Source organism: Numenius arquata, chromosome 2 (assembly GCF_964106895.1).
Source record: "Numenius arquata chromosome 2, bNumArq3.hap1.1, whole genome shotgun sequence".
In the NCBI taxonomy this organism is placed as follows: Eukaryota; Metazoa; Chordata; class Aves; order Charadriiformes; family Scolopacidae; genus Numenius; species Numenius arquata.
In genome coordinates, this window is record NC_133577.1 from 99,133,371 (window position 1) to 99,360,813 (window position 227,443).

At 40.5% G+C, this 227,443-nt stretch overlaps 2 protein-coding genes across 2 annotated transcripts; one reads left to right on the forward strand and one right to left on the reverse strand.

Moving 5' to 3' along the window:
* Positions 1-7,894: 7,894 nt before the first annotated feature.
* Positions 7,895-11,967, reverse strand: LOC141462455 (prolactin-like). The gene is made up of 5 exons (XM_074144275.1): positions 11,937-11,967; positions 11,673-11,824; positions 11,451-11,558; positions 9,847-10,017; positions 7,895-8,089 (listed from the first exon to the last, which is right to left on the reverse strand). The coding sequence occupies exons 1-5, from the start codon at positions 11,965-11,967 to the stop codon at positions 7,895-7,897; spliced, it is 657 nt and encodes a 218-aa protein (XP_074000376.1).
* Positions 11,968-61,394: 49,427 nt separating this feature from the next.
* Positions 61,395-209,987, forward strand: NELL2 (neural EGFL like 2). Its single transcript, XM_074167943.1, has 20 exons — positions 61,395-61,449; positions 61,638-61,766; positions 83,266-83,416; positions 96,444-96,617; positions 96,731-96,827; positions 100,830-100,902; positions 101,068-101,150; positions 102,213-102,341; positions 103,619-103,721; positions 123,378-123,469; positions 126,225-126,327; positions 129,486-129,614; positions 143,618-143,743; positions 168,122-168,244; positions 171,305-171,400; positions 192,788-192,928; positions 203,692-203,885; positions 204,822-204,998; positions 206,973-207,197; positions 209,937-209,987. Exons 1-20 carry the CDS (start codon positions 61,395-61,397, stop codon positions 209,985-209,987), a joined length of 2,451 nt encoding a protein of 816 aa, XP_074024044.1.
* Positions 209,988-227,443: the final 17,456 nt, after the last annotated feature.

The window sequence follows — 227,443 nt, forward strand, 5'->3', positions numbered from 1 at the left end:
TGCTCTAAGCAACAGAACTGTAATTGGAAAAACTGCCACTACAGCCATCTCGGAGAATTACTTAAGGAGATGGCACATGGCAGTAGCCTTATTTTCCTGACTTATTCCTATTTAAACCGGTGCCAATAAGTACACATTAGCCTCTGACTGTATCAAAGACAGGACGGTATTCTGTGTAATACAGGTAGCCTGAAGTAATATTATTAAAACTGTTTTACTTAAAACGATTTGCTTGCTTCATCCACTGCAAGGAAATCACTGTATGAATTTAAGTATCATTTTTGTTTATTTGCAAGGCTTTATAGCTCAAAATGGGAGCAGAACTTTTTTTTCCATTATCATATATTTATAAATGCATTTGTTGAGAAGAAATTCTAAAGCTATTTTATGTTACAGGTAAAACCTTTTGGAGAACCTTATGTTTTTATAGGGACTGTTTAATTTCTAGCAGATTCATATATTTTATAGTCAAAAGAGATTATTGTGATAATCTAGTCTGGCTTTCCTCATCATGCACGCCATGAATGTTTCTAATTATTCTTGTCTTGAGCTTCAAAGGTTTTTGAACTGTATTGTACGTCTTTCAAAAAGCCATGCAATTGTTTTTTTACATTTTACCTTTTAGTGGATGATCTACTATTCCCCTTGTTATGTTTATGATCTGGGAGGTGAAGTTTAGATGCATTTGCAGCTAAAAAAAATGAGATTGCAGTGATGAAGCTTGTATCACAATCTTTATGCGTGACCAGGTTAGTTTTGTATCCCGCCTTGTGCATGTCTTGCCTTCTAAGTGGTCGACTGTGCAGTCCTAGTCTTGCATTATCTGTTATTCTTTTGCATGTGATTTCCTACGCTTGTTTTAAAGAAAAAAGAAATTACAGAAAAATTAAGAAGCCATCTCCTCCTGTGGTGACAAACCCTCATTAGCGTAAGCTGCTTAGATACCTCTCCTCGGAAGGCGCTTGCATGCATTTAGTATGCCATGTGTTATATGCTGTTCAGTAACGTGAGAAATTTAGTCCGTCCTATCATGCAATTGAAATCCCAGAACCAACTCATATTCTGACTAAAACCTTTTGGGATGAACAGACAGATTGCGTGCCCATGGGGGTGAATTTACTCTCCAGTCGTCCTGTTGAAGTCATAGTCCTGCCCTGTTTGAATAACTCCTACTTGAAGGACCACCAACTGTTGGTGGCCCGGATTCTTCTGAAATGGCACTTGCTAGTGTCTGCCTACAGAGAAGGGCATGCACGGATTTCCAAATTACCATCAAATGATCAAGTGGAGGTACATGTGTGTTAGGGATATTCATTGGTGCTTCCCATTTTGGAGGAAATCAGTGTATGGTGGGGGTGATTGGGGTTTTCCCATCTCACTTTTCAGCGACAAGGAGTCTTCACAGCTGCTCATATTCTTTTACTGCAAATCCATTGAGCATCAGTGTTAGAAGCAACATTTCTGGAGAGGGGAGATAGGATTCAGAGTGTTCCTTGGGAAATTCTTTCAGTTGATGGTGTTGCAAGCACCAAATGTGAACTGCTGTCAAAACTCTGAGCCGACGTGCTAAACAGAATACCTCTGAAGGATGTCGCACTGAGGCAAAGATCAAGCAAGGCTCATGCAGAATTTGTTTCACAGTTGTAATGTTATATATGTTTTAAATTGAGCAAGTTCTGGTTTCACTGCAGCCTATTAAAACTTACACCATTTCACGGCCCTCCAAATCTCTTAACACCTCCTACCAGTATTCTTATTCCACAGCTAGAATAAAGTTTCAATATGCCAGATAAAACATTCTTCACTTGAAAATGCTGATCAAGCATTCTTAAAAAAGCTAAAAGTATACATGTGAATTTTGAACCATACCTAAAATAGCCTGATTCAATTAGTCAAAATGGACTTAGGCCCATGACACATATGACCTTGATTCCTCTCATTTTAAGCTATTTAAAGGAGAAGTGTCCCTTTAGTCCATACTGTGAAAACTTGGTAAATGAGAAACAGCACTCAGTATGAATGCAAAAATATAATTTTCTTACAGAGCCAGTCTTTTCTGTGTGAAGGATTAAGTAGTAAGTATTCTTTTTCTTCAAATAATGTATGCATGCTAGTTATGAAAGAACAAAACACAAATTGTACACAAAATACCCAGCAGGTGTTTGAAGTGCCTCATGGCAGTCACATCGCAGAGGTGTAAGGCATTGAATGCATCTGGTATTAGGGAGTGTCATGGTAGATATCCATGGCATTTTATGGTTAAAACCAGCAGCATATCACTTTGGCTTCAAATGTATGATGTGGTGGATGACCCTGCAGCATGATTGTAGAGTATCTATCTCAGGTACTTCCTATGTATGGCATTTTGAGATTATTGTTCCAGGCTGTAGAAAATTATGAAGGGATCCTCGGGCTGGGCAGAGTTCAGGTGCCTCAATTTCCCCCTGTACTTGGCACTGGTGAGGCCCCACCTCGAGTGCTGTGTCCAGTTTTGGGCCCCTTACCACAAAAAAGACACTGAGGTCCTGGAGCAGGTCCAGAGAAGGGCAACGAAGCCGGTGAGGGATCTGGAGAGTGAGTCTTATGAAGAAAGGCTGAGGGAGCTGGGGTTGTTCAGCCTGGAGAAAAGGAGGCTGAGGGGAGACATCACTCTCTACTACTACCTGAAAGGAGGTTGTAGAGAAGCGGGGATTGGTCTCTTCTCCCAAGTCACAGGTGATAGGACAAGAGGAAATGGCCTCAAGTTGCACCACGGAAGGTTCAGGTTGGATATTAGGAAAAATTTTTACACTGAAAGGGTTATTGAGCATTGGAATGGGCTGCCCAGGGAGGTGGTTGAGGCACCATCCCTGGAGATATTCAAAAGGCCAGACATAGTGTTTAGTGACATGGTTTAGTGATGGTTTTTATCAGAGTTAGTTAGGTTGATGGTTGGACTAGATGATCTTAAAGGTCCCTTCCAACCTAGACAGTTCTACGATTCTAAATTCCAAACTACAATTGAAAAAACCCAGCTCTTCAGAGGCCATTAACAATGCAGATATTTATACTCGTTGGGCACCTCTCTGTTTAGTCTGGCAGCATATCAGTGCTAATGTAACACAGAATACAACCTGGAAAGGCAGAAAGGGCCGAGACCGAGTACTCGCTTTGTTACCCGAGCTGCAGGCTCCAGTGCCCCCAGGCTGCGCTGCTGAGACAGGGATCTGGCTGCACAGCCAAGCAGCCTGAGGAACAGGAGGGGCTTTTCTCACCCCACCTACTGGAGATCCTCCAGATGGGTCTGCATGTGGATCTTGAAAGTCTGTTCTTAAGGTCAGTCACTCAAAGCAGTGTCTCTGATACCTAACAAGAAGAATTTCCATATCTAGGCCTGGCTCTTGGTGTATTAAAAGGTATGACAAGTGATGCGGATTATGCCAGTCCGCATCCGGCACAGTCACGTTTCATTGCGTGTAAACAACTGTGCACACGAGAGGCCAGCTAGCTCCTCCGTGGACCTCATACAACTTTGCTGAAAGCTGGATTTGCTGACCACACCTGTGTCAGCACTTACACTTTGGTTGCACAGATTTATAGCATAAAATAATTTTCTAACAGTTCTCCTGTTTGTATTGATTCTTTGCCAAGCAGGAATTAATTGTTACGATCTGCTGAGGAGAACAGGACTGCTTTAAGGCATAAAACTGCATTACTAACTTGAGTGTCAGAACAATAGTACAATGGTCAAATGTCACTCCTGAGCTGCAGTAATACATCAGATTTGTTTTATCCGCTGGGATTTACTAGTACTGGGGTTTAAATACCAGTTGCCATCGCTGTAGCCACACAGCTCTTCTGACGAATATATGTTCTGCAGTCAAAAGACCGACATAAATTAAGTACATTCACATGCTTCAGCACGCTCTTACCAAGAAGACCGTTGCTGATTTTCACAAACTAGAAGGGAAGACAAACCAATTTCAAGCAAATTGGCTGTAAATTCAGTGCCTTAAGAAAGGCCCAGAGAGAAATTAGGGCCCAATTAACTTGGGACTTAGTTTTGGACCATGGGGAGACCAAAAGACCCTGTTCGCAGTGCACAGAATTGCCATTGACTGTAGAAGTCTTCAATGAATGTGCTTCTAAGTTGTTGAGTGCTGCTGTATAAGGTAAACTGAGGTACTTAAGTCTGGATCTGAGATGCTCCTCAGATGGGTTTGCACCTAAATTAGCTGCCAGAAAATAGCAACTCCCACTCCTTGGTTTCCTATGGATACTGGTTGTATTTCTAAGCAATGAAGCTGGGCATGGTGGATGGGGATATCACAGGGCAACGTCTCAACAGTGATCCTCCAGTATTCACCTAAACTCCCAGACACCTTTTATAAACATCTAGCCCTTGAGGAAATCCTAGGTTTTTCCAAGTAATTTTTTTCTTTGCATGTCAACATTGGAGTATAATGCAGAGTTGCTGAACATTAATGCATATCATTCAAAGAAATCTGTTTCCATTTGTTTCTGCTTTGCTTTCATGCTGTTTTAGATAAGAGTTAAACTACAAGTCTCTCTTGTGACATCTGTCAATCTATCAAGGAAACATCAGCACATACTAGACTCAGTCTAAATTTAAGATACACTATCAAAGCCATTTAGCACATTATGAAAGAAACAAAATGCATTTTCAGTCACTGAGAGTGTATCATCATCCTTCATCATCCTGAAAAGAATCATGGAATTGACTAGGTTGGAAGGGACCTTTCAGATCATTGAGTCCAACCATCAACACTGCCAAAACCATCACTAAACCATATCGCGAAGTACCATGTCTACACGTCTTTTAAATACCTCCAGGGATGGCAGTTCCACCACTTCCCTGGGTAGTTCCAGTGTTCAATAACCCTTTTGGTGTAGAATTTTTTCCTAATATCCAATCTAAACCTCCCCTGGCACAACTTGAGGCAGTTTCCTCTTGTCCTACTGCCTGTTACTTGGGACAAGAGACCAACCCACACCTTGCTGCAGCCTCCTTTCAGGCAGTTCTAGAGAGCGATGAGGTCCCCCCTGGAAAAGTTATGACAAGGAAATGTCTAATGTACAAAAGCCACTACCACTAACTGAAAACATGAATTGGGACTTTACAAAAATGTCAGTATTCTGGTGCTATCCTGCAGCCTTTCATGGAATAAGGTGTGAAGAACACTGGAGATATTTTTAATTCTTAATTTTGTTTGGCTGACAAGGAAAGTTAAGGGAAACAGGTTGTTCCGCAAAGTGAAATTACAGCATGACTTACCAATAACATACATGGTTACAGGTTGTTGCACATGAGCCCAGCACTTAACTGGAAGGCAATCCTGAATTTCTGTTTTTTCCATCAATTGGCAAAGTTGTTTCTCTTAATATTCTCAGATGCAAATGCTGCATTCCTTAAACTCCAAAGCATTGGATTGCAGTGCCCAATTTTACATTTTCAAATGTTCCTAGCCAGTTTCACTGCTGTCTTGGAGAGAAATCCTGCAGGAGATGAAGTATTCCCCTGTGTAAAAAGCAACCATCATTGATATTTCTGTTTGAGGCATTGGTGGCCAGAGAGAAAAAACCATGCCCTTCTCAGCCAACTGCTCAGTTGTTTTCTCGCTCAAAAGAGGAAGCTGGGTGATGTTGGCAATACAGGGAGGCTTTTGTTTTACCAACATGCCTCTCTTCAGCCAAAGGTAAATCTTGAAATGTAACACTAATTTGTGACGGTAAATGAGTATGAATGACTACGGGTAATACTTCAGTGCATTGCTGTTCCTCCTGTGGCGTCGGCTTCCTTGTTTTCTCTATTTTTGTGTTTCTCTACAGCAAAACGTTCACAGGGCTTTGCCGTTTGAAGGAGATGAGAGTTATTTTTTATTATCTGCTCCATTTGCAACATTTTTTTGGGGTGTCTTCCCAGCTGCGGGACTTCCTAGTAGCCGTTACGGTTGATTTCCGAGTCACTTTGCAACTCGCTCTGAGAGCCACCAAGCCCCCCGCCCGCGGGGACGCGGCCACCTCCCGCCCGCTGGTCCCCGCGTCGCCCCCGTGTGGCATTACGGGGCGCAGCGCGTCAGCCCCGGCCGGGGGATCCGGGGGAGCGGGACGGGACGGGGCCGGGCGCTGCCGGTCCCCGAGGGAACGTCCTTCCGTCAGCCCGCCCCGTGTCTGTCACCTTTCGCTTCCGGTGGGTGACACCGTGGCGGACTTGCACAGCGCACGGCCTCTCTTCGCCCCGGTGGAGAGGGGTCACCCCGACACCGGTTTTCTCCGTAACAAATGCACGCTTGCCCGGCTTCAGCGTTTCAGAGACAGCCACGGTCCCTTGGTGGCCCAGGAGGAGCACAGCGCCAGTGTGCTGCTCTACTCTGGGGCTGCGGCTGCTCTGGGTGACAGGACAAATGTTAGAACTGTTAATTGCTACTACATCTTCTGTAATAGCAGGTAGATGCAGGCAGAGTGGGCAACCCCCTCTGCTTCTGTCTGTTTGCCCAGAGGAGCCTCCCTTTTCTCTCCTTGGAGCTGTGTTTAGTTTCCAGAATTTCTTCAAACTGCACGAGTGCTGTGATTGCATTCTGTGTTCGTAGCATCTTGCTGCTTAAGGAACCGCAGGTAGTAACTTCTTCAGGGCAGGCACTATATAACCCCTTACATTTCTACCATACCTGGCACGACAGGGACCAGATGTGAATTGTGAACACTCACAGCTTCTAGCTGAAAAAGTACATCAGCTGGCTACTTAATGGTAGATATCTGAGGATATTGGCAGTTACGGAGATGTAACTGAAAAGGACGTTCCTCAGCTCTGCATAAATGTTTCTTTGAAACATTTTCCTGCTGAGTTTATCAAGCCCAAATCCACTGTCCTTATTAAATAATCACCAGCATTTTACTCTCCATTCTTGGCAGCCCAAGCTCCAGCTACTGTCAACAACCATCAAGATCAGGGGAGGCCAGAAAAGAGCATTCAGGGATGAAATTGTCAATATTAAAGATAAATCCATGTTGATTATAAATGTCTGTTCAAATGGCTCATTTAGGATCTGAATGCAAAAATGTTTGTTCTATAAACAGCCATCAGCATCACCCCACTGCTAGGAAAATGTGACTGCTATAAAATACCTGACAGCTTTCAGATTTTTATTTACTATGGAGTTTGTCATCATTACTGCAAAACCCAAGCCCTGTGTCAGCATGTATTATGGGAAAGAGACTTGCTGCTACATCACCCATCCTCAGCCCTCGGATCAAAATGGGACCAGAATTCTGACTTACCTTTCATATAGAAACTGTTTCTTTAGGAGTTTCTACTGAAATCAGTGAAGATATTGCAGGTATAAAAGAGCATTCAAAATGAATAAAAGTGCTAGGAAGGCCCATAGAAATTAGTATGTTGTGAACTCCAGGCCGTGGGCCCTGGAGTTACATGAACTGATCAAAAGCAGTACCACTCTTCAGTGTTAAGCACTATTCTGCAAGTAAGTATGTATGTAGAAATGGGGAGAAACTTTTTTTTTTTTTTTTACATAAAAATATACTTTATTGATAGTATATAGATGTATTTGTACCAGGATTTAACAGACTGAATTTCACTTTCAACTAGGTATATATCCTAACTGTGTGAATCGGCCATAATATAGTCTGTCATAGTGTGCAAGGACATTTATTATCTACTGCTAGAATACTCCTTTTTATCTGATGCGTTAACCCACATACACACATGATGCTTTATTTAATATTTCATCTGCATAGGTCAACCGTGTCAAGTAGCTGCCAAAGAATTTCAAAACCACTTTCCTATTAAAATTACTGTAAATGTGATAATTTATAAATTGTATTTTTTCATCTTTATAAACAACATGCTGAAGACTGTATGTCAAGAGATTACAACTCAACAACTATTTTCTGGCATAATCCTACATTTCAGAATTTTTAAGTAGCTTTGGACTTTATTAGAGTCTCTTCTGAAACAGTGAATAAAGTCAGAGTCACTCATCATGTCTGCTTCATTACCAATTGATAAACCAGTGGCTTCAGATGATGCCATTCCATTTAATGAATTGCTGATCATCCCCATTGACTGCATCTGTATTGAAAACAGGAAAAGAAGTACAACTCGTAACTATACATACAAATAATCTTTAAAATACTAGTGCAGAAGTCAACCGAGGCATCACTGTGCTGGGCTGTTCAATTCCAGACCTTTCACATACTTATTGAAGATATCTGTAAAGTTCCTTACATAGAATAACATTGTCTTTTTATCTTAACAGTATCTATACAACCTTTAGACTAGCCTGAAATGATCTGATACATTAGTAATGCAAGAACACTGGGCTATAAATCCATCTGAGTTTAAGTAGAGGAACCCCTGTTTGGTAATTGTTATTTTCTCTTGAAGTAAGATAGCAAATTTTCTTGAAAACTTTAGTCATTTATTTTAATGAGTTTTCGGAAGGGAAGCTTCTAATGTGAGCATTCACCAGTGCTGTTTAATCTGGTGAACTCTGCAGGCTGTTATCACCTCTCAGAGTAGGAGCTTCACAACAGAACTAAGCTTAGAATAAGTGCCCTGAAGAAAAACACAGCTGCAAAATACTGGAATGCATTTGCGTTGTTTGCTTCATTTTTTAAAATTGTATTTCTACCTTGTGGTATGTCCATAGTACAGAGAGGTCAAACCTTCAATGACTTCCTTCTTAGTAATTCATTCAAAGGTTTTTTAGAAAAGTAAAATCAGGTAAATATACCAGAAGCATGTGGCTAGATTAGAGTTTGATGGCTTGCCTCAGTTACAGAATGAAGCAAACAAAGGTCAAGCTTTGAGGTTGAACACCCCCGAACTTTAAAGCCATTTTAACCCAGAACCATGGCTGCTCTAGGAAGATGGACTTTTTCCATTTGTAACTCTCAGAGTCATCCTAATCAGGGCTGCATTTCAGAGCAGGGTACAATTCCTCCTACTCTAGTGATGAGCTGTTTATAATTCAAAAACTTTTATTCCCCACCTGTGTTCATAAAGCTGAAAGGTGATCTACTAGTGTAAGCTATTAGTTTATTATTCACTTTTTAGTGAAACAGACACCTTGGCAGTGTAGCCAATTCAGAGAATGGACACACAGCCCTCATTTGTTTAGCCAAAACTACAAAGAAGTTTAGATATGAATGCACAAGAAATATGAAGATCAGGACTTCTAGCTAGTAATGAGAAGACAGAAATGGAAATAACAAAAAAATTACATCCAATAATTTATATATGATCTGCCAGAATTTGAAGTGGAGTTTTGAAATTATTTTGTGACTGGTGTCTGACTTCAGCAATGCCACTGTTGTCTTGAAGAACTTATCCCAGCATAAAATTGTTGCCTTAGGAAGGGGCTCTTTGCAGCAGACAGCAGTGATACTTGAATTACTTAGGATGTAAATCCAAATAAAACTGAAAACAATAATTAAGTATTTGTCATGGTCTACCCACATCTCCCCTTCTGCCCTAGAAAAGTCATTACTGGCTCATATATGAAGCTGTAAATGGCTTTAGTCTTTGCACTTGTCTCTTTCATATATTTCATAGTAATAAAATATTGCTCTACGCATCTGGACATATATAATGTCATCTACATATATGCTAATCCATAAGCCAAGTCACATCCTTTGGCTGAAAAATTCCTGTATCTGTAACAAAGTCCAGCATTGCTCGATCAGAGCCTCTGTTGGCACTAAGGCTGTAGCCCATGTGAGAGCAGACATTGTCGTTGTTGTCCCCCCCCCAACTACCCCAAGTCCTCCCCGAAGTCACTCATGCCATGTGACTGGTGTAAATAAAAGCTACATTGAAAATCTTGCCTTTTCTGTTACTTTCTCAACTCCAGTTGAGAGCTCGTGTACCATATTGCTGATTTGCTTAGCTTTGCTAAGGCTGTCGTCAGGTAGCTCTTGATGGTGCTGGTTGAAGTGAGACAGTGGCTCTTTCCAGGCTTGCAAAAGTTTCAGTATCAAGTGAGTTAATTCTTCTCTCTTATAAATTAAAACAGTAAAAAATTTCTCTGTTAGTTTGCAGCAGGTCATATGAACGCTGTTAGACAGTCTCACAGTGAAATCTCAGCGGGATTAGGTTTTACAACTGCAATTCAGTAGTTTTCAAATATCCAGAACTTAAGGGTCTGTCTGCGGTTATTTGCTTAGATATGAGCGACACCCAAAAGTTGTTTTTGTCTTATTTTCAAGTTTCTTAGACTCCTAAGCTTTGTAATACCTCAAGCTGTGGAGTGCAGCATGAGCAAAATTGTGGCACTCCTGTCAAAATGACTTGGAACTGAAAAAGTTTTCCAGAACTCCCACATCTCTCAAGAGCCCAGGGAGCCTCATCTAGACATCTCCGTTTGCTGGTGTGGAAGCACAGGTGTTTCCTCACACCTTCCATGGTTATAGCTGTATTGGTTAGAGGTCCGCTGCAGACAAACCTCCCAGAAGGTGCCTGGTGGTCAGGACTGTTGCTTCTTTAACAGAAGCTCAACGGCCATAAGGCTTCTCTTGCAATATAAGTTCAGAAATAAGTTCGATGGGTTAAAGCTTCCTAAAGCAGGCAGGGCTTCATTTCCCATTCCCATTCATTTCCAGGGGAGCTTCTAAATGTCTTGGGGGAAGCTCCTCACCCCATCACAACCAAAGAGCAAAACGTTAACATTTGTCTCCACCCGCCTCCTCCTAGAGGCAAAAGTTTCTCCTGCTGCTGTATCCTCAACGTTACAATCTGCTTTTTCTCTGTCTAAAGAGACTCTTCCTGCCCTTCTCTAAACTAATAACGATTTTTTTCCTCTTTGCCATTGCAACTGTCTAAAACAATTTGCTGTTCTTTTCCCCTTACCTAACTACCGATTCAGAGATAATGACTGTTATTTCTTTCTCCTGATTGCTTTTTCTACTTTGCAGTGACACTGATTAATTTATGTTACATGAACAGTTTCCTAAGTTTCTCTTCTACAGAGACTGCCACAACAAAATCAAAGGGATGTCTGCCCATCAGTCATTCGGACAAAGTACTACTGCAATACCTGTATTATAACTAATAAATATGATTTAAGCATATGGAACCATATACAGCTTTTTTAACAGAATGAACTAATGATTCATATGCAATATCTCTGTCATGTGCACCTGTTTGGGGTCAAAACTTACCAGCTTCTTCAATCCAAACTGTTGATGAAGCACCGGAGGCATAAAAACCTCTCTGCCCACCTCCAGCCTGGCTGGGGTGGGGGACCACCGCAGCGTGATGGGTGAGATATTCGGGGGCTCTGACGGGACGGGGGATATTTCTCCGTTTCTTCAGGGAGGGTAGAAGGAGGCGGTGAGACCCACGGAGCCCCCTCCCAAGCCCCTAACCCCGCGGGATTCTGCGGTGCCCCTCGCCCGCCCCGTCTCCGCTCGCCGCCGCAGCTCTGCCTTACCGGGATTTTTTGGGCGTATTCTTTGCCGTTGGGGGTCAGCATCCCCGACGTGTGGCACTTCCGAGCGGGCTTCCCCAGCTCGTTGTCACGGGGGGGGAAATGTTTTTCCTAAGGGGGAAGAAAACCTAAAGAAACACCGACAGCAGCCCCCCGCCCCGCCGATCGCCGCTCCCAGGGCGGCGGGAGCCCGCTCCTCGGCGGCGGGCCCGGCCCGGCACTCACCAGCTCGGCGTAGAGCGCCGTGGAGAGGCTGTGGATCCTGCCCGAGTGTCGGATCACCCGGTCGAAGAGATCGGCCACGGTCAGGAGGCGGCAGCCGGCTTCCCCCGGGGCGCAGACCAGCAGCCACAGCAGTGCCAGCTCCGCGGCGGCACCTGCGGAGAGCCCGACGGCGTCGGGGGGGCGTCGGGGCGACTGGCCGGCCCCGGCCCCCCCCCCCCGGCTTCGCTCCCCTCCGCTCCTCTCCGCCTTGCCTGCCGCCCTCACCTGCTCGCCCCGCCGCCCGGGCGATGGCCATGGCGCCGCGGAGCCCGCTGCCCGGCGCGGAGCGGCTGGGATCGGCCAGCGCCGGAGCTGCCCCCGCATCCCCTATATATGCCGGGTGGGGATGTACGCAGCGGGAGGGGCGGGGGGATATCTCCCGGTCATGACGGGTCCCTCCGTGACATGCCCAGCCCGCGGCCACCGTGAGCAAGCCGCCTGCAGGGCTCCCGGCTCGGCGGGCGGGAGCGACCCTGGCACCGACGGGACCAGCTGCCCTCCGGCAGCCCACGGGTCGCAGCAGAAATGGGTGTCCCAGGTTCTGTGGCGGGGTTACTATCCGCCCCCGCGCCGTGGGGCCAGGGCTGCCCTGCTGTCGGTGTCACAGCACAGCCCCTCCATCCCCCGCTCCGTGGGCAGAAGGGGGCGGCTCCTGCCCCCGCAGAGAAGTGGCGTGTCCCGGTCTTTACCAGCACGCCCACTGCCGTCGGAGGGGGTAAGTATGTGAGAACTGAAACCAGGCAAATAAACTGCTCTTGACAGTGATAATGGGGGGGTTTATACAAGGACAGCAATGGGGCAACATGAGGGGTAGGAGAGAACCCTGGCCTGATGACATTAATCTCTTAACCATCTCTTCTAATCACACAGTTAAGATCAGATCTGCTTTCCCGGCTCTCTTTCAGCTGGCCAGAGGTAAATCCACTGAAGGTGTGATAGCCAATGACTGTGTGCTTGCTGGTACAAGCGTGCCTGAAGACAGTTGGTGATGCCTCATATGGCTAAAAGGTTCAGGGGGTAACACAGCAAAGCACTTAGATCAGGATCCCCAAAGCAGTGCAAGTCCTATGGACTCAGTCGCTGTCCTCAGTTTCTGGGTGTGAGATCCTGAGCAACTCTGCAAGACATATAAGGAAAGTTGAGATGTTTGTCATGAGACTTACGACTGCTGACATGTCTAACTAGGAGCTGCTTCAAGCTGACCACTGGGGGAACCTGAGTACAGGGTCTTTCTGCTGTGTTTACTCTGTTTTGGCACCCTACCCCTGTGAAATCCAATGGGAACAGCTCAGAGTCTTGTAGAGCTGGAATTAGGCACATTCTCTGCCTGTGGGTGTTCAAGTCTGTGGTTGGCTGAAGGACTGCTGTAACTGGTGGCTCTTATGACTTGGAGAATGTGTCAGCTCTGCCCTTCGTGTTGGCTTTTCACTGCCAAGGGAGTAGTTTGCTTAGAAATGAGGATATATCTGACATGAAATTCTCCCCCTCTACTCTGCTCTTAAGACCCCACCTGGAGTATTATGTTCAGCTCTGGAGCCCTCAGCACAGGAAAGACATGGACCTGTTGGAGTGGGTCCAGAGGAGGGACACAAAAATGACCAGAGGGATGGAGCACCTTTCCTATGAAGACAGGCTGAGAGAGTTGGGGTTGTTCAGCCAAGAGAAGAGACGGCTCTGGGGAGACCTTATAAGGACCTTCCAGCACCTGAAGGGGGCCTACAGGAGAGATGGGGAGGGACTCTTTATGAGTAGAGTGATAGGATGAGGGGTAACGGTTTTAAACTGAAAGAGGGTAGATATAGATTAGATATTAGGAAGAAATTTTTCACTATGAGGATGGTGAGACACTGGAACAGGTTGCCCAGAAAAGCTGTGGATGCCCCATCCCTGGAAGTGTTCAAGACCAGGCTGGATGGGGCTTTGAGCAACCTGGTCTAGTGGGAGGTGTCCCTGCCCATGGCAGGGGGGGTTGAACTAGATGGTCTGTTATGGTCCCTTTCAACCCAAACCATTCTATGATGTTATGATCCTACGGAATTTTCATCTTTCCTCTGTGACTACCCCAGCTGCTGTGCTACAGCATATATCTGTTTTCTAGCTCCTGATTTCTAGCTCCCAATTTCTTTTATGGAAAATGGAATGACCATACCTCCACCAAAATGATGAAAAATATCCCTCTCCTCCACCATTTAAGGACAGCTTGGGTAATTAGGACCCCTTCTGGCGGTGGAAGATGTGAGCTTGACTAGCTCTGGGTCAAGGAGGAAATGACATCAGTCTCCTATGGTCTGTGTGGATGCTAAAAAATTGGTAGAAAACAAGAAGAGGCAGCTACTTCTCTAGCCAAATCTTAAATTTAATTTTCACCTGTCACTGCATTCTGCATGAAGTTAAGTGGCATTTCCAAAGAAATTATGTTTTGAAAATAAGAGCTTCTTCAAGGAGTTAAGTGTCAGTTTCTAGGCTCCCCAAGTAGGTGTCTGCATGGCTATCTGCTGAACTCCAAAGCCTGTCAAAGCTGACACATTTTGGGACATGCACAGATTCAAAACATTGAGATGTGAAGACCCTTGGTGCTGAAAATGCCAGCAGAAGTCACTGCTAACTAGGGGTCCCGTTTCCCTGCTTGTGCTCTCTGCCTGGGTTCTGTTTTCCTTGTTTGCATCTGTTTAAGGATTTGGCTTTTTGTTAACACGACTGATTTTTAAGTAGGAAGAAAGAAGAGATTTGGATTTTCTTTTGCCCAAAGGAAGGTTGAAAAGATAGCACACGAGGAGGAATATTCAAATGTCTTTCTCACACAGTCTACACTGCCTTCATTCATACAGGCATCTTCAGTGAAGGCTGTTTCTCTCTGAGAGCTACCCACAAATCTTGTGGCCTTCCAGGGAACTTGTCTTGTCATGATGTGGGCTGAGCTAGCTAGATTTGATCTAGTTAAGTGAGTGCAATCTCTGAAAAGAGCTTACTTTTTTCTTGACAGAGTTGGATCAGTATAAGCAAATACTAGAAATCTCACTACTGGGCTAGTCCACACGCTCCTCAGCCTCTACCAGCAGTGCAGCTTAGTCAGCCCTTCAAACCAGTACATCTCTGATCCCGACAGACCAAACGCCCTTCTCCAAAATTCCCCAAAGCCGCTTCTAAAGTTTCATAGCACCATAAGATACTTTTTATCCCTCATTTTTTGGAATTTCAAAAATTAGTTTTAAAGGCAATTAATTAAGATGTGCTTAATGATCTACAGCATTCAGCAGAGGTTGTTCTCGTTCTCTTATGTCTGCTTTATCTCTAATGATTAAAACAATGCAGTTAATGCCAGTGATTAGAGCTGCTGAGCCAGTGGGGGATCATACAGGAAGCCTTGGCAATAGCTCTGAGCTCTTTGGTAGCTGGTAAAATACTTGTGGTTGAACTAAAGGCTTGGAATATTATTGGAATATATTATTTCTGATAACTATCAGAAAATGAGCAATCACTCATATGACAGGATCTGAAAAACACTGATAGTGTGCATATGGGAAGAAGGCAGATCAGTGACTTATTTTTGTTAGACAATAGCCTTTTTATTTTGGTTTTCACGTGCCTTGGAGAAATATTGACATACGCAAATCTTATCCTAGAAAAGGTTCCTTAAAATGTTAAGACAATTTGTGAGTTATGAAGGAGCTGTGAATTCATGCTGTGTAAAATGTAAATGACTTGCACAGTAAAAAATGCAGTACAACTTAGAGGAAAGCATCCACAGTAAATGATGAAGTTTTAATTAAGGTTCCAGTTTCTAAAATGAAGGATGTTTTCTTAACCAGTGTTATATCAGTGTTCAAATAATTGTTTTTCCTGGCTCTTCACTGGTGTTTTAAGTTTGTAGATGACACCAAACAGGGAAAAGACACTTGCATTTTAGAATTTAATGTGATCTTGAAAAGTAGAGAAGTGGCCTGAAGAAAGTAGGGTACAGTTCAATAAAGAAAAATGCAAAGTGCTATACTTACACAGGAACTTATACAGAACGAGGCAGCAGTTGCACAGAAGGCGGATTACGACTTGTAAGAAATAACAAGCCGAACCCAAGTCAGTAGTATCTTACTGTTGCTTTGCATTGTTTATTTATTCATTTGTTTTGCAATCTGGGTAATCTACTTAGAAGAAAAGTTCTGCTGCCATCCCTTGCACTTGTAAGGCCTCCTCTAGAATACTGTGTTCAGTGTTGGACATCCCATTTCAAGAGAGGTATGAGCCAGATGGAAAGAGCCCAGAGGAGAAAAGCAAGAATGATCAATGGTTAAAAAAGCCTCCTATGGCCTACAAGGAAAGACTGAAGAAAGCGAGGTTGTTTACTCTCTAGCAGGCAAAGACAAGGCAAGGATACAGTTTTCAGATGTGCAGAAGGTAGCAGCAAAGAGGAAGGGAATCAATTATTCACCATATTCATTATGGATACAAGATATAATGGGATTAAACCGCAATAAGGGAGATTTAAATTAGACATTAGAAAGAACTTCTTAATGGTTCGGAGAGTTAAGGACTGGAACAGATTGCTCAGGGACACCCTGAAATCTCCATCATTATCTAACCTTTCTTATAAACTTTCAAACAGTTTTCAGTCAGTCAGCAGTGGTGTTCATCCTACAGCGGGCAGGAGAGGGAGTGGGCAGCATCAGACCTCTCCTCCTTCCAGCCCTCCAAAGTTTTATAGTGCAAGACCAACTGGAGTTTATTATGTATTCAAAATCACTCCTAAATTTACATCATGAAGGAGTAAAAGCTGAAATGAAAAAGTTTGTTTCAACCAAATATTGTCCACTATTGATTTGCCCTTTTCTTATAACATAGTAACAGGCACACTTTACGTCATGAGAAGGGACAAGTCATGTTCTTTTGCTCTGAAAATTAATAATATGAGCTCTTGAATAATACAACATGGAAATTATGTAACCTGGGTCTTAGAAGTGAAATTAAAAAAGAGCTGACTACCCACTCGAAGGAGTTGGTCATTTTCTGAAGGCTGGATCACAGATCTGTGGTTTTTCCTATCTCTATTGAGAAAAAGGCATACTTCTGCTTTTATCACTTCATGTAGAAGTGTTTGACTTTTCTCACTTCTAACTTCTCAGTTCTTCTGCCTCTCCTGTCTTGAAAACAAGCTGTGTCCAGTCCAGTGTCTCCCACCCTGCAGTCATATACTAATCACTAAATTTACTGGTTTTGTCTTGATTTGGATTGCTCTTGATTGTTGCAGCCTTGAAAATCCAAAGACATAGACAATACAAGGTAAGTAAGAACAGTTAGTGTTTTTCATTGGATCAATTTGTATGGCTGGAAAAAGTGGAAACAAGCTTTTGGGCAGACATGACCTTTCTCAGAGTGAATCTGAAAAATTGTCTGTTTGCCCAACTATCCATTAAAAATGAATTGTTAGCAAACCTCATCTTGCTCTTGGTTGTGTACTCATTAGTCCTCTCTTCTTAAAACAACAGTCCCAGACTCCATTTGTCTCTCTGGACAAAATCCTTCCTCACTTTCCATCTCTTTTAGTAACTCTTCACTCACTGAAAAGTTATGTTCATCAAATAGATTTCTCTCCCTTTTATGCTCTTTTCAGTCATGTTTCTCTGTTTTGATCTTCACTGAATCTTCTTTTGTTTATATCTGTAATAACTTTTTATAATCAAAGCTCTCCATTGTGATCTCCTATAAAGCCTCCTGCTTTCCTTGTCCTCTCTTGGCTTCTGCAACCATACCCCTTACTCTTTCTCCTGCTGCTTCTCTACTTTCTTAAACAAAGAACCCTCTCCATCTCTTCTGTAGCTTTACGTGAAGGCTTTACAGGGGTCTGTCTTGCATTTTTCAATCTTATCAGCAAAAGCAAAAATTCAGCTACTGCTTCTTACTGCCTCTTGGAGCCCGCCTTCCTGCTTCATATTGATCTCCTTATGTCCAAACCGAAATCTCAGAGCTTGCCTCTCCATTGTGTGCATTTGCTCAAACATGTAAGAGCTAAAGCAAACAAGGAAACCACAGCTCTTTTTTTTTTTCCTTTTTTTTTTTTTTTCCTTCGCCGCCCCCCCCCCCCCCCTTTTTTTTTCCCCATATGAAAAGCATTTTATTTTTATTCTCTGTGCATCTCAGAGAGCTTGAACCGGAGATGTGCATGTGCTTGGTATGTTTGCTGGCGGGAGCTTGCCTAAGATCCATGGCATCCCAGAAAAGTAGTTTGGTTGAGAGGGGCCTAGGCTGCTGAAGCTGCTTTCTGCATTTGTCATGTTAATTTGGGGAAGATGGTTCAACAGAATAAACTGTAGGACTTTCAGCTCTCCTTCCACAGTCCTGCCTTGTTCTCTTCTGCATTCTCTTGCTTATGGCCTTACTCTGACATGAGGAATAATGTCCATAAAAGATCAGATCCTCCTTTCAGCACTCCAGAAAATGAGGCACTGAAATAAGAATTTTTCCTATGGGGTGCCAGGCCTTTATTGGACACACTTCTAGAGGGAAGGATCTTGTCATCTTTCATTTGCAAAATACTAGAGAGATGTGTGTTCAGAGCATGCAGTGTGATCCTCTTTTCGTCATTCAGGACAGGATTTCTCTCCTCCAATTTTAGGCATATAGAGTTTAGAAGTTGACACCTTCTGAGGTTCACCTGGAGATAGATGTTCATCACTAATCTCTGGTGGTGCTGAGTTTTGCCTGTTGATTGCTAGAGGAGCTTAGTAAGTTAGGGCAGAAGAATCTCATTTTCTGTTTGCAGATGTAGACCCAGAACTGGTGGAGCATGTGCTTGATACATTAAGTGGAGCAGGGGTGCTGTTTCTCTTGCTACTCCTCTCCTGAACAACCTCTTACAGATGTTGCATGTTTTGCCTCCTCTGGAGCTTCAAAGATTATCCTTAGCAGCCAGGAAAACATCCTCCTTACTATTTATGACAATATTGGCAGCACACAAGTAGAGAAGCATGTTTTGGAAACACCTGCTCTATTCCATCTCTCTGGAGAAGATTGCCAACTATATCCTGGGCTGCATCAGAAGCATGACCAGCAGGTCGAGGGAGGTGATTCTGCCCCTCTCCTCTGCTCTTGTGAGACCCCACCTGGAGTACTGTGTCCAGCTCTGGAGCCCTCAGCACAGGGAAGACATGGACCTGTTGGAGTGGGTCCAGGGGAGGGACACAAAAATGACCAGAGGGATGGAGCACATCTCCTATGAGGACAGGCGAAAGAGTTGGTGTTGTTAAGCCTGTAGAAGAGAAGGGTCTGGGGAGACCTTACTGCGGCCTTCCAGTACTTAAAGGAGGCCTACAGGAAAGACAGGGACAAACTTTTTAGCAGGATCTGTTGTGATAGGACAAGGGGTAATGGTTTTAAATTAAAAGAGGGGAGATTTAGGCTAGATATAAGGAAGAAATTTTTTACAATGAGGGTGGTGAAACACTGGAACAGGTTGCCCAGAGAGGTGGTAGATGCCCCATCCCTGGAAACACTCAAGGTCAGGTTGGACGGGGCTCTGAGCAACCTGATCTAGTTGAAGATGTCCCTGCTCATTGCAGGGGGGGTTGGACTAGATGACCTTTAAAGGGCCCTTCCAACCCAAACTCTGCTATGATTCTATGATTAATTCCTTAGTGATCTATTGCCTACTCATTGGAATGAACTGCTGTGCTGTTTTAGAGAAGACACATATGCAGATAAAGATTAAGTAAAACTGAAGGTAAAAACCCAGTTACAAATTCAGGTACTTTAAGTTTTGGAGCTCCTCATTATACATCCTGCTAAAGAAGTAGAATCAATTGTGTAAGGACGGATTGGGGCCTATGTGGAGTGTCTGAGCCAAAAATTGCCATCTAAAGAGATTACTGTAAATCAATGATTTCCCCAATACTAAGCATCACACAAGTCAAGTGGGAAAAGGAATGTCTCAATGTTTATTTATGAAATTGTGTTTCTTTTGGATATTTTTTCAACTTATTCTTTAAGAGGAGAACAAAAGCCTTCTTATCTCTGTTGGCTTCAGTGTTGCTTATATGTGCTTATATGTGGGATTTAGTTTTACCTGATAGAAGATTTGCTTAATATTAATGGTTTAGAGGGACTGAACCAATCCCAGGGAAAGGTAGGTTCTATGAAAACTGATCTTCCCTGAAACTTGAAAGGGTAATATGCCCTATTAGTTCTTGCCTTTGAACTTTAGATCCTTTTCTACACAAATTTTTGTTTTTGAAATTTAATTATTTCAAATTCAAGTTACGTATTTTATATTATATTTTGTATAGTTCAGTTTTACAACACTTGAATGTGGCCTGGAGAAACACACTACTGAATTTGAACATGAAAAATAGAATCTATAATTAAAATATTTAATATTATTTAGAAAATGAAACATTAGGAGAAAATAAGCTCTGCACTCTGGAATGTGCAATTCCATTGAAAAATGTACTTATAAATGTCAAATATTTCTAAAATATAAAAATAAAAGAATATAAAAATAGATTTAGAAAAAGAGAAAGGTATGATTGAATCCTACCATTTGAATATTTGCAAATGATCTCATTGCCTAGAAAAGATAGATGAGGTGTCACATTTTACCACCTACAGATTTTGTGAAATGTTTCAGCGGAACTTCATTATCCTCTAAACTGCTATAAAAGAAGCCAGTCTTCTCAAAAGAAGGTACAGCCTCACTATAAAGGGTGCACTGTCACCAGCCTTTCTATTCCTTACAGAGTCCATATAGGATAGTCTGTATAGTACCTCTGATGTGCTATAACATTACTAAATATTTCAAGTTTAGCCATGTTTGTCCTGATATGAAAAGTGTCACTGCTGTGTCAGCAGGATCAGTAGCAGCGTAATAAAGAGGTGTGTTGAATTTTAAAGGAGATGGGCTTATATTTGGAGCAACCTTTTTTGAACCTAAAGGTAAAATGATACATTTAGTGTTTACAAGTGCCTCAAGCAAAAATGCATTCTTTAGCTCATGATAAAAATTATTTGGGAGTAAATTTCAGGCAGGGTCATTACTCCAAATCTGAGATTTTTAAGGAAATAAAGATATCTCCATCATACACTGGAGGCAATCTCAGGGCGATACCCTGGTGCCCACTGAAATCTCTAGTGGGCTTTGCCTGACTATAGTAATCACTGGGTTAGACCATCGTGCTGGTATAGCTCTACCAGCTTGGATAAATTGCTTTTGGCCCAGGCTTTTGTTCTCATAGAGAAGAGTTCAGGTCCTGAGTCTGTATTATTTATAAGCATGCATAGTTGAAAATGAACTGTAATGCCCAGGGTTAGTTCTGTAATACCCATCTGGAAAAAATGCGTGCTATGTCCTCTGTTCAGGAAATCAAATTATTTAGAGCATTTAGTGAAGTAGGGAAGAAGACAATAACATTACCCTATGCATATTTTGTTTTTTTCAGGAGCGTCCACAGATTTGAAATGATGCTTCACTTAAATTGTGACTTCCCATCTGCCACCATATTGAAGTCATCATTGCAGAAGAGAAGCATGTCAGAGGTACCAAAGGTCCAAGTTTTTTTTATGAGTGTAGTATGGACATAAGTTAACTGCAGTTCATTTAACATCTGGCTAGTGTCGGGTGTTGCCAAGCTGTGTCTTTCCCACTGGCATAATAATATTTTACAGCATACAGCAGTTGGCAAGATCTCAAGCTTTGCTTTTCTACAGCAGGACTCATGGGCAAAATGACAAATATATGAAATTTTGTCAAAATACTGCTACTTTCTTTTCATATTCTCAAATATTATAAAGAAATTTGTTACTATAAAATGCTCCTTACTGCAGTTGAAAATACTAAGTATGCCATGGAATCTTCCTTTGCAGTCCTGGTGCATACAAGTATAATAACCTTTAATGACGTGACTGAATGGTATTTTCTTCACATGGTTTCTGCTTGGTTTAGTGTACTGTATTTGGCTCAGTCAGCAGCTGTTGAGTTTTGGTTTTCTCTTGTTGTTCACTGTGTGCTCCCATGCCTTATTTACTGCACACTGTTGAAACCCATTCTGAATACATAATCATTTTCCTCCTGGATTCTCTCTTGAATATCTCTGTCTGTGCTCTTGAATATCTCTGTCTGTTCACAAGTATTAATTTATTTATTATCCCAGAATATTCCTGAGGTGAGGGGATGCTATCATACCTATTTTACATATAAGTGGAGAGGCACAGTGAAATTACATACTCATTTGGATAGTCAATTTGAGATGCAAATGATATGAACAGTCTTGAGGAACAGCCTCATATCAGATTATGAAAAACTTCATATGTAAGTATTACTGTATCCGAATATGAATTCAGATATAAGAATCTTTTGTTTAGGTCCCAGCTCTGCTATTCTCAAGAGACTTTTTTTTCCTTCTTACCATACAGAAAAAAATATGTGGTTTCACCCAGCTCTGCTTCAAACCCTGAGGTCTGTTTTCAGACTTTTTTCTTTTACAGTAAGAAATCAATAGCAGTGGTTAATTGTCACCCATTTGTGGGGAAAGGGTAAAGGTATTTTCTGACACTAAGGTGATGCTAAGTGAGACCTGGGAACATTTGTTCCATCTCATGTTGTAAAGGGGCTGTGCTGTAGCTGAATACAACTTATCTCCATTTCAGTCTTGTCTCTTTGGTATTGAGACACTGACACGCTGTGATCATTCCCTTCACTAAATATGCCTAATACCTGGATATTTTCACCCGTTCTCCCCTGCCTTCCTGTTTTGAAATATCTGTTCAACCCATTGGGTCCTTTCTTCCTACCTCTTCTAGCAGTTTTTCTCCTCAAACTTAGTTTCTAATTATCCTGTCTGCTCCATAACCTGTCTTCATTAATCCCTAATCTCCATTCCCTTCCTTGCACCAGACTTTTTGCCCCATTCTACTTGCCTTCTCACTAGCCAGGCTTGAAGCTTGATCAGACATACCTGAAGCTTGGTAGGACAAATTCAGGTCCTGCTTTCCTCCACCTGTGCTTCCCAAACTGCCCTACATGGCACTGGTCCATATCCTCTCTGTATTTGAATTGAGCAAATTCCTCTTCCAGGGTTTCAGAGAACAGCATGGAAGCAGAGGCAAAGCAGACGAGATGTTGCATGCTCTGAATTCAAGTGTCATGGACAAGGTCTTTAATCCTTTAATCATCTGTGTGATGGAGGATGCTGAGTGGAAGTTGGATCACTTGGAAAGTTTGCAGCTAATACCAAGAAGGTTATATTGCATGTATTCAGAGTGTTTTCCTTTTCCAAAGAGTTACAATTTCACCATATGAGGGTGGATTTTCACAAGAATAAAGTACTGGAATTTTATAGAGTAAATGTTGCCTGATCTTTTTGGAACATAAGCAAAACAACCTTTTCCCCCCCTCCCTTTATTTGGAAACAGCCCCAATGATTCTGGCTGAAGTCTTTCGGAAAATCAATTAACATTCACTAGATCCTGAATTTTTGGTCATTTCGATCTAAAAAAGCAAAAGAGATCACACTTTGCGGTTAGGAGGTGTTTTTTTGATTATTTACAGATGGAAGAAACACTGTTTCTCTATATACTATATATAGAAGTATATATATACACATAATATATATACTATATATACTTTCTATATATATTCTATACTGTGACTTTTCCAAGGTGGTGCAAGGAGTTTTCCTGGCTATGAATAAACCCTCTGCCCTTCAGTTCCTGTGCTCTAACCTCAGGAATCCTCCCCTGAATGGACTGGGTGCTCCTTGCTGAGGCAGGACTGCTGCACATGCTTCTGACATTTATGTTCTGGGATCTGCAGGAAGTTCCAACTTATACTCTTGTAGCTTTTTAATAAATATTGTATAAAGTGACAAATTATTCAGAATCAGAGAAGAAAAATTGCTCCCTTTTGTTCTCTTAATGTCGTTTTTTCTAGAGTTTTTTTGTGTGTTTCCAAATCACTGACTTGCACTTCCATTTATATTCATTTGCTCATGGGCTTTATTCTTCTGTCATTCCCTGATTGCAGCCACGTGACAGCATAACGATAGTGAGAAAGCCTGTAGGTTTTCTTACCAAACTGCTGCAAACCAGTTAATAGATTGGAATAAGTGACTAACCTTCCACTTTCTTATGTAAGATGATGAACATAGATTATTTATAGAGGCTGCTCTCTCTAAATTTGTTTACTGTCACATGGAATGTGTGTCTGTCTTTCACGTGTCTCTGTCAAAACTCCTCGGAAAAAATCAACATACCACCAAATGCTAAGAACTCACTGGTCCTGTTGTGTGTTGTAGTTGACAAGGATGAAAAATGACATTCTTATAATAAAACAAATTGGAATGATTAATTGTGTATATATATAATTATCATGCTCATATGTTTACATCTAACTCATGCCAAAGGAAATCATTAAATACCAAATTACTGTAATGTAAGTTAAGGCTTTGTTTCAGCATTTCCTAATAATCCTTTGCATTCCCGGGACAGGATTTATTTAAAATGGGTGGCCAGAATTTCCTTCCAAAAGGGAGAAGCAGTCATGCAAGGTAAAATTTTCTTTCCCCTGTGTATCTGCTGTAACTGACCTTTGTGTGAAAGAAGTGCGAAGTGAAAATCCTTCTACCCTGAACCAAGTATATTTGGGCAGGAGTACAAGATCCTTCCAGTCTGCTCTCCTCATCCTCTCATATTTCTTAGAGAAGGAGTAATCATCTTTACTACACTCCATACTGGAAACTTAGGATCTGTGCAACTGCAGGGCTCTTCTGGACTGTGCTGCGAGGGCCAGAGTGTCACTTGCCAAGATCTCCACAGCTCCTGGGAGCAGTCCTTCTTGCTCCAGCCAAGCCAAGATGTAATGGGAGCTGGTGGTCAAGCACTACTCTTTCTTGTCCTCATCTGGTGCTCCTCACGCGCCATCAGTGCTACAGCCCTGTGCATAACAATGTGCCTGCTCCTGTCAGGAGCCAGTGTTATTTGAGTGACAGAGTTTAAATCACAAGAGATGGGAAGAGGTCTTACCCAGAAAATATTTCTGAAAATGCCTGCCAACATCCCTGATTTATTTACCACACACCATATCACCTCCCTATCACCTCTTAGTCCCTGTCTGCTGCCAGGGATGAGTTGCACAGAGAAGAATTTTCTTCCTCCTGACTCCTCTGTGATATCTCTGACCACAATACAAAATAGAAGGAAGAACGACGTGAGCAGAGAACGTGACCAAAGGCCTGCTACAGAGCATAATGGTGTTTCTGATTAACTCCATGATGTTACAAGACTCCAAGTCAAACCAGTCTTGTGTGGTATGTGGTCTGGGCGCTCTGTTCAGCTACGTCCGTTTCTGAGGGGTTCATAAGTCTGTCTAAGGTGTAGGTGGCCGGCTGTTTGGTAGCCTTAAGGCATAACCGAGTAACACCCAAGTCTTTTCTTATTGGGCCAAAGAGTCCAACATGGAAAAGAATATGTTGTTGAAAGAAGGAAAAAAGTGGGAAAAAAATGGTATGGAATACATCGGCTTGGGATAAGAGAAAAATTTGGGAAGGAAAAGTAAACAGTGTTACAGAAAATGTAAGCCCGGCTGGAAGGAACTAATGGACTTCCCTGCAAACATGGCTCTAATTGCTTCTTCCTTCAATGACAAAGAAAAATGTGAAGCCTGGAAGGAATGGGAGAAATAGGAAGGGAAGCAATTCTGAGGGCTAGCTACCCTGGTGAAAGGAAGAGGGTCCCAAGGGAGCCAAAATGTTCAGCATTTCAAGTTCACTGCACAGACTGGTCTGTCACTCAGCAAGTGAGAAAAGTGAGCAAAGTTTTCCTGAGCTCTGAGATAGGCCAGAGAAGGCTTTGCATTCCCATCCCTTCTGATTTACGTTTCCCATTTACTTGACAAGTAGACTGTTAATAGAGTTGACTTTTTTTTTTTTTTTAATGTCAGCTGGAAAGATTTCTGTAGGAAGAAAAAAGAGAAGAAAAGACAAGCAGACTGTTAATAGTGTTGATTTTATTTTTTTTTTAATGTCAACTGAAAAGATTTCTGTAGGAAGAAAATGGAGAAGAAAAAACAGGACTGTGTTTTTATCTGCGTTGTCTGATGGATGTGTCATGGTAGTTTTCAGTTGTTCTTAGGTATACAGGTATTTTAGTTCACGTTTGTATAAAAATGAATGAACCATCACATGATCGCGTGGAAAACTGTATGTGGCATTAAGAAATAAGTTATAATTGTGTGTCACCACCTATAAATGGTCTTTAAGAACTGACAATTCCTATCAGTGAAAAATTGTCCTAGATTTTGTAGTGGAACATGTGAACCCTGAAGGAACCATTACAGGCAGACTTATTAGCAAATGCTCATTTCTTTAAAGTACAGGCAGAATATGTTGACAGTGAAACCTAATTTCCAAGAATGTATTTGGTTTAGAATTACTGAACCAAACACTGGGAGACTTTTACAGGGAAGTACATTGTCACACCATCTTTCTTATTTAAATGGGGCCATTAATCATCATTCTACAAACCCAAAGCTTAACAAGAACAGTTCTGGTTTTTTAAATGTGTATAGATTTTGAACTATAGCTATTTCATCATTCTTCTCTCTGAATGTGTCATTAATATTTTCCTCTCTATCTCCCACTGTCAAGTCTAACAAGTAAGCGCATGTAAATTTACAAGGCACCAACTGTGTGATTAAGTAGCCGTACTGAGTTATAGTAACTATTTGCAGTAAAAGTAAGCCTGAAATAATGTAATTAAAATTATGTGATTGTCTGTTTCTTTGTCAGTAGCATAGTATGTCTTTAGATGGGAAAAACCATCAAAGAAAACAAATACAAAGATGACAGCTCTGCAGGATATGAAAGCCTATATGTGACTATGTGTGCTAGTTGAACTGATCAGTCTGGCAGATGTAGGATTACTCAGAGTTACACCTGAATACCCTTTTGAACCGAAGCCTGAAATCTTAAGGGGTAGATTCAGATAAGACCTTCTGCAGGTGTGGAGGATCCAGGCCCAATACAGTGCTGTGAAGGACCGATGGCACTAAGGAAGCTCTGCAGAACCACCTTATTTTAGGAAATAACTGCTGAAATTAAATACTCGCAGCTGTGATTTTCCTTTTAATTGGGATTGTCATTCACATCCAGAGCTAATATTAAACTTACTACAGGTGAGATTTTAAAGGAGTTCTTGATTTGAAATAGTGACTATTTATAATCCGAGAGATGTGACAAATAATATTAACTTGCATGAGTATTATTAAAGTCTACAGTGCTAGCGAATAGGCTGATTTGCTATTTTCTCTGTAGTTTGCATTGCATGTCCTTTAATGGGAGAGATCTGCGTTTTGGAGTCACATTGCTGCCAAAGTAGTCTGACATTTACCGGATGATTTTTCAAAGGGACAGAAAAACAGAACAATAAAGAGTTGGGAAAGTCAGTGGGAACTGGAGTCAGGGTCTTTGAAAATGTTCTCTTTGATTGTTTTATAGGTAATGTGTAAATACTGTCTGAGAAGTTCAGTCTATTGTTTAACAAGTTAATATTTTGTCTTTGCCCATTAGCAAATATTTGACTCATACAATTCAAATCATTAAAAGTGTGCTTCAAGCATGAACACATGTGGAACTAATTTTTGACTGGTGTCCTTATCATGTGGTAGATTTTTGATGATTAGGAGGCATCGAATGAGTCACTTCATAATGCAAGGTTAAATAAGGATGACCTTTACTAGGGTTTATTCTGCCTTGAAGGGAAGGAGGTCAAAACATGGGTTTTTCTCCGTTGCTCTGTAAATTCACCTTAATTTTGACCTGAAGCAGTAGCCTCTAGTTAGGCAATAGGGAATTCTAGTTTTATACTTAATTAGTTTTTAGTCATCCTTTGACGTTGGATGCTGGCCTTACTGCTTTTGTCGTAATTTGTGGTATTTGTCAGTTACATGTCAAATTGAAGTTGATTTGAATTAAAGGCTACCAAAGGCCACCAAACTCATGTCAATTATAAGCAATAAATCCAAAGATGGTATAGTATTAGTGGTTTATCTTTTTGTAACTAGATTTTTTTTTTCCAAAAGCAAACATGCTTCATATCTATTGCAGGTGGTTTGTGTCGCCTTTACCGTTAGTTCATTTTTTTGTCAGTTATTTGACACAACTTCACTGACCCCTGTGGGGCTGTGTTTGCTTATAGCAACGGATCTTCCAACTCTAACAGGAAAGTTCGATACTTTCACCTTGCAGATTAGATTTTCTTTCCCTCTTCTGCAGATAAATACTCCATAACACTTCTGAAAAGAGAAAATCAAGGAGGAGATCATTGAACTAAACAGAGGTGGGTGTTGGACAGCAGAAGCAGCACTTACACAGATCTACGGGGAGGTATTAGAGAGCAGTTAAATACCAGCCTCCTGTTATCCACCCCAGTCAGCCCTTGCCTCTGGGGGCAAAAAATGGTGGCATAGCATTTCACGCTCAATTTGAAGAGCTTAAGGAGGATCAAGGACCAGGATGGCAAGGCTGAAGGTAACTACAAAGTGCCTCTGATGAATCTGGTGTCAGTACTGAGCAACTTAATGGATACAGTGACGCTGAAGCTGATGAAAGGCAGCATCAGGAAGAACAATAACAAAGAGATGTAAAAAAACCATAGTGGGAATGGGAAGGGAGGATGACGAAGTATAACCAGCCCTGAGGAACAGTGTGTCTGTCTGCCCTGTGGCACCATTTAGCAATCAGGATGTCCTGACACAGGACAGGAGTACAGGCAGGTGTCTGCAGCATGGTCTCTGGGAAGTGGATGGAGGGGACATGATTCAATGGAAACCCAAGGTGGTAAGGTTGGGACCATTCAATCAATTTGTGAGGATATTTGTGGACTGGGTTGGTGAGAAAAGGACTATTAAGAGAGAACAAATGGAGAAGAAAAGTGCAGGGCTGGCTCACTTATGAGTGGAGTGGTTCACTGAGGGTGGCAGAATTACTACAGATGGACAGATAATGTTTGTTTTGACTTGCTGAAGTCAGTAGGCCATCCACTTTGATATAAGTTGCATGATGTTTTAATACAAGTGTAAAGCTAACTGAAATTACATGGAATTCAACAGCTGAAAGCAAAATAATTTTTCAATCCCTCTGGGAGGAATAAATCAAACCCAAATAAATGTGGCAGTTTCCTAATGCAAAGGAAAGAATAGGTCAGTATGATTTCTAAACATCCAAAGAATCACCTGACCAAAGCATAAAGCCATTCAAACAATGGGCCCTCAATTGAATGTAAATATGCCAAGCCTCCATGATATTTGTAGATGTTTTAGTTTAATGTGTATATATATTCCCTTTTTTTACAAAAATGTAAAAGGTATGGAGGTAAATAATTACTTAAAAATAAATGCTTTTATTGCTAGAAGAGTTTAGCATTTATTCAATTAGGAAAAATATTTAAAATTATATTTACAGTCATAAGGCAGTTACTGAAGAAAATATTTTATAGCTTCCTAAAAACTTCACAAAACTTCACACTTTCTTCCCTTATCAATTCTACAATCTGTCATTCCCTGGAAAATGTCAGCTTTTCTAGCAGCTTGTGTAATAGGGAAAATAACCTGAAATACATTAAAACATTTGTGGCCGTTAGTATTACAAGATGTTAATTGTGGGACATGTTTCTAGAGGAAAAATTTCTTAAACAGTTCAGTGCTCATGTTTCAGTTCAGCCGAATGGCAAAAGAAACAGTGTTTTGATATCTAACTCCGCATTGTGGTCACAAGCAACACTTGCATTTGCAATCAAGGAGCTAAATGTCAGCACTCTGCTTTTTATTCAGATATGAACGCAGAGGTCCTCGTGAGGGCTCTTTGGAGATGTGACCTACATGTCTAGTGTGTTACTGATAATACATTTTTAAAGACAGGAAGGTAAAGGAGAAATTGAGATTCAGACCTAGCTATAGCAGTTAAAGCAATCCCTGGCTGCTGGGAAAAGGGTCACGGCTTCAGGAGTTGCTTCACTGCAAACATGTGCTTCCTGCCTGTAAAGACATATGTAGATAGTTAACAGAGGATTGGTAAAAGTACAATATATCCTAGAGTAAAGAAAAAACCCCAACCTCCCGAAGAAGCAAACCCTTCTTTCTTTAGTGTTGACCCTTTTTTCTTTGCTAAGGTGAACACTGAAGAGTATTGCATTTCACTTCTCTTTTCTCTCCTTCTTCCTCTAAAAAGAATTTGAAAAGAAAAGGAGACAGGTTATATTTTCATGTGGAAAAAAAACTCCAGAAAATTTAGAGCAGAAATTTTTTCATCAAAAGTATTTCCATTCAGTTTTATTTACTTTGGCCAGGTATTTGTCTCCTTGAATTATGCAGAGTGTAAGGGTTGTATGTAAATATTTGAAAGGCTGGAGCTATACTCATTGTCTTAAATTGCTGTTGGACCAACTGGATATCAGGGCATGAGTCTTTAGACCATTGTTTGTTATGATAAAATTTATACTAAAGCAAAGCTTTCCAACAGACCCTCTCAGCTTTGTTATTACCTTGATTATCCACTTGCTTTTTCCCCAAATTCCAGTTTTACTCTGTTTTTTTTCTAGCCATGTTTTGACATTGACAGGCTTTCTGTATTGCTGATCTTTTAATTCTGATCTACTCAGGGCTTTCATTAATCCAAACGCACTTTTATTCCATGACCAGATGACATACCCTACATATCCCAAGTCAATGGTTATAACTGTTGTAAAATATCAGCAATTTTATCCTCTTGCCCAATCCCTGTTAGTCTAGTCCTGCAATCTTACACTAAGTTTTAACATTTTCCACATTTTCTACCTATGTTTTCTTTATTTTTTCCCCCTTTTTTTTTCCTTTTCATTACCAGGTACTGCAAATATCTCTGTCTCTAGCATGTCTAGCCAGCATCATCACACATCCCATACCATTTCATTAAATTAAGGAACTAAGGACTGAGGAACTAAGACTGATTTAAATGACTAGCACATTGTGTAATGCTTTTTATCTAGTTGTGTGCATGCTGGAGTTAGATCTGACAGCAATTAAATGTTCTCAGGTTATCATATGTATGAGTCGAACCTGATCTGCTCTGCATACTTTGTCTCTGCCTTCAAAAATTGATTGTTACTGACTGTAATGGGCTGGGCAGTTCCCACTGTTTGGAATGCTCCAAAAAAAGCATGATGACTCCAGCTACCTGAATAATAGCCACTGAATATGTAAAGAAAATTTATGATCCTTTAAAACCAAGGATTCAACAACTTGCTTTAATGATTTTTCCACTCCATGCACCAGAACTAATAGAATGTGCAAGCAAGTGAATTTTGTTTTCTTTCTGTCTTGTTGGGCTTACTTGTTGAGAATATCTGCAGAATGATGACTACTTTATCGAAGCACTGATATGAGAAACCAATATATATGAGATTTTCTAGCTCATTATGATTAGGTATAGGAATACATCCTAGGGGAGCTCAGTAGGGATTTCCAGAGCCTGAATCTGCTCATGAGAGGTATGGGAGTGCCTCTAAACTAAAGATTCCAAGACAAAAGTTTCCAGATTTCTTCCTGCTGCTGGAGTAGGTTAAAGTGGTAGCTGCTGTAGCAGTATTTCTGAAAGAGATTAAATGCTTATTCAGCAAAACTAAATTTCTTACTAGGAGGAAATCTCTTAATGCAACTATGATATAGTAGTCAATTTTTTGTAGTTCTTTGCATGACATTCTGTGCAAGAAATTCTAGGAGATGTACATTATGGAAATATAATGGAAATTAAATATATCATCAACTTTACCTACCTAAACCAATATATCTGCATCTGTGTGGGAGAAAGAGATGTGGAAATTCTGGAGCTAAGGATTGAAGAAAGGCTGGTGTCAGGACCATCACACTGAAAAAGATACTGAGAAGTTTCTGGGCTGATGTCAGAGACAGGTATCAAGTGTTGGACACACATGGGGTTATTATGTGACTGTAAAAGCAGCCAGGCTTTCTGAGGGTGCTGTGGATATCAAAAGCACCATAAAGACGTGAAGTCGGGGCTCTTGGTTTAGGGGATGGTACCTCAAGCTACCGATAATGTCAAGAAGTTTGTGTGTTTCCACTGCTTAAAATATAGAAGATTAATTAGCGAGTTTGACATCACAATGCAGTGGAAGAAGCTCTGTCCTGCCAACAAGGACCACTTCTAAGCACTTGGGAAACCCTTCATGGAAATGTGATGAAGATTGGAGACAATTGCTACCTTGTACCTCTTTTTAGAAAACCTCTAGCATAGGATAGTTATTCCTTAAATCAGCTCCTCTGTTTGATTTTTAGGGCTTATTTCTTTTTCCCCAGCCACAAACCATAGCCTACTGACAATTTTAAACGGATTTTCTGCCACACGATGGCACTGCAATCCTGAAAATAACAACTAGGGATGGTTTCAAACTTTATTTTCTCTTTCCAGACACAAACTCTCAGAACATCCACACAAAACAACTCTTTGAAGAGACTGTTTCCAACAGCCTTTAGAGTTGAAGGAAAAAGGGCATGATAGTTGTTTTAACTGTTATAATTCACAATTATGGACAAAATAATTCCCCCTATGCCTGAACATGCACAACTGCTGTTTAATTATTGGGCACATAAAACCAGTTCCATTAAATAAATTTGTACAGCAAACGGGGGATTTTGTGGTGATGCACTTTATATGCATCCCAGATGGCTGCAATGTATGGATGGCTTATTATAGTACATTTCTTTTGCGTGTACCTAAATGCAATCTCCCGCTGCCTGGAAGAAAGTTGGATCTCAGAGTATGCCTAAGTGCTTTGCGGAAACAAGATCCTAGACCAATTTCTACCTCGACGTCTGTCACTTCCTTAGCTTCCCCAACCTCCCTGCCGCAGTGTAAAATTAACTGCAAGAGCATTGTTAGGTTTTATTTTTCCTTTGCCGATTGGCCAGAAGTTTCCATCTAGGTACCAGCTGGGATAAATTCTGTCAAGAAATGAAGAATCCCAGTTCAGATTATGAATCAAAGGTGGCAAGGTAGGAAAATAAGATAAGCCAAGGACGACAGTTCACGCCTCCAAATGCTTCCTTCATAGGCCTGGGGTAAGCTGTATGATTTGGAAAGTTCCTTGAAGGAATTTTCCACTCTTTTTATGTACAGCCAAAGGCACTCAAAGATAGTTTGAAAAGATTGACTTAAAAACCTGCTTTGTTGTCAAGGATTTAAAACGTAATGCCTGGCCTCAGTATATAATAAAGGCAATTAAGGAGACACAAATTTGTCTTATTAAATATTATAAGATGTGCCAAAATGTCTCATTTTTGTTGTTGCACTGACTTGCAAAAACTGCTTTAGGTAGGACATGGTTAAAGTCTGGGCTTGGCACTCGAAAGCAGCTGAGCGCAATTCTGCTCACTGCCATGCTTCTGTGTGACCTTGGAGTCAAGGAGATGCAGAGGAGAACAGAGAGAGTAGTTTTTCTCTCGATGTCTCATTCCTCATCTCTGAAAGCAGAATTACAATTCATCCCTGCTTCCTCATCTGGATATCCCGCCTGCGCTTGAACGTAAGCGCTTTAAATGCTTCTGTTTCTTTACATTTGCAAAATTTACTTGACTAAACTGTACCTTCCAGCTACTACTGTGATACAGCTAACACTGTAATTAAATGCACTATCATTGTAAGAATTAAACTTGGGTATGACTTGGCAATCTTGTGTCAGGTAAGACATTTTCTGATGTATTTATTATACCAGTTCAGTGTTATATACTGTCCTTATTTAGGTGCTTGCTAATATGGAGATTATTTTTTCCCCTCAGAGTACTTCAGCTCACCATTTTTCTCTAACCACAACACATTTCTCTGGCAGCATAAAGTGTTACAAACAGGCTTTTTATTTAGCTGAATTACTATCAACAGTCAGGACAGGTGTAAGTGAGGTTAACAGGAGCTACGGTGACACATTCATGGAGGATTGCAGTCTACTACATGCTCTATAATTGAAAAAACCGTTCAGTTTTTGGGGAATTGCTTTCATAAAGGTTATCTTTGTTCGTAAAAATAATGCACTGTTGATGCATGAGAGCCACAATTTTTTCAACTTTAAACCTCTCCAGGCAAGAGGGTCACAAAGCTTCCTTCAGTGGCTGGCAAGGACCAGACACTGCAGTCCCTGCCCCATGGTCTGCCTCTGTCTCCTTGACATACGTCCTACAGTTGCTTCTGGATCCACTGAAGATAGAATCATAGGCTCACAGAATGGTTTTGGTTGGAAGTGACCTTAAAGTTCTTTGAGTTCCAACACCCCTGCCCTGGGCAAGGACACCTCCTACTAGACCAGGTTGCTCCAAGCCCCATCCAGCCTGGTCTTGAACACTTCCAGGGATGGGGCATCAACAACTTCTCTGGGCAACCTGTTCCAGTGTCTCACCACCCTCACAGTAAAGAATTTCTTTCTAGTATCCAATCTAAATCTCCCCTCTTTCAATTTAAAACCATTACTATCACTACATTCTCTGATAAATATGTTCAGGTAAAGATATGTTCAGGTAAACCATAGCTGCTGCTGTAGACCAACCCTGGCAAAGAAGGCAGCCAGCAGTGACCTGTTAATGGCAGAATAATCATATTGTTTGCAGGTTGGAGGCTGTGTGCTGGATGAGTTGTTTTGGTCATGCCTTTCTGGGGACCTCATGCCACAACAGGAGGTGGATGGGATGCAGGGCAGCCAAGCTTCAGAAGGTGCAGCCACCCAGTGCCACCTTCAGAACAAGGTATTTGCTTTGGGACAGCTGCTGGGGAGCATCCAAGGAGGCTCAGGAAGGAGGAGGGATGTGAGTGTTTGACATGCTTGATTGCTCAGTTGATTGCAGGCTGACCACCTCCACCTTAAGGAAATTGCCAAGTTGGGAATGGTTTGTAAATAGAAACTGAATATTCACAGGCTTCAAGTAATAAATTATGCCCCTTTTTTCTTAACAGTCCCCTCGTCCCCCTGTTTTGCACTGTATGAGGATGAGCATGAATGCATAAGACCTAGTTGGAAAGAGCTGAGTTAGTGTCAAGAACACCTACACTTGTTAATGAAGCATGAAATAAAACTGTGTATTGTAGCAAAAGAAAATTAATATTGGCCATGAAACTTTCTGTTTTATAAATTGGAATAAGTGTAGCCGGTGCAGCATATAACTTTTAATAGATTACTTTGCTTCAGTAATCTCAGAGAACTGACTCTTCAGTGTATCTGGGGCCTGTAACGCTATGTACCACTTAAGCCTGCCTGATTATAAAAGACAATTTTAAGCATTTTTTATGGTCAAGCTAAAGTCTGTTTTGTTTGAAATTCTCCATACCGAGATTATAGCCTCTCAGCAAAATTATTTTAACAGTTTCGGCTAAAGCAATCCAGACATTCATTGAGAAAGAGATTGTTTTGCCCAGCAGCCTAGGGAAGGAGGCCTGAGACTGGGGAGGAAGCAAGGACATGATGAAAAGTTTGGATGACTCTAATTTGAAGACTGAGACTGGGTATTATTTGGCAGGAAGAGACTGGATAGAAATTGAAGGGAGGAAAGGACTCTTCCAGAAGGAGAATTAGCACTGAGGTAAGAAACTTGAGATGTGGAAATACAGATTTTCTATAAAAGAAAACTGAATGGAAAGGAAAGAGACTGATAAAGAATCTCAAGAGCAAATTAGGAAGAGCTACAGAAATAGCAAAAGCATTTGCACTTGTTAGTGAAGAGCTGGAGAAGAAATAGTCTGAGCATAAGGACAGGAAAGCAACCACCCAGAAGCAAGTTTGGAGGAAATGGTCAATGAAGGTCACATATCCCTCTCTGCCGGAAAGGGAACCCTAAGATTTACAGCAAACATCTTTAGACTATGTGTAAATGTCATCTGAAACTTGTTACTAATTTTATAATATACAGATTTTTGTTGCACAATATTGATTTCTCTCTGCTGCTTTTTTAAAAACAAGAACATAAATATCATACTCCAAAGGAGAGGTTTCTCAGATTAGAGGAGGAATTATTAATCAGGGAGGGAGAAATACATACATGCAGATGAGGTCTAATGCCTGATTTCCTGCACACTCGGAACCCTTCTTGGACAACAATTATTCCTTTCCATCTTGGCTTTTTTAATCACATCAGAACATCCCACACATGCAAAGCAGTCTTCACAAAAGTCCCATGAGACATGTGTATGTGGAGTAAACAGGATCATTTTCCTCAGATGAAGACTTTAAGCCTGAAAGCTTAAAGACAAAAGTACTCACTGGTTCTGTGGTGTTTAGGAACTGGTTTTCAGAGCACAAGTTCTTATCATAGCATTCTGGCAGTTCCCACTCCAGAATTTGCCTCATGGGGCTAGGGCATCAAGAAGTTCCCCAATGACCCCAGTTTTTACCTAGCTCACTTCATAAAACACAGTCCTGCCCTACCAGAACTGGAAATCTTGCTCTTTGGTGAGCCCGCACATCCTCATACCTGACAGAAAAGGGAAACTTTGGATCCAAGCTCCAGGGGTTTGACCCTAATGTATGAGGTTACTCATGGTGTTTCCTCCCCTCATCTTTGTAGCTCTCTCTGTGGCTTCCTCACTCTCTGCAGGTACTCTGACTTTTCTGTTCCTGAAGTATTAGTTGCTACAAATCACTGCAAGACGGTGCTAGTTCTGTTTTCTCAGACTTATTCCCCCTTTCTGACATTTCCTTCTACAGGATTTGTTGGATGCACGGAGCAGTGCGTGCTGCGTATGAACTGCCCATGGATGCTTGGCAGCACTTCACACCCCCTCAACCAACCCGTAGTTCTTTGTCAGGCACTTGAATCAACATCCAGGAATCCCAAACACACTTCTTCTCAGATTGCTTTGTGATTTTCTCAAAAATCCCCTGTGTATGCACATTACATGCAAAGGCTTGAGTCTAAGCAGGTATAAAGAACTGTCATATTTAGAAACTTACTGAGCTTTGGATATATCTGTTTACTGTGCATGAAAATGCCCACAGAGAAGAACATTTGATTTAAATAACATGCATTTGTTTTCACTAATGGCTTTTCTTCCCTTATGCTTCTACTAAATATTTACAAAGCAATAAGGGTAAGTCCACCAGGGCCCAGACCACCCCCCATCCACGTGACATGATCCTTACTAGTCACTGGGCTTTTGTCTTCTCCTCCTTTACTGGTCAGCCCGGGGTTTTAAGCTGTGATGCCAGCATCAAACATCATCTTTCAACACGTCTCTGTGTCACTGGAGCCACACAGTTTAAGAGGCGCCTGAAAAAGCTCTTGTTCCATTTTGTTTCTTAGCAATCTTCGCTTAAAAAACCATAGTTCCTATAGCCCTAAACCTACATTAAACAAGGTTATTATGACTGGAGGCTGAAAATTCACAGTCAGTGACCTGAGTCAGGTTGTTGTTGCTTCTCTCACCTGTGAGCACCTTCTGTGCTAGCAGATGAACTTTTTACTGGGAGCTTCCAGTAGTATGATATAAATATGGAGAGACAGTGAGTAAATGTTTCTAAAATTGCAAGAGTGTTTTATTGCGTGTCCAGTCATAAAATGGCTTCAGCAATTAACGTCTGTGTTTGCATCATTTGGACAGATATTGCAGGAAATGGATAATTATTGCTTTAATTTTTCGTTGCATTGTTTCTGATTAGGTCCAGGAAGGTCATTCAGCGTAGCCAATTAGATTCCGAGGAATTGCGTCTTTCCTCCCTGAACCAGAGTAATTACAGCACTGGCCGTGATCTCTCCTACTAATAAAAGCCTGGCAAATGCAGACAAAAAATCCTTATTGAAGATACTATACGTAGGAATCCAGGAATTTATACGTACAGCTTTTTTTTTTTTTTTTTTTTACAAATAGGAGGGAGTTGTAAAGAAGAGCGTATTCACCAGCATAACGGAGAAACACATACTGACTACTGCTCTGCTTTTGCTGAAGTTAGTTTTTTTTTAAAAAAAGTAAAACCCAAATGTACAAGCCCTCCACTTGCATCAGGGCAGCAAACCAAAACTGGGCTCGTGGCTAACCAACAGGATGATTTAAGGCAAAAGCCAAAAGCTGGAGAAAACACATCTGACCACTTCACTTTTCCTTTTCTGCACCACTTCACTGTTTGTTTTCTTCAACTACTCTCTTCCCCTTCTCCATTTGGGATACATTGGGAAAAGCATAAAAACAAAAATGACTGAAATGAGCAGAAGCGTAGAAAGAAAAAGCAGCTGCAAGAGGACAAATCAGTCAAAGTAACTACACCAGAAAGAAAAGAATTCAAAGAGCATTTTAGAAATTCTGACATGAATTCAGCGGACGTGATTTATCATTTGGGCCATTTCACCATTGCAGCTGAGAGTCCTTCACTGAATGAATTATAAGTGTTTGGGTACAGTATCTGCTACCATTTCTATGGGAAAGGAGATATTCTGAAAATGGGCCTAGTTAGTTCACATCTGATATTTCCAGTGGAATAAAAATAGCGTGTGTGAGGGAAGGGATCATGGAGAGTAGCAAAAAGCAAGGACTCGTGGGTGTAAGCCTGAAGGACTGGTGGAGAAGCTGCTCTCTCTGCTGCAGCAACCTCCTTCCAAGGTGAACATATGCCGTTCAGCCCCCAGAAAAGCAAAGTTTGTGGGAGGTGGTTTTTAAATCAGATTAAAAGAAGCTTTAACAAACCGTCCCTGTCAGCAGTATGGTGCACAACCTCCCTGTTGGTCTGTGGCCCAAAGGGCTCCTCAGTGAATCACCACCTGGGGCAAAGAGAAGCTGCAGACTCTGGCTGAGCTTTTAGCCAGTTTGTTTAGAGGAAAGTGAGGCCTCCAAATGACCCGTCTTTAAAAGGCAACATGAATGTGCTCAAGATTACTAAGGATACTTGACTTTCTCACCTTCTTTGCTGAGCCTTGCTTCTAGCAGTGCTCTGCGTAGCCAGGTTAATATTGTCTTGGGTTCAACTAAATATCCTGCCATTTCATCTCTGACACACTATGGACATAGCCTTTGCCAGCTATGATTTTTTATTTATTTTTAAGAGGACTTCTTTGGGAAAGTAGAGATTTTGGATATCCATCAGTGTCCAGTGAGAGAAATCTAGTTTCACTTTAACTTCTTTGGGGCTTCAAGGACTTTAATCCTTTAGGTTGCATGGAAAACTGGAGATTTCATGCTAAGAAAGGCAGAGAGAATGGTTTCACAAAGGTAACTGGGCTGCAGAAGTGACTGTCCAGATCATGACAGAATAAGCTCTCATACAGAATCTTTTTGAACTAATCACTTGTGACCTGAACTCCAGGGAGAGAACAGAAGTTGATACTTGGAAATGGAACTTAATACTATACTGCTCATTCACCTCAGTTTAAGGAAATACTATTTCTTAAGACAATTCGGTGTGCTAGATAAAGGCTCCATTTAAGCCCTTTAAAATGACTAAGTCTTTCAGAACAGACCTATTCTTCTCTGGCAAGTACAGATGTCTCATTGCATAAAGCAAAGCTGGTGGTAGAACTTAGATCAATTTTTCTAACTTGCTTTATGCTGTGAAAAACTTGCTCTGCCTGATGATGAATTGGTACACATCTAGGTCTGAGATGGTCATCTAGACTTCCTTTGTAGAGAGAAATACGGTCTTCTATGAAATTATTATCCCACTCTGAAGCCGATATCTAAAATGCGTCATATGAATCAACACCTAGAAGTGTCTCCTTCACATGAAGGGAATTTAGCGTGACAAGCTCGATGAAAGCACTTGTATTGCAACAGTCTTAAGTGAAGTGAAATGAATCTACCTATCTGCCTTTCTTTCCTGGACTGTCCTGTAGAAGACTGAGAAGCTTTCTCAAGAAGAATTCAATCCCTACCTTACTTATAATTTCTTTAGTTCTATTGGGCCATGTTTCCTGGACTGTTTGTTTGAGATCATTGGTTGTCAAAGCAATAAGATCTTAACTCTCTAGAGTTCTCAAATCTCAGATATCTTTAATTATTTTCTGCAATGAGCATGATACAATTTATCTTGAATGACACCTTATTGCATTGTTAATCGTGGTCCATATTAACAGAAAATTATTCACTTTGTCAGCTCTTCTGTGACAAGAGAAGAACTAAAGAAAAAATTGATGCTTTCCTCTGTAGGAAGATAAAGCCACAATCCAATCAAGTGCAGGCAGAGAGTTTGTGTTACGACACAATTATCTTACACCCTGGGATGAGGGACATGTGCTATAGTCGGTCACACTGGTGGTGAAGTAGGTTGGTTACAGCGCCCCTGAACTTTCCTTTCTCTCCATCCAATAAATCCATACCTGCCTTGCTCTCATCGAAGCCAATCTGAGTGAGAACTGATACCCAGATACAGTGTGCTATTCATCAATTGCAATGGGAGAAATACTCCTTCCTTCGCGGAAGGAATAACGTCTGTCACACACTTGTCTTTATATATAACCTAATCACCTCACACTCATACCAGTGAAGTGCCAGTCTGCCTGTTTCAACTTCCAAGGTGTGCCACTGCACACCTTCTGTGTGCCCTGTGAAGGGCACTCTGCTACCCTTCACCCTATTGCACGCAGTGATTCTAATCTGATATGAAGCATTTTAAGCTTACACAATAATACTAACTTCCGCCTCCAGATTTTCAATCAGTTCTGTGTCCTTTTCCAAGGCACATATTTATTCCCTTTTCTCACATGCAGCATTTGTATGACTCAGAAGTCTAAGCAGGTAGAAAGCTGGCACAAACAATGGATAATTGTAGAGACACTTAGCTGTCAGAGAGAAGATCTAAGATGCAAAACTCTGGACATTCAGTTGATTCTGTGATGTGGTTTTCTAATATTTTTAGAAACAAGTGTACAGTGTGTAGAATATATACTAGAAGATGAAACACAGCTCTGCCTTCCTGAAGAAAATAGAAGTCATGTGGAATGTTAACTAAATTGTTCTTGCTTTCTTTTTTTCTCTTCTGCAAAGGAAGAAAGAGCTTTTTTCCTGCTCTCTTAAAAATAAAAGATTGATGAAAATGATGCATGACATGCACATCAGGAAAATGCACCCTGACATTTTTGCACAGAATATGCGCTGCATGTTGACAGATTTTTGCTATAAAACTGACAGTTTTGGTGCAAGCTGTTCCTGCCATGACTATAGGGAATAGATAGCAAAAGGGAAAAGTATAATTTACACTATGCACAGGTGAAATGAACCTGACAGGCTACAAGGTGGCTCAGTTGTTCCATGTAAAGGTACCATAAGGTATCTAAAACTAGTTCCCTTGCCCTTTATAGAACAACATCCATAAATACCATACTTGTAATGTGGTGAACTGATTACAGGAAAATCACAGGTCTCTACAGATTTTCACACGTATTTTAAAAGTATCGGTGTGGACCAGTGAATTGAAGTCTTTGTGAGATTCCATCTCTTACCTCAAACATTTATAGTGCAAGACCAAATTTCCTTTAAAAATTTACATGAAACAAGAGTCCTTATTTATGAAAAGATTAACAAAGGTGACCATGTTGTGCCTGCATAGTTCTAAAGACTTTTAACAAGAAATACAAATGGTAGAAGTCCTTGTAGCAAATTAAACATTTGGCTGCACAGAATGTATATCTATTAATTTTAAATGAGAGTGCAGCCAAAAAAATCTTTCTTGTTGTATAAAGGTTATCATCAAAGCTATAATATATTCAAATTCAATACAAAATGTCATTTTACTAATAAATTCCTTATGCTTTGAAATTTCAAAGTGGAAATATCTTTAAAAAGCAATGATTAAATATGCAAATGTAGTCCTTGCAGCCTTTTTTTTTTAGAGAAATGTACCTTTTAGAAACCTATCTGCAGAGAAATCTTACTTTTTTCTCATTTTTCTTCTCCGCCTCTTCTATTTTTAATGATGGATTGCTGTACAGTAGGCTGAACACCACACAGCTTTAGTCTTCCCTATTTAGATTAATCTAGGGAGAACATTAGATTTCTAATCTTGGGCAGTCTCACTTCCATTCTACCATTGCTTGAGGGCTTACCTCCTGTCACCTCAAGCTAAATCCTTCTCATTTATTGACATGAACCATCATCTTCCATGAGGCTGCCAAAATAAATAAGACTGGCAGTATATGGCCCCATATTTATTTCGGTAACAGCTTCAGTATAACTGCTACACTAGGGATCTGCTCTTCACACCCGCTAGTTTTGAGGAGAACAACTTGATTTTTGTTTTCTTACAGCATGAGCTATTTAGTTAAATTATAAGAAATGGGTCGGTTAGGCATATCTTCAAACCAAACTCAATTTTGAGGTATTTTTGTTTTCCTTGGCATTATGGTCTGCTGCTATTCTGCTCAGTACCTCTTGAGGCTCTTTTTTTTTTTTTTTTTTTTTTGACTTTTATATGCCTGTTCTAGGTTTCTAGAGCTGTCTCAATAGGCCATATTTGGAAAGACACACAATTGATAGAGCTAATCTGATGAAGCACAGGGGGATCAAGGAAATTTTAAAGCTCACTCTGAGGGTGAATGAATATGATCCTTCATAGAAGAAGGAGGAGGAGGGGGAAGAGGAGGAGAAGAAGAAGAGGAAGGAGAAGGAGAAGAAGGAGAAGAAGAAGAAGAAGAAGAAGAATCCTTCATATTTAGAGAAGCTGCTGCACACTGGCTAGTGTTGGAGACCCATAAAACAGCTGGAGCTCAACTGCATCCTTTGCTTCTTATCCCATCTGAGTGCAGGAAACTAGTCCTGGAATTATATAGGAGAAAGCTGGGATTAGAGCCATAAAATAATTTAAATGCCTCTGTAACAGGTTGTGATCCTCAAGACCACCACCCTTTGGAGTCTTTTATTGGAAATTAACAACTCTCTGGACCCTTAACTGTATGTATACTCTACTGATCCAGAGGTACTCCTGCACCTAGGTATCCCAGTAGGCTACTGTGGTCATGACACGCAATTGTGACCAGCAGTATTGAAAGAACTCATATGGCTGGCATTACATCTGTCATCATCCACCCTTCACTTTCCACCTTTGAAAACCCTAAGATCAAATAGTAAAGGCAGCTACTGCCCAGGGCAGGAGGGAAGGCAGAAATGGGGCAGAAAGATATTCTGGGTCAAGCAATAGCAGAGAGTCCTGGCATCCCATCTGGTTTCTTTGTTTAATCCTAGAGCAGCGGTTCTCTGGTTTCTTTAACAGCCCATAGGGGATGTGCTGCCTTCTCCTTGCTGAAAGGGACACAGGGCATAATCAGTCTCCCCGGGCTCTGTCTCCCTCCCCTTCTCACTCTGCTGGAGCTGCTGTGCTATGTCTCCCAGCATTGATGCTCCCTTGCAATCAGCAGTGGAGCAGCTGGACTTGGGGCTGTGAGGCAGTGACACAGCAGAGGAGGGAGGAGGTGGGGGAGATGGCGCAGCTGGTCCAGAGCGTGCAAGGAAAGACTGACACTGAGCAAAATGCATCTCTGACTTTTGTCTTTTCCTTACATATCTGGTCAATGTGTAGTTCTGCATCTTCTTAAAGGCAGAAGTAGGGTTAGAAAAGCTGCTGCTGCTGCCTGGCCCCATCTTTACATTCAGTGCCAGGTTGTCTCACTGCTAGGGGAGACCCTCTGCCAAGGAAGCTGCCGCTAGCTTCGTACAAGCAACAGCAGTGGGAATGCAAATTCTCTCCCAGTCTATCCCTCTCCCACAGGAGATGATACAATTTGGGGGCAGCTGAAACTTTGCATCTGCCATCTGCTTCCACTGAGCTGTAAGAAAGAGACTACTGCTGGTCAAAAACACAGATGACAGATCAGTACGAGACAGAAATGTGCTGAGCAATCCAAAAGAAGACAAGTTTCTCTCCTAAAACCAGAATTCAAAAAGGATTCTGGAGGAAGCAAGGCTGTGTAGTAAGTTGTTAAAAATGATATTCTGCACAACATTGAATTATGGGAAAATTCTGAGTTGAAGAGCTAGAAGTACATTCCCCTCCTTTTCTGAGCTCAAGCATTATAGTAGTTTCTTCTTGGCTACCTTCTCTAAGAGGTCTAGAGATCCTCCATGGTCACCTACCTCCCCTACAGCATGTCCCCCAGAGAGCAGAGTTATCATGTCTCATAGGCTAGTATCCAAAAGCATCTTCAATGTGGTACTGATTTGTTGGATGAATGTAAGCCGGGAGGAGGTAGAAAGAAGTAGGAGTGGAGGGGAGAGGAAGAAGTGATGCTTATTGTCATGGAAACATTTCCCCTCTGCATTGTTGGCCTGCACTTACAGATGTGACTCCCTAAACAGCGGGGCAGACCTAGAGAATCCATCAGCGGTACATGTGACCCGGTGTGTGGTGGACAGGGTATTTGCAGTTTTGCTACCATTGCATGGCTACTTGTACATCACAATCAATAAACTTCCTGAGCCCAGTACTCCAAGACACTTGCAGAACCTGATACTATGCTACTGATGAAGACAAATGTAGGATATTTGCAGACATCAAAATCTGCTATGGGGCTCTTCTGCATTCTAATGGTTGATTCTAAGTAATGTATTCTCTGACCTTGAGCTCTGCATTTATTTTTGAAAGAGCTTGAGAATCAGTTTCAAATTATTGGAGGGATAGTTGTAATCTCCGTTTTCTTCCAAGTACATTGCTTTCAATTCCCATCTGTCCTTTCAGACACCTCCTCTATTAAATGGTCACAGAAGATGAATAACAGTGGTGTGAATTCTTCAAAATTGCATTACATGTTATTCTGCTCCTTATTAATGTTCTATGTTGTTTTATTTATGATAACCTTGTGAACAGTAAGATGAGATGGCATCCACATGGTCTCTACATCCAGCTGAAAAACCACACAAGGATGGGAACATCCAAGGATGGGAAAAACAATAAAAAGCAGGAACAAAGGAGAGAAAGTATGTTTTCAAAATTAGGCCAGAAATTAAAGGAAGATTGTTACTGCTATGTGTTTGGATGAGCTCATTCTTAGTTGCCAAGGTTTTAAAGATCTATTTGTGTAATTCATTTAATTGTCAGAAGTTCACACACTTCTCTTGTAACACACACTGTATGCTAATGTGTCTTTTTCTAATGGATTTATTCAGAGTTATTTAATACACATAAAACTGAACACTGCAAATTTTGTATTGACTCAACTGGCTCCAAATACAGTGTGTCACAGAGAGTTTTGAGATCAAGGGAAGGTTTTCCTTCTACTATATATATTTGCTTCTTATATTGGACTATTCCAGCATTTTCACTGTTAGGATGACATGGTCCATGTCACTAATTCAATGTATCTTAACAGTATGGTAAACATTCCCTAGATAAGGAGCATATAGTAGTTGATTAAACCATTTTCTACATCATTGCATCTGTAATAAAATATTTTGAAGTCTATTACGTGTGAAACTATGTTCTGTACCGCTTCCCTGGCTGCTTGAAAAGACTCTAAGGTTATGAAATCTTCACCTCATGGTTCCTGGTGGCAATGCTAGAGGGATATGTGCAATTTTAATAGAAGAATTGTGAGTCTGCAGGCCCATTCTGTGCGCAGGTTCCCCTTTCTTTTCTGCAGCACACACAGGCATCGAGCTGGCTCCAGTTCTCTCTCCCTCCATTTAGCACGGTATTGCCACCATGCTCAACGCTCAGAAACCACGGTTTAGACTCCAAAATTCTTGACATTGCTTACATTGGGATTTTTAAAAATTCATTTCAGGTATCGCCTCATTTCCTTTCCAGCTTGAGAGTGTTTAGGTGCATCTGAGTCATAATTTTAAGCTTTTATCTACGAACATGAGTGATGAACTTTTTTCTTTTTTTCTTTTTTCTTTTTTTTCTTTCTTTTTTCTTTTTTCTTTTTTCTTTTTTCTTTTTTCTTTTTTTCTTTATTTTTTCTTTTTTCTATTTTTTTCTCTTTAATGAGAGCCGATATTCTTATGCAATTACTTGCTGCTTGCTGTGGCCTTCAGAAAAAGCAACAAACACCCCAAGAGTCAAAGTAAAATATGAGTGCTGCCGAGACAGACATTAAAAATTCTCTGCTTTTTAGGCTTTTTCTGAGGAAACTTCATAATCATGAAGGGCAAGAAAAGGTGTTAGTAAGTCGCGCAGGTCTTTACGGTGGGAATAAGAGGTACAGAAACAGCAGCTTTCTGATGAACAGAAGGCACAGAGTAGAAAATATGTTTCTGTCAGAGCCATCTGTTGTGGATCTCCCCAGGCTCAGCTGTGGATATGGGTGGAGATATCTGTAAGAATTATCTGTTGGTAGGAGTTTTTACCTTTATATATAGATTGGAAAGTTATGCTACCAGTAATTGTAAAGCCCTGGTATTCTTGGATGAGAAAGTCTGCACTTGCTGCTATAGGGTCACTATATCAAGCAGAGACAATCGTGCTTTAAACTCAGATCCTTATAGAGTTACAAAGGAACTGGCTGTCAAAAATCATCTTTGATCAGGTGATTAGAAAGCAGTTAAAACAGGTCTGTAACTAAGGTTTTGGATTCAGAACAGCAATTTTTTTGTGTGTATGAAATAAGGTTCAGTGGAGTAAGGAACTCAAGAATTTTAATGCGAAGGAGGCTGGGAGTTAATTTAAGTCAGAAGTGTGTATTATTTAAGAGTTTTCTTGTGTATTGCAGGCACAAAAGGGAAATGGTAGGAAAGGAAACTTTACCCGCCTGGCAAAAAGTACCCACAGAAAGTATTTAAGAGTAAGAAGAAACCTGCCTCTAATGGAAAAGGAACTGACAGTTAAGAGAGCTAGGTCTCAAAGGTCAGAAAAAGCAGAGATAAACTAAAAATGTTCAAAAGCCTTGCTGAGCTGCACCTCCTGAAGAAAATTAAAGTAAATAGCAGGACATACTATATCCTCCGAAATAAAAAGAGAACAAGTAGGCAAGAAGTGGGGGAACTGCTGACTGACAGATGGAAATGAAAGGTTAATCCAGGTTTGGCCAAACAGAAAATGAATCCCATCCTTGGGATCTGGGAAGGGGATAGTGCTGACACACGAAGGAGGGTGGCGGGGTGATGGAAGTCATCCTTTCCCCAGGCACAAGCAAAAGGGAGGGCACGTTTGCACAGCACGTCGCAGGCAGGCGTGAAGCAGCTCCGTTGCTGCTGTGACCTGGCCGGGTGGGAGCCGGCTCCGGAGCAGGCAGTGCGAGCTGCATCAGTGCAGCGCTGGCAGCGAGCTGAGGAGCCCCGCTGCCACGGCGTATGACTGGGGAAAAGCAAACACCGCTCTCACGCAGCCCTACCACCTCGCGCTGACTGGCAGCTCGAAAGGCATCATCCAATTTCAAGCCGTCTTTAGTTAAAAAATCTGAAGAAAGGCTGTCTTCATCGCCCACTCGGAAATGTGGGAAACTCAGTTCCAGTCTGGGCAAGCAGCGAGTGACACGTCCCCGCTCCCAAACTGCGAGTTAGGCAGATGGCCTTAAACAAACAGAAATTTTATTGTAGGGTTTAAGCATATTGAGAGGGGAAACCTGTGCAATCTGCCACGAGCAGGGCAAACACTTCAAATAATTTACTGGCACTAATCCTGACCACATCTTCTTCTCCACTGCCCAGTGTTGGGTGAGGTGAGAAGTGCTTGCTGGCTGCCAGGCTGGTACATAAAATGGGGTACTGAAGGGCCCAGAGAGCTGATGTTTTTCTGCTCTATAGAAACTAAGGCAGCTGCATATGTATTATAAAATCCACAAGTCCTGGGCTGTCAAAGCCCTGCATGTGTGTCTGAAAGGCAACCCTGTCAACTCCCTCATCCATTTGAGAAACTGGTGGATGGAGAAGCTCGTCCTTTGAGCTGTTCCTGCTCATTTTTTGGTGGATGAGCATATCTGTTCTCATTGCTTGGCAGTCCTGCTCTCTCCATTCTCTAAGTCCATCCTCAGGCTGCAGTTTTACTCTGTTTCTGGCATGGCCTGGCCTTCGGCTCTGCCTTTCCCAAAAACCCTCCCATGCACGCCCCAGAATCACTTGTTTTGGAAAAGCTGCAAGGACAACCAAGATCTGTATAGAGTCCTTGCCAGTACAGGGAGATTTTCTGAACACTCTTTCCTTTCATTAAGGGTCTTTCAAGGGTCTTTGAAAGAAATGTCCCCAAAACTATTAAACCTGCATGTTTGTTAAACCTGTCAAAGAACCAAAAGTAGGACTGAGTGATGTCCCAAACATTACTTCTCTCTATCCTGACACTTCACCTGCTCCCCAGGAGATGCTGGCAGAGTGCTTGTCTTCTGCTGGCACCTCTCCTTCTGCCACCTCCAGGGAGAAGCATGCAGCTTCATCGCATGAGCAAAAGAAAAGAAAAAAAAAGGAGTGGAGGAATGAGACATTGATAATCACAGCTCAGTTGCATTTTGTCCTATATAAACCCAAGAAAAGATTTTAGGGAATAAGTAAGAATGAAAAAGCAAATAAAAAGTGAACTGAATCTATCCATATTTAAGGAAAGTGATGATTCAGGATGTGCCTCCCAGGAACTAATATTTGAGTAAGAGGTGAGAGAGGGTTAATTCTGACATTGTAGAACAAAGGAGGATGCAGGATTACAGGAGTAGGGAACAATAGCTACATTCCTTGTGAGGGCAGCCTTGGGCCCTGTCTGGTTTGATGTTTTCCTTTGTGACCTTGGTGCAAGAACTAGACATGCGCTTACAAAATCTGCAGATGACACAAAGCTGGTACGTACAGCTAATACAGACCAGAGGAAGACTTGATTATTATGCAGGAAAAATTAGATGACCTTGTGGAACAGCAGAATAGAAACAGCATGAAATTTAATAATCCAAAGTGCAAAATCATGCCCTTGAAAACTAATCACCAGAACTTTTGCTGTAGGAAGGGGGTTCATGAACCGGAGGAAGGAGAGACGAACAAACTGATTGACCATAGGATGGCCATGAGCCCCTCTGCACTATATGGCTGTGAAAACAGCTAATGATGCTCCAAAATGTACCTGCCAAGAATCTGCAGCAGATTTGGGAAGGAATTAGAATCAGGCTAGAAGGCTCAGAGGCTCATATGTGTTTCTGCTCATCTGTGTTCAGAAGATACTTTAAACTGTAGAGAAAGGTAGGTACTATGTACAAGTAGGAAAGATCAGACAGGTAGCAGTGATTACCAGTTCTGTGTTGTGTGCCCTTTATTCTCTTCCTCCCCCCAAGCTTTCACACAAGATTTGCTTCTCTGTGTTTATGTTGTCTTTACTGAGTTATTCCCATCCTCTAAGGGATATTCCAGTCACCTGAACAGGTGAAGAAGTGAATTCCCCTTTCCACTGACGTATAACTTCGTTATGGGGGACGTGGAGATGTTTACCTTCCTTTCATTCGTTAGAGGCTGGCTACAGTAGGATATTAAAACAGGCATGTAGAGCCTTCTTGTAGTCCTGGGAAATCAGCCTGTGCCTCCTCGCCTGCTCAGGGCTGAACTGACCCACAGGGCTGAGCAGGAGTGATGGAGATGCCAGCAGTGTCCCTGTTATGGGGCTGGGTACCATCAATGACAGCTCGGTGCCCAAGTGCTGGTCCACCCATCTGCTGCTCTCTCTTGTAGCCCTACTGCTGAAGCATCACTTCGCTGGACTTTGCTGAGCTACCCCACATTTAAATCAATGGAAATGAAAAAAGAGTCTTGAGCCCAGTGTAAGGTTTTTAGTGCACCCCTGGCATTTTCCTCCTCTTCCTTCTGCCTTTTATGTTTTCTGGACCCATTTGGGGTCAGAAGAGGGGAAGGAAACTCTTCAGTGAATCAGCCAACAGGAGCTTTCAGCAAACCCACTCCTATCAGCACTGTAATCTGTGAAAAATATCTTGCAATAAGGACAGGCTGTTCATTTTCCTCTGTGCACAGTTTGGCTCGCCCCATGTAAGCAGAGGCTATCTTTAGCATGTCGTCGGTCTTTTTTATGAAGAGATAGAAAAGCTCCCACAGCAGGAGTCCTCTGGCTCTGAGACTGGGTGAAGGAATGAGGCTCTGACAGACTGCTTAGCTGGCCCCACCATTCAGAGCCATCTGCTTGCCAAGATTTCTCAGCTATGAAGAGGGAGGCAGACCCTGCCCTTCTCAGCGGTGGTATGTCACCATATGTATTGAGCGCTACTCAGAGATTAGGAAGGGTTCAGATAAAATGGAACCCAAACAGTTTAAATAATAGACAAACAGAAGATACTTTGTACTATCTGCTGTTTTAAAATAATCCCTCTAGTTGTAAATAAGCAGCAAAATGTAGTGGTTCTTCTCTCCCAAATGCAAATCAGCAAGGCTCTCCCATAATTCGTTCAGACCCCATTAATAAGTATAATCAGTTTAAGCAGTTTGTTTTACGGCCATAGCTCTGCAGTTGCTTATGCTGAACATCATTTCCTTTCCTGTTGCTAGCTTTGCAACAAGTCCCAAGAGTTATTTACAGACACCTTAGTTTTATCTAATTTAACAGCTTTGTGTTGTCAGCAGTTTTGCCATCTCATTGTATTCCCTTTCTTCCTGGTCATTAATAAATAGATGGGGCTGGAGAAAGTGGAATCAATCCTAGCAGTGATCCTCTGGTACAGTCCCTGTGGTATCACACTCTTACCACCTTTTCATCCTGATCATCTGCCATACATCCCCATCCTTTTCTCTCTCTTTAACCCGTAACAAAGACCTTATCTTCTACTCCAGGGCTACTGAGTTCCCTTAAAAGCCTCATGTGAACGATATTATCAAATGTCTCTGTAAATGCATATCCCGAGATTCTCTTTTAGTCAATATTTTGCTAACTCTTTATAACATTTGAACAGGTTAGGAAAGCACAATTTATCCTCACTGATAAGTATATCAATTTATCTCTGCTGCTCTGTGCTGACTTGCAACTTATTCATCCTGATTTTTTCTCTCTCTCCTACATATCTCCTGTAGGTGTTTTATAACTATTTTAAATGATTTTCTCAACTATTTTTCCTGTTAATGAATTAAGATTCTGTAGACTTCAGTTCTGAGGGTCAGCCTTAAGAGCTATTTTAAAGATTGCTACAGTGTTGGCTATTTTCCAGTTATCCAGCAGAGTGGCTGTTTTAATGATGAATTACATATCTTTAATGATAAATTATGGTAGCCTGAAAGTGTGCTTCATTCTCAGGATTTCCTCAGAATCTCCAATGAATTCCATTTGGTAACATGAATTATTGGAACATATATTTCTGGAGTTGCTACACCACTGGTATTTTTAATATCTTTTACCCAACAGGGATTTCACATCATTACATGCAACTTCAGAGTAAAGATTCACCCCCAGCCCCTCTTTTCTGACACCCAAATAAATCATTTACCTTCACTGCAATCTTTTCTTGCCCTGTGCTTTCTTCCTTTACACTTAGCAGTCCAGTAAGCTTACATATAATACTCAGCTTTCCATACGTGATTTACTTGCATCACTTATTTGTCATCATGTGTTTGACTGGTTTTGTGTACTTTCAGAGCTTTGTCTTACTGCACAAGTTGTATCTTGCCTGCAAAATCTTCCATTTTATGCTTTACTTTAACTGGGTATCCATTCCTGAAAGGTGCTTTGGGGATCAAAATTAATCCTTGAATTGTACCTTTTAATTATCCTGTGCCTTCCCTTGTTTCTTTATTCTGAACTGTGGAGATCTGCTAAAGCACAGGTTATAAATAGCTTCCACTCTAAAGTTATGAATCACATTTTTAAAAATAATTATTTCTCTGGAAGAAAAAGGCCTGTTTTAAATGCTGATATTTTATTTTAAAAATGCTCATATTTTGCTTAAATTATTTAACCTGAATATGATCCATTCACCCATACTTGTAATTCTATCAGCTTCAGGGAAAATACTCATGTAAACAGGGATATCATAATTATTTTCATTGTAATCACTGTATTTGGGACCACACTCTCTTAACCAAACCTGTTGTTATGAAACTAATGAACTCCATTACACATAGTACTTCTTCATGCTTAATCACTTTGATCCATGGGTAGGAGGTGTGTTTACAGCACTGGATTTGTTTTTCTAGGATCTAGAATTTGTGTGCTAACACTCAGTTTCTCCTACACACCCTGAATTCCCCTCAATGGTTTAGGTGGCACACTTTAACTCCTACTTTTATCCTCCTTTAAAAAAAGTGTTCATCGTTGAAAGTCTTTTGATATTGCTTTCTAACAAAAGTTACTTATTCATAGTTGCTTCACTTCTTCCCAACTTGGTACTGGTTTCTCAACCATCAGTAACCCTCCCTCTTGTACCTCTGTACCTTTCTGTCACTCACACACCTGTGATTTAGCATGCCTGGCTCCTGAATCCAAGAAGAAACCACTGATGTTATTTTAGATGTTTAATTTATTTGTCGAGGTTACACTGTTGTTAGAACTCAAAAGCAAGAATGCAACGAATTCCCAGCTTCTAAAATTGTTTTTCCATTGATGGTTAGGTACTGAAGCTATTGACTGCCATCTGTCCCCATTAACAGTCCAACTCCCATAGCCAGGCAGGTATGTTAAAGTACAGGATCTCCAGCTTTACACGTGCTTGAACAAGTAAGGAGTAAAACTGCAAGTGGTGTTCATGAGAAATGTCTAGTGCTCAGACTTTTGAAAAACAGACCACTTAGATTGGGACTAATCAAGCATTTTATGGTGAAATAATTTTCTGCTAGAAATAACTCAAGAGTTGGGGGCTCACTAGCAATAGAGATAAGCCAGGATGAAGCATATGGTGCAATCAGACGAAGCAGGTACTTGAACCTTGGTCCTCCTATCTCTACGTGCATTTTTGCTATTAAGGGGACAAGGAGTGGGAAATATGTGTTAGAATTTGTCCATAGATGCTAATTTTTAAGAAAATATGGCCCCAAATCTTTCTCTTCCTATTGTTTGTTCTAAAAATGGAATAATGGAATTTATTTAGTATCATGTCCTGTAATGATTTAGCTAGATTAATTAAGAGAGAATTTTAATTTTTCGGCTTAAAAAGCAATGCTGAAGTCATACAAATTTTAAAATGCATGGTGTACATTTACAGTCTGGAATTGCTGATCAAATTCATTACCAGAGTGTTGGTTCTGGCTCTTTGGAATCAGGGTTTCTCTTATGACATCTGTAGGACCAACTCAACGAAGTGTGGACCAAGGTGCAGCGTGCATTTCTTCTTCCTGATGGTGGAAGTCAGGTCTCCGTTCAGCTGCAGGAAGATTTGGTGAGACTGGCACTGGGCATGTCTAGTCTCTGCAGTGAAGCAGGGTTCAGAAATCCCCAGATGCTTCCATGCCAGAGCACAGCACTCTTTAAAGTTGCCGCCTCAGGTCCAGAAGCCACCAGCCATGTCCCAGCACCACAGCACCTGAGCTAACAAGTCTTTGCAGATCTCCCAGGAGGAGAGGCTGATACTTTGGTGTCTGCACCAAAGTGTAGGCAGGCCCCTCACCACCCAGGTTGTTCCCTTTCTTCATTTTTCTCTCTAGGCAGTAAAAATCCAAGGTCCTTTAAGAACTGGAGTTTGATGGTCTGTTAATGCTACTACACAATGCTACATTACTTAAAGACCTTCTTAGTTATCTGATAGACTGATAGAATTATTGAAAGTATTACCGTTTTCCCAATAAATATGCCTTTGGCTATGAAAACTGTACAGATTGAGTTTGAAAAGCCTATTATTTGCTAGGCAGTGCAAGAGATCCTGTGATACTTTCTCTCCTGATATTGCAGAAGTAATTAGACTATACTAGGAACTGTTAAATTTGTACCTTTGAGGTCACAAGCACATTTAAAACTATTTCTTTCCCCTCTCTCTACAATGCAAGAGCCAAAATCTGGCTTTGCTCAACTGAAAACTAAACGGATGTATGACAGGTATTAATATTCTGTTCCACTGCAGTCCCACTCATGACACACCAGGCAGACTGGATTTCTTTGAAATTATCTGTGCTGGATTTGTGGAATTTGTTGATATGGCAGTTTGTGCCCATGAGAAGGAAAGCAGAGCCCAGTATCACAAGTGTTTGCTGTTCTTTCTGAGTGAGCAGGGTCTGGGGATGGGATCCGGATCTGGTCCCTGATCCAAAGCTGCCTGGAAGCTCTCCACTGACTCCGACCACCATAGCAAGCTGTAAATGTCATCCCCTAACATCTGTGTCAAACCTGTAAGAACAGCATGTTCTCTAAAATGGCATCTGCTTTTAATGAAAATAAAGCCTGGAGAATTAATTGAACCTCTTGCGGTCATTAACAAATTCTGCTGTCAAGTATGGATTTGTTCTGATTTGCTTCTCGTCTACTAGATTTTGTTTCCCCTTTGTTTTTTACAGTAGAAAGTCTCCTGCTATGAGAAATCCTCTCTTTACTTTGATACTTGCAGATGGAATCACCATATTACCTTAGGCGGTGGAAGAAGATAAAAATTGCACCCACCTTCTTTCAGGGACTCATACACCAGCCAGTGTCTCCTCCAGTGAGGGCTGCATGGATTTTTTTCTTTATTACAAGAGTAAAACATACCAGGTTAAAGTCTTTCCATGCCAGCTTTGTTATCATAAATATTTGTGGTGGATATTTTAATAGGAGATAATACTTCAGATGGCAAAATGATCAAAACACAGAGCACGCTTAGGTCAAGGTAATTTAACTCTAATCTTACCTAATTGTTATTGCAGTCTGGACTGACAGAACTGAGATAATTAAATCCTGATCATGAACTATCCTCTTCTTACTTCACATGGTTCCCCGTGCCAGATACAATGCCAGCATTCCTAGCTGACATTTTCTGTGAAAAGACATTTTTAGGCATCATAATGTGTGAAGGCTGCCAGCAGGGCAGTCTATCACTTCTACCTTACATCAAAGGGATGTGCACCCTCTTGGAGGAAGAAAATAAAGCTAGTACAACAAACGAGACTCTAGCAAGGACGGTTAATGTGGGCACCTTGCAACTCTGAAGATTCAACGTTTAAATTTGGGAAAAAGAGAGGACAGCCTGCACTTCCAGCCTTTCGTCTTTGCCCTTGAATCAAACGAGAATCTTTGGGAAAACTTCTGAAAAATATCTTCATCTCTACCTCTCGTTAATGTAATTGCCTCCATTTCTCCTTCTGCTCTCAGAAGAACGCGGACGTAACATTTCCCCCCCTCCTGGTGCTGCTTCTCCACTGCTGACTGCATCAGTCCATGTACTAAAGCCATAACCTTGGGCTCAAGATGCGAAGTATCCTCCAGTGAAGATGGTATAAAAAACCAGGAAGACATGAAACTTTAAGAGATGTAAAGTCTGTTCCTTATATAGCTATAACCTTTGTTTCACAGCTCTACTTTCTGATGGTAAGTAATTTTTGCAATTACAAGTGGGGCAATATCAAATCTGTATGAAACATTCATAACTGCAACTAAAATGGGTGACGTCTCCTCGGCTGATGTGTGCTTGAGAGGAACGCCTTTGATGCCGAGGCATTTTAACTGGGCTGGTACTGCCATGGTCGGGTGTGTAGCTTAGTCATTTTGACAGTCTCCGCTGGGTCTTAGCCAAGTGCTGCATTTAAATCCCAAGTTCTTTGAGGCTTTCCTGGTCAGAAAGGCAGAGCGCGTTTCTGAGACGGGGAACCTGCAGCGTGCAGGACACTAATAGAGGTACCGGCTCTCACCGAGGGGAGGCTGCAAGACTGATAAATTGCAGAGAGACGTGAAGCAAAGGAGTGGGTGTGCATGCACGGTTGTGTGTGGGAAAGGGGGAAAAGGGGAGAGCACCTGTGTGAGGGAAAGCGCTGCTAAAGGGCAGTAAGCATTAGGGAAATGAAGAAAAGACTATGCAAGGGGGAAGCTGTGAGGAGGCTAACGAAGCAGCAAAAGTAAATCGCCTGCTTTACGGAAACTAGTAGACCAGTGTGTCTGTGTTGGAAGGAGAGGGTGCCACAGGAGAAGTTCCCAGCTCTGGTCAGGAAGCTGGCAAGAAAAAGCTGTCTGACAAACACCTGAGGTTTATTCAAGATCAGCATCTGAGCTTTGTTCCTCGCTGTTGAAGCCATCATTTAGAAAACATGTGAAAATGAGTTTGGTGGTCTCACCTTGGTCCCACATGGCATTTTACACATCACACAACAACTGTATGGTCTTTACACACGACTGTTTTCGCAGAAGAAAAATCTGGATCGTAATGATATAATGGTGCAGACAGAGGTCCACGTTGAAGGGTATTAACAGAAACTGTCACAGCATAATTTGCCTGCATTTTCCCCGACTGTAACTAATAAAAGCCCTCAGCAGTATTAAATTTACTCAAATTAAAAAGCTGCTTCTCTATGACAACAGACTATTCTCCTTGTATTAGAAATAGTGTGACCAGCAGAAGTAGGGAGGTGATTGTCCCCCTGTACTCAGCACTGGTGAGGCCACATCTGGAGTATTGTGTCCAGTTTTGGGCACCTCAATACAAGAGAGATATTGAGGTGCTGGAGTGGGTACAGAGGAGGGCAACGAAGCTGGTGAAGGGCCTGGAGCATAAGTCGTATGAAGAACGATTGAGGGAGCTGGGACTGTTTAGTTTGAGGAAGAGGAGACTGAGGGGAGACCTCATCACTCTCTATACCTACTTGAAAGGACATTGTAGAGAGGTTGGTGCTGGTCTCTTCTCACAAGCAAATAGCGATAGAACAAGAGGGAATGGCTTCAAGTTGCAACAGGGTAGGTTTAGACTACACATTAGGAAGAAGTTCTTCATAGTAAGAGTGATCAGACACTGGAACGGGCTGCCCAGGGAGGTGGTTGAGTCACCATCCTTGGATGAGTTTAAGAGTCGTTTAGATGTGGTGTTGAGGGATATGGTGTAGGGAAGAACTTTGTAGAGTAGGGTAGATGGTTGGACTCGATGATCCCAACGGTCTTTTCCAACCTGAATGATTCTATGATTCTATGTCTGTTTTGCAACATAAGGAAGCCTATTTTCTGTACTCTCAGAAAAGAAGTTGCATCAGTGTTTTATAAGTAGGTCAGTGACAATTCCTTACGTATTTCTTAAATTCACATGGACTCTTCAGGTTCCGGCATAGGAATACATGGGTAAAACTACTGTAAATAAAATATTCATGTTTTTCTTTAAAAATAAATAGACCCAGATAAGCTGCACTGAGAGGTAATGCTTTCCCAGTGCAGGATTGTCATCTGCATGCTTTAAGAGCTTTACTCTGTTCAATTTATTAGCATATAATTAATATGAGAGTAATTAATATCAGATTCCCTTTGCAATGAAATCATTCATGAATTTGGGGCTTGTAACACAGCCCGTAACTCTTCAATTGGCATAAAAATTGTTGTGAATATTAGTCATTACATAGACCTACTTATTTTTTAAGGATCTAGCACGGGTTTTGGTGGGGGAGTGTGTGGTAATATCATGATATCTATTTAATCCAAAAATCTAATTGAAGTCAAAACACTGATGACCAGAAGACTGTTTATAAGTCAGTTGCATTACACAGCATCAAAGTTGTCTTACATGGTTTGGGCCTGCTAGTGTGACTAAAGCTTGGCAGGCTCAGCTGCCTGTCAGGCAGGGATATAACCACCAGGGCCATACCCCCTTCCAGGAGATTTGGTGGCTGAGTCGAAGGTCAGCTCCTCAGGAAGCCTTTTCACTTGGACAAACTGTACATGTGATACTGTTGACATAATCATTACTGTGGACTTACAGGATGTTTTCCTAAAGAGAAGTCTGTTTCACTGTAGACACATGGACCTAGTAATAATACCTATTACCTATGACCAGGTGTGTCATGGTTTGGGCCGGACTGGCCACTAAAACCAATGACAGATGCTCTTTTTTACTTCTCTCCCCTTCAGAGAAGGGAGAGCATCTCCCTTCAGGGAGAGAAGGGAGAGAGAGAAAGAGACTTAAGAGTTTAAAAGTAACTAAACTATTTTAATGAAATATTTATAATAAAATAATAAAAAAGAAAAGATAGTAATATCAAAAAAGAAAATAATGAAATATATACCATATATACAAACTCAGTATAGAGCCAGGATGACAATCGTGTCACCGGCGGGCACTGGGAAAGTCCCAGACTGGACTCAGCATTTACCTCTTTAATGCTTTACTCAGCATTTACTGGACTTTACCTCTGTGGGCTTCACATTTTCAGAAGTATTTATCAGCATCAAAGCCAGACGAACAGAGTCCTTCTCAGGTGCTGGCCACTGAAGAAAGAGGGACTGATCCTTTGATCCCTCAGCTTTTATACTGAGCATGATGCAGATGGGGTGGAATACCCTGTCAGTCAGTTTTGCGTCACCTGTCCTGTCTGCTCCTTCCCACAGGTGCAACCCCTCTACGCTCTTCCACTTCTGACCCTCCAATGGGGCATATAACAAAGTTAGCTGGCCTTGGTTGTTACAGCAATAAGTATAAGCAAGAGCCTCTCTGCATACCGTTCCTTGGTATAAATTATAGACATCAGGTCTCATCACTCTGGAAGTGGACTTAAAAATACACCATTAATTACAGTCTTAACTGAAAAGTAAAATTACTGAAAAGAAAATTGGTTCTGTTTTACCTCAAACCAGGACAAGGTGGTATTCTGAAGAAAGTCATGGGAGAAGTCCCATAGTGCGCACAAAAGATGAGCCTTGTCTCCTACAGGTGGTTTCCTTCAGCAGTTCTACCTCTAATGTTTGCAGAGATCAAAACTATCTTAATAGGGAACAGAACTATCTTAGTTCAGAAAAAAAATAAGATATCTGAGACATCTAGGCTCTGGAGAGCCTTGAAACTTGGTTAATAAGGTTAATATGAGCAATGGACTGCTTTAGACAGAGACCTTGCTTAATATAGAAAGCACTGGAATATTGTGCTTTCACCAATACATGGTTCTTATATGCTGTACCACTTAGGTCTGTCACCCTTTGCCATGTGTGGAGTAGATTATGGTGAGCAGCAATGTGATATATATGTAGATCACTTGGCTAAAAGACATGGTTTCCATCAAAGGGAGGAGCATTCCAGTTGACTGAAGGCATAAAAGCCATTTTCTTTTAGATATTTCCAGAATATCCAGATTTGAGTAAGGGTATGCCCAGAAAAACTGCAAAACTGTGTTTCTAGAGTGATCAGAAAGTGATTCAGTGGGTAGAAATATGTGTTAGGTTTAGCCAACTGAGATCTAATCATCAATAACGTGTTCCTTGTATTGGTAGCAATTCTCTTTTTGCTGTTCACTGACTGCTTGGTTAGCTGAAATATGTCACTATTGACATCTCACGTAGCAGAAACACAGCTCTGTGTAACATGTGTAATGTCTGCTCTGGGCTCCTCATGGATAAGAGGGAATAGATAAAGCAGGTTGAATGGTGTTTTGAGCGATTTTTCATGTATGTGACATGAAGATGAGTGGCCACTCCCCGGAGATCTGTTGAGAGAGAAATGGATTATTAAAGGGGCGGGCTCCATCTGAGGTACATGCTTACTCCACTCTGGCAGCCCCAGCTAATGGAAATCATCAGTGGCTGCTGACAAATGCAAAGAATTCAAGGCAGATGTTAGCCTCTTTTGGCTTGTTCACTTGTGTGTCTGACGCAACTGGCGTTGGGGCTCATTATGCCCCATTATTGCTCTAGATTTTTAATGTATTTCTTCTCAAATTAATTGCTTCTGGTTCAGTTATCTGTAACCAATGTGATTGGAATAGCATGAAAACAATCACCGGTGTGTGGCTGTTGTCCATTAACACCCCCAAGGAAACACACTGTCCGTTAGACTGTTCTGGCAGCCAGTGGATTTCATGAGTTCGGAAGCACAGTTCCACGTTACCGACGGGTTGGAGACAAAGCTTTGGTGCAGAAGAGGTGCTCAACTGATTAGGATAGGGGTGGAAGCCACCACCTCCTCTGCCTATGCAAGATAGGGACACTGGGGTCCAGGGACAGTGTGTAACCAGTTACAGAGCTAGCACCAGCAGTAGGACTCTTTTTTTCAGTTTTCAGACAAGTTGCAATGGGAAGCGGCTGTAGAAGCACTGCTCACGAGGCTGTACTTGCTCCACCACCTGGAGGAGAAGCCTGTAGCTCTTCTGAGGGTGACATAGGTCGTGGGGCACACTGGAGCTGCACTCTAATGCCCATGTTGTGGATTTGGGTAGAGGGGTGGATTACATTTTCCCACTTTCATCTTTAGACACTCTTCTCCTTCTTTTTCTTCTAGGAAAGGTGTTTGCTTTTGTGTTGCTCAGGATCTCAGTTGGTTAATCTGGGCTAGAAAGGACATTTACTATTCTCACACTCCCATGGTTGTCTTTGAAAAAAAAAAAAAAAAGACAAGGAAAAAACCCCTCTTCCTGTTAGCCTTTGGAATTATTATTGGGAAAGATTTGTAAAGGTTACTTATAAAAATTTTATTATTTGTAAAGCTCATAGAGGATGAATTTGGGGGAGGTCAATAAACAATACTGGAATCACCAGCTGACATCAGGATCTTACTGACATGCATGTGAACCGAGAAAAAAAAATAATTCAAAGACCCCTCTCCTTTATTGCGCAAAATTTGACAAACTGGCAACAAGACATTTCTGCCTTGCTCATTGGGAGTCTATGAAAGGGAAGGGAAGAATAAGGCTATTCTTAGCCCCCTTTATAGCACAGAAAGTAAGGCACAGAAATGTCACTTGCTGGGGGGGGAGGAGGGTTTGTTCAGGAACCGAGGACAGGACCGCCGTGCTACTGTGAAATCATCCTTCGTGACAGGGCAAACGGGAACCTGCGGCTGACAGAGGCTCCGCACACTCCCATCTTAGTCTCAACTACTGGAAACGTCCTGGTTTCTCCCCCCCCACCCCCCGAATTATTTTTATCCGTGCTCAAAGACCAGGCTGCGGCTTCGCCAAGAGCCTGGACGGCATCGCCTCGGGATGGGAATCCGCGCGGGGACTTCAACGCGGGCGGACGACGGCAAAACGCAGCGGCCGCACCGCGGGCTGCTCGGGGAGCGCCCCGAGGGCTCCCCGCCAGCGCCGCCCGCCCGCCGCCCCCCGCCGGGCTGCCCGGCCTTCCCCGCCGCCCCCCGCCGGGCTGTCCGGCCTTCCCCGCCGCCGAGCTCCCCGGCGGCTCCCTTCAAACTTCCCAGCCCGGAGCCCCCCAACCCCGACAGCATCTCCCTCTCCCCTCCGCGTCCGGCCATCCCCCGGCGGACGGGGCGGCGGGGCGGCGCCTCCCCCCGGCCCGGCCCGGCGGAGGCGGTGGGCGGCTCCTGCGGCCGCGGCATAAACCGGCGGCCCCTCCCGCCCGGCCCCGCTGGACGTGCGGGGAGGAGACCGGAGCTCCCGCGGGAGCCGGGCGGAGGTTGCGGCGGCGGCTCCTCTTCTCTCCAGCCGAGGGGCTGCGCCCGGTGGCAGCGGCGGGGCGGGGAGCTGCGGGGCAGGGGCGCGCCTCCTCCGCCTCCCGGTTGCCGCGGCCTCGCTCGGCATCTCTCACGGCGGCGGCGGCGGCGGCAGCAGGCTCCAGCGGGTTCCCCCCATTGTTTGCCCGCGGGCGGAGGGCTGCGCTGCCCGCCCGCCCTCGCCTTTGTGTGCTCCGGCCGCCGTGATGCGCGCTGCGGGGCGGCGGGGGGTCCGCTCCTCCCGGTGAGAGGCGGGGAGGGACCCAGCCTCTCTGCCCCGGAGGTTTTTCACCCGCAGCGACCGGAGGAGGGGGACTATGGACTGAGCGCATCGGTGTACCATGGAGTCGGGCATCGGCTTGAGCACGCTCTGCCTTCTCCTCTGCCTGGGGCCAGGTAGGCGGATGCCGGACCCGCCGGGAGGGCACCCGGGAGCGGCGGGGTCGGGAGAGCGCGGCGGCGGCGATGCTCTCCCTGGTCCCCGGGGCGGCCGCAGGTGCGGGGCGCGGCGGTGTTTAGGGGAGGGGGGGATGCCCGGAAAGTTGCAGCGTCGGCGGGTGGGATAACGGCACTTTGTGGGTCAGTTGCAGGCTTTGGCGTGGACCCCGCGCTGCAGATTGACGTGCTGTCCGAGCTCCAGCTGGGAGGCTCGGCGGAGGGAGTGCGCCAGGTGCCGGGGCTGCACAACGGGAGCAAAGCCTTCCTCTTCCCAGGTACTTTCCCTTGCCTCTTCCCGGACGCTCTTAGCCCGCCCGGCCCCGCTCCGCTTCGGCGGCCGCGCACCGGGGGCTCGCCCGCCCTCCACGGCGAGGGGTTCGCCCGCTCCCGAAGCACCCGGGGGTCCTTTCCCTTCCCATTCCCACCCGCTTTTCTTCCGCTCTTCTTCTTCCCTCACCCCCGCTTTTTTTTTTCCCGTCCCCCCCCCCCCTTCTTTTTTTTTTTTTCCTTTGACTGGTAGACGCTTAATTAAAGTACAGCAGGAACGGGGATGGCAGATGGCTTATTTTGTGAGTCGTGGGGTGCAGTGATGAATAATAGCACCACCCACTCTTCTGCTTTACTTGGGAAACGCTAAACATACCCCAGTTCCAGCTAAGGAAACGCTCACTGAAAGTTTCATGCGAATCGAGCAAAATGCTGAAATGAAGTGCCCCGGAGGAGTGAGGCAGATGGCTGAAAATAATAACACCCTTTTTAACCAGGGGAAAGTAGCCCTTGTGAGCTTCTATACCGTACCCCGTGTGAGAAACAAAAAATGAGTTTTGCTCTTTTTTAGTGCTTGTGATTTGTTTTTTTGCTCATATTGGGAATAGAAATAAAATAGTAGTCCTGTTCCTTCTTTCAAAAATACATTTAGGGGGCTTATTAAAAAATAATTAAGCTTCCTTATATTGAAATTCATAAAGGACTGTAAAATAACTCTCAATGGCCACTTGAATTTATTGGCATAGGTTACATTGCCCACACTTGCTCATTTTCAGTGCATTTTTAAATTATGCTTTAATAAGGTACTGATACCTTAAATGAAACTGGATTCAAGAATGTTTTGAGGAAAAACCTTTATGTTAATTTTAAAAAAGCAGACTAACAATGGCCTTTAAAAGCAAGTCTCTTACTAGAAAGATGATGAAATGCTCCTTAGAAAAAAATAACTGAACAAGAGCAAGGAATATGCCTTAACATCTGGTGGAGCAAGAGCAAAGCTCTGCATCAGCCTGTGTTTTTAAAATAGGGGGGCTTGATTGCTGCTTTCTCATGTCATGTCAGGAGTTTCAGCTCGGATCTGAAAGCATTTCTAGTGCAACAGGCAAGAGGCTGTGTTTCCCATGCAGAAGAGTTGTAATTCAAGGGAGATAAGATCTGGAAAGGAAATCTCTTTTTCATGTTTGCATTAATGAGATAATTTATCAGAAGCTAATAGTTGCCAAAGGCTTCTTTTTTTTTTTTTTTTAAGATGATCTCTCTAGCAGTGTTCTTCCCCGGTACAGCCAGCATGTGTCACTATGGACATTAGTGTGGAGATGCAGGGGCATATGCGTTCAGAAACACTGACACATGCTGGTTTTAAACATCCGAGGTGGGCTTGTGGCTGCAGAGCAGAGTCCTCTGTGAAGGGGGTGACTACGTAGAATGACAACACATTTGGGTGGCTGTGGGGTTTGTGTCCTAAAATAGCTGTGACCTTTTTTTTAAGGTATGGTTCTGAGTTGAGGCCTCATTGTGCTCTAATGGGCTGGGGTGAGGGAGAAGTCAAAACTCCCTTTGACTTCATTGGTAACAGGATTAGAAGTTTCTAAGAATAAGACTTTTTATTGTGTATTTTCCCTGTGTTGGGACAAAAAAAATCACTGGGTTACTAAAGAATTTTTTTCCAGTTGTTCCCTCTTTCTTTGTAGTTATGAGCATACAGAGTTCCCAAATGGGTTAGCAGTTTAGTCATAACAAAAGGAGACAAGAGTTTTAAATTTTTATACCAACCTTTTTATTTTGTTAAGAGAGATCGGGGGAATAACAGGGACAAAAACACTTGGGTCTAGATGGTGGTTGAAGTCACTCAGTATCCCTTGGGAAGTCTTCAATGCCCTGCAGGACTGGAGATATTTTTCCTGCTACTGCATGAGACGACTGCTGATTTTCTTATAGGAAACGGGGTCCATACTGAGCAGACAGATTTTCATTTTCAAACTTGCATTTAGAAATAGAAATTTCCTTCCTTGATCAGACCACTGGGTCTACTCCAGGCATTTTTTGTTCTGCTTTTAGAGCTCACACTGTAGGAACACTACTGCAATGTATGCCTCTTAATGTATTTTCAGTGTGTGAATTTCAAATATATGTATGTGCTGACTTTAAATTTGGTTTTTACCTATGTGTTTTTTCCTTATTCCAGCTAAAGCCATAGTCCTAGACACAAATGATTTTGTGAAAAGGACACAAATGATTTTAAATGATCTGTGAACTTACTCTGGAAGCTTTAACTTGTGATCCTTTGCCTTTTGGTTTCTTTAGATATTGAATCTTTTCTTGTACCATATAAACATCTATGACATTTTAGTATGTTGCCTCTTTTGACAGACTACATTCTCAGCTAGTGCAAAGCCTTACTTTATGTATGCTTAAAACATACAGAAAGCCTAAATACTGTTCTTTATTTTAGAAAGAAATTATGGAAGTGGCAGGTTGAACTGCCAACAGGTAACAGACAACTGAAGATATATGATGGGAGAATTGTACGTACAGCTAAAGCAGAATAGTCTCTTTCCTTCTGTTTCTAGGTGAAAAGTCAGTTTTGACTACTTAATTAGATGTAGCATCAGCTTTCAATACAAGGATTTTAGCATCTAATTGGCTGTTCTGACAAATTCTTCTTTGCGTAATTGATTTTCAAAGGAACTTAGGTTTCTAGGCCATATAACACAGTAAGCGGTTACTCTCTGAAGGTAGTTTTAGTCTGTTACAGTCTATTCAAGAGCATCGAGATTGGTACACAAAAAGAAAGTCCAAGTGACTGCAAATTTCAAATGGCTGTAATTTCTAAATCAGGAACTGTGTAAGGACCAATCTGCTCCGTCACTGTAAAAATCTTCTGGGAAGTATCAGAGTTGGGAAATAGAACTCTTCCCACTGACTTCAGCAGGATTACTTGCTGCAGTTTGGAATTCTAAAGCTTTTTAGGTGCCTGATGCTCTTTGATTGTAGTGGATGGTAGCACCTGAATGCCACTGTAATCTGGCTCTAGTTAGCTGCAAGGACTTCTCATTCTGGAAGTGTGATTTGCAAAGTAATTGTAAAATATTCCAGTGTAGCTTGTGGGAAGATACAATTATGAATAGAAAACAGGAGGAAGTCTTCCAAAATGTTAGTGTTGCTGTATGTGAACATCTGCCAGCACTTCCTAGCCAACAGCAGATATTATTATGTCAAAATATGTTGAGAGGAAAATTATTCCTCTTCTGGTCAGAGCAGCAGAACAGAAGTCAGAATATCTACACCACAAACTTCTCTGTTGGTGACTGTTTATGTAAGTCCGTGAAATTTTCAATACCTTTGTTTTCCCTTTGCAAAACAGGGATGACACTGAAGGTAAAGCCCGGATCATGTGGGTTGATAGAAGTGTAATTAACATAGTTGGAGAAATACCAGTTGTCATTCTTATAATTCTTTCTTAGTAAATATACTGCATTAATACAATTTGAGGAGATCGGTGGATATGTAGCCACTTTCCTTTGCCAATACGAAAATCATATTGCTGCAAGAGCATACATAACTGCAGGGAAATGCAAAAATGCAGACAAAAAGACAATAACAGAGGCTGGAGGGTGCTGAGGGTTTTGGATGGGTCAGATGTATCTGACTGTAGTTGATGCTCTGGAGGCTTAACATCAGGCCCATGCAAGGTCCCAGTGAAGCCAGGTATTTCAGCTTGCAATAAGAAATGGTGTTCTGAGGTGTGAAAACCTGAGTAAGGGCTGCAAGAATAACTTGGTCTCCTCAGGCACTCCTCTGGGCAGTAACTTTTTGTTACCCTCCCTCCTACCCTCCTGTTACATTTATTTTACATATGTAATATTTTGATAGTGTTTCTGGGTCTTGCTGTTGAGAGCAAGTACAGTGCATCAGACCGTCTTTGTGCAAAGAGCGTACAGGTAGTAATGGAGACACCTTCCAACTGCCTCCAGCAGCAGCGGAGAGTGGTGGAAGGTACACTGTAAATCAAGGGATGAGAAGCATCAAAAATGAGAGCCAAGCGATGTGTAAGGAAAGTATATGCCCATCAAAAGGTGTACATATACACCTCAAAGAGTGGACAGAAGAGTGCAGTCAGATGGTTACAAGCACAGGAACATGTGCTTAGGGAAAAGATTAAAAAGGACATGGCAGTCATGAAAGTGTGGGAGCTTGTGTATCTGAATACAGAACTTGGAACTCATTCAGAGGATAAGCTTTTTCTCTGCCAATTAGGATATGTAACTCTTAATATGGTTATAAATACTACTCAGATGTTTCCGGTGAGGAGGGACAGTTCTAGAGGCAAGATACAGTATATTCTGATGGGGAACAAGATGTGCTATAAAACACCAAAGAAATGATTTAATCTGTCAGTGGGATGCTTGAAAGGACTCAGCACTACTGTTCTTTGAATTGGGGCTTGCTGGCACAAACTGCTGGCAGAAAAATCCCAAAACTAAAATAGGCCTCTTGGTGTAAATGATTTGTTACCTATTGCTGCATGACTGGATCATTAGCCCATTATTTTAAATGCAAGCAAGATGCTATTACTGTATATATAATATATATCTTACATCCTTTTGGAAAGATTACTGGTTTTGGCCCATGATATAATCTCTGGGCATTACTAAATAAAGGAGCTAAAAATTAAGCTTCAAAACTAGAGGCGAGTAAAATTTCTCTCGCAGAAATGGGATTTACATTGCCTATGCACTTCACACACAGGTTTTTTTTTTTTTTTCCTTGCCACCTGTCATCGAAACTATGGACAGATGCTTTCTCCAGGTTCCAGCTGAGCGTGCTGAAAATACTACTGTTCCCAGCTGCTTGTCACCGCCTGGGAACTAGAGGTTACTGTCCCCACAACTTTTCCAAAGCAAGAGTTCATATGAGCGTTCCCACGTCTGCTGATGGCGAAGTCAGCCAGCTTCAGGGGTGCACCTCGCTGACTGCAGTGACATGGATTAGAGTCCCGTAAAATCCCCTTTCTCCAGCTGTACTTGGCTTCTGGAAGAGCAGTAACAGACAGCTGGGGGAGAGGGTGCTGATGTTGCCGACTGGCATGCCTGACTGCAGAGTGAATACCTATCTGCAGCTTTTTTTTGTCTTGGAATCAAGCTGGTTTCTCTCAGAATCACTGAATCCTCAAAATGTGGGACCTCCAGCATAGAGATCATCTGTAGATAATAAAAATTCCCAGAGTTTTTCAGAGAGACAAAGAAACCCCCTTACCCTTTAGTTTTTAGAAAGACTGAAATAATTGAGTTTAATTTCAGTAAGTACTGGAGTGTTTTCCAATGCTAGAAATGCCTCCTGTAAGCAATTGCTCTATGCAATGTGGTAGCCAGAGAGATACAGATTTTGGCATATCTGAAAAGAACAACCTACGCTTTCCCCCCAGCTGCCCCCATCCCCTTCCACCTCTGGCACATTCCAAAGTCACCTCTGCACCCCTGCAGACAGCGAAGGTTGTGATTGATGCTGCTGGGGAACTGGCCTGGTTGTTGAATGAGAGCCCTGAAGGCCTGGGCTGCTTCTGCAAGGGCCTGCAGAGCAGGGTTTGCTGCCCCACGGCATCCCCTCGCTCCAGAAGAGCTGAATATTGAGCATCATCCTCCTCCTGTTAGCAGTGGCAGTAAGAGGAGGTGTTTGGGAAGCGTCTGCTGCTTGAAGAGCCTGCTCAAAAAAGGGGGAGGTAGTACATGAGAATCCTGCATCCAGTTCCCATCCCAAACCATGCTGAGTTATTGTGCCTAGAGAGCTAGGATTCACTTCCCTGCTGAATAACCACAAACTGCTGAATAATCATGAATATACCTAGTAGTGGAGACTGTATTGCTTTCTCACTACTGCCCTGATGGCTTATCTGTAAAATAGAAGGGGAAAAAGTTATGGGAATTAAAAAAACCCTTAAATATTGCAGACTTGTGATTGATACTTGTAATGGTACAGCAGAGGGTAGGACTGAGAAGTAGAAAATGAATGGGGACCAGTATATAGCAGATACTAAGGAAACTCAGGTTTCCAGAGAAGAAAAGCTTGTAATCCCTGGATGTAGTTATTTGTGCATAGTTGATGCAAAATAATGTTAAGCAATGACAGAAAACTTGGCTTGTAGCATTTGGGGATTGCAACTGTCTTAATGCTGAAATTTTTGAATAAATAACATTTCTGAGAGTGTGTATTAGGCATATGAAGCATCACAAAGGTATAAGGGTAAAGCAATAAAAGTTGTTTTAAGTATGGCTCTAAAAATTACGTCGTTCGTCACAAGAAAAGGTATTTTACACAGGATTTTCTTTTCTGTCTTGTATTCTTGTATTTCGTTTTTTTTGTTTGTTTTTCTACTGTGGGCTTTTTGGGGAGAGGAAAAAGGAAATGAACAGAAATTACATATTCCCTCCATAGCCTTTGGGTTTTGATTTTCCTTTTTTTTTTTTTTTTTTTTTTTGTGCTCGCATCTCTTGCAATGTGTCTTGATATGGGCTTTTGTCACCTTTCAGTCCGTTAAATTAAGACTGTGGATTCTGGAAGAAGCTACAGTGTGGGGAGAGAAATGATACCTGCTTGCTGGTGTAGTCATTGTACCTTACCTGCCCAGATCCCCTCGGGAGATGGAGCAAGCAGCGTGACTTCTGCAGCTTTGCCTGGCCTTGGTGGGGACAACTAATGTCTCCAGCCTCTGCCGCTTCAACCTTTGGAGTGAATTAGTACCTGCATTTATTAATCAGTGAGGGTGTGACTCGATTTAGAGGGATGTCATATTTTACTGGGTTCTTGTGGGCTTGACCTGGTGCTTTTCACAGCCAGCTTGTGTCTAATATCTGCAATAAATTGAAGTCCCTGGGGCTCTTTTTTCTACTGGGGCAATGCTGATCCTCTAAAACTTTTTTTTTTTTTTGAATGAGTGTTTGGTTGTTCAGGTTAATTCAAATACCCATGTTCTGTTTATACATTCAGCATTGACAAAACCAATTCATACTGATTAATAACAGCCAGAATTGTATTTGCTTGTTCCTACCTTTACAATGAGGCAACTGAAATTGAAACATTGCAAATACAACCCCCTTGTTGAGGCTAATATTATCTCAGGGCTCAACCTGGCATATTTGTTGGAAAGCTGAAGATGAGTATGATGTGCAGCTCTGGGGCATGTATGGAAGGAAAATACATGAAGACGGTGTCAGTGTGGTGATGTGGGGCAGAGCCCTGGTTAGTGCCATGAGAGGGGTTGAATGGAATAGAGGCCTCCTCTCCACATTGATGTCCCCATCAGGAGCAGCCAAGTGCAGATGACTGCTCACCAGGCAGCTTCTCCTGGCAGCATAGCAGGGGGCAGTGGTCTCAGCTGAAGTTAAAGATGTGATGTTGACAGCAGGACAACATCTGTCCTGCCTGCCAGAGAGGACCCAGCACGTGCAGCACGTGTGACCTGAGAAGGGGGACAGTGACTCTTCTGGGTAACTGTCAAGCACGTCTTTCCATATTGCTGGGGGAGGATTGCGTTAGCAAGAGGTAGTGACGTGGGAAAACGAGGTCTTGCTACCTTTATGTAATTGCTTTTGCTGTGACATAGTTCTATAGTCACAAAGCGTGGCTGAGACTAGCTGGGTTAATGGTTTTTTTATGGCTTCTCCTCCCACTCCAGCTCGGTTCATTCTCCAGCTCGGTTTCACAGAGGACAGTAGCATTTCCTGTACATCCCTTCATCTAGATCAGTCATAATGTCTGTTTTTCCCCTACTGTTTGCTTATAAGATGTAGGAAATAGGTTTCCTACTCTCTCCCCTTTGCCTGCATTCTTCTAGTCTGTGTCCTCCAGGGCATATAGATGCTGGCTTGGAAAAATAACTCTGAGAATGGTTAACTTCACTGCTTTCACTGAGTCTTAAGGGAGGTATAGAAATGATCTCGTAAGTTATTTAAAACCAGTGGATAAGAGCCGGAGATTATATATAGCTATCACGGGAAACTGTACTTCCATGTAGTGACTCTTAAGTTCCCTATATTTTGTCCTGTTTAGTCATGTGTCAAGGTGCATCCACAGAGCAGCTGTAGTCTCCCACCTGTGCTGCTAAGGTACAGCTGAATAAGGGGTGAAAAATGATTTTTCACTGAATTTTTTCTGTCCATCCTTTTTGGCTAAATTCCTCTATATTTTGTCTCAGCGTTTAAGAAATGCTATTTTTTCCATCTTGGTGTTCAAAAGTTTTCTTCTCAGGAAAATCTGAAAAGAAATACCATAAGAAGGAGTACTTTAGCACATTTTTTTTGCCTGGTCGTGTTTTCTGATAAGTACTCATTATGAATATTTACTCAGATATTTGAGGTAGCCGTTACTGAACTTTAAAAACTTAAACTTTTAGCAAATATGTTATTTAAGTTATGGTCCCATTTAGGGAATAAAGTTACTTTTTTCTTTTTTTTTTTTTTTTTTTTTTTTCACTTTTCTTTAAACCGTATTTGAGTGGAAAACAATGCTGTAGCCATTTTTTACATGGAATAATTTTACGACAAATATTTCTCATTATTTGTTATGTTAACATTTTGTTTGCTTGTCTTTTTTTGGTGCATACTTTTTGGGGGTGTGTGTGATCCTGATGACTTCAGAGAGGAATACAAGCTTAGAAAACTGACTTTTGTGTTGAGGTGTCTTGGGAGATGGTACTCAGCTCCGTGGTGTTGCATGCCACAGGTGCTAAAGCAATGGCCATGGTCTAAAAGGACTAGTAGACTAAAAGAGATTTCTGAAGACAGTGTTTAAAAGGGTTTGAGCAGATTAACATATTTGCAGCAGCAACAACATTGCTATGATAGACTGTAATGTTTCCAAAGGAGCCATTACAATCAATATTGCTAGCAATCCATAACTGAGAACTCTTTTAGTGGAAATTGAGTGGCAATTTCCCTCTCTGAAAACATAGAGGGAGTATAACAAGAAAAAGACCTCCAGTTGTAGAGTTGTTCTCTCCATTAAACAGAGCAAAGTTTATACTGTTTCCCCAGCATAAATGCTTACTTAAGTATAATTAGGTGGTGTAACATCCATACTGTTTACCCTAACAAGAGAAGAAGACATGTGCCAGCCTTGACTCCATGGCTGGAAGTCTACCAGTCTAAATACAGCTGTTTAATGATCTGGAAGGGTTCCAAAGGAGCTTTGGTGGTTTTGAGGTCAATATTCTGTTTTAATAACTCCCTAAGCATGCATTTGTGTATTGGGCCACGGCTGTTCCAAAGGCACTCTTAAGATTTCCTGTAACATTGGCTAATGTCCCTTGAACTTGAAACAGTCCCCAGATTTGCTCAAGGAGTGGGGTAGGGTTGAGGAGAACTTTGTGTACCCTGTTCAGTGATGCTCTTTTCAAGAATCCTTGTGTATGCTGTTAGCGTTTGAAGCATAAAGAAGGCATACTGTAGTAAGAGATCTGGGAGCTTGAGTTTTTTTTAAACTGAGATTGCGTCTGGGTTATTGCCTTTATTCTGGGTTTCTCCATTTCAGTAAAACATCAGTGAATTGCAGGGAGTGAAGAGAACAGCAGCAAACCTGATTATACAGTAAAAAGGACTGGCTTACTAAGAAAGCTTTTGAAAGAACTTGAGTATGTACAGCTTGTCCAAGCAGTGATAAAAGTGTTGTATGAAAAGTGTCCAGTATTAGAAGATTCTTAGAGGTTTAAAATGAAGGAATTTTTTAGTATTCAAAGAGCTAGAGGTAAGAGTAGTGTAATGATATTATAAATGGAGAGGATTTACGATAAAAGGAGACTTTCACAGTGAACTAGTTTAGATTGTGGAATAGCTACCGAAAGGAAGTGGTGGAAATCTCCAGACTTTTGATTTTGTAGAAGATGGATAAAATTAAAAAAAAGTAATCTAGGAAACATTAGCTATGTTATAGTCAGTGTGACATTCAGGCAATATGCTAAGGATGGGGTGGAGGACCCCATAAGTCTTTTCTGTACCCTGGAAATCTGGGGTATTGGTGGAATTGTTCTAGTATAGGGGGACATTTTCAAAGACACAAAGGGATATCAAACACCTAATACTCATTAGAATCAAACTGATGCCTTTGCATTCTCCCTAAAACTTTGCACTTCAGTATATTTTAATGGTACTTGCCTATGAGAGCAAGGAAATCGGGGTTTGAAAGCATTTCTAATTTTAACTCATCCAAGCTTATAAATTGGGCATGTGTTTAAAACCTGTAGCTGCTTCACCAGGGCTAGCGGGCATATCCATAGAAGCACAGACTCCATTAAAACCTGATTTAAAAGACATTTTCTTGCAGGAGAATCTGAACTCTGGTCCTCCTTAGCTTCCTTGGGACCTCTGGCAATTGTAGCCTGAGTCCCCCAGGTACTTTCTGAGCTGTGTGTATGGTATTCCATGGTATCCCTTCTCTTTGATGTTCCCAAGTAAAAATCTTTCTAGCCTTTTTCTTTTCCCGACGTCAAAACAGATGTCAGGAAAGTAGAGATGTGTCTGAGAATGCCAGTAAGACTGGTGGCTTGGGTGTCCCTCCTCTCCCCTCAAGTGTGGTCCCTCTGCCACTTCCCCCTCATTTCTGCTGGTACCTGAATTCTCTTTATAGTTCAGTCTCCTGCCTTCTCCCATATGCTGCTGTTTGCTCAGCCTGCTTCCAGAGAACCGTGGTTAGCAACAGAGTCGTTGGATGTGCCTGGCATGCTTCAGATGTAATTATTTTCCAGTGGTGCTCTCCCTCCCCCTGCCTTGATCTGCTGTTTTTGCTGTTGGGATGAAGGTTTGGGTTTTCTGGAACTCTCTAAGTTTGGTGACTGTTGACTATTCTCTTGTGTCAGAAGTTAATCTTTCACGCAGACCACATCATTGTTGTCATCTGGGAAATGAGGGTGGATCTCATATTAATGCTTTCTTAAGCTCACCATTGTGTTGTATAAAATAAATCAGCGTTAACACTTAGAATTTTGGTGAGCTGATGGCAATTAACCCTAATGTAGGTAAAAAACCAATTATAGCCCAGAAAACCAGAGGTGAAGGAAAACTAGGATGAGAGATCCAAACCATTGCAAAGAGGGAAAAACAGATTTTTAATGGGGAAAAAAAGGTGGTAGGTCCTCAGAAGCAACATCCTGGTTGCAGGGAAAGGAGGTTTTGGGATAAAAGGACTGAGCAGAGACTATGAGTAGGTCTTATTGACACTTGCATAGTGAGAACCAAGTGAGGGAGAGATGTGGTGTCTTGCTCAGAGGTTGTAGCAGTTTCCACACCCAGCATGATGCTAATCCAGAGGTGCCCTGGTGGGTGCTGGTCTTCTACCATCTGTCATCATAGTTCCCAATTTACCACTGGAATATGATATATTTGAGAAGACTGAATTGTGTCATATCTTTGGGAGGAGGGTAGTTCAAGTAACCTAGCTTGATCTACACCTAGCATAATCTGCTTACACAGTTTATTATTGCTGTTAACTTTGTACTTTATTGTTTTTAATTGATTAGGCTTTGTTTACCTTCAGTAGCCTGCATTTTCATTTCAAAAAGGCTGACAAAACTGTCTCCCGTCTTTCCCCTTGGTGTGACTTGCATAACTTTTTAAATCCTGACCATGCTATACAGCTAGGGACTGGAAATAAATTCAATCTTTTAGCAGTTCTCATGTGTGTCATGCCCTTATTACAGTACCAGTAGGGCAATGCATTATTTTTCTTGCGCTCTTCAGTCTGTGTCCCAGTGTTAACAGCATTGCTTGGCGTGATATTTTTGTTTGTTGTTAGGTCAGTTTGACACGAAGTGCTCATATGACAGTATGCAGCCAAGCATAACTAGGTGCATATGCCACAGATGGCAGCAGCAAGGAAAACGAGACAGGCTCGATTTTCTCCACAGGTTCCAAGGTGTTCTCAAAGCAGCTTCTAGAAAACTGCTTTAAAGCTAAAGGGGTGAGAGGGTGCGCATGTATATATACACATATATATTTAGAAAGCTATAGCATGTTGCAAACCTTTTAAATGTCGCTGGAACCTGTCTTGAAATGAAGCAGCAGACAGAAATCTCACTCTGTGCTACCTCTGTGTCCTTGTTCAAACATAATAGGTTTTATGGTGGTATTGGTCCTGAAAAACCTAAACAACATCATTGTAAGTAGCAGCACTTGATACTACCTACGAGGGAGCCAATACAAAGAGTTTTCAGAATTTAAAGAGGAATTGAGAATAGTGTTGGAATATAGACTAGGGAAAACTAGTAATCAAAAAAGCTATTGCATCGTATAATTGATAACCCAGAACCTATAAATTACCAGAAAGCATTACAATAATAAATACCTGGGGCAGAGCATACCATACAGCACACATTTTCATTTCTGAGGAGTGGAATTTCTGTAACAAGAGCAGAATTCATCTTTTATCTTCAACACCTTGTTATCACCTCTGTGCCTGGGAAGATCATGGAACAGATCCTTCTGGACGCCATGCTTGGGCACATGGAGGACAGGGGGATGATTCAGGACAGCCAACATGGCTTTACTAGGGGCAAGTCCTGCCTGACTAACCTAGTGGCCTTCTATGATAAAGTGACTAGGTCAGTAGACAAGGGGCGACCTATGGATGTAATCTATCTGGACTTCTGTAAGGCCTTTGACACAGTTCCTCACAACATTCTACTTGCCAAATTGGAGGGATACGGATTTGATGGGTGGACGGTTCGGTGGATAAGGAATTGGCTGAATGGTCGCACCCAGAGGGTGGTACTCAATGGCTTTAAGTCCAGATGGAGAGCAGTGACTAGTGGTGTCCCTCAAGGGTCCGTCCTGGGACCAGTACTGTTTAACATTTTTATCAAAGACATAGACAGAGGGATTGAGAGCACCATCAGCAAGTTTGCAGATGACACCAAGCTGTGTGGTGTTGTCGATACATCGGAGGGACGGGATGTCATTCAGAGGGACCTGGACAGGCTGGAGAGGTGGGCCCAGATGAACCTCATGAGGTTCAACAAAAGCAAGTGCAGGATTCTGCACCTGGGAAGAAACAATCCTCAGTATAAATACAGACTGGGGGATGAGGTATTAGAAAGCAGCCCTGAGGAAAGGGACTTGGGGGTGCTGATTGACGAGAAGCTGGACATGAGCAGGCAATGTGCTCTCGCAGCCCAAAAGGCCAATCACATCCTGGGCTGCATCAAAAGAAGTGTTGCCAGCAGATCCAGAGAGGTGATTCTGCCACTTTACTCTGCTCTGGTGAGACCTCACCTGGAGTACTGTGTGCAGGTCTGGAGCCCTCAATATAGAAAGGACATGGACCTGATGGAGCGGGTCCAGAGGAGGGCCACCAAAATGATCAGGGGGCTGGAGCACCTCTCCTATGAGGACAGACTGAGGGAGCTGGGGTTGTTCAGCTTGGAGAAAAGGAGGCTCCGGGGAGACCTCATAGCGGCCTTCCAGTACCTGAGGGGGGCCTACAGGAAGGCTGGGGAGGGTCTGTTTAGAAAGGCCTGCAGCGACAGGACGAGGGGCAATGGTTTTAAGCTGGAGAAGGGGAGATTTAGATTGGATATTAGGAAAAAATTCTTTACCGTAAGGGTGGTGGGACACTGGAACAGGTTGCCCAGGGAGGTGGTTGAGGCCCCTTCCCTTGAGATATTCAAGGTGAAGCTCGACGAGGCCCTGGGCAACCTGGTCTAGTAGGAGGTGTCCCTGCTGACTGCGGGGAGGTCGGACTAGATGACCTTTGGAGGTCCCTTCTGGCCTGGACCAATCTATGAATCTATGAATCTATGAATCATGTAATAGGTCCCCACTGAGTAGCACCCTCTCTCCTGGTGATACTATCTAGCATGATGGCATAGTTACAGTGAAAGGGATTGTATTTCTTGTGGGCAAGAAACAGTGTATCATGCTTGCCATTAAAAAATCCCGATAGCACTTTTGTGTAGTGCTTCCCCCGGCATTGATGCACACATTCCTTATATTCCTTTCAGAAACGTTCAGGAGCACATATTCACAGTTTCTGTGGGAGTTGTTTGAGTAGCAATCTAGCGTGGTAGGATCTGTATTGTTTGTTAAGCAAATCAGCTGCTTCAGCCTCCTTGCTAAGAATGCAGACTTCTAATCTGGAGCCTTACACATTTAAAATTCAGGTGTTCCTGCAATTAGGTTTTTTTTAATCCTTTCATTTACAAAAGGTTTGAAAAATTATCAGAAATAAACAGTTGCAGATACAGTCGCTAGAACCTCTAATGTATTTGTTTGGCCTCAAGTTGTGCCAGGGGAGGTTTAGGTCAGATATTAGGAAAAATTTCTTCTCCTAAAGAGTTGTTAAGCATTGGAACAGGCTGCCCAGGGAAGTGGTGGAATTGCCATCCCTGAGGTATTTAAAAGACAGATAGATGTGGTGCTTAGGGCCATGGTTTAGTGATGATTTTGTCAGTGTTAGGTTGACGGTTGGACTCAATGATCTTATCGGTCCCTTCCAACCAAGATGATTCTATGATTCTATGTTTTGGAAGAGCTTGATTGTATTTTAGTGGCTAGCACCGGACCAATTGTTTTGTAGACTCACAGGGGCTGGAAGGATACAAAGGAGGCTGTTTCAGCAGGGGAAGTCAGTAGTCGGGCTGTGGGAAGGTAAGCTTAGCATTGCGGAAAGATTCAGCTTGATGTGACTTTCCTTGGTTTCTAGAAGCTGCCAATACATAAGCTCAGAGGCTTAACCCAGCCACAAGTATAATCACTCTCAAACTAGCATTGTATCATCTCCTTTGCAGAATGCTTCTAGACAGATTTCGGTGGTATTATTGTCAATTTACAGTGAATGCATAATATATTACAGCCATAGTTTGCCCCAGACAGTCTTGGAATTGCAAACTTTTTAGGAAAGAGTCATACAAGTCAGTGCCAGGAGCTGGCAGAAATGGTTGAGAGCTTGCTACCGCTCAATTATCTCATTCTATCACATGGCGTAGAAGGTTTTCCCCTATTAAATATGCTGTATTGTAATTTCATTTGCATAGTTGACAATTTTTAATGTTCCTGTAGCTGAAAAAAGAAAAAAAGTTCAAAAAGCAAACAAGCTTAACAAACCAAGCAAAAATTCCCTGGGGACTTTGACCATGGAGAAGGAATCACTACAAGCAAAGCACTTTGAATGAAATCATGATTACTTATGCAAATGCACAAACTACTCCCAATTAAACAAGCAAGTTAGGTCCTTAATAATTGTTTGGTTATTTCAAATGAGAAACGTTGCAGCTGTACTCAAGACTGTGTCCAGGCACTCAGTACCTTTTTCCCCTCTTGTCCCACAGTGGATCTGTGTTCTTAGCTGTGCCAAAACGGCTTTAAACACACAAGTATGTAGCTTGTAGGTGAGCCAGAGTTTTGGCCAGAAGTGATATGATTAACATTTTTTTGAGGATATAAGCATGAACAGTCAATATAATCAGGAGACAAATGTGTGTGTTCAGAGACAGGTCCTTCTTCTAGTCTCCTGTGGTAGTCCATTGTGCCTCCTGGGACTTTGCATATGGTTTGAGCTGGAGAAAAGCCCTTACTGGATGACACACCAAAGCTGTAGCTGACATTCAGAATAGAGAAAGCTATAAAGAAAAGGCAATTGGAACTTCCCCAAATGCTGCAAGAACAAACTGTGACATTTTCCCCCTTGTTTTTATTTGATTTAATGATTTGGCTTCAAGTCAGTTTTTGTTTCGATTGTTTAGTTTCAGCTGAAGTGCATTTTGCCGTCCTCCTTTTCTCCTTCCCATCCGTTGCAGTTCTTTCTCCATACATCCTTGCTGAGGAATTTCTTTAACGGAAGTAAGAAGGGAGGCACACAGAATTGGTGGTCACTGTGGTGGTGTCTCAACTACAAGGGCAGTTTGTGGGGTATCCCTCCTAAACCGTCTGTAGGGTATCCCAAGGTCCTGATCATTCAACTTGGGAGATTTACTACAGTCCTTGCTCCTGGCATTTGTGAGTCTTTGTTCTGGTGAGACCATGTTGTACCCAGTTTATATGGAGCACTTGGGTGCATTAAAGTCTAGATGTACTCAGCTGGATTGTGACGTACGATTAGACTGTAGTCCCAGCGTTCACCCAGACTTGGGAACTGGGCAATGTTCCTGAGCCCTGCAGGTCACACTCACCCTTTGGGAATGGCTCCAGTGGGATTCTTACAGGGTCAGTGTTTACCCTGTATCTTGTAGTCTTTTAAACTTGAGGTGGAACTGCAACACCTTCCCTCAGACTCCCACAGAGCTCCTTCCTATAGCCTTGGAGAAACCAAGTCAGGTTCACGTGTGTTTGGAAAACTGTAGCTACTCCTCTTTTCTTATTCCCTCTGGAACGACTGGGAATCTATGAGATGGGAATGAACAAATGTATAGAAAAAGTAGCTCAAAACATTTTATCAACCAGTATCTTATGTATCAGTTCAAATGAAGAGTCAAGTGTATTTAAAAAAATAAAAGGCAAACCAATCCACCTTCCCAGTGAAGTATCTAAAGCACAACACGTCTAGCAGGGTTTTGGTCTAATAAAGGTTGTTTTACTTCTTTTTATCTTCAGTTTTCATTACAGGAACGCAACTCCTGAATTTGAATGCACTGTGCTCCACTTAAAAACGTGCTGTACCCTTTCAACCTTGTAAAGACTGCTTTTGGATTGGCTTTGCATGCTGCGCCGCTGGCTGGGAGCAGCTTAGCCCACGTTGCTTACTTAAATAAAAGAACAATATGAAGTAAACAGTCTCAGATATTCTGTCCTTTGTAAGTTGTGTGTAGGCTAGTTAAGGAAAAGATTAGCCAAAAATTTTAATAGGAGGAAGCGACACGATGTGAATATATGCTTGTGACCCTGTTCCCAACTAGCGTAGGAAAATGAAACAAAATTGAGCTAGCCTTATTATATTTTTCAGACTCCTTTTAGCCTGCAGCCTTTCTCCTTTTTCTCACAAACCACTAGAATTTAATTTGGGTAGTTCAGCAAACCTACAGTGAGATGCAGAATTGATTTATAGATGCTGCTATTAAAAGCTGATTATATGCACATGAAACAAACCGTGGAGCTCAATTAATTACGATGCCTTCTTCAAAGACTCTTCTGCAGGAGTTTGTTTTATAATTCAGTTCATACTGTATGTTTAGCTTTAGATGCACTTCAGAAACTCAAGAGCACACCCTTTGCTAAGACAAGCTATCCTTCCATTTAATAACTGTTTGTTTTTATTGTGGACTGGAAAACATCTGTAATGAATGGCTTGTCCTAAAATGTATTTGCACGTAGTCTTTCCACTGTGCAATTTAGCATACTGCTGGTGCTGTGTGGGGGTTTTCTTGCTTACCTCCAGTCTCTTGCTCATGGCTGCTTCCAATATATTTTTTTTGGAGGGGGAGGGGAAAGAAGCTGGGCTAGTTAAAGCTGGATCAGTTGCCTTATACGGTTCCTCGTATGTTTGCATGAGTGCAGTTGGCACCGTAGGGATGAGGAGAAGGAATTAAAGGCTGGTGGCAGAGCAAAGGGTACAACCGCCTCTTTCTGCAGCACCAGTTTAGACTGGTGGAAGGGCCTTTGGACTTGTGGAGTGAGTGCTGTTGAAAGTTAGACTTAGTGTCTTTGTTGTAGCGCAGTAATTATCATCTCATGAGCGTGACTGAAATGACAGTGTCTGCACTTGACACCTCCAAGAAACGCTTGCCTGGCTTTGGTGTTTGCTGCAAAGCTCTGACTGGAGATTTTCCCCAAGAGGGGAAGATGTGTCCTAGTTGTGAGGGCTGTTGCAAGCGCAGGGTAGAGGCAGCCACTAAGTTTGTCCTCTGAAAGGCTGAGTTCCTGCAGGTCTTGTGGTCAGTGGATTTCTTTGTTGGTTTTTCAGATTGTTGTGCAAATCTTAGATCTTAAAAGTCTTGGGTTTCCATGCCTGTGGCCACCTGATCACCTCATAACTACATGTCGTAGCTGAAGGTTTACCACCACCTCCTGTTTGTCTGTGTCCTTGTAAGTCATCATTATTGCCAGCCATGGTATGAGGCAATTCTCCCTTCCTCAGCCTCCTTCCCCCAGCCTCTTTTGTTGTTTTCAATACTTTTGCTAACTTGCATGTCTCAAACCAGCCGCGTATGTTACCACGTTAGCATTATTATTCCTTCTAAAGGCATTTCTCTGCTATAACCTTTGACTTGAACAAGGAGCGTGACATGCTTGGAGTTTGCATTTTTGTTTCTTTCATTGTCACTTTGAACTTTGTTCTTCTGTAAATTAAAAATAGACTGTTAATGCTATGGGGTTGGGAGTTGTTCTGATGTGGTCAAAGCAAAAACATGCAATATTCTAGGAAAGTAAAACCAATATATAAATATCATGGCTAGAGACAAGTTTCTAATTGAAATTAATAGTTCTCTCCTTATTTTTATGTTCTAATATAAAAAGATTTATGCCTTTGGTTTTGTGTGTTAGAAATGTTCACAGTATGAGGTTTTTATGTAACTGTTGAGAAACCACAAATTATTATCTGAGATATACCAGTTTGATTTTCCAAGCTATTATGGAAGAAGTCCAGTTCCAGTAAAGTATTTTCTTCGGGTCTTAAAATGATTACTAGAAGCCAAATGTCAAAACCAAGCCTGAATTGGTATTTATTGAGAACAGCTGGTGATCTATCAAGCACCTACTGCTAGTGTTCAAAATCAATTGGAATGAGGGATTTGCACTGTTGTGTTAGTGTAAAAAGAATGGATCTAATGGATCAAGGACTGAATTTCAGTGGTCTGTCTTTAGGAAATCCACCTGATGCCTGCTCTGAGCAAAGGGTGCTGTGCTTCATCAGAGTAGTAATAATTCAAAAGGCCACATAGGTCTTTGGTACAGCAAGTATGAACTGACCTATCTGCAATATCAAAAATGAATGGCCATGTGTTTTGAAAATTTAATACTCAGCAGTTAATGTGACAATAATCTTAATATATAGGCTTCTAGCGTGATCTAATCAGGTCTTGATACTTTTGTCTGTATTTGAGAAGATAGTCTGAGGCCATGAATAATAACGTTTTATAAATAAAAGGGTGGAAAACTCTCCTCCAATCTAGTGATCGGGTAATGATTCACAGGGGTAGAGTAGACCTCAAAAAAGGCAGCTCTGTGTTTCCCCTCCCTGTCTCAGCACAGCAACGAAGACTGGGAGGCTCTGGGGAGCTCCTTGGGGCAGCCAGAGTTTGGTTCCTTGCTAAGGCACAGGCCATCTGTACCACTGTGTTTGCATCCCAATAGCTCCAATTAGAATAGAAGTGCACGTAGGAAGGGGGAGATAATTATTTATGTGTGACTACCCACATTCCAGTGGTCTCAGCTTACTCTGGGTTTCGTTCTCCCACTTTTATTTAGTTTAAGTTGCCTGTTCATCCTGACTGAGACCTCTGGGGCTGCAAGCCCTTCAGGCAGGGGAGCTGAGCCCCTCAGGGCAGACACTCTTTGACTACGAACACAAGAAGGAAAATACAGTTTGGTTATACTTCATCAGATCTTCTGTCATTAATCAAAATGAGATTGTTCTCGTTTCAGTATAAGTATGTAATACGTTTGTGGGCACAAAAGCAGACTCTATTGATGAGATTGTAATGATAATGAACCTGCGGTAGAAGAGGATGTTGACTGGGTTTTCTAAGCTGAGAGCTCACCCCCCTGGCAAACAGGGTCAGAGGATGTGCTTTGCATTTCAGAATCAGACTCTGTAGGTTTTTAAGTGGGTTCCACATCTGTATTTTCCTGTATTCTTCTGTATCTTGGTAGGAAAGCTGCTGCCAAAAGCTGCAGTGTGTGAGGATCCTGTGACCATGATTAGAGAGTATGTTCCTTGTGTGTCCTTCCACTCCTCTGTCTCTTGGGAGTAGATTGTTTATATTGCTAGAAATTGTTAATGCAGTTAAACTATCTTCCAGCATGCAAACCTATGTCATTCCACTCTGTTAGTGTCCCTTGGCTAAAAATGAACGCTTTGATGTAATTGTATTTGAGTTGATTTATGATTTATTAACAATTCCATTAAAATACCCTGGATGTCTGCTACAGCAAGGAGTTACACAACCCACAGTAGAAAAGACATGATGTTTCATAAAACGTTAAAGGATATAGATATATATTTTATTTTTGTATATATATATATATATAGTCTTTTGTATGCTCCTTTGTAAAAAAAGTGAATCAAATTCAGCCTGGTGTGATGCTGTGCAGGAGCTTGGTTAGGACTTCAGGATTGTGCAAGTTGTTGCATTTCTTAAACACATACTAAAAAATATTCCTGGTCCATAAACCACACTAAGCCACTGTTAATACAGAGTCACATCTTCATAGGGACAGATTAAAGAATAAACCTGTTTTTCTGAACAGTGATGTAAGCGTGCTTGAGAGCTCAGCTCCAGTGCTGCCCAAAGAAAATCACTGTTTCTATTGCAGTTAGCTCTCTGCTGCTCTTGCTGCCCCTGAATTAGTGTCCCTGAGTTAGAGCAGGATGGTCAAATTGCAATGACAAGAAGCTTGTGAATTGATTTAGTTCTTACACAGTTGATTACACATGCTAATGAATTGATTTTGTGCATTAAAAATAGGTATTAAATTTTTTCTTGTTTAATGTATTATGGAAAACCTTGGGAATTGTTTTTCTAGCATTTGACATCTTATTTTGTAAATTACCTCTCCAGAGGACTGAAGGTTGGGTCTTTTTATTTTCTATGCATGTTCCATGCAAATTCAACACAAACATTGCTTCAGTCTTGGTTGTGTGTGGGTTTTTAAAAGTAAAATCTTTATTGCGTGTGTTCAGTTACTCTAAGAAACGTTCATGACATCCTGTGCAAGAAGCAGCAGCAACATACTGCACAACTGGAGTATGTAGTGATTAATTAACAACAATATATTGTGAAAGATGGTGAGTTTTTAAATTATTTAAACTATTACTTAAAGCTGAGTAAATTTCCCCTAAATAGATGCTGCTCTTTGAGTTTTTTGGAGGTTTTTTGTTTCTTTTTCGTTTGTTTTTTTTTTTTTTTTTTTAAATTAATTGCATATTTATTTAAATTAATTGTTATTAAGCATAACATTTTTGTAGAAGTCATTGAAAAGTTGCTCGGGTCGCGCTTCACAGTTTAGTCTCATATCCAGCGTTGTCACTCTGTACTTCACTGCTACTGAGTCTGTATTTTGGATGAGATATTAAAGGTACCGTCTGGCCATCCATGGAGAAAGTAAGAGAGTCATGACCCTGTGTTAAAAACACCACCCTCCCACCCCCCCAGTAGAATAGGTGTCCTAGAAAATGTGTTCTCTTTCATTGAAATGGTTCCCATTGAATGTAAAACGGGTGTTTAAAATACTTTAGCCCCTGCTTTTGCTTGTCTGTTCAATTGTGCTCCTCAGAAGTAGCTTGTGATTTTGTAAGCTCTTTGAGTTGAGGACATAAAATAGTAAATTACGATTTTATACTGAGTGTTTTTCTGTTATGTTTTCCTTTTAGATACTTCAAGAAGTGTAAAGGCATCTCCAGAAACAGCTGAAATCTTTTTTCAGAAGCTAAGAAATAAAAATGAATTCACAATCCTGGTGACCTTAAAACAAGCCCATTTGAATTCAGGGGTTATTCTCTCTATTCATCATTTAGATCACAGGTAAGTACAGCTACCTGTATGCTTGTTAATGAAAGTATATGTATTTATGCAGTCAAAAATTGAACATAAATTAGGGCAAAATTGTTGTATAGCAGGTCATTTGCAAATATTTATAGTGTTTGGGTAGGCATATCGTGCAGATTCATAAAAAAATCACAAGTCCAAATCAGCCAAGGGAAAGTGGAACAGCTGTTACTCTTTAAATGTCTCTTGCCACCAAGGGCATGAAAAGCCATTTCTCTCTTGTCGTTCATAGCTGTAAGGACCAGATGCCCAGCTGGTGTAAAACTGTCATGTGTGTATAGCTACACTGACTCACAAAGCCTGGCCCTCTTCATCCACCTCTTCACCAGTTGGTTTTCGACACTGCAAGCAGTTTAAAAAAAGCAAAAAAATTCTCAGTTATGGGCTTAACTCTGCCATGAATGGCAGAGCGCTTTACTCAAAGTGTTGTCAGCCTTAAAAAACTAAAGTGAATGACACGGACCATTTAAGGATTATTCCTTTGATAGGATAAGAACTGCTAGAGAAATAAGGTATTCTTTATATATCTGTCTGAATAATGGCTACTAAAGATAACCACCCTATGACTCTGTGACAGAATAAAAAGGAGTTTTAAAATGCGCACTTTCTAAGCAGTCATTAACACAAGCAACAGATGATCTCTGCTTTAGGTTCACAATCCTTTTTATTTTCCTGTGTACAATCTCATAATTCATTCTTGATAGTCTCACTACAAAATAGAAAAAAACCAAACCAAACCAAAACTGAAAATGTAAAGAGAGATGTTCAGGCAAAGCAAAATACCTGTTTTTATTTTTCATGAGTGTACAAGTTTTCAATAGGAGGCATGGCGTCAATTGTGCTGAAAGATAGTCCAATTCTACTTTTATTATATTTCATAGAGGCCCCATCTTCTGCAATTCACCTTAAGAAAAAAAAACAACCACACAACCAAACAACAACCAACCACAATAAACCCAAGAATTAAAGGGAAACGCATTCCCAAGGGCCATTATGCTAAGTTTATAAAAGCAACTCTATACTTGCAAGGGGGTGTTTGAATGCCTCCTGGGTGATGTTTACTGACGTTGTATCATAGAAGAGCCAAGGGGCTTCTCTGTTAACTGTTACCTACTTCTCATCTGCGGGAGTGAGCAAGGGACAGAACTGGGCAGCTGTGATTATTGAGTTTCAAACTCAGACTGTACCACCATATGTGCAAATCATCCCAGATGGAAAAGTTTATTCTATCTCAAATGAGAGAGAGTAGGTGTGCAGGGCCAGCTGTGCCCTGACAAAGCTTGCTTCTACATTTGTAAGAAGAACATGGATTGGTGGAACTACTGATGGAATTAACAAATATATTTGAAATTTCAAAATCGGAGATGAAACTTTCCTTTCTGTGCCAAAATAGCTGCAGAGGTGGGCGAAGAGATCACCAATGTGAAACTCTCAGACTCTGGAGACATTAACTTGGAGAGTGGCCAACTGGCAGAAAACACTGCTGCTTAGTGAACATAATGAGTGATAAAAGTACAAAAAATAATGTGCAATGAAATTTCATTGAAAGGATGCAGAAGAATTTGAGGTATTAATTCTTGAAGTGAGTAAGGCTGGGCAAATAGCCGCGCTGTTGGTCTTAGGCAAACAAGAATGCATTAAATTGATTCTATCCAGCCGTAGCAAAGACATGGAAAGGTTAGAGCAATGCTGGTGTCCTGGTCATGTGGTCGCACAAACACAATGCTGCTTTTCTCATTTAAATTTGATTCATCCATCTGCCTATGCCCATATAAAATATGGTTGTAAAACAGAGACAAACAGGACTCTGAAAATCCAATTGTTTTATACTGGTATATTTTTAGGGATGGGGATTAGACTTTTAACATTGTATTGATAACATCTATACTTTTTCAAGAAATTTCTCTCATAACTTAAATATTTACAGGTTTTACTGTTATATTTCCACCCTTTTCTGTTTATGTGCATATTGGAATCTGAAGTGTCTAGCTGCAATGGAAAGCATTTGTCGAGGTTTCAAGCTGAAATCAGGTGGTCTGCAGTATGTGTGTACGTATTTTAAGGGTGAATGCATAATTTAGTGGCATTGCTGAGCATTTTTGAGGCCCTTTTCTCTTAACTGAGGAATCTTTTAGTTCTCTTATTCAAATGTTATAATGTTAGAGGTATGAAAACCAAAGATAATATCCAGTTCACGCCTTGCTGAAAAAAACTCCTACCACCATTTTAACCAGTGTGACCTCTTTATCTTACTGTGTCCTCTTAAGTGATGCCTAGTGTTTACAAATTTTCTATAGGGATGTATGCTCTATGTTTGTTTTTGAGTTCTCCTTGTCAGCCTTTGGATAATCAAAGAGGAAGAAAAAAGTCTTCTAGGTTATTTAGGCAAATAGAGTCACTCATCAAGTAAGCTTTGGATGAAGCAGCTAAAGAACAATCTACCTGTGAATATTTCATTGCTTTCTTTGGGATAATATTAGGTTATCTATTTGAAAAGAAACTTGAGGAATTTGTTTTAAAGATGTTAGGCCTAATCTGATGCCCTTACAGTCAGGGAAAATCTTGGTTTGCTTCAGCAGCTGTAAAATCATTCTCAACAAAAGTATGGCCAGAAAGAACTTGTGACTATTAAATTAGATGTGCCCTTAAGCTTTTAATAAACACATTCTGGTCTATTCTGGTCTATTCTGTGCTAGGATGTACAGAAAGATGTCTGTGTGCCATAGTAGTGTTTGTTCAATTTAATTGTGCTAAAATGAGGGCTGACTTACATGTGGATGATACTGGCATTAAGCTAGCACCTCTGACTCTCCTATAGTATCTCTTATGGTTTTCATTTTCTTTTATGATGAATGACAATAAGGACAAGAAAATGTAGAAGTTAAAAAGAAGCATTTGGATGGGTTACATTAAATAACTGCTTCTTCAGTGCTGGTTTTCTGTCTCTTTGACCCTACCTGCTTCTGACCAGGGTCTTGTCTGTAACAGTCTTTTAGTTCTTAAACAACTTCTTGTGAACCCTCTGTCACAGCAGTCATCATAGTCGGCAGACTGACTCCAGTGTTGTGTATCTCTATTAATTTGTTCAATTTCTGCCTTACTTAGCATTTATTTTCACAGCTGTTGGTGTCTTGTGGTTATCTGCTCTCAAATGGGCTGTACTGTACAGCAGTTTCAGACCTCTTTCGGTGTCTAGGAGGAAATTGTCAGTGACAATTTCTCTCTCTTGCAGATTTAGCTGTACAAGGAGATAAGTTGCCAGAGGTGAACTCCTGATGCATGAATTTTGTTCTGTCATTTGACCATTGTATTAAAATAGACGTGGAAATGTATGTTCTCTCCTTCTGATAAATGAGTGTATTTCTGGACTGCAGTATGAAGTCTATTCTTTTCTCCAACATCACTAAATCTGCTGCAAACATATTACACTCAGAAAGACTTTCAATATTTACCACTTAAACCAATACTACAGAGTTATGTTGGTTTTGTTTGAGGGGGGCTTTTCTCCTCCCCATCAGTAACTTGCAGAGCAGACATTAGGTAAGAATAACATGGGGTTAATTTTCAAACATTAAAGCTGTATGTGGCTGTTCTCTGTTTCTAAAGTAGTAGTAGCTTATTTCTGCTTTTTAAACTGCTCCGTGGTGATGTATTAATGCTCTTTGCCAGAAGAATGGGGGGTTTTAATGTTCTGTGGTTTTTTTTTTGGTAGTAAGTCTTAGTTGCTGTTTCTTACTATTCTGACAATAATTATGAATCCTCTTACATTTATTCATAACAATCAATTGCTTTTGAATTAACTTCCTCTAGTGATTTAAAACTCCTCTGGTGTCAGCTGCCTTTTCTTTTGATGCAGTTTGCATGTTTCATCAAAGGTGTCAAAAAAGGAATTTTCTTTCATTCATTCACTGCTTTTCTAGTGCTTGGGAAGATTCTGTGGGACAAAGGATTCTCTATGTAGCCACTGAACATTTGGCTGGGCTCTTGCCTGTACCACAAAAGAGAAAGGTTCCTTGTTTCTGTTGGTTTGGGAGATTAACTTCTAGCCCCGAGTGCATGGTTGGAGGGAAACACTTGTAAAAGAAGCAATTTTGTGTTATATTCAGTTTAATGTCTTCATAACATTGGGAATGACCTGTTTCTTTAAGCGTTGGTTGAAAGGGATGTTATTAAATTCATTGATGCCTTGTCACTATTGCCTGGATTTTTTTTTTTGCTTCAGTTTAGTTTACACTTCATGACCAAAAAAGAGAAAAAATTTGTCAATAGGGTGTAAACTCTTGTAATGCACCCATCTTAAATCTACCTTCCTGTGACTTCTGCTAAGTCAGGTGAGCCTGTATGTACATTATCGCAGTGCCAACTAATCCAGGGTGATTTGGTTGAAAACTTGTCACAAAGTGCTCATATGAGCCTGGAGTTTTAATTGAGACTAGTGACAGACCTACTTGAATAAGAAACAGAAGATTTGTCCCTGCCTATGACGCTGAAAACCACCACTGAAACAGTTGAGATGTGAGTTTTGACAGATGTTGTTGTTCTACTGTTGTTTGAAAGGGTTTCTATTAACAAATAAATAACAAAGAAATCTGTATTCTGCCAGAGTAGGAAATGGGAAGAGTTAGGTTGAAATTGGCTTTTGTTTTCACTGATATATATATCAGAATGTTGTTTGTTGTACTTGCAGTCCTCTTGCACTCCGGGGAGAAACTTTGTCAAGAACGAGAGTGAGAGGAATGGTTTATACCATTTGTTTTTACAGTATTTGATGTGGGGAAGTTTCTTCCCTCCTTGATTTTTAGGAGAAAAGGAGGCTTCAGATAAGCAAGATTGATATTAGTGGGGCTGTGCGACAGTGAGAACAAAATGGGACTAAATATATTGATAAATGGGGTTAGTGAGAGAGATGGAAGGCATGAGACCAATCGTTCAAAGTCAAGAATTGTGTTTCAAGAAGTATTTCCCAGTTTGAGAATTCGATTTCATACTCACAGCTCAAACAAGGACAGCATGGACAACATGCTGTAACACCAGGTTTGAATTTTGGCAAGGCCAAGGTAGCGCTTTTTGGGAGAATAGCTCTTCTGGAAGTGCTTTGTGGATCTCGGTGGAACCTCGTTTCCATTTGTAGCTCCTGTTGAGCACCCGCAAGTGCTGCGGGAAGGCTGGTTTGGGAGCCTCACCTTGTCATCAGCAGTGACGTTAGAGGGTCCGGGATATCATGCACCTGTGATGACCAGGGGCCCTCAAATCATAGCACTAAACTCAGCAGAAGCTATGCAGGCTTTGCAGGTGGGGAAGACAAGACTTTTCCTCCCAGATTTAGGGGCATAGCTGAGCTCAAAGCCTAGGGCGTGAGTGGAAAGATTTCTCAGGTTAGAGGCAAGTTCTTGCCTTCAAAGCCAGCAATGGCTTCCAGGTCCCAGCAGCCCCACCAAAGTCAGATGAGGGGCTGCAAGTTGTTGGTAGAAACAAGATCTTATTCATAGAATCATAGAATGGTTTGGGTTGGAAGGGACCTTTAAAGGTCATCTAGTCCAACCCCCCCTGCAGTGTGCAGGGACATCTTCAACTAGATCGGGTTGCTCAGAGCCCCGTCCTACCTGACCTTGAATGTTTCCAGGGATGGGGCATCTACCACTTCTCTGGGCAACCTGTTCCAGTGTTTCACCATCCTCATCGTAAAAAATTTTTTACTTTTATCTAGTCTGAATCTACCCTCTTTTAGTTTAAAACCATTATACCTTGTCCTACCGCAACAGACCCTGCTAAAAAATTTGTCCCTGTCTTTCCTGTAGGCCCCCTTTAATTACTGAGAGGCCGCAATATGGTCTCCCTGGAGCCTTCTCTTCTCCAGGCTGAACAACCCCAACTCTCTCAGCCTGTCCTCCTAGGAGAGGTACTCCAGCCCTCTGATCATCTTTGTCGCCCTCCTCTGGACCCACTCCAACAGGTCCATGTCTTTGCTGTGCTGAGGGCTTCAGAGCTGGACGCAGTACTCCAGGTGGAGTCTCACAAGAGCAGAGTAGAGGGGCAGAATCACCTCCCTTGACCTGTTGGCCATTCTTCCTTTTATGTAGCCCAGGATATGGTTGGCTTTCTGGGCTGTGAGCGCACATTGTTGGCTCATCCCCAGCCTTTCATCCACCAGGTTCTCCTTGACAGGGTTGCTTTCCATCCCTTCATCCCCCAGCCTTTATTGATACTGGGGGTTGTCCCGACCCAGGTTCACATCGGTCCGCTTCTTGAGCTTGTCCAGGTCCCTCTGGATGGCATCCCATCCCTCAGGCATGTCAACTGTACCACTCAGCTTGGTGTGGTTGGCAAACTTGCTGAGGGTGCACTTCATCCCACTGTTTATGTCATTGATGAAGATATTAAGCAGTACTGGTCCAAATACAGACTTCTGAGGGACACCACTTGTCCCTGATCTCCATCCAGACATTCAGACATTTACCACTGCTCTCTGGATGTGATCACCCAACCAGTTCCTCATCCACTGAACAGTCCACCCATCAAATTCCTATTCTATGTAGACAACATCCATTGCTCTTCCCTTGTCCACTGATGTAGTCACTGATGTAGTCACATAGAAGGCGCTAGATTGGTCAGGCAAGACTTGCCCTTGGTGAAGGGTTGTGCTGGCTGTCTTTAATCACCTCCCTGTCCTCCATATGCCATAGCATAGCTTCTAGGAGGATTCTGTTCCATGATCTTCCTAGGTACAGAGGTGAGGCTAACAGTTCAGTCATTCCCAGGGTCCTCCTTTCTCCCCTTTTTAAAAATGAATGCAATGTTTCCCTTTTTCCAGTGACCAGGGAGTTCATCAGACTGCCATGGCTTTTCAAGTATCATGGAGTGGCTTGGCAATTACATCAACCAACTCCCTCAGAACTCTGGGATGCTTCTTGTCAGGTCCCGTAGACTTATGACATTTTTCTCCCACATGCTTTATTAGTTTGAGTCGGGTACACATACTGAGGGGGACAGGGATGGAAAGGATTTGAGCAGCCTCACTTGCATTTGTTTCCTGGCCTCCTTCTCCACATCAGGTTATTGCAAATCTCCCTCTCCCTCCTCCCTTTGTGCTGTGGCTTCTTTCTGGCCAGAGAGAAGCTGCAGCACTGTGCAGTAGCCAGGAGAGTTTGTGCAGGTGAATGTGTGTGTGGGTGCACGGTGTCTCTCTGCCCTTCCAGTCATCTGTTGCCTGGCTGTTCTGTTCCATGAACATCCCAATGTGGAGGGTGTGCCTTGCCGCATGTCCCAGCAGGCGGCTCCATCTCCTGTGCACGTCAGGAATGCACCTTCCTCCACCCCAGCTGTCCTCCATAGCTATCCAATGCGATGAGAAGTGTTATGCTGGAACAAAGCTGAAATGGTTGACTTTTTTTGTGGTAGAAGAAAATAAACAGCAGAAGAGATGTAAATGCCAGAATGGTCAGTAGCTTGCTGGCTGGAGTACTTCAGAGGCATTTTCCTCATGCCAATTGCCTCTGCTCTGCCTGATTTGGAGCAGGGACTTGCACTTGGTTCTTTTCCATCTGAGACAAGTGTCCTGAGGAGTGTCATTCTCTTTTTTTTTTTTTTTTTTCCACCCAATGCAGTAAAAAGCTTTGTTGGCAGTGCCTGGCTGGGACTAGGCTAGTAAACCAAACAGTGCCCGGCCCAGGCTGGAGCACTGGCCTGCTGTTGTCCATTCTGCATAATTGCGAGCATCTTGTTTGCTAGCATTGCTTTTGTGTCCTGCAATTAGCACCCTTGCAGATGATGCCACGGCACAGCCTGTGGAGCAGCATTGGCCAGATACTGTTCCTAACAGGCAGTGTGGAAAAAACCCACCCATTTCAGGGCAAAAGTGGGAAAGAACACCCATATGGATGTGAGTTGTAGCGGAGAACCACTGTTAATACTTGTCTTCAGGGCTGGGGAATAAGCCTTGCTGGTTTGATTTGTTCGTGTAGGCATAGGACTTGAGATCAACTTACTGAATTTAGGTTGCTCTTCTACATGACTTACTGTTTTTGATTGATGAATTCTGCATAATGGGTGAGTCTCATCAGGTCAACCTGAGAGACTGGTCTTACTGTCCCCTTGTTTGTACACTCTGTTTCGATATAGGAAATAGCCTCTTCTGATTTCAACCTCTCATCACTTGGGATCTCTGCTTTCAAATAGGTAATAACTGCGGCATTAAAGAGTATTTGAGAAAGCCTTTCAGAGAGTCTTAGATTTGCACTCGCTCTCTCTCTCATTTTAACAAGCATTTCATCCTGGACCCCACAAACCTTGCTGTGAGAATGCTTGTTTCTATCAGAAGATGTGGGTTTTAATGAATGGGTCAGCATTTTTGAACAAAAATATCCTGTGTAAGAAAATTCTTGCCTGGCTCTAAGACTGAACTGCTGGGTTTCCTACCCACTGTACACTTGTACGAAGTGCTACCAGTTTATCCAGAGAAATGAAGACCAGTTTTTATTTATCACTCCCTGGCTAAACTGCCAGTCGTCTCTTGCCTAGGTAGAGCTCTCGATAGTCAGGGAAAAGGGCAAAGCCTATAAAGCCAAGCAGTAGCGTGAGAGACAGGGACTAGGTTTTTACGGCTATAGTGCAGGTGCCACTTAGAATTCACCTGGGGGTATTTAGATGCCATATTGTTCTAGAGGATGCACCAAGCAGTAAAAGCTCCCAGCTAATAACTTGGAACACTTCTAAGTCTTACTTCCAAATATAAAAATAAGGCTCACTCTCCTGACTGCACAGTCACCATGCCATGGAAAAGAGCAAGTAACGCATTGCTGAATGTGATGGCTGTGTGGCATGAATTGCTTTTACATCTTCATAATCTACATGCAGCAGAATTACTTACTGCTGTTGTAGCCATAGTTTGCACTGAATAGGGTCTACTGAGTAGGTTCTCTGTTTTTTAATGTTTATGTAATTATATCTAACCAAAAAGCTAGAACTTTTGTATCAAAAAATCTTCAGATAAAGATTTTTATAAGTAATGGAGATAAGGATTTAAATTTTTTTCCTTTTTAATTTTATTGGTTTTCCTTTTCTTCTTAGTGTAGATCAAAGAGCTGTGAAGAACTCTTTTAACACTATACCTACAAATGTCAGTAGTAAAACTTTAAACAGCACCATCATCCTGTAATAAATTCATACGCAGCAGATGTGGTATCTTGCCTTTAGGTTCTAAAATATTTGTCTACATGTTGTATATTGAAGTTGAAATTATTAGTTGCCTGGAGTAAGAGTGGGCAGCTACAGCGTGAGTTTGCTGTGTGAGCGGGGGTGCCAAATGAGCGAGTGAGCCATCAAAGATGGGGAGTTACCAGCAGTGGCTGTCAGCTGGAAGGGCCATACCTCCCTCTTCTCAAAGACTTCTACCATGGACACCAGACCACCTGGTCTTTCACCTCCTAAATCTCTAGCTTTTTGCTGTTCATCCTGACTTCTGCTTTCCACAGCCTCTCCCCAACGCTGGTCTGTCACAGCCTGAAGAGCAGGTCCTGCACAGGCTCATGCAGACCACGTGCCCTTCGCCGGGACGGGCAGTAGCAGCTCTGCAGCTGAGCAGATCTGCTGACTCTCCACTCTTACCCAGCAGTTACGATGGATCCGTGCTGGGCAGCAGAGAAAACATCGCTGTTTTCTATCTCAGATTCCTCTGGGGCATTTGAGACAAATTTCTTCCTCTTATGAAGATAGGCTCAGCCCGAGTCAGTACGTAAGGGATCACTATCTGGCTGGTTTCCAAGCAGAGCAGCTGATCTTCCCGTGGCCTTGGCTGTTGTCTTTACAATGATTGTGCATGCACAGAGTGATCCACAGAGATGTAGCAGCCTTTCTCTCACGTTGGCATTTTCTTCTCTGTGTGTCAAACATAGTTAAACCTAAGCACGTATCATCTCCCTCCTCAGTTAAATCCATTTGACCCAAAGCGTGTGTGGTTTTTTGGGGGTTAAAATCAAGTAGGCTGGTATTGATTAAACGACCGCAGAGATCATGGACGTTAGTAAAGGGGGAAGCAGCTTCTCCTGTTGTGCTGTGTTTCTCATTGTGGTTTATTTTTCACTCCAAGGGCCATTTGCCTTTTGCAGTGTAGACGAGCACCTTGGAGCTGTTGGGAGAAGCAGTAGTGATGTTAGTAATGGGAATCCTTGAGCTGACGCTCTCCCTGCGATGAGTGGTCCGGGGTGGAATGGTGTGGACAAGAAACCAGTGATTCCGCTGATGAGGTTCCCCTAAAGCTTTTCAATAATGAGATTCTTGGTTAGGAGAAGACTGCAGTGTGGTGCAGTTACTGTTTCCTTTGGGAGTAAGTCCTTTAGGAAACAAGATCACCCTCTTTTCTCTCGCAAGAGACATTTAATCTGGAGGATACAGACAAGTGTAGAGCATTTTTGTCACTATAAATGAGTTTTTAAAATCCAAATGTATTTGTTAATGCTTACTTTCTCAAAGACTCTTCCAAAATTTTGGAAATTGCATACCCAAGTGCGTGCTTTGTTACAGCCTCACAGAAGGCATAAGAAGCCCCACTGTGGGCAGACTTTGCATTTCCACCCCTATCTGTTTGTCAGTGCTGAGGCTTGTTCCATCTTCTGAAGCTCATGAGACTGAGCCAGAGCCATTTAATTCCAAGCAGTTAAGCAAATCTAGAAAAGTGGAATATCAGGAACAGTATTTTGCGAAAAATGAAGTGAAAATTATTAACTTTCACTTCCCTGTGTTTCAATGTCATGGCATTAGTTCAAGCTGAAGGCAATATTGTTCTGGCTGTCATTCCCCTTGTTTTTCTAATTGTGTTTTCCTGCTGCCTGTACAGATTATTATTTAACCATAAATTATTCTCCTAATGGCTATTATTTTCTTTTTTGTTTTGATGGGCATTTTCTCTAACAATCATCAAGCCTTTTGATGGTAGATGTATTTCTTAGTTTACCAAATGGAAGAATAAAAGGGATTGCCTGTGGTTCTCAAAACGGTGTCTTAATCACAGTTAAAACAAAACCCCAAGTCTCCACAGTTTTTGCACAGCTTGGTGCAGGAAGTTTTCTTTGCTTATTGCAGCATCGACGAATGTCAGCATCCTCTCTCCGCAGTACTTAATTCCTGAAATTTTTACAGCGACATCTTTTTTATTGGGAAATCAAGGTTTCATTCTCAGAGATTTCCTTACCTCACCTGCATAAGGGGCAACATGAGCGTTCATTTTATACCTTCTGTACTGACTGTCTGCTGCTGTAGTTTGTTACCTGTGTGCTTGCATCTCTGTGTGCTGGCCTCAGTTCTGCCATTGACTTTGAGGAGAGTAGGAGCCAGCTGCTGGCAGGACCAGGAGATGATGTTTCAACGCATCCGTGCTCTTCTTTTTCCAGATTGTATCTGCAGCTGGGTGGAGACACTTAAAAGTTGCTGGAGGAGTCCAGTTCCGTAATGTTCCCCTTCTCTGATAGGTTGAGAGTGACCTTATTTTTATCCTTGAAGCTTGAGTTATGAAGGAGGTTATTAAGTTGACTGATGTCCTGCCACTGTTGCCCAATTTTTTTCCAGCCAGGCCTTCAATTAGTTTACCCTTCTTGCCAATGCAAAAATTATTTTTGGGACATGAGGAGGTAAATTATCTCAGATTATAAAATTTATTGCTGACCCTAGTTAACTGCTTTGTTAATACTGAGGAGAAAGAAGAAATTGCCCTTTGCCGGTTTTGCAAAAGGATAATTGTTTTTGTGCTGTTGCTAGGCATGTTCCACTGTGAAATACCCTGAAGGAAGGAGAGATGCGCAGTGAGCCCAGCCTCCTCCTAGGGATAATGATTGTACAAGACGGTTTTGATTTGGTCTCATCTTCACTCTTGAAAACTGCAATCATTGTCTTGTCTGTTCTTTAATATAGATAGCCTGTTAAAGTAAACATCACCCTCAACCACGTGTGCACTCAGTTTACAAACCACTGTCATGCCTGATTACAGATGTAGCAGCAAAAATAGACAAAAGTGAATTGTCCATTCTCCCAGTTGTTGTGCATCTCACCACATACTATGTTATTTTCCTTGCTCTTTAGCTGTAGGTTGCATATGATTATTGGAGAATCTCTATTTCTGTTTTTCTTTCCTGCTTTAAAAGCATTTTAGGGGAGGACTTTAAAATGAAAAACTTAGTACTTTGAAGTCAAATGGTTTGTCAGGCTTGTTCCCAGAAGAGGTCTGATATGCAAGAAGTAGACCTGATTGACTAAGTCCCAAGTTTGGTTATAGGGTGCTTTTTAAATTGATCTGCAAATCTGGTGGGGGGTGCACTTATCTTGGTACAGCTGCAATGCTGTTTTTTTACTGTGTGTATGAATATATATGTATATGTGCATGCTTGTACATACATGTGTATATATATACACACACACACCACAAATACACATACTTATTTAACAAAGCAAATACGTACATATATAAAAATTGTTCTGAAGAGTTAACACTTCTTGATTTTGTATTTCTTTGGAGAAATTTCATTTTAAAAATGAAAGGAGGTGTTAATAGTACATCCAAAATGAAAGCAAGCAGTGTCCAGTCTCAGATCTTGCATACTTCCCTGGTTGGTAATGGCTAATGATGTCCCTATCTCAAAACTTGGATGTTGTCTTTTGTGCATTCCTGCCTTCAGAGTATCCTTACTGTGCTTTCAGGATGTGAGGCAATTATTCATAATAAGGTAATTATATTTCCAATCAGATCATGTTATGGAAAACAGTGTTGCTGGAGGAAAAAAGTATTTAGCTTGGGATCTTGTGTACTTACACGAAAGTTGGAACCTGCTATTATGTGTTATTGAGAAGAAAGATGCAGTGCAAATCTGGAAAATGTCTGTTTTCATCTTTGTATCTCCTTGCTTGTCTTTCTCCCTCTTTTAAATAGTCTCTGTATGATAATGAGAAGCTGTGTTATGTAAAATGTCACTGTGCTGATAAGAATGGTTCGTGACATGTTGATGCATTTATGGTACAGGTACCTGGAGCTGGAAAGCAGCGGTCATCGAAATGAAATCAGGTTGCATTATCGTTCAGGCAGTCATCGCTCCCACACAGAAGTATTCCCATACATTTTGGCAGATGATAAATGGCACAGACTTTCCTTAGCAATCAGTGCCTCTCACTTGATTTTACATGTGGACTGCAATAAGTAAGTAAAGAGTGTTGGTTTATAAGAAGTTGTCACATTTGGAACTTTCCAGCTCTGAGTAAATGAAATAATAACAACTTGGGACTTTCTTTATTTTTTCTTTTCCTTTTCAGAATTTATGAAAGAGTTGTGGAGAAACCCTTCATGGACTTACCTTTGGGTACAACCTTTTGGCTGGGACAGAGGAATAATGCACATGGTTATTTTAAGGTATGCCTTCCCTGAAAGGAAAAGCATGAACTTAAATAAAAATGATTAAGGGTTTGGAGCATCTTTCATATGAGGACAGGCTGAGACAGCTGGGATTGTTCAGCCTGGAGAAGAGAAGGATCAAGGGCAGTTCCATCAATGTGTATAAATACCTGAATGTGTGTGGGGAATGAAGATGAGGGGTCTAGAATCTTCTCAGTAGTGCCCACTGACAGGCCAAGAAGCAATGGACACAAACCGAAACACCTGAAATTCCATCTGAACATAAGAAAACAGTTCTGTTGTGAGGTGGGTCAGAGTAAGACTACTATGGAGATATTCAAAAGCCACCTGGACATAGTCCTGGGCGACCTGCTGTAGCTGATCTTGCTTGAGCAGTGGAGTTGGAGTAAATGATCTCAGGAGGTTCCTCCTAACCTCAACCAGTTTTTGATTCTGTAATCATAACACAGTTCTTAGTGCTGTGGTGTGTTGTGTGTCAGTGTGTCTAATGTAGTGAGCTGTGTTTCCATCAAACTGGACTTCACTAAATAGAGTTGGAGAGCCAGATGCCCAGGGCTCAGTGTCACTATATGACTCAGCCAACAGCAGTGTAAGGCAGATAAAGGTAAATGGTCAAGCACAACAGAATTCTGGGAAACAAATAGTCAGATTATTGTCTGTTTCGTAGCTAGGTGTGGTTTTTTTTGGTGTGTCACAGAACAGTACGGTCCAGGGAACTCCATTTTCATTACCTCTGTAGGATTTAGATTTCATCACTACATATTCTGGCTCAGAAATGAATAAGATTGTTAGCATCAGTGAAGAGAATGCTTTTTCCCTCAGAGGAAGAATATTTGTACATACTTTTTGCTTACTGCTTCTGCTTTAACATGTATATATGGCAAGCATCTTGTGTATAGCAAGACTGAAGAAGTGAATGTCATATTGAAGTGGAGTGTGAATTTTGATTCCTCTTAAGTCCATGAGGTAGCCTCATTGGTCACAGCTGCTGTCTGTGGTTTGGCATTAGTCTTCTCTGGAGCTGCTTTAACAAATGATGGCATCCCTGTGGATGCCTTCCACACTGCAGTCCCATTTTCCTCTCAGTAGGCATCTTTTAACTTGAGCTGCAAAATAGAATTGATGATGTTGATCACAGACCCAATCACTTCTTAAAATATGGCCTGCTAAATCTTTTTTTTAAGTGTAAAACACTTTGACTTTGGTTTTCACAGAAAGTTCTGTGCTTTTGTGCTAAAATCAGCTTCTGGGTGTTGAAATACTGTTTGCCACACTTAAATGTTAATTTATATCCTTGTTGTGTATGAGGTACAGAGGTCCAGTGGAGGCACTCAGATTTGAAAACTGAAGCATGACTGTTTTTATTTTTCAGTTCAACGTGTGTTTCCTTTTCCTCCAAAAGACTAAGAGCATGTCTGCTAAACAAGCTGCAAAATTATATCTGGCTTAAATAAACAGTTGACTCCAAGAATAAAATCAGAAAATATTAATGCATTGCTTAAGCTGATCTCAGATACACTTTATTTATTCTATGTGCTTATAATTAATAATTTTTAATATTACTTTTAATTTTTTTTGTACCTTCTCAGTTTTTCACTTGATTATATTCTTGGTTTTGCCAAATCACTGCAAAGAAGCTCATTAGGTGTAGAAAAATAAATACTCCTGTAGTGGACTGTATTTTTTTTTCCCTTTCTTTTCAAGAAAGAAAAAAATTAAACAGAATATGTGGAGCATTTTGCCTCCACAATTGTAACCTCCAGTTACAAATATAAAGCAGCTTAACAGAAATACAGAAATGGATAGCTGTTAAATGAACATTAATACAACCAAAATATACTCCAGCACAATGTAACGCCAGTGGTCAAACTGCATCTGAAAAGGAAAATGACACTGCTGTATGGGAGATTCATCAGTTTAGAACTTGAGGACTTTCAAAGCTTCTTAGTATTTTGGGAAGCAAATATTTTTAGGCTTTCACTGTGGGACAACTACTGATCTGATTTTGAGAGTTTCATGTGCTTAGCTATTGCCAAAAATCAGGCTGCTTTGACTGGATTAAATGGATTGTCCAGAGGGGTCAAAATCATTAGTCACTCTGAAAAAGATTTTACTCGGCTGTATTTGATTTTGAACCTAATATTGCTGCAGTAAACCAATGTGCCAGTAGGCATATTCACACTGGGATATGTTTGTACCTGTTTTGCTTTAAGGTCTGAAGTCTGAGAGCACAATTCTGGCTACCTGGTGCTGTGTAACCTTTCTGTAGCTAGCATCCAGTGGTGTGTTAATTTGAACCATTAGGTTCTTTAGGAGCCTGTGCAAAGCCTCTCATGTACTGTCAGGAGGTCTTCTTTTGGGAGCCCAGGTGGGTTGGGTGTCACATCTCCCTGTTGAGGCTTTGGCAGAATGAGAAGGAACCTGAATTCCTGGCGAGTAGCAGAGTTGACTCATATCACAGCTGATGTATGATGAATAAAGCTCCTCAAATAGTTGGAAGAACTTTATTGTTGGTTAATAACTAAATGCTTTGAATACTTGCCTGTGTGTTTAGTGAAGAGTGTTTTAAACTTGAATGGGTTGGACCGTGCCATTCCTCCTTTTCATGGAAGTGCCGTAACTTGGGTTGACATGAGTTTGAAGTCGATGACACCAAGGAGGGAAGGGAGGATAAATTAATACAGTGAGCTTTTTGGTGTGCTCTCCAAAGAGGTCTTTGCTCCTGACTTCCAGAACACATGCTGTGGGAGTACCTGATGTAGAGCCCTGTCTCAGGCACACGTATTTTTTCACTGTTAGCTAATCTTCACAGCAACTCAGGCAGGCAGCACGGGGGAGCATCCAGTTGTCCTAGATTGTAGCTTTGTTGTTAGGGAAGAAAGGTAGGCATGGTATTTGAGTACCCTCTTAGTTGCCCTCCAGTGACATCTACTCTTCTCTGTAGGTCACTTAGGTTGCTAAGTCACCCTGTGTCATTCACTTGAGGTCAAAATTCTGGTTCTTTGATTTCGCAACCTCTGTATTGAATGTCCTGTGTATGTGGACATAATGTGGCCTTTTGCATTTAGTTTGCATGGTGTTCTAAGCGTCGTGAAACATTCTCTTCACAAGCACGCTGAAGCATGTTGTAATTATTTTGCTCCTAAGAAGGAGTTTTGGAGATGCAGGGAGGGAGTCACAGATGAAAGGGACATCTGGAGCGAATATGATAGGATGGCTCACTTTGAAATTGCTGTTTGGCCTTTGCTTTTGGAGAGCAGCAAAGTGGCTACTAATGATATCTTAATGACTAAGGATGCATGTAAATTCTGCATCCAAGCATGTGATCTGCACTGGGTGAAAGCATCCCTTTTCAAATGGCATAGTTCAATTTCATCCTAAACTTTCCCTTCCTCTTAAGTTCTTGCCAACACGCGACTTTGCAGCTGTGTAACAGACATGTAGTTTCTCAGCATTCTGCATGCTTTATGGAAAGATCCCCATCGAAGTCATAAAGGGTTTGCATGAATATGTTTTTCCTGACTCAAGTTTATTTAATCTTCACTTCTATTTGACACTTATAGCTCAGTGAAAAATTTACATTTTATTTAAAAGAGTGTTTCAAAGTAACTGAAACTGCAACTGTTTTTCAAATTACTTTTAAAGGTCATTTTCAAGCTTTTCTGCAATGGCTAACTAAAAATAACGATGAATTCAAAACGACCAAACTCTTGCCACACAATTACATCTTGACATTTAATCTTACATCTTTAAAAATTATTCGATTCTGATGTCTTTAAAAATGGTTCGGTATGTCTGTATTAGTACATCTATTTTACTTTCTCTTTATTCTTTTATCACTGCATTGGGTCCAGGCAAGAAGCTGTGTATTCATAAGTATTGTTTTTATGAGGCAGTTTTTCTATGTGGGCTTTAATGTTCTATGTGGTGAATGGAAAACATCATTTTGACAGGTAAAAATAATGTATCCTTTTTTTTTTCCCTTCTACATACACACAGGGCATAATGCAAGATGTGCAATTACTTGTCATGCCTCAAGGATTTATTTCTCAATGCCCAGATCTTAATCGCAGTAAGTCTATTAATTCTTATACCATGAAATTAGAGGTGTGCTTTGTACCTACTTTCTCTCCTACAAGCTCTCTTAAAATCTTGAGTTTCAGTATTGGTTGTCAACTTTGGCATGATTGAGCCTATACATGTTTCTGTTAATAATAGACATATTTTGTTATTCTAGCATGCCCAACTTGTAATGACTTCCATGGACTTGTGCAGAAAATTATGGAACTGCAAGACATTTTAGCCAAAACATCAGCTAAGGTAATGTTTACTAGGAGGCATGGCATGGGAGAAACAAGGACTCTAAGGCTTTAATTGCCATCTTTTAAGATTATTTGTTCATATGAGGGGATGTTCATGTGGGTGTGCGAGGAACATCCCTGCATGGTATGTTTCTATGTTTGTATATCTATGCCTGATGTCTATACATACACAATCCCAGTTCAGAGGGCTTTCTTGTGTTTTAATATTTTTATAGAATCATATCTTTTAATAGTAAACAGAATCCAAATCCTTGAGCAAGGAAAGGGCTCGTAGATATTCAAGCTCTATCTATTAGGCTACCAAGTCAGTAAACTCAGAATGAAATAGGTTACTGTGCTTATAGTGCTTAGTGCAGCAAGACTTACTGGTCTGAGACTTTTCAAGACTTTAGCTGCCAAAGGTGTGTTCAGACAAAATATATGCAAGACAAGGAATTCAGAATGCAAAGAAGAATTTTCTTCTTTTGTTTTTCCCCCAGAATATCACACCAAAAGCATCCATGTCTGCTGGTGAACATAGACTAGTCTTCTAGTTTTAAATGTCAGTTCTGTAGATGTCTACAAGAATGCTGTTACCTGACTAATTTGCTACACAAATTATAAAATGCCTTGGTTGAAGTGGAGGAACAATGGCTAACGTGTTGGTTTTGAGCTTTACCTCCACTTTTGCCTCTCTAATCAGATTCGTGTCTTTTTCTCATAACCTAATATCTGCAAGTAGTTGATGTAGAGCAAGATTCTTGGTCGGTTCACACATACAGAGATAAGAAATCAGGGACCATACTCATCATGATATACTCACTTCGTTTCATGATGTTCCTGGTGTTATTAGTGAAAAATAAAATGCATTGTGTCTTGCTTCTTAATTTCCATCCCCGAATGACTCATGGTTTAATCATATTGTATTTGAAAATAATTGTTTTATTGTCTTTGACTGCTGTTTCCTACATTTATTCTCTCACCTGCATGCTTGGTAATAACGGGGGCAGTTTCAATCATGTTTATGCTAATGTGGAAACCACTTACAAATTCAGAACTTTTTTGTGAACTGTAAATATAGTTGTCCCAAGCTGAGCAGAGGATGAACAAGTTGGATCAGTGCTACTGTGAAAGGACCTGCACAATGAAAGGCATGACTTACAGAGAGTTTGAATCCTGGACAGATGGCTGTAAGAACTGCACTTGCATGGTATGGCTACAATTTGAGTGGAGACTCAAGAACTCTAGTGTTTCCTCTGATTACAGTTTTATTGAGGCAAATAATGAGAAAACTTCCAGATGTATGCTAGGTAGTAACAAGAAAGTGCTAGAAAACCTGTTCTAAATCTAAGGAATAGTATTAACAAATACATTTTCATATTGTTTCAGCAGCGCCAGCATGTGTAGCTCTCCTATATTTCATGTCACCATATGCAAATGCTATGCAATGTACTTAACTATCATGTTATTCCCATGCACTGAGTTGCAAACTGTTTCTCTGGGTAAAGAATTCCCTGCTTTTTGTCACTATAAACAGAGCCTTTTTCTTAGCAAATGGTTTAATAGATCCCTTGTGTCTGATTCTCTTTGGTTGCCTTTGGTTACATCTCAATAAGTAGTAAAGACTAAAATGTCAGGGTCATATGCATGCTCTGCTATATAACAAATGAAAAAGATTTGTTAAGTTGATGGAAGATTCCCAAAGGTATCACAACTCCAGAAGTGATTGCAAGTATCCTTTCAGGTGCCAAACCATGGCATCTTTGTTATTGTCCATTCATGTAAAACTCATTAATTCCATTTGAACTCGTTGAATGCTTAATCCAAAGACCATTAGAAATTGGTGAAAAGGCTCCTGTTGTCTGTATTGCAACTTAGATTGATTTGCTGCCTTCTGTAATTTGCTAAATGGTTCTCCTTAAGCTTAGTATGATTTTGATCTTTGTATTTCTGGAGGGATATTCATTTTGCTTTTAGTGTTTTGTGGTTGATGAAAAGAAGACTTAGTCCATGGTATCAAATCTGGCTGACAGCTCTTTAAAATTCTTTGAATTTAGTGTTAAATGCATCATGTATTTTTGTCTCAGATTTTTCTTGCAACTATGATATTATTAACTGTTAGAAATGTATTGTCTCATGTAAAAATCAGGAGGCAGAGTACTGTTCTGTGAGCTTGTTATTTCACACTAATCTGTCAATTTCCTGCTGATTGGCAGAATGTTTTAACTCCAAATAGATTTGCCTTTAAATTTTTTTTTATCATTATAATCTCAAAGAATACATCATATGTGTCTAAAAGACTATGCATGATATTCTAAAGGTATAGTTTCTGTTCTTGTAGTCATTAAAAGAACCACGTTAAGATGTCTTTTTGGGTGTTGTTAGAGAGTTCATTGCATTAAAAATAGATTTTTAAGTTCCTGTGTTTGAGAACATCTCTGCTGTTGCTAAATATAACTGTCAGTTAAGCACCTTTTATTCTTCTAGAACGGTACTGTGCAGTGCGAAGCTTTGATTTGCCCCCACTCTGACTGCCCACTTAACTCTGCCCTGGCCTATGTGGATGGCAAGTGCTGCAAAGAATGTCAATGTAAGTTTTACTGTGGTGCTTCTTTCTAATGAATATTTTGAAATCTGTAAGGAAAATGAACCTTTCTGTAAAAATGTCAGTGAAAGAACTGGTCAGGGAATGAAAAATCTGGGTTGAGGAATTTGGAACTTGGATTTATCTGAAATATTTTGGGAAATTGATAACCAGAACGTTTTAATTTTTCAGGTGCTGCTATTTTTTTTTATTTTAGTTACATTTTGTTTTCATTTTTTTAAAGCATAGATATTTCTTAGCAATGTTTTAAAAGTTGTTTAAAAAACTTTCTGCAGCCTTCCATAGTCTATCTTTTAAATCAAACTGCTAGAAATTCAAGAACAATTGCCTTGTGTTTGTTTTGACCAGTGTTTCTGATACCTCTATCGCAAGAAGAATGTACTTTCAACCTTATGTTGTAGTGCTAGAAATAGAAATTGAGATTTATGATTGTTCTTCTGTAATTAAGAGAAGAGAAAGCTCATATTAGACCCAAGAGACCAGCAAAACCCAGACACCTAGAAATGTTCTTTCAGAAAAGGTCAGACAGAATTATGCAGGAAACTGGATAAAAGTAATTTAATATTGTCATTTAAGATTGGTTTTATAGCATTTTGATTTTTGTTGCAAATAGGGCCAGACAAGGGGAATTTCAGGTTAATCACCATCTAGTTGGACTATATATAATATTTCAGGTTGTTTATGGACATGTGTGTGATGGTTATTTATTTTAGACTATGGTGGAATCCATTCTAGAAAGTGAGCATGAGATGCATGCACTTCTTTATTCTGTAAATTTTTCTGTGAGATTTTTCTGTGTGATTTCATCACTCTTCTACTCCGTGTAAAACTTCTTACAGAGTATAGAGAAATATATAACTGGTTAAAATGACATGTTGTAAGAAAAAATTCAGGAAGACATTTTGTACTCCATTGATCTTGCTCCCACAGGAGTTTATTAATATTTAATTGTGTTAGAAGTTACACAAACCATCCCATTTTATGAAACCTTATTAACTTACTCAAGTAGATTAATTCTAATTGAGAGGAAATGAGAATTCAAGTACTTTTTTTTCTTTTTAACCAGCTACACAGAATTTCCATGCATATTAGATGACTCAGGGAATTGGTAATTCAGGGATGTGAGATGTGTGGAGTTCAAGACTATTTCAATCTTTGACCACGTTGGCAGAGTTTGAAAACCTGATCCTCTGAAGTATGTTTTAGTAATGTACCACCTGTGAATTGAGTTGGGAACTCTCCATCCAGATGTTAATGGGGAAGTGCTCACATCATAAGACTTCTTACGAAGTTTTTTTTCTTGGGCGTCTCGACAAAGGTCAAGAAATGTGAATGAGTATATGGACACTGACCTTGTCATACAGCATTACTACTTCTCCTTCCAATTTGCATACAGTTCTGGTACAGCACACTGAAGTTTACTCTAATATTGCCTTTTTGATATTCTTAATGTTATCAAAAGCTTTTTAGCTTCCAGTGTTGTTATTGTGATACCATTACATAATTCAGTTTGTAACTAACATGCGCACATATAACTCTGAACAAACTACCAGAAAAATGATTAGATCAAAAAGTAAAAATAAAAATTTCTTTTGAAAAATTATTCCTAATTTCACATAGGTTATTTTAAGTGCCTTTTAAAAAATCAAACCAAAGGATGGAGAGCGTAAATTGGAGTCCCATTGACAAGGTAGTTACATTCCACTGAAAGCGTGTAAAGAGTGGAAGTTAGAGGCAATGGAGACTGCAGAAACCTCACTTATTCTCCCGGCCTGTTTGGTGAAAATGCTGAGCTGTCACTGAGTTCATGTACGTGTGCCAGCTCTGTCCTGCCTTCTTGGTGTCTTTAGCTCAAGGTCTGAGCTGATTGTGGTCGGTGTACTCAGTGACCACAGTTCTTGCTCAAGGGGTCAGAGCTGGATTCCTCTATTTGGGCAGTTTCTGAGAATAACTTTTTTTGTTTTTAATTCTTAGAATAGTATCAGGGGATGTCGCATCCGACTACATTATGTAGAGCAAACACAGATGGCTAATAATTGGGAAAGCAGATAATTAGGGTGTGTTGGTCAAGGAGCCACTCTCTTTAGTATTGAACAGTCAATCATAAATGCTGAGAAAAAGTGATGCCTAATACAGTGCTCTTTAGCCGAGTTCAGTATTTTTTTCAAGACAGAACATAGAATCATAGAATAGTTTGGATTGGAAGCGACCTTAAAGTGTAACCTAGTCTAATTCCCCTGCAGTGAGCAGGGACATCTTCAACTAGATCAGGCTGCCTAGAGCCCTGTCCAGCTTTATCTTAAATGTTTCCAAGGATGAGGCATCTACCACCTCTCTGGGCAACATGTTTCAGTGTTTCACCACCTTCATTGTAATAAATTTTGTCCTTGTATCTAGTCTAAATCTACTTCTTTAGTTTAAAACCATTATTCTCTGTCCTATCACAACAGGCCCTGTCTCCATCTTTCTTATAAGCCCCCTTTAATTACTGAGAGGCTGCAATAAGGTCTCCCCTGGAGCCTTCTCCAGGCTGAATAACCCAAACTATCCCAGCCTGTCCTCATAGGAGATGTGTTCCATCCCTCTGACCATTTTTGTGGCCCTGTTCTGGACCTGCTCCAAAACGTCCACGTCTTTGCTGTGCTGGGGTCTCCAGAGCTGGACGTGGTACACTCCAGGTCGGGTCTCACCAGAGCAGAGCAGAGGGGCAGAATCATCTCCCTTGATCTGCTGGCCATGTTTCTTTTGATGCAGCCCAGGATATAGTTGGCTTTTGGGTTGCAAGTGCACATTGTTGGTTCATGTCCAGCTTTTCATCCACCGGTACCTCTAAGTCCTTCTCTGCAGGGCTGCTCTCAATTCCTTCATCCCTAACCTGTATAGATACTGGAGGTTGTCCTGACCCAGGTGCAGGACCCTGCCCTTGTCCTTCTTAAACCTCATGAGGTTCACACTGGTCCACTTCTCTAGCTTGTCCCGGTCCCTCTGGATGGCATCCCATCCCTCAGGCATGTCAACCGTGCTGTTCCACTCAGCTTGATGTCATGTATGGAATTCTCTATTTCCTTTCTGATATTTGTGGTCCCAATACATACCAGATTATGGGCTCTTTCTGCCAAATTGGCAAGAGTAGAACCGCCCAAGCAGTGGTAGCTGTGGCAGCCTTGTTGCTGTGCCTCACCCAGGGCAAAGTGCTTCCCTCTGCACTTCTTCCATTCTTCTTCTGCTGGTGTGCAAAGCCACTGAAAGTGGTGTCTGATTTAATGACAGCTGGCGTAGAAGAGTAAAAACATACAGCACTTAGAGGTTTTTGCCATTACCAGAAAGCAGGTTTCACATGTTTTTGGGTTTCTTTGGGTTTTTCCTTTCTTTTTTTTTTCTTTTTTTCCTAATAGTTATTGAGGATGGATTCATTTCACATGACTTTAGACATGTAGAATTTGGGAATATAATCTGTATTTATACTAGTAAATAAAATAGGACAGGCACAGTCCAGTGGCCGTGGGGTGAGGTGGCAATTGTGGCTTACATCTACTGGCAAAGCTCTCTTCCCCTTCCCGCTCAAAAGACTATCTGCATCCAGATGGCTGACTAGGAATGGCCTCTAATCAGTGCTGTCCTCCCAGCCATGCCTGGCATTGTGTCAGAGCCTGTTGGCTGGTACAAGCCAAAATGCTGCCATGAAGTGTGCTAACACTGAAGCTACGTGGAGGCTTACGGACTGTAATCAAGCCTTTTCAACCTGTTGTCATTTAGTATTTCTTTACCTGTCCTGTTTCATTTACCAGTACGGACATCACCAGTTAGGCTTTCTTGATAGCCAGTGCAACACACTGGCACCTCCAGAGGGCACTTGGTACTGAGGTGGGATGAGTTGCCTCCTGGAGGTGGACGTTTCTTTCCATGCACTATAATAGGGAGCCCAGGCAATTAGAAGAGATGCCAAACTTTTAGACAGCTGAAGTTGTGAAGTTAATCTTTCCATCAGTTACTATAATGAATATCAGGTGTGTCAGATGGAAAACACTGGGTTTTTAAGCCTGATTCTGACATTAAGTAGTTATGCTGAGAGAGTCATGGGAGCCTACCATAATGCCAGGTTCTAGGAACTGAATTTCAGCCCAGCCCAGCCTTTAAATATTGGACAGTGCAGCTTTCTTGTATCTTGTTTGATGACATTCTCAACACTTTAGGAATTTGAGCACAACTGACTCTTCATGTTTTTCTTAAATGATTAATTCAGGGAAGAACACTTACTAAGGAATGTGGTAGGTTTTTTTTTAAACCAATATTGCTTTGACTTTGGCTCTTCTTGTGAGCCAAAAGAAAACAAAAATAACAAACCCTGACCTTCTTGCCTAACTCCGTACCTTTGTTTGAGGACATTCAGACAACTTGTTCTGCTTTGTCTTGTGTGAAGGTCGATGCTGGCATAAGCAATGGCAATGCATGCAAATTATCACTGTGTTTTCTATTAGCTGTAATGGGCTGGAAGAAGCAACGATCTTCCAAGGCAAATAAATTGATCAGTGTGTTGGATATATGTTTCAGCTACAGACAAGCTATTCAACACAAAATTCAGTCCAGCAACTAGAATGTACATCTTAGATCAATGGGAGCTTCCTGTGGAGAATTGTTTGGAGCTGGGAAGAAGAGACCACTTTCTTTTCTATTCCTAATGCAATTTTAAACCTATCTGAGAAAGTATGTGCAAGAGATCATTAAATTCTTTCTCCTCTGCAGAGACAAATGCTTTGTGTGGTGATAGGCACTGATACAAATCAGGGAGAGATTAAGCTCCCCTACTGACCCTATAAAGTATTGTTTTAGACCACGGACTTGTCTTAAGAAGTACAAGGACAAGTTCATTTATTTTAAGTGAATTGGGGAAGGACTGCCAATGTCTTGGTAGCTGGGACAATTGCTACTTGGTCAGCAAATCTTTTTATGGTAACTTTTTTATAGTCAGTGTATTAACACTAAAACATCACTTCCAATAGCTATGTGATATATGTGCCTTCTTAAATGGAGCAAGTGTATTTTTAAAAAAGTAGCTGATTTTCATTTTTTTAAGGCCAGAAGTGATATTTGTACCAGTATCCAGTGCAGTAATAATTCCCATTGTCAAAGACTGATCTCCAGGAAGAAATTGCTTTCTTCTCATCGCTGTCCTCCTCCCAGTGACATTGAAGATACTTATAGACATAATTCCAAACTATTTAAATCTATCCCAGCAGATTTCAGTGGAAGTTAAAGTCTGAGCCATTATGTTCAAATCTGCAGGCTGTGATTTTTCCATGCACTTGTTTTTTTTTCTGAAACAGGACATTTGTTGGTTTTCTGGTGCATTGTAGCCAAATCCACACTAACACAAGTATTTTAAGCAACTGTGAGAAGCATAGGGCTGTGTTGGATCAGCTCACACTTCTGTTGCTAGCAGGCTGGAGACAGAGTGTATAGATGGGGTTATATAACTCCGGAAGGATTTTTGAACAAAATAATTAAAACACAAATCTGGACATGGTAGTTCTTATAGCATGGATGGGTTTCTGATCTGTCTTGCTAGCTTACAGAAACTTTTCATTTTATAATTAAAATTAAGGGGATTTCCCCTTTTGTTCTTCATGATGCATTGATTTTTCCTCAAAGCTACATGCTCTCCTGCAAGCTCCAGCACTTGTAGCCTACTGACACAAAGAGAAGGAGCTTTGAAAGCCCATCTGCTTCTCATTTGCACAGCAACTGACCATCAACAAGGGTGAAATTTTTTATCTAGAAACCTAAGGACTATTTATAGATCTTCCTCTGAAATTCATCATTTCTTCAGGTGGATTGAAGCATTGTGGACTTAAGCCTATACTGCTCACTAACTTTTATCTTTTCACAAAATTGCCACCTTTCTTCAGGGCTGAAGGAGTGGCACCATCCTGCCTTAGGTGATGTGCATCCGTGGCAGTGTGGGACGCCAGCCCCCACCTTGTTCACCCACGTGCCAGAGGACCTTCTCCTGCATCCATTGTGGCACAGAAAAGAGGCTGTAGCTCAGAGAAATGATGGAACGGTGGGATTGGCAAGCAGTGACTGAACACTCCATTTTATCCTTGCAGTAAATCAGAGGAAGGGTCAATCTGGAAAGTAGACGGCAGCGCCAGCAGGTCTCAGGGCTATGGGGCAGCCAGCAGGCTCAGGGCGACAGAACAGGCATCAATACTAGAGAAAGAGGAGATGATTTTTAGCAGTGAAGCAATGATTAGTCATTTATCATAGCTTTTTTAAAAAAATGCACACCTTAGTTATTTATTATAACCTCCAGTAGTCAGCGTGCAGAACTTCTGAATGTTGTTTAGCAGAACAGTGTCCGTTCAGCCTCTGCTTTCTGGATTTTCTGTGCTGAAATTATTCACATGAACCTTATTTCTCAGCCTTTTGAATCACATATGATGGTAGTATCACATTATAATGACAGATAAAAAGCATTATGTATACACTTTTATTACCGAGATGAATTACACTGTACTGCCCATTTATACTATTTTATTACTTCAGCAACACTTTGTCTTCAAGAAAAAGGCAGTATTTATATTCATTTAGAAATAGGACACAAATATTTTTTCTAAAGAAATATTTTTGAAGGGAAAAAGTGTATCCTTGAACTCATATAGGTCAATAAAATCAGTGCAACTATTTTAGATTTACAAAGCTATAGTGGAGAAGCATAATTGATGTATGTATCACTTATGAATCCAGCATAACTCCTACAGTCTCAGAGTCTCACAGAATGGATGAGGTTGGAAGGCACCTCTTGAGGTCATCTGGTCCAAACCCCCCTGCTCAGGCAGGGCCACCTAGACCCAGTTGCCCAGCACCGTGTCCAGACAGCTTTTGAATATCTACACAGATGGAGACTCCTGAGCAACCTCTCTGAGCAACCTGTGCCAGTGTTCGGTCACCCTCACGGTAAAAAAGTGTTCTTGTGTTCAGATGGAATTGAAGATCTCCTCAGAGCCTTCTCTTCTCCGGAAAGCGTAACATCTCAGGAAGCTGAGCACTGAGACACCCAGAATGTTTTGGGGCCTTTCCTGTGCTGAACTCAAAGCCAGCTGAAGACAGTGGAAAGACTCCCCTTAGCTTTGGTAGGCAGGACCAATCTCGCCCTTGACCCAAGCTGCTCTGTCTCTGCTATATTTTCCATGGTAAAGCCATAGAAAATTTCAAACTACTCTTACACCATAGCAATAGCTGGGCAGCATACCTCCATCAGAAGGGAAACTCTGGGTCTTTTTACTCAGTTCCCTTCTGAGTAGGAAACACTCCTCATATCTCTGTTGTTCTGTGTAAATTAAAATATAGCTTTACAGTGAATTGAAATGCAGCTTACAGTAATTGGACTGCTCAGAATATTTTGCTTCTAGGTTTCCTTTCCACCTTCCCCACGTCGTTTGAACTTCATTGTTCATTGCATTGTTCATCGTTAGCAGAGGAGGACTGGGGGAGTCGGTGCACTAAGCCTCTGTCAGATTTTTCATGCATCGAAGTGGAGTTCCCTCCTAGGCGAGTGCTTTTTAGTTATTCTGGACCCCATGCATTATGGAACTCCACTGGAAGACTCTAGATCTGGAGGCAACGTATCAGTAGATGAGGAGAATTCCAGTTAATGGTAAAGTCATCTAGTTTTAGTCTTACTGTGTGCCTGAAGAATGAATTGTAAAATAAAGTATGCTTAAGAAAATCCTTATTCATTAAAATACATTACACTGAATGTATAGCAATCTGCACTAAAGAAGAAATTGGAAACATAATATTGGTAATTTTATAGGTAGAGAATTAAAATATTTTTTTACATGGGAAATTTTGCTGCAGGCTGTGCTCTGCTCTCTCCTTTTATAACCTATTTTGTCAAGGCTGTCTGGGAAAAGGACCTATTCTTTTCTATTCTTTTTTCATTATGTTCTTGCCAGGGAGTTCACAAAATATAAAATACCTGCAGCATATTAATATTTTAGTTTATTTCCAGCACAAATAAAACATTAACATATGTTACATATGAATATTTTGGCTTTCAGACAGCTGAGAGTGGACAGATTGGCAGTGTTCCAGGCCCTAATAAGTTACTACCCTGACTTTAGTAGTGCTGATTTCACCAGAATTTGCTTAGTCAGGTGGCTATGAAATAATAATAATAAAAAATTCTGGTTCTATTTACAGTTACAAAAATCACTTAGGATATGTGGGTGTTCACATGGCTGTGCGTTGATTTCAATGTGTTGTTCTCACCAGGGGTGTGCTAATGTCACTCTGCACCTACATCATTGGAGTGGGAGGGGTTCTTTTGTTTATTTGTTTTGATTTTTTTTTGTTTGCTTTTTTTTTTTGTGTGTGTGCCCCTTAACCAGGAGCACACTGCCAGATCAGCAACTTGTAGCTGGTGTTCTAGTTTCTGCCTGGAGCTTTTTCCCTCTAGATCTTTCAAATTTCTGTAGTATCAGTAACAATGATCTTTAAATGGGCATGTGTTCTGAAAAAGAGCAAAATGGCTTTAGCTGAATACCCCAAAACTGCAGGTTTTGGACAAGGTCACAGAAAAATAACAAGTTGGAGGCAGAGAGCACTTTGTGGAGCTGGTTAGAGCAAAATACCGAAAACTAACCTACCAGCCAAATGAGATTCATGGCTTGTTGAGAGCTGTGCAGTTTTCAAAGACCAGTTTGCACCTGGCATACTCTTTATTCATAACAGGATTGTCACATTGACAAGGGTCATTTAGGTGGAAAGGTGGCCTGGGAGAGACACTGGTAGGAGCCATGGGAGAGTAAGAGAAGGCACACGTAGTTTTCTGACAGTGCCTATGCCATGTGAAAAAAATGGGAAGGTTGCAAAGGCTGAAACTCAATACGTAAGATACTAGAAAAAACCTAGCACAAACCTGGCAATAGTATGATCTTATTTCCCTGGCAGTCTAAGGAAGGGGTGGTAAAATATGAGTGAAGTTGTTTCAGTGAGATTAATATAAACTAATGTATACTGTTATCCTTTATTTCTCTTTCTGTAAAGGTAATGATTTAAACCAGTGGCTTTCAGTCTTTTGGACCACAGAAGTTTGGAATTTTTTCAGTGGAAATGTGTAGTGAATAAAGCCTTCTATTGCTTGGTTAATTTTCTTAGCCATCACTTGCAGATATCTGAAGTGTGATGTATAGACCTCCAGGCTGTTATTGATCACTGTTTCTACATCTGTCAGCTCACAAAATATATTTGGCTTCAAATAAAGGCCGCTTTGTCCCATGTGAGACACAACTTTAAAACTGAAATCTCAGCAGATATAGTGTAACAGTCCTTTCTCATACTTTTGTCAACTGTTCCTTTCAAAACAATCATTGCAGTCATCTTTATTTGAAGAGTTTCTGCTACTTGCTTTCTTCACTGTACTGGGCACAGTATCTACAGTGATTCTCATGTTTTTGTATTACTGTTGTGCATTTTTGCCAATATAGAGAGTGGTTTTTACTAATTTTTGCCTTTTCTTGGGGTTGGGGGTGGGATGCTCTTATTTGGTACCAGTTTCCACTAAGAAGAAAGCTCTGTCCCTTTGTTTGGAAGGGTAGTTGACCATCCAAAGTCTTCCCGTACGGAGTAGCTGATTAGTATTTCTTTCCTGCTACTTGTTGAAATTATATCTCTAACTTTGTGCTTGGAAATGAAAATTCTGATACTCCCCTGGTTGCTCTTGGAAAAAGTTTATGTAAACTTTTTTCAAGTATAATTTTGGCTGGTTTCCCAGATTTCATTTTGTTTGTAATTTATGACATTTGGTTAAAACCCCTTAAAATTATTCAACATCTAGGTTTTTTTTCCGTAACAGGTGAATAAAATTTGAAGATATTATTAGGTTGTTGTTTTGTATTTTCATAAGCTATTATGGTGAAGAAGAGCTTTTTTATTGTACTTATTTCTGATAGCCAGTATATATTTATATATAGTAATGTTAGAATGGTATGACAGTGACATCAGCATTTGACGTAATAAATTGGGGCAGAAAATGCCTGGTTTACACTGTTACTGTTTACAGCAAGTCCCAATCATTCTTCTCTCTCAGGTGTGTCTCTGCACTTCTGGCTTGATGTTCACGAGCTCTGATCTAGAGCTGTTGGTGCTGTGGGCTATGCCTTGTTTTCATAGTCAGGATTGTGTCCCGCAGGAAAAGTACATACTGAGTTACTGGTATTTATTCAAGATTTGAAGGCAAAATTTTTCTTTTTTCTTTCTCTCTCTCAAGATATTTAGTCCCATTGTTTTAGCTCTTAGGACAACAGAATTTAGAGGGAGGGGGAAGCACAAACTAATTTGACTTTTCAATATAATTCAGTATTGTAATAAAGTTATCTTATATCTTCAAAGCACATTTCCAGCACTATGGTTATTTGCTCCTCACATTTCTCATGGAAACACTGAAGTATTCCTTGTGTATTCCCTGTGATATGATCACAGGCAATGTTGATTCATTTTCTCAATCCCAATAAAGTTCCCTCTAACAAAATTAGATTGTTCCACAGGAAAGACAGTATTTGTTCTTGCCAGGGCAACACCCCAAATTTTTTATCTGTCAAGTTTGGTCATTATAAGTCCACTGTTCCTATATAATTCTACTAAATATTCCATACTAGATCTCTGCAGCTAATGAAAACAAGGTATTTGATAATAACATATTGAAAACAAATTCAAAAATTTGTCAATTCAAATCGGTATTTTTCTCTCAGGTTTTCAAGAGCTTGAAAAAAATGAAAACCGCTGAGAACAGGTTTCATAAAATTCATTAAGCATTTTACCTTAACACTATTTAACCCATTCCAGTAATTTCTGAGATCCTTGGTAAAGAAATGAATTACATTTAAAGATGTACCTATTTCTTTTCTGTGCCACTGACATTGCAGAATTGTACTTTGCCTTATGCAGGTTTGATGCTAGTAGGCAATAAGTAAAAATGAATTTTTTTTTTAACTGTCTTTTCTGATTCTTGGTTTCCATACAAAGGTAGAGGTAGACAACGGAAAAGAGAAAAAAGAGTTATTAAAAAGTATTACAGCTCTCCTAGAGACTGGCATACACTACAGCCACATAGAGACAAACACAGCTGGTTGCACAAGCATGTGAAATCTGAGTCTCATATCTGGAAAGGTCCCCTGAAGATGATAGGAGTGTTAACATAGATATAATTTTTTTTTTTGGTATTATCAGTGTCTCTAAGGCTTTCCCTCATTGATGTAGTTCCCAAATGAAAAAGGAATAGTCCCATTAACAGTTGCTGTGAACTGCAGCTTACTGTTTTTCTGGGACTGGGTTGGAGCATCGACAGATGCACTGTGGAGATATTAGCTATGACAAAGCAGAATCGGTGAACATCTGCTCCAGCTACTTTTACATTTTTAATTATTTCAAATCCTGAACCGACTTTAGACATGAAGTACTGTATTGTTTGGGAATGCACAGCGGATAATAGTAACTTCAGGCAGCCTTGAGAAACAGGGGCATGATGTTAGGTGTACGTAGGTTTCTATATAAAGTTGTCTTGAAAATTTCCAGCTCTGTTGGTAACACCTGATTTTTTTAGATTAGTTTTTGATTAAATGCTATTTGATAATGAACATTGAGAGTGAGTATATAACAAATTTGGAAAGATGATTTGCATAACTGACTTTAATCAAGATTTCCAAAAATGTGTTTACCTTGCTGTCTGTGTTAAAAACCTTTTGCCGAACTAATGCTAAGGACTTAGCTTGAGAACGTTAAGTAGAGTTCTCTGGAGTGTTTGTGATTATGCCAACTAATCCCGTCATTCTGGCTGAAATGAGGGAGGAAGATGATGGGTCTCAGAAGGACAGGAGGATGGGCGGATTGCTTATGTGGAAACAAAAATGGGTGGAGGAAGAGTTGGGAGCATGAAACCCTGTTCAGTTCCTGTACGGACCTAGATGCAGGTACTTTAAAAGAACTGACATCAGAGATCTAACATCAGCTATAGATGTGGTGCTCCATCTGTGTGCTGGTCCCTGCCTGAAAATGTCTAAACACGTTAGATGGGCCTATGCCATTATGCAAATAAAGCATACATGATTATTACTGTAATATCCAAGTTAATAGGGTGCTGCCATTTGTAGGGGAAGTGAAAGGACTTGGCTTTGCGAGGAAAGTAAATACAGTGAAATGGAGCTACATGATGCCAAATCACAAGAAGTTGTGCCTTCGCCAGGGAGGTGCCTGCAGCAAAGTCATGGTGCAGAATTTCTAGCTAAAGTGTCTGTGGAAATTGTTCTGGGCCAAGGAGAGTCTGGTTGAGAATGGGAGCATCAGCAGGGTCCTTGATAGGCATTCAGATACGGCTGTAATCTGTGGGTGCTTAAATAGAGTGGCAAATTTTTTGTAGCAGAAGCTATTTGGAAACTCTATGGCTTGGGAGCATGGAAATATTGCTTCCAAGTTATTTTCACCCAAAGAAATGTCAGATTTACTATTTTGTGGGGAAATGAATGGTTCTGCTGTTTGCATAGGATGTATTTTATTGCTGTCAAATAAGACACTGTTAAAATCTCTGAAGGTGCTGCCGTTCAGGGGTACTTGCCTTTTACTGAATATGCTCACACGATCTGTGTCCACAACGCTGCAGAAAGCCACCATCTCACTAGTCATTTGCAAAAATGTGTCTTTGAAAGTTACACATAATTGGTGCACGCTATTTTTTCATGTCAAATCTGGGCAAAAATGTAGGTTGTATCCCCAAATGTTTTATTTCTCCCCCCTGCCCTGTTTGAAGTCTCCCTGGAACAGAGTACCCGATACCCCATGTGAGGGCTGCTGCAGGAGTAGGTGTCCTCCCTTATCACGTCCATGGGTGGTCTTTACTTACGACATGGTAATGGAGAACGTAACCCGCTTTTTATATAGTAAATTAGTGCTGATGGGCAATAACTGTTTACCTCTCATAGATTTAAAGTAGTGACTCAAAAGTGTGCAGGTCTTTAGTTGTTCTTCATTATTTTCGGAAATTCCCAACACTCAGTCCTAATCAATTAATTGGATGTAATCTTGCATATGGATCCCTGTGACTTGAGGCTTTCTGATGGGTGTATGTGCAAATTTAAGCATGTCATGAAGTAGAAGGTATTTTAGGGAGGTGTCTATTTATTTTTCTACACTACACCATTTTTGTCTTAACAAAGTTTTCAGAAAAGCACCTTTTACAGTTAGCCCAGCAGTCCAGCTGAGAGAAGGTGGAACTGAAACAGAAATTTCCCTGTCATTAGTAGCTGTCAGCATTTGATAAAATACCTGTTTGCACCTTCGCTAAGATACAGCTATGTCACTACTACTGCAAATAGCTTACATAAGGAGTCTATCAGATAATGTCTAATCCCACTTTTATGAGGTTTAAGCAGGCATGTAATGTTTGAATTGGAGTTTTTTTGGTCTTGCACACTGTTATGCTATTTATAAACCTTAAATATAATTGTAATACAGTAGTCATATAGTTAATATTAACCTTAATTGCTTTTCTTCTCATGACACCCTCTAAGGCTTTTGTCTTGGCATTTGATTTTATTGTTTGACATTTTGCTGAAAAATTTGAGTATGGGATGGCAAATGTCATTAATTTGGCATAACATCGATGGGCTTTTTGATCACATTAGTCATGCCTAAGTTTTCAAAATCCTGTGTTTAGAGTCCAAAATATTCCAGTTCTGTTTAAGAAGCAGAATATGGTCCATTGCTCTAAAGCCAAAGTTGTGCAAGCCTGTCGGTAGAAATATTTTGGCTGCCATATTTAATCAAGCTAAAGTTGCAGTGTGGGTAGCAATAATGCCATTTTTTAAGAGAAGCTGACATCAGACACATTGTCCAGATTGGATCTTTGCTTTACTGGAGACAGCCACATGCTCACTTCATGCTATGTGATGTCCACTGGGTTTGATAGGTTACGAACTCTTTCCCAGACTCCCTGTCCTGCAGGCTGCTTTAAAAGGTGTACTTCGTCTGTCAGGTCTGTTTGCCTCAGCTGAACTGCCAGCAACAATTTTTAGTCATATTTTGGTGTGCTTTTTGAATGTTCAGATTGGTTTTTTTAGTCTTTAAGGATGCCTCAAGGAGCCTTCATTCTAGGACTCAGATGAATTCTACAGAATACTTCCCATCAAGAACACATGGGGTAGATGAATTATATCATTTCCTCATGGTAGTTGAGGGAAATACAGGAAACATGAGAAGTAGGTGAAAGAATTTATAATTTTAGATTGACTCCTTGCCAATGTGACTAAACAGCCCATTAGTATTGTTGGAGGTGGCTCACACTGCAGATGCTCTTAAATGATCATAAAATTACTGTAGAACAATGACTTTGTGTTTTCCATGTAATAGAGACATTTAGCTTTTCCAGCTAACAAGAAATAAGATAGAAATAGTGGTTGTTTCTTTATCATTAGGAAATTTCAAATTGGATTTTTCTTTTTTTTTTTCAGCTGAGGAAGCTGAAGCATATACATGCATCTTTTCAACAGTGATTGACTGGAAAAATGTCAATATGTTTTCCAGCTTGAAATCTAGAATCATTTTGAATTGTTGAGGGAGACAACATGAAATAAAGCAAGTGTCTGGTCTCACTGACTGCAGTAATAGAGGAACTTGTGTTCTCCACAAAATGAGCAAATAAGAAATAACGCCCAAATCCCTGTAAAGATAAATGAGAAAGGAGTGAGAGCAGTGCCTAGTAATGGCGTGGCAGTAAAGAGAGAGAAATTAATGAAAGGTGACCATTAGCTCTGTGTGCATTTCTAAGGATAAAGCCACACAGAGATTTTGCACTATGTAAGCTTTCAAAGTAGGATTAATGGGTCTTACACAATGACTAAGCCTTGATCTCTGGACAGTGGAAAATGTAGTCAAGGAGATTCCAAGGAGGAGGTTGCAAAATTAAATGAACAAAGGAGGGGTTTTTTTTATATGCTAATTTTGGGTGTTCCTCCCCCCCACCCCCCAATGCAGCAACACAGAATTAATTACCAAATTTAAAGTTAAAATTACTGACAAATTTCACAAAACACAGTCACATCTGCCACTCATGGGGCACTTATGAATACAAGAAAATAAAGTGGCTTGAGGAGTTCACCGATGTCCTAGACTTTCTGCTTTTACTTGGTGATAAGTGTGAATCAAAGTCAGCTTAGATACCACAGGGAAGCGTACATACATTCCTCAGAGGAAGACATACACAATCTAGATAGCGAAGGTGATAAATAAAGAGGTGAGAAAATGTACTCAATGACATGCTGTGAACTCAGTGAACGGAAGGCAGGAGTTAGCTGGGTCATGGATTTTGCATGGACGTTTTAAGAAGTGCAGAAGGAAAGTGTCATTTGGAGGCCAGTGAGAAGAAAAAAAGCGAGTTGTGAAAGAGAAGTGATGGTTTGACAAACTGTTGATAGTTCACTGAGTGAACACAACAGCCAACAGGATTCTGTAAGATTCCTTTTGCTGGGTGAGTATGGAGAAGTTGCCATGTTATCACAATGTGTTAAATGGTACTACAGGGAATAGTTGCATTATCATTACACCTGCGTAAATTACTAGTGGGGATATAAGCAGACCTTGCTAATAAATTTTTAGACCTTGTACTGATTCTTATCATTGTAATATTTGATCACCTTCTGTATACAAATACATCAAGAGTAGTCAAACTTCCTAGCAGGTTTTGTAGATTTCCTGTTCCATCTTCTTAGAGAACCATACTTTGAATAATATACATTATTTTAGGTACCGGGGGGGATGTGGAAGTTTGATGGCAAGAGGAAATGGTTGATGTAATTCAGCTGTAGATGAAATCCTACATAGGCAAAAACTATCAAGTTCTGGAACAACTAATCATCAGGTAATTTCTTGACTGTGACTCAGTCTGTCAAATGAAAGGACTGAGGAAGATGAAAGATGATATGTTTCCCCAGAGAGATACCAATCACGAACTAATCACAGTATCTTGAGAAGCATCTAGCCAAGCAGAAATTAAATCTTCGCTGGACTTTCCAATTACACAGGTTTAGTCCAGATGTTCGTGTTGTTGAAATATCTTTATTTCTGAAGGAAAATAGAGACATGAAACACCACTGTTATGGGATGTACACTGGCTGTGACAGTTGCTGGCAGGAGGCAGGAGAAATGTTCTGTTCCACGCTGCCTGGCACGTGGGTCCCGCTGTCTTAGGAGGACAGTGGGGCACAAGAGTTAGTAGCTTTGTCTTACTTGAAGTATTTTCGAGCGTGGTCAATGCTCACCTAACCAGCCAACCTTAGAGTAAAGTTTTTAGATCCCTTCAGGTAGCTTGATGCAAACCTGTCCTTTGCTGTCTAGCAGGATACCTCCTCTGTGGGTAGCTGAAGAGTGGTCTGACGAGAATGGGAAAGACACAGAGGTATTTATGGGAGGATTGGAGAAGAAAAGACATTGTGCACTGGCAAACTTAGACCATCACCAAACCCCCTGGAGTCTGTCTTGTTAAATAGCCAGTGGTACAGGTGTAGATGAAGTGCCCATGTGTTTTTTGTAAGCTCACTTGGCTAGATTAGCATAGGTGAGAAGACAAAAACTAAGTGATAGTGCTCTGAATTAGAGCTTCTGAGTGTACCTTAGTTCCTGCTGTTTTAATAGAAGGAACTGCCCAAATATGGTGGAATCCTTCCAGGAAAGAAATAATCCAAGTAAAGTTGATTTTGGTGATTTCAAGAAGGAACATCCCTTTTGAACATAGTAAGTGAGAACAGCAGTCCATAAGAAGACAGGCTTGGGCATGTGTTCAAATTACTCAGGTTAACAGGTTTTCAATTTAGTTTTTCAATTGGGATTTTATTGATTGTTGTTTTTTCTCTCTTTTCTTAGACGTAGTTTGATCACTCTGTGTAGGCAGGTCTCTGATACCTGGGGGTTTTATAACCTTACTGACAAAGCCACAGCAAAATCCAATAGTTGGAAATGTTTATTTAGGGGAATTCAAAGAATGAAATGTAATTTTGTGGCTGCATGCAGGTGTTGTGCCATAAGAAAGTGTGAGGGTGGGGAAGTCAGCAGTGCTTGAAATTTCTGGGACCCACACAAGTGTCTTGAAACATGCACTCTGCTGCCACTTTCTAGCCTTGAGAAACAATCTTAAGAGTGTATGGAGACACATAGGAAAGGGGCAAAGGCTGTCTGGGTAAAGCGATCTCTCACAGCTCCAGAATGTGTAAATTTTTCTTTTTTTCAAGTCCTTATGGAAAAGAGTTTGTTGTCTTGTGGAAAGCAAGAGTTTGCAATACTGCATCACTACATTGAGGTAATTTCATATGCCAAGACTTCAGGGGGCTGTTGGTGGAATAAAGAAGTAGCTTCCTGATTTCACACTAGGCTGGATGTGTTCTTTTGATGGTTTTCCTAGGTACATTGTTTTCTAAGTTTCTCTGAAGAATCAAGAGGTTTGTCACTGTTGATAAGGAGACTGGATTCAGTGCACTATGCTTTGAGGTAGTATGGATACTTTTTTTAAAAGATGCTTGGGTGGTCTTATTCACATGTTAAGAGTATTTTGGCTTCAAGAGAATGTTTTCTTTCCAGACAGAATGACATTGATCTTGATGTCTTTTGCCTTTCCTGTGAACAGGCATAGTCTGCCTGTTGGAAGCATAAGGATGTATTAAGTTATCAGTCCGATGCCTGTGGTCCTCAGGCATTGCTATACTTTGTTTTTTCCTGTCACATGTAGTTGTTCTTTGAAGCTTGAAATATGTGGGGCAAGTGAAAGGGCTTAATATATGGGTATTTCAGTTTGGTGTCATGGCCTGTAATATATAGGAGGTGATATTTATGACTGGATGATTGTCTGGATTCAAGATCTGCTAGTCCCCAGTAAAGATTTATATAGATTTTTTTTTTTTTTTCACATACTTTCTTCTAGAAGAATTTGTTTTCTGGGAGAGGAAAGAGGCACTGTATTGAGCTTTTCTGACTTTTTGTGACCTTCCTTTGTGGGTGTTATACAAACTTTCTCCTTATGTTAGCCCTAGGACTCTCTCCTGTGGCTCTTTTCTGTACTTCTTTTATTAAGTCTAACTGCAAACTTGGCCATTCATGGGATTTGGGATGTTGCAACGTGCTGTGATATTACTTTTTGAAAGTGCTATGCAGGCTTATATCACACAAAATACTTTGTATTTTATAAGATATGAGAACTCATATTTTGGAATTCGAAGAGGAACTTTTCAAAGTCACTTTGTCACTATAATCATCACTTCTTTTTCAACACCATTTACAAGAATTGACTTTTTGCATGCTGACGAAGTAATAAGTTTGTAAAATCAAGGAGCTGCAAGTTAAAAAGAAAAGTAAGGGAGAATTAAAAATAACAGCAGTAGTGGTAATCAATATAGGTCATACAATAAAAACATTTGCACTGTTAGATATTTTAAAATTGTCTACAAATTGTAGTCTATTTAAACAGAATAGATAAATCTGTGAATGAATTGTACTGTAATTGATTTACATCTCTAAATCAACGATTAGAAAATTAGGTCTCTAACATGTAATCTGGAACTTGAAAGTGGTAACCTACTCCTGTTATTTCATGATTATGCTTACTGGATGAGCCTTGACTGTGTCCTAAGCAACGGAGACAGACATATGATTTTCTGTACCTAGCAGTTGCATTACTTGGCCGTTGTACTTTGCATAATGTAATTGTACTAATGGACCTATTTAAAAAAAAAAAAAGAAAGACAGTTTGCTGTGAAGATATTTTATGTAACCCTTAAATACCGAATAAGAACTTTAGTGAGCAATCCAGTATGAGCTGTGTCAGCATGCTGCTGTAAAACCCGGTACTGCCAGGGTGAAGGAATGGCACCGGGCCAGGTCGTGGTATAACAAATACTGAGCCTGGGGGGAAGGGGTTTGTGTCATTCTGTCATTTGATTGTCAGAGACTTGATCCTACTTCTGTTGGGGGGGGGGGGGGAAGAGACAGTCACTGAAGGTTAGTCCCTGTACAATAAAATTAATATACTCTAATATACTTCAGCAGTAATGGTAAATAACTGGGATAATCAAGATACAAACATGCAACCTTTGAATACCTGTATGGGGTGATGAAACATCAAAGGGCTATGGTAGGGTAGCAAATAAATACGTGGCTTCAGCGATCATCCTTTGTCACACAGCATTCCTCTTCAAGAAACTGATTATCCATTCCTGCCCCTCACACTGCTCTCACCTCTCTGTTTTCCTTCCCGCCCCTGAGCTATGGGGCAGGTGGTTGTGGCTTCCCTGGCATGACCAGAGACATGGCTCTTCTGCCCTCTCAGTAGCTGTCTGTACTCCATATTGCTTCAACATCCTTCACCTTCTTCTTATGTGTGCTTTTCTGTTTTTTTCATGTTTTTTTTTTTCTCCTCTGATTTTTTTCTGTATGATATCCAGACTCCTACAGGAGGGTTTAGAATATTCTTGCGGCTGATTCAACCTTTTCATTTTGAAATGCAGTTATCTTTAAGAAAATGTGTCTGTTCTATAAGCAGAGTTCTAACACTTTTTTTTACAGAATCATTGTGTTTTTTTCTTTTTTATTTATTTTCTCCTGAAGCGGTGTGTGTATTTGAAGGCAGAACCTACTTTGAAGGACAAAGAGAAACTGTGTATTCAAGCTCAGGGGACTGTGTTCTGTTTGAGTGCAAGGTAAGAATATTGCTGATGGAAAAAGAAGTTCTTGCATGTTAGAAATATCAAAGTCCCACTGAAAGAAACTGTTGAAATGTAGACAGGTCTACCTTAGGAAGTAGCAACACAAAAAGCATCTAAGGGGTCTTGTGTTTATTTTGTCTTACTGAATTCCACATCAAATTTTGCAAATAAATGTATTTTGCATAGCTGCAAACTTTGATTACGCAGCCTGACAATCAAGCCTCATTCTTTCCTACTTAGGTATTGTCTCCATCACCAGTAATAAAAAACCAGCAGACTGCCTTATGTTTCCATTGACACATGTGCAATGTTATTGTTCAAAATTATGTGCTCAGGTACGAGAGATGCACAAACACGATGGGGGCGTAATTTGGAATTCAAGATAATTCTTAGTGGAAAAGCTAGATGAAAAAGAAGGAAAAGAGCTGGCGTACCAGGTCTCCGGTTGTATTTATAGTGATGGAAATTGGGTAGGGTCGTTGTTTTAGTTGTAAACAGAACACACCTGATACTGAGTCAGTCTTGTCCTGCTGCATGAACAGAGCTGCTCTTTAGGGCACAAATGAACTTTAAAGGCAAAATATACTTGCCCTTATAAGCAGGTATGGCTATACCAGGGATAGGGTATGACTTTGGGTTGAGAATTACACAAACTGCTGCAGGTTGTGTTGCCTCTCTGGAGGAGGGATGGGGAGAAATTCCCTCTGGTTAATGAGCTGCTGGGGTGGAGTTGAAAACCCGAGGGCACGTTTCTAGGATGGAGAGAGAGGGGAACAGCTCCTCTGGCCGTGCTGCAGCTATCAGACCAGTTTCTGGAAATCTCAAACCACTTTCATACAGTTGCAAAAAAGCATGTTTTATATGTAGAACTAGGGACCGTTGTCTTACCACTGTTGATTTTAATCTTTGTGAGCTTAATTCTTGGAGTAGGTGCTTTGAAACCCATTTGAGAAAGGAAAGGAGAAGCTGACCAGAAATAATTTTGGATTCACTTGTTACGCTTTTCAGGACTCTGAGCTTGTGTTTTCGATGTGACACCTGGGACATGGATTCTGTGATTAGTCAATGGGTATAATTAACAACCATCAAAAGTTAGATGATGTTGCCCTGTGTTTCTTGCAGCTGGCAAATGCTATATTGTATGAACAAAATGTCTCTGTTGGCTGTGCTAGTCTGCATTTTGTTGATTATACATGTTTGCTGGTGGGCTGCCTGAATGCCCTGGTAGATGTATTACAGCAGCAACTTTGGCTGATTCAAATGCTACTTTTTCAAGGACTGAAGCACATGCAGCTTCCGCTGCACAGCCTTGGGAATGATAATTCAGAGCAGAAAATCCACATACTGTAAACTGTGTTGGTCAGTCAGAAAGTCATAGGCAGACACTATTTTGTAACCAGTTTATTTTTTAACCAGACTTCTCATAAAAGGATATAATTAATGACTCCAGCTCAACAGAGACTTAATAAGAATGGCACAAGTACTGATTTCATCTTGAAGGCTTATAATGATGTTACCAAGGCAATGTAGGGAATTTCTTCTTTTTGTCTGCATGTAATTCTAAACATCTTTTTTTGTTTTGTTTGGCCGCTGCAGTGCTGCCTGCTATGGGCATGCACTTTTCTTTTTGAATATTATAAAACATGTGAATGAAAAATTCTCTTACAAATCAGAATTTTTAAAAGAATTAATTGCAATACAGGCTACTCTAATTGATATTGGGTTTTTTTAATTTATTTTGTGGAATTGCTGGGTTGTGCTTGTCCTGGCATACAAGATGTCTGCGGCTGGTTTGCTTTATTTTATTATCAGCTTAGGGTTGGTTTCTCTGTCAAGATTGTTTAGGGTAAAGTTTGAGCAGTATTTTTGATATTGCCCATTGTGTTCATGCTTAGAGGGGATTTAAAATGAAATGCTAGACCCATAATAATAATACATGCAATGGCATATGCATGATTTGAGGCATTTTTCTTGCATGCAGAAATGCAGGGTCCTGAGTTCAGTGAGCTTATATTTTAACCAGATTGCTGATTTCAAGGCAGCTGCCTCTGGGGAACATGTTCTTGTTTGCTTTGTTTTCTGTGTTTGCCATTTCATGACTAGAGTGCTGCAAGACACATTAATTAGTGCCTGAGGGAGCCTAAAGGTGGCACATCTGTGGTAGCCAGATTGCTAAGGCAGGCATTTCATGTGGTCATACTGCAATGGTTGCGTGTGACCTGGACTAGTGCCTGAAGATATTCAGATACCATCTTGGCATTGGACATTTCCAGATGCCTGATCCGACCTTAGCTGAGAAGCACTCTCTTTTCCTAATAGGGAATCAGTGCCAGTTGCCTTCAGTGTTACTACCACAGTGTTGAGAACAGAAATGTTCAAGTTTGATTTTATTTGCTGTATAAATAACAAACTGCTTTAGAGTATTCATTATGAGGACCCTTGATTCTGGAGTCTGCTGCCTCAGCTTTTAAGAAGTAATTTTTACTCTTTCAAGGCGTAATCTTAGCTGGCAGCTAAGACGAGAAGAATGAGAGCTGTTGCCACACTTTTGCTCGCTTGAGAAGATTTGAGCATAGGGGAGTTCCTGGTGCTCTTATTGTGCGGTGTTGTCCTTTCAAATTATTTTCAAAGGTACCTGGAATTTGGCATAGGAAGATTTTTGTACATAATAATGCTAAAACTCCGCTAAAGTTATAATTTATCTTTATGTCTTCTCTCACAATATTAATCAGTTACCTCAATTCAACAGAATCACAAAATGCAGCGTGTTCCAAAAGACAGATGTGCAGCTTTAAACTGCCCAGAATCTCATCAGATCCCCTTATCTCACAGTTGCTGCAAAATCTGTAAAGGTAAGGTAATAGCTGGATACATGTATAAGCTCAGCGTAATTTTCCATTCTTATAGGTTATATAGACTTTTTTCTTATAATTTGAATAGGACACTCCTATGCATGGTAATCACTATACATCTTGTGAAGCTGTATAGATAACATCTGCATCGTGATATCTGAAAATTGTTTGTAAAATGCCTAATAGTGTAAATTCTGTGAAATGTTTACTGGCACTTGCGATTTTCATTCTAGCCAAAAGTGTGTGAAAAGTCAAAGAAATCATGAACATAACTGTTCATTTTCTATCCTTCACCCCCTCCTATGTCCAAACAAAATGAGACTGGAGAAATGTCCGTGTTCCCCAGCGTATTTCTGAGGTGTCTCTTTGAGGTATGCTTTGAGGTGTCTCTTGCAGAAAACTGTTTGTGCCATGCAGTTGTTTGAAGACTGGAGTAACTTGTTTCCCTGTTTGGGGCTGTAGAAGCATCTAGAAGCAGAAGCTTTGGGGAATATTCTTGTGTGCTACATACCTTAGTGTGTTACACCCAGCCTCATCCTTACCAAAGGGGAGACGGGCTCAAAATGCTCTGTGTTTTGAGCCCACTCTTTTGATCTGGACTAATAACGGTATCTTCAAAGCCATGAGCAATCGCATCTTGAAGTGGCTATGTCTTTTTCTTCTATAGCTAAATAATGATAAATTGATACCTGGCATGAAAGAAGGTGTTAGACTCTTGGGCTGATTTTAGGTATACTTCAGTGAAAAGTGCAGCTATGCTTGTTCCTGTGCTACTCAGCACAAACACGAAGGGTACAATTAATGACATCAAGCAGAGAGATAAGAAAGTAAGGAACTTAAGAAAAGTTGATAAGTCTTGAAGTCTATCACAGTCAAAAAGGATTTTTTAATGATAATTTTCTATAAATTCTTCAGTGGCTTAGAGACAAGAATTCTGGGTTTTGTGCCTGATACAGCTAGAAGTTTTTAATATGTTAGATTAGTGTTTTCTGATCGTTTTCAATCCTACCTGAACCATGCTAGCTTGGCCTCTCATGAGATATAGAGCTTATTCTTTAAACAGGAAGCAGCTGTACACGTTTGGCAGCATGTATTTTATTTATTAAGACAGCCGATACGTAAAGAATCTTAAGAAAAACAAAAAATCAATAAAAAAGCCCTTACCCTTTCTGGATAACATGTACGTTCTTACTTATTTAGTGCCAAAGTCTGATGCAAACCAGTCCAGACCAGGAAATCAAAAAATAAGACTATTACTTGGTCATTAACTTGGGCTTCAATGAGGAAGACAACAAAAAGGCAAAAAGTAGGCATTACCGTGTCGCTTTATGACATTTGAAGGATTAAACTCTGTCTGAAGTCTTCTGAAGTTTCCCACGTGGCAGGGTTCATGCGTGCTAACATACACGCGTTTCACTCGGGAAATGGTACCTTCAACAAAAGGTAAAGCCAGGGTTACTGCCTATTGACAAGATGCATAGGTAGATGCAAGAGGTTGCCCTTGACACACACACTTCTGCTGTCATCAATAAGTACTGAAGACCCTCTAATGCTAGAAAAAGTGTAGGGCTTTTTGATGTCCTATGTTAGATAACAGCACTGTGGTAGCTACGGTGAATTATAATATTTAAGTAACATTGTCTAAGTGTATCTCTAGGTTACAGGGAGACAATCCACAGCAGAAAAAAAAAGAAAGGAAAACATCTGCCTCTCATATCATAGTGGCCCGTGATGTTTGCATCATGACCATGTCTCTGGGTCTCAGTACTAAAATATTCTGCCTTTATGAGTTCTGTTTCTTTTCTCTTTTTTTTCGCTTGGTTTGTGTTGCTTCACACTGTTCCTGAACTGCCCAAGTGCAAAACACCTCTATGACCTGACCTCCAAGCAAACTGTCTTCCGTTGTCCTGCTTGAAGTGCTCATTTAACGTGGCGTCTGTGAAGTTAAGGGTAGAAGCTCCTTCATTAGTAAAATATGAAGCAGAGGCCAGGTGGAGGGATAAAAATAATAATCGCTACTGCCAACAAATGCTTGTTTGTTATTTGGTAAGAGGCCTATGTTGCAGCCTGATTCCAGCTTGCGTTCTGGAGCGGTTGCTGTTACACCAGTCCCGGTCCCCCGAGCCTGACCCGCATTCCCCAGCTCTCCTATGGGAGATTTTGAGAGAAGAAAATAGTTATTGGAAAACAACAGTGAAGTACTGCTGCTTGAGCAGTTCCGATGATTTGGTTAAAGAAAGAAATTTTAAATGAATGAAGTTGTAGAGAAAACAGTGGAGACAAGCTTCACACCTTTATAGACAGATGTGGAAATTGTGGAAGCTTCAAGTCACTGACTACAACCAACTTGAATCCAGCATAACCAAACATAAGGAATTTGAAAAAAACAATAGAGTTGAAAGGCTCAATCTAAATCTTCCAGCGTGGAAAAGAACTTCAGAATCTTAAAAATTTGTAATTAAGATGCAATGGAAAACAGTCACACTCAGGAAAAATGGAAGGGAAAAAGTAGGAAAATAGGAAATAGGGATGGCTGAAAGATGAGATTTTAAAAATAAATTTCTCTGAAATGGAAAGGATGATGCAATCAGGGAACAGTATTCAGTCAGTGGAGCTTGAAAGGGAGAGATAAGGGGAAGAGAAAAGCAAAACGAGTCAATGTTAATCAAAGACTTTCAGTTAAATGTGGAAGGATTTTATAGATACACCTGGGAACAAAAAGTGATGAGAAAAAAAGTAATACCACTAGTAAATGAGCTACTGAATGTCTAAGCTATTGAGCTCTTTTTATAAATGTCCAAACAAAAAAAAAAAAAAAAAAAAAAAGAAGAAAAATACGTAATTAAGAAGTATCTTGTAGAAGTGCTTAACAATGGCAAGGAGACTGTAAGGGGATTTAAGCAAGCCTCCTATCCAGCTGCCTTAGATCAATGCCATAACCTGAAATTGAATCGAAGACCTAGAGACAGTCTGTTCTTGTGGCCTTGCCTACTCCTTTCATCCGTTTCGTGCTTGGGACAATTTATTTTTCTCTATTTCACAGACAATAGAAAGGTATTCTTTGACCTAACTGAAAAAAAGATAGGACTGTCTGTGACAGGGATGTTTTATAATCCCTGGATTCTTTTTAACCCTCAATCATATTTGTTTCTGTAAAGGCCATGACTTTTGCACTGAAGGACATAATTGTATGGAGCATTCCGTCTGCCGAAACCTGGATGACAGAGCTGTCTGTAGCTGCCGAGATGGCTTCCGAGCCCTTCGGGAGGACAATGCCTACTGTGAAGGTAATACCTTGTATCGATGCTTGGCTCCACTGTATAAGTTACCGTGGGATGAATGTATTGATTCATGAGTTTTCAAAGGTATAGGTCTATTAAATGCAATATGTGCAGCATATTAATAAACTAAAATAATTATCTCTCCAATTAAGTTCTTTTAAAAAAAAATTAAAAAATCTGATCAGTGTCAAAGTGGCAAGTTACTATGGCTGAGGTCTTTAATTAGAAACATGCTTCCATAGGAAAGTTATCCTTTTTCCTTTTTTTTCATGGTATTCAGATATTCAGGCAATCTAAAAGTCAACTGTTTGAATAACATATTAGTATAACATTTAGTTTCTTTTCACTGCTGCCAGTTCCCATTCTCTCTCTCCAGGAAATAAGTAAATGCTATAGACTAGATACTAGTATTTTTAATTATACTTAGTAATGATTTATTATTTGAGCTGCTCTTTTGGTATCAGGGAGCAACAAGCTACTTAATCAGAAGAGAAGACTCTATAATTTGTTTCTTTACAGTGTAGTATAATCCTGTGAAAAAAACACCCATCCCCACTCCAGCAGTGAGAGCCAGAGTCCTCTGCACGATCTCTTAGCTCTTGTGCTAACTGTTGCTCTTCCTCATGAAAACCCTGATTCTGCAAACAAGATACTAGTGTACTATCAGGCCATTCTTATCATAAAGCTTAAGTGTTGGCAGCAGCATGACCTTTGACTAATAAGCAGTTTGATTCAGATTTAGCCTGCCAAATTGAAAGTTAAGCATTTGTGAGTAGAGTCTAAGGTACTCTGCAGTCCCACCTAATACCCGGATTGTTCTCTGGCGATGCACAATTAAATGGGATGAATCAAGGCCTTTTAAGAGTGTTCCTTTGGCTGAACTCTGTAAAGGTTAATGCAGCTTACCTGAGTTCGTAGCTGCATTAACGTCAGTGGGTATGCTCATCTGTAGATTTAGATTTGAGAATTCATGACTGTTTTCGGGAAAGGAGCATATAATTAATGCAGCTTCGCATACCTCTCTGCTTAACGTTTATGATAAGCCTTCTGATGGAAGCATCTTTTGAGAAGCAGAACTAAAAATCGTGCAGAAACAAATCCCTTGCCCCTCATCGTGTCCCAGCAGGCATCTGACATCAGGACCTGCTGTGTAGCTCGTTCTGTGTTGCAGCATCAGCCGCTTTTTATCCCATAGTCCCTGGAGCCTATGCCGAGGCTTAGGCTGCAGATCTGCATTTCTAGGAACTCATCAGCCATTTCCTTTTCGAGGAGTCACTGGAGCAACGGAGTTAATGGTGAAATCGGGTGCTTTAAGAAGCACCTTTTGTTACTCTGCTGAGTGAAAGCAGAAAAACAAGCTAGGCTCTCTTAGCGATCTCCACATCTCTCAAATTAGAGTCTGTTGCTATGTGTGGAACTTGACAGGAATTTCATAAGCAAAAAGCAAAAGAAGCTTTTTGATCAGCATTGGTGGTGAAATGTTTAGATGAGGACACAGTAGATTATCATATGCGAGACTGATGCATTTGTATTATAAGTGGATTTACCAGCTTGTGCAGTACCTGAATTCAGTATGATGATTTTGTGAGAAAATTTCTTGGCCCAATTGTTTCTGTAGTGGCAAATGACATTGTTTCTGGGTTGTAATTATCAATCTGCTTAGGTGTTTTCAAAAAACTTGCATAAGTGAATAAAAGGCTTATTATTTAATGATTACACATTATTTAATGATTGTATTACTATGTTTGCATGTGTTAAACTCTCTCTTAAAATGTGTATGATTTAGGGCCTGATCCAGGAACGCATTGAAGATAGTGGGAGTAAGTCCCATTAGGAAGATGTGCCCACCTAAGCAAAGCTCATGAGACTGGGTCCCTGCCAGATGAGGTTGTCCCAGCCAAGGGCAAAGTTAACTCAGCAGGCAGAACTGCCTGACTTCCCTGTGAGTTATATATCATAGCTGCGGTGTAGGCACCACACTTGAACCGTGCACGCTTAGCACAAGTCTAGTACTGGCCTTGGCTGGTCATCCCTGAGTGAGTCTGCAGGTCATATGCTGGAAGGGGGGGAAATAAGGTTACAGATTGGAGCTTCAGGATGGTTTTTGTGGAAGAGGAGGGTCAGGGGACTGAAATACCTATGTTTCTTCAGAGTTTTGCTTTTAGTGTTGTATCCCCTTTTTAAGCCCAAATGTTTCTGAGCACTGTGTTTTTTCTTTCTGGAAAGAGACTCTTACCTTAACATTAAACAATGTAATAGCAAACGATGCAATAGCAATAGTGTGACACCAAATCTTTTCAGAGTCCTGTCCCTCATCTTGAAAGGCTGAAACCTTTCCAAAGGGAGGCTGGAATCTCCCTTTCTCAGCACATACCCTTTCTTCACTGTGCCATTATTGTGGCTTTAATTACAAGCAATGCCAAGTGTAGAAATGTCGAGTTAATAGAAAGCCTTTCAGAGAAGGCTTTTTGTAATGGCCGGAGCCCATGGGTATGATAGCTGTTCCTGTGTTCGCACTTCACAAACTTCAGATATACTGCAAAATTGGATGTCATTGATTCTGTGTTAGAGCCAAACTTCACTAAATACAATTCTGATTTGTGCCTCAGCACTGTCAAAATTCAAAGAATGAACAGAAGTAATGATCCTCCCATTGGCAGAACTTCTTCTTAATGTAGAAGGACAAAAATAAAAATATTTAAAGCTGGTTTCAGTGTGGGTCTGGAAAAGCTGCATAAATTTCATCTGAATGATGGAAGAGTTTGGCTTCTGTCCTAGAAAGAACTGGTGCTTTTCCAAAGCTGTGTGATGTCTCTAGATACTGTTATGGTGAATACCTTTCCATTTTATAATAATAACATTTGTTAATATTTATGTCACATTTAGCTTTCCCTGGGAGGACTGTTTAAAGAAATACTTAAAGAATTGGGTTTTCTTCATTTACATGCTGTAAGCCTTATTCCAAGTACTCTGAAATCTATTTTCTGCCTCAGGTTATTATGTGGTTTGAAATACCTTGTGGGCAGGTTGGGTATGGATTATGCTGGGCTGCCCAGGTGTAAGTGCTTTTGAATATATCATCCTTGGTGTATAGCCTACCCAACATCAATGTTTTACAATAACAGATGTTCTGATGAAGTGTAATTAGTTTTTCCCAAAGCAACATCTGCAGTGTTTTCAAACTGATGATCATCCTCTGGGATATATTTCAAATTGTGTTCAATGCCCACTACATCTGTGGTGCTGGAGTTATGCTGAAAAAGTTTTTAAGGATAAAGTTTGTGACTCCTGAATATCGAGATATTCTGATGCATCTAGAGGAGTGAAATAGACCCATATTTCAAATAAGATGGGTTTGCAAATGGTCTGCTGATGGCAGCTTTAGTTATTCTTCTCAGATCCTTGAACCTAAGCTGTTTTTTTGCACGGTCATGCACTTTTGGCGATCCTCATGTAGATGAGGATGTATTTGGGGAGGAGGCGTTACTCGTACCATTTGGAGATTGCGCTTAGAAGGATTGCTTGAAGTCCGATTTTCTGATTTAATAAGAGCACTCAACTATCTCTGTGCAAAATCTGATTTCACTTCAGAGTGTTGCCAAGGATTGCTGATTAAATAGGAGAGTAGGCTCAAGAAGGAAGACAGGAGAATGCTAATCTTTTGCAAGCACCAGGACTGAACATGATCTGAGAAAAACAGGTTATTTGCTTCTTTATCAAGAGGATTTTGCCTGAAGCAGAGGCCGTTACACATCATGTACTGATTTTGGCTGGCATGGAGTTAATTTTCTTCATAGCAGCCCGTATGGTGCTGTGTTTTAGATTTGTGAGTAGAACAGTGTTGATAGCACAGGGATGTTTTAGCTGAACAGTGCTCACACAGCATCAAAGTCATCTCCGTTTCTCACTTTCCCCACAGCCAGCAGGCTGAGGGTGAGCAAGAGATGGGGAGGGGACACAGCCTGGAGAGCTGAGCCCAAATGACCAAAGGGATATCCCTGAGCATACGACATCGTGCTTAGCAGTAAAAGTGGGGTTACTGTTTCTAAGGTGGCTGTTGCTCGAAGACTAGCTAGGCATCAGTCTGCTGGTGGGAGCTGGAGAGTGATTGCCTTTTAATCACTTGTTCCCCCCCCTTTTTCCCCTTCTCTTTTTAAATGGTCTTTATCTCAACCCATTGATTTTTTTCTCACTTTTGCTCTTTGGATTCTCTCCCCTATTCCATGGAAGGGAGGAGCGAGTGAGCCACTGGTGGGTGCTGAATTGCTGACCAGGGTCAATCCTTCACACATCACAGATTTACCTTCTGGGTGTGTGGACAATAATGTTTATTTTCTGATATTTGGGTATTTAGTTGTACTAGTTGCACAGTACACAACCTAGCTAACTTATCTTAACAATTTGGGATCATTTAATATTATTAAACAATTTTTTGTGAAACCATTTTCCATTTTTATTCTAATTTATCCTCTTTCCTCAGTAAGTCTCCTAGTTTCTCAGCTGTTGTCATGTTTGTCCTAGTTTCGAGTGCAGCAGCTGAAATGAGACCAAAGACTGAGTGACTGTGTCTACGTTTGAGAATTGCATCAGCTTTACTGATGACTGTCTCTTGAGGGAAGAAGGTCTTCAGTTTAGAAATCTGCTTTTGAATAAGCTGGCTTGATTTGGATCATCGTCAGTAGAGGGAAGTAAGCAGTCTTTGAGGATGAATTGTCTCTTTCCAGAGAAGATGTCTGAAGCACATCCGAAGTGACACTTGGTTGGACCTCATCAGGTTTCCCTTAGCTCAGAGTTGTATGTTCTCATTCTGCTTGGAAGTATTTACTAGTTTATCCCTGTGTTTGGGTAAAAATACTCATGCATTATTCAATCCCCTTCCCCAACAACAAAAACATTACACTTCTTCACTCACCTCATTTGTACAACCTGCTGTTAATCTTACTGTTAATCTTGCTTTTAACTACTGGATTACAAAACTAAAGTAAAATCAGAATGAGCCTGATTTCCACAGGTTGCAGTGAAGAGAAGAAATCTTACAAAAGATAAAAAGTAATAATCAAATTGCAGTTTGATACGTATTGCATCATATTGGCCAAGTGCAGTAATCAATAACATTTTTTTCTTTTGGCGAGTGTAATATTGAGAAAAGCATAAATATGATAGAGACCTTGGCAATGGAGATAAACCCCAGTGTATTAAAATACATTCTGTTAAGTCCTCTGCATCTTTCATAACCAATATTGGGCTATTTTCTAGCTTTGTTGTTTTCACAGTATGCACTGTATTCTTTGGGTGAGGGTCTTCGGAGTTCTGCAGTACTGTCAGGTTCATTAAACTGGGGAAGGTTACCCAAGCTTCTCTCTTCGTATGTAATTTTTTTTTTTTATTTAAGTGAGATGTGGCAGTATTATCACATATTGCTAAGAAATGAAGATTTCCATCTCCATCAACTGGCAGTGTTTGAGTCATTACCTTGTCATTTTGGGTTGGCTTGAAAAACTAATGAAGCATAAAGTAAAACTTTCACTCCAGGAGGACAGAATGTTATTTCTAAATATCTATTAAAAAGTAATTAAACATTATTAATATTAAATAACAATATTAAACAATATTAAGATATTATCAATTATTAATATTTTTTCTCAGAAAAGGCAGTCATCTGTGTGTCAACTTATTTCCATCATTATGTTACTGGGAAATCTAAATATGGAGAATTATCAGGCCAGTTCTAATGTGTCAGTGTGTCAGAGTGGGCCAAATCCTTCTTGTCTGCCATTACTGCTGCTCTTACTCAGGAAAATAATAAAGCAAATTTCTAACTTACAGTGTAAAAGTAGTATTCCTGACACCAGTTCATAAAGTGTCGTGTATGCTGGGGTACAGATAGTCCCACCACCTGTAGCAATGGAATGGTTTGCACTTGTACAAATTGCAGGATGTGATTCAGTGTTATTTGATTTTAATTACATCTACAGGAAGGATGTTCAGACTGATTCTATCATCCACCCATAGCTAGGACTGACAGTGATATTATTGCAATTAAAAAAACCCTGAAACTAATCATATAAAGGGAGCCTCTTGGAAACTCTTTTAAAGTCTTCTGTGTTAGCAGCGTCTGGTAAGGAGATGCTTTATTATACTGAGAGCAGCCCTTTACCACCAGCAAATTAAGGTGTAAGTTTTCATACAAATTGCTTAAAACTGCAACCTCAAAGCAAAAGAGAGTAGGAACTCAAGTCTTCATTTTGTTCTTGTTTTCCTTTCTCTCCACCTTTCACTAGTAGCTGGAAGGTGACTACTGAAAGAATTAGATGCTGTTACTGTGCTGAAAAGTACCCAGAGCCAGCTGGTTGGTTTTCTTATGTAACTTTTAAAAACTCGGTCTAAAAGTGCAACACATCTTAATGATACATAGAGGCTGGATCCCCAAGAGCTGTAACAAAGACACAGAAATGCCTGGCATTAAACCAGGCTGAATTTAAAATAATTATTCTTTTACGAAGAATGAGAGAAATAGCAGCCACAGTGATTCTATCTGTTGTGATACTCTAACTAGCGTGACATCATTTGAGAGACAGCTGAGTTGTGATTTTGCCCCTTCTTGCTGTAGAACAGGCAGTAATCTACTGGATAGCTTGCAGGAATGTCCTGGTGGGAGGAGACAGTATCCCCTTATCTTGTTTTTTTTTCTGGTGGCTGTTCCTGTTTCTGTCTCAGGGAGGGGAGAGCATGGTTCCACTGGTCTGTCTCTTCCTCAGACTCCCAAATATAGACTAACCCACCCACAGGGGCCTTAACGCAGCTTACAGGTACTGTCCTGTTACGTGTGCATCCGTCTTCCGATAGGGAGTTTTAAAATACACACGTGCAGTGCAATCTGTGCTGTCTCTTCCTCAGAAGAATCTGATATATATTTCTAGTTTCTGTATAAAAATAGTAACGCTCCTTATTCCCCTTTTAAAATAGGGGAAAACAAAACCACCAAGAGTGGCAAGTATTTCTAAATTCTTGACATTCACAGATCAAAATGATGAGAAGCTGTCATACTTAAAAAAAAAAAAAAAAAAAAAAAGAAGAAAAATATTATTTTGCAATTCAAATTTAAAGACCTATTTCTAACCGAGTGCAGTACTGAAGGGGGATGGATCACGAGCTGAAGTCTCAGTAAGTTGTTCTTATATTTGGAATTCACTAATTAATCATATACAACATCCTTTTTATTCTCAGTATGCAGACTACATCAGACTAGTTATTCGGTGCCTAAGGAAAGGCCCCCCCGGGATGCTTTCATGTCTGACACATAACTATATATAATTACTTGTTTTATCATGTATACACTATCCTATGAATTAATTATAAGATATTAAATAGTAAGAAGTTGCAGTTTGCCAAGTAAAACATTACATGATGGCAGACAATATTTGTTTAAAAAAATTTCCTGTCGTATATATTTTTTAAACTACATAAGGTATGTGGAGTCCAGTGATGTTTTCATGAGGCTGAGATGGAGATTCCATTTTCTTCCAAGAGTCTCACTTGCACAGGTAGCTGTTGAACAGTATCTCCTGCTGCATGTTTAACAAGGACAGTTTTATCTCAACAGTCTGTCTTCCTTTCCAAAAACTGGGGCAAGTTGAAATAAAAACAACTCTTTGTACTGTTAAAAATGATATTTCTGAAATGCTGTAATGTTGTATTGTGTCCTTTCAAAGCTGTATAGAGCTTCTGTCAAGGAATGTAGACCTTGAGTGACTTTGCCTTTATTTAAAGAGTATTTTCTGTCCTAATAGCCCCCTCGCAAGCTGCAGGAGATAGACAGAGAAATCATGAACTTAAGCAAAGAACTGACATTTAAAATAACGTGAAGGGAAAAGGACTGAGATGTGTACAATGTGTGTATGTGTTACCTATCTAGTTTAATTGTGGGTGAGGAAAGAACACACCTTGTGCGAGGATCCAATAATTAGAATTTACTTTTATTCTAATGGATGCTTTAGCAGGCTAGTCAAGATATAACAACCTCTTATTAGTTCGATTACAACAGTGCTAACACTTATAATCCAACTCACCCAGTTTCTCTTAAGGTCCATTAATAATTCAATAAAAATCAATAGAGACAAGTAGTTGCCCATTTCCGCTTACCCTCCCTATGCATTGCTCCAGTGACAGCTGTCAGTGGCCCAGGTTCTTTGCTGAGAGCAGCATGCTGAGGATGGTGGGAGGTTATTTTATTTTTTTATGCTTGGTCTCTTTGTATGCTTGAAGTTATTTTTGTATGTTTTAACTCAATACATGGGTTATGTTTTTGTAGTTGGTTCACAAGGTTAGTTATCTGGTGATTCATTAGGTTTTAAGTTTTTGGAGGAGGAGAGATGCACAACTGCAGAAAGGTAGGCAAAAATAAAAATAGTTAAAAAACCCCAACAACAAAAAAACAGTCTCAGAGGTAGATCATATATGTGTGACCACTTGGTGATTTTGATGTTGGAGCCAGGCTTTTTTACTGCTGTTGGTAACACCAAAGGCTCAGGGCTAGAGGAGAAAAAGTCAAAGATTGTCTTCAGAGGGTAAAAGTGATGACAGTTATGGTTGTGCAGTCAGCTGGGATAAATAAAGTGGGAGATTGTGAGAAAATACTCAATTTTGATTGAAGTTGATGTTAACATCCTTTGTGGAATATGTCAGTTGGAAAAATTGGTGCACTGGGGTTGATAGAGCAAAGCACAACAAAAGTGCAGTGATTGGTTTGTGACTGACTGTGACAGTAGTGGTTAAACCATTGGCTTGGCTGGTGATGGAAAGCCTAGGAAGAGTAGTAGGAGGAGAGAGAGCAAGGACTGTTTCAGAGACCTGAGATATTTCGGCCTCTTAGCGGGTGAGAAAGGGTATAGGCAAGAAAAGATGCATAGGAGCATAGTGGTGTAGAAACCAAAGCATGCAAGATACTGAAACCCGGTTGTAGCTGGAAGCGAAGGGAGCCTGGAGGGAATAGGAGCTGGGAAATACAGTTAGGGGAAGTGAGAATTTTTATTGTAGCAATGGACTGGGAAGTTTTAATGTACTAAACACTCAAGCAAGTTGGAAGGAAGAGTTTGAGGATGGATTAGTGTGTTTGGTGATGAAAGGGAAAAACCCAGTACTTTCACAGGTGAGTGAGCTGGTGGGAGCTTGCTTCAGAATTATGGAAGCTATGGTCTGTCTTTTGTCTTTTAAGGAGGAGGAACTGGTGAGGGGAGGGGTTGAAGACAGGAGGAGAGATAAGGTGAGCAAGGTCTGGAGACAGGACCAAACTTACTCAGGTAGAAAGTGAGTGAGGGAGGAAAACAGTGGAGAAACTTGATGCCAGAGATAGAAAGTGGGAACAGAAGGACTGTTGTCAGTGGAGGGAAGAAAAAGAGAAAGAAAAAGGGCAGAACTCTTTTTCCTTTGTGACACTGTCCAGGATGCAGGACAGGCTGTGTTTGTTTTAAATCCATGTTAACCCTTTTCTCTGGTAGTGGTATCTGTGATTGGTCACTCTTCACTCTCCTCTTTTGGTAAGTAACATCTGCTGATCTTGTGATGCACTTTTTCTATGTCAGGGTCCAGATGAGAAGTTCTCAACATTTGCCAGCTTGTCTATTTCTGTGTGAGTCAGGTCAGTAATGATAAAAATAAGGGCCTGACGACCCTTTATGGTGACTGTTGTTACTGACATCCATCCTTGGGATTCTCAGTTGAGAGGCCCAAGACTTGCAGGAATGGTGGGTAAATGATGACCTTGCTCTTGGCAGTGGAGTCTTCGGGTCAGGATGGAGGTTTGCTGATGAAGTTGTGTGGGAGAGGTGGAAAAGCATTAATTACCCTGTTCAGCAGGTAAATGTGGAGCTTCATATTTATGGGCTGTGAAGACAGAACCTTTCATTAACACAAAAAGGGTTTTTTTTGGTTTGAGGGTTTTTGATTTTGTTTGAATTATAAGTCTAATCTATTGTGCTCTTGTGTTCAGAGTAATTTTTGATGCATTTATGAAAAAAATTTATAAATAAAGCTTTTTATGCTCCTGTTTGCTCTCTTCCTAGGTACTTTATTATTTGTTGCAAAAATTCTGTGAGAGCATCTCCCTGCCTGCCATATACTTTTGTAAGCGTGACCAGGGAGATCACTTATGCTAGATACCATTGAGTTTTAAAGGAAATGGCCGGCGGCAGGACACTATCTATAAAGGATCCTCAGTTCTGGAAATAGCCACCTCTCTTTACAGCCCAGATTTACTGACTTAGTACCAGACTCATTTGTTCTGGCAGGCTTTTGTGGTGGATAAAGGCAATGATGGATAGTGAGGCCTAAGAAGAAGCTTTGTTTGTTAGTATGAGGCTTCAGTCAACAATGATTTATAGATTGCAGGTCAAGTTCTCTTCTTTTTAATGGGATTGTAAAACGTAACTGGGAATTTCACTCTGGGGAAGAAAACCCATTAGGATACAGGAGGAAGGGATACAGGGAAACTATTCCTGGGTTACATATTTTGCATAAATTTTTCTGAGTGCTTGGGGAATAAAGGTGTTTTTCTTTTTGTTGGTTTTGATGTTTTTGCAAGTATAAATAAATCATTGAAGTGCAGATTCCAAACACTTTTCCGCTAACCAATTTTCCCAGAGATGCCTCTTTTATCTGTTCCGCTGGGAACAGAGCAGGTTGATGATCTCCATGACTACATTGCTGTCAGTACATCACAGCTGATGGCTCAGTATCACATCACAGACTTCGAGCACACAAGTCTTTATTGTTGAGTGTGTAGAGCCATTGGAGTGGCGCATTCATCCTATTGAACTAACTGACCAGCATCTTACTGGCTAAACAGTAAGACATTAATGTGAATTAATATGCTAACTAGGCTTTTTGGCAGGGGAAAATTAGATAAATGTTGTAGGCTTTCTTAGATATCGAAATGCATCAGGTTTTCTGTTGTACTTGGTGGGTTTGTGTCTAAAGGTGAATAAAAGTGTTTCAACCAGTAAGCAGGATGAAAAGGCTTTTATTTTGGTAGCTTTGAAAGAGAACAGATGTTGATCTCTTTCCCTGCCCCAGTTCAGGCTTCCTTAATCTGTAATTCCTTAACCTAATGTATACGAAGCTTCCATATGCATTGCTAAAGAGGTAATGGAATCGCGTGTTTTTAGTGTGGTCAATGTCTGTGTGACTAGTTGTCATTCGACTGTTATTTTATAATTTTTGTATTATTTATTTTTTGTGTCCAGTGGCAATGTAATTTAGTGTTAAAGTTGCAAACTATTTGTAAAAGCAGCTTCTTACCAGCTGTGCATCCATGTTGTAGGGCGATGGAGTTTTGACACTTGGTTAGGGTCTTTAGGTACTAATTGAATACAATAATGTGATAGTAGCAATAATAATCACTTTATTTCCTTTGCATTCTTTAGACTTTTTAGCGAGCTGGGTGGGAAAGAGTTTTGTTTTCCAGTGAGCATTTAAAAATGTGGACAATATATTTGCAAATTAGTTTGAAAAAAAATCAGATTTGTTCAAATGAAACACTTGAATCCAGAGTTAACCTGATCAGCTGTGGGTTGGCTTTTTTTTTTTTTTTGGTAACAATTGAACAAGCAAGGTTTTGAAATAAAAGCAATTATCAATAAAACATTTTGCAAAACCTTAATACGTGGTGTGTTGGCAAAATGAAAGCTTTAATTTAGAACACTTCTAAATTAGGAGGTTTGAATCAAAGTAGATCTGGCTTTAAGTTTTTCACTTCAAAATGAAAACCATTAGTGTTTTGGGTCTCCTGTGGCTATTTACCTACCAAAGCAATCATTAATATACTTTTCAGAAAGTTCTATTTGATGTTTTTGAGGCTTTGGATCTTTAAGTAGAATTTTATGAGAGTGCCAAAGCCGGCTCCTAGGCAGTCTGTTGACGCCAAGAACATAAGGCCTCTAATTACACGAAGACTGATGTTGTTACTTAAATACAAATCAACACTATTAATTTAATATGGAGTTGTGAACTGGAATTATGAAAGACACAAGTTGTATCATTTGTGGTAGTAGCAGAGGCATATGTTGTAACTGCTGGCTGGTTTTGGAAACTGCACATTTTTGCTTCTGCGGAACACAGGAGATCTGTGCCATTTTCCACTTTTGATGCAAAACCAGCTGCCTCTGTAGTAGTATTGTGATAGCTTCACCTTTTTTTTTGCTTTCTTAGATGACTTTCACAAAATGTGTTTTGAGCCTTAGTATGCTCGCTAAAAATATACATTTATTTGTGTATGTCCATGAAAATGACAAAATTACCTTATCCCAATACCTAATAGAGGTATGATTCTTCCATGCCTGCTGATCTTACAGGGGAAGGAAGGGAAGGAAACCAGCTGAAGTATGTTGGCCGTGAAACTCTTAGGAACTGAATTTGTGCAAAGCAGGGTAGGCTTACCACCCTGAGCATTTGCAGCCTCCAGCTTCTCCAGCAGAATTGTTGCACTGGGTGGAGAAACTGGGGAAAATAGAAGTTTTTTTTCAAAACTGAATGAAACTAGGAAATCACTACAGTACTGGAAGGCAAAGTTTCTTCTGAGAATGTAAAGGGTAAAAAAGAAATAGGCAATGAGTGCGGTTGGTAAGTAGCTATTTAGTTAAAGATGCTGGGAAAAGGAGGTTTTGCGAGATAAGACCTAAACAGGAGTAAAGCACAGGAGTTAACACTGTTGACATTTAGCATCACAGCGTTAGGAAGTCAGCCCTTATTTGAGTTTATATATCCAGTCTATTGTTTTGAACTATCGTCAAACTCTGGATGAGTTTCTGGAATACAACACTGTTTTCCAACCGGAGATTTTATTTTCAACTCTGAAAGCTGTAAACATCGTTGAAAACAGGGAGGAAATCAAAACTGATGAGCAAGAGAAAAACCAAGCCAACAATCCACCCCTTTGATTTTTAACGTACTTTTGTAGCAAGGTTCAGTGACACATTGCATGACAATATAACCACATACAGAACATCTCAGTAATGCTTTCTTTATCATTAGTATTATAGGAACAGCGTGCTACTAATCACTTCCAAATTAATATAGCTTTTCTTCTTTGCAGCATAATAATTATTTGCAGAAGTTTTTTTTTGTAATTTGTGGTGCTTTCTCTGTCTTACCACTGTAGTATAACCTGCTACAAGAAATATGCACCGTTTTGCAGCCCAGTGTAGTCCCAAGACCGACCAGGTTTTGAAGTCCATGCCTACGGTGATTTATGTCTAGAGTTTGCTCTAGAACTTAATACTGCAGCAGATACTCCACCCCAACAAGTATTTTACCAAGTTGCAGTTTTTTCTATCAGAGAAGGTGTTTATATCAGATTCTTTCAGGCTCCTTTCAGATACAGTGTGTGTATATGTATCTATATACATATGTATGTAGATATGTATAAATGCAGATATATGCATTTATATATATTAAAATTACCGATTGGCTACTTTATAGTTCTAAGAGAAACTTATAATCAGTTCTGGTGTGTTTTCAGATCTTACCGTGTTCCTTGCAGTTCTTTCCCAGACAACAATACCTGTTAGATCAAAAGCACATAGAATACATATAGTAGTGTGTTTATGTACTGATGACTGCAGTGACTGTACAGGTACAGGGATGGATGACATTGCAGTCCTGAAGCAGTTGGTCTGCTGTATGGGACCCCAGTTTGGTTTATCTTTTTTTTTTTTGCTCTTATTTAGGTGATAGGAATAACATCATAGGCACTTCAAATGGAAAGATGTAAGCCAATGTATTCTTCTTTGTAACTCCACTAACAGCTGTTCACAGAAGGCTCATGCTGCTTCTCTCATTTGAACACTTCAAGCAGTTGTTTTAAAGGAGAAAGCCAAAAATCATTCTGAAATACATTGCTGCTCAAGTAACTTTTTAGTCTAACCCAGTATTGATGAAAGTGAATAGCGGTGTATCGAGAGATTGTAAAGAGCGCCACTGAATTTGACTTGTGTTCCTCTTTGCCTTATTCACAGACATCGATGAGTGTGCTGAAGGACGGCACTACTGTCGGGAGAATACCATGTGCGTAAATACGCCGGGATCCTTTATGTGCATCTGCAAAACAGGATATATACGTATTGATGATTATTCATGTACAGGTAAGAGCTGTATATTCGTGAAACAAAATAACAGGATGATGGTATTTAGGAGCACTGTTATGATTCTTCCAAAGTTAATCTTTACTAGAGTCACAAAATGTCTACATGAAATGTTAAACAGAATAAAACCGTAAAATAATTCCAAGGATACAATGCAGAAAAGCTGATGCATTTTATGGATTATGTGTATGTTGTATCATTTGCCTGAAATTGTAAGGCAGTCTGGGTCATTTTATAGGTCTGCATAGCTTTGGGTGCTGAAAGAAAAGTTGAAGGCAGGAGGCTGACGGGGAAAATAAGAGAGCAAAAATAGTGTTGTGGGTTACTTGGTTTCCATGTGGCACACCAGTACAACTTCTCTTGGAGTATAATGACTCTTCTGCAAACTTCTGATGGAGTTAAATTTCCTGTGTATTAGAAGAGTCTGTTTCCTCATTTTGAATTCTCCTGCATTGGGGAGGTTCCCCAGCTGAATCCTGAGTTGAGAGGGTGGGAGCTCTGCCTGCCTTGAGCCAGTGGACAACACAGGTGGTCTTATCCCTGTATCTTCCCATTTTGCTCTACTGCCAGTGGATGTTCTAGAGGAGCTGCTGGGTCCATATTGACTTTCTGTCTTCTAGTCTTCTTTTTATTGCAAGGTATTTTAGGGTTATGGAATGAACACTGAACATTTCAAACAGCCTTCCTTATCAGAGCCAGGCTGACTGTAAGTGTTCCTGGGAGCAATGTGTTTTTTCCTACTAGACAGATAAAGCAAATATGATTCAAAGATGTGCAATATTCTCTCAGTGAAGAAAAACATGTGTGAACAAAATAGTACCAGTATTTTGTGTGCACAGGGGAACACATTAGCTCTTTCTATAAGAGGATATATTTGTTCAGTAAAGCTTTCTTGAGTTCATATTATCTAACAGTAAAGCTGGCTATAAATGGATGAGAGTATTCATGATGTTTAGACAGCACTGTTGACTTCATTTCTAAATTTACTTAATTCTGTCTGTTATGTCTTGGCATTTTTGAGCATCAATGATATGTCTTGGTACAGAAACAGCTTCTTCATAAACTGGCACAATTTGCTTGCCCAAACACGCACAGCACTCAGGAACCTAGTTTTCAAACCACATATGTGTGATATTTGTGTGAACTGTCTTACCTGTACTTGACATTCCTTTCACAAACACTGGCAAGCACCGTTTTACTGCAGTAAACCCAGTTCTTGAAGAACCAACTTATACTCGCAGCAGGTCCTTTCTGAAGCAACCAGTATGTTTCTGATCACTTTCTCAGCTGAGTAAAGCAATTGTTTCACTACCTACCAAGCGTGAATGTTGGGATTATTTTAGGACTGGTTTTGTCTAAATCACTGTGATACTTTTTCTGCTTTGCTTCCCTTAACTTGCTGTTCTGATTGAACTCTGCAAATGGTAAACCATCGCAAACAACTTCAGAGGGGCATTTGGTGCCTATAAATATAATAAAGGTATTTCTCAGTACTCTGCACATTGTGTTCCCCATATTTGCTGAAATGTACTGTCGTGAAATTCAGTGTAGTTCAAGAGCTCTGGAAAGTCAAACTGGTGTAAAACTTGCTGAAAAACCATTATAGATCTCACATTCCAAATTGAGTTTGTCTCCACATCTGTAAATAATAGCTTCCTCTGAAATCAGCCTGTTGGGTGACAAAATGAATTATTTATTTTCCACCTTTTCCTTGATGAATCTGGGAAGAGTTAATGCAAAAGAAAGTGAAGTAGATTAAATAGTTTTTTAAGTTTTCAAATCTTAAGACTTACTGGGCCAGATGAACTATAAGTCATGCAGTGACTTTCTATATGTCTGAGCAACGGCACTTGCTGTCATTTGGGACCTGGAGATCTTCTTGGAGTTAAATTATAGGTAATTTTGGATACTGAGGGGCAACCAGGAGAATGCAGTGCCTGTTGGGTGGTAGAATTTCCCTGAATGGCAACCAAACATCATTAAGTGTATATCTCACAAAATAATTGCATTTTTTTTTTCTGATTCCACAACTACTGGGAGTACCTCTGGTGGAGGCACTGGTCAGTTACTGAAGTATCCAGACTTATGAGACTGTTGCATGACATTTCCACCAAACAACTAGTGAGTGAAAGGTTAATTATGTTTTTGAAATTGCAGGAAACAGCATACATTTAAAGTCATGTGCTTTGATTAGTAAATGGCATTTTGTGCTTGTTTTAGTCTATATGAGTGTCACTGAGAGCATTTACATTATAGTACTGTATTAAAGCAGGTGGCAAGTGTCTATATTTGTACATGAGACTGCTAGTTGTTCTTCACCCCTCAGCATATTCTTTCCTCTTTGCTGGTTTTACCTTCTATTAAAGCTCCTGATTTTGGAGACTTTCATGTGCACCCATTTGCCCAGATATAAATCTAAGAGATGACTTGAACACAGGTAGGGAGGGTATGTTGCTGTGGTTTTAACATGGAGTCTATGGAAGTTTTAAACTACTAGATTGCTTGGCTTTGTCTCTCCTGAAGTCAGTGCAGTAGAAACACTGACCGTGTTGACAGGACATTGCTGAAAGATGTGTATGTTAATAAATCAGTGCAAAATAGCAGTGGGAAGGAGTTTGTGATGCTAATGACAGTGCTTAGCTATCCTGCAGACAGACCAACAGGTTTCGTCTAGGCTGTTATGCTTGGGTATAGCTGACTTTTCATAAGCATGATTTTCTCTTATGGCATACTGCAGTATTTTAAAGCAAGTAGTTTACAAGAAAAACTCATTATACGTCCCTTTATTTTCTTTCTTTGATTGGTTTGTTTGTTTGTTTTTAATTTAAGTGGAGCCTTAATGAAGTTCAACTAAACAAATGATATCTAGGACTTGAGAAGGAGAAATATTTTCCAAATATGTTTTGTTTAGAGATTTGAGCTAATAAAGTGTGTTAGAGATCTCAACCTGTCTCAGCCAACCTTGCATTTGCTCTATTTAAGTCCATCAATTTTATGATTGTAGAAATCTTTGCACTTTGAGAATCGAGATACCAACTTGTCTGTTCCCAGCACACCTCACTGTGCGTTATGAGCTCACAGCCCATTCACTGCAGCTGGGAATTATTTTGCTTAAGCTCAATTTTCTTGTCATGACAGTGCTAGTTCTTGAAGCTAAGGGCATAAATCAAGCCTTTTTATCTGGCAGAAAAGCAGGAAAGTAAGGAGAAAAGCAATCATGATAGACCAAAGAAACAGAGCTCTGCAAATTAAGGAGATATGTTTAAAAGGTTTTGTGAAGAGTACCCTGTTTAACTCAGCATGTCTGTGAAAATAAGGCTGTGCACTGTCCTTAACAGAATTTTCTGGGTTTTCCATTTTTCTTTTTTCTTCTAATAATCAGATTTATTGTAGAAGCTGCACAGAATAGTTGATGCATTCCATAGCCTGTACAAAAACCTGGTGTTTACAGCTGGAAAAAATGAAAAGTGGGAAAGATGTCTCTAAAGAAATGGTATTTTAAAACCAAATAAAACACTGATATGCAAAATAAGTTTATGTTCATACCATTGGGTAGTCTCTGTTTTATGTAATTCATGCAAAAAGTGGGTATTTTAGGACCTAACTTTTGCATTGTTGTTTTCTATTTTCCTCGAGATAGCTGGAAGCATCAGCTTTGATAGCATCAGTTCTCAGCTACCGCAGAAGGGTGTTATAAGGGTGCCTCTTGCCAACTACTCAGTCATGCCACAGAAGCCTCACACAGACATCTCTTGTGCACAAAGGCAATTACGAGTATTTTAGGGGCACCTTGGTACTGCAAGCATACTACAAAAACCACCAAAGTCTCCTGGACTTATGTTGGTGTGGTTGCAGAGCATGCAATTCTGTTCAAGTCTCTCAGTACTCGTGTACAGAGAGGCCGATGCACTCTGTTTTTTGCCAACGTTTGCAACTAAATTCAGTCATTCAACCCTCTTTTGCCTTTTGCAGATTTTAAAGTTGTTGGCAAGTCTCTATTTGCCTCATTGGCAATTCTGAGTTTAACTTGTCGGCTGAAATATCAATGAAACTGAAGGGGAAGCAGATTTTTAATCCAGTTCAGGAATAACAAGAATAGGGCAAACAAGCAACAACTGACCCTGTGTGTTACTAAATGATAATTTTTAAAAAATATATTTCAGGTCACACTGTTTCTTGTAATGCTGTGTGATCGAATCCAGTTATGGAACTGTAGCTGTGCATAAAATAGCTGACTTACTGTAAGCTGGACCAGAAGCTCTGGTAGTACATCATTGGGAATGTTACTAAGCAGGAAGAAAATATTCTGTAGCTTGGCATTAATATGTCATTGTTTGCACAGGATAGCTGAAACACGGGAAGGAGATGTTGAAAAATTATACCTGAACCTTGATTAGGCAGGTTATGATGTGAGTGATGTCCATGCAGCTCGCTGACAGACAAACGTAAAATGTCTTATTGTTCTGTTCTATGCACACATATATAATTTAGCAGTCATTGATCAAAATAGAAGAGAGACATAAAATCAGTGACATTGAAGGGTTTTTCTCCTGTATGAGACATTTGAAAAGAAATCTGCACTATCTATCTCTGTCAGAGTCCTGGGCACAAAAGACTGATTTAGACAGCACATAGCTTCTTCCAAAACACCTCCAGACTCTTTTTTACTGGCATATTTATTGCAAGTTTTACAATAGATCTGAATTACATTTTGAGTTTCACAACAAAAGATGTAATGAAGACATCAATTTCAGATTTTGTTATTTGTATTCATCTTGGAAGTGAGATTTGCAGGGTTAGATTGAGTTAGTCACAACCATATTTACACAGAGATCTGTTGTTCATGACTGATTTTATGTTCAGAAATCAATCATAGCTATGAGAAGGGGCGATGAGTCCTAAGCTGCACTGATATGCCAAATGAGTGCACAAACTGTAAATTAAAGGTGTTAAAAATATGCCCTGGGCTACTGTGCTTTCCCCACATTGGTATCATCTCATTCCCTTTCCACTTTGCTTCACGGGACCTGAAATGTAATGGTGTTGTGCTGGGGGAAGGAAGGCAGAAAATGGCATGAGTCTCTGCTGGGGTAGTTTTATATGTCTAGCAATATGCTGCATCATCACTGTTAGATATGATTAAATCTGAATGCCTTAGTATTTTCCTGGGATAATAACACATCCCTACTCTGCCCGGGATTACAAAAATGCATGGGATGTTTTCTTGGCTGGAAAAAAGAAAGTTTTCCTTCTAGAAACAAAGATGCATCCAGTGTCACCTCCAGTCTTTCAGGCTGCTGTGTAATCCACAGCTGGTAGCAGTGCTCTGAACAACGCAATACATATCCTTTCCTGCACCATTTATTATTATTAGTTTTTTAATGGAAAAGGGAGAAGTTAGGAAATGAGAGATGAGGGCTCTCTCTTTTTCACACTCAGATCTAACAGTGAGGAGTTCTGACTAGTCACAGTGGATGGTTAATCACGTTTAGTCTGAACAGATGTCTTTAGTCTCCTGCCTTGGGACCATTCACCTATCTTAAGTAACCCATCAAAAAGGAAACAGAAGAAAGACCCTGTGAGATTTAGTGCCTCATCCCTGGATCTTATTAAGGCAGGGGAAGATGCATGCCATGGCCTGGGGAAGCCATGTATTTTCTGAGCCTCAGATGATTTTTAAGGCTCTGTTTCTGTGCAGTCTCATGGGCCACCATCTCTTTTTTTTTTTTTTTCCCCTTTCCAGTGAGCATAAAAGGGGTAAGTGACTCTGATGGAAGTGCTGGTGGTGTGCTCGGCCTCTGTGGGTGGGAGTCCCTATGGGGATGTGGGGAAGGTAACGTGGCGGATGTTCCCCTCCCAGAGAATTCCTCCCTGGGGTCTGTTTCGTGTTTCACACTTTGTGGTACTGGAGAGGGAGGTGTTGGGGCTCTCCATGAGTACCCTAGGATGGAATCTTCAGTTGACTCTCCCTGTACGTGTTGTCTGGGTAAGATGATAAATGGCTGAATGTAAGACAGACATATGAAGTATGGACTATGTTAGTATATAAACCAGACTCCGAATTAATGTTTGTACATGCTGTCTTCTCTGGGGCTTAGTGAATTATCTATTACATGTTTCTTTTTTGTTCGTTTGTTTGTTTCTTTTTTTTGTTTCTTTTTTTTTTTTGATAAGAGTGAAGGATCTACAACTTTGTATCCCGACACCAGCGAGGTTTTACAATTTCACTGTACTTTGGCAGGAAATACATGTGAATCCTTAACTAATTAATCATTAAAAACATATCAGGCATCTTGCAAGTGGTGGCCTACTTCTTCTAAGCATGGTCTGGCCACATGAGCTTCCACTTCCATTCCCACAGCAGTGCTGAGCTGTGTGGAATGGCTCCCACGTGTGGCTCATGTATGTGTTTTAAATGCATGCAGACCTTGTAACTTTTTTTCATAACCATTTTGCTAAATCCATTCCAGATGATTTTGTCGTTCCTTTTCATTTCACTTCAGTCAAGTCATGCTGATTTTTTGCCATTGCTTGCTTTTAGAAAGAAGTAGCTTGGAAGCCGAAGGAGATGGAAAAATAGGTGGAGATTCTAAGTCTGTGAGGTCATTATCGTGCAGTACAGCCCAGTACCATCGTGTTGTTGCTCCTGGGTTTGTTTTCTCACCTCTAAAGAAAATTGTGAAGGACTTTTTATGACATACCATGACTGTGGTGGGAACATTTGCAAGGTCTTAATCTTCAGAGTTTAAATAGATGGAAGGCATGAAGTACTTCTTTAGAAATAAAAGGACTGGGTGGAATAGATGGATGGCTTTGGTCTTTGGTCTTTTTGACTTGGCCATATGGAAGGCCTACTCAAAACAATGAAAGAAGTGTTGAACTCACTGGACTTTAAGTTGGTGTGTCCAACCAGATCTTGCTAGGCCTCCCTCCTCCTCTGTCCCAGCTTATCTAAGTCTTTATGAGGCTCAGAGACCTTTCTAACAACTTTTTCCTGAAAACAGTGTCGATGCATTCAGCAGCATTTAATTTTTTCGTGCAGTAGCCTTTCACAGTAAACTGAAGTCTAGTAATTGTTTCCACATAAATTACCAAGAAGCATGGCAGTAGCAAGTTGAGTGACACCTGAAATGTTAATTCTTTGGAATACTGGCAGCTCTGCATATTTTTCAAATCAAATTAAATCACAAATCTGTTGCAAATTTGAAGGAATTCCAAGACCAACATTAAAACAATTAAGGGTCTGGGGAGATTGACTTGACATATGGGAAAGATTTAAGGAGAAAACTACACATTTAGCTGCATAATGATGATGAATGTGCAAAAAGTAGGAATTATGATAACAATAATGCTAATTACAATTACTTCAGCGGTTTCAATAGTAAAGAGAAAAATATAGGGGAAAGGCCTGCACCACTGCAGATCAGTGGCCAGTGCTTTTTGACATTAGTTTTTCACATCTGACCCATATTTTTGCTCTTTAATGATACTGTCTGTGGGATGACTGAAACAAATTCACCTCAACATAATGCATAGAAGACAGCTTGTCGCATTTTCCCCATTCTGCGCTTATGCATCCGATACTTTCTCACCTATCTTTATGCTTTTTTTTCCCATGCAGAGAAAAGCTACTGTAAGGCTGATGTAATCCAGAGTTGAATGAAGTCATTCAGCTTCTGTGTTTAAAGCTGCACGCTTGTCCTCAGTTAATTAACAGTATAAAATCGTCCTGCTTTTCCAGACACACAAGAACATCCACAAGTCATCCCAAAGATAACAAGAGCTGATAGTTCTTAGTACCTTGGTAAATGAGGCCATATTATAATAAGTGACTAAATATGGCCACAAGATGCAACTTTATTCAGCACTGCTGTATACCCTTTACCCTTCACTGCTGTGAAGAAGATAAAAAAAAGTCTGTGACCTCAAATTAGTCATATGCTCATAATATACCAGCTTTGTTACTTGAAAATACAGTAATGTGAGATACGATCACAATAAAAAAGCTGATTTCTTCCTGTTTATTTCCCTTGACTTATTTTAATGAATTCAGCAACATTTCAAGTCTTCCTCAAGTTCTGCAGTTTGTAGAACAGCTGAGCTCATTGACTGTGCTTAAATAAAGACAGAAGAATGGCACAGAATGGTGCAAGGGACAGAGCAATAAACAAGCACACTGACAGGGGCTGTTGCAACATCACTGGCCTGACATACTATGGCTTGAGTAAGGAAATGTTTTAGTCAGCAAACCACCAGAGAACACATGCAGTTCTGGATTTATAATGATGTGGGCAAGACGAACGATGTCTTTTCCATCTCTGATTTTGGTGATCTCCCTTGCCCTCCCCCCGGCCAATTAAATGAGAAGTAATGTGCATGCACATGCATTATCACACAGTGTAATCCAGACTCCGCTGAGGTGATGGTGGCCAGCTATACTGTCAGGGTTGCTGTTAGTAGTAAACACCCTAGAAGTCAGCTTATATGCACAGAGCATTTTGAACTCAAACCCTGTTTGCTTCTGATTTCCATTACTTGGCCCAGTTTCCATTCTGCTTTATAGAATGCCAGCCTACATGAAGCTCTCAATCCTCTTTCAGGATAAATTCTCTCCAATATCCACTTTCTAGCTGTAAGATCATTCACAAAGCTAATAAAGGAATGATCATTCAGACTGAGCTTGTTGCTATGCTACCGCATTACTAAGATAACAACAAAACTCATTTTTATATATCTACTATATCTTATGCAAGGGAGCTCATTTATGCTTTATTTGGATTGAATCAGGTTATCATTGACGGCTTAGTTTGGAGACTGTTTAAACTTAGAATGAGACCTTTTTTTTTTTTCTTCCTAGATAATACTTTTTAGTTCCCATTTCCTCCTTGGTTACTGACCCAATTCCTAACAACTGTTCATCTGACTATGCAATTATAACATGATTGATTTCTCAGCTGATCAAAATCCAACACATTTTTAAAGGGTCTTTGGTAGAATATGATTTGAGTTGATAAACAGAAAATATATTCCCTTGACAAAGATACAAATGTATGATCTTCAGTATTGGATGCTTATTTCTTTTACATAAATAATTCTTTTACCAAATATATGTGTATTTGGTATATGTCTGTGTGTGTATATCTATATCGATCTATGAATGCATTACAGAGCTGGATTCCATATTGGTCTTAGGAATAGAAGGTGGTAAAAGTTATACCAAAAGCAAGTCTCTAACTGTTTTGCATTTTTACAGATTCTGTATACTGTTTAAAATCTGTCTTTCTGCAGAAGCAGACATTAGAATTGATTATTTTGTTTTATAAGGCATGTATTTTCCATTCTTAGAGTGATGAAGTATTTTTCAATATATAAAAGGAGGTACAGGTATCAACTTGAGAACATAATCAGTTTGAAACAGGAACTCAGAAAAGAGGGAATGGAATGGAATGGAATAGAATAGAATAGAATAATTTCAGTTGGAAGGGACTTATAATGATCATTTAGTCCAACTGCCTGACCAATTTGGTGCTGACCAAAAGTTAAAGCATGCTGTTAAGGGCACTGTCCAAATAAACACTGACAGGCTTGGGGCATCGACCACCTCTCTAGGAAGCCTCTTCCAGTGTTTGACCACCCTCTTGGTAAAGAAATGCTTCTTAATGTCCAGTCTGAACCTCCCCTGGTGCAGTTTTGAACCATTCCCAGTCATCCTGACACTGGATACCAGGGAGGAGAGATCAGCACCTCCCTCTCCACATCCCCTCCTGTGAGATCTTTCTTTCATGTAAAAATTCTGAAATTACAATGTTTTCAAATATTTACATTGCTTAATATTTGTCTCACAGTATTATGACAGGCATCCAATGTACCTCCTCTTTCTCAGTGTTCTGAACACCTCTGGAGCTCCCAAGCACCCAGTGTCCCTTGACAGCTTCTGCAATGCAGTTGTGTGCTGTGTCAGTACAATATGATTGAAAATTAGAGGTGTAGGGGTATAGGAAAATTAACAGAGTATATTATAAAAATAGAAAATCTAACAAACCATACAGCACTGCATGAATTATTCATTTCCATATCTAATTACATTGACTCTTCATGTTAGAATTTTACTGACGTTGACATAAGAAGTAGAATTTGGTTTGCAATTAAGACACCCAAATGTAGATGTCTTCATCTAAGCTCACATTGTAATTGACAGAGGTCAAGGATTCAGCTGGACCCAACTCAGTGTCTATCTAAAGGTTCTAGGCAGTCGTCATCAAGGGTTAGTAGATCTAACACAAGATCTACCCTGTAGGTCTTGTGCTTTTGAGTGACAGCTGTATGCAAGCAGAGTAAGTGGCCTCTTTCCATGTGTTTGAGCCCCTTATCTGTGGGCAACTCAATCCCATGTCTATTTTACACTTGTTGAGTTTTGTAGGTTACACTGACCGAAATAGGAACTCAGATGCCTATAGCAAGATCTGGTTGCTTGGTTATAGGTCTAGGGCCTTTTTAGATGGTGGCTGTGTGTCCTCCTTGCTCTCCAGTTGCTATTACAGCCTTCCTATGGAGCCTTGTATTCCAACCTTAGCTGATGTCTTGGGTACCCGTGAGGTGCCAGGCTAGGTGTGTGTTTATGGAGTGGAATCCTGCCCAGTAACATGCATGTAGGCACCTGAAGGTAAATACCTTAATCTGGAGCTGAGTTGCACCCAGAATTACCAGCAACCAAACAGCTGCAGTTTTTCTTTAGAAGAGTTTATGTACAAGAGACTGAAGGGTACCTGGGGTATTGTCTTGTCAAAACTTCTTCGTCTGCTCATCCCAATACTGGATAGTAGTTGTGGACTGTAGGAATTAGGATGATGGTTGTGAGAGGATGGCTAGTATTAATTAACCACAACATGACATCCTTTCACAGCTGGACATCCCCTGGCCCATCCTTCTGTGGATGATCACAGACTGTGAAAGATAGACTGCAAAGATCAGGAAACAGAGTAGGTAGCCGGGAGGACAGTTTATTTGTAGTTGTAAGGATCTTTCTGGCTCGGGAGATGGGAATCTGCTGCTGTCTCATTGAGTGAGCCAGAAGTGAAGGGAGTTGGATAGCTCACATCTATCATGTCTGAGCCAGCTGGTGATTGCCTCTTGCTGGGAGACGGTAGCCTGTTCTCAGAGGGACTCCAGCCAAGGTCAGTGAGAGACTGGAGCTACTGTATGAAGAAAGACAGTTTTTAAAGAAAAGAACAGTGGAGTTATTTAAGGTTGTGTGGTCATGTTATATTGAAGTGAGCAGTTTTCTACACATTCATGGTAAAATCAAGGTGACTAGAGCCATGGTATAAATTAGCCAGGTTTTGAGGGCAGTAGATACAGCTGGCAGTATATGGGTATAATGTCTGTCAGTCTGCTGTCATTCTACTCTTGAAAAATGTTTCCAATCTTAAGATAGTGCAGCTGTTAAGAAAAGGCAGAGGGTAAGAAAGGTAATGGTCTGTCAAGACTCATAAGAGGAGACATAACATTTTAAAATTTTGTCCAGGGCTTCAGAAGTCTTTTCTTTTTAATATTAGAGCTGCAATTTTTTTCTTTGAATTAATATGGATGTTTCCTGTTAGGACAGATATGAATCCCTGTATTATTTCTGTTCAGACAGTCTGTGAGCACGGAAACTCTTAATTCTTTATAATTTGATTCCCACTGCATGCTACATGGCATGTCCAGTAATCAGTGACTCCTGAAAGAACGTAAAGTGTCCTTTGTTTTTCAGGAAATGTTTAGAAGAGATTAACCTGCTTTATGCTAAATGGCAGACTGTTTCCTTAACTCATATTTTATACTGTCAGTCATTATAATTTAGTATTTGCCATCTTCTTTGACAAATTCTTCTTAGGTTTGTCTCTGCGATTAATCTATATCAGTATTACTCCCTTTTGTCAGTCTTTTGGACTGATGATTCTTGACTTACTAAAACAGATGTACTTCATTGCATCAAACTGCTTCTTCAAAATAGAAATTCATTTCCTCAGCCAGAATAATTCAGAAATAGCTTTTTGGGTTACAAGCCTCCCTTCCAGTAGCGGCCTTACTTGTGGTACAGACCCCTCAACCACAGCAGGGGTTGTGTCCTTGTTAGTCCTTCTTTGCACATGAAATTATGCTGAAATGTACCCTGAAATGCGTTGGTGCACAAAGTAAACATATTGGGCTTATCCACTTCACTGACTCATCCAGTATCTATGTTCCTATGCGTAATCCCGAAGAAAGACTTATATTTTTAGTTCTGCATGTAACTTCTGATTCACGCTGAAATCTGCTGATGATTCTGCAGCTGGCCTGTGGCTGGTCCTGCATGAATGTGTAGCATGGAAGCTAAAATGGCACTTTTTCTGCCCTTCTGATTCTGTCTAAAACTAGTTTCAGTTGCAACATTTGCTCAGTCTGTTTGCCAGTTCACCTAAATGAACAAGGAAGACAGAGTGATCAGCAGGACCTCTCTGCGGCAGTTGGAAAGAGAGTGCCAACAAGAAGGAACAAATACCACCTACTGAGAGTATATATATATAAACCCCATCCTTGGGGTTTTGTTCTACTGATGCCCCAGGAAGACTGGCCAAATCATTGTCATTAATTTGAAAAGCCCGATTATACAGAGGGAAGCATCACTGTCTAAGCTGTGCTCCTGTACAACAGAATTCTAAGGTTCCTGGGTGAAATTTCACTTCTGCTAGTCAAGATACATATTGTGAGGCAGTGTTTCTGAAAGTACCATGTCTATAAAAGATACTTGTTGTTTTTCCTGAGGACATTCTCAATATAGAGAGCTGTTCTTTCTTGTGGATAGAGAACTGTTCTTTCTTGTGGAAGTTTTTTTGGTCTTGTTTTTTGTTTGGTTTTTTTTTTTTTTTGTTAAGAAAACACTAAAGGTTTTGAGGCATCTTCAAGACTGAACTAGAAAACTGAAAACAGAAATTATTTAAGAAATGGTAATCAACTTACTTTCTTGAAATCAGTCCCCTCTACAATTTTTGTAGTCAGATGTGCAAAAATTAAGGCAATCCACGTCAAATAACAAAAAAGTTTGAAAATCTTGATGTTTCTCTTGAGAACCAAGAGCTCTGTCAAGAAACTTAGCAATAAAACAGGGGGCTGCTCTACCTAAAAGGTTTGTAGGAGTTTTTGTAGGAGTGTTTTTTCCTTCTGACAAGTTTCCAAATCATCTTAAAAAGATTATGTCTGTTCCCTACTGTTGTTATATGCTGCAATCTTTTCGCATCATCTTAAGTATATTCTTAGGAGAAATGCTGCAAAGAATTGTATCTATTTTATATTTTAAAAATGAAAGGTATTCCAGGGAAATGCCTGCAGTCAGCTAACTTGATTAGCCTGTAACTCACACTGCTCTAAATCAAAAGTCACTGTTGTCTTCTGTAGCTGTTCTTTAAAATTGTCACAAGAAGGCAATGAGAATTAAGTATCCTAATGTTTTATCACTTAATATTTTTACCTCATGTTTTGCTTTGGGAATAAACATTTTGTGAAAATGTCAACGTACGTACTTATTTGCATTTTATTCCTTCATTTTATTTACCTGTTTCAATGTGTTCCCCTTCCAATATATTAATAAAAGAAACAAACATTTGATTTAAATGGGGAACAGAATTTCATTGTGAATGCTTATTTTCTAATGCAAAATAACATTAAAGTGCTGGACTGTTTAATCATGCAATAAAAGACGAATTTAGACCATCCCAAATATCTGTCTTGGCAGATATTGGACCTAATTTGTAAATACTTCCTAAGTTAATGTCCAAGTCACATGGAAATGGAGATTTGGACTGGACTGACAAAGATAAGCAGCTCTGAGTCACACAGACCAATCACCAGGGAAAATATATTGTCAGCAACAGTAATTACATCAGGTAATTGTGTCATTTACCCTGCTACAGACCACTAAATGTGATGAGTTTGGAACACACCAGCTGTCACACAGTGTTAACTTTCATGTTCAGGATTTGGAAAACTGTGGTAGAATCTTTTAATGATGGTGTGTTTGAAAAAATGAAGATAATGGTTTCACACTGTTCAAAGTGGGCATAAATGGACAGATTTTTTCAAGATAAGAGGATTGATTTCTGGAAAAGTAGGGGTCCATCAAGAGTAATCTGTTTCAATTATTTTTTTATGTTTTTAATAATATGGAATGTGCACATGCTTGGTAAGAAGAATTGATTACCTTGTTCCTAGTTCTTCGGAAGGTGGAAATGTATGTAGAATTCAACTTAACTTCTGTCTACATTGTTTTAATGTTTGCGAGGTAAATAGAGAATGTGATTGGTGGTTGCCTGAATCTCTATTCCAGTCTGCTTTGAATACCCCGTGTTTGTTCATTTAGTATACCTTCCACGGAGTACTTTGAAGTCCTCCAAAGTTGTTCACAGCATCTCAACTTTAATCCTAATTTTTCCAAAGAGAAGACATGTAAAGGAATTAGGATTACAAAGGTGAAGTCATCCTGGTATGACAGTAGTATCAGGAAAATGGAATATCTGGCCAGGCTTTGGTTTTTTTTCTTAACTCTGTGGTTTGACTCTGAATTGATATTTTGAGTATTTGAGACCTAACGATACTGAAGACTTAATGTCATCCTTGGTTCTGCTTATTAGAGGAATTCAAGGTGGTCTTAAATAGGACAGTGGATTTGATGGCAGAATTTTTCAAGATATGTAAAGTTTACCATCATGTGCTTATGCAAATATTATCGATATAGAACACATACAACTATCCATATATGTAAATACAGAAATAATTACTTGTAAGTTGATTGGCACTAGCAGTTGCACTGTGACAACAAAGCATAGTGTGGGCTAGAAAGTCATCCCATGAAACAAGTAAGTTAGGCAATGTCAAGTTTCATACCATTGCAGGGGCGGGAGAAGGAGGATGAAAGCTAGTGTCATTGCATCCCCATTATTATTCTGTGCTGTTTTTTGTTAGAAGCAGTGCAGTCGGCTCTGCAGGATATCTCCTGGCATCAAGGACTGTGTCTGAACTGCAGAACCACTTCCTGGCTTCCATGGCTGCGTATGTGTGCTAGCTCTTCCCTGATGCTGTGCTGTGGTGATAACTGGCTGTACCATTCTCCCCAAGTGCTTTTGTTTCCAGGGAAGGCGGCTTAGGTGCAGTGTTTGTGAAGGGTGTGTTTGCCGTGCTGGTTTGGTGCACCTCCATAAACTATGAGCCCTAGGGAAAACCAGGTGCATCACTAGAGATGGTATCAAGGCTAACCTGAGGGCAACTTTACTATCACTGAAGCAATTTTTTTCCCCGTCTTCAAGTAGAAAACTCTTTTCAAAGTTAGGTGAGCAACACCAAAGGAAGGCCTCCTACCCCATTGAGCTCAAGCGCTACAGTTGTCTCTTCAAAAATAGTACTGTCCTAATTGATACCCAGTGAGTCATCTGAGTACCTGTGTCACAGGACCACCAGGGAAATAAGATGAACCATTTCATGCATTAAGAAATCTCCCTACTGCAGAAGAGGACAGAAAACCCATTTGTTTCCTGATAGTTATGGTTAGGTAAGTTGCTCCAGGTTCCTTCGGACAAGAGCAGGATCAAAGCAACAGCAGCATTTCATCTACCACCGTGGTGCCTCTTTTTCTTCACCTTAACAAGCGCTGTCCTTGATAATGGTAGTGGTGCTGTATGTCCTAACTGTGATTTTCCCAGGAGTCCATGGGATGAGCTGGCAAACCCTGGTCACGATGCTATCCCAAAAAGAATAGAAAAGGAGCACCAGGTGTCTTCAGAGGGCTTTGAGTACGTCTATAGTTTATCAAACAGACTTTGGACAGTACTCAGTTACTGAGACCTCTTTCTCCTGTCCCGTTGTATATCCATCCTTCTCTTATCTCCATGCTGGAAAATAGCATTGCTCAGAGGTGTTTTTGTGGAGCCCCCTGCTTATGTAGATTCTCTGTAAGTTGTTGCTAGTGAAATACAAGAACAGACAGCAAGTTAGGAGCCTCAGCAGCAGTCAGAGAGCGACCTTTCTGCTTTCTTTGTAAAACAGAAATATGTGTAGGATGGAGGCCAAATATCCAATACACATATCTGTTCCTGGTGGGAGACTTGCATAACATGGAACCTTTTAGTAAGGAAACAGTAAATTAAAAGGATTGGCATTAGGAGAAGAAGGAAAATGAACATTTTTCAGTTGGCTGAGGAAATTGGAGTAGAATATTTACAGCTCTGGTCTGGCTATTCTACTAGCAATAAGGTGGGGAGCACTACTATAGATGCAGAATTTGCTATCCTTGTCATTTTTGACAACATAATAGAAGATTTTGAAAGCATCAGTTTATCATAAGTGCCTGGGAGGTTTCGTGTACAATACAAGTTGGAATTTTAAAAGATTTACCTAGGAACAAATAATGCATCTCTGTAAATAAATAAAAAAATAATAAAAAAGAATTTATGGAGAAAGTCTAAATTATGAAATACCTTTTAAAAGATAGAAATCTTGTTTTAAAATGTCAATGGTAAAAGAGACAAGATATAAAGAGATCAGTTTGAATTAAGGCGAGAAAGAAGTGGATGACAAGGTCACAGACCTTATGTCTAGACTGAAATCTCTTAAGGTGGGATTTTCAATATCATTTTGCATTTGCATTACAGTCCTGCCATTGAAATCAGTGAGAGTTACAGATTTTCCTTTAGGGGAAACAGTTAGGCCTATGCTAAGTGCTTTAGAAAATCCTTTCCTTAAACTTTTCTGTTCAAGAAGGAATATAGAAAATGGCAGACATGAAGGAAAGTGGAAATAAATTAAAGCTTATCTAACTTTAGCTGTCATACTAAATGTTCTTCAGTGCATTTCCTCTGCTTAACTGGTTGAAAAGTGTAAAAATTCACAAGATGTTACATGAAGTAGCACTGATTAATATTACAATAGAAGCCTCGACGAGAGACTTGTATTTTGCAAAAATATGTCTTGTTCCATGAAATCAGAAATCACAATTACAGTACACATTTTGAAGATGGAGAAATTTAGATGGGTTTAAGAACATTTAAATTATTTGTTCAAGAGCTGTGGAGGAAGATGGAGGGAGTAATGGTAGGACTGCCTTGAAATATGTATTTTACCCATCAACTTGTCTGTTGCGGCTGAGACTGAGAATATCTTTATCTCCCTGAGTTCCAGAAGATCTTGGCATAAACTTCTTAGTGTGCACGTAGCACAGGAAGGGTGGACTGGTCAATATCCAATTCATGCATTAGGATTTTCAAGCTGAGTCCTGGGGGAGAATATAACCTGCATAGAGCCATAAAATCCATTATTAGAGCTACAGAATTTGGGATTACTAGTGAACATTTCAAAGGGGTTTACAGCTAAGAGTTACATATTCCTTCAATCTAGGAGGAAAACCCAGAACAGGAATAAGGAAAAGAGATTTTGTACAAAGAAAAAAAGTCTTAAAGTAAGAGTAGGAAGAAAAGTATATGCCTCTTGCAGTGTTTGGTGTGCAAAAGTTTTCTTTAGGTGAAAGTCTGTTGTGAAACAAAACATAAAATTGAAAATCTTCTTAGAATATATTTTAAAAAAAATAGTGTTTACAGGAATTAGAATGTCCCATACTTTTGGAAGTTATATTTACACATAAATATGCAGTATTCCTCTAGGGTTATTTTGGTCTGAGGATGTGTCTTGTGTTCTCCACACTGGTAAAGAGCAGGGCACACATTAAAAGTTTTAGTTCTTCTAGAGAGAAAAGAACTTCATGATTTGAAGAGGAAGGTATATTAGGGATGGTTTTGATCATCACATTGAGTGTCAGGGTTTCTCTTTTTGTGAAACAAACGATACCGGTTCCAAAAGTCCAGCTTGGTCTATGCCTGTCTCAAGCGTCACCAGAGCCACAGCCACCTTGGAGCTTTCTCCAGAGCCCTCCTAGCTTCGCAGGCAGATAACAAGGAGAATGGGTGTGTGTTCTTAGTAATGCCACATCTTGATCAAGTGTTTTTTCAGTTGCTTTTAGCACTTTGTCAACAGTTGCCATTAATACAGATTCCCCGTTACATCTTCCTAGTAGTATAACTATGATACCGTCCTGCAGCTTTCCCATAATGGATATGAAAAGGAACACTAGCTTTTGGCCATATCCCCAAGTAGATTTTCTTCTCAAGATTTTGCTATAGTTTTCTTGTTTTTCCTTTTTTATCATATTAAAACCAAATATAGGGTAAGTAAGTAAGCTAATAGATTAAAGAGAGAGGTAGACATCTGGATGAGGCGATGGCAGCTGTTCTCCCTGAAGAACAACAATGGACTATGTAATTACAGACAAAAGCAGCATTTCAGAAAACAGGATGGTTTCTAAACAGACCTTGAAAACAGAATATGCACATTCCAGAGCTATTTTTATTATCAACATAATTAAGAGAAAAAAAGTAGGAAAATTCTGGACATAGATCTATAGAAATTATTGTTTACGGCTGCACTGAAAAAAGAATGAGGACCAAGAGCGGCATGGGTATATGGAAGTGGATGAAGGTGAAAATCAATCGAGTAACAAGATTAGCAGTGAACAGACTATTGTAGGGAGACCTGGCTTTTCATATCCCCTGCTTTGAACTGAGGACAGCTGCTGGTGGTCATTAATGAATGACTAATGACTTCAACGTTAACTAAGGGTAAACTGTGATGGTAACTCTGTGAGTAATTTAAAGTATGGGTTCCATTTTGCATTTAAATTAAGGAATATGTATAGAAAAATGAATTGGGGCATATTTGAATTGGGGAATATAAATCCAAAAAGTTACTATAAATATATGGAAAACATAGCACCATCATCAATAAATTTGCAGCATTTGCTCTTTGAAAATAGTGTGCATGTACTGAGACTTTAAGTAACCCTGCCAATTAGAGTTTAAGCTAGTTAATATGAAGTCTTAAAGAAATTAACCATCTGTCATTTCCCAAATGATCTTAATGGAATAAGTCTTCCAAACTACCCATATAATTACTACTAATTTTTGTCTTGTACATGAACTATATGAGGGGAAAAAAAAAAGCTTGTAATTAAGGTAAACTGTAAGTGGGCATTTGAGTGTGTTGGCTACTGATAATTCAAGTAACTCTTATCTGTTGTCACTGCTGTGACTGTTGTCACTGCCACAGCAGATGGCTAGCTGGTCACCATGACCCTATAGATCAATACCAAATCAATAGGAAGGAGACAGGAGGCCAAAAGTAATTTGAGTTCAAGAATGCAGAGGCATCGAAAGAAGAAGATACATAATATATCTCTTTATTTAAATTATTTTAATTTAATCCTGGTCCACAAGTTCCTCACTCAGAAATTAATAACTGTTGCAGTCTGTTACAAGATTACAATAGGAGGGGTGTATTTTATATATATTTTTGGAAACTTTTATGCATTTTTTTGCCTTAAGTGTGATCTCAGCTCCTACTTTCCAATATTGGTAATGGATGGTTCAGGAAAACTGCCAGTATGAAATTCCTTACCCACAAGTAAGTGATGAAAATCAGTCGTCATTCCTTTTTGCTGGTGGATTGGATTCTGTTTGTTGTTTGTTTTATTTCCTTAGACATTTGCGGAATTTGGATGCATAAGGCAATTATTGGGAAGGCTTGCAGTATGCAAGTAGGAAATGCTATACAGGCTTTTGTTTATTTCTAATCATGAAATGCACTGTAAGAAAGATGGGGACTGATGTGGCACAGTGCTAGGGTAGTGAAGAGGAGGCAGGTGACACACCTTGTGGACAGCATGTTAAATGTTGCTATGTTCTGCAAGAATCTCTGCAGAGATAATCAGCTTTGTAAGACACATCCCCGGCTGTCATTGCATTGCCATGTCTCACAGGATCTAGTGGGTCCTGATCAGTTTATGCCAGCAAGCTCTCTCCCTAGGATGCGCTACTTCACCCTAGATATCCTTCTGAAGTAATAACATCTTTTTAAAGCAAGCCATATGGAATATTTTTGAGCAGTATTTCAAAATGAACCAGAGTAAAATGAAGTGCATCACCCTTACTTATACCCATATGTATGTGCATATCTATAAGTATATGTATTTGTATATATATATTTTTGGTGTGTGTATAATCTATTTGCTGCACACTCAAATGTGCATAAGTGAATTAATTGCATCGTCACATAATTTTTTTCATCTCTAAGTCATCTGTATCATAAGAACTGTTTAATGGAACATTCATACACACTTAGTGTTACTTTTGTAATTACCATGGAGCGATAGCAAATTTTGGAGTTCAAAATTTTTTATCTATCTAGAAAGACTTCATTCCAGAGATAATTTAGTAAATATATATACTGTATTTAAAACTTTTGTTTGATTCCCAGAACAGAGGTTTTATGACTTTTAACATTCTTGAGCATGGAGTCCTGAACAGTGCCAAATGATATTTAGATATGTTAGATGATAAAGCCTTAGAAGTAATAATTGAAACCAGTGCGTTTGGTCTTTATAGATGATCTTTATGCAAATTTAGGTTTGTTAATAATGAAATTCTCTCTGCAAAAGTAATTTTTATTTCTTTGCCTCTGTAATACTATTGTACCTGGCCTGTCCTCATCTTCCTGATGGTGTGCAGTGAAATAAGTATAGAACGTTCATTAAATGTGTGTCAAAGATGCTTGAAATAAATGGCCTCTGTGTTGCTTCTTGCAGCACCAGAAATATATTTGGGCAGTACTGACATTTCTAAATAATGTACCGGTTTTTGAACTTAAAAACTGTATTAATGATTCTGTTTAAATGATTCTTTTATAAATTGCTTTTTTGCTTCTTTGTAATGCACAGTTCTATCTGCATCTGTAGTTCCTAGTTTGATATTTCAGATTGCTGAACTCAGTCTGTACAATGTCCTCCTTATTTAAGGTGACTTTCCAAGTGTTTGATTAAAAAAAGAAACCAAAGTGATAAGCATGAATTAACGAAGAATTATCAACAGATCACCACCCTTTTTATTACAAATAAGTATTTCTATCTTTAATAAAGCTGGACAGCCTGCCTTGTTATTAATAGAGAATTCTGGAAGAAGCTGTTTCTGATGACCTCTTGAATTGGTGTGGACAGCGTGCCATGTGCTGGAAGAGTGAACATAGTAAGATTCCTTTATGTACAGGATCTTTTCCACTGTAGTTTAACCATTTGTAATCAGTCCATAAAAGAGACAGTCCTGAAGTGTAGGCTGACTGCTCTTTAGGTGCCACTGTCAGAAGGAATATGAAAAAGTACTATGTTTAAATGGTTTTGTGTTATTGAAGCTAAGCTGAGACGATACAGAGCAAGAAATCTAGATGTATTGTAAAATATCTTGATTCTCTTTTTTTTGGTGGATTTTTTCCATTCCTATCATTTTAAAACATCACAAAGCTTCCCCTTACTCTGAGACGTTATCCTCCTAAAAAATGACATGTAAACTTCAATCCAAGAATCATTCCTCAGACCCATGAATTTTTCATGAGTCACTAATATTTGATTTCAATAAAAATAGACCTGAAGTTTGAGCAGATAACCACAGAAGTAGAAGTGCTGGTTGTTTGATACAGTTTTGCTTATGTGGTGGACCCTCTTTCTGAAGCAAGCATCCTCCATGAAACTTTCTTACAGGAGGATAAGAAACACTGGAGTTTCTTACGTAGGGTAGGAAACCAGGCATATTACCTTTGAATCCAGGCCCCATTACTTAGCTGATGGAAAGTTCATTTTATTGATACTGTATGCTTTAAGAAAAATCATCTTAAAGGACTCAGTAGTTTTTCTTAGCCCAGAGAGTAAATGTTAGGAAGGCACACTCAAGTGTGACAGTCATCTTTTATACAAAGGACATGCACCTGTGCGAATGATCTTCAAGGCCCCGGTACTGCAAGGTGTTATAAATATGGTTAATATCATATTGTAGTGGAATACCAATAGCGAGTTTGCTCGCTGTAGAGGCCAGAGCACTTGCCCTGCCTGTGGGGGCCTTGATGGACTTTCAGAGCTGTTCCAGCCACGCGCTTAGAGCTGTTCCTCTTAATGTGACAGTCTGTGATCACCTGCTTTCCTCTAATATACTTTTATTCCTAGCAAAGAGCTGCCGTACGTGCCAGGGATGCTTTTGCGTTCCTAAGCCATGGGGTGGATGGCTACACTTCCTCGCTGAGGATGATAGTTAATTTGTCAAATTCAGTGATTTGAGCTGAGTTTACGAGTGTGATGTATTGTTGTATAGACCCTACCTCCTGAGATACCAAGATAATGGCTTTGCAGGATATTTTGGCCTGCTGTGTGCATAACGTTTCTCACATTTCCATAGTTATTTTCCTGTTGTATGTTATATAGAACTTTTAAAAATGAGAAAATAATAAATATTTAATCTTTAAGTAGCATAACATATTTAAATAATATCATAATATTAACACAAACTAAGAAAGCCAGGATAGTATTACAGTAGAGATAACAATTTTTACCTAATTTGCATGATCATTACTTTATTTATCTTTTGCTTTATGGACTGATTTAGCATAAACACTGTTTCAGCCAGCACGAGAGATTTCACTGCATTAGGAGGAGGGAGTCAAATACTGTAGCTGGATTTTAGAAGGGCTGGATCATTTGGTGAACAATAACAATTTTAGTTATTCATGCTGAGAGCAAAGTAATTAAATCTCACGCTTCAGGGCAGAGGCCTGCAGCCCATGCTGTGAGGCATCTAGTGAGGGACTCAGCTCAGTAAGAGCTGGTGCCTCGGTGCTGAGGGTTGAGGAGAGCATTGGTGGTGATATAGGAGATGCATAAGTCCTTGTTTAGAAGAGAGGTATTAGATTAATGTTATTAAAAACCAAACAAACACTCAACAACAACAAAACAGCCAAAAAAAAAATATCTAAACCTACATATTGTTTAAAATTGATTAGTTACATTGTGGTGAATTTTCTTCCCCTTTTAAACAACAGCCACTTGCCATTACTAGAGGACAGTTTACATCTGATGGATTAGAGATGTGCCATTCTGCCAGTTTTATACTCCTACAGTTTATGGCCAGTATTGAAATAGCAGGTTGAACATTTCCATAGTGATTTGCAAATGTTAAGAAATAAATTTTCCTGACAACTCTGTGGGGTATGTTCAGACTTCAGCTCTTTATTTATAAAGGGGAAGATTCAGAGCAGTGTGACGGACCCAAAACTGCAGAAGAAAGAGCATCCGATTCCAGATTTAAGGCTTGTGTCAGATAGCCAGAACTGGCATAAGTTGCACTAATAAAATTTTCTAAAACCTGGGCAGAGTGATTGCTATGAAAACCTCATATGTAGGTTAGTCCATGTGTGCTGATTGAATTGGGTGCCTTTAGGTTCCCCAAATAGTCAGTTTTCCTCAAATTAAAATTTCAGGGGTCTGAAATTATTTATGGGTAGGGGAACAGTGTTAATTTAAAGAAAATGCAAGGAATATTTCCAGGAGATGGAGGCATTTCATTTTTATGCCTACAGACTAAGATACTGCATTTTGAAAATACTAGAGCATTTCATGTGGCATTTTGAAATGACACTTTAGAGCATCTTATTTTGAAATCGCATTTTCCATTTCTTAAAAATCCTAAACTAAAACATTAAAATGTTCAGTACTCTGAATACTTACACGATACCTTTTTGTTTCAGATCAAACAGTGCATTGCAAGTTAACGCAAAATCATATTGTCCATATTGTTTCATTTATTCCCAAAAGGTGTATTTCCCAGTATGTCTAAGTCTAGTCACCAGACTGGGGAGTCTCATCCATCACACTCCGGTGTTAGGACACACCATGCTGAAAGTCCCTTGAACAGCAGGCAGACCTTTTTTTTTCAGGTTACTTACTTCATATAAATAAAATGCCACATACGCACCAAAGGGAAGGAAAACACAGGCTACGTTTTGAAGTCCTGCCTTCTGCTAACCGTATCTTTTGCAGCTTGGAGTGTGTGTCTCGCACCATTAGTCAGCTTTCTGAAGGAAACCTTGTGAATCCCGCATAAGATAAACCTGCATGAATAAATTATACAGTAGAAGTAGCATATGGATTTTCAGCATGTTAGCCGGCTCCTTGGCAAATGTTTATGAGAACACTGTAGCCCACATGGAAAGTATAATGATGGTGGCTCCCTGTTAATGAAGCTGGAGTTATGTTGCAGCACAGTTATCACACACCAGCATGTGCTAAAAATACATAGCCTGGCTATGCCATGGCTACATGTTCACATAGTCCTGTTGTCATTAACTACTACTATGTTTATCTCTTTTCAATACGGAAACCTATACAAAGCTTTTATTTTGTTGTGTTTTAAAAATTCAGGACCATCTCCTTCTCGTTTCCCTTTTCAGAGCATGACGAATGTATAACAAACCAACACAACTGTGATGAAAATGCACTCTGTTTCAACACCGTGGGTGGGCACAACTGTGTCTGCAAGCCGGGATACACGGGAAATGGTACCATCTGCAAAGGTAAGCCACTCAAAACACCCGGGGTGCACAGAATCACAGAATGGCAGGGGTTGGAAGGGACCTTTGGAGATCATCTAGTTCAGCCCCCCTGCCAGAGCAGGTTCACCTAGAGCAGGTTGCACAGGAACACGTCCAGGAAGGTTTTGAATATGTCCAGAGAAGGAGACTCCACAACCTCTCCGGGCAGTCTGTTCCAGTGTTCTACCACCCTCAAAGTAAAGAAGTTTTTTCTCATGTTGAGATGGAATTTCCTGTGTTCCAGTTTGTGCCCATTTCCCCTTGTCCTGTCACCGGGCACCACTAAGAAGAGTCTGGCCCCATCCCCTTGACACCTGCCCTTTAGATATTTATAAGCATTAACAAGATTTCTCAGTCTTCTCCAGGCTAAACAGACCCAGGTTCTCAGCCTTTCCTCATAAGAGCGGTGCTCCAGTCCCTTGATCATCTTTGTAGCCCTCCACTGGATTCTCTCCAGTAGTTCCCTGTCCTTCTTGAACTGGGGGGCCCAGAACTGGACACAGTACCCCAGATGTGGCCTGACTAGGGCAGAGTAGAGAGGGAGGATGACCTCCTTTGACCTGCTGGCTGGGTGCTTTTAATGCACCCCAGGAGACCACTCGCTCATGGTCAGCTTGTCCACCAGGACTCCCAAAATGCTAGGCTAGGTCCTGCAGATCCTGCACCTGTAAGAAGGTTTTCATAGACAGATATAAACTAACTTTGCACTTTGCCAAGTTCACATTAATTTGAGGATGATGCATATGTAAGTTAGTGTGCTCTAATATTTGAAGTAATTATGTTTCGCTTCTGTCTCAAGTTAACAGTTTCTATACATGCTACACCATTCAAGGAAGCCCACAGTTACCAACAAAGTTACAGCTGTGAAAACTTGTCAGATCTATGTTGTCCATGTTCAATCACTTGCTGTTTTCCTTGGATGAACTGAATTTTGTTTGGTATGCTGTGTCTTTTCATTGTAAATGAGAAAAGCAGTAGACGGGCATGTACAAAACCTTTGCTACACACAAGGTGGTGCCTTGTTTTCTAACATTCTTGTTCACTGGTAAATTTCAGAAGTTATATTACGGGTCTTAGAAAGATCCTTTCCCAGAGATACAATGCTGCTTTTATTTCCATTGCATTTCACATCAGAGGACATGACACTTGGTACTTGGGCCCAAATCCTTGGAAGTCCTCGGGCTTCAAGCATAGGATTTAGAGGATGATTGAAAATAAAAGCAGTGTAGCTGTAGGGGAGCTGGCTCAGGTGCGAGAAGTGGTCTCGCTGCAGCAGTAGCATGCTCAACGTTCCTTGAAATTGCGCCTCAGTCCTCTTGACCCAGAATTTCTTTAATTTCTAAGCCTGGTATTAGCACTAGTTATTCCTGAGTCGCGGTATAATTTTTCTAAATATTCTTAACATAAACAAGCTCTTTGTAAAGCACGTTAGCCTAGTCCGCTTCCAGTCAAATACATAGGTAGGGGAGAGATGTCAGTAAATATGCCCTTTTATGCTGTGTTCTCTCCTCTGGGGCAAAAAGTCTTAGCTGGAGGAAATTCAAACCCAGAGCTGCTCCTCTCAGAAGAGAGCTCTGTCTGTGCAACTCACTCCTCTGCTATGCTTGGGAGCATTCTCCAGTCCTTCTGCAGGAGGTGTGTCAGCTTACAAAAAGGTAATTGGTATTTCTTTGGGACAAAGAGAAGGTGCATAACCCTAGAACACAGTGTTCAGCTCTTCTGTTGCCTGGGTAAGAGCTCTGACTGCAGGTCTGACATTTCAGAGGGCACCTGGCCCCACTGTCAAAGAAAAGTGCATCCTTCCTTCCCTCCCTTTTCAAGACTGAAAATGCAGGAGAAGTCTCTGAGCTGTGTATCCCAATTTGAGAAAGGTACTTCTCTGCAGCCCTGGCTTGGGTGCCAGCATCCTTCAGAGAGATGTGGATGTGCCTCTTGTCCCTGTGGCTGTGCCTCTTGTCCCTGTGGCTGTGGCAACTTTTCATGCACTGTGCTGCCATCCGTGCTCCTGTGCACTGTGTTGTCCCACACCAGGAAGTTTCAATGTCTCACTCAGTGCCGGGGTCTCATGCCACAGGGCTGGTGCCTAGAAGTGGAGAGCTGGAAAGCTCAAGTCAATAAAAGTAATGGTCTCTCTTGGATGAGCCTTAAGACCTCATCAGTGGTGCTGTCACGCAGAACAGCTGCAAACCAAAGGCTGGCATCTCCGGTGGCTGGTTATAAGCACAGGGCTAGACCAGTGTCCTGGAGCAACTCTTTACATCAGTGATAGCCTCCATCTGCCTAGTTTTGCCTACAGTTTTCTCTGTAGTTCCATGTGACCAGAGCATTGGTCTTTCCATATTGAGGATACAATCAGAGCATTAACAGCTGCTGTGTTTTCTATCAGAGCTGGTTGCATTTCTGTATCCTTAGAAGGGACTCTTTAATGCATACATGCATTAAATTAATGCACACATATTATGCACACATATTCACAACTGTATCTGGAACGTGCTGCACCTATATACATGAGCAGAGCTTCCTAGATTGCAGTGTGCCAAAGAAAAAAATCCAGGCATCAACTTCAAACTGTAAATGCTAAAAGTTTTTAAGTTCTTCAGAATCCCTTGAGACAAAATTACTTTTTTTATTGTTTCAATCTAATTGCTTAATCAAGAAATAATGTAGCCAGCTGATCTAGTGCTCAGTTGTGCCTTTTTCTGGGCAGCAGAGAAGACCAGCACTGCCCTAGGAAGAGTCTGTTCCTGGGGAAGATGCTGCCTTTCACTGCTTCCCAGTGCGTGCGAAGGAGCACATATGTGAGCTGTTGTCTTCAGATGATTTACTCTAATCTCCTTCTGTAGCTTGTCAGCCCATCTGGCCAGTGAGGCAGGGGGGCCATAAACCATGTCTTCGTGACCTCTCTCCTTAGGAGAAGGCAGCCTCTGTGCTCCCTGCCTCAGGGACCGCATTTCGTGCAAGCCTGCCAGCGGCCTGTGGCCACCTGCGTGGCTGCTGAGTGTGGTTCTGTTACCCATATATTGTGATTTTTGCATTTTGCAGCCTTTTGCAAAGACGGGTGTAGGAATGGAGGAGCCTGTATTGCTTCCAACGTGTGTGCCTGCCCACAAGGCTTCACGGGACCCAGCTGTGAGACTGGTAAGATTATAATTGAATTTACGATGAAGGTAATCCAAGGAGGATGTTTGAGGTAATCCAAGAATAAAGGATTATTTAAGTGTGTGCCTGGTAGGAGGAAACTGCTACTAAAAAGTTATTCACTTTTCTTATATGCCTCCCAAGAGACTATATTGCAGCAATTCTAATTAGAAGCACATGGACTGCAAAAATGAGAACTTGGATTAAGACATCCTGGGTTTTGATGTTTCATAATTAATAAGGTTATTATAGACTTGCTTTCCACCTCAAATGGCCTTTGATATCTCCTATAAATGGCAGATAATCTGACATCTAGAAATAAATAAATTCCATTAATTGATTACTTCTGCGCTGTAAATGCGTGACTGGTTCAGTAGCCCATCTTCCCTCGCAACCTTATTTGAAGACTTCTGATTATCTCAGTGTTAAGGCAGGTTTCAGTGTTCCTACTGCTTTTACTTCCTTTTGCAGGCATTCTTTTCTCTTCTTGCTACCCCTGAGGATGGCAGTACCACAAAGCCTTGTTTTAGAACTTTATTTTTTAGTCTTGGATCTAGTCAAATTTTATTGCCCAGCCGAGTATGTAGAATGTTAATATGTAGCATCTCAAGTGACTGTAAATAATTTCTCAAAGTTCAAATGAATAGTTTCAGCACCTTTATTTATTGCTGCAGAATTTTTAAATGCATTCTAACCGTACATGCCTCCAGGAGCTAAAGGGAGAAAGCTCACTTAGATTAATTGGCTTCAGTATGCTTAATAAAAGGGCAGTCTGCCACCTATGATTGACTATTGTTGCTGTTCTATATTGCCTTCAATAAATCTTCCAAACTGAGGAAAGGAGGTCATTTGAGCAAGTATTGCTTTTGTCTGACTTGTAAACATGTCCAGTTTAATGAAAAACACAGACTCATCTGAATTCTGTATTATCTAGTCCATTTGAGAGGTGAGAAATGATTGTTTTTATTCTTCTGTGTTTGAGCGGATATTACCACAGTGCGTAAGAGGGATGCTGTGTGAAAAGCAGTATCCTGGTTGTTCATCTGTTTCAAGAAAAATGTCAAAAGAGCAAGTTTTCAAGTATTCCTCACTGTTTCACAGACTGCAAATAATGTGGTAAAGAATACGAAGGTCTCTACAGTGTAATGGCGTTGTGTTTTCGCTTGGAACAAATTCTGTGCTAAGATAATGCTCAAGTATTTGTTACAGTTACTTTGTTTTAATAATGTTTGTTTTATATGCTCCTTGCAGCATTCTGCTGTTATCAACTAAATATAACACGTATAGTTTCAAGGCCCACATTCATGTGTTCCAGCTTTATATTCCTATCTGAAGTGTGTAGACTAGAAGCATATTCGATTTAGTCTCCTTGTATAGTCGGTATTAATAGCCACTATCAAAGAGAGATCTTACTGGCTTTTCTGAATTGCCCCTGGAAGTCCTGTCTCTGTTCCCTTCTTTAGAGGATGCTCCCTTCTTCAGAGGACACTGTTCCCAATTCAGAAGCCTCAGGCACCTTAAGTTAACCTAATCTAAGTTAGCTTAAGTGCGTTCAGCCCCAAGTATCCTTTGAAAGCAGACAGACTGCTGACCTCACTGCCCATCCTTCCTGCCCATCAGGAAACATGTAGGTGGGCAGGCAGAGAGCTGGACCAGATCTGAATGCCTTTCTGAATATGTGATCTCAAAGGTTAGTATGGTCATTTTCACCTGCTATCTCAGAGCTAGTGATGACATTGTTATGATTTGGAGCCAGTTTGCCAGCCCCCAATCAGTTTCATGGGTGAGCTTTGAAGGAGAAGCCCTTCTGTCTTGGTGGACCTCCCCTGGATATCATGTTTTTTCTTACAGTTGAAATAAGTAATGCGAGAGATCAACCACAGGGGTACAGGTCTTGTCACCTCATTTGGGTATTAATGTGCAAGAGCAGGATTGTAATCTACTTGCAGATGGCTTTGAAACATACAGTCTGAAATACCATCAGAGTGGCAAATGGAAGAGCTATCCTGTTGATAAAGAGTGAAAGCTGGTTTGTTCTGAGACTGCATTGTCAGAAACATGACGCCTCATACAGCCATAAAAGAAAACCTGAGCTTCAGACACTACAAATTCACTCCCAGTGAATGCAACGGAGTTTCCTGAGGGCACTTCTCGTTAGGCGTGAAGTGATTCAAGATACTCATACTGCAAATAATTTATGCTGGAAGCTTCCCTTTTTGAACAGTCACTTTATCTACAAAGGTGATGTAATCTTTTCTAGGCAGACATCTTTAGCTGTGATCACATACAAGGCAGGAGGAGGATTGTTGTAAAGATGCCAAATCTATTTTTAAATCACGTTACTTATTTCTGTTTATGCTACGTGTATTTAAAAACTGCTTATTGAAGAATATTGGCATTTTCAACTTAAAATAAAACTTATAGTTGTACAGAAATTGTCAGCAGCTGCTGAATCTATGAATTAATTAACAGGAGACTGAATCCACATCCCAGCAATAACCTAGAAAATACAGTCACCAGTTCTTGCTGTTTCCTTCTGTAAAAGGGGTTTAATAGCTCTGTTTAAATAATTTCTCAGAATCATAGAAAGGATGAGGTTGGAAGGGATATCTAGAGATCATCTTGCCTAATCTCCCTGCTCAGAGCAGGGTCAAATAGAGCTGGTTTCTCAGGACTGCACCCAGTTGGATTTGGAGCTCCACAAGCTCTCTAGGCAACCAATTCCAGTGTTCAGTTGCCCTCCCAGTAAAAAGAGAGTCCTATTTTTGTTACGTTCAAATGCAATTTCTTATCCCCCTAGTCCCTTTCCTGGGCATGACTGAGAAGTGTTTGGCTTCTCCCAACACCATCAGGTATTTATACACATTGGTAAGATCCCCCTCAGCTTTTTCATTTCCAGGCTGAAGATCTCGGCCTCTCCTCATATGACAGATGCTCTGGTCCTTTAATCATCTTCACAAAATGCACTGGACTTGCTCCATGTCTCTCTTCTACTGGGGAGCCCAGCACTGGACCCAGCACCCCAGATGTGATCTCAACAGCATGAAATAGAGAGGAAGGATCACCTCCCTTGACCTGCTGGCAATGCTCTTCTAACATAGCCCAGGAGGCTGTTGGCCTTCTTTGCTGCAATGGCACATTGCTGGCTCGTGTTCAACTTGGTGTCCACCAGGACTTCCAGATCCTTTTCTGCAAAGCTGGTTTCCCACTGGCCAGTCCCCAACCTGTACTGGTGCCTGGGGTTGTTCCTTAATAGCTGTAGGACTTGGCATTTCCCTCTGAACTTGATGACAATCTCGTTGGCCCATTTCTCCAGCCTGTTGAGGTCTCTCTGAATGGCATCATGACTACCTGGTATAGCAACCCCTCCTTCAAATTTTATATCATTTGCAAATGTGCTGGAGGTGCCCTCTGCCTTAGGGTCCAGGTGTTAAACAGTACTGGCCCAGTACCCAGTATTTTCCCAGGCGTACACTGCTAAATGGTTGGCCTCCGACTGGATGTTGTATGGCTGATCACAGCCTTCTGAGCCCAGCTGTTCAGCAAGTTTTCAATCCACCTCATTGTCCATTTACTTAGCCAGCACTTTTTAGATTGTCTGAGGATAATATAAGAGCATCAAAAGCCTTACTAAAGTCATGATAAAAAACATCCACTGCTCTCCTCCCATTCAGCAACTTAGTCATCTTATTTTAGAAGGCTATCAGGTTGGTCAGGCATGATTTCCTCTTCATAAATCAATGCTGACTATTCTCAATCATCTTCTTGTCCTTAATATGTTTGGAAATGGTATCCAGGAGGATACCATCAGCTTCCCAGGGATAGAGATGAGGCTCACTGATCTGTATTTTCTGGATCCTTGCTCTTCTCAAAGTTAGGAGGGACATTTGCTTTCTTCCAGTTCTCAGGAGCTTCTCTCAGTCACTGTGACCTTTCAAAAATAATTGAGATTGTCCTCACAATGACATCAGCCAGTTCCCTTAGCACTCCTGGGTGCATCCCATTAGGTTTGATCAACCTGTGTTTTTTCCAATTTATTTAGATATTGATCCTCCTCTACCAGGTCTCTCTCAGAAACATCAGAGAATTAACTATTACTGCTACTTGGGTATTTCCATGAGAAGAAGTATTCACTGTGGAGTGCCTTGCAGTTAATAGAGCTATTCCAATGCCTTAGAATGATCTGCTGGAAGCCTTTTATATTAATCATGGCCTGTGCCCCATGGAAATGGATCAGCAGAATGAGGAAGCAGATGTAAGAATCATGTGCAGATCCAGCAACCTCCAGCACCATTTTTTCAATTGGTAATAGGACATAAAAATGAGACATGGGAGAATTCCTATTTCTCTTCCGAAAGGATGTGGGTGGAGGCATTGTTAATATTGGGGATGCATTCATTGACTTAAGGAGGTGGGGGTTATGTGTTAAAAGATTTTCAAGTCTTAAAAGGCACAGTAGTAGTTAACCCAGTACAGCACACTTCTGCAGTGTAGAGAGCTGAGACTATCAAGGGAATCTAAAAATATTTGTGCCTATTAAACTTTTTCAAAATACCTGACTTAATACTGTCTTGTTTGATTATAAAAATTATGAATTCTTCAACAGGTATTTTTAAGTGCTGTCTTAAACTGTATTTCAAAAGTCTTTTATTTCAGAATCCAGCACAGGATGACTTCATTAGATTTGCTTGATATTACTGTAACTCCCCTTGAATTTGATGACAGAGCTCTAAGAGTGAATTTGTTCTCCTATTATAAAGGCATATATGCATGTATACAAGATTACTGCATTTTTGCTGCTTGTCAGCTTCTTTTTTGAGTTTCCACACTCGTTTTGTGCTTTGAGTATTCCCCTGGACCGCTTTTAATTATGCATGAGATCAAATAGCAGAGTTTCGGTACTAGCAGTGTTTTGATGTAGTTTTTCTTAATGGATTGGCTGGAAGTATATGGCTTTTTCATGGATGATTGGCTAAAACTTGCACTTCCTGATAATAAACTTTCCTTGGATATCATGGGAATCATGTCCACCTATTATTGAACAATCCATGGAAAACTGCTGAAAATAAATTGGCACACAAAGCTTTGTTACCTTTGAAAGGAATTATTAAGAAAAAGCTTAGCTCACAGATTCTACGTTCATTCAGCCATATATTATAACTAACAGTTGGCTTAACTGTGTATCTGAATATATGAAAAAATGGTGAGCATCAGCATCTTTTATCTGATCTCTTATCAGAAATAACCAAATCCAAGGAAAATATATTATTTGTCTCTTCTCTGTATTTTTCCCCCCCTTTTTTTTTTCCCCACATATGGAAAGCTCAAACAAAAATAGTATAAGTGCTTCGAGTACTTCATGGAGAAAAAAACCCAACTGTTGTTGCTAAAACAAATTTTTGCAACTTTGTGCCTAACATTTGTAGTTCAAGATACTGGAATGCAACTCAGAGAAGTGATTAGGGTAAATAATTGTTACAGACCAGATCTCTTTAGAGCTTTGTGCCACTTTCTTTATAAGCTAAATAATTAACATGCATAACTGTTGCTCTTTTCAGCAAATCCAAATTAATTTGTTCAAGTGCACTGGCCATAGTAATAGCAGGCTTCAGATTATTGAGGACTATTTTTATTCCTGTTCCAAAGAAAGCTTGTGAAAATCTTTTAATTCTGATACCCTAGTTATTAGGAGAATAATTTTACTGGTATTGGAATAGACAGCTTTGTCAAAGTAACCAGAAAGCTTGTTAACTTTGCTGATTTTGCAAAAATGAAGCATTTTGGTACTTTCAGCGTCGTAAGAGAACTGCTTCCATTTAAGCCCTTGATCCCTGGTGTTCAGCTAAAACAACCACAATCAGCTTGTGGCCAGGTAGGCTCTGAAGCTAAAGCTGTGACACAAATGGCATTTGAAGTCCATAGAGCATTGAACCAATTCTGAAAGAACTGGAATTACTTTTGGCAGAACTCTTAAAAAATCTTGGCCCCAGTTTCATGAAAACTCTCTGTAAGCTGTGAAAGTGTCACATTCAAAACTTTCCACACAACTCAGGAATCTGTTATTTGCTCATTTGCTCAGTTTTATTTTTGCAATGAAGATTTAAATTACTGATAGTCGGATTGGGATTTACAACAATAATACTAAGAGGCTCAAATTTGTGGTACAAGTGTGCAAGGTCCTGCGCAAACCTAGAGTAATAGGAGTGCCCTTTGACAGTTCACAGTCTAACCATGGGAAGCTGGTTGCATGCTGGGATAAATGACTATAACATACAAACTCCTTGAGCAGAAAGCATATTAGGGTTAATCATTTCATTCTCCAAAATCCTTAAGGTGTTGCTGGGCTTTTTAATGAAGAAGGAAGAAAAAGAAGGGAGCAAGAGGAAAGTGGTGGCGCGAACATGAAGGCAGCACAGGCATGGACTGTCTAGAGCAATAGCTGTAGGAAGAAGGGTTGCCTCCCATAGCTCATTAGTTTCTGTAGCCCACCTGGCTTGCTTGGATCCTGGTGTCTTGAGAATTCAGGCTCGTGTTTTTGGGGAGTCTCCCAAGCTTGATACTTAGAGCATACTTTCAGTAGGAAATGTTTCAATTACATCAGCCCAATTACATTCAAGGGCAGACTTGAATTCACAGAAATAAGAAAATGTTGAGTTAATCTATAGAGCCTGGATAAAATTTTAAGAAACCAATAGTACTTGAGCATGATTTGCAGTGTAAAATATTTTAATAGATCCCAGTGTGCAGTGAATTGGGGAATTTATCATATTCTGAAAGTCAGACCTTTTGGAGTCACTCAAGTCTGGCATTTCAACTTCAGTAATTTGTAAAGTTCTTAGGCTAATCAAAACTTTTCCCTTGGTGCAAACAAAAAAAAAAAAAAAAAGCCAAAAGAAGCCAAATTGTGGCTCACCAGCAGCTGAGATCCAGCCTGTATGCTGGACTGTATGCTGCTCTAGCCCTTCATGCTATGGTGTCAGGTCCCTGTGTAACCCGGAGCCCCAGCTGTGGGAGGAGGTGTGTGAGGAGGGATGCTGGACCTGATGTGCCCAGCTCATTGCTCGGCTTATCTGCATGCACGCCCTAACCCTAGGGTGTCACAGCCATTTGGCCTCCTTGACTCCTTCTAAGTGCTCCCCATTTCCGTGGCAAGACTCCTGGCTTCCTGCCCTGCAGAAATTTAGGTGGGTGGCATATTGGGTTGGGAAGCTTGGCCTTTCCAGACATAGTTTGAATGTAGAGAGAGACACAGAGCTCTCAGTATGCTGTTTAAAATGGTTTAACTTAAACTTGTAACAGTAAACATCTAACTGTACTTTATATTCTTGGGAGCTGAATCTCTGAAATGAAAACACTCTGAATTACTGCACGCACCTGCATTTAATTAATATTTTCTGTGCTTCCCATTTCAGCAGAAAGAGGCAGGACCCAGCTGCTAAAAATAACACAATGATTTTGCTGAGGATGCTGAAACATCTTGCTTTATAACTTGCATCTTTGCTATATAAAGTCACTACCCAGCTTGCACGTGCCGGATAATGAGTGGTCTGAGATATGGTCTTGTCCTTCTCAAAGATGGCTGTTTTGCATGTCAGTTACTGATTTGAGAGGCAAGAACAGTGTTGTATGAGCTGGCCTTGGTTTACTGAGGAAATGCATATAACTACTGCATTTAGTGATGCCACAGCTTACTCTATATTATTTCATTTTAAATGCTGTCTTACTGTAGGAAAAGCATATAGCAGAATCCTGGGCAAACTTATGGGAAGCATGCCATAACATTGACTTCTATATCTTCTTTAAATGTAACAAGTAATTCTTAATTAGATTAGTACATTACTATGACAGTTTTTCAGTAAGTACATTGATACAGAACCCTAGTAATGAATTTTTAAATACGTACTGTGTGTTTTGCAGTCCTATCACTGCACTACAGTTATGCACTGTGAAACCAGCATCTTCACATGGAATTTTTTTGGTGACTTGAGAAGTTAGCAGGAAATTACTGTATGAGTTATTTCCTTACAAATCCATACCAGTATATCGGTCATCTGATTGACAACATTTCTGCTCTTCTTGTGGTTGCAAATTTTTTTAATGTTTTCAAAATATGGAGTGACTTTTGCGATTTGAACAAGCCGTAGCAGGGAGTAGGCTAAACTCAACATTTGCATGGTCGATAGTGTAATTTTCCTGTTGCCCAGGGTGAAAGCTGTTACATTTTACCTCCTGAGCTACTCCAGGCAAATAATGCATAAGAGCAATGATTCAAATATTGAACTGTGCCCCAGTGAACCATCTAATCCAGTATCTTGGTAGTATCCCTCAGTCCTTTCAGGACTTGGAAAGTGTATCCATTCTTTTTTTTTCTTTTCCCTTTTGGCTGGCCTCAATTTCAAATAAATAGTTTTTGAGAACAGTAATTCTAGGAATCTGGACCTCTGCACTGATTACAGGCTTCTGCGTTATTTTGTTTAGTTAGTATAGTTTTATGGTGTACTGTTTAGGGCACAATATATTGTATCTACTTCTGACTGGTGATTAATAGGGAGAAATATCCTCGGTAATAGAGGGTGACTGTTCTAGACAGACAGGCCTTATTTGTATTGTCAAATCTGAAGTTCCTGGAAAGCCTTTGAAAAATCTCGTTTGGGTGCTCTGGAGCAGAGAGTGCAAAGTAACTTTTGGTTCCTATATTTTTGTTCCTGCACTCCTGTAATATGCTTTACATGACATCATGAGGTTAGGAGCCATCATCTTTACAACTTCTGTTCTGATCAGGAGCTTTATTCATATGATACATCCGGTGAAATGGAGGAGGCAAAGAAAGTAAGCAAATTACAGCCTTGATATTTGTGCATTTTCAGCTCCCAAAGACTGGAGGGGGGGCTTTTTCTGTACCCACAGCTTGAATTTGTATGGGTATTACTGAAAAGCTGGTACTGAAAGTCCCATAGAGTTCTGCTGATGAAATGGTATATGTTCCTTAGCTATGTTCTTCTGTAGTGAGCCAAAGGTATTTTATTAAAAGTACAGAGTATTACCTTTTTGAACTGTCTACCAACAACTCAAAATTAATGAGTACTTTGCCCTTTTTTTTTTTCTTTAAAATCTGTTTTGTTTTCTAGGCAAATCTGATAAAAATAACTGTTTTCCTAACTGATCTCCCTCTTACTCTTTCATCTCCTCAAACCTGGGCCTTGTATTCAGCTGATATAAATTGATACAGTTCTCTTGGCGTACAGGGCTATGTGCTTTTAATGAGCTGCCTTTGCATATGAACCAGGTTCTCTTGTTTATTTCTATTAAGGAACAACAATAACAAAGAGTAATAAGTCATATGAAAATGTTCATTTGTAATACTGTAAAAATGACTCTTTGCCATTGATGGCCAAGACCATTTTGGTATCTCTGACGAACCCTAAGAAAAACAAGGACCACGAAGCATGCTGTGGTAATGCTTATTCTTTATAATAATTCTGAAATCAGGCCTTGGGTGAGCAGGAATCCTATTAAGTTAGAGTCTAGCTGAAGGAACTATAACATGCAATGTGTTCATAGCTTTATTCTTAAATCATCTACCTCCTCCACAACTAATTAATATTCTAGGTGAATAGCTCCCCAGTCCAACATGTGTAAAAATAAAACAAGTTGCTACTATTGCTTGTACCTTTAGAAGTAATAGGTGTGCCATGGTTTGAAAGAAGTCAAGATAAGGTTGATTTCAAAACAGGCTCTACCTCCATAAGGATCTCAAGTGTGATGAATATTTCTAAGCTATTTAAATGAGTTCATGAAAAAATGTTGACTTTGGTAAGTCTAAAGTCACTGCAAAGCATTTGATATATTACATCTTAAGGAACGCCGAGCACTAAAGAGACAAATACTACAATCTCCACTTTTTAAATTGGACTTCAGTTGCTCTTATGAACATAGGCAGACAGAGAAGAGCAAACACTGGCAGAAACTAAGTAGAAGCAAAGGTTTTAACTCTCTCCTGACTATGCCTCTCTTTTAACAGGCATATTCTTTAAAGCTGGAGTCCTGCAGAAGCAGGGGGGAGCATGTGGAAAGCATGATGCCGTAGCAGCTTTGCTCCCAGGGATGGTAGATGGCAAAGGGCATGTCCCTCACTCCCTCTAAAACAAATATGCTCAAACAAAGAGGTGAAGGCTGAAAATTCATCCAGGCACGAGATGAAAGCTCATGAACAATTACATTCTGCAGGAGGAGGAACCTGGTTTTGCTGGGGATCTTAATCATTTGGGAAAGCTGTAAACTACAAACCCTATGGAGAATCTGATCAATAACCTGGTAGGAATTAAGTTACAAATGCAGGTTGTCCAGGCTGCCATCACATCTCTGCCTGCTTTGACTTGTCTGAGATTTCTCCATTGCTTTGTATAAAGGGTATAAAGTGGCTAAAGTTTTTTTTCCTCCTCCAGCCCCAAAAAAATTTGGAATATCCTTTCAGAGAGAAGAACAAGAAACTCTTATCACAGAATTTCTGCTGAAACTCTTCTCCAAGGTCCTCTGCATGAGTCTTCTATGTTTCCCTCAGGAAAAAAAATAAGGGATTTGAAGGATTTTAGTCATAAATAAGCTTATGAATCTTGGGCATGTGATGTTTATAGTTTAAGAGTAACTTTCAATTCAGAAAGGACTGTTGCTGAGAAGAGAAATAATACTGCATATTCCACAATACCAATAAAAACCTAGCAAAGAATTAATGAGTATTGGTTGAATTGTTGTTATAATTAAAAATTCCATCAAACTTGAGATAACTATGTGCCCGTAAAAGCCAAGTCTCCCTATTTACTATTACAAGGAAGTTCAAAGCAGAAAAATAAAATATGATTGGGAGTCTCAGAATCTGTAGTAGAGAGTTGTTCAGCTAACCCCTGGAGAACAAGCCTTTCCTGCAAGGAATGCTCTATTTAATGCTCCCAGTGCTAATTCAGGCTACAGAAAAATAGACATACGCAGCCAGCAGATGGGTTGCAAACATGGCATATATGATATAGATAAGCTGTTTGTAAGTGACATTCTGAAAATCTTCGTGCTACTGTACAAAATAGCTTACTACCTCTCTCTCTCCTTAAATATTTCCTCTGAACATTATGTAATAACATGAAGTTAATTATATGTGCTGGTGCTATATTCCACCACTCTTTCAAATATCCTTAAAAATTAAAGATTAGAATGCAGCAGAACTGTACAGGAGAATGTTATATTTCTACAAAAAACACCACTTGTGGTCCATATTGTGAGATCTGTTTGAAAAAAAATAATATATGCAAGACTGAAATTACTATCAGTGAGCGTCCTTGTGACTTCAATGATCCTGTCTGTGCTACCAAATAAAGCAGGCAGGGGAGTAAAAGCAGGGGGTGCAGCTTTCATCTCTACAGCTCAATGCTCTTTCTCTCCCCTCTTCCCCAAAACATGTTGGCCTCTTCTGTAGTTCCTGTTCTCTGGGGTGTTACTGTTCCCCAAACCATGTCTTGGCATTGTCACGTGGTACTTACCAAATTGGCGCTATTACTTAAAATTCTTCACCCAGAGTTCTTTATGTACAAAAAAAAAGAGAGCTGGTGGAAGCATCTTCTCCCCGTTTTACAGATGTGGAAATAAAGACACTTGGGGAAATTTGAGTAGGTGACAAGGTTTGCATAAGAAGGCAGTGGCAAAAGTCCAGATAAGATAAAGGTCATCTCATTTCTGCACCCCTTGCTCCTCTGTTCAAATACATCAGTATCTGAGAGAAGACATAGTGGGTTTTATATCATATTTTTTTCAGAGTGGGAAGTGTAAGCAATTCATAAAACCTAAGAAAATACTTTGACTTTCAAAAAGGACATACTCTAAAGTCGCTAGCTCATTAAATTGCAGAAAAAGGTTTAAAAGTTGTCTGTGAGAGTAAACAAATGAGAAGTGCAACAAGCCACGAGGAAAGCCAGGGTTCTGCAGATGAGATGCTTTTTGCTTGGCTGCAGTATCTGGATGGGAGGTCACCCTAATCCTTGTTATCACCTGAATTTTTCTCAGATATGAAAAATAGGCTTAAAAATGAGCAGTGAGACAAGGGCTGGTGACTTCAGAAGCTTGGGAAGTTTTACTTTGCTTTACATTTTTACTTATATTTATTCACAAAGTAAACCTTTGACAGAAATTAAGCAAACAATGCCCGTATTGAGTTTGGTGAGTATTCCGGATTTAGGCATGAACTCTACTTACCTCACCCTTTCTGTTTTGTAGCTTAAAGTGCTTTGCTACTTCATCCTTCTGTGTCTTTTTCTCCCTTTGTTTTCCTTGCCTGACAGAGTTTCTTGGGTCCATATTATTTCTTTCCTACCTCAGAGTCTTTGTAAGTTCTAAATAACAAAAAATTTTTTTTCTCTGCTGAAGAGCCTAGTACTAGTTCTTATCTTTTTCTCTGTATATTTTCTTTAGGTTGTTGCAATGCTACAATCCTATATGTAGCAGCTCAAAAAAAAAAAAAAAAAAAAAAAAAAAGAAACTGGGAAAGGACAGTGCTACAAAAAAACTTTGAGACAAGATTTTTTGTTACTTGTTAAAAACATCAAGATGTATCCACTACTTAGCTATTATTTGCTACAGGAGAGAACCTCCTTCTCTAAACATGAAAACTAAAATTTCAATTAGGTTCTTAAAATACAGTGGGCTATAAATAGAATGTGAATAGTGCAGCTGGGCAGCATTATAATAGAATTTCCTTCTGTTATATAAGGGAGATAGGGGTGACCTTCATCACTCACTGTAAGCTCTCTCTTTTATGAATTACGAGCCATTCAACTATTAGTGGAATTAAAATCTATAACACTGCCAATCATTGCCCCGTATCCCTATGGAGCTCTTCGTCTTGCTGTCAACATGAGGGAGTCTGCAGTCTCTGCAGATATATGCCAACAATATGTTTATAGACCAAGCAAAGGAATAGTGTGGGTTTTTTTCCTTTTCTGTGCTTCAGCAATTTTGTACCATCTCTTGACGATTTTACACTTCAGGAGCAGCAATGTAACTTAATCGTCAGTGGTATATGGACTGAGAGTCATGGGAACAAGTCACTGGTAAGAAAATGTAGGTAAGAATGTTTTGAACTTAAGCACACATATAATGTGCATGATACCCCGACCAAAGGGTAGAAAACCATAGCAGAAGACCAAGTTCAAATTAGTGTCAAATCAATTCCTAGCCAAAACTTTGTTGCTTTGTGGGTTCTTTTGTTTGTTTTCCTTAAATGGCCTCTGAACTAAATACTTGGAAATTTGCTGTAATTTATTTCAGTGCTGATCTGAAACAGCTTTTTGCAAATCTGAAACCAAACTAAGCTGAGAATGTGCTAGTTGCATCCTTGGTTCGTTTACGTACAAGTCGTAATTCATGGTTATGAGTGACTTGACTTCTCACTTGAGGAAACTCAAGATCTTTGGTCAGTACCCTGCACAAGTAGAGCCTTCCTTCCTACCTGTTAGAAAAGAGGTAACATCTGGCCAAACTTTTCCTTCTCTTTTCAGAGAAATTAGTTCTCTTTTGCTTAGGACATGGCTACTGTTACCCAGCAACTGACACATTCAGTGATAGCACCATAACACTGTGATACAGTGACACAGTGATAGCACTGTGTTATTCCTATTGCTAACCTGCAAATGGAGCTACGTAACTTTCAAACACTGGTAGGTATATAAAATGGGTTTGTCAGTGTATTTCAAGGTATACAAGTGGTTTTTCTTGAAGAAAATAATTAGTTTTCTTTTTCAAGGTAGGGCTAATGAGGAAGCAGAAGAATGTGTTACAGTTAAGCTGTACAGGTGCTGTACTGGGAATGATGGACAAAGTGAAAGCAAAACCACATCTTTGTCAATGACTAGAATTAGAGGCACAGGACCTCTCAATTAATGTTTCTAATGGGGAATGTTACAATTGGTTTCGCAGAATCTTGTTGAAAAATACATTTGGTTTTTTTTTTTACACTATTCCTGGATGCACCTAGTTCATCATGGCTAATTAGGTGTTCTGAATTATCATCTTCAGTTGTTACAAATGTCATCTCCTTTGATGATACTGGCTGTGTAATGAGAGACTGTCATAGTTTCTGTTATCGGTGGGGTCTGTGATTGATCACTTTTTGACAACAAAGAATTGTTAACAGGGCTGCATGGTGAAGCAGTCAGTGGAAAATTTCCTTTCATAACATTTCTATCTAATTTTGGAGCGCCGCCACTGCCACACATGAAATAACAACACGATTGAATTTCTTTTTGCTGGCATTTAGCAGGACCTATGGGGGTGTGCAGAAATCAATGGGGGATCAGGAGTCTGGAAAATTACATACTTGAAGAATTAATGAACTATAATTCCGTATTACATCCTCAATCACATTTTGCTTCCTTTTCATTAATGGAACTAAATTAGTTTTCCATGGACAGAGTACTTTAAAAAATGCTATCATGCTCTTGTTAGGATTTAAAAAAAAAAAAAAAAAGGCCTGTTTTAACAATAGTTATTTTTTCACGTAACATGACAGTTGGAAATTTTTAGTGAAGAACATATCTGCAGCACTGACTCAACCTGTTGAAGCAATTTTTAATGTGACATTTATAGCCCCAGCTCTAGTTTCCTGCCCTTTGAGCCAGATTAGTGTTTTAAGGTGATTCAGCTAGAATTTCTGGTAGATCTGGGAGGTGTAGAGATAGAAGCAGCAACTCCAAAGGCATTCAAAATGCATTTTTTCTGACATAGGCCTAATTCATTATCCAAGGGAGCAGGGAGAGGAAAGGCCATGGTCTTCACTCTTCTCTGGAGGCTGCATCTGAGATAACTGATGTTTCTAATGCTATATCAAGAAAGTCCTTTTGCTCACAGAATTATGTTATGCTAGGATAAAATGATTAGTGATTCTTCACTTTGCTGTGCCCCCACAGGCCAGCATGATTTAAACTTGTAACTGAATGAAATGTTGGGCAGCAAATGCAGTTAAACTCAAGAATATTCTGTAGTTTAATGAAAACTTGGATGTGAAAACCCATACAGTGAAAAGAATGTCCTAGTAACCATGACATGATATCATATCTTTAAAGAGTTACTGGAGGCTGAAGAAATCATGGTGAGATTGTAAACAAAATCAGGGTCTAGAACTTTTATTGACCAAGGAAGAAAGTTTCTTTGGGAATCAGCAGCAGCGTTAGAAGAAAGGAGCTAATCAGACTTCACAAAACATTTAAAAAACATTCTAAACAATTTTGGTTTTCTGGCGTAACTGATATCTTCTTGGATTATTTCAGCAGTCTCAGCTTCTGTATTCTTGGTTTTTTTATTCCTCCATGTGATATTTATATGCATGTGATACATGGGAATGTAGTGGGATGGAAATCCCAAAAGATGATACTTTGTTTTAACAACAGCAGTATATTAAACTAGTTTCAGGCTCTTATATTTCTCCACTGACACCTGGTTTTTGCCTCAGATCTCAAATCAAACGTCTGATTGAACAGCAAGGTCTTCTCAAGTATCATCATGTTAGAAATCTGCTGTCACGTGAAAACCAACACAAACACTTTTCTCTTCTTAAATGTGAGAGATGGGACTCTAGAACTTGCAGTAGAGATAACGAACTCTTTTCAAAGCTACTCCAGAAAATTGAGTTTTGACAGCAGATACGTTATGCCGTACAGTGATCTTTCATTTTTTCCTACCGAATAAGGCCTTTTCCCCCTTGCCTACATACTTATAAAAATCAGATAACTCAGTCATCATCTTAATCCTACTGGGCAATCTGTTACCTAAGCATAAGTCTGAATAGTTGGGACATAGTCTTTTATATCCAAGTCAGACATAACATCCTTGAAAATGTATTGACATATGCAAAGACGTATCAGTCTACTCTTCCAAATGTAGCCATGAAAAAAAAGAATTAGAGATGTATCTTTATAAACAGATTCAAAGTCCCCTAAACCACTTTTTCAGTCATCTTTTTCTGAAATTTTTTTCTTTCAGTGTTTGCACTTTATTTATACACTATATGAGGCTGGGATGTGGGTGGCTCTGGAGGTTAGCATTAGGCTGGTTGAGCTCTGTCTCTGTAACTTTGTGCTTGATGGTGGCATACAGGCTTTTCTGAAAGGAGGATTTGATGATTAATATTTCAGTCTTGAAGTGAGTAAAATAAAATGGTATAAACTCCCCTCCTCTTCCCCCATGCCACGGTTCTTTGTTGAGTGCAGCTTGACCACACTAGAGAGCTTGGTCCTATTGCTGGATGAAAGAACACTGCTATCTTTCAAATTGTCAATTTTATACCACTTTCAATCTTCAAAAGCTCTTATTATACAGAAATTCTCTAATAATATTCATCAGACAGCTAGCTTTCCTTTTTTCTTACTGTGCCAGTGGATAATTTGCTAATGATCTTATTTTACTCTTCAGGGAGTAGGGTTTTCTCAGTCTCCCCAAGAGCAAGGGGTATAACAGCTGAAACTGTTGCCAAAGTTCAGGAAATGTGTGATTCTGAGGCATAAAGGTGATTTGGAAGAGCAAAGTTTTGGTTTTTTTTGGTTTTTTTTTTGTTTTTGTTTTTTTTTTTTTTTAAATCAAGAGGAGCTAGGTGTATGCAGCACTTACTTACTTTCAAAATACCTGTGACTGTGTGTCTACTTTATTAGAGTAGGACTCCAGTTAGAAAAAAAAAAAATTTAAAAATTGAGTGTTTTTTTCCAGTTGAAAAATGGATAACAAAATATGGAAATACACAGGCTGTCTGATTTCAGTTTAAGAAAAATGAACAGAAAACCTGAATGTGTGAAAACTATATCATATGCAATGTGTGTAATAACCGGTTGCACTTTGTGGCAATAAAATATGTACAGTATTGCCATGAGTGTGTCCATGAGTTACACAGGGTAGAGAGAGTCCCCGTGTCCCTGGTGGCTTGTGGGCTCATCAGTCTCACAGGTGTGTGTGTTCTCCAGCCACAGTGTTTCAAGAGCCAAAATCACAAAGCTTCTGCCATGCAAAGGCCGTAGGATGAAGTACAGCCAGAAGTACAGGCGGTGCTGAAGGGCTATGGCAGAGCTGTGCAGCTGCTCTCCAGCTTGGGGTGAAGGTTACTTCCAGCGACACTCTCAGCATTGCATTCTATTCCAAGCCCGGCCACTCGTATCAGTGGGGTGGCAGACTTGGTATGTGCGGTTGTGCTCTTTATTTGAAAAGGAAAGAGAAAAATAGAGAAAATACCACCTCCATGATGGTCAATGGGAGTTCTGCCATAAATTGGAGCAGGGCCAGGATGAGTCCATTTGTTCTGGCCCATCACACATACGAGACTCTATTTTCCTTCCTGATGGGAATGCTTTCTTTTTTTTTCTTTCTCTTTTTTCTTTTTTTTTCTCTTTTTTTTTTCTTTTTTTCTTTTTTTTTTCTTTTTTTCTTCTTCTCCCCCCACTTTTCCACAGCTTCTTATAGCCAGTTAAAGAATGGGACTTGCATACTCAGAATAAGATGTCTGTTTCATCTATTTGCTTAAAAATGTCATCACTTGCTATTGAAAAAATACATCCCTCATTTCCTTGTACTTAAACATTTTCTGTAATTTTTTTCATAAGTGAAAATATAAAGCCTTTTAGTAACTTCCTTCTATAGAGTAATATTTCATTTTTCATGCCTTTCTAGTATAGCATCAAACAGACTTCATTAGTGCTGTTAATGTTCCATATAGCCCACTGATACACCATAACCACTGGCCAAGCAAAACTTCAATCAGTTTTTCTTCTCTTGTCAGCTCACACCTCTGACTGAGCAGCTGCAAGATGATTCATCAGAGAATGTTTCACCATAGGACAGGGAAAAATTATTTCTGGCTGCTTTTCCCATACTAATAAGATAATTTCAGTTGTAGATACTTTTGCAGCACTTCCTGAGCCATGCTATGCCCATTTGAAAACAGAAATCCTTTAATCCAAATGTCTAGAAAATTTTCCATGAAATCAGTGCTTTGGCTCTACAAAAAAAAATTCTGCTGCGTTTTCTTGTTTAACAGGGTTGCAACAGTTACATTTTGCCCCATAACAGAGCAAGTTTCTACTAGAATTAATGATCAGCATTGCCTGGAAGATTTAGAACAAAATTCTGTGCATAAGGAACATCTATATTCTGAAACCCACTGGCAAGTGCTGTAAAATGCCGTTCGCCTAAAAAGTTACTGGTGAGAAGAATTGTTTTGGATTTCGTTTGCTGCAAAATCACATAAGGAGTAATGGGCTATTCAGCATTGATGCAGCAATGGTTCCAATGCAATGGTTTCAGGCAAACAATCTGTCAAGAACGGTACATTTCTTAAAGACCAGCAGTGTGCTTCCGTCCGCGCTTGTTATGGGAGGATTTCTTACATAACTCCACTCAACTTTGCGTGCAGCCGTAACAAAACCAGAAGAATGTATTTCTTTGTTTATTGGCATCTGTAAAAGCATTTCATCCCAAGCAATATTTCTTGTGATATAGGTTTGTCAGCTAGTTTGCAAATAAATACAGGAAAGCTGCTTTTGTTGTCAGTTTACCAATACTGGCGTGACATTCAAGGCTTGTTTTTCCTGAATAATCAGTAAGTGAGTTCATCAGAATGCATTCAGCTTGTGCCTGCAATACTGTGGTTATAATTATAAGGCTTACAGATTCACAAATAAATTGTCCTGAAGACAGGAACATAGGCATTCTTGAATTCATATCTGTTACTTTGACCTAAATAACACACTTTTCTCCACCTCATCACCAATAAATACACTTCATTTTTCCAAAGAAGAAATATATGCCATCCAGTGTCTTAATGCATGTTGTTGAGTATCAAGATTCATATTGAGTCTGAACAACGCCTCTACTCTTTCAGCCTCTGAGTTTACATGGTTACATGCTTCATTGATTCTCTGGGGCTTGTGGCTTTGGCCAAACCCAACAAATTATCTTATACTGACCAGGTGATGCCAAGCGTTTAGCACGTTAACCCAGACGCTGTTCTGCCTAGCAAGCTGTCTCCCAGGCAGCATTCCCCAGTGGTAAGGGAACTTCCTAGATGGTAGTCCTTTCTTCTTTTCCTTTCCGTTTTCTTAAGTAATCTGTGGTATGTGAACGAATAGCAGTAGATAAGGCACAGACTGCAAACCAACCTTTTCTCACTACAGTACCATAATTTTCATTGATCTTCCTCTGATCTCTCAAACACCTCTGAGGTCCCACTGGCTCCTGGCTGCTCACAAGAAAAAGGCCAGAGTTTATACTGATTTAGAGAGAGACACACTGAACAGGAAAGTTGTAAAGGTTTGGCATTTCTCAGTCCTGCAGCAGGACTGCTTAGATGATTATCCTGGATTCATAGTGGAGTTGAAAATTCTATGTTTTAAACTGATAGACACTTATGACTTAATTTGTGGTACACAAAGCGGCAAAATATATGCTTGGTGCAACATTCCAGCAGGAGTACTGGTAATTTTCATCATCATAAATACTTGTAACGTACACCAGGCACATCTGGCTAGGGAGACTGTTGATAGAAAATCAGACTGAGACGTAATAATGAAAATTTCTAATAAAATTTCATCGTATCTGTAAACCTTTTAAAAACCAATGTGCTCATGATATGGTTGTAAGGTTATTCCAAAGAGATGTTATTTGTATCTAAATAAAATACCCAGAGCACATTCCCCCTACACCCTGGCATGTATAAGAAAAATGCAACTCAAAACCAAACGTGGGCGACTGAGCAATACCATATAGTTTATGCAGGTGTCCCCCATGTACTTAATAATTTTCTTACCTTCAAATCTGTAACAAAGTGTTTTTGATGGATAAGGAAGCCTTGGGTTTTTGTTAAGTTTTTGTTTGAATAGATTTCATAAGAGACTAGAGTGAGATATCTTTATCTATGCTCACATTAGTATTCTCAGAAAGAGATTTGTTACCTTATTGCAGCTCACAATTGATTTTCTTAGCTAGTTCACAGTTTCTCCTATGCAAATAACAGATGACATGAATGGGAGCTAACAGGGGCTGTGGGCAGAATTTTAATGTATTTTACATATATCTCAGTGGTCACATCACACCTCTCCTTCATATCCGCATCCCAGAGGATACTAGATCAACTGCTGAGGTACTTTTAAAGGTTTGAGTCTTAATTTGTTGGTTTAGTTCTTAGTTTTAAAGATTCAACCTGAATCTTTAGAGTTGAATCTCTACTTTTCCCAGAATGGCCAGTGCATTGAGGGTTTATACGTTATTCAGACTCATGGTGTGGGGATGTAGAGCGTTTTGTTTCTGAAGGCAGCTTGCACATGTTGTGTCTCTCTCTGTGCTGGTTCCATAGGCACCTCTCGGTCAGCTTGCTGCTCAAGTAGGTATGCTACCTCTGGTGTAAAACACAATGACAATGCAGTGAATCTGATCAGGAAGGACACATTTTTATCCCTGTTTGACTCCATACTCCTGGTATTCCCTAACTGTTAACAACACTCATTCCCTGGGGCCTTTTCTTTAATACGGCTTACTGCACAACTGAAGGCACTGGAAATGAACATGCCACAAAGTTCTCTGCATCTCTGCTAAGTCCACGAGTTCAGGCATCTTCAGGATGTGCTTTGGTGGATTTTGGATCTAGCGAGTGCGTCCAGAAATCCATTCTATGATCAGTTGTTACTCTAAAGTTTAGTCACGCGAGTTCATCTTTTAACAAACACACATCCCAAAGGAATTATCAGGAGGAGGAAAATGTGTTGTATTTCATCTTCAGGGTCTAAGCATTTGTTTGGAATCCCAACTGTTCTTTTTGATGGTAAGAGAGGAGACCGGAGTCACTTATGCTGAGAGTCAGAGGAGCCAGTGTAAGTCAACAGGAAGTCCACAAGATAGGGAGGCCCTACTAACCTAAAACCAGTGTCACCAAGAGCATAAGCAAGGATCAGAGTGAGTATTTAATGTTTTCATATGCCCCTAGAAACAATCTTTGTTTATCAGGCAGCCTGCACTACTCAAAGGGTTAATATCTTTTTGTTTGAGCCAGGATCCAACTCCTTTCTTCATACTGTGGGCAATTTACACAGATATCAGATTATCTGTCATGTATTGTGACAAAATGAGTTGCTAATATGTAAATAGTAAATTGGGATTAGTAGAACCTCCACTGTTGGCAGGGCCAACACTGTTAGCCAAGTCCTTTTATGGAAATAATTCAAAACTTTACTGCAAATAATTCTGGAAATTCAAGTGTCAGTAACGAAAATACTTCTGTGACACCCAGAAGTATCAGAGACATTGTTTTCCCATCAGATGAATATAGCAATTTCCTCTGTGTGAATTTTCTCCTTTTTTGCTGTTCTTGTTAAACAGACATTGATGAATGCTCAGATGGCTTTGTTCAGTGCGACAGCCGTGCTAACTGCATTAACCTGCCTGGTTGGTATCACTGCGAATGCAGAGATGGCTACCATGACAATGGGATGTTTTCACCAAGTGGAGAATCCTGTGAAGGTCAGTATCTAAAACAGGTGGGGTAGTGCTATGACTCACATTACATTGATGTCTGGTATCTCTGACTGTCCTGGTCAAGTATTGGCTTGGACACTGCGTCAATGAAAGTTAAACTTTGACCCAAAGCGATCATGGTCTAAATAAGCATCATAAACAAAAGGTAAATGAATATGAAGTATGAATATTCCTAATATATAGGTGGAGGACTATTGGCCATTTCTGTGATTTGCTAAGATAATATGTGAAGTCAGGCATGGTGCTTAAAACACAGTTTGTCTGGCCCTACATCTGCTTCTGTGCATGGTCCTTGCATAAGTGATTTCCTGTGGGCTGATAGCATGCACTGTAATCAGTCACTCCACAGTAATCTGTTTATATGTCAGGCTCTTTATATGTAGAAATGGGCCTCAATCCAGCCCTCGGTTCCTCCACTCCATTCCTCATACACTGAAATACTCTGTGATGAAAATATTTCCCATGGCAATGAGTGATCATGCAGCCCTGACACCCGTACCCACACCTGGGTTAATACTGCGGTGCTTCTCCTGTGCATAGGCTAACCGCTTGTAGAAAGTCGCAATCTGAAGAGCAACTTTGCAAAATGGGAAGCTCAGTGGACTTTGGGCTGGCGCAAGGTGCAGGGGACAAGAGAGCGACAACAGGGGGGACAAGGAGATGGGAAGGTTTTCTTTGTTCGTGAATGATGTGAGAACAGCAGGTTAGGAAGAACATAGTTATTTTCAGATGCAGATCTCTTAGTGTGGAATGTTACTCAGCTCTTAAGATACTGCATGCTGCTGCTCTTAAATAAGAGAACTAACTAATCTGTTTTGTTGTGGACTACTTAGGGCAAAATTAGAAGGGAGAATCCTTCTGTCTGTGAGTGCTGAAATATTCAGTGCTCGCACAGTATAAGCTTTCCTACCTTGCTGTTTAAACTCACATTGGTGGGCTGCATTGGTCCCAAAGGGAAGCAATTGAATTAATTTCACTAAGGCAGACACACAGACAGTTCTCCAGGAGCGAGAATGACCTTTTCGGTATCCCCATCATCAATACTTTATTTCAACACATTTTCAACACAGCTGAAAGCCTGTATTCCCAGGAGGAATCAGCAATTTGAGTCAGCCACTGCTTTCATAAGTTGAGCTTTCTTTGTCAAGAACTAACTAAATGTCAGTGTCAGCTGGCCAGGTGTTAGAACAAGAAGGTGCAAAGAAAAAGTTGTGATCCCTCTGATTATACCGTTGCCCTTCTGTCACTCGCGGCACAGGTAATACTCTAGCCAGGCATTTATGGAAATATTCTCAATGCCCCAAGTTTTATCTTCAGTGCCAATACAACATTTGTTTCGTGGGTTGAAGATAGTGGTTTGGCACGTGCTCTGTCAAGGGAGAGACGTGATACAAAGTGACTCTGTTATGACGTGTGGAAACAAGCAGCCATTAAGCAGCACTTTCTCAGCAGAGCAAAACCAAGGAAAAAGAAATATGGGGAGGGGTACATGTATGCAGAAATGGCAATAATTAGAATGTTTTGACCTTTTCTATGAAGCACCAGCAGCTCTTTATTAAACATACACAGAGGATAACAAGTAATTGGAATTAAGTCACAGATGCCAGGAAACTATCTTCATTGCTGATAACCCTAGTCACTAAAAGTGGAACGCTTTCAATTTGATTGATTGCAACTCCAGATTTTGGAATACATAGCAACTTGAGATAGGGAGGAAGGTTAGATATTTTATTAGTTTTACTACATCACTTTTTATTGGATTGAAGCCTGTGACGTGTCTCAGACATAAAATAAAACCTGAAAAAGGTGTGAAGAGAGCCTAAAATCCATTGCAGTATGGAAAGTTAAACTTCCAGTAGCAGAACACAGGTAGCACAAAAGCAATTGGTTTCTCTGCTGTCAGATCTTTCCACTGTGAGAGATTCCCCTACTGGGTTTAAAGCCATAAGAAAATGGATTTCTTTTGTCACTTCTTCAGTATCCCCTAGTTAGAGGTGATTAGATTGAGCTGTTGGTGGATGATCTTTTAGACACCCACTGTAACAGGGGAGCAGCTTCCAGGCTAGACAAATTTCAGATTTCAAATCTCAGTTCTCCACTGCCCACCTGCAGCTGTATGAGCTTCTTGCTGCATCCAGGACCAGTGTCCTCTGAAGCTTTCTGGCTTGTGCAGGTGCTACAGACCGCAGAACTGTAGAAGGAACAGTGTTGAATTTTACTGAAAAGAAACTGGGCCTGCCTTGATTTCTTTCTTGGGGGGAAAAAAAAATTAAACCTTGTAGGGATTAGGAAATGTTCTTCTAGGGCTTGTCCACTTTACTTTCTAAGAGGACTACTTCAAAGTAGTGTTTATATAGACTTATCTTTGGCTCATCTTTTTTAAGTTTTCGTTCCTTTGAAGAAAGTTCCCTCTTTCAGCGGAGAAAACCTTTAAAAGCCAAGGAAGTGTGGGTTCAAATCTTTTCTTTCTTGATTGTTGTATATGGTCTATCTTAAATCTGGGTCTGTCTGTGTCCCCTGGACATGTGCTGATAGTACTACAAAAAGAATTTCTGTGATCAGTGTTAGTCAGAAACTTGTTTCCTTCAGCAAAGGCTTGGATTTTAAAGATTCATGTGGAAACACCTCTGTTAAGATTACAGAAGCACAGGAACATTTCCTTAACAACCTTATTTTAACAGAATACCAAAACTGCACCTGCCCCTTTTGCAGGAAATGGTCCCATTAGGACATCACACTAAAAATTCTTCGCTAGAGGTGGACGCCTTGGTAGCATTAGACTTTGTCAGTGCTTGATAATGAAATAACAGTCGCTGAATTGCCTGTTTTACACATATATTGACCTTGGCTACCGCTGCTTCTTTGGCATGACTGAGAATATTGAGTACTTGGACTAATGTACTTGAACGCAGAAATTCATAATCCTATTTTATTGTATCTACAGGCAATGGAAGACCTAGAGATTCCTTTGCTATTAGTTTTGCTTCACATTATACTCCTGGGTAGACCTGTGGTCTCTATAACAGTTACTGACAGAAATGATGGGAAATGCACCTGTAGGGCTTCAATCTCTTAGAAGCACTTACTGCTTTTCCCTTGGAAATAGAATTATGTTATGCATCATCTAATTTCCAGAAAAGTGGTGAGAGATCAGCTTCTTAGTCTTTGCAAACTGCATGGGTTTGGGAAGTCTTAAATTATATATATATATATATGCAAATATAGCATTCAGCATCCAATATTATCTGCTACCTTCCTCTTTGCCCCCCCTACAGCTTTTCTTTGTAGTTTCTTTACACAGTCTTATTGGTGCTCTGAAGGTTGTCTCCTATGTGCCATTTCATAAAAGAGAGCTAGGCTAAGGTAGTAGATATTGCAGCCTCAAGCTTCATTACATTAAAAAACTGGAACCACTGAGGGCAAAATCCTAAAATAAGAACATTCAGGCCCAGTTAATATTTGCTCTACAGTTCTGTGTAAGATCTGGATTCCTCTGAATTTGTCCCCTGCAATATCTAAAAGCTTCCAAAATCAGTTAAGAGAGAAGCTGTATTGGTTTGTACCAGAATAGTGCAGGTTATACCTCATCAGCTGTTGGACATTTTGCATACTTCTACGTCCAAAGAATAGCTCACCTAATTAGTGCAGCCCCTTAGGACTTACCAAGAGTATCTGGCAGGTACCAGCTGTTGTTGATACAATATATGAGATCAATATACTTTCACTCTCAGCAGGTACCACATCCTTTAAATGAGACAGGTGCAAATGAAAGGATTGGAAAGCATCAATCCAGAATGCCTGATTCAAAAAGGATCTTTTTGGTTGCGAGGCTTTATTTCTATTTGTGTGTTCTGAAATGTCCAGATATGTTCTTCTTCTGCTGTCCTGCTTGCAAAAGTAGAACCACTTCCTTCTCTGTGTGACAGAGCAGGCTGCCTGACAACACAGAAGGCTGGGGCTCTACCAGAACAGCATTTTCCACAAACAAGGATAATGGGGGATGGAGGCATATTGCAAGCCTCAGGATGCTCCCCAGCCTTAATGGATGAACAAAGTCCAAAGTGGTCTGATCTGGAAGGCAGAGGAGTTGTTGACTGTCAGGATGTCTGAATTTATCTCAAAGTACATCCAGTATTTTAACTAGTACATGAAATTTCTTGTAGTTGAAAAACCGCTGTCAGTTTGGAGTCCCACACTTAGGTCTTTCTACAGTGCTGGTAATGTTTAACAGAAGCTTTGTTATTGATAGTACTTAAGGAGACGGGAAATAAAGAATCACTACTCTTCAGCAGGAAATCTTACTTGCAGTCACAAAGCTCCATCGAAGTCCTTTCGCCTTTATTCATGATCGTAAAGGGTCAACAAATAAAACCATTAATTGACTTTTTTCCATCCCTCCCAAACAGAGCTACAGGCATTAAGGCTTTATTATTGAGTTTGGGAATGCAACTTAAATGTCAACAGACAGAAGGCAGATATGGAGACACATTAGTATTTAAATATTCTGGAGTGTGGGCAAGGTACAAAATTGGCAGAGTTTCTCACCTTTTATAGAAGGACTAATAAAACAGAAACTCATCCACTGCATTTTATAAGACAGTAACTTGAACATATTTACTGTATCAGGAAACAACATTTCTGCGAAGCTGGAGTTACTGGCATCTGAAGTCTCAGCTCTTCTTCTTCCACATCTGCTAAGCACTCTGACAGCTGGCTTGCATGTTGTCATGACTAAATTATTCAGAATTCACTTGCTCTTTGAAGAATGATTACATCAGTCAATAGATTTACTCAGGACACAGAACAGAAACCAAGCTTTCTGCTCAGAGGAGCTTGGACTCCCTATTAAATGCACTCCTTCCTGTTTTGCCTTAAGCAAAAAGTATTCAGGCACCCTCATGTTGTCACCTTGCTGAGATAATGCTACTCCTCAGAACTAAAGTAACTGAGAAACTTCAGTTTCTTCAGAGCAAAGGAAGTGTCCACCCTCCCAAGCCATCTCTTCCAACAGCATACTTCTCAATGATAGAGATGTTCATCGTTTCTTTACATCGATGACACTCTAACTCATATCAGAGGGATCTCCAGGGGGGATCTTGTCTGGCTTTATGTCACCGTCCTGCACGAAAGTCTGGAAAGCTCATCAGAGGAGGGAAAGTTTCACCTTTAAGTCAGCTATATCAGAACGCATCTCTGAGCCCTTTGTCACTACCTAGCAAGGTGTACATAGGTTATTTTCTAATTATGCCTTGTTCGTATTCCTTGTCAGTTTAATGTGAGTTTTCTTATCTGTCATTATCAGTCTTGTATTTGTAGGGCTTTGCTCAAAGTATTATTGAGCTGTCATTATTTAGAGCTATCCACAGTAGCTCCAAGATCTCTTTCCAGAATAGATCCAAAGGAATTATTTGATTTTTGAATGGGGATTTCCCCATGCACCTTACAATTGAATCTTATCTGACATATTATTCTTTACTCAGTCAATATCATGAAATACTTCTATATTTCACTGCCAGTTTTATTGTTTTTAATACTTTATTATCAACAGCCTTTTTCACGTCGCTGTTGATCCGTTCCTCCAGATGACTAAGTGTAGTGGGCAGCACACGTTCTGGCACAGATTTTTGGGGAACTTCCCTGGGACAACTCTTCATTGTGACAGCCTGACCATTTATTCCCACCTTTCATGACTTACTAATTAACCCACTATCAATATGTGAGTTAACAACCTCTTTTATTTCAGGGCACATCGTTCCTTTAATAGCATGTATTATGCAAAGGAACTCATGAAGTTTTCAAAAAAAAAAATAGTACATTATATGAAATGTATCCTCCTTTAAAGTCTTTTTCATTAGTATAGGATACTAATATATATATACTAATATATATTCGCTGTCAGTACAGACTAGGGGATGAGGTATTAGAAAGCAGCCCTGAGGAAAGGGACTTGGCGGTGCTGATGGATGAAAAGCTGGACATGAGCAGGCAATGTGCACTTGCAGCCCAGAAGGCCAATCTCGTCCTGGGCTGCATCAAGAGATGTGTTGCCAGCAGATCCACAGAAGTGATTCTGCCACTTTACTCTGCTCTGGTGAGACCTCACCTGGAGTACTGTGTGCAGGTCTGGAGCCCTCAATATAAGAAGGACATGGACCTGATAGAGAGGGCCCAGAGGAGGGCCACGAAAATGATCAGGGGGTTGGAGCACCTCTGCTACAAGGACAGGCTGAGCGAGCTGGGGTTGTTCAGCCTGGAGAAGAGGAGGCTCCGGGGAGACCTAATAGCGGCCTTCCAATATCTGAAGGGGTCCTACAGGAAGGCTGGAGACAGTCTGTTTACAAAGGCCGGCAATGACAGAACAAGGGGTAATGGCTTTAAACTGAAAAAAAAGCAGATTTAGATTAGACATTAGGAATAAGTTCTTTACCATGAGGGTGGTGGAGCACTGGAATAGGTTGCCAAGGGGGGTGGTTGAGGCCCCTTCCCTGGAGACATTCAAGGTAAGGCTCGACGAGGCCCTGGGCAACCTGGTCTAGTTGGGGGTGTCCCCGCTGACTGTGGGGGGAGCCGGACTAGATGACCTTTGAAGGTCCCTTCCGGCCCAGATGATTCTGTGATTCTATGATACGTTTACTCTGGATCTATACTATAGTACCTTTAAACAATCTTTCTATCTGAAAACACTTTATCCTTTTGGGCACTAGTTTTAATTAATCTTTAAAACTTCATCATTTTAACATAATTCACCCTTTGAAAATAAAATATTTTTTGCAGCCTTTTAAATTCCTTTAAGGATATTGAACTTGTGTACATTGTGGTTGCTGTTGGTGACCAATATAGAGTAGTTGCTCAGTAGAGACATTTTGAATCAGGGCCAGCACACTGGTCAGGGCCAAGTCAAATGGTGCTTTGTCCCTTTGGGATTCTTTGACTGTTCCAAGAAACAGTCAGTACATCTGTTAAATAAGGCCTTGGGTCACAACCTGGTGGAGCAATTTTAATTCCTGTTTTTGTGGAGTTTTCTGCCTTTGCAGTTTGTATATTTATCTAATATTACAATTTTTTTATCTGGGTTTAGTCAGATAAATGGGTTTAGTCAGATAAATGAGTTTAGTCATTCCAGGTACTGTCACCTTTTTTGCGTGGCTTTAGTCCAGTATTTTTCCTGTGAAGACATGACATTACTTGTGATACAGTTAACTGCTACCTTTCTGTAATGTGTATCACTACTTCATCCGTGGTACTCCTTTGTCATTGTAACATGAAGTTATACCCAGGGATGATGGTAAGAAAAGGAAAATCCTTAAAAGTGTGCCAGATCAAAGCTGATGTAATTTTTACTGTGAGTGAGATAAATAAGAACTGATCCTCAATTTAGCACTAGGTAACCAGTTACATTTTGCTTGTTTTTTTTTCTGAGGCAAACCTCCAAGTCTTTTGAGACTTTATGTTCTAAGGTCATAACATTCAAGCTGCTTGATTCCTAAGCAGTGTGTTGTAAATAGCCTGAAGTGAATTATTTGTTGCTTGTTTTGTTGTGTTTTGGGTTGTTTTTTTTTTAAACAATATGAGAGTGATAATAACATGCCTCTGTGGCTGGATATACTAGAAATATGTAATCATCCCCTCTCCCTTTTTCAGATGCAAAAGATGCAGGGGGGCAGTGTACCCTGTCCATATGGTCATGGAATTTGGAGAGCTGGTTATGGCTGTAAAGAAAATGTCAGTAACACAATTCATCCATTATAAATCCAAAGCAAAAAAGCTGAACAAAGTTTTGCTTGGTATGGATGATTTGTGTGCAAGTTCTTTGCAGCTAATGCCTGAAGTTTGATGTGGATGAATAATGCAGATGAGAATTTCATGCATACAAAATTTGTCTTTCTCTTACTGCTTTATAAACACACCGCTGTTTCTGATTAGCTTAGAATCAAAACCTAAATAGCTCCTGCTTTGACCAGATATGTTTAAATTGCCCTATCCAGGACACCTATTTTCATGAACCAAACAACTGAAAAAAACAAGGCTGGGATTTTTTGTAAGTTCTCAGTGTTGGATAAGCTCAGCTCAGTACCAGAGTCCATGGTGAAACCTCAATTATTTTCAGTATCAGTGCACTAACCGTTACCATGTTGAAAAACAACCTCCAAAGCATTTTCCTCATGGGCAAATTGTGAAGTACACTTATACGTAAGTGCCAAATGCAGACTTAGTGTTCTAGGGTCACCATTTGTGTTTAAAGGAAACTGTTCTTATTTACATGATAGCTGAACTTCGTCCAAGTATCTCATTAAATATGGCTGATTTCAGTTAAGTGGCCAGGTTGTTGAGAAGTTATATTATTCATTTATGACGCTAGCTGTGTGAAAGCTTTGTACAAAAAACTGTTTTAAACAAATGAACGCAAGTGTCTGAAAGTCATTTATTAAAAATGACTTCAGTGATAAAGGGAATCCTGCTGCTAATGTGAATCATTATATTGAAGTAGGATTTGTGTTTGTTCTCTTTATTGCATAACTTCAAACCGGTTAGACCCGAGTATATATGGAGATCTCAACTTTAAATTGACAGATTGTATAACTTTAAGTATGGATTTAAGAGACAATAAAGGAAGGAGAGAGCAGCTCTTCCATCCCTCTGCTTTGCCCAGACCAGCATCGCTCAAACCATTGCTGTTAGGTACTTGTCTAAAAACCTTCAAGGCTGGAGATGGCACAGCCTCCGCAGGGCTGTCTGTTCCCCTAATTATGTGTTTTTACTGTTGGGATGGGTTTCCCTCTCTGATCTGCCTGTGACATTTCAGCTGTTCAGGGCCATGCGAATAGCCACACTGAATTAGGTTCATGATCCCAGTTACCTCCTGCCCTGTTGCAACGGTGTCTGACTCCAGATGCTTCAGAAGATAATGAGGCAGAAGACATGGAGATCTGAGTTGATTTGCCTGTTCTGGATTATCTGATATGAAAATAAGGGCACCATGGACCCTAATGCATGAAATGTAATCTCTCTTCCAAAATCTGTGAGCATTACAAATGGAGTACTCTTGCTAGTTTTATACACCTTTGGCTATGCAATTTTTTTTCCCCTCTTAACATTCTGTGGCAGTGAGTGTCATAGTTTGTCTGTGCCTTGTATGAAAAGTTATTTCCTTTTATCAGGCTTAAATTTGTCGTCTTTCAGTTTCATTCACTGTGCCTGTGCCCTGTCTTGTGTGTTAGGCAACAAGGAGAACAAAAGCTCTCAACATGTCTTCTCTGGAGTATTCATTATTTTTTGGTTATATCCCTTCTTGCTGATGTCCTTTTAGAGATGAACAATCCATTTCTTTTCAGTTCTTCTCAAATGACTTTTTCCTCATCCTTCCCGTAAGCCCTAGTAATTTTGCAATACCTTTTTTTTGAGATGGTGCCACTGTTATTGCACATTGTAACTGAAGGAAGCCCACAATGCTGCTTATTTATACAATGGAATTCTAATAATTTCCCTGCTGTTTTTTATCCCAATTCATATTCATGTTAGCAACTTGTTTACTTTTTTTTTTTTGACTGCAGCCACACTTGGAATTGAAATGATAATTGAGTTACTTTGCTTTAAACTGAATCTGCTTGAGGTGAATTGGAGGTTTCATTTCCATTATTGAACCCAAAGCTGAGTGTTTTATTCAGTTTTTATGCTGGTGGTGAAAGATACATGCATGGCTATATTGCTTATTTTGTCTTGTACTGATCTATTGGACAGTTAAATATCACAACACTAGTTGTTAATGAACTCTAATTAGGAGCTTGGGCCAGACTGTTGTGAAATTGTATTTAGAGTTGAACTCAGTGTATTGATATTTGCAACCACCATAGATCTAGTCTTTATTCTTGCAGTGTTTTCCACGTTTTATCGCATATAGCTTTTATTTCATGCCTGTTCAAAGCTTTTTTTCCCAGATAAGTTTTCTCCATGTGGACAGCTGAAAAAGCTAAACAAAGACTATTCAAGCAGTAGGCAGTGTGTGCTGCTGGTTTCCCCTTGCAAAATAATTGTGTGTACCTTGATGAAGTAGACCTTTAAAGGTACTCCTGAATTCTTTTGAGATATGATTGTTTTGAAGTCATTACCTTTATTCACTGGAGACATTAATTTTTTTTAAAATTTATTTTCTATGCTTCACACAAGGGCTATAGATGTCACTGCAGCTTGAATAATTAAAATATTCTGGTTTGCTCACCCTAATAAATGATGCAACTTAAACCATGGTGTGCTTGCTTAAATGAGCTTACAGGTCAGACGTCACCTTCCACATTAACTTCTCAGCAAGTGAACTCAAATGTGCTAGACAGAACCAGCAAAGGGTTTTGAAAAGAAGGTTCTGCAGCTTTTCTTGTTTAACTGCACGTCTTGTGAATGGTGGCCACAAACTAATGCCCTTTAGGGAGCTGAGAATTATTTTTGTGCTTATGTTTCCTGTGATTTCTTCATTCACCACCTTCCTCCACTACCTTGAGGAAGGACCACCTTCCTCAATGGCATTCACTTAGAAGGACGTATAGGAAAACTCAAAATATCATCTTTTAAAAGGTGATGGGACTAGAAAAATACTTTTTTTGTGAACTTGTAAGTTATTTCTCCCCATTCTGGTGAAGTGGAAATTAATTTTCAGCTGAAGGCTTTAATGGCCAAGAATCATTTACACTGACTGCTGCAAGAACATTTTTGTTAATTGAATGTAGTCTAAGAGCATTACATGGCATATTTTGCAGACATTGATGAATGTGGAACTGGAAGGCATAGCTGTGCCAATGACACTGTTTGCTTTAACTTGGATGGTGGGTACGACTGTCGTTGTCCCCATGGCAAGAACTGCACGGGAGACTGTATCCATGAAGACAAAATCAAGCACAACGGTCAGATTTGGGTGCTGGAGAATGACAGATGCTCTGTCTGCTCATGCCAGGTCAGTAGAAATAGAAGTAGCTGCTTCCACACGATGGTGGTAGGGATGAAGGGAAGGCTGTCTTGATTCAAGTGAAATTCCTGTTTTAGCTGCCTTCTCAGGTGTGCATGTGGAGTTACAGAAAAACGGAATTATATCTTATACAGGGGTTTGGGGAGAGCTTCTCTCTCCAACCTGCACGAGCAGAACTTCCATGGGAGGTTTATTATATGCTACTGGAAGAAGGATGATAGAACTGTTTTGTTAGCAGAGATGCCACCTGTGTTTTCTGGGTGGGAGGAGTGGCATTTTCATGCAAAGAAACTGTCTGTCTAGACATATATTGGCATTGGTGGCTGATGCCAATATCTCCAGCAGACAGCTATATATAGAAGCAGGTTCTCTGTCTGCAGCGTGATTCAGCTTAACTTTCTCAAATGTTTGCTGCGGGAAGCTTGATCCCAAGCTAAATGCTGATGAAGAATGAAGGCCCAATACACTGCTGACAAAGTCCTGAGCATTCCAGCAGCTCAAGTTTCATGGGCATGAATTTAATTTCAGGCCACCTGTCGTCTTCCTTATGTGAATAATTAGAGAAGAGAGGGACAGATCTGAAAGTTTAAAATAAGTCTTGACTAGCATCCATATGAGAATGATATAAACTTAGTACAATCCATTAAAATTTGACCGTTGGGAAAGACACCCTTGGGTTTCATCACCTTAGGGGTTGGCTGTATGAAGGATGTATATAAGACAACAGGGGAACTTCATGGTAGTTACTGTGTATTGGGGTTTCTGCCTCTGTTTGAACTGTATTTTGACAAAGATATCGTAAAGTGGAAAAATTCATGAGCTGCTAGTGGTTTAGAATCATGCCAAAAAATCAAATTTTGGTACAAGTACTGCTGGAGTTGTGCAAATTTCTGCCATTGCTCAGTGTCTGTCTCCCATCAACAGAATGGGTATGTGATGTGCCGGCGAATGGTCTGCGACTGTGAAAATCCCACCGTTGACCTATTTTGCTGTCCCGAATGTGACCCGAGGCTCAGCAGTCAATGTTTACATCAGAGTGGGGAGCTTTCCTACAACAGCGGTGACTCCTGGATACAGAACTGTCAGCAGTGTCGCTGCTTGGTAAGGCTCCCGATCACAGCAGAAGAGGCAGGAGCGAAAAAAGGATATGAGATATTCTGATCTGTGAATAGTTAATTTTCATGCATTAGCATCCATTTAATTTCCTCTGGAGTATGTGTATAATCGAAATCTGGTTTTCATGGATATTTGTCAGTATTGCCAAGTTCCAGTCAAAAATGCATTTTGACACAATAGGCGTAATAGAAATTATTTAATCATGAAGATTGTTTAGCAAAGAGTGGAGGTCATTTGGATATGGCACCTACACAGCAACACTCATGTGTTCACTCATTCAAAGACCAATGTAGCTGTACAACGGAATCCTAAATCTATATTTATTTTCACGGCTGATAATTTCAAAGATGGCGATAGACTAAAATTTGTTTATTCATTCAGAGTAACAGAAGAAATAATAAGACCTGATGCATTTTTCAAAAGAGTGAAATGAGTTTTGAAAAAAAAATCTTTTAAAGCTTGTGATCTTTCTCCTAGGTATGTATTTCAGACTCTGAGCAAAAAGTATTCTGCATAATGCCGCTCAACAAGTTTCCATGACAGAAAAAATCCCAAGACAAAAACAACTAGCTTTTATCACAGGTTATCTCTAAATGTAAAGCCTAGTCCATCTAGCAGCTTTCCTTTGTCAGGGTATCATGAATAACAGCCAGAAACCAATTTCTGTAGACATCGTACTTTCAATGTTACTGCTGCTAAAATCCAGTGAAATAAATTCCCAGGTGCTTCATTAAAAGTCTTAAAACCAAACCAAAACAACATATAGTTTGGGATCTCAATAGATGTTTCTTTTCTTTTCAAGATACTACTTCTGTAACTAAAGCCTGTTTTCTTTCCGTTGTCAGGGCTTTTTTTTTTGGGTGACAACAAATTGTCTACTCCTTGTACTGTCCATCACTACAAAAATTATTTGAAATATCAAGATCAGTGACTGATTTTAAGATTGTTTTCATTCTTATCATCATGTGATTCAATAAGAGGAAAGCTGACCCAGCATAAAATTTTGTAAACAAGTAACTTCACAATACTTTCTGCAACAAGAGGGGTAAATTAGGAGCTATAGCAAATCCCTGGGAATTTTTTTTTGGCTTTTGCTCTGGAGATATTGAACTCATCATTCTAAAAGCCTTAGATACAGGTTTTGTGAATAAACTTCTTTTGTAGGACCAAACGCTGTTCTCTTTGCCCCCCTTAAATCTAGACTACTCAATCTGTGTCTCAATCAATCTACTCAATCTGAGTAAATTGGAGGTCAGAGATGGACCTGCTCCAAAAGTAACGTGTTAATGACTTCTGTGAAGTTTTTCCTTTGAAAGACCAATAGATACGAAACTTTTGCCCTTGTCTACCCACAGTTGAAGGGAAGCTGACCCCAACTTCTAGTAACTGATGTGAATAATTAGACATCTTTAGATTTGTGTACAGGCATACAGTAACTTCCCCTACCAATATTCTGGCCCAGTGCGAGTCTCTCCTTTGGCCTTTTCATACCCTGCCTGCACTGAATCCATCATGCAGAAAGCATGATTAAGTTTGGAAGTTCAAGTATTCTGATCACAGTCTGAAGGGAAGTAAGAACTAGGTGAAACAGGAGATTTTGAAACACTTTTGCAGTACAGCCCTGTTATGGCTTCTGTCACTTGCAGGAGTAGAACTTCACAAGGATAGATCCGTATTCTGTATCGTATGACTTTTATGGAAAATTTTCAGCTGCAACTTGATGCAGAGTGTGTTGAAATAAGTTAAAATTCGTACACTTCCTGAATAGCATGCAGAAAAAGCACCCAAATTGATGTGTTTCCCACAGGCAATGAATATCAGTGTTCTCTGCGCTGACTTCTGAATAGGACCAGATGGATGAAATTAGCCAGTTCAGAAACATAATGCTGTGTCAGAGGAATGGGTAATGAAACGAAGTAAGAGCTAATAATCTCTTGTACTCATAATATTTGTAAACAGCAAGGTGAAGTTGACTGCTGGCCCTTGCCGTGCCCAGAGGTGGATTGTGAATTCAGCGTCCTGCCTGAGAACGAGTGCTGCCCACGCTGTGTCACTGACCCCTGCCAAGCCGACACCATTCGCAACGACATCACTAAAACCTGCCTGGATGAAACCAACGTCATTCGCTTCACTGGATCTTCTTGGATTAAGCACGGCACAGAGTGCACCCTCTGCCAGTGCAAGGTAAAGAATATAAAAATTCAGCTGAGAGGCCTCTTTCCCAGCTTGTTCTGTGGCATATAAATATTAATGCACTCAGTCCGGTCAGTGGGTAGTTGGTGTCTACACTTGTTTTAAAGCAGTGGAGATTACAGTGAAAGTGTTCAACTTTGTTAGCTTCACTCTTGCATGTCCTAGAAGGACAGTTTAATGTGCTAGCAGGTCAGAAGCAGGATAGCAGCCCATGCTGCAGTGTGCTGTGGACACGGTAATGGGCTTGGCTTTTCCTCCAGGATAGCTCCATTCAAGTTTGATCACAGCTCCATGCTATCTTGGAAACATATACAACAATGAATGTATATGTAAGACTAGACTTCACACAAGAAATTCGTTCCATGTGGTACTATAATGTTACCAGAATTGATTGAATTGCTTTCTGAGGATAGTAATTTTTTTGAGAAAAAATGGACTAGCTACATATATATATATATATATATATAGCTTTCTTGCTTTAAAATAAGGAGTAGAATCAGCATAATGCTTAGAACATTTAATAGTTTCTGTAGTCAAAGGAATTCATTGTCTTGAGGAGAAAAACTAATGACTATGGCCTTATGTCAATGCTGGCATCTCTTTTTAAAGATGCAAAGATGCAAAAGAAAAGGAGGTTAAAAGAAGTTTTTCCATTCAAAATAAGCCTGTAAGATGAATTGTATTTTCCAATACTGAAGAATGACAAAGTGCTTCCGCAGTAGCCAAGGAAATAGAGGCAGCAGGATTCATGCAGAGATCTTTAATTATTACTGAAATTCACAGTTGATTTTGATCTTTATGTCCTTCCCAAGGAAGATATTTCCCAAACTCTAGATATGGTACAATTAACTACTTTGAAAAGGTGCTCATAAAAAATAATCTAACTTCAACATCTCCTCCTGGCCTGGGAGAGATGGGGAGTCACTGTTCATGTAGCAGAAGCTGTCAAGCACCACCTTCTTCCTCCACTTCGCCTGATGCAATACTGTGTGCAACAGCAGCTCTGTTATAGAGGCATAGTTCTTTTAGGAGGGAAGTGGTTGGCATTTGTCTTGATGTCAGAATGGGTCAGTGGTTAGAAGAAAATGATGTGATCTGACAGAGTGGCTAATGGTTAGAAAGCCAGCTGCTGCCCAAAGGATGTTGAAACAGGTTTACAAGCAGAAACCCATACATTTGGGGTCCATAGCTGGTGGCATACACCAACTCCAATGCTAGAAGTTATTTTTTCCTTGGGCAAGTTGCTGAGGTTCATGTGCCTCAGATGGTTTCCTCATCTGTAAAACAAATATTTGTGTGTGATTGTTCTCTAAAGCTCTTTTGAGATTCAGCAATGGGAAATGTGTTCTCATTGTTGTCCTGCTAATCAGTGGCAATGCAGAAGCCATGTATCGGTTCTGCTGATGGCCACCTGTGTGCTGCTCCCATCTGCCCTTTTCTATTAGGCAGAGACTGAACCTTAAACATTGGCTAATTTGTATTCAGTGTAAACACATACATAGACTCATAAAACCCATTGCTGCATTGTGAACTTATATAAGATTAAGACAGATACTCTACCAAACCACATAGATTTAATGTGGCTTAGGTGAGAAGCTGCTTGGCAGTGAAGATGTACCACTTTGTCCCTCAGCAAGCCAAATTTTACTCAGTTCTCATCACAGAACAATTTTCTTTTCGAAATACACTATCTGCTTGTATTGGCAGCATTTTAATATTGTAGCTCTGCATGCAAGCAGCCTGCTCCCTACAGATCAGGTTAATGCTGTGTCCAATTTGTATAGTTCTATGTCTCATTCATCCTGTGTCACCCCACTCTTCTCTTGCAGAGCATCACACAGAAGGTCAAAGATCCAGTCTAAGCCTCTTTAAGCAAGCTATAGCAAAACAGATTTACACAAATCCTTTAAGAATTCAGAAACCTAGGCATCAGCTAGAGGTGACTTAGCCACAAAACCATTTCAAATCACAAGTAAAGAAGTTGGACAGTAGGATTGCCTAAGCTCCTGTAACATGAGTGAAAGAGAATGTTTGAATGATTCAGACGTTGGTCTTTAATCAGTCCTGGCAGTTTAGTCAACTGAATGTATTTGGAGTAATTTCAAAATAATACATGCCTTTTATTTGCATTGTAAGAATTGGACTTAAGAAAAGAAGTAGCAGAGATGCAGTAAACAATTTCTCCAGTACTTCAATAGTGTCCATAGCCAATCTGTTCCCTTAATTGATAATATTCTCAGAACACTCTCTGGACTATCAGGAAAGACTTTATGGATTAATGTTTGCTGGTGTTACAGCCAGGATGTATTAACTTGAAAGATTCAGGGCTAAACAAAACCCAGAGTCCCTTCTGCCTGATGTAAATGAAACTTCCAAGCACCCTGTCTTGTTCAGCAACTTTGTGTGCCTCAGCAGATGCCTGATACCTTTATGTTAGGAGCGTTTCTTCCACTGATCCCAGCTTCTTTCAGTGTGACTGTTGTAGCTCTGGGGTACAGACCACAGCAAACCAAGCAATTAGAGGAATCATAGTAGCCCATTCCCTTGGGCAAGGGAAGGACATGATGACATTGTCATAGAATCCGATCAAAATCTGTAATGTCTGGTATTTTACAAATCTGTACATTAGAATCTGAAGGGTGTTTGCAAATGGCTGAGCTTGTTAAACTGACTGAGTTTGTACAAAATGCTAATTGTTTCAATTCTTCTTCCCATTTTTACTTTCTGTAGAATGGCCACGTCTGTTGCTCAGTGGACCCACAGTGCCTTCAGGAGCTGTGACACCAACAACCACCTCTCACAAGCAGTTTCTGGTTAAAGAATTTTCCTTCACAAAAAAAAAAAGACCTTTAGACCAAAAATTGTACAAAATTAAAACTAAAATTAGATTGGTTTTGTCCATCTAAAGTGCAGATACATGATGAACTCAGTTATCTGAATCAGAGTGAAATTTATGGGACTTGAGACAAGCTCAGATGTGTAAACTTTTGTATGAGTTCAGGCCCAAATCTTCTGGCTATTTGTCTGTCTGACATCATTATGCAGAATATTAGTTTAGTGTAAAGTGACACATTGTAATGCTGTACATAACGATGTCAAGATCTAAAATCAACTAGGAGCTCTTACAGGGTCTTCCGAAGCTTTAAGAGTCCAACACTTGACCAGATGCAGAGATTTTTACCTAAGCATATTTGGATCTGCACAATGTGGTTGATTGCTCACTGCAGAATTTAGCAGACGTTTGAGTAAAACGATGAAGCCTTCAGGAATAAAGAACCTAGCAGCTAAGATGTGATATGTACAGTATGTGCGCTGAAAAAAAAAAAAAAAGAAGAAGTTATTGTAAAAAAAAAAAAAACTAAAAAAAAAAAAAGCCAAAAAAGAAAACCCGTGATGCACAGGCATGGCTTCTTAATGTTTTCTGATGGGAAAAGTCATCAATATTTCCTTGTTTTACTGCACTTACTATTATTTCTTGATTGAATTTGTTCAGTATAAGCTCGTTATTGTGCAAATTTAAATAAATATTTCTCTTACCTTACATTTTTGTTTGTGCCTTCTTTTTTTTCTTTTTCAGAGATGTCATTTCCCTGCATGTTGTTACTGTCCCTTCTTTGCTGGGCAGTACAGCTGGGGCATCGCCTGTCTAGCTCCTCTACATATGGGAGCTTCTTCCCAGCACAGCCTTATGCTTCTCATGTCCTATCTTTATTATTCTTCTGGGAATGCATAAATAACTTCATACATCTGAGTCATTACAGTAGGTTGAACAGAAAATTCACGTACCTAAAGATCAGACCCTGCGTGCCAGTGGGATGCTGTCACCCAGAGTGGGTACAGACCACTTGTGTGTGAGTTGCATCTGTTCAGATTTACAGGGGATCTCCTCCAGATTCCTCCTCTCTCCAGCTGCCCCGACTTTGTTTGTCTTTCTGTAAGCTCCACAGCTGTTTTAGTTGTTTGTGTAAAGTATCTTAATGCATGAGGATCACTTCAATATGGAAGGCCTGTTTTCAGTACTGTACTGTTGGGACAATAAATAGGTGACCAAAGCGATATTCTTCTGGGAGAGAAATAGAGAATAAAGCAGCACTTACAAAAAGGATGAATTTGTAAGGAATGCATCACAAACAGTGGGGGCACAACAGGAGGTGAAGAACTGCCCAAGATGACGGCATCCTTTAAATACTGCTCCGGTAATCATGTTCTTTTCAAAGTGCCTTGCTTCTCTTCAGCATCTCTCTTACCAGTTCAGTAGGTTGTCACGCAACCTGGACAGGCAAAACTTCCATTAGTATTACCCCTGTGTATTATTAAGTTACAAGGGAATTCCATGTATATATTTTTTACAAAACAGAATTGTTTTCCCGCAAACAGGTGCTGCTTCACAGTGTTTCACGTACAGCAGGAGATCAAAGGAATGCCATGCAACCGCATGTATCTGGTAGGTATTCCCTTGAGCCCTGATGGCTACCGAGTGTTTTTGGAGCAGGGAATACAAGAGACGGTAGGCCACTGAATGCAAATAATAGAAACAAACCCAAGAAGCTAAAAATCTGGAAAAAAAAGGAAAAAGCCCCAAATTGATAGTCTACATTGGACCATTAAAGCTATGAAGATTCTCAGACCAAATAAACCTTTTTCCACACCTAACCCATAAATAACAGGTACTCAACGGCTTTACTGTATTGTCCGGTTCCTGGCAAGCTGCAATTAAAAGCTAGCACTTTTTAAAGAGTGCTAGCTCCTGAAAAAAAGAAGATGCTTTCAGTAGAGTGTTTTCTTGCCTGCTACTAATTGTCAGGAGGTCATATTTTCACCTCGGACGCAAAGGCGTGGATTTCGGTGGCAGCTGCATGCCTGTTCCTGAGAGAAGGTTTAGCAGAGGGTGTTACCGTTGAAGAATTGCGTTTCAATTTCATTCGAGAATAGGTATAAGATAGACATAGGAAATGCATGAAGAACAGACTTCTTTCTTTGTTTTGGAAGAGCTAATGTTTTTCAGGAGCAGAATCCTTATGTCAGAGGCTGTAGAAAGCTCTGAAGGAAAGCAGTGGAGCTGGTAGAGAAAAGGGCAGATATCCACGGAGTAGTTGTAAGCATCCCTGTTTTGGTTCCATGGGTAGATAAGTTATGGGTGAGGCAAGTGTCCCTGCCCTTAATCTGGTACAGTGCATCCACCGACATCAGATTTAGACGTATAACAGATATGAGAACTGGAAAGAAAATTATCTCAAATTTTTTTCTCAGTTCTTTCTTGAAGGCAGAGTAGTACTGTTGTTTAATCCCAGCTTTTAATCAAAACTAAAATGGTGTATAGATGGAAAACAAACGCTTCTTTCCTTTTGTTGCCTACCCTGGCCTTGGCGTCGTAGAATCTTTCTGCTATTGTAGGTTTGTGAAGCACAGTGCAATACACTAAGAACCATTCTAAAAAGCCAAGAATTCAGATATAACATAATAGCTAAACCTTGAATCAGATCCTTGGAGAGACAGTGTTACATGTATGTAAAGAGCAGAATTCATACTGCTGAACAAAGCTGGAATTCTCTGCTAAATAAAAAATGAGAATGGCTTGAGTGAATATTATCTAATTTATCAATGTTCAAGGTTACTAATCACTTGGGAGTTCTTCTAAAGGTCAGCAAACTCCAATGAGACATCTCGGTGACCCTCATTTTCATTCCGTTTCACCCCCTCTTCCCCATCTCCCTCCTGTTCAGTCAAGCCAGTAATTAGTAGTTCATGTTTTTAATTTTTCTTGAAAAGTAAATTTAAATATTATTAAAAATTGATGTCTAATTTAATGGCCTAAATTATCTGTCAGATGATATAGTCCATAAAAAAAAAAAACATTCCTGAATGATGCAGGTACGTTGTGCTCTCTTGCTGGCCTTTCATTATTGATGCACTGTTTGCAGTGTTCGCAGTACCAGAATTCAATAACTTCCATAAAGGAATTGTCACCTCTCTGCAGAGTAATTGTCCTGAGTTAATAGGCCTACAGATATAAAGGCAGAGATGTCTTCAGTTACAACGCTGAATTTAGTGCTATGGTGAAACAAGTTGACAAAAAGCCACAGTGTTGTAAACTGTTGAAAAGGGAGCTAACTGTGCAGCTGTGCGTTTCTGGTTTTACACTCACAGATTTAAACTCACAGTTTTAAACTCACAGATTTACCCTGGGCAAGAGCAGGGGGCTGGCTGCCTCAGTCCTCCTCCTGCCAAAGCACGTCTTTACCTTCTGCAAGAGTTCCACCTATAACAGCACACCCGGAGAAATACGGTCATTAAGTCATAGCTGAAATGCTAGCCATTGCTTTTTTTCTAGGATGCCTAAAGAAGGATACTTATGCAGGGAGTGCTGTAAAACTGCCCTCCTTCAGTGCCAGTGTAGGGTTTTGCATTGGGCGACAGCAGATTCGCCCTGGGACACCTCAGAGAAGTACAACCTCGTGAGCCACAGAGCCCAGAGCTGGGATCCTGATGACTTCAAATGCAGGGTGTGTACAGGGTGGCATCTCCTCCTCCATGGACATAGTGAGTCTCACCTCGAATGGGTCGCCTGTGTCCCTGCTGTGGGGACGTGCCCTGCTGCAGGGCAGGATGCACAGACCAGACAGCGCTTGTGGGTCTCCTCCAAAGTGGAGAAGACTCCCACTACAGCATGGTGATGGTGCTCAGCTCACATGGCCTCTCAACAGGCAGGGAATCCCTTGATTTCTCAGATAAAAATAGCAGCAGCTTTAAAGTAGGGCTCTGCTAGTTATTTTTTAATGGTGAAACTTACTTACAGGAAAATGCAGTTTAACTTGTCCCCAAACCAGTTAATAATTTAAGTTAAAAATCACCAGATAGCTTTTGCCAACTATATAAAGAAAATCTGAGTAAGAAGACCAGAGCAGCTGTGGCATCTCCTGAGTGAGTGACCTGTGGAGAAGCATCTCTTCTGCAGTGCATCTGTAAAGCCCTCTACAGTCGCATCTTCTGCCCAAGTCACAGCCGTATTCGCCAAGTCACAATCCTGGACATCTCTTCTGTTGCTATTTTAATTTCTAATTAAAAATTTAAAACTTCTTGTTGCATAGTGGCCAAATTTCTGTCTTGGGAGAAAAGACAAAGTGTACGACTGGATTTTTGAGTAAGAAGCAATGTTTTAGAGAGGGCCTGAAAAGAAAAACATGATTTTGCAAGCCCTGTATCTCAGAGCTCTCTGCCCTGGCTGTTCATCAGCCACGTGAATGACCACTAGCGTGTCAGTGTATTTCACTTTTTTTTGTTTTTGTCGGTATGGTGTTAATGCAAAATGATAAAAATAAAAAAAATCAATTGTTAAAATCAATTACTCATCTATGTCTGCCCTAATCAGTACTTTCTTATTGCCAGAGTTTACACAGTCTGTAAAGTGCCAAATAGGCATTGTTTACTGTAACAGGATATTTGTAACCCTGTATTCTACTAATCTGTTCATAGATTATTTCTATAACATGAAACTTTAACTACTACAAATGATAATAATCTATTGATCACATAATATTTCATCTATAAGAGAGCCAAACTCAATTACTATGCTTCATCTTAAACTCTTTTTTTATCAGTAATCTCATTTTACCATTTTAGACTTCAAATGTAACTCCCAGGATGTCATTTATGTATCAGCAGTATTGCTTGGCACTGTAAAATTAAATTGTTTAAGGGCTTATTTTAGGACTGAGTCATATTTGAAAACCAAAATAAGTAGAACTGCATCACCACAGCTCAAACATCCATCTAAACAGACGTCTCGACAAAGTCCTGACTCGTGCAATTTCGTGGTGGGGAAGGGGGGCAATTTCATTGAGGGGAGAGGGGAACAAAACAGGAACACAAACAGCAATCCCACTGATGTTTACTCAGTCCTCTCCTCACTTTTAATGACCCCTGATCTGAACAAGAAGAGGGATGCAGTCTTTTGCATCATTACCTTATTTCTTATAAGAAGCTCCAGCTGATGCTGCTTTTGAATATTTCATCTAACCGGACAGGCCTTTTCTGTTCATTTTTACTTAGCAAATTTAGTAAAAATGTGAGAAAGGCTTAGGAATATCACAATGTAAACAGTTTTTTCCCGAGGCTGGGACTGGCCCACGTCAAAACCAGGCAAGCTGCAGGCACCTGTCTGGTGGGTGGGGGACCAGCACGCTAGCTAAAGGTGTCTATTTGCAGTTTTGCTATTAGCTGTGTGTAGTTGGGTCTTCCATAAGCTGTGACCAGAATGACCCAGCTCAAATTGTCTCCTCTTGCAATTTTGCAAGGCATGATAAGTTCCCCTTTTGGCTGGAGTACATAGATTTTTCAGGTGAAGTGGTCTGTCAGTGCAGAGGGATGCAGGGATAGGACTGGGACTCTCCCAGGAGCTCCTGTATCACCCCAATACATGCACCCACAGCCCAGGAAAGCTAAGGTCTGCCTTCAAGTCAGGAACAAAATGTTCTTATTGTCTGAAAAATACTTTTCCCTGGGAAGAGGCAAGAAAAAAACCAGGCCCTTTATTTGCTTTCCAAGGGAAAAATCCTGTACTTGCCTCATTGACACTGGTTGTGGACAAAATGTGGGTGCTCACAAACACCCCCCAAAGTGCAGTCCTCTCACTGCTCTGGTGTTTCGTGATCATGTGGCTCTGTAAAAGTTACCCCAGTCAAATGAGAGCAAGCCCCCTCCCATGGCCAGCTTTCTTTCTGCAGGACCTTTTTGGGGAGATGCCTGCGGATGTTGCTTTGCAGCTGGTGCCTGCATGGCCCAGACTGGGCAGCCCATCTTCCCCTGCCCAGCCAGGTCAGGCTAGTGACAAATGGATGTCAAAGACCAGCTATTGCAGATGATGTGAAAATTTGGCCTTGCAGACATTGCTGGTGGCAAGATAAGGAGGTAATACTGGTACTGCTTAAATGATCTTTTTTTAATTAGTCTGTTTTGCCTTTTTGAATTTCCATTGGGTAATAATTATGTTTGATAGTCCCTGATGCTCCTGTGAAGAACACAGCAGCTGAGGAAGAATTAAATCACTTTCCTCACTTGGTAAACTTGAGAGGCTGTTTAGCTGCTGCTGCCTTCAAAGACAAGAGGGATGCAACCCACAGAGCCTGTAATCCCACCAAAACCAGCACAACTCAGCCGAAACACACATTGCACCTAGACCCTGTCCCTACCTGCTCCAGGCATCACGTGCCCTCCACCCTCAGCAGCCCATCACAACAAATTAACTCCAGCACAAAGTTGTGGGGTTAGCTTCCTCTGGCTGGAAATAGAATGGGGAAAGGGCAATTTACTGGGTTTTGCAACTACGTTACCTCTTACTTGGTATTTTATTCAGAAAAGGATGTGGTGCTCCTGCCTACATCTCCTCTATGGGCACTAATATCACTTCCAGTGCTGGCCTGTCTCAGCATGGCACTGATGGTTCCCACAACAGAACATTTTATTTTACCATGTCTTCCAGCTTTCTTACACAGAATTTATCACTCCTCGGGCTAGAGATCACCCATGTTACATTAGAAGTTTCAGCCAGTGTTACCCACCCCTTTACAAAGACTAAAATATATACATTCCCACTGTGCATTTCATATGTTCCTAAGAAGTGATAAAATTAAAGTAACTGAATTTGGATCAATTTGGAGTCAAATTCTTACTTTAGTCCTTGTTTTTACAGTTCAGACTCATCTGTATTTCCTATTGCTCTGGGGCTTGAACAAGACTGAGAAAGCGGTTGCTGAAATCCTAATTATATTTTTCTTCTGAATGATGATTAAAGCAAACCTAGGATCCAGAAGCAGCTTCCAAAATCGACAGCCCAGAAGGCCAGTTTGCACCCCACTTTCGCAGGTCTAAATTCTTGAATCACCTTACAACAAAATTTAAAATGCTCCATCAATTCCCAGCAAAGCTATACATATTCAGATATTTATACAGCCCATTTAAGGGATCTTTTTATTTCTTATGTAGCAAGTTTTCATCATTTGTGTAGCTTTCAAACGATTTTTGCATGCTTCGTGTAGTTAAATTGCTTCCTGTGGGTAATATCCATTTGCACATAAAGCTTCTCAGCTGTTACATTTGGCTTTCTTGAGCTATTAGAGTTTAAGGTTCATATATGAAATATATCGTTGTGTACACCTGGTCAGCAGAAGCAAATCCTACAGAGAGCTGAATTTGGTCCAGTACACATAACAGTGAAGGCAAACTTGTGTTTGATTTAGTATTTGAAATAGTTTCTGTGTTTTATTTCATTCTTCAGCTGTGTTCCAGCAGTTTTGCATTAATCTAGTTTATAAGTATAAACCTGGATTTCTGAACAATCAATCAGTACAAGGTCAACTGCAGTCACTGCCTGCATGGTGTGAATCAAAACTTGAGACACATGGACATTTGTAACAATATAGAGAAGCGGAGATTTCACTGTAACCAAAATGCTTTTCATGTGCAAAAATAAATATACAGAATGGTTTCAAGTGAATTAGGTAATAAATTTTTCCCCAGGTTCAGTGAGAGCAAGATCAGAGGAAAAATTTAGATGTGAATTTATAGTGTATTTACTGAGTGCTGTACGACTCTACACCAGAAAATCCTGAGGAGGCACCGACCGAATAGTGCAGATATTGGTCAGCTGTGAAAAAGCTTCCTCAGGATGAAAAAGTGTCCTGGACTGAAAAACTTCTGGTGCTGAGCTTCAGGCATGTTGCACAGATGATTAAAGGCACCTGAATATGTGGTCAGATGATGATGGAGGAGCAGTTTAGGGACGCTGCTGTCACCTCCTCTCTGCTGTGGTACAGCTGACTCCTCTGTAGCTCTCCTTACAGTGGGTGAGGAGCAGGCACACGACAGCTACTGCGCTGTAGCTGAAGGTCTTCAGGAGGTGGTTGACCCATATCACTGCCACTGCTTGCGGCTGTCTAGCCAGACCCTTAGTACTGGTTCAGGTTAAATGCAGGTTAAAGTTTTGAAAGAAATCTCCTGTCATGGAGACCTGGTAGCAGTAGGAGAGCTGGCAAAGAGGCTGCCAACCGTTAGCTCGCTGTCTTGAGGGGAGATGACCTCCAGCCGAGGAGACATCAAACAGACATCAGGGGGTGGATCCAAGGTCCAGGGAAGTCAGCAGAGATTTTCCCCTCATCTTAGGAAATATTTATGCACATGCTAAATGAGAGAGTGTTATTAACCTCAGTTAGGCCCATGGTTTTGGTAGGGTTGGAGCACTTACGCATCATATCTGGCACAGTGCAGACGTGGTCTTCCATCACTTTCTCCACAGGGATGAAGTTTAAAGGGGCTATAAATATACATATATAAACCTGAAAATTATGTAGACTAAAAACAAAGTTATTTTATTTTGTTTGTCCGAGGCAAAAAGAAAAGAAGTCATATCTGTTTTAAAGCTACTCTGGTTTCCGGGGGGAAGCTGGGGCTTGGTAACGTCAGGAAGGCCCTGGCTGTGTTCCTTGAAGTGTCGCAAAGGAAAGGATCCATTCGACACAGGGCAGCTTTTCAAAGGGTGCACAATTAGGGGCAGCGATGCAAAAAATTACAGACACAAAGAACCAGAAAGACTTGCAGACATGTGACTGAAACACCACGGCTGTGAAAAGAGGGGTCCGCTCTGCGCAATTGTGCGCCTTGGTGCCCCCAATTACAGATGCAACCTGTTGGCGTATCTTCAATGGCTTAGCAAGAAGATTATTTTCGCAGTGGTTGCCTGATAAATGTCTGCTTGCTCATTAACATAGCTGACATTTCCTAACTCTGCTCAGATTTGCAGCCTGAGCTAATCCACATCCTATTTAGTTCATAGGCTAAAGTTCAAATGGAACAAATTTTTGATCCTATTTGTACGACTGCGTATAATTTCCCTCTCTCCTTTATGGTCAGAATAATAGCTTCAAACCCAGAAAAAAATCAAAAACCCTAAAGCAGCAGAAAGCTAATTTATATTTATTCTGGGACAAAACTGCTTTTTAACTCTGAATACAATTTCTTCTTAATCACTTTCACCTTCAGTTCTGCACAGTAGCAGTTCCTCAAATCTGTATTTCTTTCATACTTGGCCTATGCTATAGTTTTACATATGTACCCCATTAAAGCAACAAACATTTTTTCAATGTATTTGATGAAAATAGATATAGAAGCTCACTGGATAATGTGTATTGTGAGAACTGGCAATGTTTTTGAGATGGGATGATGACATAACATGTCAAACCAAAGCCTATCTTTAAAAAACGTCATTTATCACGGCCTGAATTTGTAAGTTATATATCAGAAAATATTTAGCCTGAAGAAATGAGCAGAACTAGAGGGTTTTTTTTGCTAAAATGTTTGCTTCAGCACTGTAAATTTTCAGAGAGCAGTAATGGATTAGGCAAAAGCTTTGTCTCAAGAGTTCCTTGGGACAAGCTAGAATTACTCGCCTAAATAAACGCTGTATTCAGCCGAGTTGTGTTGCAGTGGCACGTCTCAGTGCTCTTCTGGGATGGAAGAGCCTGGAGGGCAAGACCCTTCTCTGCTTCCTTCTTCACTTGCCCAGGAAGTAAGTGCCCAGCCATTACCCCCTGCACCCTTCTGGTCCCATCCCCACCTTTTCCCTATGCTTCTTTTTTAACCCTATTAAAAAAGCCATCTATGCTCCTAGCTGAGTGCCATAGCCTTGATCCTAGCCATGCTGTTTTTAGCTCAGTCTCTTTTTTGCCCAGGACACTTGCATTCCTGGATATACAGTTACCACAAGGCATAGGGTGGGTGGGAGGAAGGATCCACCATCAACAAGCCCCCCAAGCCCTGCGGTTTGGACTTTCAAATGTCCTTTATCGAGTCCCTCTTAGGAGACAGAAAGCTGAATGCTACAGGCCAAGGGCTCAGTGATAACAGGTTGTCAGCACTCACAACCCACACAGATTTAGAGCTAATCAAATAACAGAATGACAGCTGATCATGAACTTGCCTATTTCATTTATGGACTGCTAAATCTTTTTGGAAATATTATCTTACAGGAAGATAACGAGCATTTAATGAATGGTTTTTAATAAAAAAAATATCCTCATGGGATATAATCTCAGTGTCATTTTTAACTTACTAAGTAGCTTTTATTCACTGGACCACATAGTCTTTTGTTAACATCCATGAAAACTCAAAAATGTCATATTAGTCACCGGAGAGCCCCCATTTTATTTCCCATCTACACTAGAAGCAAATACAGAATTACAAGGGAAACATTAATAAAAAATTGACAGTAAGGGCTGCAAGGACTGCTGTAAAGTGCATTTCCTCGTATGCATCAAGAGCTAACAATATAAAAAATTCCATACAATTCATGCTTAATATACTGTGGTTTGATTTTTCAAAAAGAACAACATATTTTACACTAGATCTAAAATTGTTTCTATGAATAATAAACTGTTTGAAAGCATTAGATCCATGCAGATGAGCAGAAACAGTGGCATCATAGTGGCTTGTACTACAGTACAATAGAGTCCCTCTCATGTTTCAGTGAAAACAGATAGGTAAGGAGCCTGGTCCTCCCTTTCTGCACACAAGTGATTTACAATGACATGGAAGAATTAAAGCCAGTGAACCCTGCAGAGGGCATGAGTTCACATGGGCAGCACAAGTGACCAAGAAGGGAGCTGATTCTGCACCACATTTAAAGCAAAAGAACATACTCCCTTCACTTCTATGTGAAGGACTTCTCCCCTTTCTTTGAGGGCGATTAGTGGGAGAGAAAAACAAACCAAAGGTTCAGCTTGGGCATTTTTCCTCCTCCCTTTTCCTTTCCCTGCTCTTGCTTTTCTGTGTTCCTGGGATTTGTCTGCTGAGGTTCCTGAAACTGCATGCACGATGATTTCACGCATTAAGCTTGCATTGCTTTCATATTCTCTGACCACTAAAACCAAACCTCACCAAACAAGACACTGAGGAATATCCAGCATGTCTGGAAAAGCCAACAGGGCTGTTAAAAGATGTATAGACTATGCATTGCATGAAGGAGAGGCAATTTAGAAGAACAACCTCATGTCTTCATAAGCAAAAGTGGCTTGTTTTCCATGTAGTGGCATGCTTTTGAGACTCCTTCTTGTCTCCCAATTATATGCTTGTCAAAGATAAAGCCAGAAGGTCACAACCACTTTCCTCACTATATAAATCAGCCAACCAAAACTACCACTTCTTAGTGGATTTCAATTATTTATGACCCCAAACCTAGTTGAACAAACACACTTCTAGGACTGAATCTGAAAGCTAAAAGAGGAAAAAACAGCATCACAAATCAATAGAAATGGGCAACACCCCACTGGGTAATACAGACTCCCTAAACAGCAAGAAATCTTCCTGGTTTGCCTTCATTGTACCACAAGGCATGGGGTGTATAAGGCATTTGGCTTTCTTTGCCTTGTTTGAAGTGTCCATTTGAAACTGCACTGTCCTGATACATTTTTTAATATGTTGTTTGGATGTAGAGCTGAGACACATACAAACACATGCATACATCCCAGAAAAATAGGCTGGATTTAACGTGTGTCAGACTAGAGGTGCTTGACAGCTCGGCACCTAGCTCCTGCTGAAGCCTTGGTGGGAGGCAAAGCAAACATCTCATCAGTTATATCCAACCTGATCTATGTGCTCGGGAAATGTCTTTGCTCAGATCTCAAAATCAAGGGCTGGAGTCAGTCCTCCCTGTTAAAGTTTTGCTGAACCCAGCAGCCTGAGAAGGGGGAGCCTGCCACAGCTCCCCGCCCCCAGACTATGCCTCCAGGTGCCCCACTTCCAGAGACATCACCCATTGGCCCTCAGGCCATGTGCCCCACTTTCCAGCTGGTCTAGATTGGTGCCGGCCAAGGCCGTGCACTGGCAGTGCACCCCCATCATGCCCCATGCTGGTACCACAAGCACATGGGAGTCCCACCACTGGTCCACCCTGGCACTCAGTGTCACCCATACACACATGCACATAGCCCAAAAAGCCCCACAGCTAGGAAAATCACTGGAAATGGAGCTTGGTGAGAAGCTGGGACAAACCACACCGGTCAGACACAGGCATGGCCAGACAGACATCTGCACCAGCACCTGTTTGCACAGGACTGGCTCCTTTTCTCCCCTCTCCCTCTGTTTTCCCACACTTATTCCTCCTCAAATCACTGTGACCCCTCCCTTCCTTAAACATCCCACAGTAAGTCCCATGCAGTCCCCAAATGTTCTTCCTTGCACCACCCAGGGATTTCCATACCCCATGCAGTACCCCAGAGAGCCTCCTCTCTGACTCCTGGTGCTGGGTGTCCCCTGGCACATGGGGCTGGGAAAGGCCTGGGAAAAGCAGGGGGCCCTCTCCCTCACTGGTGCATTGGGGTCCACCCTGCCAGGGGGCTTCAGGGCTGTGGGGATGATCCTTTCATGGGCTGGTGGCTCCTGTGAGGTCCCAGGAGGAGCAGAGCAGGGGGGCAGTTGGTGTTCCCCAAGCTGTGACATTCTTTGGGGTTGTGTGTGCAGCTTTTGTCATGTAATCCAACGCTCCCTACCATCCCCTATCCAAGAGCACACTGTATGCCTGTGTCGCAGGCATAGTGACTAACTTCAATTGTAAGAGGGAAGTAGTGAAATATTTATTAATATAAAACAGTGTTTTAACAAAGTCGGTACTGAACACGACAGTGTTTCATGAGATTCGATGGCAGGGTACACTTGGTTATTTACTGCATAGACAACAGGGTCAGACAAAGCTATCAGGGAGACCCTCCCTTTGAGTCACAAGGTTCAGAATGGACCCCCTTGCTTTCTAAACTCCTTCTCAGAGAGGAGTCCAGGTGTGGCTGGATCCAGTCCTGGTCCCAAACTTGGTCAACAGCTTATGTCTAAAGGATTACATATGCGGAATCAATCCTTTATGTCACTTAGCTAAGATTTCAAAGCTCAGCATGTTATTAGTCACTTACCAAGAATCTGTTGTGGCAAGGAATCTCTTAACCTTGAGGAGCAGATGCAGCCCACTGCCATGCAGGAGAGCTCAAAGGGCTCTTGAGCTGTTCACTATTTATACAGTAAGATAATTGACCTATAGTCAAATTGGCATGGGAACAAGATATCTAGGTCCCCACTCCAGACAGTGTTTGGCTGTGTTGCCAGCCATCCCCCAAAGTCCAGGTGCAACTCATCACAACTCCCACTGATGGTTATGGTTTGAGCCGGGGTAGGGGGGAAAGGGGGAAGGACACCATCACAGACTGTTGGCTCAGAGGGACTTTCAATTGTATCTCACAGGATTATCATGGCTATATCCCACAGGGGATTCTGGACTAAAGAGCTCTTGTTGGCAGTCAGTTTTATAAACTCTGTATTGACAAGGAATAGCAGAGAAAATTAGCCAGAGACGTTATTCTTATGTACTCCTCATTGATGTAATGAATAATTAAAGCAGAATGGAAATGCTTCAGTAGAATGAAAAGGGTGTCAGGTCCTGTGAAGCTTTCTAGGACAGAACAGGTTACAGCTAAACAGTTATACTCTCCTGAATAGCAAAACAGGGTGGAAGGGCTAATTCATTGATGCAACAGATTGTTTTGGACACAATATTTCAGGTTAGAAAAAAGAAGCAGCTCTATCCCCTTTTTCCTGTGAAAGCCCCCACTTTAAGGGCTTTGGAGGATTTACCTCCAAAAGACAACCCAACTGTGCAATCCAGCTAAGAAGAGCCACCTGAGCCCCCACACTCACCTACAAACCACTATGGAGATGGATAGGTATTCCCAGGGCAGTACAGGCATGGGGAGTCCCCACCTGCCTTCATGGGTCATGACCTTCATGACCTTAGGGGTCAAAACAGGCCTATTTATCCACTTGCTGATTTAAATGCAGACAGGCTGAGTGACTGTTTAATGTAATGGCAGTCAGCAGAACAAGTGCTTAGGATGTGAGTGCTGGTCTGTAATTAGACGACCTCCTATGAATACTGTAGCCCTCTGGGACTTTTTGGCTTATTAAAGATGTTTTGAACTACTGTGGCTTTCTAGCAAGGATAAAATAATGCAAACTTGCTACTGATGCTATGGTAGCCAGCAGTATGTCATTCTCATTCCCACTAATGTTTCTGGATCCTCAGACTTCTCTATTTCAGCTCTTGTAGGTGACTGACTTTAAGCAGAAAGAATGAAATATCTTAAGTTGTTGTATATTGAGATCTGAATTTCTTGCAAGTACTTATAGGTACTCTTGACTTTATCTCATAATTTCTTAATTATAATATATGAAGTTTTCCTCTATGATTTACACTTGTATACTGTTTTCTAGATAAGAGATCATTCTGGGTGCTTAGATTGATAATTTCAAGGATACAGAATGGATTTGGAGGTGCACACATTTCCTTGAAATGAGCAGCAACCCTGTTTCTAATGTAATGGAGTGATTCTGAAAAATCACAGACTTACAGCTTATTTTTAACAAAAGAATTATTTCCTTTTAGTGAACAAATAATCTGTAACATGGAAAGCTGCAGTATGTAAGCCAGTTCCTAGCTGCATCAATTCTCACCAGTAGCAAATCTAGCAGTGTGTGTTCCATATTTCTTTGGTTAATAATGTGAATTAAATTGCATTTGGTAACTAGAAAGATGTGTGTTGCAAAAGTTTTCCAACATCTCACTTAGAGTCTAATAAACTGTGTGTTGTTTGCTAGCTTTGTGGCTCCTCTAAGTTTCTGATCATATGGTATAAGAAAAATCGATATCTCATTTCTCACATCAGCCAGATGGATAGGCCAGGCAAGGGCTTCAGCCAAGGCTTTGTGCCATTCTGACAGGGAAAAAACATGTTTTCCCTATTTCAAGCTCTACTGTTTACAAGCAGCTATTGACAGCTTTGCAGTACTTTCTCCAGGTAAGATCTATCATGGTAGAGCTTTAAAGTCTTGCTGGCTCTGCTGTATTTCTTACCCTCCCCTCACTTGCCAAGTACAGTTATAAATTCTTAAAGTGGTTTTCATTTTTGTATGTGCTCAGTAAACGTTGAGATTAGCCCAGGAATAAAGGAGATGCTCTGGATTTACGGTCAGATGGACTTATGCTGATCCTCACAAAAAAAGGTGTCATGAGATTTTGGCTTACAAAAACCTGGCGACTACACTTCCGTGCCCTCTGATGAAATTTGTTTCCTGGTATGGCTCTATGGCACACCTCTTTCTATGCTGTTGCAGAACAAGTTGGTGGAGAACCAACTGGCAGTAGAAACAGTGTGCTTTTCTGCTCTGTGGATATCATGGAAAGCATTAAAATAACAGGTAATTTTTAATACCAGGATTAGAGACAATACCAATATTGGTATTAAAAAAATCTTTTAAGTTACAAGAGAGTTGAAAAAAGTTAAGTTTTGTAATACACTCACTAATAAAATTAAAAACATTATTAGTGAAAGCATTGATTTTCTACTTCTATGCACAATATATCATAATCGCATCCAAAAAAGAGTATTAAAAGATAATTGGACCTTGTGATTGCCAAGTGAATCACTCATTGTATGGGAATGCCAAGTAAGAATTATCCATTTAGCTCTGGTTGGCCATCCCACTCACAGTGCTTATTACACATTATTCTTCCATAGAGGCACGCTGCTTGGCAAAAAGAAACTGCATTCATTCGCCTGATTCATGCCCTCTTGTAAAACCTCTGTATTAACAGGGACTGAGTGTATGAAGAGTCGTCCATGACAGCTTCTTCATAGCCATGTCACTGCCTATGAGCTGGTTGTGAAGCTGGCTTCAAGAAAGTTAGCGCTAGCAGTTAGTGCATCTAAAGTGCATACTATCAGTATGGCCTAATTCCCCTGTAAAGCAAGAAATTTAAAATTCAAATGCAGGTACTCCATTTTCCACATGTCACCCTCAGGAGAGCTACAGAGGCAGCTCAGCTCACAAAGGGAATTTGTGTGCAAATGCAGGCCCTTCATAAGCTGGTGGAAATCAGCAGAATATAAACGGGATCTGTGCAATAATTTTCTATCAAAGGCTCCTAAAATGCAAACCAGTCCAAGTTCGACGGTGAACCCAAAAGCTCGGCCTGGGTCTTCCCTCTGCTTTGCCACATCCAGTTCCTTCAGGCTTCGAGGTCTCTGGGAGAGCCAGTCCTTGTGCAGACCCAGGGTGACAATGGCCACCCCTGGGCTGAGTTTGGTTACTCTGGGTCTTCATTGACACAACCCTACAGCGACATGTTTTATCACAGTGCAACGCTCTAAGCTCAAGGGCTTGGCCCTTCATTTCCCCTTGAGTTTTCGGGTTCAAAAATTTTAAGCTGAAACCAGGAGGCCCAAACCAAAGGCAATGTCCCCGTGAGTCTTGGAGAACTGAAATGAGGAGCAAACAATGACATAGTCTTCCCTGATGTCTTGACAAAGCTATGGAACATAGTGGGACTGCATAAAGCTTCTTAACTGACTGAGAGGAAGCTATGGAAGCCAGCTTTTGCATTGCAAAATTAAATATAGTAAGGTATGGATCCAATTTCCTTTCATTTGGAACTTCTGAAGCATAGTTAGTTCAGATGAAAGGTTCCGTTTTGGTTGATATCAATTGAAAACTCAAAATTGATGACACCACATATTAGCATAGGCAAAACCAGAATATAATTTTCCTTCCTGCACCTTTTGAAGCTTACTTTTGTTAAAAGTATACTGTACTGTTCTGGAAATGGAATTTAAAGGTCATTTTCTCAGAGACATCACACAATGCAAAGAAACATTTGCACAACTCATTTTTAGTTGGTCTAGCTTCAAGACAGAACTTGGAGTTAAGGACAGAGCACAAACTATGACATAAAAGCAATGCTTCCTCCTTTTCTGGCCGATTGCATGCTCAGATTGCACTTAAAATCCTCAGGGGATGTACAGATCGAGATGAAGTATTGGTTTGGTGTAATTGCAGCGTGGAAATCATAGCTATAAGCTATTTTTGTAAAGCATAAATCGGTGCCTGAGCGCAAAACCATGGGAATCTAGCATTCAGTTAATATATTATCATTAATTATAATTTTTTACTTGATGATATATCATCACTCATGTAAGCTGCTTATCATATAAGGTATTTTTTCCACCCATAACCACACAACTTGTGCACAAGGTGATGACTGCTGAAAAGTGCCAAGTGTAAATAAGAAAAAGGATATTTTTGTTATGGGTAATTCTCTGCCCAGTTGAGAAACTGTTCCTTCTCACTACACCCAGGGCATTAAACAGTTC

Excerpts from the sequence above, each read along its gene's own strand:
- LOC141462455 (XM_074144275.1), bottom strand. The coding sequence starts at position 11,967 with ATGGCCATCGCCCGGGCGGCGGGGCGAGCAG. Across the intron at positions 11,559-11,672 it reads CGGCGCTCTACGCCGAGCTG|GAAAAACATTTCCCCCCCCG; the intron begins GTGAGTGCCGGG and ends CTTCCCCCTTAG. Across the intron at positions 10,018-11,450 it reads AATACGCCCAAAAAATCCCG|AGAGAAGAATTAACTCACTT; the intron begins GTAAGGCAGAGC and ends TTAATTTATAAG.
- NELL2 (XM_074167943.1), top strand. The coding sequence starts at position 61,395 with ATGGAGTCGGGCATCGGCTTGAGCACGCTCTGCCTTCTCCTCTGCCTG. Across the intron at positions 103,722-123,377 it reads GTGCTGCAAAGAATGTCAAT|CGGTGTGTGTATTTGAAGGC; the intron begins GTAAGTTTTACT and ends TTTCTCCTGAAG. Across the intron at positions 123,470-126,224 it reads GTGTTCTGTTTGAGTGCAAG|AATCACAAAATGCAGCGTGT; the intron begins GTAAGAATATTG and ends TCAATTCAACAG.